General features: G+C 44.1%; 1 protein-coding gene and 1 non-coding gene across 3 annotated transcripts; one reads left to right on the top strand and one right to left on the bottom strand.

Moving 5' to 3' along the window:
* Positions 1–83,315: 83,315 nt before the first annotated feature.
* Positions 83,316–239,069, bottom strand: CLIC5 (chloride intracellular channel 5). 2 transcript variants are annotated; one of them, XM_004739775.3, is made up of 6 exons: positions 238,453–239,069; positions 129,215–129,324; positions 125,749–125,874; positions 117,548–117,654; positions 93,460–93,644; positions 83,316–86,397 (listed from the first exon to the last, which is right to left on the bottom strand). In XM_004739775.3, the coding sequence occupies exons 1-6, from the start codon at positions 238,963–238,965 to the stop codon at positions 86,230–86,232; spliced, it is 1,209 nt and encodes a 402-aa protein (XP_004739832.1). In that variant the 5' UTR covers positions 238,966–239,069; the 3' UTR covers positions 83,316–86,229. The 2 variants fall into 2 exon arrangements, with proteins under 2 accessions (XP_004739832.1, XP_004739833.1); XM_004739776.3 differs by lacking the exon at positions 238,453–239,069 and adding an exon at positions 181,333–181,749.
* On the top strand, positions 184,714–184,820 carry LOC123389546. The gene has a single exon (XR_006604160.1). It is a non-coding gene; the product is annotated as a U6 spliceosomal RNA (small nuclear RNA).
* Positions 239,070–282,916: the final 43,847 nt, after the last annotated feature.

Below are 282,916 nucleotides of genomic sequence, written 5' to 3' on the forward strand. Positions count from 1 at the left end.
GACTCTCTTTTCTTGGCCTTTTCCTAGATGTCTGCATTCCCTATTCTCTCTGGCCATTCCTACTCACTGTCTCTTAGATCTTTTATACTATCTCCAAATGCTGGAGTACCTCAGTCTTCTTCCTATCCTGTATATTCTTTCCTTAGAAAATTTGCTCCATTTTCATTATTTTAAATACCATTTATGTTGACAACCCCTAGTCTCAAGGCATCTACTGCAAACCTAGAATACCTCAACTCTGTACTCCAACCACACATCTAAGGGCATACAGGACTCTTTGCTTGGGCATCTCTCAGGCATCTCAAACTTATCACTGATCAGGAGATCAGAAGAAAGAGCATCCTAGGCAACAAAAAGAGCAAGTGCAAAGGCTGTGGGGGTGGGAATGAACATGGTGTATTTGAGGAACAGAAAGCAGGCCAGGAAGGTTGGAGTAATTGGAGAGAGAGAGGGTGAGCCTGCCTTGAGGTCAACAGCTATTGTGTGACAAGTGGTTGGAAAGGGAGCTCCTATGGAAGTCTCAACAAATGTTGGGAGCCTCTGTGCTAAGTTGGTGCTTGAGCTAAATTATGCTAACAGAGGGGAAGAGAAGTGGATTTATTTGAGATGTGCCATGGAAGTAGAACCAACAAGACTAGCCAGTAGGTTGAAAGCAAGAGAAAGGCGGGACTCCTTTTCTGAGATGGTGAATACCCAAGGATTTGTACTGGAGCCAGGGAAGCTATGAATATGCTAGTCTGAAGTTCAGAAAAGAAGTCAGAAGTGCACTTTAGAGTCATTGGTGTACAGACGGCATGTAAGGCCATGGGGATAACATGAGAATTTCTAGAGAAGATAGACCAAAAGAAATGAGAAGAGGGCTCATTACTGATAAGTATATAGAGAAGAGGAACCAGCAAAAGGGGGTGAGAAGGAGAGGCCATGGGGGTGGGAGGAACACGAGGGGAGTGTGGTCTTCCCAGAATCTAGGAGGAAACTGTCTTAGGAAGGTGGGAGCAATCCCCAGCATCAGATGCTGCTACAAAGGCGATGAGAATGAAGCCACAAAATTGTCTGTTAAATCTGGCTCGATTGAGAAGGTTGATGGTAACTGATAAGAAAAGTTTGAGTAGAGGAGCGGAACTTTTTAAATGCTTTTAAGAAATTTGTTTTTGGGGCACCTGGGTGGCTCAGCAGGTTAAGCATCTGCCTTCGGCTCAGGTCATGATCTCAGAGTCCTGGGACCAAGTCCCACATCAGACTCCCTGCTTAGTGCAAAAGCCTGCTTCTCCCTTTCCCTCTGTAGCTCCCCCTGCTTGTGCTCTCTGTCTGTCAAATAAATCAATAAAAGTTTTTAAAAATTTTGTTTTTAAGGAATAGCCAAGATATAGTGGGCCAAGAGAAGCCCTTTTGGCAGACAAGTGATGGTAGAGCTTGTTTACTTGTTCATGGGAATGGTCCAGAGGAGACAGAGAGATAAACAAGGCAGGACAGTAAGACCTAGGTTTGAGCTCCTCTAAAACCAGTGATTTTAACATCTGTTTGCAGAGTGACAGTCCTCATGGTCATTGCTTACTCCTCTTCTTTCTTAAGATCAGCTTGGAGGGTGTGCATTGATTTCTTCGGGTCATGGGAGTCTCTTTGTGTGTCCCCTTGTCTGGACATCCAGGGGCTCTCCTACGACAAGTGTCTACCAGAGTTCCTCAGGTCTTAGCAAGATGCCTCGGTCTGAGAGAGTATATTCCAGGAACAGGGCTCAGAAGCTGCATCTTTCCCTTTGAACACAATATAAATGCTACTGTGGACCTCAGAGGTTAATTCATTACAACCAAGCAATTAAATCTAAGGACGGCTTGGAAGATAAAACGCGGCGAATAATAACCAGTTTGGATCAGCCATGATGGATTTCTATAATTTCCTCTAACTTCACAGAGCCACATCTAGTGACCCGAAGCGGGATGGTGTGACTGCCTGGTGGTGTCAGAAATGCGAGGGGGAGATTATTTTTATTAAACAAGTTACTTCTGAAAGCGTTGGCCTCTTGCTTCCCCTTTCTCTCTCAAGAAGGTCATTTGCCAGCTGGTAATGCATTTAACCCTTCCGCATACAGCCAACCTCATGTTAGCCAGGGGGATCATTTTACAAAGGGAAGTGATCTAAACTGCGCTTTCTCCCAGCTAGTATTCTCAGTTTTGAACTTGGACTGCTTCCCCTCCGTTGTTAACACACCTATGCTGGTCTCATTGCTTCCCTTGCCCGCCCTCCTCGGGCGGATTTTGTATAAATAATTGAGAAATAAGATGCTTGGCTTGTCCTCTTCTTCATTACACAGCTTCACCCATGAGAAAAAAACAGCCGGGCTGGAGCTGGGATCAAAACCTTAGATTTGAATTATTTTTTGGCTCTGTCCTCTGCACTCCTTTCTATCCGACAAAGCGTGTAGCCATCCGGAACTGTCTCTTCCACAGACATTCCTGGGCACCCACTTTGCTCTGATACCACGCTGGGCACCGTGGAGCAGATCAATATTTCATCACGCTGGCCCCCACCCTCTAGGACCTCGTCCCTGCTCTGTTTCAGCAGGGAGCACAAGGAGGTTGCTGACACAGTCATTTTAGGAGACGGTTTTCTCCAAGCCAAATTGCCCTGTCTCATTAATGACAGGCTCAATTTCCATCAGGTTCCTTGCTGGGTCTTGCAAGACGTCCAAGAGGGAGCTTCCTTCCAGTGCAAACTGTAATTCTCTGTAGATAGGTGTTGGCATGCGCCACTCAGGAACATAAGCTAATTTTAAGAAAAAGCAAACACAAATATAACAGTGATCAGGAGAGCAGCCACAACTGTCTGAGCCATTTTTTCCTTCAGTGGAGGCATTAGCTTGTTAAGTAATTTGCACCGCCTCTTTTTCCACAAAGGATTTAAGGAGACGATTTCAGGTTTGCAATCAAGAGCCGAGTTCAAGCCCCAGCTCAGATTATTTGCACCCTGCCCCTTTTTAGCCTGGAGGGCCCAGATGTCATTAAATCATTTGTTCTACCTACTTCTCAAGGGCTGGTGGGAGGATGAGATGAGATAGTAATATACATGAAAGGACTTCGTTAAGGAATAAAGTGCTGTGCACATGTTGGTTATTATTTCGGGAACCAAAGTTAAGAGATAAAAATCTTAATCGGACAGGAATTTTTCTACAGAGCTAGTTGGCAGGTCTTCTCTTTCTCATTTCTTCTCTGTTTGCATCTCAGAGAATTAGCAACAAGATAGGAAGGAAATGCCATTATTAGAATATAGGCTGTCTGGGTGGCAGCGAGGTTTTAACTGAGGCATTTTTTAGTGGTGTGGTTTCCAGGACTCTGATTTGCATACCTGCCGCTGTCTAGCCCACTGATGACAAAAATATACCCAAGTGACATATATCATGCTGCGGTTTGCTGGGACATCTTCAATTTTTACCTTGAAGTTTGTTCTTTTGGGTGGAGGCACTCACTCGAGAGAGGTGATTCAGAAAAGCGCTCAGCCCAAAGGTCTGTAGAGAGTCTGGATGCCAGAGGACCACACGTGGCCCCTGCCACCAACAGCTGCATTGTCCATCTGTGGGGATCTGATAGGACCTAGCAAGCGGGTCATTGGGCTATATTTTGTATGTCATGAAATCCATGTTAGACCATCTTATTTGAAAATTAAAGCATGTCTATGTCTATGATGGAGAGGAGAAGTGAGTTGGGGGAATTGGAGGAGGAGACCAACCATGAGAGACTGTGGACTCTGAGGAACAAACTGAGGGTTTTGGAGGGGTTTGGAGGGGGTGGGGGGATGGATGAGCCTGGTGGTGGGTATTATGGAGGGCACTATTGCAGGGAGCACTGGGTGTGGTGCATAAACAATGAATTCTGGAACACTGAAAAGAAATTTTAAAAAATACATAAAAAATTTTTAAAACCATCTACATGCCTCCATACATATACGCATCCATTTATCTATTGTTCCTTTTCAATCTCTAATCTGTTCTCTTTGTTTGTTTGTTTATTCACCAACTGGTGTTGACTAGTTATTTGCTCACCCATTGGTGGTTCACCAATGCTCTCTTAAAAGGAAAAAAAAAAAATTTTTGCAAAGAGCAGGACCATGGAAGGTTCACCTTTAGGAGAATGACTTGGGGCATTAATAAAAAATGTCAATTGAGACATTTGATACATAACAAATAAGACTACCTAAAGGTGGTGGGGACCCAGGAATCTGCATCTTCAACAGGCTTCCCTGGAAGACATCAAGCACACTCAAGTTTGAGAATTCTTCTCGAAATATTGTCCATATGGATTTGGTAGCTTTTTGCCATTTCCCTTGGGTTGGAAGTTCCTGGACTAGAACTCCTGATTTCATTTAGAGCAGCTGGACCAGCACTTATTAGCTCTACATTTGTCTTCAGCCTTAGTGGACCCTTAACCAATTTTGAGTTTATTCTTCTTGGCCTAAAGATCATTCTTCTTCCCAGACAGAACAAAAGCAGAGCAGGAGTCAGAGAGCTCTGCTTACATTATACCATCCCTCAAATACACAACACTGAAACCAGTCCCTTGGACCTCTCTCTGAGTAGTTAGTCTGTGCCTGCTACAAAAAGATCTCTTCTCACACTGGGGACACGAGTGTTGTCCCTTGTGGCCCTCACCATGGATCAGGGTGACTATTCTGATTTATTCGAAGTCTCCCAGACTTAGCATTCAAAGTTCCATGTCCCTGGAAACCAGAACAGCTAGTCACGCCTTCAGGACCCTGACCTCCCTGGCTCTCTTCTTCCAGTTCAGCCTAACTTGTATATCCAAGCTATATACATACTTGATTTCATGTTCATCTTTGTCCCTTAATACACTTCTGAGAGCTTCCTCTGCAAGAATACTGATTTATTTCAATGCATTGCTTTTTTTTTTTGCCCCGTAGTAATGTCACTTAACTTCTGCCCAATGAAAGGAGGCTTGGCGCTTCCATGTAACACCCCCACTGCCTCCCCGAGCGGGAGCTGCTCCAAGAACTGGCTGCGCTTTGGCCTCCTGCCTTTTTGCATGGAGTGATGCATCGGCGGGTTTGCTTTCCTTATCTATTAAAGTAGGGTCATCCTCTTGGTGTCTTAGGTCTTTTGTGTCATCCTTTTTGTTAAAGGTAAGATCTGTTTGGTTTAGGATTCACCTGAAAATAAGAACCCAAGAGTCAAGCCAAATAGGAATTAAAGAAGACTTTAACAAGCCACCAAGGGTTCCCAAGGATACCCAAATATTTCGAAGGTGATCCCATGCCTTCTGCCACTATCCCCCCTCTCACTTGTACCACTTACCTTCGCACTCTGATATGGATGGTGCTAACGTTCTTTTGGGAAGGGGCTGAAACCACAAGAAGACTGTGTTGTCTGGAGTGGAGAGAGGGGATTTCTTGAGATCTGAATTAGTCATAGTCAGATTGCACACACTTATGACAGCCTTAAGACAGTACTTCTCTGTGATCCCTTGTCTTCTAATGGATAATAAAGTTCTCAAACATAACTTCATGTCGATGTCAAACCAACTGTTAGTTTTCTTTAGTTACTCTAGGCCCCCACTATTAAAAAGGGGTACAGGAATCAGTACCCTCTATGGGTATATTCATTTTATTTTATATTTAAAAACAAATAAATTCCCCGAATAAACTGTTTGGCAGAATTGAAACATGGCCCTCTTTTCCCTCACTTGAGAGCAATAGAGAATTTTCCATCACAACAATCACTGCTTCTCCAGTCCTTTTTGATATCTTCCCACCTCCATGAGATAGGTTTCCTGCCCAACCCCCAAGACCATGAAATAATACCTTCAAATTCTAGCATTGGCCAGATGCTCTGCTCCTGGCATGTCCCATCACTAACATCTGGGTGGCACCCTCCACATGTTCAGCTGACCACAGCCTCCTCACCCTTCCTCCTGGCCTGATGCCATTGCACACATTTTCGCCAGCAATCTGTCAGCAGCAGGCTTCCGAATTTTAATAGAGCTATCTCCTGACTTGCGTCACTCAGCCTCTCTTTCCACATTCCAGTTTGAAGACTCACTCCACTGAGACTTGGGGATACCTGGGACAGCATAGTCTGTATCACCTTAACTTCTGTTCATTCATGCAGCAAACAAAAGACCATCTTAGTTTGCAAGTATGGTCTGCCCTTTCTCTTTCAGCCAGGGACACCTTTAAATTCCACCTGGAAATGTTTAAGAAAACTAAAAACACTAAAAACCTTCCAGAGTGATTGGAATAAATCCTCGGATTAACCTATCAGGGTGGAACCAAAGAAAGAAAGGTGCGGCTTTTCAAAGTTATAGTCATGCCACTTCCTAGAAGGTAGATAGAACTGCTATTAAGAATAGAGTTGATCTTTAAAAAAAAAAAAAAGAAAAGAAAAAGAAAACAATGAAGGTTTTGATTGAATAATCAATCATTCATTGAATGAAGAAAACAATGAAGGTTAATGAAGGTTTGAGTATGTATCATGATTTATTTACATAGATGCATTTGAATTAAAAGGAGGCATAAATAGCTTTGCGTATTTTTAATAAAAATTTTAATGTCCTTTGGGCCAGCCCAAAGGCTCGCCACTGGGGAAAGGGAAGTGGTGGCAGGCAGAAGTTTGGTGGAAAAAAGTGGTAAGAGAGGAACTCTGATTTGTGAAAGACTTGAGGCCATGTGGTGGCCATTCAAGCCCTCATGAAGGCTTAGAAAATCAACTTCATTAACATCAGTATCTAATATCCAATTATATTCAACAATATCCAGTTTTTGCTGTATTCTGCCCTCTGTTGTAATCCCCCTACATTAACTCCAAATGGTCAAAGTGTCTTCCACACAAGGCAATATTGGGTTTGCTTTGGGGAATAAAAGGAGGCTGCTCTACACTTGGGAACAGTGGTGTAAATAAGAACACAGACTGAAATCAGAGATGATTGGGGAGAAACCAGAAACAACAGGTTAGGGCTCTTGGGTTTAAGCAAACCCCAGAAAATTGTAAATACCTTATAGAAATCCTGAGAAATAATTGAGAGTCACTGAATTCCCCATAGTTACAGAGGATAGAGGCCTGAGCTATTTTACTTGAATATTAGACAAGTTTGTAGAAGGTTGTAGACCTTGGGTCACTTGGGCTGTATTATTTATGAGAATAGTTCTTTCCCAAAAGCAGACAATCTAAAATCTTTAGGGAGGACAGCAAATCTCTCAACAGACTTTAATAAGCGCTATTGCCTGAATTCCAATCCACTGAAAATTTAATTTGTATAATAACTTTCTCATGTTTTGCTACTTTCCCCTGACATAATCACAGATATACAGTCCTGTTCACGATTCGTGGACAACAATCCCACTTGTGAACATACATCAATCACGTCTACTGTCACGGCTGTGAGGCAATCTCAGCCTTCTAAGATAGGGCAGCGGGAGAGGGGAGCGTGTCGGGAGGTGTAAAGCCAGTTCTAGTACTGGCCCCCAAGGAGAACGGCTGAGTGTCTTACAGTGTCCATGCCTAAGCTTGAGTTGAATGCCTGTTGATGAAAACATCCGAGGGTGGGAGGGGCTCAGTAGCGAGGGTACTTGGACGAGGTAAGGTTCTGTCTGGAGGGCAGGTGCCTCGTGCATCCAAGAACTTCTGTCCCTTAGAAGCAGGGAAGAAGATGGTGAATACTCCCCCCGAATCTAGAGAAAGAGGCCTGGCTAGAGCTATGTGTCTGGAAATGAATTTGTCCAAGATCATGAAATCCTTGTACCTGACCTGCTGCTTACTATTGCCAGAAGTTCCTGAGGTACAGGTGCCAAGGGAACATGCTTTAGTTCTAATTCGAATTTCTATGGGGCTTTGGTATCATCCCCAAGGATGTAAAGAGTAATGACCCCATTTTTCTCCTCCAATCCAAGACCTAAAGTCAGATCTCTTGGGCCTCTTACCCATAGACCTGTATACGGTTTTACTTTCACTAATCTGGTAGTGAGGATGCATACTGAAAAAGAACCCAGGAGAAAGAAAACCTTGGCCACATTCACAGCCTTGGAATCTCCTCCCAGCCATAACTCCATTGCCTGGGACTGAGATATAACATTGTCCTGACCCCATGATTTGAGAACTGTTTCTGTTGGAAATGGGGGAGACATGAGGAGATTGGAGAAGTCACCTGGAGAAGTGGGGAAACTTTGAGCTACTTCTAGGGGTCACAAGGTGTCACTAATGTTATGTGAGGTTAGAGACTCGTGTGAGAGTGCTGTGGTTCAGAGTTGGGCATTCGTGACCATGGAATTAATGGGATATGGAGGATTAATGACTGAGAGAATGTGGCTAATGCCAAAGGCTTAGAGTGGGGGGGAGGCACGGAATTCTCACCTCATTCCTACAAACCATCAGTTTACATGACTAATTCCAAACAAATTCTAAACATGCCCATTAATTGGCACAGGATTTCTAATTTACCTCCTGGCTTGATTAGGGCTGAGATGGGGCCAGAATGGGTTCCGGGTGGTAATGGAAAATGTTCAGGTCTTACAGAACGTGAGGCTAGGGCAGGAAGGAGAGATAAAGTTTTCACCTGTAAGATGCTGTGGACCCCATCTTTCCCCACCAGGGAGACTGATGTTAGCCCTCTTTAGCTTTCCTGCTCAGGCAGAATTGGGAAAATAAACCTTGAGCTATTTTGCGATGACCTCTCTGACACACCTGGGAGAGGGTCCTAGACAACAGCAGGAAATTTTCAGATGAATTGCTCATGGCAGACCCAGCCACGCCTTTGGCTAGCTGACATCCAGTTATTCTGATATATTATCTGAACATGTTAGTTACTTGTCTCCATGTATTGCATCTAACACGTTTACAATATGTAAATCAGCTTGAGGCTGACTCTAACAATCAGGAGGAACATCAAGGTCAGTTGAATGGATTCCACACCCAATCAGGATGGACACCACGGCCAATCAAAACGGAAGCTGACCATAGCAACTGAGACCTGCGAGGGTGCCCACCGGCTGAGGGGCAGCTCTGCTCTGACGAGTGCTTGCAGTAATTAACTCCAAGAGGAGCCTTCTACTAGTGAGAATTTCAGAAAGTATGATGGGCTTGTTGAGTTTGTGGTTCTTTAAATCCTTGCAAGAGCTGCCTCAAGGCAAAGCGGGTCTCCTTAGCACAGGGCATAGGCAGGGAAACGTCTTCATGAGGGTAAGGCGGCAGCCAGAGCTTGGCCCCAGGCCACCCCTCTTCTGCTGAGAACTTGAAAGCAAACGTGTGTGGGGGGTGGAAGCAAAAAGATGCATGCCAAGATTTAGCCTGAATTCCCTCGAGAGGGTTCGGAGGCCAGTACGCACACTCATGCACACGTGCCGACGCTCGCATGTGTGAGCTCACATGGCGTTCCGTGCCTGCTCGTGCTGGAGAGGTCCGAGGGAGCTGGGCCCAGGCAGAGCCCGCGGCTGGCAAAGGCATTGTTCATTGTATCCTGAGTGACATGAAATCCACCGTTTGACAGCCAGCCCACATAGCTGTGGTGATGGGAAAGGCTCCCTTTAGATCACGCATTCCACGGCTGTGCATGGATTAATATGGCTTTGAAAGGGCTTTTCTTTCTTTCTTTCAAATTTAATATGAGAGTATATGAGGAAGAACATGGTAGCAATTAGCTGCTGCCATGAATTTTATGAGCAGTTTGCTAGAAACCACATTAATGACTCCATGGGTAGTGCTGAGATCAGTTTTGCTGTGTTATTTTTTTTCTCTCCATTCCCCCCACCTTTCCAACCTCTTTTCATGTTAAAAAGGCCAATTCGAAGCTCCAGGATGGTATCAGGTGGGTGGGTCTGATGGCCAAGCTTCCCTTTTCCAAGACAGGTAGCCCACCTCTGTCTTGGATCCTATACAGAGCCTGCTGGCTGGTTCCAGCCTTGTTTTGGAGCCTGGAACCAGCTGTACAGAGAGGAAATAGTCTGGCCTTGGTTCTGACAGGTGGAGAGAAATCCCCGTAAGAAGTGTCCACAGTGAAGTCATTACCAAAGAGAAACATAAAGATCCTGCATGTTTCTCAGTTTTAACAAGGGGAGCTAGAATAAAATGTGGGCATTAGCTAGGGGAAAAAATGCAAGGGAACAGTCTTTATAAATTCTCAGGAGGTATGGGTGGAGAGAGTTTAAAAATATTGTACCCAAAGCCAAGGGAAAGAGTTGGTATTGAATACAGAGGCCAGATGCAGGAATCCAGCCTCTCCACACACCTTCTTGGGCTCGTGTGATGAAGCCAACTGAGGTCTGTGTTCAAAATCAACTTCAATTTCGGTTAAGTGTCTGCTTTCAACTCAGGTCATGGTCCCAGGGTTCTGGGATCAAGCCCCTCATCCAGGCTCTCTGCTCTGTGGGAAAACTGCTTTTCCCTCTTCCTCTGCCCCTCCCCCTGCTTCTGGTCTTTCTCCCTCCCTGTCAAAGAAATAAAATCTTTAAAAAAAAAAAAAAAGCAACTTCAAGTTTTGAGTCTTAAAAGAAAAAAAATAAGTTTGTTACCAAGTCATAAACCTTGATCAAGTCCTGAGAAAAGGACCTGGAAACAGAAAACAAGTTAGATGCATTCTCAGCCACACAAGGCAACCTGCTGGCAGGAGCGGTAAACAAAACAGAACAACAAGCCAAAAATCCCTCAGTCTGCTTGAAAGAAAAAGATACTAGGGTGGTGAGAACACAGCTTTTACTTCGGATTCTTTCCTAGGACGTGAAAAGTTGGCAACGGAGAGCTCTGGAAGAAGTAGAAGTGAGCTGATAAACTGAGGCTCCTTCTGTGTCAAGGAGACAGGCCACCTGTGCAGGGGAGAGTCGAAGACGGCTGCCTCCTGAGAACAAGCAGCTGTGCCTCCCTCCCTGCAGGCGCAACTGAAAGTTGTGGCTTCGTGTCCAGGAAAACGCCAGGCCTTTGACTCAAGCAGAGATTCAGGTTGAGCATGAACGAGGGGCATAATAAAATGGTACCTCATTAGCACATTTTTTTCACCTATAATATTCAAGCTGACAGTGGTCTATTGACGTGGCTTCATCTCAAGCGCTTTCACAGAGTGCCATCTTTTTGACTGACAGGAAGTAGAAAATTCACAAAAATAAATCTATAGTAGCTTGAATCTTTCATGCGAGGCACATCTGACTCTTGGCAGTTTGTTTGGAAGATGGAAACAATACCATCAAATATCGTTTGATAGAAACATGATTAAATAGTCTGTTTCCTGACATCTCCTGATGAAAACATTGTATTTTCAGTTCAGACATGAATATTTCAACAATCGAGAACTCGACTGTTAGTAAACTTGGCTCATTGAAAACTGTTCCCCATTTGAAGACTTTTTTGATCGCGGTTCAGTTTTTCAGAGTGGGCCATCTTATAAAGCTTTTGATGCCTCAGCTAAATATTGTCAGGCTTAAAAGAGGCTCCATAACAAGCATGTGTGTGAGAGTGTGAAAAGCATCATTGGTTTAAAACATAGTCTGTGCGACGTAAATGTAAATGAAATTTAAAATATGGGACATCTGGGTGGCTCAGTCAGTTAAGCCTCTGCCTTTAGCTCAGGTCATGATCTCAGGGTCCTGGGATCCAGCCCCGCATCAGGCTCTCTGCTTAGCAGGCACCCTGCTTCTCCCCACCATCTGCCTCTCCCCCAGCTCATGCTCTCTCACACTCTTTCTCAAATAAATAAAATCTTTAAAAATAAATAAATAAAATAGAATGCGATCAGTGCCGAAATGACCCTCTGCCTCCTCTCAAATAAAGTGAAATCAAACACAACGTCAGTGTTAACAGAAAAAAATAAGTGGCACGGGGTGCTTGAGTTCTCATTTCGTTTTGTTTTTTAAACTATGCACATATGTTATACAAACTGTTTTTGATGTCTTTCACAACAACAAAAAGTAAAAACTTAAGTTGGAAGCCAAACTTCCCTCCTCCACACACACAGACACACACAGACAGACACAGTATTAGTCAAATCCTCATACAATGTCTAGGAGGGAAGGCTGAGGGCATGGGCATCACTTAACCTGGAAAAGACAAGGACCCGGTTGATTTAATCATGGTATCCCAGTTTCTGGATGGTTAGTATTAAGAAGGTGTCCAGCCGTTTTTTATTTCTAGTGAAGACAGAAAAAACCCCAGGGGTTGGGATTGCATCAGGGAGAGCGATCAAAGTTAGAGCTGAAGAGGCAGGGCCTGGTGGAGGGTTAGAAAACGTTGAGTGAACAACCCAAGGAAGATTATGAAACCCCCATCTTGGGAAGTCTGCAAAGAAGGTGATTTGCGCGGACCCGCGCGGTGGAATGGGTTGGTTATCTGCCTGCTAGCGAGACAGCGAGGCCAGGCTGAGCTGAGGGGGTCTGCAGGCCAAGTCCCCCACCCCCCCCCCCCCCCCAACCCCCCCCCCCAGTCGCCATGATTCTGAGTGGCGTGAATAGCCTGCGGCCGGGAGCCCAGTACAGGAGCCAGGAGCCTGGGGCCTTGTGGCAAAGCTTCTTGTCTGTGTGCTTGGGGTAAGCTGACACTTCACTTTCCTTTCTACTCCAGTGGCTCCAGAGTCATTTATGATCCTTCTGACTGCCAACTGCCACCTTGAAATAGGGCAAGTATTTGAAACAAATCCCCCAGGACCTACAGGCCAGGGGGGCACGTGTAGCGCTGGGGAGATGCCGTCACTGGGCACCTCACAGAGGCCGCTGAGAACTGTTCGCCCAGTGGGAAGCCCCGCAGACCATAGAGGTGGGAAAGGGGACGGACGATCCGGATATTAAATGTATCTCCTCTCTTTCTCTTTTTAAAATGTTTTTTGATGCAAAGCTCAATTTTCTTGACGACCAGATTTCTCTCTCTCCCTCCTCTCTTTCGCTCCCATTTTTCTTCCTCTCTTGAGAGCTTTCAAACTTTCTTTACTTAAAAACAAAATATTTAAAGTATGACAATTAGGTCTCATGGATGCTGAGAGGCAAACCCAGAGAATGTGAAGAAGGCAATTTAATTTTTTTTGTTGTTTTTTAAAAAATAAAAGCCTAGAGCTTTGCTTCACTTCGAAAGGATACTCTTAACTTGTATCTGTTTTAAATATGTTTTTTGAGGTGATGAAACATCCCCGGGAACAGAGCTGTATGTGAAGAGATTTGTGTGGAAAGCGGGATTTTAAAAAGGTTTTTTTTTTTTTCTTCTTCCCAGAGCAGCCCAACCTCATACTTCAAAGGAGCTGAGCAGAACGTCTACCTAAGGGAGGCCTTGCCTCCCCCAGCGGGCTTGGTTTCCATACCATGGTTTTTCTGGAAATGTCCTCTTTCCATACGCTACCTCTGAGTCACGCCTCATTGAGAGTGATGATTATGATCTCCTCTGGACGGTCAGATGCTGCTGAGAATCGGGAGGATATTTTGAGCCCTGGAATTTGGGCTCCGCCACATGTTTGGATTAACAACCAGTTAAACCTTGCAAAGGCAATATTTTTCTATGCAGTTAGTTTTTATACCAAACAAGGTTTGTAGTAATTGGATGCCCTACTTGAGCAAAACTGTTTACCAGAAAATAAATCACTCCTGGCATTAAGAAAACACCAGGCCGGGGATTCGCCAGCCCAGCATCATCTCGTTCATTTCTCATAAACCTAGCCCCAAACATGTGCATTCTCATCTATGATGACTTATGCTTTGAATTGTGGTCTCTTTATTTCCATGCCCATTATAATGCTTACCTAAACATTTCCCTCTGTTTAGCTACAGTGCTTCTGGTAATGACTTCTATTTGGCTGCTGGGAAGCATTTGCCAGCTTTTAGTGAGCCCTATGGAAGAAAGAGAGAGAAAGCGGGCGATTAGGAGAAGGAAGGCGGGGAAGTAGAGAGAGCAGAAGAAAAGAGGCTTTTTTTTTTTTTTTTTTTTTCATCACTGGCCACAGAATTGTGGAGAACTAAAACTTGAAGCAACTTCAGGGTCATCTAAGTGAGCTCTGTGATTTGTGGATGGGCTGTGGGAGCGGGCTGGCTCTAGGTAGCATAGGAGGTAGAAAAGTGGGATGTGGCCCAGGTCCTCTGACTCCTGTTGACCCTTGCCTTTTACTGGAGTTCCTTCTGTCCTCCAGGGGTCTTCTCTTTCTCCAGACATCTCGGATGCCTAAAGATGAGCTTGCAAAAGCAAGATGAGGTTCTCTTGGGCGGAGAGTGGAACAAGGCTAAAGTTTCCATCATGGTAGCCAAGAGAGTCAGCGAGTTCCGGGGAGCAGGGCCACGTGCTGCTGATAGGTAGCTGGGCCTCCTAGGAATGGTCTTGCCAAATTGCTGCCAGTCATTTAACACCGGTCAAAAGCCAGTTAGAAGCTATTAAGAATGCAAATATCAGGAAAATGATCAAAATATGAGGTTTTCAGACTTGAAGAAATTTGTTGAATTTCTGTAGAAAATGGAAGAACAGCCTCCTCTTGTGTAGCTATTTATTTATTCTACTGACCTTAATCAGAGCCAGTAGCTTTAATCATTTAGAATGAATCTAATTGGCTTCCCACCCGTGGAGGGATCTGATCCAAGTCAATTCTGCTTGTAAACCATAAGTGCAGTAAAAGGGGAAGGACCCCCAAAGTAATCCAAAAGATTTAGAATTAGTTCCCCTCATTGTTTTAGTCTGACTTTGGTATGTTGAAATATTTTGAGAGCATTTGCCGGCTAGTGTGTATTTTTGACAATAAGAGCAAACTCGTGGTTTTTGGGAATCCAAAAATGAGTTGTTAACCATGAGAAGATTTAGTCATTAATGAAGTAAACATATTTTTTCTTCCAAGTAGGCTTTTCCCTTCACTTTAACTGGGTGCTGTCATTTGCAGAGAGACTGGGGTCATGAACGTAGCTTCAAGGGAATTCCCCCAGTTCACTTATTTCAATGATAAAGTCATTCACATGGAACCACATTGCACTTGGATTTTAGTGTTGAAACCACTTCTTTAGGCCCAATTTGCATAGGCTCGAAATATCTTGAGAGCTGGGACAGAAGTATTGAATAAGCCACATTAGCTAACATTTTTCTCTGCAAATACTAGGTGATAAAGACACCTTGGCAGAAGGAATCCATGAATGAATGAAGGTCAGAGTGAATCATTTGACCGTAGGATACACAGATAGTCCCACTCACCTAGCCATTCAGCAGTGACTGTTGGGTCCCTCCTGTATGCAGTTCAGTGTGTAGGACACAGAGTGGGGCATACAGACATGGCGTCACAGCAGGTGGTTCTTACCCTCCAGTATCTTACACACGGCACAGGGCAGAGCCACAATTTGCAGGCTTTTGCTCTCAGTGACATCATGGATCGGGTTAGCAGTAGGGTCACCATCATCCCCAGTGGTCTCCCACCACCACAGAGACCAGAGCTCCTACCTTTTCTCCCTGTAAGCCTTCCACCCACATCCCATATCAAGGAAGTGCCCATGGTGCGATCCTTCACCTACTTGACAGTTTCTGAATATAATTAGGGGAAAACCATAGGAAATTGTAGGTTTTGTAGATCAGAAAGGCCAACTATCAACAATGCCATATGGTGTAATCAAATTTTGACATGTTTATATAAAGTGGATAATCCATAAGCTTTTGGAAGTGTTTTAGATTTTTCTAAGAAGTCCTTCCTCTAGGACTCCCTCTCAGCCAGACGGGCCCTGTGTCAGAGGATCATGGTTTTTGGTTGACTGTGCTTCTGGGAATTGATGAGGTTTTGTTAGTTCAAGCTGAGGTACCCTGAACTAGGGGGATGTGCTCAGTGTGAAAAGTATTTTGAAGACACCCTGTGCTTGTCAGACAATCTGACTGGGATAAATACAGCATAAAAATGTCAAAGTAAATACAACTACATGAAAAGATCTAATAGCAAGCAGAACACGATGTGAGTAGGTGAGGCCCTGTTTCTACTATAATCACTCCTGTCTAAATCCAGGCTCCCTCCTTCTGGATTGGAAACCTACTGACCAATTTCATTTGGACTGAAAAATATCCAGTTTAAGAAAAAATAACTCAGATAGTAGATGACCATGATATTAACCCCCCAAAACGAAGAGGAAGAATAAGAATAAGAGCAGGAGAGAGTGGGAAAGAAAGGCGGGGGAGGGGGAGGAGGAAATAAATCTCTACAACCACAAGATAGAGATGCTTTGATTATTTCAGTGAAGATGCTTCTGGGCTTTTTTTCCAAATGGGTAATACTTTGAAAATGCAAATATTCTTAGGAAGGCGAGGGGGAAACTATGAACCCATCATAATTTACTGGGACTAATTTATATCAAATGTTTTTGGAATCAGAAGTAACGTTAGAAGTATTTTAGACTTCTTCTCAACCAGGGATGATTTTACCCCCAGGAGATGTTTGTTATGTCTGGAGAAATGTTTGGTGGTCACAGCTTAGGGGTGCTCCTGGAATCCGGTAAGTAGAGCCCAGGGACGCCATTAAACATCCTACCGTGCATAGGACCAACCCCATGACAAAGAATAATTGGCCCCAAATATCAGTAGTTAAGATCTGATGAGAAAGTTTACTTTACACCAATTCCCTTCCTTTTGGAATAAGATGCCTAGGGCTTGGAGATGATTCGCAAAGTTACTCAGCCAACTGGTGGCAGGAGAGGGGTATGAATCTTGCCTCCTGCTCCTTGTCCAAGAGCACTGGACAGGAGTCTTTTCACTGCACTGGAATGAAAGATTTTTCTCCCAATATCTTGTCGAGACCAGCAGTGTGACTTGAGAAAATGTGAATTTTGATAGCTAATGGGGAATTCAGGAAAACATAAGGGGATAACTCTCAAACAGAGCTCTGGGAGGAAAGACAAATGCGAGTAGCAGGAGGTGAGAGTCTTTAAGCAGGAGAAATGAAATAACCAGAGAGTGTAGTGGGGGTGAGGGAAACCAATTCTAGAGGAGTCACAAAAGGGGCAGGGGGGATCTACCCCTCCAAATAGTGCTTAGCAGTTCAATATGAATATTTTTCAGGTGACTAACTGGTCCCAATTTGCCTGGGACTTTTTTTAAGTTTGAAAGTCCCATGTTCTGGGAACCCCCTCAGTTCCGGGCAAACCAAGTATGTTGGTCACTCTAGATCCCATTCCTTCACATGAACAGATTGATGAAAGTTTTTCTGCCAGATTGCATAGTAGTTTGGTGAATTGGATGAATATGATGCAGAGTACATGGGATCTCTTCTGTACATTTTTGCAATTTCTTGTGAACATATAATTATTTCAAAAAAAATTTTTAAATACTTTATGAGACTGATGCGCTACCTACTGCGCTAACGAGGCACCTAATTTTTTAAATACTTTAAAAAAATATTTTTTAAATCCTTTACTGAAAGGATAACTGACCTTCTCTCAACTGAGAGGGCCAGATGGAACACCCAGAGTAGAGAGTCATAAGATATCATACCCACTGTGGACAACAACTTCATAGGTCATGAGGGAGTCATCTGGTCACAGTACAAATGGCATGGTTGCATTTAGGCACAGTGAGAGGGTTACTTAATCCTGAAATAGTCCAGATCTTCTTGTGGTGGTGAATAGTGCAGTTTGGGCTATAAGCAAGGCAGGATGTTTTATATAAGAAAAAAAAAAAAACTGGAGGAGAAACTTCCACTGAGACAGTGGTTCCTTCAACCATACATTAATTCCAGTGCTAAATACTCTGCCAAGTGATGAAGAATTCTTTTCCCTTGAAGGTTTTTTTGTTTTTTTTGTTTTTGATTTTGGTTTTGGTTTTGGTTTTTTTCTTTCCTTAAAGGGTTTTTAAGTTCAGAGAAAGAACTAAAGAAGTGTGTGGAACAAAAATGCTTCATGTTAACTTGAACAATGTAAAATAGACTTCTTTCATAAAAGGGAGAAGGGGATATTTATTGAATACCTTCCATGTTCACATTATTGTGTTCAAGTTAGATAGCTCGGTATCTTCAGGCAGATAAGTCTTCTGCTTTGCAGAAGAACCTGGGATTTACAGTGTTGGGAAATCTTTAAAAGACTATTTTAAAAAGTGGAATTTCCATTTTTTAAGGGGTACATGCATAAGTAAAGAAGTGACCTGATGAGCCCAGGATCCTGAATATTGGATGGACCTCTTTGACCAGAAGGCATCTCAATCCATTCTAAATTTCTTATCTTTTTAGGTCAAATCCTGGAGAAATTTTTTAAATTCTCTACTGGGGGTCAAGGGTATAGAACTCTTCCACATGGCCAGGGAAGGGAATAATCTATAGGGTTTGATATAGCCATGTTCCTGACTCTTAAAAGTATCCTAATTTCTTTGCCTGAGGCCTACGATTATTTTCTCTCAGGGTTAGAGGGCCTTTCATTTTACTGTTAGAGGTCATCCTTCCTGAGACCAGAAACTCTCGAGATGAATTCTCTTTTAGCTGCATTAATGCTACCGTATGTTTTACCAAAAGCAGAAGAAAAGTAGAGTGGGTACTAGGCCATAGCAAGTGGGTCAAGAGAGAAAGGAAACAGATGGGAATGGGAAAAGGAGGAAGGAAAGCATAAATAGCTAAAACAGAAACTAGAAGTCATGGAGGCAAACCGTGGCCTTTTCTTTTCATTGAGAATTGCTCATGGTAAGGAAATCAGAGCTGCCATCTTGTTTTGAGATGAGTCCCTCTCTAGGGTTTTGTCTTTAGCACAGACAGAGCTGGACGAATCAGTAGGGGAAGCTTTAAAAAAATATATACCTACCCCCCAAGCTCCACCTCCAGAGATTCTGATACAATTGATGTTGGACAGAACTCAAGCACCCATATATCCTTGAAGCCCCCAGGGGAGAGCCATAATTGAGAACCACTATTCAGCATCGACCTCTAAGTTTTACAAGTGGAGAAATTAAGTCCCAGAGACACTAGATAACTGACAGAGGTTCACCCAACTAGACGCAGAGGTGGTTCCAGCACTCAGGTCTCCTTCCTGCTCCCCGTTAAATAATTTTCCAACACTGCATTTCAAATGCCTCACATATGAATTATAAGACCAGGCACCTATAGATGTCAGAGAAGTGTCACCACTTTCCCTGATGGACTTCTTAGGAAAAAAAAAAACCAAAAAACCAACAACAACAAAAAAACTTAACATGGTACCTGGCACAAAGCAGCACTTAATATATATTTGCTGAAAGAAAGAACATGGATGCCACCTGTTTAATTTTCTCCCCCACGCCCACCAGAAACATTACAATAACGCATTCTTAGACTCTAACTTGAAATAGAATGCCTTTCACATTTAGTCCCTTTCTTAGGGTTCATACCTTTTTGTGACTCAATCTATGAGCCTGTGATTGAGTGGATCATAGAATTCAAGGGGATTTCCATTAAAGTAATGAAGTAGCAGTTGGCTTTTCAGCTTCAAATTCTTTCCCTTGTTAAAGAAAGTGAAACATTATCTTGAGTAGGGGCGGCTATTTAAATCCCGCTGAATGGATTTTCAATAGAAGTGATTGAAAAAAAACATTTTTAATTTTTCAGAGGAATTTGTTCCATTCTGTCTTGTGTTTCATTATAAACAGTTTTTTTTAAGCAGAAATTATTCTTTGTGCCATAAATGTGTGGTGAATGCCTCCCAACCATATTTCCACACAGACCGCACGTCTTTGCCAATTTTTTTGTATGTAGAGCCCCCACTGATGATGGCTCAGAACTGAAACCTGATCTAATGCTACTAAACTTCTGGATTGAGAAGGGTCTTAAAATCAACTTTGGCAGTTTAGACAGAAATTAACCCAGGGCCTCTGATTTCTCTCTTTCACTAGGATTGTTGATGATGCAAGACACAGGCCACTTCATGTTGGACAGTAAACCTTTGAGGGCAGGGATCAGTTATGTTTTCCTCACTCTGCTGTCCTGCTCACACAGTCATATCTCTACACCATGCAGTCTCAATGGAGGTGACCGTGCCCCCCTCACCACCCCCCGGGGGGGAAATGACTCTTGGGGGAGGGACATAAGAAAAACCTGAGAAATGGCTAATTGCCCTTCAAAGGGCCAGTCCATAAGCAGATATACAGTATACCTGTGGCATTAAATATCTAAAAAGGCTCCTTAAGCAAGTCATAATTTAAAAAAAAATTGAGGAACACTGCTCTAAACATATTTATTGACTGAATGAATGAATGTAGTATATGGCTAGAGAAGGTGTTTCAGGGTTCCATTTTCTAGAGCTGGACAGGGAACCTGCACAAACACTCCTGTACCTGGAGACATAGCCAACTGCAATAACATTTTGACTTGGGTTTGAACTGTTCTCTACATGTCCTACTGTGATTGCGACCTGAGATTCAAAGTGAAGCTACAGGCACCAGGGAGGACACTCTGGTCCTTCACCTAGGTGAGTGTGAAAATGGAAAATTCCATCAGGGAATAACCTGAAGGTAATGAAACTGGTTCGAGAGTAGTAGTGGCAAGGAGCAAGGCAAAGTATTTCATAGGGAAGGACCCACAAACTCTCTCTTACAGAACATCTGATCAGCCACGGCTCTGCCACTTAACCAGTTTTTTAAAGTCATGAATTCCAGTGTCCTCATTTCTGAAATGGCGACAATAGTAGGTGTCATCACCACATCCTAGTGTTCTGGTCGGTATCAGATGGGATCACATATGTGGCCACACAGACTATAAGTTGTTAATTCCAGTGTATTACTGAACATTATTTCCTAATGGACTTTCTATGAAGAGCCAAGCAGGGATTTGAAGAAATAAGATGCAAGTCCTGGAAGATTTCACATGACATCTCCTACACCCCAACTTGGATGCAAAGGGAGCTCAAAAGTGAGGCCTCAGATGGAGCCACTACTTTCTAGAAAAAAAATTGTACAATTGAATCAGTGGGGCACAAGAGAGACAGTTAACAGATTCTGCTATGAAAGAAAACTATTGAAAACTATAACTAAATATTAATTGTCCTTAGTAAAAGTGTATAAGAAGTTGAACCACCTTAGAGTGGTTCCCTTGAAAGTATTCCCTGTTCCAGACATTTTCCCCCATCTCTGTCCTTGGGTCTCTGTCGTTTTACAAGAGCTCCTTCTTCTTTCTACTTCCATTGTGTAAATTTTACTGTTTTGGGAAGTGCCTTTCTATCCACAGGAGTCTCGCTAACCACAGGATCCATCCCTTACCTAGACAGGAGCTTTCCCCTAAACTGGAGTCATTTGACTGGAATAATCTCCCATCTTGGGAGGTTACTGGAGAGAATGTAGGATGATAGGTCATTCCATGGAAGCCCTTGACATTCTAAGACCTTCAGACCAATCCACTGGGAACGTGGACTCAATAATTCTGGTCCCTGTAGAGCTCTCCACACCAAAGTAAGGGGCAGTTACACTTTCTTATTTTTCCAGTTTTCTGGAGTATAGTGGAAACAAATACATACCTTTCCATGAGCACACCCACATGCACGCATGCACACACACACATGAAGCAGACTCCTGAAGACAAATTACTTTTCAAAAAATTCCAGTTTCAACCCACAAAAAAAGATAGAAACACTTTTTTTTAACCACACCATCATCTGGTAGGTTGCTTCTTTCATAGCAGAGTTCATGATTCAAGTATTAAAACAGAGTAGTTTGTTTTTTCATTCATCTTTGACTTTTAAAAGTAGTCCCAAACTTTTTGAGAAGAAGGAATTTGAAGCATCAGAATTATCATTTGCAATAGTTAAATTAAGTTCCTGGACAGATGCCATCCTTTTGCCTGATTCCTGTAGAGAGTGGGACTAGTTTATTTCTTCTACTTGAGACTTATTTTTCCTTCCTTCCAACATGTTTCCTCCTGCTCCCTTATGTTTCAGTGCCTTTGCCTATGCTGTTCCCCTGATTAGGAATGCCCTTGGAATGATTGATTCATTCAATCATTGATTGAATCAATGATTGATTCATTCAATCATTTGGATTCATCAATCCAAATGATTGATTCATTTCACAGAGTGAGTGAAGACTCACTCTCTCTGTGAAATGTTCCCTGTCTTCTCTGGCCCACGCTGTCCCCTTTCTCTGAACTTCCACTATGTTCCACAAAATGGATTAAAGAATTGTTCTACATAATTTTCGTCTGTTACCAGTATTATATTTGTGGGTACATATAGTAAGTGCTTTATACATATTTATTGACTGAATGAATCACACCAGATGGCTAGAAGTGAGAGACTGTTCTTAGGTAATTGATGAAAGCTAGTGTTTCCTCTGGCTCTCTGGGAGAAAGAAAATTATCATGATTCTTTTCAACTTAACTAGCTTCTATAAATCTCAGCCTTGGTATAAAATGGAGGTAATGGAACAACCATTTTGTCCATTTTTGGGGAGAATCAGGAAGGAGATAGGAAAAGTGGCGAGCTTGGTGCCTGGCACATGGCAGATGTAATCAATAGTAACTGTCATTACTATTATGGTTGTTTATTGTTATTCTCTGCAGTATCTGTCTGGGCATGTTGATTGACTATTTCATCCTGAACAATAAGGCTGTTCAATGTCCGGTAACATCCTTCATTGGTCTGACTGTTTCTGTATGATATGTTCAGGGTGCAAGAAATCTGTTGAGAGAAAGAAGTTAGAGGGGAAACAGGAAGGTCCAGAAAGAGTGTCATATCCAAGCTTCGTAGCCTGAGCGAGATAGAAATGAAAACTTTCCCACTAAATTTCCTGGGCTGGCTTGAGGTGTTGCACTTATACCTTAGCTCAGACTATGTGAGGAGTGTGATAAACCAGGCCTCTGAATCGTGGCTTTCATGAATAGCTAAGATAAAAATCTTACCATTCAATTTTTTATTTACAACTTAGAAATTCTAGATTGGTTGACATTGGCTCCATACTCTAAACCAACTGATGGGAAGAAAAAATCTGTTATTGATTTACTGGCTTTCTTTTTTCTTTTTTTTTTTCCCCCTCTTTCCTCTGAGCATTGACTAAAATTCTTTCCAAAACAAGTATTAGGGACCCAACAGTCTTCAGGGAACTGAAGGGGGAGGTGTGGGGTAGGAGGCATTTGGATCTCCTTGTTGGCTTCTAGGGTTCTGTCCCTTCTTCAAAGTTTCACTCTGACAGACCACTCTTCTTCTCCATCCCCAGGAAAGCCCTTGCCCAGCAGAGGGTTCCAGAAGCAGGACTCAGCAAACTTGGATTCTCTTTCAACTGGGCTCCCTCCACAGCCCCTCCCATGAGCTATACACATCTTCATCAACTCCTTTCCTGGAAGGTCTCCTACATTTGCCATCCTATCCCCAGAGGGAAGGGTCTAGAGCTGGAACATTCCCATCAAGTAGGTAAAGTTACAGGGAAAAAGAAAGACTTTGATTCAGCCACAGAGAGAGCCTCATACTCTGTGTGAGGGCTAAGCCTGAAACAGGGCACCCCAAAACGAGTGCCAGACACTGTGTTAGGTAATCAGCATATGTCATCTTATCTATGTTTCATAACAAACCTGGATGATGGAATTTACAATCTTGAATAAATTAGGCTCAGAGAGCCCAAGAAGCTTGAGCAGTATCATAGGGCTAGTAAGTGGTGGAGTTGAACAAAGCATTTCCCCTGTGCTTTGATATGTCATGGGAGTGGGTTGTTTGGGCTTCCTGGCCTCAGTAGGTATGTATGGGTCACTACAGAGAATTATACTCATATAAGCTGGCAAAGGAGCAGGCCCTGGGAGGTAGAGGCCTGTTCCTTGTCTTCCACTACCAGTCCCTCAAAAACCTGGCCTGGGTCCAGGCCCAGTTCACTCCCACTGTTGATAAAGAGTTGCAGAACCAACAAGATGCAAGGGGAGAGACATGAACTTTGCCTCTCCATTGGGGAATATGGCAATAAATGTGTGGTCATAATTAATCCACACCAGGTTTCCAGAACAACTGGTTCCCAAGAGGGTCTGGGGAGCTGAGTTCTTTTTTCGTTTTTTTTAAGACTTTATTTATGTATTTACTTATTTGAGAAAGAGATAGCAAGTGAGAGAGAGCACAAGCAAGGAGAAGGGCAGAGGGAGAGGCAGACTCCCCACTGAGCTGGGAACCAGATGCAGGACTCAATCCCAGGACCCTGGGATCATGACCTGAGCTGAAGGCATAAGCTTAACAGGCTGAGCCACCCAGGTGCCCCAGGAACTGAGTTTCTTACTCTACTCCATTTTCATGTTGTACTTAGTGCTCTGCAAAACATCTCAGGAAGTACTATTTCATTTAGCTCTCTTTTCTAAACACAGCAGCAGAAGAGATTCTTTTTAAGACTCAAGTCAGATCATATCATACTTCTGCTAAAAACTCTCCAGTGGTATCCATCCTACTCACAATCTAAGTCAAAAGCCTTGCAAGGTCCTAGCCCAGCTGGTCCCACTTCCTAGGTCCTCAGAATTACTACGCTCCTACCCTTATTCCCTCCATTGCTCTGGCCTTGTTATTTTTTAATGTGCAGGCTCACATTTGCCCCAGGACCTTTGCACTTGCCATTCCCAGCACCTGGAATGTTCCTCCCCCAAATATGCTCTGGATTTGCTTCTTTACATCCTTTGGGTGTAAGTCTCAGTAGCAGCTTCTTATAGATGCCCTCCCTGATCTCTCTCCAACACTCCACATTCTCCTTCATGCTTTACTTTTTGCCAAGAAACTTATCACCATTAGGAATTCTGTATGTTTAGTTTAGTCACTTATTTATCTGTTTCCCGCAGTGAAGCTTTAGGGAGAAGGAGACTGTTACCTGTTTTGCTTATGACCGTACCACTCCTTCTTCCCCTGGGGCCACAATAATACCTGACCCTGACTGTCGATCCATACATATTTAAATTCAGTAGGAAATACTGAATGAAAGCATGAATTCTTATACCAATATTTTTAAGTCAAGGTAAGTGTTGCATTGTCAGTTTTACAGATGAAGAAACAGAAGCCCAGGAGTTTCCGTGACTGAGGCATGGTCCTGTCTGAGGTCACACAGATGGTGGTAGAGCCATCTAGAACCCAGGACCATGATCTTAGTCCGAGCTCTTTGGGATAGTCAATTGCTGAGTTCCCATGGGGCTATTTCCTTACAGGGACATGAACGACTCTGATATGGATTTAGGACAGGCCCGATCGACAAACACACAGGCTTTCACTGCAGTGAGAAGAGGGTACGATACTGTTGTCATTTCCTGGACAGTGAAATATGTATCTCTGCCTGCTGGGTTCAGAGCAGTAGTAATTACGAGAGTCTGGAAGGAAGTGAGAAAAGCATCAGGGACATTTAACAACCTTCACTGACCTGCAAATTATTATTTACTGTAACACAGAGCATTTCCTCTGTGAAGGCAAAGACACAGAACATATTATACATACATATATATAAGTATATATGCTTGGATCCCCATAGCACTCTCCGGAAGCAGACAGAGAACAGAAAGAGTGAATGGGCAAGTCAGAATGGACTTAGCCTTAGGAGATGAAAGGAATGAACTCTCACTATATCTTATTAAACTCCTCCCAGAAACTCTCCAAAGATGATAATAGAAAATCCGAGAATCACACTGTGAACCCTTCAGAGGCTGGGTCGGGTCTTATGGTTCATGCATCTCCTGTTGGCTCAGTGCACTGTTTTGCGATGGGAGTTCTGGAGAAGTGGGTCTAAACTGACTGCCATGACTGAAAGAGGCTTTGATTCTCAGCTCTGCCAAATTTGTTCCCAGGGCACGGAGCATTCCTGGCCTGGGGCTGACGGAGCTCTCCACCTCCACTGACAGGGAGCTCATTACCAGGTATAGCAGTCTTTTTGTCTTATTATACTTCCTCAGTTGAACTACAGTCTGCCTCCTGTGAGGCCCACACCCTTCACTTGCAGTTCTGGGCTCTGGCATGAAAGAGAGTACGTCTACTAAGTTAGCATCAGCTAAGTGCTCATACATACAACAAACGTGTTCTTAGTGTCTCACAGGCTCTAAAAGGCAGAACTTGGCAACCATTAGTTCTTCAAAGCAGGAGTTTCCTGGAAGTCCTCCCAGGGTGTGTGTGTGAGAGAGAGAGAGAGACAGAGAGAGAGAGACAAGTTGGGACTGGGTTTCTAGTGCGATGGTGCATAGCATGGCAATCAAGCATGGCTGCCTGGGCTCTGTTCCAGGCTCTGTTACACAGCTGTGTAGCTCAGGTGTAACACTCAGCCTCTGTGTGCCTAGTTTCTCCATCTGTAGAATGGAAATAATAATAGTGACACCTTCATAGGGTTGTTGTGAAGATTGAATGAGCTAATAATGTCTGTGAAGTTTTAGCACAGTATCTACCCAGCCCATTGGTAGGGCTTGATACCTGTGAGCTCTTATATGCTGTTCCATCCTTTCCTAGGACTCCCCTGACCAGGCTGATCCCAAGAGACTTTACTTCAGCTGGACAACCCCCCTTCTTGGGGGTTGTGGCCTGGGACACTTTCACAGGGGACTAGGGAAATCTGAAACTCTTCAAGGTCCAAAAGAGTGATTCAGAGTGTGAGTCTGAATGTGGACCAACTCAACACCTGAGCGTGGTCAGTGAGACAGGGATATATGTGGGGGAAAAGCCTGCCCTGTATCCTCTCATACCACTTGCCCCTTAACTCACCCACGTGGAACATTGGTTGGAGGTGTCAGCACATCACATCTTTCTCAAATGCTTTAAACGTGACATTCTCAGGGTGGCTCAGAACGTTAAGCATCTGCCTCTGGCTCAGGTCATGATCTCTGGGTCCTGAGATCGAGCCCTGAGTAGGGCTCCTTGCTCAGCGGGGAGTCATCTTCTCCCTCTGTCTCTCTCCCTGTTCATGTTCTCTCTTTCTGTATCTCTCTGTCTCAAATGAATCAATAAAATATTATTAAAAAATAAACGTGACATTCTCTACCCCTCAACTCATGACAAACCCTCTGAGCTGGCCGAGTGTGTAACATTTACTTACATGCACATGAACAGCTCCCCATCCGCCCCGAGCTACCAAAGGCTATGGAGTGTAGATCTGTTTCTCTGGCCGTGCCCCGGATGTAACTCCCTGGCTCTGTCAGTATCTGGTTTCGGTGATTCCTACCAGACGCTTGGATAATTCCCCTGTACAGCTGGGCCTTGAGCTTATTTAAACCTCATCCATTCCCTCCCTATTAGGACAGGGATTTTAGCACATTTACACTATCTGTCCTTTTCTCTGCATTTGTGTACATGATACGTTATCTTCATAATCTCATGGTTATTTTCATAGTTTCAGTAACATACTTAAATCTTCATTTTGTGATTTGTCAACTTTTAGGCAGTACCTACTGTCCTGCTACTAGAATAGAAGTGCCCCAGGGGTGAGACTGTCTGTCCCTTTGCCTCCTCGCTGCCTGCCCGGGGCCAGGGACCATCCTGGCAGGTAAGCACTTGCTTGTTATTTGTTGCATGGAAGACAGTAACATGAGCCAAGAACACACCTGTTCTTCCTTCCACTCCCAGCCTTCCCCACGTCCTTCTCTGAACGGTAGTATTCATTTTACCTTTTCAAGATTTTTAAGATTTCTATTCTAAGTCTTCCAGGTTGTGTCTGTATGTTGGTTTGAAAATCTTTGAAAAGCAATACACAACATATAAAATTCAGTGATTATGAAAATATTAGATTCAGCAGAACCAAAGGATATGACTGAATCTCCACCATTTATCAAGGGGAACTTGGGTAGAGAACGTTCCAGAAGCTAAAGCCAAATGGATTTTTTTTTTTTAACACCAGCAAATGCCATCGCAACCAGTTGTTGTCTATAGAGGAGGGTTAGGGACCCCAAAACTCAGAAAGGTCTTTAAATAGTGACTCTATGGGCACCTGGGTGGCTCAGTTGGTTAAACATCTGACTCTTGATGTTGGCTGAGGTCATGATCTCAGAGTCAGGAGATGGAGCCCTACATCGGGCTGCATGCTGGGCATGGAGTCTATTTAAGATTCTCTCTCTCCCTCTCCCTCTGTCCCTCCCTTCCCCTATCCAAAATAATAGTAGTAGTAATAATAATAATAATAATACCTGGGTGGCTCAGTGGGTTGAAGCCTCTGCCTTCAGCTCAAGTCATGATCTCAGGGTCCTGGGATTGAGCCCCGCATCAGGCTCTCTGCTCAGCGGCGAGCCTGCTTCCTCCTCTCTCCCTCTCTGCCTCTCTGCCTACTTGTGATCTCTGTCTGTCAAATAAATAAAATCTTTTAAAAAATTAAATTAAATAAAATAATAATAAAACAAATTAATAATGACTCTGTAGCCCACCCCTATTATTTATAACTGTGGCTCTGATTTGGGAGGCTCCAGGGTAGGGCGCCTCCTTCCCCTGCCTCCTTCTCTTCTGTATGTGTTTTGGGGTGTAGATCATGCTGCTCTGCTTTATCTGTCAATATGATCTCATCTTCCTCATGTTCTAGGCATTTGTGAAATCTTCTAGATTGCTGCTGGGATCCTTTCCTCTTTGTTACATACTTATTCTTTTGCATTCAGTTACTGTTATTTCAATGAAATGTGGGAGGGAGTAGAGGTAAAGTAGACCCACGCTACCATTTTGAACTTCAGTATTTATTTTACTTTTGAGATTCATAAATATTTCTTCAGTGAAGATGCACAAGGCCTTCTGGTGTTCAGGTAAGGTAGGTTGTTATGAGTGGATGTTTGATGGGATGAGAGAACCAACCCCTGCCTCCTAACAGAGCCATTCCGTGTCCTTAGAGATAAATGAATATTCCCATCGGGACTACTTTGACCAGTTCACATGAGCATGAGATGAGAATAGAGAAAAAAGTACAGGGCTGAGAGGAAAAATGACAGAAGCATTTAATAATTTATTGTAAAGTGCCAATCATTTGTATACCTGGAGAATCATTTTGCAGGCAAAACAATCAAGACTCATTGAGCTCACATTATGAAGCACAGAAGTGTTGGGTTGGTGATAAGCTGAAGGAAGCCTTAAACCTAATTCTGTCTTTTACAGCTTCTGCAAAGTGGGTACAATAAAATGGGCTCGGTGGGTGTGGTGAACATTGAGCCAAGTGCCACATGGAGAGCACCCAGCCGAGTATGGGTTCTTTGGGCCTGTGGATCCCCATTCCTCAGAGGCCATGAGATGGCCCAGCGCAGAAGAAAGAGGAAAGATCTTTCCACCAGCTCTGTGTGGTTTATTGCATCAGTTTTGTATCATTATTCTGTCTTTCTGTCTGTTTTCATCTGTTCCTCTCCCTGTCTCTTCTCCTCTCCCACCCCAACCCTCAGAGCTAGTAAAATCTTTAAGCATGCTTTGAAAGAAAATTGCATGGTATCTGCCACAGGAATGTGCTACCATTTCATGGTGGCCGTCCGCAGCTCTCTCCCCAGACCCCAGATGGAGAATCCCAGCTGGGCAGAAGAGCCTTTAGCAGGTCGGCAGGGGAGGTTGGGTGTTTCCCGGATGCTCTTTTGCCCTCTCAGTCATTTCCCTGAAGATAAAGTCATCCCCCAGTTATGGGACAAACGAGACCTCCGGTCCAAGGTGGTCGCCATCCTTCCATGGCCGGACGCTGTGGCCATGTCCTTCTGAGCTCCTCCTCCTCACTGGACTTCTGGAAGTGTCAGCTGGAAAATCCTTGTCAGGCCCTGAGGGAAACACACTATGGAATCACCAAGACCCAGCAGAGGATGGTTTTAAAAGTGCTTTGTTTTTTTTCTACATCAGTACCTTCAGAAAGTCTCACTCCTATTGTTCTTTGCTGTCAGGGGGTCCAGCAAGATTTCCCAGGTCCATGTGACCTCCAGGAAAACAGGCATGTCTCTTTCCTACCAAAGTCTGACGAGCTCTGCCTTGTGCCCACCAGCCTCTTGTCAACAGACATTTTTCCTAGTTGTAAGGCAGATGCAACATGAGTTCCCCAGACTCCCTGAGGTCAAGCCTGTCCGCCAGGGAGGGATTGAAAGCACCAACCTCATTAGCTATGTGACTCTGAGTAGGTTACCTAACCTCTGTGTACCTCCATTCCCCCAACCTCAAAGTGGAGTTAACAGTAGAACTTTTCTCAGAGGGCTGGAAGGGGAATTCAGTGAGTTGGTTTATACATGAACAGCCCTAGGACAGTGGTTTTCAACTTTATGTGCTCGCAACTCCTGGAGGGCTTGTTGGTCCCACTCCAGTCTGTCCCTTTAGTTTGCATTTCTAACAGGTTCTCAGGGATACATATGCAGCTTAACTGAGAAGCCCCATTTTAGAACAATGCCTGACACGGGATTAGTGCTGTATGATTTATTTGTTTCTTATTATTTACGTGGAAGATTAAAAAAAAGAATGCCACAGTATCTTTGGAATATATGGCCTGATTAAATAGTACTTTTAGAAGATTCTGGATATCGAGGGGATTAGTGAGCCCTCCTACAGAGCTGGCAGGCCTGTAGAGGAATTAGGAGGTGGTGGGGACCAGAGACAAGGAAGGCAGCCTGGAGGCATCTCAGGAGCCAGGAGCCCTGCTGGCCTCCCTCTGCTGCGGGATTTATGGGTAAAAAATGAGACAGGAGCTGGGGAGCCAGATAAGGCCTGCTTTGCCTCACTCCCCAAGTATTTGGAGCTCAGCGTGGTACCAGGTGCTGTTGGAAGTCATGACGCTAAAGGCTGGGCTCCTGGCTTCAATGATCTCAGTTACAGAGCCAAGTCCTACACACACCAAACGATCATAGGTGCTTAAGGTTGGACGCAGTGCCACTGGACATGCTGTAGGAGGTGACCCTGGGTCGCAGTGCTAGAGAGGGTGTGCCATACTGACCCATGTCGAAAGCTCACTCCTCAGGATTCCAGTTGTAAGGCCTTGGAGAAGATGCTCTTCCCAACTAAGGCTGGTTGAACCTTGGGGATCTCCTCTGTGATGGACAGGACTGCCTCCTCCCAGGGTCCCAGTGACAACATGACGCACTGTGAAGACCTGTGTGGTCCCCACACGGTGGCCTCGCTGCTCCCGGCTGGTCCTTGGGCATGTGGCAGGTGTGCCCTTCTTCTGGAGGAATGCACGCACTCCTGAGCACAGCTCATGGTGTCCGGCTGGTGCAGGCTCAGCATGGGGGACTGCCCTTCTCCTTTGGGATGAGGACTGGCCTGATAAGAGAGGACCAGCAGAAGGGACGGCAAATGCTCTGGATCTCAAGGGCCGGCAGGAAGAGGAGGAGAGGTGAAGGAGGGTATTTCTGATGTGGCCGAGGGCATAAGACAAGGTGGGGAAGCAAGGAACACCATGAAGTCTAGGGAAGCAAGGAGGTGAGAGGGCTGAGGAGAAAGCCTGCTGGGCTCATGAGTGCAGTGGGGGAGGGGGGACCCCTTGGTCTATGCTTTCAACACATTCATTTCCCCACCACAGCCTTCTCATTAAAACAAAACAAAACAAACAAACAAACAAACAAAAAAACACCAAGAGGCAAAGAGCACAGATCACAGTTTCTTCTTGTTTCCCTTTCAACTAAGAATGCATTTTGAAGAAGTCGATTAACCTGGGCATAAAGGAACATTTCTTCATGTTCACCGATCATGTCTTGGTGTAGGGGGCTTTCCACAATTTGGCTTTCATTTAACATTCCAACTTCATTTCCATTTCTTCCCCTATAAGACGTTGGTGGCTCCCTAAACCAGGGTCTTCCCTGGAAAACTCCTATTCATCCTTCAGGACCCAGTGAGTGCCTGCTTCCCCACCCAGACCAAAGAAGAGGAGGTCACTCCTGTTGCAGCCCACATTTCCTCGGCCGCCAGGCTGGGAGAAGAAACACAATTCAGCCAAGCTCACTTCTCTAGCCCTGGCCCCACCTATGACTATGGGAGCCTCAGCCACTGTTCACACGCTTCCGTCTCTAGTTTTCCTTCGGGTCTCTAGAAGGGGTCATCTGTGTGCTGTTGTGTGCAGCTGTCGGTCTCTTCCTGGTATTTGTCGGCTCCCTTCTCTGCTGACATGGAGCAGGCTGCCAGGTCCCCCAGCTGCTGTCAGCATGCTTGGGGTCACGAAGGCCGCAGCTCAACGCTGCCTCCTGCTGCTGCCCGTGGAAGGCTGTGCTCTCGTTCCTGCCACCCCACGCCCCTGGGTCTGGCTCCCAGAGCTGTCCTTGCAGTAGGACTCCCGAAAGGGGACCATGTGGGGTCAGAACTCCAGTAGGCTCTAAAGAGCTCACACTCCCCGCGCTTTTCCTGCGTGTCAGGAGCCGTGCTAAACACTTCCACTGAATTTGCATTTTAGTCTTCCTACGTGCCCAAGATGTGAGCACGGATATCGTCCCCATTCTACAGATGGGGACTGCAACAGCAGAGGCTCGGGGAGACCAAGTAGCTTGCTGAAGTCTTCATAGCTGGGAAAGGGTGGTCACGAGTTTAAACCCAGGTCAGTCTGGCTTCATGTACCCCACCGCTTCAGCGTGCACACCAGCACCCATGGGATGGAGCAGTTCCAGACTCGGATCTTGCAAGTTCCCTTGGCAGTCTATCAGCTGGATCTCCCCTTGTACCCCACCACAGCGCCTGGCTCGTAGAAGCTCAGAAATTCTTCGATGAGTGAAGGGATAAATAACTAGACTCCTATTCTAATCGGACCCTCTCTCCCTCAACTGATGGGTCTGGGAAGGGTCTCCATATCCTTGTTCAACCTTCAGAATCAGTCACTGATACCGCTTTCATGGGGTTTTCATAAAGCAAGCTGAGAGGTCAATGTTTAGGAAATGGAACTCCAGTCCCATAGGGTTGAGTGACAACAGCGCCCTCCTCGCTGGGTTTGGCCCCCAACCTGCTCACGCAAACCATAGCCCTCTGCAGAGCCCTGCCCAATCCGATGGCCAATCTGATGGGGGAGGGGGAGTCCTGGGAGTATATGCCGCGTGTGCCGGCAGCGGTCACCACACAGCCTCCTCTCTTACCCTCCTGTAGCCCTCGAGGCCCTCACGACGATGTCCTCTCTGTGCATAGCCCTCTGAGCTGCCTCAGCCTGCCGCCCGCACCTCCCACAAGAACACTGTCCCTCATGTTGAGGGCCATCTCCTCCGAAGGCAGCCAGCGCTCACAGGGCCAGGGCCATGCTGTGTTCTGCTTAGATGCAAGAGGACCCTACTCTGGGGCTAGATCAGGTGATGTTAGGCGTGCCCGTGACCTCCCAGGTCCTTTAAAAATCCTCTCCTGCAGCTTCACATGGCAACCTCTGTGTCCACAGCGCCCAGCCGCATAACTGGGACTGGTGGTTGTGTGTGTGTGTGTGTGTGTGTGTGTGTACACATGTGCGCACTCACGTGACTCCATGCTGTCCTCTGTCCCCCTCCTTGCTCCCCACACTACACGGCACACTGCTCTTTACTCTTCTCGCACGATGCTAACCAAGCCCTGAATATAGACATTTCCTGGTCTTGGCTCCTCACCCTCCTCCCCACTCATCAGGCAAATCCAGCCACATATGGATTCACTTTAAGGATTATCTGGGACCCCCTCCCCTGGCCATCCCCTAGCTACAGACCTAAGAGGACCAGCTCCTCAGTCCAGACATCAGGTGAGCCAGCCTCTTGGGGGCGGGGGGGGTGGTGGTGGTTGAGTTTTATCAACAGCTCTGGCATTTCCAGATTTAAAGCCTGGATTTACTATGAAGCTGATGAGGGCTTAGGTTTCAGGACCTCCCTCCCTGATTTGCATGGAAGAGGCCCCAGTGCTCATATGTCTTTCTAAAATTGGTAAAAGTAAGCTATTTTAAGGCAGTCAGTTAACTGCTAGTTTTTCTTACCTCCAGCACCTCCTCCCTTCCTGTTAGGTGACATTGGAGGGGCCATGGGCATCTTGGGAGGATCTGGATAAAGGGCAATTAGGCTGGAGTTCTACAAGTACAGTTTCCTTGGGGTACATCAATGTGGTTTGTCACCATTTCCGTGCATGGTTAAGTTACTGCAAACCCTCCTAATGTGGGAATGATAGGGATACCCCTCCCACCCAAGGGATAGACTTGCCCCACGTCATGGCACAAAGATGCAGGCTCAGTGTCATCTTTCATCATGATGGTGTCCTAAGTCACAGGCACGGGTTGTATGAGGCAACAGAGGAGAAGAAAAATATTCATGTGCAGAACCAGAAACCATGCTGTGGAAAGTTCTTCTCCACGTCATTTGTCCAAAACTTTTGAGTGGAGGATTTAGGCATCTCACCAAGGCCTAATAAAAACCACCATCCAAAACACTGAAAATCAAAAAGCAAATTTTTATCAATTTCATGCTGGAAGGAAGACTGAATTGCCTTTCCTCCCCATGTATAGAAAAAATACTTCATCATGATCATCTCTAGAAGCGATGCAGCAAAAAGAAATACAAACAAAAACATAGGGGAGGGGCGCCTGGGTGGCTCAGTGGGTTAAGCCGCTGCCTTCGGCTCAGGTCATGATCTCAGGGTACTGGGATCGAGTCCCGCAGGGAGCCTGCTTCCTCCTCTCTCTCTCTGCCTGCCTCTCTGCCTACTTGTGATCTCTCTGTGTCAAATAAATAAATAAAATCTTTAAAAAAAAAAAAAAACATAGGGGAATAAAACCAAGTAGTATGGGGGCATGTCTGAAACTTAATTGATAAAAATGCCTTGGGCATCTTTTTGAATTTTGTAATATTTTGGTATTTGATGGCTTTTTAAAACTTTTGTAGTATCTTGTGATGTCTCTTCTCATTTTAAATAAAAAATCACATCTTTAACACATAATTACAACAGAACTCACTATTTGTAACATACTCTTTTTTTCTTAAATAAGTTATAATTAGCTTCAGGCTAGTTCTAATTGTATTAGCCTGAATGGAGCGGGATTGGCTTCAGGTCCCGTATAATCTGCATCTGCCCTGGACATGGAGTTAGTGTTTGGACCTCCACCCCCTTCTTGTCTGAATGTCTGCAGTGCTGAGGTGAGGTGGGAAGAGAAACCTGTGCCCCTGTCAGATTCAGCCACGGCAGCCATTTGACAGTGTCTTTCGAGGTGACTGGGTGTCTTTCTAGGCTTTTTCTCCTTGGGTCCTCTTACTCTTCACCTGTTTTCTTAGCTGTGGTGACTCAGGACTTGCTGCCCAGCCCAGCCTCCATCAAGACTCCAAAACCAGTTTCCACTTGCCTTCTGCTCTGCCAGTCTCCCCTCCTGTCCCTGGCCAGGTGCCTACAGGCCCCATTCACAGGGTGATGGGGGAATCTTTCCTTCCTTTGCAGTGCATTCCTCTCCAGGGAGTCTCAAGATGTGCTCAGGGTCAACAAGGCCCTATTACTCAACCAAAATCCCATTTGGCATCCTCATTGCCCTCGGTTCTGGAAAGAGAGACCCAGAAACATCACACATTATCTGAGTCTACAAGACCAGGGTTTGTGAGGGGTGAGGGAGAGGTGTCTCCACTACTTTTCGAGTCGGTGATACTTGTTTTTGAGGTCTCAACACAGACATAGAAAGGCATGAGGGCATCCCCGTGTCCTTCTTCCCCATCAATGTACAGCTTTTCCGGCTATTTGTCTACGTCACTCCCACTAGGGGTAAGGAGCACCTTATTTGTAGGTAGAAGTTATGATAATGTCTCTACTACTAATTCTTCAAGTGTCCCAAAGCAGCTCACTTCTCTCTTGGCTTTCATCTCCTCATTTGTAGAATGAGGTGACTCGGTTACATGATTACCACAGTCCCCCAAGCTATAAATCATCACGTGCTATTAATCATCATGCTCACAAATTTCTAATTATACAGAGCTTAACTACTCATCTTTGCAGAACTAGAACTTATGCTCCCTCAGCTCAATGTTGAGAAGAAATCATAAGAAAACTGGTTAGGAGTTAAGGAAAGGGGTTGGGGGAAAAAACAGCAATAACATCCAAGTTTCAGTACAATCTTTTATACCAACTATAGCTCTAATGTTCTAGGGTCATCATAGTTAATCATCTAAAGCTCTATTATGTTTATTAGATTTTAGTAATGAAGGTAGGCAATCGGTGGACACATTTTAGAAAGATTAACACCTTTAAGGTAGAATTGTGCTGTTGTTATTTTTGTTCTTGTTTTAACTGGGAAAAAAAAAAAGCGGTTCTCAGGGTTCTCTGTCCTCTCAAAGGCTGTGGTTAGGCAGTATCTTGTCATCTCTGAGTGTGTATGGACTCTCTATCCTCTGCCATGGTTAGCAAAAGCCCTACCCTTCACTTTCTCAGTTAAAAAAAAAAATGTCTGAAAAAAGGGAGGAAATCCCAGGATATTGGAAGCTACCAAGGACTCCTTCGATGTGACTGAGGACACAGGCTGGGGAGAGAGACCAACATGGCTTCCAACACTGGCTTTACCACTTAGAGGCTCTAGGAACTTCCAGAAAGAATGAGAACACTGGGGACAGTTTGGAATGGTAAAGACAGAAATGCCCAGGGGTCCTCCAGGTCCATTCAGGGAAGAGGGACATTTTGGCAGGGGTGACAATTTCTTCAAGGCCATGTTCCTGTATTTGTTGAGTCAGTACTCTGTGACTAGCCTCCTTCATATTCTTTGGATGGTTTCCCAGGTGTCTGGAGAAGAGCATTCCAGACAGGGATGGGAGGCACAAGAGCATACCAATCCCAGGAGAGGGTCAACTTCATTGTTACTTTATAGGTTAGCCTTTGGTTTATACATCAGCCCCCTATGAGTTGGGTTATCAAACACCTGCCTAAAAGAAATTGATCTTTCATTTCTGGGTATGTACAAGCCAAATCTAAATGCTGGATCCACCAGGCTGAGGACCAGTGTGTGGACTGCAGAAACTTCATCAAGCTACTGCTTCCCTGGTTGCTGACCAGCCTGCCCTGATGACACACCCTCCCTCTTCCCAAGCTTCTTCATAACTGTAACAGATCTCAGGAAATTTTGTAGATAGATGAGAGTCATTACTGTGCTTTGGAATATTCAACTTAAACAATACAAAGAGTTTCCCTTTTTTCTTTTTGTTTCTTTTCTTTTCTTTTCTTTTCTTTTCTTCCTTCCTTCCTTCCTTCCTTCCTTCCTTCCTTCCTACCTTCCTTCCTTCCTTCCTTCCTTTCTTTCTTTCTTTACCATATTTGGTAGCCTGGTTAATCACTCCCTCCTGTTCCCTGGCAGCTGCCATGTAAGCTAGTGGTTTGTTGTAGAGCACTGGATCTCTGGGGTTGATGATTTGTCACTTGGGTCTATGTGGCAAAAGAGGTGGATTCCAAGAAACACATGTTTTAAGAAATTCAGGAAGGAGCAAGGAAGTGGATATGATCATTGGCTAATTGGTTTGTTAGGCCAAATATGCCTTTTGGTGCTCACCACAGCCCTAAAGCCAACTCTTAAGCAGCGGTGACCTCCCTTGAGGTCGCTGTGTGAATGGCTACGATAAATGGCTGGTTTTGGAAGGTTAGGGATTTTTCTCTCTTTGCTTGTTCTTTTTTCTTTTCTTTTCTTTTCTTTTTTATTTTTTCACCCCTTTGGTTGTTTGGGATCTTATTGAAAAATCACAAACCAGAAAGAAAACAGCTGCCAAGATCAGTGGTGAACATTTCAAGAGTCAGGTTACTGTGGCCTGTGGTTCTCAGCTCCGCTGAAGAAAATTCAGGTTGCTCTAGTGATCTCCCAGTACATTTCCCCTAAAATACCCACTGACCCTTGGTTTACCGAGAAGCAGGAGGTGGAAATGGGCAGAAGGTTCAGTCTAAATAATGTGGCAACATAAACACATATCATTTCTCCACACCCCGCCCCCAACTGACAGTTGTATCTATACAGGACTAACACTGAGTCAGATGCCTTGGAACAGAAGCAAATCCTAGAGGCTAAGGACATGGTTTGGGGGGAAATTGAACAATTTTGTAGGCTGGCTCCCAATGTACCTTAAACAAGTGATTCTGCGGCTGCTTGAGGTTAAGGCACTGGGTCAGCCTAGGATCGTTTGTGGACGATCAGGAGGACCTTGCAGGGAGGGGAGCTGCTTTCAGAGAGTAAAGACCAGGGTAGTAAAAAAGCCTGAACTGAGAGCAAAAAGCCATGCTTTCTAAGTCTCGCTTTCCTTCTTGCTAAGCTGAGGGACCTCAGCAAACCAGCTTGCCTGCCTAGGTCCTCCTTTCCCCATGATCAGCTGATTGTCTCCATTTTTTTTTTTTAAGATTTAATTTATTTATTTGACAGACAGAGATCACAAGTAGACCAAAAGGCAGGCAGAGTGAGGGAGAGGGAAGCAAGCTCCCTGCTGAGCAGAGAGCCCCATGCGGGGCTCGATCCCACGACCCTGAGATCATGACCTGAGCCGAAGGCAGAGGCTTTAACCCACTGAGCCACCCAGGCATCCTTGCCTCCATTTTTTTTTTTTTTTTTTTTTATGACAAGCTTTTCTTCTACATTTCCCCAGACTCACCTCAAATATTCTTGCCGCCATGGATGCTTTCATTGTTACCCCAGGGTGAATCACAGGAAACCAATTTCACACTGTGATCAGACATGCTGCATTTTCCAATGGCGGTAGATTCTACAGTGGTAATATGATGAATTTCTATGAAATGGTGGCAAAAGAGCACCCAAAAGGGGAAAAGCTGGAATTGTGGAATGTTTAAAAAATAATTTCTTTTATAACCAGTGCCACAAACCATGGCTAAACATACAGTGTGCAGAGCAGGGCCATTGGGACAGCTTTGGAGATTAATTTAGAATCATTTGTATTTAACATCTTTTTTTCAATTCAGAAGATTTTTTTAATGCACTGAAAACGACGTCTTCTTAAGAACACTGAAATTCCTTAATTATCATTTACACTACTAAATTGCCTAGATTTGCCTGTGTTCCCTAGGAGTGCATAAATTCTAAATTAGCGAGGTCTCAATTAATGAGACGTTATTATGTTTACTTTTGGAATGTGTTGAACTGTTTGATAATTCTGAATCACCCTAAGCTAGAGAAATAAATCTGATATGACCCAGGAGACTGCATCTGAAGCAGATATTCCTTTATCTAAAAACTCTAGGATACAGAGAGTTAAATTTAAACCAAAATGAGATTTCCTGAGGTCTTGAATGCTAATATGTACCGCATTAGCCTTGAGTTGGGTCGGGTCCTTCATAACAAAAGAGAACACTTGCCAAATCTAGTATCTTAAAACAGTAACGTAGACTCCAGCTTTCTGATTACATTCTTGGGATATTAAAATTCGGTTTGACCTAGATTCAAAGTGACTAGACACTTTTTTTTCCCCCTGTAAATTTCAGGGAACTTCCATACAAAGGGAGAGGAACTGTATCTAAATCTCTCTTTTAAAGACACTCATAAAAATGCACTCAGCGCTAAAAGTTTCCACCCAAGGAAATGAACAAAACAAGTTGGATTCAAAGGCAACAACAGCCTTTGAACAGAAAAAAAAAAAAAAGAAAAAAGAAAATTCCACAATTAGGCTTCAACATGGAAATATGTTCTAAATAATTTAAGTAACTGTGGTCAAATGAAGAACAGAAAGGGCAAAGCGGCTCTGTGTTTGCAGGGCAAGTTTTCGGTTCCTTTCCCTGTGCTCATCAGTATCATAAACTGTTAGTGCTGGGAGAGCCATGAGCGATCTTCTATTCCAGGCCCCGTTAACAGAAGAGGAGGCCCATCGAGGCAATGGAGTTGGCCAGCGACAGGCAGCCAAGTAATGGCAGACAGGGGACTCGAACTCAGCTCCCAGCTCCCACATTGTACAGCAATGCATGACGAATAGGCACTTACCAGGTCTTTGTGGGATTGAATGAATTTTACCCTTTGAATTCTTACTGGCCACCAAACCAATCAGAAGTCGTCCATTGCTTCTCAAGGCTGTCTTTTCTCCAGAACTTCTTCCCAATCTGATTTCCTGGATTCCAGAAAAGATTAGGGAGAAGGAAGTTGAGCTGGGAAGAGGCTTTTCTCCACACTCAAGTTTGGGCTAAGGAAGAAAGGGCAAAATAAAAAGAAAAGGGTCACTCAAAGTTATTATTAAACTCTGAGTTTCTGAACAAATTCTTCTGTGTTTTAATAGGATTGGTAACTCGGTCCGTGTTCTCTGTTTTTGACGGTGTTAAGAGTCGTCCTCTGTGGAACAGAGTGGGCGCTTGATAAACATCGAATGAATAAGTAAACATGTGAGGGAAAGAGTGCTATGCGTTCTCTGTACAGCATCTTGCTGAAGTCACTCTAGCTCTCTGGAAGCAGACATCTTCCCCATTTCCTGAGGTTCAGAGGATGTAATGGCCGGACCATGGTGTTAAACAACTTCTTTATATACTTCATGCTTTCCCCGCCTGCTTCCTTGTGGAAGAATCCCAGTCTTCCCATCAACTTCTTGGTTCCCTTTATGAATTTTTTTATTTGGGGGGAAAAAGGAAAAAGATAAACCTCTAATACATGGCTGAAACCACAGATGAATTGGAAAAATCAAAATGGCTTTGGGTTGGCAGCTACCAAACGTCATTGAACAAAAGAAGTGGCATGCCCATTTGGAAGGAGAGGAGGGTGAAAATGGGGGACAGCCCTAATGCTTTGTGATTTGTAACTGCTCTGCTTAATCCTGTTTCCAATTTAACAGTACACTCTAGGTCAATAAAGTCCTACATTCAAAGAGACTTTGCGGTGTCTACATAATGATACTCGTATTGAGTTCCTGAGTTTCCCTTTCTGAAGAACCCAGCATAACTCCATTTGCATGGTCTTCCAATGAGAGGAGAACAGCAACTCTATTCATCCCCATATATCTTGTGTCTGCCTCAGGGAATGACATCACCCACCTCTCCTTGAGTCTACTTCAACTAATGGAGAAGGTCAGAAACAGTGACTGGCATTACCTTTCCTGGATCTCACTCCATCTCTGAAATGAGCTTTTTATAAGGTAAATGATTCACTTACCAGGTAACATAAACAGAACAACATTGCCAAGTTAAAATGGAGTAAGTTTAGATTCAGAGTGATGCTGAGCAAAGAGCCGGGCTGCACCTAGAAGGCCTGTGTGGGACACGCGTGTGCCTAGATAAGCATGGTTTCTGTTAGCTTCAAAGAGGGAGGGTTTGCCGTGTGGCAAGTTTGTTCCACTGAAGCCCGAACTGTCCATCTCTGGAGAGCAGAAAGGCTGAGATGGGGAGATGGGAAGCTATCTGACGGTGGCTCACCTTCATTTTTTGAAATTCTGGAAATCACAGACTGAGAAAGAGCTGAGCCCCTCCAGGTGAATCCAGTCTTTCTAAACACAAGGAAACAGAGGCTCAGGAAAGCTTCAGGCCTTGGCGACAGTCCCAGAACAATTAACATCTGAGCCAAGTCTTAGACCCAAGTTTCCTTGATATCATGAGTCGGGGGTAAAGGTTTCTACCTTCTGGCATTCCAGGCAAAAATCATCCAGGAGAGTAGGAAACATGTCTGTCCTGTTCACTGGGCACATAGAAGATGCGCAAGAAATATTCGAAGAATAAAAAGAAAGATATCCAGATCTGAATACTGAGCAGACTCCAGATTATATCCCAAACCAGAACTCCAGAAAATACCCAGCTTGAGCCCTGAGCTGGTTCCCTGGAGGTAGGCTGGAAATTCTATCCTAGGCCTGGACTATGCATACACCCAAGAGAATCTAGAATCAAAATTATTGTGTTGATCACGTATAAAGGTCATCAACTTTTCTCTAACTCATGGTATTACAAAGATATTGAGTCCATAATGAGAACCTAGTGGAGAATTTGTGCTCAGTAGTTCTTAATGGTGGTGAAGATAATCATAGTGATGATGACAATGAACTTCGTGCCATATCAGATACAGGTCCTCAGCTTGAAGTTTGTTCTATGCTTTCGGAGCCTGTCTGACTCAACCATAGCCATTTTTTTTTCATAAGTAGAAATAGCACAGATATATTCTTGTAAAAAAAAAATAAAGCAAGGAAGAAAAAAAAAAAGGTTGGGTCTCCACTCCAGGCCTCCTTATAATGTGTGGTGAGTGTAGGTGCACAAGAAGTGAGAAGGCAGAGAATATTCCGAAGGATTTCCAAATGTGATGAAGTTGGAGCAGGAGGCATGTGTGGTTCTCCACAGCAGGACACACAGCAGGACAGAGTGACCTTCTTAAAATTGTGCAAACCTTTCATGGCTCCCCACCCTCTGTCCAGAAGGACACAAAACATGCAAACTCATTAGCTGGGTGTTCACAGGCGTCTTTGGTCTTCCTGTGACCGGTTCCCACGATCCGCACGGAAGGGGAGCTCTAGCCGGGACCTCCTCACCATTGCCTCCCCTCATCTGGCAACTCCCACCTTCACACTGACCTTTCCTCCCCAAATCCTTCCAATTGTTCCATTTCCAGTTTGTCTCTAAAACCAGTGGGAAGGTCTCTCCTTCTTTTGAACTCTGAGTGGTGTTTTGTTTTGTTTTGTTTTGTTTTGTTTTTTTGTAAACTTGATAAGACCCTTAGGTGCTGCTGCCTCGCTTTGTGATCTCTGAGGTTACGGTTCGCACCAAAGGATAAACTCTGAGGTTAGGGAACGTTTCTTATGCATTTTCATTCTCTTTAGTGTTTTCCAGGGGGTAGGGTTCATATTTTCCTATGGCAGAAATGATGGAATGAATGGTGGACGGGACAAGAAGCCCCAGCTCCTCGGACTGAGGAGCTTCCCGGCATAGGGTCTTAACAGCAAGGGATCCAGCAGTAGTCCCCCTGCTCCCCCACATGAGATTTTGGTGGGAAACGATGGTCATATTGCCAGGGGAGCACACAATGTGCAGAAAGGTTTGCATCCCCGGGGAGAGCCCCAATGAGAGAAGAAAGTGAGGTGCAGTATTTGGCGCCATGCGTCTGCTCAGCCCAGTGTTCTGAGATGGTCTGCATCAGCCCCTGGAGGCTCTTGAAGTACTTTCCTGGGCTGGAGCCTTGAGCTCACTGACTTTAAAGATTGCAAAGCCCAGGGCTCTCCCAGAAAGGTGCTCTTCCTACTCACAGCCAAATGACTGACCAGCCATTGTACCAGCTTTGGGTGTGCATCTCTATGTGTGTGTGAGAAGAGATCACCTTGTGGAAGAAGGATTTGCAAAAGCTGGGTTATTTGAACCACAGCTTGGCTACGTGATGAAGACTGGGGAATGGCATGTATGGGGGCAGGGTTGTACAGACATGTTTAGGCTCAGGGAGTAGCCTAGTTTGGCTACAGCTTCACACTGGAGAAGAGTGAAATGCAAGAGTGAGGTCGCATTGGAGATAACCTAGAAACCAGATCAGAGGCCTTGAATCCCAAGGAAGGGAAGACGGAGCATGATGGCTGGAGGGCCTGGACTAGGGAAGGCAAAGAGGTTTCAACTCCTGTCCCAGCACTATCAGCTCCCTATGTGATGGTTTATTTACAAAGTGGGGTGTGGTACTTTCCTTATAAAATCATCATGAAGGTTAAATTATACTGTGTATGTAAAATTACCTTTTGTGAAATGAATGGTAAACAAATTTGGCCAATGATTGGTCCTATTTTCCAAATGGATAGGAAGATGGGTTTTAATCACGATGGGGTTCTTGGGTGATATTCTAGATCAAGCCATTGAGAACTTGGTTTGTGAGCATGAGATAAAAAATCTCCAGGAGCCAGCAGTGGTTCTCTGAGAACTCTTCTTGAGAGCACAACATCATTCCTTTTGTTGTGACGGTTGCCTGACTTACCCAGAAAATGCAACAGAAGAAGCATGTCTGGATTTCAGGGAGGCAAGTTGCAAGATTCTCCCTCATAACAGGCTGATGAATAAGACAAAAGAGTGTAAGCAGAACAATGCATTTGGCTGGTTTTAGAACACGGTGGACTCAAAGTGATGTCAATCTTCAGATGGTTTCTAAGTGGCACGATCTCGTTCAACATAAGAAAAGAACTTAGAAGGTTTGCTTATTGAACATCCAATGGTGAAGGGCCTGGAAGCAAAATAAATGTTAAATAATAAGACCAAGGTTTTAAAAACTCTATTATTTAGAGATTGCTACAGCATTTAGATTTTGACAGTAAACACCGTTTATTTCATGATGAGTTTTCAGAACAGTCTTATCCATGCATCCAAATCACTAACACACTCCCTTCTCTCTCTCTCTCTGTCTCGGCTTCCTAAATTTCTATGAATATTCTGTTCCCTTGGCACTGAACCAGCACCATAGGAATGGAACAAAGATGGAGCCCTCCTTCTCAAAGACCGAGCTGTAAAATTAGCAAAGGAATAAAAAACAGCTGGCGAAACATGATAGCTGTTATTCCGAGCCCATGAACCTGAAAAGATAGTTTATTTTAGAAGACAAACAAAATCTGCCTTCTGTTTGATCTGGGGCAGCATCCGCCGTCAGAAGCAGTCCGTTCGCATTTAGTGACTCGGGAGGTTTGGGACAAGCAGTACAGGCGCTGTAAACAAAGCACAGAAAGGATCGGTTTCCATCTTAATTTGACAGTAAACAGTACTAATTTGACTGTGCAGCTGTTTATCGATACCCAGGGGAAAAAAAAGTTGCAATTCAATAGAGAGAACAGTAGCCAGTGTGTTGAGGCAGAATTGTTCATAAGATGGCAGGAGCCGGGCTGTCTTGAATCTCTTGATGTTAGAAGAACACAATGTAAATTGCCACACGATGTGGTTTTCATCTGGCAGCGTGGCCGGCCATGGGAGCCTATAGTTTTCAGCCTTCATAGAGGGCTCTCTGTAGTGGCTTCATCCTGACTTTCCAATGGATTCTCTGTCAATCATGTAATATTTTACAGGAAACGGGTCCAGCCCAAGGCAAAATTCTTTATTGGCTCACTCTCTCATTTTATAGATGTTTATTAAGGGCTTGCTATGTGCCAATGCTGAGCTGAATACTGGAGATAAAAAGATGAATATCCTTCATGCCTGCTTGACCTTTACTTTCTAGCTATGGAGAAATTTGCAAACAAGTAATTATGAAACGATAAGGTAAACCCAATATAGAAGCGTACCTTGGCTAATCAAAGAATCTGGTTAGGTGAGTTCCCATGCGTATCATCTGTAAATTGGTCACACAGAATTTAACTTTAGTATTATCGATTGGACTTGAAAGCTATCACCTACATAGCTCATTCATTCATTCATTAATTCTCATTCATTATATTTTGGGTGAGTCTGACAAGAATTAATACACCAGACACCTTAGTGAGTGCTTCTCATTCATTATCTTAGTCAGCCTCCCAACCACATTCTGAGATAGGTGTGATTGTCTCCATCCCTCAGCTCAAGAAAGAAGCTTCAGTATAGGGGTTGAATCTCTTGCCTGTGGCTATGCAACTACTCCAGGAAAAGGATCCTAGTTTGGTGGACTCCAAATTTCATGCTGTCTGTAATAATGCTTCCTTTTAAGGTACTTCAAGGTTGTGAAGTACCAGTGGCTCTTCGTGGACATCAATGATCATTGCCAGATATTTTCGAAAAAGCATAGGTGTTCCAATGAATATAACATTTGCTCTAATATTTTTTTAAATTGTTTTTTTTAGATTTTATTTATTTATTTGACACAGAGAGAGAGATCACAAGTAGACAGAGAGGTAGACAGAGACAGAGAGGGAAGCAGGCTCCCTGCTGAGCAGAGAGACCGATGTGGAGCTCTATCCCAGGACCCTGAGATTATGACCTGAGCCGAAGGCAGAGGCTTAACCCACTGAGCCACCCAGGCACCCCTCTAATAATTTATTACAATTTAAATCTCAAACCTGTTCCTATAATCTTAAATGTCACCTTAAGATGATGCTCAGAGCCTTCAGCTTAGAATAAACAGGATATTATGCTTCGGTTCTTTAAACCATATTTGCTGAGCCTACTATGTGCCAGGACTGAATTTGAGCTTTGTCATTACTGCTCTAAGTCCCATTAAGACATTGTCTCTGACATTATCCTGATTCTTTACCAGGAACTATTGTCTGCCTCCCCCATACAAAATTTAAAACAAATACAATCCCACAGCATTTTAAACAATTTTGAAGACATTTGCCCTTTGTCATCAAATGAGAGAGAATAGTTAGAATGAACAGCTATTAGAAGGAAAAAAATCCGGTTGCATGTTCAGTTTGGTAAGAATATGCAATTTTACTACTTATATTTTAATTTATCTTCCTTTCAGATGCAATTAAACCTCTGTCATTAGGTCATATGTGGCCTGGCCAAAGAAAGCATTCTATTTAGAAAGTGGACCATGGGTGCTGCCAGCGTCTCTCCATTTCACTTAAAATAAAATAGAAGCGTGGACTTGTGACTTGCAGACTATTTCGCCCAGTTGGTTTGCCTGTGTTCCGACGTGCAGTGGATTTTAAGCTTGGGAAATCTGAATGGCAAAGGAAAGTCCACAAGGACTTTATTATATGTTATTTCTTTAGGACACTTATCATTTGTTGAACAGGAGAAACACAGGAGAAACTTGAGCATTGTTCAAGGGAGAAGTGTGTGAAGCTCAGTTAAACTCAGTTTTACACCAAGATTCTATTCCTTGTCACCAACCCAGGACTTGTCATCTGAGGACACCCATCCACTTGGGGCTTTTCTGGAAACTTTGCTATTATTCTCCCACTTGTGCCAAGAATCTGGAACTTTCAGTATAGAGAATGGCTCCGCAGAGGCCTAAAACTGGACTTTACGGTGCTCCATCACCTGGGGAATGTTAGGTGTCCTTAGGGGCAAGCAGTGCCATACCCTGAGCCTATGGCCAGAAACAAATAATAGGTGTGCTATTTCACAAGCAATTTCAGCAGCGGCACATCTTAGGATTAGTTCATTAAGAAGCTCAGTGACATCATCCAAAGATCCAGATGCTTCTATCCCACTCCTCTGCCATCCTCAGAGAGCCAGCCTTACGCTCAGTCATGTCCCCTTATGGTAGCAAGACATCTGCAGCTGCAGGACCATCCTATCCAGATGTGGCCACATCTAGGGGGAGGAGATACCATTTCTTCCTTTTGCCTCTTTTTTTTTAATTTATTTTTGATTTTCAGCATAACAGTATTCATTATTTTTGCACCACACCCAGTGGTCTATGCAATCCGTGCCCTCTCTAATACCCACCACCTGGTACCCTGACCTCCCACACCCCCCCACCCCGCCCCTTAAAAACCCTCAGATTGTTTTTCAGAGTCCATAGTCTCTCATGGTTCACCTCCCCCTTCCGATATTTAAAATCAAGGAATCCTTTCCCCTCTAAGCCCTCAGAGGATCTTGCCTCACTTCTCTTTGGTCAGAATTGTGTTACATGACCTGACTTCCACCAGTCACCACAGGGAATGGAGCCACCTTACAAGTGGCTCCTGCCCTCAGGTGCGCTGCGGGGAGGGAGAGGTGGATCCCGGAACGAAGCTGAGGCAGTGTTATCCAGAAGTTGGGCGAGCTTTTGTTTCAGTGCGCGGCCCACAGCATTTGCTACAAGTGGTCAGGCCTGGCCTGTCTAACCTTCAGACAACCTTGTGTGGAAGGCAAGTCCAGCCTTACAACGTCCCACAGACAGAAGAGAAACCCAAGCATTTTTGTGTTTGTGCAAGGTCACCTGGAATTAAATGGCAGAGTGAAGAGACCAACCGCAGCCTTCAGTCCTTCCAAGCCCGTTGTATTTGGCAATACTTCTGTCCTTGGTTTCAACATAATCGGTGACTCTCCACCCCGCTGGTGCCTCCTCTGTCGGACTTCAACTGGGATCTGTCTTCTCCCCATGATGGATGTGAGGTCAATCCTCACAAAATGCTTTACTATGCCAGGCACGGGGCTCCGCCATTCATCCCACAAAATCCCTAATCACACATAGAGTCTGAGAAGATAGGGTTCAATTCCAAGCTATTGATTCTAAGATCATGTTCTTAACCATTACACTCCTCCTGTCTGTTGTCAGGGCTACGTGGACTGGCCTGAGGTTAATTCAACAGATCACAAACCAGTGAGGGCTTTGGGATGGAAACTGATTTAGAAGAACAGACCACGGACCCTTGGTCCATGTGGGACCACTCTCATGTGGAATGGTAGAAGAGCCCTAGTATTCAATTCAGTTATTCATAGTTACTAGCTTTTAGATCATGGTAATAAATAAATAAATAAATAAATTCCAACTAAGCCTCAGTTTTCTGATCTGTACAATGGCGATTAAAGTAATTCCTACCTCACAGCTTTGTTCTTGCCAAGATTAAGGAAGATTCTATACGGAAATGCTCTGTAAGTTGTCAAACATTCTAATGATTATTAGTTAATAATTATTACGGGCATCACCTGCTTTCAAAGATGAGGGTGTTCCATGCACGTAACTCGATTTCTCTGCCCTCTGAGATAGTTAGGGAGTCAAGAAATGAGAAGCTACGAAGTGATACTGACAGTCTAGTAGATGGCTGGGGACCATCAGCAGCTTCCTCCTGTCTCGGGCTCCTCGTCTCTGCAGGAACTTTACTCTGCCCCGCCCCGTCCCTTCTCCCAGGCTATTTTCCTCACCTCTCCTGCTGGTCTCCACATGCCTCTGCTCTTGCCCTCAAAGCTGTTCAATGCTCTCCTTGTCTTGTGATTTTTTTTTTTCTCTTGGTGGCAGAGAAGGGTAAGGTTGTACATCACGCTAACACAAGCCATGGATGGACATCAATCCTAATACAGACACACTTTGGTACAGGGCACTGTCCTGTGTTGGCTGAGCATTTGCTCCTTGGAACTGACTTCATGTGGGCTGCAGGAGACATGGGCCAGAGAGGACAGAGCCCCAAGATGGGCCCGAAGGATCTTACAGGTTAGAAGAATCTCAGTGACCACCTAAACCCTCCTGTTTCAGGTGTTAGTGGATGTGATCCAGAAAGAGAATCAATATTCAAACATGTTTCCCAAGAGTTAAACCCAGTTGAATAGGCTTCTTGATCCGTGGTTGAATTTTGGTCTTTGTTGGGCTAATATACATCATAGTTATCTAAGAAGGGATTTCGGCAGAATGATCCAGCTCTAAGATAGCTTTTCACAGAGCATTGGGTTAAACCAGTTTTCCAGAGGACACTGATTACTCCCATATTGTTTTATATTTGGGGAAACTGTGGTTCACAGAAGTTCAATGACTTACTCCAGGGTTCAAGCTGGCCAGAAGAAAGGGCAGGCTCCTAGCACACCATGCTCTCTATAAAGTAGTTCTCAATCTTGAAGTATATCAGCATTACTTGCAAGGCTCGTTGGGTCCCACTCCTTGAGTTTCTCATCAGTGGGGTCTAGAGAGGGGCCCAAGAATTTGCATTTCTCATGCACTCCCAGGTGAGGTTCATGCTGCTTCCCTGGGGCTCAACTTTGAGAACCCCTTTGTTACATCCCTTGACTCTCTTGTTAGGTGCTCTGGCAGAAAGCAGATGTGTCAGGTTTCTAATCTAAGGAGAGGGGTGAATTCCTAGACATGGAAGCTGCTTTAGCCCTAAAGAAAGTAAGCATTTGGCCCCAAGATGTGATTCATGGGGCACTGGGAAACCAGCTCACCCTTCCCTGAAGTGCCCCACCCTTGATGAAATTCTTCCCCTCCCCTTTGCCCTCCTACCTGGAACCTTACCAATCAGAGATTCATCACCATTTGTTGTTTGTTTGTCTTTGTCTTAGGTTGATCTTTTACAATATAAATGCTCTTAGAAGGGTTGAGAAAGATTGTCAGTCATTTACACATGAGTAAGAGTTAGTTAAGTCAGATTCCCCCTTTGTACTCAGCTGACAATACTCTCATGGGAGAACAGGAATTTTGACGGGGTTGGAGAAACTGCAGGGAGAGCCCCTATTTTTGGAGTTTGGAGGGGAAATTTAATATGGGTTGGGGGATGCCCAGTGAGTGAGTGTGCCCAGGAGCTGACATGCCACTTTGGGTTACTGCTCCTTCTTGTCTTGTTGCATTATCCTAAGTCTCACTAGCTACTGAACCAAGCTGGGGTAAAGGAGAGGAAAGGGAATGCAGATTTTCCTTTTGGGTCACAAAGGCTTGCCCTCACTCAAATGTGGGAATCTAAGGTGGTGGCATAGACCCGAATGACTCCCAGGGACCCTGTTGACTGAGAAGACTCCCTCTGGTGACAGAACGGCAGATCTGGTGAAGGAGTCTGACTGCTGGGTGGTCTGTGCCCTGCTGTGCCCTGTGTGCGTGGGAACATGTGCATGCTTCTTTGCTGAATTTGATTTCCCAAAGACTGTTGGTGTATTCTCTTGCACTGTAACAAAGACCATGCAGCCTCTGTCTCCAGCTTCCTCATTGTGTTACCCTCTGGATTTTTTTCTCTTCTTCCTTTTGCCAGCCTCTTCATCTCTCTCTGTTTCTAGTCTCCATCTTTCTTTCCGCAGATGGAGATATGAAGAAACTTTTCTGGAAAGATTTAAATGGTCAGCTCCTGGACTACAGCTTTGCCCATTTTCAGGGAACACCATTTGCAGAGAATTCCATCAAAACGTCACCTCTCAAAGTCATGACTCTTGGGTGGCAGTGGCTGGTGCCTTTCAGAGTTCCTGCTCCTGAGTAGTAAGGAAGAATCAGGTTGAGGAAGAGTAGAGCCCCCTTCAGCAGGCCAATCCCAGGGAAAATTATAATTCCCTTTCAGCTTATCTTCTGCCAGTTCAGGACATGGGCAGCTCCTCGTAGGGTCAACCCTAGGTTGTAGATGATGGGAATTTCAGACCCCAGAACGCTGGTTAGGGAGATTTATAGTTGCCTGTAGTTCTCAGAATACCTCTCTCACACTGTGTCTTAGAGAGAGATCTCGGGATTGGTTAGGGACCTTCAAACCTAGTCACTGAGCCTTCTAGATCCCCCCAAGGACCGTCTCAAAGCCATCTTCTCTCCCAGTTCCTGTCTTTTGTTCCCCAGTCTCGGACTGTGCACAGCAAGGACCAACAGCCGTGGAGAAGTGTGGAAATCATTTACTACAAGCCCCCAAGAGGAATGTTGAATTTCGGATCAAAGTTAGAATGGACCCGTCAGGCAGTATTTATCCGCCCCTTTCTGAGTTCTGATGACTGACATTGTTCTGTTTTTATTACTGGCCCTTGGAAGCAATTGTTTTAGAAAAATATTGTCTAGACCTGAAATTGAGTGAATATGACATTAATTACAGAGGCTTTCCCCTGAGTGTCTCTTTGCCAGCTGTGTTCTCTGCGCGGGAGCTGCTGGCGGTTCGCAGGGGATGAGATGGTGAAGGGCAGGAACCGCCAGCATAGAAAGGCTACAGGAGGCCAGGTTCTGGGCTCTGCCTTTATGTAACCCAGAGTCCTTCAGTTCGCCCTCTCAACAACCCAGGGAAGGTGGTGCCATTTAACCTGTTTGACAGATATGGAAACTGAAGCATGAGAAAGTCAGATATTATGTTCAGGGATGCACCAGGCAAAAAAAAAAAAAAAAAAAAAAAAGGTGCTATAAGGAATCATACAGGTCAACTGAGGTCTGAAATGTATGCTCTTTCCATCTCTGGCCCATTGTCACTAGGTAGCTTGGAAGGTGAAATGCTCCCTGCAGTAATAAAGTCACTTAAAATGATATGTCCTTTTTATGGAACTGAAATGGGGCTCAAACTCAGGGTGGCTATGCCTGACCTTTGTGTCATGGCACCACTGGGTCAGGGCAGGATGTGGAAGTACTATCCCTGCACACTACTCTCATCTTGGGAGGACTGGCAATCATGTAACCATGAAGAGGAATGGTTATGGTAGCTTCTGTCTTTTTATCTCTACCTATGTCCCACTAAACTCAAACTAGATTAATCCCCAACTCCGCAACTCAACTCATGTTCAATTGGATTCACAAAATTCCCACATTCCTTCTAGTACCATCCAACACATGCAGAACAGTGGTGGAGGGAAAGCAGGAATAGAAAGAGACAATGGTCTCTACATCTTTGTGCAAACATTGCAAAATCGTACAACCATGTGACCACATGACTGGGGCTCCTTCCAAGGACTTGTGCAAATGAGAGAGCCTGAAGTTTAAATTTCACTAACATCACAGGAAATCTTTTTCTCGTGTGTGTGTGTGGGTACTGGAAGCATCTCCACTACAGGCGTTAAGATGGGATTACTAATGAGAATACGTCTTTCCCCACTCTGCACTGGGGTTACAGGAGGGTTGAGAACCAGAACTTTGGAGTTTATGAAACGCCAATCTTGGTGCTCTGTGGCTGGTGTTCTTTCTAGCACAAGTGTTGGCAAACTTTTTCTATGAAGGATGAAAAAGTAAATATTTTACCCTTTGTGGGCCCTGTGGTCTCAATTTTAGCTACTCAACTCTGCCTTGTAGGGCTACAGCAGGCCTAGACGTTGCGTAAATGAAGAGCATGGCCAAGTTCCCATGTAATTGTATTTAGAAAACTGGGGTGGTTTGCTGACCTCTGTTCTAGTCCATCTCCCTTAAGCTGATCATTTGCTGTATTGAAGAGGGGGGTGCCTTCAAGGAGGGGGTGTAGTTTGAAAGTCTGCTCTGTTGGTTAAAGTCATTTCCAGTTGCCACCATCTTTTGGTGCCTTTGGGGCAAGAGGGATTTGAAGGAAGAAAGAGAGATGGCTTGTGAGAGGGACAAGATCGAGGATTATTTAGGTACGCAGATTTTTTTAAATTAACATATAATGTATTATTTGCCCCAGGGGTACAGGTTTGTGAATTGTCAGGCTTACACAATTCACAGCACTCACCATAGCAATACCCTCTCCAATGTCCATAACCCAGGCTCCCTCTCTCTAACCCCCACCCCCTAGCAACTCTTAGTTTGTTTTATGAGATTAAGAGTCTCTTATGGTTTGTCTCCCTCCTGATCCCATCTTGTTTCATTTTCTCCTCCCTACCCCCCCAAGACCCCCTGCCTTGCCTCTCAAACTCCTCGTATCAGAGAGATCATATGATAATTGTCTTTCTTTGACTTATTTCGCTCAGCATAATACCCTCTAGTTCCATCCACGTCATTGCAAATGTAAGATTTTCTTTCTTTTGATGGCTTCATAGTATTCCATTGTATATATATACATCTTCTTTATCCATTCATCTGTTGATGGACATCTAGGTTCTTTCCACAATTTGGCTATTGTAGACATTGCTGCTATAAACATTTGGGTGCACGTGCCCCTTCAGATCACTACATTTGTATGTTTAGGGTAAATACCCAGTAATGCAATTGCTGGGTCATAGGGTAGCTCCATTTTCAACTTTTTGAGGAAACTCCATACTGTTCTCCAGAGTGGTTGCACCAGCTTGCTTCCCACCAACAATGTAGGAGGGTTCCCCCAGGTATGCAGATTTTATTTGCTGCTTTCTCCACCCATTTTTAAGTCAAACATATTCTAACATATAGAAGTAGACACTTGGCTCTTTTAATCTAACTTGGGTCACCTGACTGGATGTAATTGAAACACTGGGTCCAATGTTTTGTCTATAAGTTTTGGGGTGTTTCCATAATCCTTCCGGCGCCAACCCTTGTCATTCAGATCCACCAGTGTCTATTTCGACAGCCTACGTGCTGGCATTACCAACATCTTACTTTTCCTGGGCTGGAATATTAGGATGATTAAGGTAAGGTTTCTGTATTTATCTTTTTGAAGAGAGGCTTTACAGGAAAACTATTTTTTTTTTTTTTTTTTTTTTTTTTTTTGCTTTGGAAACTTCAAACTATTTCACCAAATCACTATGATTATTGTATACTTCAGAGTTAAAATTAGGAATAAATTTTAGTATTACTTTCCCTCTCTTTTCTTCTCTTCCCTCTCATTTTAACTGAGTTATAAGAAAGGACTTGATTAAATAAAGTGGAAGGCATCATGTTGTAATTTAAAGCATTTTGGATTTCAGTTTTCCTCATATATACATGTCTTTATTATATTATATTTCCACTCCCCCAATTAGATGTTTAACATCAGTAACAGATGCATATATTGCGTCTAATGCATACTGAAGGGATAATGTCCAATATCAGTCCAGGGACCTAGCTAATGTTTGACATAAATAGTATAAAATATTATATTTAACCCTTCATGTATGAAAAGTTCCATTTATCAACGCTACCAAGAGAAATAAATGACGCTGCATTTTATTTCAGTCTTGGCTCAAAGAGCAAGTTTTGGCCAATGGTGAGTTAATTCATTAGAGAAAGCTAGTGATTATAATTTTTACAAATGTGAAGTATTTTGGTTCTTGTTTTGATTACAATTGATTCCCTGGAAATTATTTTAGAAGATGTTATATTTCTCCTAGGACCTGTGTAGGACCTATGAGAAAGGATGGGTCCAGAGTTGCACTTTTGCTAAGTGGTAAAGTTGGGACAGTCTGATCCTTGGTCCTTTATCCCAAGAATTTTCCTCATGGAAAGCAGGTTGGGATTCAGTGCTGGTTCTCTGGTAGCATGGGGGAGTGAAGGGTAAAGAGCAGAGCTTCTGAGTTCAGCCTGAATGAAGTTAGCATCCTATCCTTGGCACTCTGGTGGTGTGAATTTGGGCAGTAATTAATCTCTAGAATCTCTGTTGTTTTTTTCATGTGTGATTGGCAGTGGTAATACTCAATTCTTTTTGAGTTAAATGAGATTATTTTGTCAGAGCATTTGATAAGCTGTAACTTAACTAGTTAGGTTAGATATCTCATCTGCACCTCACCTTCTGTAACAGTGCTTACTGACTTTGGATACACCTGGATTACCTGGCTTCCACTTATACTCTGACAGAACCCAAATCAATAAAATCTAATAAATAATTGAAAAAAATCAGAGTGCTTGTGTCTGAAATCATTTCACTGCTCCCACACCAAAAGTGGGCACGCGTGAGCCACAGGTCTTAGCCCACCCAACAGTGTTTCATTTGTGTGTGGAAATTTGGTAAGAAGGCGGGGGGGGGCTTGTATAATGATAGATTATATTTTCACAGCTCTTTCGTATTACTTTTTATAGAGCTCTTCATAGATGTTACTGATTTTATTCTCTTGGCAATTCTGGAATATTTTTCAGTTTCAAAAAGATTCTCCCATTTACAAAAGTTCACACAGTTTTGAAGTGGCAGAACTGAGACTTGCTCCCAGATCTTCAGACTCCAACTCATTCCCAGTCTCTAAACTTGGTGTTAATCCACCGCCAGAAGATGCTCTATTACCTGTCTGGTGTTGCTTTCCTCCCAGCAGACTGGTGAAGGCACAAGGAGAGGGACGCCCCCTAGATCCAGGAGGAAGTTACCTGTGCCCACACTGCCAGTCCTGGGCAGCCTGGTGCTGTGACAGCTGGGGGAGGGGACTCAGGCACTCCACTGCCCCCCGTCTTCCTCCTGAGAACCCAGGAGAAGTGGTTCGTGGGGTGTGGCTTTCCAGAGGAGGACAATTTCCCCCCAAACTGGAGGACTAACTAACATGGGATTGCCAACTTTTTATTTTACTGAATGAGGTCATAAGAAAAACAAAAACAAGAACAAAACATCAGTCATCAACAACCAATATCCTCTCAATGAAAACATTCAACACCACCTCCAAAAAGGCAGAACATAGGCTCAGAAAAAAGGATAGCTTTTCCATGGACAATCCCCTCTCTCCCTGTCTGCCTTCCTTTCTTCCTTCCACTCTCCTCCCTCTTTCCTTCTCTCTTTCACTTGTCCTCTTTTTCCTTCCCATCTCAGAGCTTTCCAGTCCACAAGCAGACCCAAGCTCTCTGTCATCCCTGGAAAGACAAGCTTCTACATTTTGGTAGAGACCCCTGGATAGGAGTGAACGAAACCAACTGTGTGATTCTTGGAGTCTCTGAGGTCTGCACATTTCCAAGGAATGTGAAGGATTAAAAATACTAGTGCACCATGATATAAGAAAGCATGCAGCAGAGCAGAGTCAGGCCACCAAAGTATTGAAATGGGCCCACAGAAAACAAAGGGGACCCACCTCTCCTTTTCCCAAAGGAGGTGCCAACAGCCCAACTGCCATAGAAAACATGAAGTCTGAGACCTGCCCATGTGTTTGACAGCCCTGGAGGGTTCCCTGAGGAACAGTCTGGGTGGGTCCTGTCAGGAGAGGGTGGAGGCTGTGTTGCTTGGAGAGGCTGCTCTGAGCTGGACATTCCACTTTGCAGTGGGGGATTGGGTTTCTCTCATGCAATCACCGTTGAGCATGAATCACTTCATTTCCTTTATGTTGTCCCACCCTACTTACCCACACCCCTTCACACACACTTCAGCCTCCCCCAGAGGTCCCAGAAAATCCCCATCAAGCCCAGCTCTTTGATAATCTGAACTAACTCTTGGAGTGGTTCCTCTACCCATATGGAGAGCAGTGGACACAAGATCACAGATTCATTCAGTCTTCTGTGAATACCGTTAACATGCTGTCCAGGGACCAGCATAGTCAGCGTTATCTGAGGGCTCATGAGAAGTGCCCTACCCCAGAACTGTGGAATCAGGATCAGCACTTTAACAAGATCCCCAGATGATTCACTTGTACACTAGGGTCTGAGAAGTGCCACTCTAGGACTCTAGGGTTGACATGCCTCTGCCCATAGCTGAGATGTAGCTGATAGCTTTCAAAAAACAAGTCATAATTCCCATACTACTGTGGAGTGAGCACGAGTCAGAGAACCATTGAATTCAATCAGGAAACCTGCGAGATCCTAAAATTAGTTTCAAATAGAATAAAAGAGACTGCAGTATAGTCAGTGCAAGAAAGATCACTAAAAACAGAAACTTTAAATAAAACAGGAGTTAATATTCTATAGGACAATAAAAACTTTGATGTTATGTCTTCTATTAGGCAGACAGTGTTTGCATTTCTATCAGATAAAAATTATATATAATACATCAATCTTCTATAAATGAACATCTAACTTTACAAAATCTGGACTCTTAATATTAAGTAAGTCAGAAAAATCTATGTCCTCAAGGACAAAGCCAAATGGTTCTTATGAAGGCTTGTGAGACATGCTTTAGTATAACTCTGAACAGGAACTGGCTAATCCTTTGTGTCATTTCCAAATTTTGGATATTCTTTTTTTTTTATACTCCTTCTTCTTTTTTTTTAATTTTTAATTTTTTATAAACATATAATATATTTTTATCCCCAGGGGTACAAGTCTGTGAATCACCAGGTTTACACACTTCACAGCACTCACCATAGCACATACCCTCCTCAATGTCCATAACCCCACCCCCCTTCGCTCAACCCCCCTCCTCTCAGCAACCTTCAGTTTGTTTTGTAAGATTAAGAGTCACTTATGGTTTGTCTCCCTTCCAATCCCATATTGTTTCATTTATTCTTCTCCTATCTCCTTAACCCCCCATGTTGCATCTCTACTTCCTCATATCAGGGAGATCCTATGATAGTTGTCTTTCTCCACTTGACTTATTTCACTAAGCATGATACCCTCTAGTTCCATCCACGTAGTTGCAAATGGCAAGATTTCATTTCTTTTGATGGCTGCATAGTATTCCATTGTGTATATATACCAATGAATTTAACATGAAGTTTGACCAGAAGGATGTTGCCCACTTCCTTCTGCCACAAGAACACCTCTAATTTCCCAGCACACACATTCCATTCTACTAGGCTTCAACTCCCCTCACTGGAGATACTTTGGGATCAGAAAATAAGATTGAGGTGCTGCCTCCAGAAACAAGCATGAAGAACATGGGGTCTACCTGGGACAGAAATGGGAGAAATGAGAGACTTCTGTATTGTTCTTCCTTTAGCATCCTGGCATGGAATTCTTTAACTGATTGACCACTGATATTCCAGACAGAGTCCAACCCTAGAAGATGAGATGCAAAATGGGCAAGTATAGAAGATGGATTCAAGGAAAGAACAAGTTATTGGATACCAGGATAGAGTAGAAGTGACAGTAAGCAGTTCCTCACAAACAACAGGGTCAGCCGGTCACTTAAGTCTGTCGCCTAAGGAGGGGAGACTGATGGAAGTCTCTAGGGGCCAAAAAGCAAGGGAGATACGGAATTCATCTTTAGACAGTTCATTCAGCCTTTATTGACCAACTGTTGTGTACTTGGCATTGGGCTACTGGGATGAATAAAAATCAATCTACATTTCAGGTATGGTTCAGTCAAGGTGTTTTAATTTGAGTTTCATGAAGAGGCTTCGGGGGTCCCCTAAAGTTACAGGCATAACTTCATATTTGTGTCAGTTTTTCTGGGGAGAGAGTCCCCAACTTCTGTCAGATTCCCAAAGTATCTGTGTCTCCACACAGTTAGAATCCAATTATCAAGTAGAAACAAAATTTTAAGAAGAGGGCACAGACTCACAAAATCTGCCTTATTAGCCCCAGAGGCTAACAAAATGGGAAAAATAGTCAACATTGAATAAAAGTAATGCCTATTTAGAAAGCTTCCTTAGGCAGAGTCCCACAGGCCTCCCAGTGTGAAATGGACCCACAGAACAATGGCAGCTTTCACAATGGCGGCTGTCCTGACCTGCCTTTCCAGTTTACTGTTTCTTCTCCCTGCAAGGTTTCCTCACTTCTTTCTGCTTCTCTGGAGACCTAGCCATACTCCAGGGCCCAGGTCCTCCAGAGAAACTTCTAGAATTCTCTAACTTGCAAAGGGCCCTTTCTCTTCTAAACTCCATGGCCTTTGCTCTGTCTTGCTTTATTAATGGTTCATGCCTTATTTTCTGTGCGTCAAAAGCATTTTTAAAAAATATTTTATTTATTTATTTGTCAGAGAGAGAGAGCACAGGCGGACAGAATGGCAGACAAAGGCAGAGGGAGAAGCAGGCTCCCTGCCAAGCAAGGAGCCTGATGTGGGACTCGATCCCAGGACGCTGGGATCATGACCTGAGCCGAAGGCAGCAGCTTAACCCACTGAGCCACCCAGGCATCCTTGTCATAAGCATTTTTAGAGCAGGGAAGGGAATGGAGAGGGTGCTACTCCTTTGTGTCCCAGCAACATTTGGGTCAGTGACAAGCTGCACTGTCCTTAAATGGTGTTGTGCTTTTGTTTTTTGGGGGGGTTTCGTTTTTGTTTTGTTAATTTTGGGGGGCTTGGGCCTTCTGCATTGGAAAGGGGACACTCTTCGTGGGCGTCTCCTGACAGGCATGGAAAATAGAGAAGGACATATATACAAAGCATGAGGCGGTAACAACTAGAAATCAATCCCGCCTTGTGCGTACAGCCCCCGTTTTACTCCATTTCTAACTTGAACCATTTCCTTCGCAAATTGTTTGGCGCAGAAACATTTCAGTACCGCTTGAGGGAGTGGAAAAGAAGATAAGTTCAAGGAAAAAAATGGAGTTTGGTAGGGCCAAAACTGTAAAAAGAAATACAAACTATGGATTCCGGAGAAATAAACAAAGACAAGGAGCGACTTCTCCAGACAACACGGGCTCATCACGGTGCATGCATTGCCCACAACTATGTTTGCACAAATATATCAGGGGTATCAAGAATGCTATAATGATACTCCATCACCCATGGTTCTCGTTTTAACCACTGTAATAAGCAAAACATACAGAGCACATTGCTGGCTTTAAAGACTATAATTTTCTCTGAGGAGAAATATTGCAAAAAGGGAAAAAGGAGAGAGAGAGAGAAGAAAACATGATACTTTGTTCTGTTCCTAAAAAAAGCATTTTTCCCTTTCTTTGCTGCTCTTTCCTTTCATTAAACTGTCCTTAAGTGCTTTTAGAGAAAACTAAGTAGGCCACAATTCTGGGCTGCTGACTACATAATTATAAGTCTGGGAGGCTGTAGGGATGGCCAGAGAGAGGCCCAGTCCCCTTCCTGAAATCCAGAGACCCATGGGGATTGTGCCAGTTGTGGCTGGACTCCTCACGTTGAAATGATTTCTCATTTTGAAGGAAAATCAGGGACATTCTTATCCTTATTAGTCCTCTGAGAACTTGGGCCACTGCCAGATTTTATTGGAAAATTGCAACAAAAGAAATTAGAGATAGTGAGTTCTGCAGGGGTCTTATATTCGAAGGGTTACACTAGAGGCATATCGAAACCAGATTATTTCCAGATCAGTTCTGTTCCATGAACTAAAATATATTTTTTGCCCTTTAAATATTCACATTTCCTTCCATTGAGATTCATATTGTTCATGTCTGCGTGTGTGTACAATGTGTGTGTGTGTGCGCGTGTATGTGTGTGTGTTTGTGTGTGTGTGTGTGTGTAAGAACAAGTTATAAGATTACCACGGAGAAAGTTAGGATAGAGAGATGGGTGCGTATTCTGCCACCAAGGGATTCACTTCAACTGGGCAGGCATCATCTCATCTGCTGGGACCCAGAAGATGGCTGGAAGGACCCCCTAAAAGAGACACAACGGGAGTCAGGACACACTACCCTCTGGAAGAAAGCACCGAGATTTAGTAGAAAGTAGTCATTGCAAAGGCCTTAGAACAAATGTGTCTGATGCTTGGATCTCTCCCTGGGGTCAATGTCGGAGCTTCCCTGGGGAGGCAAAGCATGGGGAAGGAGTCTAGGCTTGGAGGTGCACGCACCTGGCATTGTGTTTTAGTTGGGTGGTTTGTGTTGTTGTGACCTGGGCAAACTGTCTATCTGGTTTCCAAGATGAAAGAATTATAGCAGAAAATCTCCTAGCCACTTCTCATTGTGAAATCCAGAGAGTGCTCATCTCCTAGGCACATCCAGATAGCAAGGGGGGACTCAAAGTAGACATGTGTCCTCTCTCCATCTTAGCCCTCCCCCCACCCATTACTCCTGTACCACAGCATAAACCCTGACAGTTCTTAAGGGGATGCCCTCACGTTCCAGAACAAAAACCGTTGTGGGGAGGAAAGTGTCAGAAATGTGAACTAAGACAAATCATAACCTCATAAACTCAACAAAGTGAAGTCACGTGCTACGTATGTCTTTATCCCCTGATAGTGTAAAGATCACAAGGATTAAAATCAGAGAGAGGAACTAAAAAGAAAGGAAAACCCTGTGCACAATCTCAGGAAAAGACTATCTCCCAGCCCCCACCTTCCCCAATTTTGTCACTCAGCATCTCTGTAAGATAGGAACATTCACCCCAAGGGAGATCTTCTCGTCATCAAGAAATACCTTCTCACCTCATTTGATCCTGAGTTTTGCGTTGTGATTAGCATCTCGAGGTTTCTGAACTCTGTCGAAGTTTCAAATTCTTCCCTCCAGAGCCCTTGGGGTTGGATGCACATTCTATGCAATTCTCATGAGACTCTAAATATCAGAGACATGGCCTCCATCATGAAGCATTTCGGCCATGTTGGCTCCACAGCATGGGCTGAATTTCAAGAGCCTTTGCGCCCAAGGACCTCAGCCCAGGCCTTGGGAGGCTGATTTGGTCAAAGACACTGGTTTGGGCACTCTTCCTATGCATGTGGTGTTTCCATGGGCTATCAAGAGTTTGAGGGACCAGCCTTAGCAAAGTTAAAAAATGTTCAGATGTGGGCTTGATAAGTCATAGTGTTAATAGAGAAACGTAGGTGCTTAAAACAGAACAAGAATTAGGGAGCTCAGGGCAAACCTTCTCTCCTCTTCTCCTCCAACTGTGATTTTTGGAGATCATAAAGTAGTTGATTCCATCCAGGAGCCTCAGCTAGAGACCTTGGCCTTTGATCTCCCTGGCCCAGAGTGAGCCTGGCATCCTGCTGAAGGCCTGGCACTGGGAAGCAAGCATCAGGCTTTCTTTCAAATAGATGGTTTGTTCATCTCTATGTCCCGGTTTCTCCCACACCAATTAGAGTTCGGGCAACACATTAAAATCCTTCAGAAAAGCAGTCCCTTTAGCATTGTTATCAAATGCTTTTTCCAAACCTCAGAAACTTCTTCTTGCTTTCTTTCTTGCTCTCTTTCCAAGAAGTGCTTTGCACCTGAGGCGCCCACTTTATAAATGTCAGGCTGGCTTCCCTGATCTCTCGCAGAATGCTCCATGCAAGGAGGATTGGGGCCATATTTTTTCCTGCTTGGCAGTGTTCCCTTGAGAGCTGTGGAATGATTCTCCCCATGGATTACAAGGGGCGCATGGAGTTAGTTATCTTGTTTGTGGTCATAAGCTGCACAGGGGCAGACAGAGCCTGCAGGCTGTGCACAGAGAAAGCAATCAGTAAATACCTATTGGATGCATAAAAATCAATTAATAACCCCCTTTTATACTTCCTTTTGCATTAGCAACATTGAGGTGTGGGAGATGTAGCTAAAGGGCACCATATTTTATCACACACTTCTCTTTGCAAACTTTCTGTTGGCTGGAACTGGAGTCCACCCCTAACAGAATTATTGGTGAGTGTTGTCTCTTTCATAGAGACATCTACCCACCTATGCCTTTCTGGCACTTTCTGCCACAGCCTTCCCCCCAGTCATGGAGGGGCTCCTCTAGAGCCTTCCAAGGCAGAGCATGGTCACCACCACAAGTCTGCCACCATGTCTGACTTTGTGTTTCTACTTAAAACTGTTCTGTGACCATCAGCCAAATCTTGATAAAGTATATCACTTGGGTCCTCCCTCCTGGGATAATATATTTGCATTTAATAGGAGCTCTTAGGAGATCCTGTGCTCTCACGTCTAGAGGTGTTTTCAGAGTGACGATTTAGGCAATGGGAATTTAACCACAGGTATTATAATAATTTATCTCTCCTTTTTTGGACTAAAATCCACTTGAGGGCAGTCTCCTATTTTATTCATTTAGGATGCCTGGAAACACCTATATCTAGCCAGTCATCAGTAATATTTCATAAATAAATATTTCAAGAATAAATAACATTTCACACCTACCTAATATAATAACTTAAGAGATGATATATATGAATTAATATATATGTATTGATATATCCTGTCCCTATGACATATTTGAATCTTCTACAGTTCTGTTCAATGGTTTTAATCACTTTTGTTGACAGATAAAATGTTTAATATAGAAGTTTCCAGTGATCCCCATCTCTTAATATTCATAGCCTTGTATAATCCCCTTCTCTTGAGTAACTTGCTTCTGGCCAACAGAATATGGCAACATTGATTATGTTATGTGACCAGACTCTACTTCCATGACTAGGTTACAAAAGACTGTCACTTCCCTTAAGGTAGCAGACACCTCTGTTGGCTTTGATGATGAAGGAAGTCGCCATGTTGGAGAGGTCCAAATGTCCAGGAAGTGAGAGCAGCCTTTGGCCCTTTGGCTAGTAGCCAATAAGGAACCAAGACCCTCAGTCCAACAACTTGGAAGGAACTGAATTCTGCCAACAACCACAGAGGCTCAGAGGCAAATTCTTCCCTGGTGGAACTTTTAGATTAGAGCTTAATTCCAGCAGCCATCTTGATTGTAATCTTGGGAGAGATTTTGAAGCAGAAGATCCTGCTGAGCTCGGCTCCCACTCCTGACCCACAGGAGCTATGAGATAATAAATGTGTGCTGTTTTTTAGCTGCTAAGTTTGTGGTAATTTGCTATGCAGCAACAGAAAACTCATTTAGAGGTCTTTTATCCCGGTTGTCCTCCAACTTGTCACACATCCCCAGTGACATTTTAAATGAAATCAGCCCTGGGAAAAATGCCCAAGATTAGGAGTGATGGTCGGATCTTGGAGAGTTGCCCTTCCCATTTTGTCTCCTCCTTCAGCAGGAACACTTCAAGAAAATTTAGAGCGTTGACCAAACTTCTCAGTCTCTAAAATCCTCTATGGTTCTGATGGACAGAGGCTGAGCCACAGCCAAGAGAGCCTTCCCTTGTGCCTCCCTGTCTAAATTGAACTTCACGCCCCCCTCTGTGGGCTGCTTTGGTCCTTAAAGCAGTGCTTCTCCCTGTCCTAGGCCTTGTGCCTTATGCCTGAAGGAAATGCCAACCCCTCCAGCAGTGGATACCAATCCATTTTCTTTCATAAATCACCTGGGAAGTGGGTGGAAGTGGGAAGCAGATTTGAGGCTTACAGATAGAGAACCTGATTCAGGGAGTCTGAAGTGAGGTCTAAGATTCCTAATTTTTAATATGCTCCCATGGGATTCTGATGGTTTGTAGTGAAGCCCCTTGAGAAATTCTGATCCAGAGTCTCTGACACATTTCTCAGTTTCCTAAAAGCACACCCTTGACATCAAGATGTCCATGTTTTAATGACTAACCAACAGTATTAGATCATCCTTGTGACCTTGAAAGTTTTAACCTCTCTAAACTTCAGTGACCATAATTGTCATCTGATTGACTGATCTAGATAAATCTCTATTAGTCTTATAATCTAGGCCCTAAGTAGTGAAAGGGATAGCTGAATTTAAATAAAGTAAGAGCACACAAATGGCATTTACTGTGCATCAGGCACAAAGTCATTCTACATGAACACTCTTAGCTCCTAAAATAATCTCATGAGGTATGTACCACTATTATCTCATTTTACAGATGAGGAGACTGAGGCCCAGGAAGACCGAGTGATGTGCCCAAGGTCATAAACTTAGTGGATATTGTAGGCAGCAATCAAATATTGTCAGCGTGGCTCCAGAGTCCATGCTTTCAGGGGCCACACTAGCCCACCTCTTTCGCAGGTTAAGTGTTCACGAGTTTACAAAATGGCAATATTAGGGTGGACTACACTTATTGGAGATGAATATGAGTTACAATTATCCTTTATTGTGGAATAGGATCACTGTTGGCAGGAGGTATGGGAGGAAGCAATTATAAACACAGGGAACACCCAGAGAAGAATTGTGGAAGTAGGCCTGAGCGTGGCGGGTTTTCTCATCTGGGCCACTGACAGCTAAAGGCTGAGGATCCCGTTGCGTGGGGCTAAATGTATCCTAACCGATCAAGGTTCTACCAGGAAGCCAGGGTCTTTAGTGAAATAACACCAATAAGAGTTAACAACAGTATGTGCTTCCACACAAGTTATTTCATTGCATCAGAAATGAAATAAAAAAAACAGGGCGCCTGGGTGGCTCAGTCAGTTAAGCATCTGCCTTCGGCTCAGGTCATGATCCCAGGGTCCTGGAATTGAGCCTCTCATCAAGCTCCCAGCTCAGCAGGAAGCCTGCTTCTCCCTCTCCCACTCCTCCTGCTTCTCTTCCTCTCTCGCTGTGTGTCTCTCTCTGTCAAATAAATAAATAAAATATTTAAAAAAAAAAAAAAGAAAATGAAATGAAAAGTCACCAGCTTGGGAGTTGGAGAAACTATCCTCTCCAGCCTCTGTTTCCCCATCTGTAAACTTTGCAAAATACCATCACCTCCCTCAAGTCATGAGGATTAAAATGAAATCATATTTGCATTCCATTCAGCTCAGCATCCAGCACTGACCACCTCTAGAAAGCAGAGAGGAAGGCAGTGATCACGACAGCAAATAATTATTGAGCTCCTACTGCATGCCTGCCTCCTTTCAGTGTATTCTTTCATTTCACCCTCTTGGAGAGAGGTATGGTTAAAAGCACCGCTTAGGATTCTAGTCAGCAGAGCTCCTGGGGAGCAGACATGGGGAGGGCAGGTGGAATTATCTTTCTTTCCAGTCGATAATTCAGGAAGCAGTACAGGAAACGGAAGTGGCTTGCTGAGGATTACATGATGTCAGAACTGGGAACTTCAGGCTTTCTCCATTTAAAATCCCGAGTCTGGGCCATGGCATGTCAGTGGCCTGTCTCAGTGTCTTGGTGTCTCATGCCCAGGGGTGAGCATTTGCCTTCTGCTGGCCTTTCTTGTTAACAAACGCAATAGCCTCTGGTTGTTATTAACAATATTCACGGCCACAGACTCTGAAAGAGGAGAAGCTGTCATGCCTTGCATGGCTCGGGAGAGGGCTGTGGCTCCCACCGGATGTATCCAGAACACCCATCCAAAGGCCTGGATGGACCTGATTTAATGAGGTCGCTAGCTAGCTCTCCATGGTAGTGAGAAGGAGCCTTTTTGGGAGAAGATTTGCATCCTCCGGGAGCTCTTTGCAGGGTGATGGACCAAACTGTCAGCAGTGGGAGGTCTTGGGGAAAGATCTGGGACTCTTCTTATGTGGAAAAATCCTCTAAGCAGGTACACGATCTTTTCCACTTCCCTGCGGGGACCACCCACGTGCTGTGTACACTGGAATGGGGAGGGGAAGTGACCATGTGTTTTTACTTAGGTGTGGGTCGCTCAATTGTGTAAGTGTCACTGCCTACATTGTTTTAGCCCCTCACAGCCCCCGGATCCGAACAGTGGCTCTGACTCCTTCATTCTGGTTTTGATCATGCAAGTTGAAAATGAATCTACAGAGGTTAGAGGAGGACCGAGTCATCGGCGCACATTCCTTATCTCCAGAGAGCCCAGTGTGTTTCTCGAGCTCACACAGCCCGTTGGGGCTAGAACCCTGGGTGGCCCTAGAACCTGGAGCAGCTGCAGGCCAGGGTGGAAACAGCCATCCGGGCCAAAGAGCACCCAGTCCTGATTCTGTTTTCTCCAGAAAACAGAGTGGCAGGGTAACCTCCTGCATTCAGGAATATACTTCACATCATTCTTTCTGTCCTCCCGCTGGGTCCCCACATCAGCCTACAGCGTTCATGCTACTTTTCTATCCACTGTACAGATGTCTGTGGCCCAAGGTCACAGAGCACATGGGGGTAGATTTGTGGGTGTTTTTTTCTTCTCACACTGCTCAAGGCTAGCCTGGATCTGTTTGAAGAGATCCAACGCGTCCAGGACTGTCCTCTATGGTGGGCCTTACTGCGGCGGGAACCCTCCCTTCTTAGCTTTATTTTCAAAGACTTGAGGGATTCTGTAACTACATTGCAGGTGTCTCATTTTCACTCATGTTTTGTCCATGCCCCTTCCCTGACACCCTCTGTCCCTTATTTGGAGACAGCTGAGTTTGGCGGTACGATGTGAGGGCTGCTGGAAACCCCTAGCCCCGAACCCCTTCCTCGGCTGGAGTCTGTTGTTACTAGCTAAAACCCAAAGCCCAGCTCTTGACTCCAGGCCCCTCTAAATGCAGACCTTCTTTGTGGAGACAGTGCACCCCATAATTCTTGATAGTTCAGCTTCTGTAATTTGTATCTGGAGGTTTCCCAGCTCCTTGCCTGGAAAACTAACACTAGGAGAACATTTGGGTCCCAGGCAGTGAGAGAGGAACTGGATCTTGGGGAGAATGAGGGATCACTGGGAAAGTCAGAGAGCTGAACTTGGACTTCAACCACAGCCCCACTGGGGGGTCACTTCAGCTGAGCATGAGTCTGCACTCAGAGCTCCTTGGCACAGAGTGTGGGCGAGGCCAAGGCAGGACTCACCCAGCTACACAGAGAGGAGCGACACAGCAGAGCAGGGGGACCTGCTGTGCAGCGGGTGTTGGCAGAGGCAACCAGGGAGGGTGTCTGTGGGTGGCACGAGCACCCGACTCTGGTATTTCCATTTCTGCCTGATGAGGCCAAGTGAGCCCAGTCTTCCCAGGGCAATTCCAGCACAGCTCATTTGTGCCTGTTTTACAATGGTGTTGATAAAATCCCCACGGAGCCCCGGAGCATGTGTGAGGAGTTCCCACCAGAAATCTAAACAACGCCCTGGCGTTGCTGACAGCTTAATAATGTGACAAAGTTCAACTCGTTCAATGACAGGGACAAGAATGCAGCTGGGCTGGTCTGACCTAGAGCTTTACACATAACCCCCCTCCCAACGCTGACCTAGCATTTGACAAATAACCTTTTCTTAGCCTCCTCGAAGGCACCAGACAGAACCAAGTGCCATGAAGGGGCCACATGCCACCGTTAAAATGTTAAATGGAGTGGCAAGGGCCACCAGAGTCCCTGGGGGCTGACATTTATCTTTATTATTATTATTAATAATAATGCATGTATTGCTTTTTGGTGCATTCCAGGGTTTTTTGCACTCCTAAATCACGCGGCTATACATCAGCAGGCCCGATAAATCACCCAATGAACCCAAATTCAATGCAGCTGTCAGGCCAGATCCGAGGGAAGCGGAGTTAGCTTAATTGAGCTACAGCAGGGAACCAACGGGCGTTGCCCAGAAAAATCAGAATAATAGCAGTGTTGCTGGTGACATTTCAAGAACTAGACGTGAACTGCTAGCTTCAGCTTTAATTTTATAAGAGGGAATGGGGGAGAACGGGTGCAGGGAGAAATCCAGACTTCAACGAATATTTAAGCTTTTTTTTTTTTTTTTTTTTTTTCCCTCAAAGCCAGTACAGACAATGAGTTCCACATTTAGAAATCTCGGTAGAAGGAATTCCACTTTTTCTCATTTCTCTAGCTTCTTCTCATTTCTTCTGCCTGCTCACCTCCTCCACTCCATGCCCCTTCCCTGTAAAAAGAAAGCTGAAAGCAAAGGAACAACGGGATTTGAGTTGGAGCCAACTGAATGGGCCAAGAGGTTACATATGGAGCTAACAAATCATGGAACCGTGAAGGATATTACTGATTTAAAGTTATGTATGTTAAAGCCCAAATCTTAACAGCATTCATAAAGGTAAAGGTAAGTAATGGAGAGGCTTAACCGGCAGAAAATAAGCTTTTTCCCGGCTGCCCTGCCTCCCCCATCAGACTTGCAGTGTGTCTCAGCCAGAGAAGGATACCCAGCCACAGAGTCTCCCTGTCAGCTGACAAAAGGAAAGGCCTTACCCTTACCAACCTAGGAAGGACAAGTTCAGCTGGATCCTGCATTTATATACGAGGCCTCAGCTACCATGATTTGGTTTATTTTTGTGTGCACAAGTGTGTGTATTTCTTCTTCAGATGTTTTGGGGTTACCAGAAAAACCATTCCCTTTTCCCTCTTAATTTTTAAAACTGTGTGTAATTTCAGGGAAATTTGATCCATGTGTTTCAGATTCATTTGCACATAATCATGAAAAACCTTTCTGGAAAGAGCGATTTTCCTTCCCTAGGAGACTTTGGTGCCCTTTTTAACCCACTGAGCCACCCAGGCGCCCTGGTGCCCTTTTTAAATAAGCCCCAGGAGTGCCCTTCTACCCCAGGTCACCCTCTCCCAATGCAGAGGGCTGTGTTTGGCCAAAGGAAAGCCAGCCTGACCACTGAGGGCATGGGGTCTGGTGTGAAATGTTGAACACGTGAATTTGGACTGGGTTTTGGCAGAGGGAAAATGATTTCCCCTGGCCCCAGTGTTTACACAGAGAAAGAAGTCTTTCTTACACACACAGACACACACACACACACACACACAAAGATGTGAAGATGCACAGATCTGCTGGGGAACATGTCCTGTGGGAGCTCGGCCTATGAGGGTTAGCCTCCGGTTCACAGGTTCCGAAAAGGCAATTGTTGCTTTACTTTGAGGTTCTTTGGGAAAATGCTGTCGCCCAGAGACTCCCAACTACCAAAAACACCCCGGAACCCTCTTGGATGGGTTTCAAAGGCCGTAGCCTGTCTGCGTCCAGGACACGCATTTCCCCACCCTCCATCCACAACAACCCAGCCACTGCACTGAAGCCACAATGGCATTCCTTCAATCCAAAACAAACATGTCATTACCAATCTCAGATTAATTGATGCCATTTGTGTGTCCTGCCTGTTGGGTTTCAGCTGGAGCCAGCCCAACAGCAATGACCACCGCCCTTGCAAACCTCAAGGCGCTCGCAGCTTTGGCCCTTGGCAGAATTCCCTTAGCTGTTCTTTGTCACCCCTGTGACTCCCAAGCCTTTTCTTCTTCCCATTCCCTTCCCACTCTGAGGCTTTGGGTAATTTTGAGTTTCTAGTGGAATGAGGTTATCTGTAGAGTGGAGTTTTGCTTTGAGTTAATGTCTCTTCTGTATTTCATGAATTTTAAGAAACACATTTGTTTTAACACCCCTGAAATCAGGATATTCCTTACAACTGATAATGAGAAAACATGATGATGAAGTAATGGGAAGCATTTCCCTTTTTAGGGGTACATGTGATAATGGTGGGTCTAGTCTGGGTCCCAAAGAGATATATGATCACTTCTCAAAACACAGATAAACTTTTACCTCTCTCGCTCATTCTCTCTCCATTCATTCTGCCATAAGCATATACTGACCACACGCCTGATTGCACAGCGAGGGGATCGGAACCGTGTTGGAATGGCCTCTCCCTTTCAGAAAGTTATAATTTAGTTCTAGACATAAGTGAATACATGACCAACCTCTGCAAAGTGCTAAATTAGTGGTGTGGCCAGAAAGTGGCCAAGAAGAGCAAGCTGGAGCCACAGAGCTGGATGGAGAGACTGAGCCAGGAACAGGCAGCCTCTTTGCTGGCTTGGCTCTGCACTCCCACCTGTAGAATGAGGGACTTGTAGCATATCAGAGCATCCCAGCATGTGTCCCCTAGAACAGAGTCAATGGGAATGCTGTGGGAGAAGAGGGTTCCACTGTCAGGGGTTGGGCCATTGAGAGATGTCGCCATATTCTTTTCTCAGAGACTCCCAATACATATTAGCTTATTATGAGCTCTGAGAAGTTGTACCATGAAAGACGTGTTTAAATTTTGTTTAACTCAGTGTTTCCCAAATATATTTGTTCCTGGAATCCTTTTTTTTTTTTTTTTCCCAGTCAATGTAGCTAGCACTGTAATAAACCTTAGGAAAGCTGCAAGTCTCTTCCAACTCCAACATTCCAGGAATTCATGAGACAATGTGTAGCTGTGGTACATGGGGAGAAGGCGTTGAGCTGTGCTCGTAGTGTGATGGGCTCCTGGAACAGGGGCAGAATGTACTTAATAAATAGGGTTTAATAAATATAGTATAACTTAACCATAACAGTATATGGTATAATAAATAGAGGATATGGGGTGCTGGGTGCCAGGAACTCAGAGAGAAGTGAAACACTGCCCCGACCTTAAGTGGCTCTTACCAATGGAGAAGCCTGGATTTTTCCAAATGTTTAGAAGAAAATGTATATCTGGCTTGTCAGTTGTCATTGAAGGTAGAAAGAAAGGGCCTTAAGGAGGCAAAGCATGCCTGGAGGAAAGCAGTGACGGCTCCCTGCAGGGAGAACCATCAGAACCGGGTCTCAAAAAGGAGGGGTGACGATCTGGGTTCCTGAAACAGGAGCAGGAGAAGAGCATTCAAGGCGGGGGTGAGGGGGGGACATAAATACAAAAAAAAAAAGGCAGGAGGATGTTTTCGTAGCTTGTAGTAGCTTGAGGGCAAGATACATGGTGATGAGGGCTGACTAGTTGGTTTGGGAACAGACCATGAAGGGTCCAACTCAGCAAGTAGCAACAACAAAAGAGGAGACGTAATTATCTCCCATAATAAGGAGTCTGGAGGTCCATAATGAGAGGGTCTAGGACTGGCTCAGAAGCACAGGGATGCCTCCAGGGGCCTGTGCTCCTTCCATCCTTCTCCTTGGCCATTCCTCACCATGTTGGCTTTTCATCCACATGCTGTTGTCTCATGTCAACAGACGCTGCCACGGAATCAGGCATACTCCTGGTGGATCATACACCTTATCCTTAAACATAGGCATTTGGAGGTGTCTTTTAGGCAAGGGAATCGGGCTTTTTTGCAAAGAGAAGTGATATGATCAGACAGGTGTTTTTGTAAGACGATTTGGTTGCCAAGTAAAGGCAAGAGGGGAAGAAGAGGAACTGGAGGCAGGAGACAATACAGAATTGAAATTATCCAGGTAAAAAAGTCTTGCATGCTAACACCAAATCCCTAGCAGGACTCCAAAGAAGGAGGCAATAGGGGGAAAAAATGCTTTTCTTTTGATATGTAAGGCAACTCTAGGCAGCCCCAAAGACTCACCTTTTCTCGCATTGGCTAGAACTTGGTCACATGACTACCAGCAGCACAACGGAGGCTGAGAAGTCCAGTTCCTGGCAAAGGCAAATGCAGTAGGCATGAGACCATTCAGGATTCAGTCACTGCCGCTGGGCTGTGGCCCAGATGAGAAATGAGCCTTTTAATTCATGAAGCACTAAGATTTGGCAGTTACTGGTTACAGCCATTAGACTAACTTTTGTAATACATGGGAATCCCAATGCTTAATAGTTATGTCTTGATGAATGAGGAATGGAATCGAAAACTGAGCTATGGCAACTGCAATTTTGGGGAGAGGGTGTATGTTGGGGACCAGGTACCCTTCACCGTTTCATCTTTTCAGAGGTTGATGATTTGTAACTACCCAATATGTGACGAGCTGTCAAAAGTACATGTAAAGTGCTGTGTATCTCATGGAATAAGTTTTCAATAATTTCAACTTTCTCATTAAAGGTTAAAAATAAAAAGACAATTCAGTTGAGAATTCTAATTAAAACACTTACTGTCCCACCCTTGCCCCACTATCTATTTCAAGTGCTAGCCTTCCCTAATTATGTTAGTAATGTTGCACCCATGATGTCAACAGAAAATCACTTTTTTCTCCAAAGAAGCAGGTCTGATGGAGAGGGTGGGGTCTGGTCAGTCCCTCAAAGTGGAAGCGTATGGAAAATGCTTCCCTGTTGTGGATACAGATCTGACAGAGGGAAGATGAAAAGATGGGAGGGAACTGCAACTCTCCAGTTGCTGCCTCTCAATTTAATTAAAAAAAAAAAAAAAAAAACCTGAGGCTGATGAAATGAGGTCGTAAAAATCCAGGGAGGAAGGGGTCCTCTCATTCTAGAGGTCTTAAAAGCTAAGGGAACACCACATTTATAGGATATCTACAGTAGACTTTGGGGAATATATATTCAATAGGGTTCAAGAAAAATAAATATGATGCCATGTCAAGAAGTTCCAAATGTAGAGATAGCCCAAGCAGAATGGGAGGCCCTCAAAATTCTGAAAACATGAGCTTTGTGAAGAAGCAGAACTCCCCATCCGAAGTAACCAATATGGCACAGGAACTTTTTCACAGATTTCCGTGGGATGAAAACAGGGGGACATAACTGAAGATGAATGTTGAAGATGGGATCAGTTGGCCAGAATAGAATCTGGAAGATTAGCTCCCAATGAATTCAGCCTTTTTTTTTTTTTAAGATTTTATTTATTTGGCAGACAGAGATCACAAGTAGGCAGAGAGGCAGGCAGAGAGAGAGGAGGAAGCAGGCTCCCCTCAGAGCAGAGAGCCCGATGCGGGGCTCGATCCCAGGACACTGGGATCATGACCTGAGCCGAAGGCAGAGGCTTTAACCCACTGAGCCACCCAGGCGCCCCTTGAATTCAGCCTTTTAAGCTAAGTACCATAAGAGCTTTCCTGGGTCTCTTCAGAGTAGGCCCTGAAATGGGCTGATCTTCCACAAAGCATGGAGAAACCAAGTCCTCAATATTTCTCTCAGGGCCAGCCCACAGTCCTGATGCTGCCCAGGCTTCTATCTCTGCATCTGGGTCAGTAACGGAAGATGAACCCCAGGGAAGACACTTGCCTAACCCTCTATCCTTGGGTGTGCTCTGAGCCGACCCCCTCCCCATCCTTGTCCATGTAAGTCACACCTGCACAGACCCCTTTCATCAGCCCAACTTCAAGTGGCAATTTAAACCTTTTAAGGCCACCTGTCGAGCACCCACTCACTAGATTTCCTTTTATCACCGGCTTGAGGGGAGTAACTGGATAACATAATTATGAGGCAGGAGAATGGGGTGTTTTGATTTGTGTTCTTTGAGGATTAGCCAAGTGCCCCACTGCCAAATCCATGATCACCTGAGAGGAAATCTGAAGGGAGAACCTGCCAAATCAGTCTTCCAGGTGCTCTTTAGGCAAAGGGCTTTGAAAATGGCCTTTTCTGCCTTCTTCTCATCACTGCAGAGCTCCAAGGCATTTGGGGTGGACAAAGCTGGTGGGTGCCTTCTTCCACAATGAGGTAGAAATAAGCAAAGGAAGACATTTTCCAAATATCTGGACCCGGGACAAGACAAGAAGCCCACTGGATGTGGGAATATGTGCAAAGTAATGATATGGAGCCAGACCTCTGATCTCCTGAGCATTCTCGGGTGCTGTGCCCCCTTTGGTGTGAAGACTCTTGAGTGCTTACTGGCAATGCCAGGGAGGTGGCAGGAAAAGGCAACTTGGTCTCAGACTTCAGGGTGTGTGATGCGGAAATCCCATCTTTGCTGCCGCAGACAGCCTCTCTGAAGATGCTTGAGTGACATTCCAGTTTGGGGTGAGAATATGTGGAAACATCAAGAAGGGACATAGGCGGGACATTTTCAGAAGTGAACAAATACACAGTATACTAGTTTCCAGGGCTTCCATAATAAAGTAACCATAACCTGGGTGGCTTAAAACAACAGAAATCTATCTCTCCTGGTTCTGGAAACCAGAAGTCCACAAAGTGTTGGCATGGCCATGTTTTTCTAACGCCTCTGGAGGAGAATCCTTCCTTGTCTTTTTCAGCTTCGAGTGGCTCCAGCTATGACAACATAATATCAACTCTCTGCTTCTGTCTTCACATGGTCCTTTTCCTTTGGTGTCTATCTGCATTCAAATTTTCATCTTCTTATAAGGGTGCCCCTCATTTGGATTAGGGCCCACCCTGATCCTGTAGGACCTCATCTTAACCTGAATCCCTCTGCAAAGACCCTATTTCCAGATAAGGTTACATTAAGAGGTACTATGGGTCAGGACTCCAACATTTCTTCTTGGGGGGACATAATTCAACCCCTCACACATGGGTAGATGAAAAACCAAAGTTACCATTGGTATAACTTATCCCATGAGTAGCTGGAATGCTGTAGAGTCTTGGACCTCTGTTACTTCAACTTCGGGTTCACCATCTAAGAAGCAATGGCTTTTTAATATTTGCTCTAATTCTAAAGAGAGATGATCTGTGATATGTAATATATATAATAAACTTAAAGGTAATAAAATTATAATACAAATTTAGAAGGTGGTTCTAAGCCTGAGGGGAAGGGAAGCCTTTGGGGACCTACTTGTTACAGGAAGGCTTTAGGAGAGAGGGGTAAAAAATATTGGGAGGAGGGAGGAAAATGATCCACTGACTAATAGAATCCCCCCAGTACCTCCTGCTTATTATAGTATGACTTGTTGAAGGTTGCAGTCAAAGACGAACTGAAAGGCAGGGCCAGAATATAGTAGGTAGTCCTAAAATTCCCAGAAGGTCCAAGTGGTGTGTGGTGGGAGGGGACATTGCTGGATATTCCCAGAAATTGCAGTTCAAAGAAGCCAACTGAAGTGAGAGTAGTTCCAGAGGGTTCAGCTGGGGGTGGGGGAACCCACGAGGCTTGAAGCTCAAGGCAGTATGTGCTCCATCTCCCCTGTGGGCTCTCACCTGAGCTTGGCAAACCCGGGCTGCTGGGGAGTCTCCACAGCCATGTGTTGTCTCTTCCCCAATGTGGGATCTGTGTGTCATATGGGCATTTTCTATCAATTACACTTCTTAATTCAATTCTGTAGGAAGGATCTGTTAACTGGCACATCTAATATTTCTAGGGTTTCAGGAAAGTGCTGATGGGAGAAATATTAAATTAACCAACTGGGTTGAAAACTCATGAAAAATCACACTGAGGTTGTGCCACAAGCTGGGTGGGACACGGAAGGGATGAGTTCAGACGAGAAGCATCATGGACACTTAGAACTTTGTCTCAAGAGCCTATGGAAGTCCTAAATGGCCTATTTTTTTTAATTACCCCAAAAGTTCACAGGAACCTGTCATAAACAGATTTTGATACATATTACATACTTTCCAAAATAGGGACAGAATACAACACCACAGCATCTCGTCACATGACTTAAGTAATAAAATATATAAAAACATGTACAGAGAAAAATCTCTTTCCTACCTTGTTCCCTTACATTCAGTTCCCATCCTACCCAGTAAGGAATATTATTATTATTTTTTTTGTTTATCCTTTCAAGGAATTTGTCAAAAATTTGCCAGCCAGGGACACCTGGGTGGCTCAGTGGGTTAAGCCTCTGTCTTCTGCTCAAGTCATGAAATCAGGGTCCTGTGATCCAGCCCCACAATGGGCTTTCTGTTTGGCAAGGAGTCTGCTTCTCCCTTTCCCTCTTCCTCTGTGTTCACTCCTTCTCAAATAAATAAATAAATAAATAATCTTATTTTTTAAAAAATGGTCAGTCAACAGAGATTTGTATTCTGTTTTCCTTTATTTATGGATTATTTATGTATGTATTTATTTACGTATCTAGCTATCTATTCATAGAGAGAGCATAAGCAGGGGGAGGGGTAGCAGGAGAGGGAGAGATATAGTCTTAAGCAGCCTCCATACTCAGAGCAGAGCCTGATTCAGGACTCTGAATCTCCCAAACGCTGAAGGTCATAATCTGTGCTGAAATCAAGAGTCCATCACTTAACCAACTGAGCCACCCAGGCACCCCTCACTTGTTTTCTTTACCCAACTGGTGACACACTTTATGCATGTTTCTATATTTATTTATATGAATGTAAAATTAAGTATGTGCATACTTATTAATCACTGCATTGTTTGCAGTAGCAAAAATTTAGAACTAAGTTTGGTGTCCAGCAGAAGGGGATTGGTTAAGTTATGGAATAGCTACACTACAGAATAGTATGCAGCTGTAAAAACTGTGGATAAACATTTTGTGCTTATATGGAAAGATCTGGAGGGTATATTAAGTAAAAAATGTAAGATACAGGACAATGTATGCAGTATGTGCTATTGGGGTAAGAATGGAGGCTATAAGAATATATATTTTCATTTTCTTGCAACTGAATAAAGAACAATCCAGAAGGATGCACAAGAAGCTAATAAAATCTTTACATATAGATGATGAAGGAAGTATAATTATGAGGGATGGGGTGGTAAGATTTTTCAGTATTTAATTTGTTATACTACTTCAAGTGCTGAACCACACAAATGCATTAAATGAAAATAATAATTAATTAATTAAATGCATATACCTGGAATCTGCTAATCATACCATCAGGAACTTATTTTACAAATGTTTTCTCATATATGTTCAAAAATACCACCAAGAATGTTCACGGCAGCCTTATTTCAATGGCAGAAGACTTGAAATGACCTTATTGTCTATTAAATGTAGACTGGTCAAGTGAATTAAGTTATACAGTGAAACACTGTGCAGATGTTATAGAAAATGTGAAATATATTGATATAGGAAGCTCCTTAAGATAGATTTAGTAAGAAATGCAGAATTAAAAGTCAAGCTCCCATTTTTAATAAAATAAATCTGAAGCAATATATGCACGCACATGTCCTATAGTCTTACAAAAAACATGATGTGCAATATAACGTGTGTGTGTGTGTGTGTGCATCAAAAATTTCTGGAAGTTAATATAAGGAATTGTTAACACTGGTGTCCTCTCAGATGTGGGTGAGAGTATTTGCCATAGGAAGGTCATCTTCTTCTCATTGTAATGCCTCTTGAAATGCATGACTTTTCTTTGACTGTGCATGTTTTTTTTTCCAATTCAAAAATATTTACAAATTCATCAGTAAATAAACGTACAGAGGTGTCTGGGTGGCTCAGTGGGTTAAGCCTCTGCCTTCGGTTCAGGTCATGATCTCAGGGTCCTAGAATCAAGACCCGCATCGGGCTCTCTGCTTTCAGCAGGGAGCCTGCTTCCCCGCCCCCCGCCTGCCACTCTGTCTACTTGTGATCTCTCTGTCTGTCAAATAAATAAATAAAATCTTTAAATAAATAAATAAATAAAAGGTAAACACATATCCATACAATGAAAATTGTACACCTATCAAACAAACAACTGAGGAAGCCCTTTATGTACTTAAATACAACAGTCTCTGAGAGACATTGTTAAAGAGTTTGTATTTTTAATTTTAGATGTCCTAAGGAGTCGCATACTATGTGTACCTGGTTCATAATTTTACCCGGTCACAGAACTTTGTGTTACTTTGGGTTTGATCGTATTACAGCTCCGCCTTTCAGACTGAGGAACGTTATTTTTTGTTTCAGTTCTTCTTCCTCTTCCTTCCTTCTTCCTAAGACCTTCTGTTGGTCTTTTGGATTGAAATCCCAACCCCTAATGGCTAGTGAACATGAGCAACTTGCTTAATGGCTACAGGCCTCTGATTCCCTTTCTGTAATTTTTTTTTCAAAAAAGGAGTACATTATGGGAATATTGCAAGAATTTGAGATAATTCCAATACATACTATTTAGCACATGAGGTCCCAAGGATATGCATTTAACATAGAGACTATTGTGACCATTAATATTCCTTGGGATATGTCCATCCAAACTGCAGACAGGAGTGATCATACCCTGGTTTTGCACTAGGAAGTACAAAGCTTTGTGTGTCTTGGCCAATGCTGTTCTAGGAGATCCCAGTATTTGGCTGGCCTTTTTGCCCACAGTATGTACTTAGGCTAGTATATCAGAGAATCAATATTCTTTGGATGCAGTTGGGGCTGTATTCTTACCTATATGGTGCATTTTACAACCCCTGGTAGGGAAGCTTATTGTCATCTGTTAGACATAAATTTTACCCAGTGGCTTCCCCCTCAGGATGTCTCTTGCTGCCATTGGTTGCTCCCGGTCCTATTTGCGTTCAAGTCCATATTTATGAGAATATCTTTTAAAAGAGGAAGTGAAGATGTCCTTGTCATCTCTTTTTATTTTTAGAGAGTTAAAAAGAAAACAACTGCCTCTCCATTTTCTCTCTCAGGGTAGCTCTGGGTCAAGTGGTCTCACTGATTATCTAGTTGGCTTTCTGCCTTGATGCATTTATAGACCCTTTTATTATTGACTTTGGAGCTCCTCGCAAGGTACTCCAAAAAAGCATTTTAAAATAGTCTCCAGTGGGCAATTTACATTTTAACTGCTCCTTTCATTACTCCCCTCAACACCCTCATATAGTTCCCCTTTCTAGAATTAAATAACCACATGATAGCTTTTGGGCTCCATGTCTCTCTTGGTTGTTGAACTTGGCCCTGTTGTGGTCTTAATTGTGCAATGGTTCAGTTAGAGTCTCATGATCTTTTACATTCATCACCTTTCTTCAACATTTGTTTTCAGATTATATCGCATCTTGATAAATCAAGAGCTGGATAATTAACGCCATCTTGGTTTGCTTTTTTTGAGAATCTCTCTGAGAATCGCTGGCACTATGAGAAGAGATGGTGTTCCAGGAGTTGTGTGAGGCATGAGAATGGGCTGGGGGCAACAGGAAAGAATGAAGATGATCATTTTCTGCAAGTCCTTTGGTTCCAGGTGAATGTAAAGTCTCTTTTCCCCCTTAATTAATCTAAAATTTAAGGGTGAAGATCTACCTGTCTCTTGGGTGTTACTTTAGAGGCCATAGTACTCTAAATATCATCACCCTTGAAATACAGACTTGGGATTTCAGGTTTTCTGGCTTCACTTTTCTATCACACTTTCATAAATCCCATGGCAGGCCCTGCCAACTCACAATTTTTCTTTCTCTTCACTTTATCCACATTCATCTTCCTGAAGGACAGGCCTGACCTTACTCTGAAGGCCAAAAGTTCAATGAATTTGTGGGAAAAAATTCTGGTAGAAAATAGCTCTTCACAAGTCCAGTGCTAATGTTTCCAAAGCTGGCCCTCTTATGCACATACATACGCAGCTTCCCATAATGTTCCTGACACCTCTGAGGCTATACTGGCCGGGTATCAACTGGGGTTGGTCTAGGGTGGCAATCCTTATGTTGCCAAAAGTAAGGAATTTTTTTTATTTTTAAATTTTCTCATGTTTTATTCAAAGAAGGAATTCTACACGTGCCAAGGAGTCCTTCGGATGCCTGGGTTTTGCACTCATTTAAGTGACGACTCTTGGTTTCGGCTCAGGTCATAGTTTCACAATCATGGGATCAAGCCCTGCATAAGGCTCTGTGCTCAGCAGGGAAGTCTGCTTGAGTTTCTCCCTCTCTCCCTCTCCCTCTGCCCCTCCACCTGCATTCTCTCTCTCTCTCTTTCTCAAATAAATAAATCAATCTTAAAATATACATATATATAGGAATGATGTAGCAGATGAAAAGAGACATGGAAAGATGTTCATAATGTATGAGTAAGGAAAAAAATTGAAAAATAGTATACAGAGTGTTAGTTGACAATGACCAAAACAAATAAATGAGAAAAAAATCACCAGAAAAACATGATTGGAAAAAGCTACAATTATTAGATTGATTTCAATCAAAAAGAACACCTCTTCAATAGAGTCTTAGTATATTTCAGAAGAAGGGAGTTGGGGAGGATATCTACAAAGATTTGGGGCCAGAGCCCAGTGATTATAAGGTGGATCTCACCAGGCAGGGAGGATTGGGCACTTTTGAACATAAAACTTTGGATTGGTGGGCACACCCTAACCCACCAGTTCCTAATACCTATGTATTTTCTGGTGATCAGTTTCTTTCCATTTAGGAGGGCTACCGTGAGACCTTCCAATGGACTGATGGTTCCAATTGGATGAAATGTCATTTCCATTTATAAAATTATTTATTACCTCTAGGTAATTTTCATCAGGAAACTCATCATCCCAAAAAAGAGGCCTTAGTAATCCTGTTGGGGAACAGTCCCAGAAAGTGGCTTTACTCAAGATCATATAGCAATGTAGTGATACATTTAGGATCAGAAGTCTGATCTCCAGTTTTCAACTCTGAGCTTCCCTGAGTCTGACACCCCAGGCACTTTCCCATAAGGTAAAATTTACTGGGAATTCTGGGGATCTTAGCTACTGGACATAAAAATGAAAGAGACACAGTTCACAACCTTTGCAAGTATAATGAGACGCTCTTGTTTCCAAGTTTAGTTTTGGCAGGTTTTCTGGAACAGGGCTCCGTTCTCAAGACCAAATACAGGCATGGCCACTTACGCACCCCTTGGTCTCATCACAACACAATTAAGGAAACCAAGATGCAGAGAGATGAAGTCTCCTGTGCCCACAGCCCGTGGTCAACCTGCAGAGCAAACAATGGAAACATGGAACACGTCTTGCTTGAGCAATCTGATGACGGAACTGGCTATTAAAAACAACAACAGCAATAATGACAACAAATTTGGCTCATCCACCACTTGGATACCTTCAGCCACTCATAACAACAAACAAACAAATCCCCTCAAATAATCCAGGATGTATAACAGAACAGGAAAAGCAAACTTAAAGCCAAGATCACAGTGGGCTGATTCAGAAGCTCAGTGGTCTTATTAGGAGATGGACCCTCTCCACTCTTGGTGCCTTTTGCAGTACTTTGCCTGATGCTTGTCCTTCATGGTCTCTGGGGTGGGTGGGAGTGGGGCGAGGGCAGCATTTCCAGGCCTCAAACCCTCATCCAGAGGCAGTGACTTAAGGAGACACTTGTTCAGAAGATCTTTCTCAGAAGTTCCTAAACAAATCTCTTCTCACAATACTGGGTGAAAGTTGGTCAAGAACCCACTCCCAAACCAACCACAGCCAGGAGGACAGGGTCAGACCATGCTTCGCCCCTTGGAACTGGGGTGGTAACCACTTTTACCTGAATCCTGTGAGGGTGGGGACTAGGGAGGAGTGGGGAGGAGAACCCCTCGCCCAATCAGAGCTCTGCCAGAGGAACACAGGGGTGGTCGGGATGGAGGGAGACCATGGACAGCATCTGCTACAACCTGCTGTGAACTATAGGCCACCTCTCCTGTCAGGACCTCATCTGATATCAATGTTGGCTTCAGGTAAAACTTACTGAAGACTCTGGAGACCTTAATCTAGAGTCAGTGATGTTCTAGGGGTGGGAATTTCGGCCAGTAACACTGATAGGGTCAGGCCACTGTCAGCAAAGAGGGAGTTTTGGGTGCAGGTAGACTAGTATTTTAAAGTACACCTTAAATCATACCTGGACTGTCACTTTTGGCTTACCCTGGGTATAATGATACAGTTAGGAAATTGAAGTGAGAACCTTGAATGAACATCAGTCCTTTTTTTTTTTTTTTTTTTTTTTTTTTTTAAACGCAGCTCATGTTCTATAATAGAATTTAGCCCTGCTAAAATAAAAATGGATTTTTGGATGACTGGGTCACAAGCTTCTTGTTTTTCCTTTTCTTCTTCCTCTTTTTCTTTTTCTTTGCTTCTGATTTTTAAGAATAATGAACATATTTTCTTTTATAATGGGAAAACAGAATAACTTTTATAGGGGGGCGTAGTTCATACTTGTCATTTAAATAGCATAGGAAATCCGCACCTCAAATAAGCAGTCTGATGATTGCCTTTGTAATACTCGAAAATAAACCAACTTTATTTGAATCAGTTAATACCAATACCAGTCAAGACTAGAAAACAAATTTATAACTCGTTCAGATTCATGAAGAGAACATTCAGCAGTATCTTCATCGAAAGGCAACTTAAATTTATTAAGGCTTGAAAGCAAGTCCTGCTATCTTGTCACCACAGTTAAAGGTCTTGAGAACATCAAGTAACCATCATTTGGAGTGTCTTTATAAAATGTAATGTTTGTTCTTTTATAAAAAGGTAGGCATCTTTTGCTAAATCAGTTAACCCCCAGCTTTTAGAATGGGACAAACACGAGGTCTTGAAAGTAAGACAAATTTCCAAACATCAGCTGGATATTGTATATTTTAAGTGTATGCACAGTCATTATTGTGAAATCTCTAACTATACATAAAATATTGGATATATATTAGATAACTGGATTCTTTAAACTATGTTTTAAAAGAAAAACAGATTGCTTTTATAGAAACACATATTAGCCCAAACCTTATAATGAGGCAGTGTTTCATTTTATTTTTGGTTGGTGAGGGGAGCATTGGACCTAATGCTGCAAGTAACATTAAATAAAATGAGGCACACTTTTCATCATACCTCCTGATGAAAGGAAAGTATCCTGAAACTAAGCCGGGAGAAGAATATTGGCAAAGGTAAAGGAAATTGCATTCATGAAGGGGACACACGTTACTTGGTTTGAATGCTAAAAAGCACTGGATAGAAGACAATGGGTCTCTTTGCAGAAAGGGCTCCAAGGCCAAAGACATGACAATGTCTGTCCTCCTAACTTTAGAACCAGGATGCTTCTTCACACGCAGTGCTCACGATTCTTTTTAATGGCATGTGAAAAAATAAGGAAGGGGTCCCTTAGGAATCCTTGAGCTTCAGTTTAATAATGAGGTGATACTTCATCTTTCCGAGGAGAGAGAGACAACGGCATCTTGACTCACTCTGCTACTTAAATGGCTTCTGGCCACAAGGAATAGCAGATGATCACAGAAGTAACTACTGGATTCCTGCTGCCTCTAGACCGATTTAATTTTAGACACAGACCCTTCACTGGTTTCTCACAATGGAAAACTCTTAAGAGATGGACCTGTACCTTCCTGACTCTCCGCCCCGCCCCCAACTTTAATTCTATTTGTCTAAGCCTTACTGATTCCTGGGATTCTGAGATCTTCAGGGTCAATTCCAGGCTCGATCCATCCTGCAACAATGTGAAGATGCTTGGTGTTGTCTTTGTGCAGAATGACTAGTAGTCACGGGTGCTGTGAAGAGCTTCTGCCATCTCATTGACACGGGCTGGAAAATGCAGCTGAGGAAACGTCACTCTTGGAGAAGGCTTTTTCTAATGAAAAGACCAAGATCCTTGCTGGTGCCCCCGGCAGGAGATGTGAACACCAGAGACTGGCATTTTCTGAGAAGCTGAAACCAGTCTGAGATTGTGCGGCTAAATAAAAGTGGGTTTTTAGGGGTTCGTCACCTGTGATTCTGAGCTGTCAGGCATTTCACTTCTGTCATTGGGAGATAAAGACACACAATACAAGGACCATGCTCTAGAACACTCAAGCTTTTATTATCCAGCTCATCATATAAGGTTATTTAAATCTTACCCAATACCTTCTCTCAGCGCCAACCTGAGAGGTAGCCCAATCTGATAGATGGGTAAATTCAACACAGTCATTCTGAGTTTGATTCTTCTTTCTGCCTCTGCCTCCTGCTATGCTATTCCACAAAAATAAAATAAAATAGTGACATGAAAGTCAAAGGAGAAAAATAAATCCGAAATAAAATAAGATCTCAACCCAAATCCTTTCTAATGCCACTGAAATGGTTTCTAAGGGATCAACACTCATTCAAGACCAAAGATGGGGTTACTTTGGATGAAGACCAAACCTTCAGGACTCCCTGAGCAGGTTCTGGAGACACCTAAGGACCTCATCAGACTGAGGCCTGAAGATGCTGTATATGTGACAGGTTTGTGGCCAAAGCCCAGGGAGGCTGAAGGATCTCGAGAAAAAAATCTCTTTTGGAAAAAATAATTGGAAGGTTATATGATTGTTATTTTAGAATATTCTGCTAAATCTGGTAATAAGACATTAAAGCTTTCAGTCAAGAGTCGGTTGTATTGTCATAATCTTATATTAAAATCAAAAGATATTCTTGAATTAAGTACTCAGAAGTGCTTTCCATCTCTAACTCCATCCCCTGTTTTCCGTGGTTATAACTGATCATTTAACTGCCTCCCCCCACTGGTGCCTTAATATCGTTATTTATGCAAAACTAAGTAAACCACAGAAGGAACATCTAGAAACAACAATATTGATTCAGTTTGGCTTCTTTGTTTTTAAAGACTGTGTTTTAAGACCAGCCAATGGCTGAATTCTGACTCTCAAATCAGTCATTAGTATGAGACAACCCCTAGCCGGGAGCTGTGCCACCTGGGAGCCTGTTTTCTGTCCCGCTGCCTTTGCTCCACCGCCATGCTTCTAGAACAGCACCACTGCGGGTCTCTGGAAAGTAAATTGCCTCTTCGGTCATTGTGACTGTGTTGCTAAAGTCAGGTCAGGGTTTCTGAGGACAACAGGATTTACACTAATTAAAAATCCTCTGAGATCATTCCAGACTTCATCTCCCAAGAGGCCAGTTTGGGGCTTTTCCCTACAGTAAAAAGAACTGTTTCCTCACCATGTTCCTTTTTAAACATGTCTAGGGACTCCGTTCCCAGGGAATCCCTGGGAAGGTTTCTTTAAGGGAAGGAATGAATCAATGCCTCTTGCCCTTGCAAAGCTCTCAGGCTAATAAAACATCCTACTGAGAAATTTCCTCTTCCTCACTGGGCTCAAGGGGCTCCTGCTTCCTCCCCTCTGCTAAGATCACTTCAGAGATCCCTGGAGACAAAGTTCTGTCTGGGGGTGGCTGGGCCAACGATGTACCAATGTTTCTATGGAAAGGACCATTGTTGCCTGACCTTCCTGAGCAACAAGTCATGTCCTGGGGCTTTTTGGCACTCGGGAACCTCACTCTACCCGCGGGCAGCCCGGATGGGAGAGCTGCTGAAGGGGACGGTCTATGATGCCTGGTTGTTCTCACAGGCCACCACTAGGACAGAGGGCTGATGATTAACTCGTTTTTCTTAGTTCCCTCTGCACAGGTTCCCCGGGCTCAAGCCAGATGAGCTTTGAAGAAGGTAAAACTGAAGGAGAGCAACTGAGGAGAGAAATATTAGCTAAAAAACTTTTCTTTTTCATCTCGCAGGTGAGTCAAATGGCAGGGGCATCTACTTTTCCTCAAGTTCAAGCCACATGGTTTCCCAGTCAGAAAGGCCCATGGACTTTCTTCCTAAGGTGTTCCATGATCATGCCATCTCTTACCCATCAGGGGCTGTAGCCAGCTCAGCCAGGAGCCCCACCCGGCTGGCAGACCCACATTCGGGAACCACTTGAAGAGACTGGAAAGTCAGTTTTGGCCAATTCTTGGTTGGTAGTGACATGACATCAGCAGTTCAAGACTTTGTGAGATCATGAGAAAGAAGACCTGCACAAAGATTCCCAGGGAACCTTGAGCCTCATAAAGAACTTCCCTATCTTCACCCCCTACCCCCTGCTCCCCCCTCCCAACTGCTTTCTCACAGAACGAAATTCACTCATGGATCTGTCAATCCTGGGCATGTCACCTCCAACAAAACTACCACTAAGCAAGCAAACCCATGGCTGGTAGACGCCGTGGGCCTTTTGGCATTGATACTGTTCCCCCTCTCCTTCCCAGACACCCTGTTTTGTGACTGCATGCCAACTTCGCTTTCTCAAAAGGCCTGGACAGCACAGAGCAGAGGTGGGTGTCCCCCCGATACATGAGAGCAGCACGACCTTCTCACCCTGCAGACCAGAGATGGTCTGAAATGGTCCTCAGTGCCCTGTGTGACCGGAGCGTCAGAAAGCAGAGAGGGACTGAAGGTGTGTGTGCCAGCCGCCCAATCCACAGCCTGCCTGTCCTCCATTCACTCTCTGTCTCCCCCAAACGGGGTGGCTCTCTTTCTAGTAAGATCTCTGATGGCATCTGTCCTTGGCCAAGGAGTTACCAATGAGGAGGGGGAAGGGGACACGGGGTTGCATGTTGCTACCGCAGCCGAGCAGCGAATCTGGTATTGGCAGAGGGACCGGGGACAGTCCCCTAGGCAGGTTCTCCAGGGCTGACCCCAAACACACTGAAAGCCGGACCAGGCCCAAAGGCTGAGAGCTTGAGGGTGTCTATCACTGCCGCCTGCAGATGCCGGCAGGGATCAAATGGGGTTGGCTGGGACCTTCCTAAGAGACAGCAGGCTAGAGTCCACGGGCCCAGCAAGAGGTGGCAGGCGACCAAACAATGTTTCCCAAGGCGATGTGGAAGGGGAGTCAGTGAGGCTGGAGTTGGTTTCGGAGAAGCAGAGTCCTTGTGCTGCCAGTGGCAGGGCGAGGTGGCCGAGCTCAGGACCGGCTGAGGCGCTTGGCGACATCGGCATAGGCGGACTCGATCTCCTGGTCGGCGGCGCAGGTGTTGGTGAACTCATCCCGCGCGTAGGCGTTCTTCAGGTATCGCCACAGGCCCGTCATCTCGGCCGGGAAGTCATAGTTCCGGTACTTCTTGGCCACGATCTACAACACAGACAGCAGAGATGGCGGGAAGGCACAAGACAAACCCGGGAGAAGGAGTTAGTGGTGGGACCGGGTATGCAAGCAGGGGGGGCGGAGGGGGGTGGAACCCCGCATGCATCACACCCTGCCACCCCGCAGCAAAATGTGTATTGTGCAAGATGGCAGGCAGAACTGCCTTCTTTCTATCTTCTCTAATCTTATTTATTTCACAAGTAAATATAATTTTCCCTTTGACCTACTCCTTGAGGGACTTTCCTTGGGAAATCATCAGAAAGATTAGCTACCTATCTGTGATCATGGGATCAAGAGTAAAAAATGCAAGAGTGAAAAAAATGACAGAGAAAAGATATGTCCAGCAATAGGTACATGAATTAATGCATTATCATAGGTAAATACAATGCCGTGCTGGAGAGCCTTTAGAAATGATGCAGCAGAGGAAGTTTCAGCCATCTGGAAGACTCTCTTAGATCATTAAGTGGATGCCTGAGTGGCTCAGTGGGTTAAGCATCTGCCTTCGGCTCAGGTCATGGTCCCATGGTCCTGGGATCCAGCGGCGCATTGGGGTCCCTGCTCAGTCGGGACTCATCCTCCGCCCTCTGCTCAAATAAATCTATCAAATTCTATCTCGAATAAATAAGTAAAATCATTTAAAAAAAAAGATTGCTAAGTTTCAAGTGCAGTGCAATAAAGTAATAAATTTTTTTAAAGTGTAGTATAATGCATTTGGAGAAATACGCGCAGAGACTAGAAGTATCTATATCAATATGTTACCAGTGATTATGGCTAACTGACAGAATTATAAATTTTATCTCCTCATCCACTTTTTTTACCTAAGCACCCTTATTCATGGGGGAGAACAAAAAACATAAAAAGGAAGTTAGATGTTGGAATGTACATGCAGGTTCCATGTACGCTGTGGGAGTGAACAAATCGTGACTTCTCTTCGTAGTTTGCACACGTGGGGGCTGTGGCTGGGCATTCTGGGGAGGTGCTATTTGTGCTGAAATAGTAGCATTGCAGTTAAGAACATGGGCTCTGGATCCCCACGGACTGAATCTGCCATTTTACTCCACCACTTAACAGCTGTGTGACATTGGACTAGTTACTTAGCCTCCTTGAGCCCCCATTTCTTTTTTTTTTTTTTAAAGATTTTATTTATTTATCAGAGAGAGGTGGGGGAGAGAGCGAGCACAGGCAGACATAGTGGCAGGCAGAGCAGAAGGAGAAGCAGGCTCCCGGCAGAGCAAGGAGCCCGATGTGGGACTCGATCCCAGGACGCGGGATCATGACCTGAGCCAAAGGCAGCTGCCCAACCAGCTGAGCCACCCAGGCGTCCCGTGCCCCCATTTCTTTATCTCTAAAATGAAGGTCATAATAAGACCTACATTGGAGGAACAGATTAATACACATAAAATTAATACACACAAAATGCTTAGAGGGATGGCTGGCTCATCCTGAGTGCTCAAGAAACATTATCTCCTATTATAATTCCCTGAGACCCATCTTTTGCCCATTTGCATGCAGAGAGGGTGACCTTTGTCTTTACATGGGGCCTCAAACTCAGAAGGGCTTGTGTTTGGTTCCAGGCTCTGCTGTCACTGGCTGGAAATTCTGAGTACTTTTTAATGGGGCTCCTTTATTGTAACTATACATTGGGGTCTGCACATCAGCTCCTCTTGCTTCTAGGCCTCTAGGGGCAGGGGTGGGAATAGCAAAGAGTAATCTCTCCCCTAAGGTCCTGACTTCTGAATCTTTTTTTTTTTTTTAAGATTTTATTTATTTATCAGAAAGAGAAAGGGAGCACAAGAAGGAAGAGTGTCAGGCAGAGGCAGAGAGAGAAGCAGGCTCCCCGCTGAGCAAGGAGCCGGATGTGGGGCTCGATCCCAGGACCCTGGGATCATGCCCTGAACCAAAGGCTGTGGTTTAACCAACTGAGCCACACAGGTGTCCCTGACTTCTGCCTCCTTTTCTTGTTTTTTTTTTTTTTTTTTTTTAGAGAGGTCTTCAGACTGCTGGCCCTGGGATCCTCCCACTCAGAGAACCCCAAAGTTCAGCTATGCTGGGCTTTTATCTTCATTTTGGTGCCAGTGATGGTCAGGGCTCCCTGGAAAGCTGTGCTGAGTGAACGCAATGATGACCCTATTGTGTGAAAAGCTCAGCCTCATCGGTTTGACCACATTCCCAAGGAGCATGCATCTTCTCCCTCCCTTCTCCTGCATCAGTTTGGAAATTCTGTCTCAATAGTAAGCTCTATTCTATGCTGAATTGCAATTACCGTTTTAGTATCCTCTCTCTCTCTTCCCTAGGTTGTGAGCAGTATAAGGGCAGAAACTCAGCTTCTTCATTTCTATACTGCCTGCTCAACACTAAGGTTTTTGTAAATTTTTTTTTTTACGATTTTATTTATTTGAGTGAGAGAGAAAGAGAGTGAGCAAGAGAGAGAGAACAGCCAGGGGAGGAGGATGGGTGGAGAGAGCAGGCTCCCCGCTGAGTAGGGAACCTCAATGACAATGCAGGGCTCCATCCCAGGACCCTGGGATCATGACATGAGCTGAAGGCAGATGCTTAAGTGATTGAGCCACCCAGGTGCCCCTCAGTAGCACTGTTTATAAGAGTAGTGACACTAACAAGCATTGATTTACTATGTGCTCTGCTCCAGGCTTTTCTGAGCACTGTGCAATCCTCTACAACTTCTAAATAACTCCATAAAGAAGAGTGTATTATATTTCCATTATAGAGATGAAGAAAGTAAGGCAAAGATAAGTTAGATAAGTAAGGATTCAATAAACGGTTGTATTGCACCTTTACCATCTTCAGGTGTCCTAAATCAAAGTGCATCTAGAGTCAAATGTAAGAAACTCACCTAATTTTAGAGCCTGAAGATCCTTAACAACGAGTAGACTGAAACTGCCAAGTGCCTAAGTGGGTTCCACAAGATGACACGGGAAATTAATTAATTCAACCGGTATCTTTTGAGTAATCACTAATGTTTGTTACAGTCCTTGCTTTCCTCTTTTTATTTGGGGATAGTTGACACCTAATGTCACATTAGCTTCCGGTGCACACATAGTGATTGGACAGGTCTATATGCTCTCCTGTGCTCATCAGCCGTGTTGCTCCCATCTGTCACCAAAGGACGCTATTACAATATCATTGCCTCTACACCTTCTGCTGGGCCTGATGTTCCCATGACCATCCTTCCTCTCTTTCTCTACATGGCCACCCAGCCCTGCACCAATGAGAAAGGTAGGGCTGTACTTGGAATCCCTTGTATGTGCCCCTTATCCAGCTATTGTTGCTTATCTCCAAACCACCCTCATGTCTGTTTCTTTGGGACACTGGGACGCGTGGGCGGGGAATCTGCCAATCACAGCTGTTCTGCCAGGGACTTCCCATTAGGCACTGCCAAGATGGGGCGCTAGAGAGAGGGGGGGCGGGGAGAGACTGCAAAGCTGGAGGAGGGAGAAGGGCTGCCGCTTTCTGTCCTGGCCATCCTGTCCAGACTCTCCTTTGCCCCAGTAGCAGCAGCTGAGTCCAGTTTTCTCATTCTGCCACCACTCGTGGAACCAGTGTCCTCACCCTGGCTGAGAGAGGCCAGCACACAACAGTGACCCCACAGCAGGGGATGGGGATCATCCCCTCAAATTAGCCCCCAGCAGCAGCTGAGTATGCCCCACCTCAGAGGTCCAAGGTTGACTTGGCAAGGGCCCCTCATCGAAGTTTCCACATTTAGATCATTCCGGCCTCTTCCGTTTGCCCCCCCTGCCCTTCAGTCGCAGCTGCCTCACTCAAGTAGAACCTTGTGGTATATTTTGCCTTCCTAGTTCTTCAGTACTTACTACTTCTTTCTATTAAATTCTCTCTGTTAAGAGAACTGGTTTGGGCTGGTCACCAAAAAGCCATCCTCACAACGTTGTCCAGCTTAGGTGTGACTAAGAGGCCAAGGCGGATGGCATCTGAGTCTCTGGCAGAGCACCGGCCATGAGCAAATGCTGGGGACAACACCCACTGCCAGTCTTCCTTGACCCCTCCCACTGTTCACTACAGGGTGAGGGTCCCTTGGGTTTGCCCATGAGCCTTTAAGAAGCAGCTGTCGTGGCTAAGAAGCAAGACCATGCAGGAGGGGCAGGTCACAAATGGACAGATGGAGAGGCCTCAAGTCTCTCCATGCTGGGATTTGTTTTCCTTTTTAAAGGATGCACTATGTAGATTTAAAACAGCAGAAGGGCGATGTATGGGTATATACTTGTGCTTATGTCTCCTTTGCTGTTTGCTTCAGGGGCTGAAGTGGGTCCCTGTGCTAGGCACAGGTCCCAGGGGCCACTCCAGAAGGCCTGCCATTCCCCTCCCTGCCCGGATCTGCACTCCCCAAGCCTTGGCCACGTCTCTGGTTCTTTCCTCACATGTTGGCTTGCCTTCAGGGGATGAGGACTAGAAGGGAGCCAGACAGTCAGAGTTCAAACCAGGCTCTCAGGGAGAATGAAGATGAATCTGAATGAGAGCCAGGCAAGAGAGGCAGAGAGCGCGAGAGCGCGCGAGAGAGTGCGGGCAAGAATGAGCACAGGAGCTCTGACGATCACAGGAACGTCCATGTTCATGGTCTGAATTTGCTCTTTCATATGAAAACAGTTAGCTCCCACAGCCCAGATTAGGTTTTGGCCTCAGGAGCCAAACTGGAGGCCTGACTTGGCTCCCCTTTCATTCTTTCTGCAGGACGGGGTTTTGCCAGGTCTCTGGGATCTGATAAGTTGGATCAGCAGAAATCCAAGGAGACAGAAGGCGAGGCCCGGTCTTTGTCCCCTCACAGGCCATCCTCCCTCTGATCCCAGCTCCTCCAAGTGAGGAACTCACTGAACTCCATCCAAGGACATGGGCGGAGCGTTTTTGTTTAGGGCTGGCGAGGGGGACTGGAGGAGCCAGGGGATGAAGCACAGGACCTTGGGGGGGTCTGTTTGATTACCTTATTCGACAGGAAATTCTTGAGTGGGTAGTCAGTATAAGTTTAAGTAAGACAGAAGAAAGAAGGAGGAAAGGAAGAGAGAAGAAAGAAGCTAGAAGGACTATACTTCATGTCTCTTCATTTAGGTATGAGAAAAATTGAATTCCAGAAAGAGTCAGTGGCTTGCCCCAGCTCATGCTGTCGGTGGGTGGCAGATACCCAGCCAGGATGTGGGTCTCGTGACTTTCTGAATGGGGATCTTTCAATACATCACACTGACACACTGTGACTGAACTTGAATTATACCATCTCTGATGTGCCACTCGTTCCTCAGGAAAGGAGAATAAAAAATGTTTCCAGGGGTGTGGTGGGGCATGCAGTCATTAAGAACTTCAGAAACATGGAGTTTGGCTGGACTTGCAAGTAAGCATTGACTTGGCGCCGGACCCAAAGTGTCTTCATATTAACAGACTGCATTTTCCCAGCCTATCAGTAATGGCCCACGTGATTCCCACCCAAGTCTCAAGACGCCCAAGTCCAGCTCCAACCAAGTCCTGCGGGAACACTGGGGCTTGCACAGCTCAGATTTCAATTCAAGCTGGTTGTGCTCTGATTAGAGGGAAGCCCACATTTCTAGCTCAGGACTTCAGCGGGAAAACGAAAGGCAGATATCCAGCTGATGAATGATTGAATCTGATTCTTCTTAGGGAAGGGCAGAAGGAAAATGGTATATTAAAGACTCAAGCGAGGTGATTGAATGGTCAATCAATGAATATTTATGAAAGGGCTACCTTGTGTCCACCATCGTGCTTGGAGAAGCCACTGTCTCCACAGAGCTTGCTGTCTGACTGAGACATATGATATAATCAGTCATATGTCTGCCTGAAACATAGAAGTGTGTATAAAAGTATACACTAGAACAGTCTAGTGATATGGTCCTACTGTATGTTTCTCTAGGCTGGTAAGGGCCAGGAAAGGATGTAAGAAGAAGCAATAGTCTAAAGAATGAACATCAAGGCACGACTGTTGTCTTTGAATGGGATGAAACAGAGCAGCCCTGTTCTCTGCTGCTCCAGAGAACAAAGGGAAGAAGGGAAGCTGTTTGGCTCAGCATAAGAAAGGATGTTTTTAGAGGTGTCTGGGTGGCTCAGTCGGTTAAGCATCTGACTCTTGATTTAGGCTCATGTCATGACCTCTAGTTTGTAAGACGGAGCCCTACATAAGGCTGCGCACTGGGCATGGAGCCTGCTTGAGATTCTCTATCTCCCTTCCCCTCTCCCTTACCACCCCCTTTAAAAAAAAAAAAAAAAAAAAAAAAAAAAAGGAAGGATGTTTTAACGATCAGAGTCATCCAAAATGATAGGGCTGACTCGTTCGGCAGGGAGGTCTTCATCACCAGAAGCGTGCAGCGACAGCTACATGGAAATCTGTCACAGACGTGCAGAAAGTGGTCCAGTGGGGGTGGTAGACAGTTTAGGTAGACCTTGGAATTCCCTTCTTTCCAACTCTCATATCCTAGAATTCTTGTAGGACAGGATTACATTGCATGTCAACGTTGATCAGGGAGGACAACCATGGCAGGAAAATGACATCACTTTCTTGCAGCCTCCACCCCTTCAACTGATAGATGAGGAAGAGGATACATGCCTGCCCTAGGGAGTTACTAGAGGGAATGAGAAGGCTTGCATATGAAGCAACTTGGCAGAGAAGTGAGGGTATGGCCAGTGGAAAGCTTTGAGGCAGAGGCAAGGAAGAGGCGCTCTATATATCTATCTATAAACATACGCATACACATATAAATGTATGTGTAACCACACAGGCTACAACAATAGCAACTACTATGTATTGAGCCTTTATAATATGCCAGGCACCGTCATGCTGTATTTCTTCTCCCAGCCAAGAAGTAAAACTAAGACTAAGTAATACATGCCTATTTTATGGAAGCCGGGAGAGTCTATACAGCCAGCAAGCAGTGGAGGCTGACTTTGGATTCCTATTCCTGTGACTTCAGAGCCCAGGCTCTGGACCAGCAGGTGGCACTGTCCTTGACTCATCTATGCAGGTGATGTAGACCTATGATGGAGTTGGATATGGCAAGCAACCTGCAGGTAGAGCCGTCTTACCTTGACCACATGGAGTTTGGGCAACAGATTGCAGTCGGCCAGGGTCAGCTCATCTCCATCTAGGAATTTGCGTCGGGACCTCTTGTCTTCGTCTCCACAAGTGTTGGCGTCGATCTCCTCTGGGAGAGGGTTGTTCAGGTAATCGTCCAGTTTCTTCAGTGCCTTGGTCAGGCCTCTCTCAAGGGCTGGCATGAAACAGCAGAAGAAGAATCCTCAGTCAACCTTTCTGCCGCTGGAAACAACTAGTGGTCTTCAGAGTGAAGGAGCCTATCCTGAATTCTGTGCCCCCCATCACACAGCCAACTCCCACACACTGCAGAACACCTGCAAGTCACTAATACAATGCAGCAGAAGAGTGTCAAGTGGTCTGAAGAAGTAAACCTTAACCAAACAGTAAAGACTAACTAATCCTTTCAAAAAAAACCCATAAATATAAAAATGCAACCATTAGAATATATAGCAAAGATTTTAAATGCTTATCTCCAATAGATACGATAAGAGTCAATTTTCGTTTTCTATTTTGCTTCTCGATATTTTGCCAATATTCCACAATTAACCCCCATAATAATGCAGAAAGAAAGGGCTATTCATTTAGTAAATAATTGCTTAGAAATCCTAGGACAGAGAGATACGTGCCAGACTTGGTGGGAGCATTAACTATGGAAGCACCAACCGACCAGCATAAAAAGGGGAGGAGACAAGGCTTCCAGGAAGACACAACATAGTAAAGTAAACCTCCCTGCTTTGTGTTGCCCTTACAGGGCCAATGGATACCAGAAGGGTAATACTTCGTGTAATCTGGAGAAGGTTGTTCAAAACATTGGAGATGTCCAAAATGGAAGGGCTGGTCCACCAGGCAGAGAGCTCCACCATAAATGTACCGACACAGATGCGTGGAAACCAGTCATGGACACGGTTCAGAGAATGCACATCCAAAGGATGACAATGTGGCAAAGACTTCTACAGTCTTGCCCCAATAATTTCCTATCCAGTAATTCATTTCGATGCAAGAGTAGAACCAATCTATCACTTGGAACCAATCCGTCGAAAATCCCACAGTCAATTCCAGACACAGAACCCTGACCACCCGAGCTCCAAGGACACCGATGGAGGAGATGGCAGGTCGGGTCCCCGGCCACGGCACTTGTATCATCACACTGTCCCCAAGGCTGGGGTTTGTTTTGTTTTGTTTTGTTTTTTTCTTTTCCCCAGATTCTGGTGTAGAGTATGATGTGGAGGTAATAGGAATCAGTCCTGATGTTAACTCTGGAAGATGAAAGAGGGATGCTGCCCCTGCGGGAAAAGCCCAGAGGATGGGACTCTTATTTACTTTTTCCCAAATGTGCCTTCCGTTAGCCTCCTCCCATAACCCAAGTTTGTCTTTTCATAGAAGGCCTTTGTTTGAGACAATGAAACAACACCAGCCCAAGATAAATCAATTGAACACTTACTGGAATGTTTGAAACAGGCTGGAGGTTGGATGTAGTTTCTCAATACTTCCTTCTCCCTGGTGTGGCATTTGAACTTGTACTTCATCATCTGCTTTGAGTTTCCCGTTTGGGAGAATAGAGGGAACAGGGCTGGGAAAAATGCTTGTATTCTCCTTAGTAATTGTCTAGACTAGGACAGGATTGCAAGCCTCAAGGACAATAGTAGAGGGCGGGTGCAGGACAATGGTTATTATGCTCCCCACTCCCACCCCCACCGAAGCGCTTGTGATCTATATTGGGCTTCTTTGCTTCCTTCAATCCCTCCACCCCTTCCAGTTATGGCGCTTATGACAAAATCTTGATTATAATGGAGAAAGGAAAAATCAGAGTGCCTGTTGAAATCAGACCAATGGATATCAATCCAAGGGACAGAGACGGATAATGAAGGGAAATGAAACACTGCTGCTTGTAATTACAAAATGCCCGCTGGAGACCCGAGCAGGCCATTGTGTGAGTCTGTGCCCAAGTCCCCCAGTGCGGGAACGATTGTGACATTTGGTAAGAGGCCTAGAAGAGCAACCGGAGTTCCTTGGGAGGACAGTTCTGAATACATCTCAACTATGTCTCCTTGAGCTCTTGAGGTGCGAGGATAAAGTGTGGCAGCAGGCATGGCTGTCACCATACACCGTAGCTATGACATCCATGTGACATACCAAGAGGTTGTGTGCTGAGGATGTCCTCTGTGTGTCACGGTCATTGCTGGAGTCTGTGCAATTTTGATCAGGAATGTGTAGCAAGTAGTTGGTAGAGAGAAGAGGAGGAGAGGCAGCAGGGGAGGGGCTGCACGGCCTGGAACAAAGTGTGTGCTTAAATTTCAACCCTGCCCCAGATAGATTTGTTGTGATGCTGCTCAAGTTTGAGCTTTGTTTCGCTTCATCCCATGGGCCCCTTCCAAAGCCTTGAATTAGATTTTTTTTAATTCCCTATTTATATTTATTCTATTGTCTTCAGACCCCACAAATCTTGGGAACATCCCTGATCCTGGAACTTACAACGAAGTGTAACCTTGGGCAAGCTCCTCACTGTCACTGGGTTTCAGTTTTCTCATCTCAACTGTGAGATGAAGATCCTCATCTTCCTGGGGCCATGGTGAGGACTGATTCAGATTATGCAGAGTAAAGTACCTCCTACCACGCCCGCCCCATATTAAGATGTCTTTATGATTGCTTTTGCTACTGCAGGACCAAATGTGACAGCTGTCTGCTCTCTGTCCCTGACCCCATATTCTCCATCAGTTATATTCCTCAAAAACCCAAGGGGCAGCATTGAATGGTTCTCAGATGCTCCAGTTCTGAGGCCCAGTCTTCAGAGAGGATAATCAACAGCCCAGAGCCTTGCCTCCCATCCTGATGTAACATCCAGCCACACCCCTGTCCCTTATGCTCTGTCTGGATCATTCTTGGTGACGCTCTGTGTGAGACATGGCCGTGGGGGGGGGTGGGACAGATACAACACATCTGTGCTAACACACGGCCATTCTTCTCGACTAACAGATGCCAGCACCAACACGTCTTCTGCCAGTTCTTTTCCTTCCTAGCTGCCAACTTCTTCCTCTGACCCTGGCTCGATCTGGCATGCATAGAATTTAATTATCTCTTTTGGCCGACAGCACCCAGGTCACGAAATCACTAGTGTTGAACTTTCTGCTCTGGTAAGAGTGAGGAGGCTGCGAAAGAAACCAGAGGGACAAGGAGATGTTAATCCCCTCACTTTCCACGTTTGAAACCTTCCCTCCCAAAGATTTCCTCTTAGCAGCAGGATGGGGTGACCCTCAGACCCCAGCAAGCCTGAGGCCAGGGGACCCTAAGAGCCGGGAGCAGCAATGCTCCAGGCTCTTGACGGCTCCCTCTGTCCCTCACTGCTGCCTGCCCCTCTCTCCACCCGCCCTTCCCGTGAAGATTTATTCTGTACCACACGCAAATGCGCCGGGTAAAATATGTGACGAGGAAACAAGGGGAATAGTTCATAAATATTCTCAGGCATATGCAAACAATCTCAAATTTATTTTTCTCCTTTTTAAGGAGGAAAAAAAATCCACCCATTCCGTGATCACTTCCAGATTCATTGAGGCTGATATTACATAAGAACCAATATTGTTTTCTCGTCGTAGAGAAATAATGACTTGGAAACGGCAATTTGAGCTAAGAAAATAATATACTCTTACCAGGGCATGGAGGCTGAATGAGGACCAGAGAGCCGAGACTCTGGCTCAGCCTCCAACAAGCTCTTGCAAGCATGGCTCAGCCCTGCTTTGCTGACATTCTTTGTGCAGCAGGGGTCTCAGCAAGCAGCCCCACACACACACTCTCTGGGGCTCAGAATTCACACAGAGCAGAACAGATGTCAAAGGCGCTCTTTGGAAGGACAGGAGCAGCTCTGTGCGCCCAGGGTCCCGTACCTCAGCTCCTCACGTGTGTTTTCTCTCTGGCACGTGAACTTGCAGAGAGAGAGAGGTAAGAACCAAGGGGCCGCTTCTGACCACCAGCTGCAGCCTGGATGGGCATCTCTTCAACTCTCCCATGGAGAAGACAATCGTGGCTATGGGGAGCTGGCCCCAGGCCAAGGACCTTCCGTCCCACTGTGTCTCTCACATGCTCAGATCCAGCACCAGCAAGAAATATACTAACTGAATTTCTCAAGTAGACTGGGGATGTTTACACAACCTATCATTTAAGTACACAGTGATGTTATTGAGACCGAATTATTATTTATACCCATTTAACAGATAAAGACATTGAGTCTTGGACTTTTTCAGGGCACAGATGCATGAGCAAGCCAACAGTTCCCCAGATATACACTGGTTCTGTTTTTAACTGCTGTTGTCTTCCTTATGAGCCCCAACCCCTGGTGATGGGAGAAAGACAACTTGATTTTAGTCAGTTCTGGATTACAACTTAGTCTGATGTCATAAATAGTCCTCTAGAGAATTCTTGGTTTCTTTTGCATAAAAACCCTCAGTTTCTCATAAAGTCTCCATTTCCTCTGCTCTTCTCACTGAGTAAATGGGAAGGGGGAATTGCTGTGACCTCATGGCCTTGGGGAGATAAGCGTACTGAGATCTAGTGGGTGGAAGGCTTTGGGAAGCTTCCACAGGTCCTATGTCTCTTCTCAGTTACCTCTTCTCCAGAAAACTTCCACTTCCTTCTAGAGTAAGCATAGGTGTGTTGACCCTAGGGTAGTGGTCAGAGGTAGGCTGTTTGGCTCCCTCCAAAGCCCTGGAAAGATACCCAAGCAAAGGGCCAAAGGGGGGTTTCCCAGATGCATCTCTCTTTCCCTGATCCTTCTACCTGTCTCTTCTCCTTCATCCCCAAGTCCCCTGGGCCAGGAGGGGTACACTTTCCTTTTTATTTCCTAGGTCAAATAGTCCATCAACCACAGACCAGCAAGCCTCCTGGCCCACAGCACAGACCTAAGGGCTATTTCTTCTCTATGAGCTGAGTCCTCTAGGCTTGGTTCTTAATGTGCTAAAACTGAGAGATAAAGGGATTTAGAGCATTTTAAGACAATAGCTTGGCCCGTAAGGCTACTATCTTGTTGAAAATGCTACTTTGAATCAGCAACTAAATAGTGAATGCTCTTTTTCCTTTGTTAGAATTCCTTCTACAGAATTCTTACCTGTCATGGGGCTGATAGATGCTTAGGACAGATCAGAATCAAGAAAGACAAAGAGAAAGTATTTTCAAAATATTAGCCGTATTATCCAAATAAGGAAGAAAACCAGGACTGTTTTCCCACTCCCCCTGCTTATATTCCCTCTCTCGCTGTCACTCTCTGTCAAATAAATAAATAAAATCTTTAAAAAATAAATAAATAAAAATAAAAACAGGACTGTTGGATTCCAAAACTTAAATTTCTTTTACTCTGCAAAGCCATCTCTCGGTGCTAAGAACTGACCCATGGCTCTTGGGGAGTCCGCTCAGCCTTCCGCCTTCCTTCCGTGCTATAGACCTTTAGGTCTATAAATAGGCTCTTATTTACCTAACAAGAGTGTGGCTATTAGGACACACGTTTCATCCCTTACCTTCCAGCTAATTCGATAAAATATTTGTGTTCTTCTCCTAGTGGTTTGATTTTAGCTGGAATTCTTGGCACTCTCAGTGACTGTCATTGGGTCTGGAAGGCGTTAGCTCTGAATAGACAGCCTACCAGGACCCTTCACATTATTTCTCAGCAACAAATAACTTTGCCTCTACTCAAGGCCAATGCTGTCACATTGTCTGTGTCACAGTAGAATGTCTCATGAAAAGAGAGAAATTCACATGAGTGTTTTCTATGAAGAAAGATATATCTAAATATTGACAAATACGTGGAGGACTGGAGGAAGATTTTCCTTTTCATCTCCTTCAAGATCATGTCAATATAAGAAAAAAAAATGCATAACTGTGGTTTGAGGGAGGCCACAATGGAGATTTCTCTGGTCATCACATATTCTTGGAGAGAAAATACAAAGATGGCCACACCTGGTTGACATCTGATAGTTTTAAACACGAATGATAATGTGACGGGAACAAAAAAAAAAAAAAAATCAAATAAGAAGAATGTAATATCATCTCTCTCTCACCTTTCTGGAGGAAGAAGAGTTTCTTCAGAAACAGAGAGGACATATTGCTTTACACAGATGCCCGAGGGCCAAAGATCCAAGAAAGAGGAAGAGGCTGGAGCAGCCGTAAGGCTCAGGAGAATTATAGGGGTAGGAGAAGAGGAGATATAGGTCAGGTGGACAGAAACATAAATGCTCTCATAACGAGGACCATTTTAAGGAGAGACAAAGATGTTCTAAGGTGGGATAGGGGAGGGGACATTTGGCTTTGTGCTGGGCAATGTAAATCCCTCCCCCATAAGAAACCTTCCATAAAGCTCTACATTCATCTCTCAAGCCTTAGGAGTTGGAGTCATGTGGCTTTTCTCTGTTGCAAAAGTCCTTAAAGACAGAAAATATAGCCCAACTATGGTTGAGTTACATAAAGACAAATGGTTGACCACGTAAAGGCAAAATTATTAGCAGATGGGGAACTGGGCTTCATACCCTCAGACCCACATGACTCTTCTGGAACACACAGTAGGTAAGTGGCAGCTGATCTGCATGGTCCTTTTGTGACTCGAAGCATATGCCCAGTCCTTCAACCACAGAGGCAGAAATGGCGGCAGGTTTATAGAAGATGGGAACGAAGCTTTGTTTCAGGTGTGGTGCACCCTATCTTCCTGTGCCTTGGCCCTCTGATTATGTTAACCCCTCACAGATATCAACTGGGAAGGGGACAGAGATCCTGGGTTGGGGTGTCACATAGCCCTGCACTAGGCTTCCCTGACAGGTCTTGTGATCAGAGACACAGTCACAGAGTGGCACATCCACTCTGCTTTTCAAGAGATCTGAGGCCGAATCCTGCACCTGTTACGGTGGTTCACAAGTTGCTGTCAAACATCTTCTGCGGACTCTGGTACATAGAGGGACTAAACAGAAAATTAGCTCTGACGATTACAGCTGTCCAACTTCAGTTTACAAGAGGACGTATGGGAAGGAAAGAATGAAGCCAGGTGTCTGAGGTGAAGCTTCTCCAAGCATCCAGGAGCTTCCCAGGTGCAAGGAGAATCCTAGGCAGCTCGGAACAGAGAGTGCACTCGCATTTCCAACGTGCTGCGATCCCAAGTTGCCTAGAATCGTCTCTTTCAGATTTGGCATTGCTCTCTCCAAGCTATGGGAGTGTGTCAAACTTTCTTGGTCAGAGAGTTTGGAGAATTCATGACCACCTTTGACATGAGACCAAGAACACTAGTCTTGGCCTCACAGCCAGAGACGAGGATGTTGTCAGAGGGTCTCTAGCTGTGAAAGACCCAGGGGCTTCCGTGTGGGGAGCCATTCCCAGGCCTCCGTTTCTAGGCACTGGTGAAAACAGGAAAGGTGGGAAGATAAACAGTGATTTAGGAGAAGGCAAAATGCAACAGCAACTTCCACAGGTTCCCTACTGTTCCCTCTTGTGGCGTCAGCTGAGCTTGGCAGGATGGTGTAGCTCTTGCTGCCATGGGTATTATTTGTTTGTTCTAGAAAAGATCTCAGCCTTGACTGGGGAGTGAATTCAATGACAAAAGCCCATGGTTCTTTGCAGTAAGAAGGTACTGATCTTAAAACTATGGTGGACTGGAATATAGGACACTGTGGGAAGCTGCTTATCCCCCCTTTGGTGGAGAAATTCACCAAGCGAATGGGTCTATACTTCACTGAGATATTTCTAAGGTAGTCAGGGATTTTTCCTTGAAGAAGAAACAGATCCTCTGTAGAGCTTCTTCCCCAAGCCCAACAGGGGATCATCGTGCAGAATCAACACAGATCAACCTGCTCTTTCCTCATGTTGGAAAGTATGACTCCCCAAAACAAAGAAACTCTGTGTGTGTGTGTGTGTACATATACATATATGTTATATATAGGCAGATGTTATATATACATATATGTGTATATATTTGTACATATATGTATGTGTATGTAAAAGCACATGCATTGAAAAATATATATGTATGTGTGTATATATATGTACATACACACACATATCATATATATATATATATATATATCTTTTTTTTTTAAGACACATCTTTGGCAATCATTTGGCTATGTTTAACATACCAGCATGGTAAAGAATTTAGGACAACCTTGGCCTGCCTTTCCTAAGATGTTTTTTCTTAAAGTATGAAGGGAGGTATGCATAATATAGACACTTCCAGATTCCAATAATTTTCTAATCTGAAAGCCACAGTGAATTCAAGAAGATGATCACGTATGTCTTCAAATTTAGACTTCCTCTTATACACACACCTTGTACCCTGTGAGCTCCCCCAGTGATAACTTATCCGACAGGAAGGGAGAGAGACGGAGAAAGACGGACTCTGACTGGAGCTAGGCAGTGGAAAGAGCAAGCAGCAGAAAGGGGCCAGGGAGGGCGTGGCTAGCCAGGGGAACCCGCAGACACTGTGTTCCCAGTTAGGGAGGCCTGCCCAGACCTCAGCCGCGGGGCGGCGGCGACCCCTCCTGGCCTGGCCTGTCTTCGTCCGACGCAAACGGCATCTTCCACGGCCAACGTGTAAAACATGTATGTGTGTTTTCTATTAGGCTTTCCAGAAACTCATAAATGGTTGTAAAAACCATTGTGCTAATAGAAAGAACGACATAAATGCTGACTGGAGCTATTAATGCTGGTTGTAGTTTATGTAGCAGACTGAATCAGGCTGAGAACTGTGAGATTTTTATGGTTACTTTGTAACAGGTTATTTTTAAGCCATAGACTAGGCTCCGTCTTCATGAACAAACACCCGGGTATGAACATAGTCAAGGGAGAGATTTTCTGCGCCCTCAGTGCAGCGTTTGGACCTTTCTCAGGGCTCACTCCCTCTAAACACTCAGGCTGAAGTGATTTAACCACATTTTGTCCTGTTCATCCTCAAATGCCTACGTCTTTTCTATAATAGCCATTGACAAATTTAGAACCCGGCCACCACAGCTCTAAATCTAAATGATTACTGGTGTCCATTGTTCTGTGCCTGTCCTGTGAACTCTCACCTGGCTGCCCAAGCTTTCCTTTGTTAACGCGTCTCTGTCCAGCACCCACGGTGGGTGGGCCGGCTTCCGTGTTCCTGGCCTCCTGTGGCTGCTGAATGAGGACTCCCCAAACGAAGCTGGGATTGTGCTGAGTGAGGACTCTCCAAACGAAGCTGGGATTATTTGAGAAACACACATGGTAGTTTTTCCATGGTTTATGGACTGACTGGATCACAGTTTCCTAAATGAACCGCCTACTCTTGTTTAAAAACTCAGCACCCCATGCCTTTTAAATAATGGATTATTTCTTTGTATCCCGTATAGAGGTCAGGCGCACGGACGATGGGACTAGCTGCCTGTGTGGGGATCCTGGCTCGGCCACCTACGAGCTTGGGCAGGCTGCTTAACCTCTTGAGCCTCAGTTTCCTCCTTCTGCGAAACAGAGATCCTAACAAAGCACACCTCGTAGGGTAGCCATGAGCGATGCCTGTTGGAGGTTTAGAACTATGTCTGCCACGCAGTGAGCCGTTCTTTTGTGCAAGGCAGGACGCTGCGTGATGTAGAAAATACATCAACAGCATGCAAAAGAGCTAGTAAGTTCCTAGAGTTGCAAGAAAAAAGTCTGCTGGATAAATATTGTGCTTGACTTGTCCTCTACCCTGAGGAAGTCACCCCAGATGAGTTAGGCAGTGTTTTCTTGAATATTCAGCTGGTCCTTTCACTCTGACTCTGCTGTCGTAACCACAGCCCCACCCGAGAGAGAGCCTTGCTCCTCCTAGTCATGCAACGCAGCGACCTTAAGGGGTAAGTTCCACAGGGGTGGGGGTCGAGGGATACTTTTGCAGAAGTCCCCCAACACACCACAATTAGACCCTCCAACCCCCTTGCTCAGAGCAGCCCTCTGGGTGCCCGAACTTGCCTCCACATGGATTATGGTCTCGGAGGAGAAGCTCTCAGCTGGGTGCCTTAATCGCATGGCTTGCGTCTTCTAAAGTTTGAAGTGTTGCAGATTAAGGGTACAATTTTTTAAAGATTTTATTTATGTATTTGACACAGAGAGAGATCACAACTAGCCAGAGAGGCAGGCAGAGAGAGAGGGGGAAGCAAGCTCCCTGCTGATGAGAGAGCCCCGATGCGAGGCTCCATCCCAGGACCCTGAGATCATGACTTGAGCTGAAGGCAGAGGTTTAACCCACTGAGCCACCCAGGCACCCCTAAGGGTACAATTTTATACATCTATTTCTTTATTTTCTTTTTTTTAAAGATTTATTATTTGAGAAAGACAAAAAGAGAGCCGGGCAGCGGGAGGGGCAGAGAGAGAGAATCTCAAGCAGACTCTCACTGAGCACAGAGCCGTTCATGGGGCTCCATCCCAGGGCCCTGAGATCATGACCTCAGCCAAAACCAAGAATCAGATGCTCAACCAACCGAGTCACCCAGGCACCCCTATTCTTCTATTTTTTAAAATCAACGTGGGGAAATGATTCAGAGTTGGTCAACCTCAAAGGAGAATTTGAAATACTATGGCTTTTTTTGGCATGGCTAGATCAGCTATTTTCACTGTAGTCTCTCTCTTTTTTTTTTTTTTTAAATCACCTTTAGCTGAAAGTCAGTTATATGCAAATATTCATGCTTGCCTTCTTTGTTACTGAAAGAACCCAGATTTCCTCAGAGTGGTAATATCCCAGTTAAAAACGCTTCTCTTCCCAGACTTTTACTAGAGAAGACCAAATGCCTGGTATGACCAATAAGATAGAAGTGAAAATTCATGGAAATTCATGGCTTTTGGGAGAGAAAAGACAGACACAATTGCCCTTGCCTAAAACTCAGACTTAACGTCTGGAAGCAGAGTATCTATCTTGTGACATGAGGATGAAAGTCACACATTAAAGACAGAGGGTTCGTGCTCTAAGGATCTAGACCCATGACTCTGAGCAACTACAACCACCCAGACCTCTCTACTCTCTGGACTTGTTATGTGAGAAAAGCAAACTCCTATTAAGAAGTGAACATTTACAAAGAGTACTTAGGACAGGGCATGGCACATAGTAAAATGCTGCCTAGGTTTTTGCTAAGGAAAACATAATCAATATTTGCTTTAGCATCTGTAATCAGGTTTCTATGACATGCGGCCAAACACAACCTTTGCCAATTCACATAGATATTGTCAATATTTCTTTATTCCATTACTATTCTAGCACCTTGCACAGTGCTTGGTACTGAATAAGTGTTTGTTGAAAGAATGAGCTCTTCAGTGGGGTTTGAGGAAAAGTGAGGGCCCCTAAAATGTAATTCTATATGTCTCTATATGCTTATGCAACTGGCTTTATTTCATTAAAGGGCCTATAATGGTTCCCTTTCTTCATGTAATGATAACATTTGGTCTCTCAGGGATGGATGAAGGGAAATCATTTGTTTGGCCTGGTATGCCCTCCTGGTGGTTCATCAGAGTCAAACGAGTATAGGTCATCAGCAACCCGGCATCTGTAAGCCAGGTGACACAGGTAAGACCAAGACCAGGGTCAGACGTGGGCCAAGTGTTGAATAAAACCTGCCTTTGAGGTCCCCCAAACAGAAGCCAAACATGGGTAATTGTCATTGCAAACACCAATGGGCACGTGATCATCAGAGTCAGAGCTCAACACAAAGGAATCATGTGGTTCAACCCCCTTCTCTAGAATATTCAGGAATGGGAGGGGTTCTGGGCGCAGAGAAATATATTTCTTACTATGACACGGATCATTAAATGCTTCTTTGACCAGGGCTTTCTAGAAGAATAGTCTGACCTCTGACTTGTGGCTGGAAGAACACAAGTATTTGGTTTTCTGTGTCTTCACTTCTGATTCTTGGTGAAATTCCACCTCTAACACTACGTTCAATGTTCCTTGAATGCATTTTATAAAAATGAGGATGATAAGAAAAATACCACTTAAGCAAACACTGCTACCACCACCACACTGACAGTCTTCATGAGAGAACTGTTCTAATTGTTCTTATTGATTGGTTTTATATGTGGTACAGAAAAAAATTCTTTTTTTTTTTTTTCCCACCATGAGGCTCCATTTACTACAACAGAGGCTATGAAAGCATTATAGGTTCTCAACTGAGAGACAGTTCCAGTCGTAGAACATAATTCCAAATACCAGACTGGATTTAGTCTCGGTTTCAATTCCCATTACTTAGTTTGTAGCAAAAGAGTTTGAAAGCTGAGAAATGCCTGGTTTTTCCTGTGACCATCATGGCTCCCTCACGCCTTCTGAACAATCGCTCCATGCGCCAACCTCTCCTGTGAGACAAGGAGAAACCATGGTCCATCCTGCTTGGATGGGACAGTATTGAACTTGACAAGGAGCATTTATCATTGAGGTGTCTCAATGTTTTCGATAGAAGGTTCAGGACACCACCTGGATTTCCTATCCTGTCATCCCCCAAAAACGGCAAAACCCATTCTACATGCTACTTTGCCCAGACCCACTCTCCACCAAGAGTCAAAACAAGAGAGAATTTTCCCTCAGAGCTATGTGCTAATCATAGATGAGGAGTTCTAAGCACAGACCCCGTGTCACCAACTACAGTTCTCCTGACCCACATGCACATGATGGGAGTATAAACAGACTCACGCACACACGACTGCCCTTCTGTGGTCTAACTACCATCATGCTGAATACTGAAGATGTGAGGCCCATGTCGTGTCTCATCACTAATAAAACTCCACATGTAAGCACATGTTTTCAGATGAATGGGTACATGCCATTTATTTCAGGAGCTGTTGAATGGCCTTGGCTAGTGCCTAGAAATATCAGAACACACACGTGTGTGTGTGTGCATGTGCGTGTGTGGAGACAGAGAAACATATTTAGCTCCCATGTGAAGACCGCACAAAGACAAGAGGTGTCGAGTACACAGAATGAGGTAACGGTAGCCGAGGGTGAAAAAGCATTTAACTAGGGTTCAAATGAGTCATTTTATGTTCCTTTATTCCCCAGGCCTTGACGTGAGGCCAGGCCAGGCCAGGCGAACTCGTTCTGGTCAGACAGCGGGAAATTCCACCACATGGAATGGTGTTGGTGGTCTCTGCTCTACTCCAGCCGGGGAGCCCACCCAGCTAACACCGGCTCCTTCCACTAATGAATGCGCCCACCCACGCAGGACCGTCCCCCCATGCCCTCCCCCCCCCCCACAGTCAGTGTGCCATGCCACCACCAACCGCCCTCCAAAGATTCGGTTCAGAAGCGAAATTTGTTAAATTAGAAATTGCCGGCATCCGCCTCGATAATGAACCAAATCAAAGGCCCTCTAGAGGAATCCCCTGGGCAACTCCTGGGAGGTGCCAGAAGGAAATACTCAGTCCTTCCCCTCCCTCTTGCTCCCAGTCTCAAGGACCCGACGCCTGGGAGGGGGTGCATGGGTACAGGACGCGCCAAGCCTCGGAGGTGGGTCCCACTGAACCTAGGTTATTTGTTTTTCCTTGTAAGAATGCTAATCAAAGCAAAACTTTAACCCAACAAACAAACAAACAAAATATCCTGAGTTGGCTCTTTGCGCACAGGGGTGGCCAAGGAAGGCAGCCTGAAGGGTTCCTTTATGACCAGAGGCGTTTTTGAAACGAGACAGCAATGGCTGCTTTATGAGGAAGTGGCAAGACAGTCACCTCGTTATCCTCACCACTGCGGTGGTCCGGGGACCACCCAGGAGCCTCCACCATGATAACCGCTTGGGCTGGGGACTTTGTCCGGGGAACCAGTTGTCCTGAGTTGGGACACAGCTGTCTTTCTCCAAAAGAACAGGTCAGTGTTTCTGACAGGGTAGACCTGGAATCCCACAGCCACCTCGCTGGGTTCTGCGCCTCACCGGAGTCATTAGAGTTCACATTCCTGCCTTTTTCATAGGGCCTGAGCTCTCCCCCCAGAACCGGGGGGGGGGGGGGGGGGCTGAATGAGAGGCGGGGCCGTGCCCCTCCCCCTGGAGAGGCCGCGGCCTTCAGACTGGGCCCACCACCAGAACATGGGGCCGAGGGCTGGGAGGGAGGAAGAGGAGGAGGAAAGAATCCCCTCGTGATTGAAGTGGCTTGGGATAATAAATATCCACTCTCTTTTAAACACGGCACGCCACATCCTGGGGGATCCGGAAAAACTTGCCGCCTCGCGCCTCCCGGCTCTCACCCCCCCCCCCCGCCCCCACAGCGGTCCGCATTCAGGACGCGTTGGGAGAAGGCCTTTGATTGTAGGGGGCTTGGTGGTTCTGGGCTCACGGCCCTCCCCGGCCGCTTTGAAGCCTGTCAAACACCTTCCTATTTTAGGTCCAGGAGGTTCATAACAGTCAAGACTGGAGGTGGTGGAAGGGGAAGAGGGAAGGGAGAGAGAAGCAATGAGGGCATCTGGTTAGCAGGTAGCCGGCGGCCTCTCCGGAGATCCGTCGGGCCTGCTGGACGTGCGCCACCCTGGGGTGTGGGGGACAGAGAATGGAAGATGGCTTTGAGTCCCCAAAGAAGATGTGGCCTCTTCTTGAAGCCCCAGCCAAAACTTGGGGTATAACTGGTTCTCCTATGAAGAGGATGCTTGAAAATCCACAGGCCTCTCCAAGCTGAACCGATCAGCCCCCTCTAGCGCAGATCCCTCCCGCTGCCAGAAGAGGGCAGCACATGCTGCTACATTCAATGAGAGCCGGGCCACCCAGAGCGGAGGGCCGACACCAGGGAATTTGGGGGAGGATTTATGAAATTAGCAGCAGCAAAGTAGCAATAGCTAACCCATATTGGTGCCTATGGTGTGCCAGGAACTGTCTTCGGGGCTTTACTGCATTCATTCATGTTATTAACATGACAAGGCTACAAGAAAGAACACTGTTAGACTCTCCCTATTACAGAGGAGGAGGCTGAGAGGTCTAGAAATTAAGAAATTTGCTCTTAGAGTCTGAGATGTCCTGAGGAAAAGGTCAGCAAATTATTGTCCAAGGGCCAAATCAGCCCACTGGTCGTTTCACACTGCCCTCAAGCTAAGAATGGTTTTTACATTTGGGGATGGGTGAAAAATTTCAGAAGACTATTTTATGACCCCTGGAAAGAATGTGAAATTCAAATGGTGGGTGTCCGTAAGTGAAGCCACACTCCCTTGCTTGTGTGTTGTCTGTGGTTCCCTTATATTTCCAACAGTGCGCTGAGCAGGTGGGACAGCCTCTGTGGTTTGAAAAGTCTGAAATATTTATCTGACCCTTCATAGAAAATGTTTGGGGAGGGGGGAGACTGGATGGCTCAATCAATTAAGTGTCTGTCTTTGGCTCAGGTGATGATCTCAGGGTCCTAGGATCGAGGAGTCCCACATCGAGTCCTTCATCAAGCCCTCATTGGGCTCTTACACTGCTCAGCGGGGAATCTTCTTGTCCTTCTCCCTCTGCCCCTCCCCCTTCTCCTGCTCTCACTTTCTCAAATAAATAAATAAAACCTGAAAGGAAAGAAGGAAATGCTTGTCAATCCCTAACCTATGAGACAGGTGCTATGTGTTTCCAGGCACGAGAGACAGGGACACAGCTGACCCCTCAGCCAATATGGAGTTAGGACGGACAGCCTAGAGAGATCTGAAAGTAATGCTGACCTCAATTCACTTTCTTTCCAAAGGCATCACTGAAGGCCAAGCGTAAGGAGGATCTGATGCTCCATGGCAGAGCTTCTAGCAAATTATAGAATGCTCCATTTGGGAAAGTTTATGGGAATCATCTACCTCTCATGTTTCATGTTTTCATACTTGACATCTCTGAAATCGGGCTGTTTCTCACAATCAATATGTTATAGTTGAAATGAAAGGATTTTTGTTTATCTGAAAGCATCTTTTGTTTTTAACTGGTAATTAAATAATGAGATGACACTTTAGATCAGGCAGTTCCTACCTCCATAGGTCCAGCCTCTTTCTGTTCCCCTTCAGTGACGGAACACTCACTTCTTTTGTTGGCAGCCCATTGTACAGATTTAACTAAACTTCTTCGTATTGGGATAAAGCCCATGAGCCTCAAATTCCATACATCAAGTGGGGTTGGCCTTGTTTAATGACAGATTTTACTAGAAGGGAGTGAGGGGTATAGCTAGGAAGTAGGTACTTGACCACTGGGACAGGGAGGTGCACACAGATCAGGGGGCGGGAGGAGCCCATCTGCTGGAATGGTCAGCCAGACAGGCGGGCTGCGAGGTGGAAGGGCAGGAGTGAGCTCGTGTGGACACAAACCACTGGGCATGCGGCAGGGAAAGAAAGATGGCCAGGGCTATAGACAGATTTTTTTCCATCAGCGTCAGCCAGTGAGTATGGCTCACTGCAAGGGACACCTTTTAGATAAAGAGAGAAGTCGGGACAGTTTGAAGATTCAGGCCTGAGTGCAGAAAGGAGCAAGGAAAGCAGGTGCATATGGCTTGGTCATGCTACCACGGATGAGGGCTCTGGGGGAAGATGAGGGGAAGAGAGAGGGACAGGATGGGAGTAACTGATATTGTGTTAATATGTGCCATGTCATCCTTTAATGACACGTCCATCAAGTGAGAATGATCATTGCAATGATGAGATGAGCTCACCGAGGTTTCTAGAACATTCCAAGAGTCCTCTTCCTGATATGTGGCTATGATCGCCAATTTTCTCAGAAGAAGCCAACAGAGCCCACTTCATGTTTCCAGGTCTCAGGATGTGAAGCTGCTGATGTGAGTCTCAGAAAGGAGGAAACCCTGGCCTTTGTTTGCAAACAGAATCAGGACTACTCAGCAAGCTTCGTGTCTAAGGATCACGTGTTTCAGCAAAGGATCTGGGGTCAGGAGGTGGTAGGAACCATGATAGACTCTCCTTCCCCCTGTGGTGGCTGCTGGGTTTGGATTTGGGTTGGTGAGAAGGGGGAGCAGAGGGCTAAGCGCCAACCAGCTGCTTTTCAATTTGGGACATGTGTCCTGGATTTTCTGGGACAGTACCAATTTCTTATAATTGGATTATTTTCAATGAAAGCAATTTGTTAGACAGCTGATCTTCAGTTTGGAAAATATGGCCACAGCACTTCTAACTAAGGAAGGGCAAAAGCTAGAGAGACAGCTCAGTCTGTGGTGTGGGACTTTACACTAAACACACAGCACTGTGTCCCAGCACACCTTCGGTACCCAAGGAAGGCTTTTAGGGCTTTATTTAGGAAGGTAGAAGTATTTTATTAGGACAAATACTTTAGGATGGGTATGGTAGGATAGCACAAGTCATCCTTAAGTGGAGAGGGACACATCTTTGCAAAGGCAGCCCGCTCAGGTGCCTGAGCCTCATGATGAAAACAGACATGGGTAGGTGGGTTGATCTGAGTCTTGGAAATGACAAAAAGCAGGAGGAGAGCTGGTGGAATAGGCCTGAAGCTGCAGGGGGCTCTAAGGGCCCTTGGGATACATAGAGAGGAAAAAGGAAAAAATGCATTTTGGGGGGAAAAGGGGTACAAGTCAAGAAAAGTCTGAAATATTTATCTGACTTGGGTGGGGGAGGGGCAAGGTGAAGTAGGCACCTGCAGGGAAAGAGGAGAGAAGTCACAGGAGCGTGAAGTCGGCAGCCTGGAGTCTACAGACAGGAGAAGGGAAATCACACAAGGCAAAGGCCAAAGCCAATGAAAATAGCAGCTCCTCCATACCAGGACTCAGCCCCCAGATCGGTAATACTAGTTCCTCTTCTGGGAGGTCTGTATGTTTTTGTCCAGGGGGAGAACCAAACTGTAGCTGACCAGAGGGTCCCTTTGGGCTTCCCGTGCTAGAAGGTTTAGTGCCAAATCTGTGGTCTGCGTCTGTGTGCAGCCCTGGCTTTCCATTCGCACCCCGTCCTCGTGTGTGTTGCGTGGTTGTGCATCACGTCCCCCTCCGAGCAGTTATCAAGCCTTTCTGGAGCGAGCGGAGTGAGGATACATTTGAAACTAAAAATGCCCATTAGACAGACGAACACAAAGGCAAAAATATAAGGGAATGCTGCACTTGAAGAAAGAAGAGACGAGGGGATTCCAAGGAAGCCTCGCAACACCAAAACCATCCAAACCGGGGGGGAAAAATAAATCATTCGGCTCAGAAACACGGGGTACCAGCAGCCTGACGTGTATGTGTGTTTTGTAGCTAGGGAAAGCCATAAGGCTTCACATGATGTATGCGTGAGATAAAAGCCACTGAGGGGGGCTTTTTGCACACCGTGGGAGGTAAGGAAAGAGAGTCCCTCGGAAGCCAGCATGTGCGCAAGGATGACGATGGCAGCAGGTGCAGGTGTGAAGGGAGCAGGAGAAACACAGGGCTGTTGCCCTAGTCTACGTGCATATGTATGTCCACTCCCTGTCCAGGTAAAAAGAAAATGGGAAAAGAATACGGACAACCACACCGTCATGATCCTGGGCAGGAACGTTAAGTGTATCTGGGGAAACGGAATGGGGCGGGAAGAAAGGTAAAAGGGACTTGAAACATAGTAACAGAGAACTGAAGATGCGGGTTAGACCCTTTTGTGAATCACCCACGCATGCCCTATGTTCAAGACCTGAAAGAAACTTGTAGGCTGAATAGGATTGAGGCATACGAAAAAAACAGAGATTGTGAAAAATCAAGTAAAATAGAGTATCTCACAGCCGGACTAGTGTCAGCAGTTAAAATGAATTTCTTGAAAGCCAAAGGGTTTGGCAGAGATTTTTAGTCTGTTCAAACAGCATTTTGAGGGTTACACATGCACAGTGTAAGGTGGGTATGCAGACAGAAAGGCCCAGATCACCATAGAGAAGACAGAGTAGGGAAGACCAGTATAAGAAGGGGGTGGGCGGAAACCCACAAGCAATGGACTGGAGCAGCCCGGAGCGGGAGCTAGAGTAGGGCACGGGAGCCAGGAGAGACAGAGCTGTAGAGTCTCTGGCCAGGGGAGGTCCATGTGCCACAATGGCATCTCAGAGGAGGGTGAAAACCGCAGGGCCAGAGGGCAACAATTTTGGAAAGAGATAGAGGATGTGATGTGAGAGCTGGAGGCCCACGCGCTGCTGAAGGTAGAGGCCATGCCACCGCCGGATTCCGAGTCTGAGCCACGCAGCAGGGCAGACAGCGGACTGGGGTGGCGACAGAGCTGACTGTTGCTGACTGCCCCTGTGTTACCAGATGTGCCAAAGGCAGGATGGACAAAGCTGACACCGTCCCATGATCCTTCAGCTGCAAACCTTCACTACTGCACCCAGGAGGCTAGGTAGCCATCCTACTGGATGGAAAAAGTACCTTGCAGGGGCTCACAGCAGGGAGCCAAACCCACAGCCAAACCCACGCCCAGTGCTGCTCTCTGCATGCTCAGGGATGTCCCTTCTCAGGGCCACAAGCACTGCCTCCCAGTGGGCTCTTGATCCCACTCAGAGCGGTCTCCTCTTGTGCCTACACCCCCTCGCCTCCCCAAGGGAGAAGGGCCCTGCTTCTCCAGCCAGCCTGGACCCCCACTTGCTGTGTAGGATCTGAGGAACGGGCTACTGTAGGCGAGGGGCTGCCATCAAAGAAGGATGCCCAAGGACCCTTCCAGGGAGCTGTGCACAGCACAAAGCCTCCCATGATCCTTTGCATAGCATTTTGTACCACAGATCACTCTTAAAAACAAAACAAAATAAAACAAACGTTCCTTCCTCAGCTTCAGGATCTTCCCTGTCTTCTGCCTTTCTCAGATTTCTTCTTCACTCCTTGGCCAATCCTTCTTAACCTTCCTCCCTAACTTCTCTCTCGCTGCTCTCCCATAAGTGTGGGTGAACCTTCATGCTGTCCCTAGTGCTCCCTTCCTCTCACTCATGGACTGTACTATATATACCCCCAGACCTTTTACCCAGACCTCGCTGCTGAGGTGTACCTGTTTGCCTCTGGATAACAGCACAGAACAAGAGCTGACATTTGTCTTAAAAAAAAAATTACGAAGAAGATGATGATAATGTTCAGTATATTATGTTACAAGCAACTCATGAATCACTGAACACTGCATCAAAAGCTAATGTTGAACTGTATGCTGACTGACTGAACAGAATGAAAATAGAGCTGATATCTGAACCCAGTGCCAGCACTGTTGCTGGCACACCTACAAGGTACGGACATTTAGTGCCCCCACTTTACAGATGAAGAAACTTGAACCCCACTGAGAATTGCAGTAACTTGCCTGGTGTCCCCAGGCCAGCAAGAAGAGAGGGACGCTGGGTTCTGAACCCAGGCAGTGGATTTCAGTATTTAAGGTGAACCGCCACACAGCTGCCGGTCTCTGAGATAAGGGGAAACAAAGTCCCTGCATCGCCTGCAAACCAGGTTGGTGGTGGGAGAAAACCCAAGTGGCCAGAAAGTAAGGCCATATAGCGTCTTATTAAGTATGGCGTCTTGAGACTTTTATTTATTTGTTTAGAGAGTGTGTGCAAAGGGAGGGACAGCGAGAATCTCATGAGAAAGTCCAGGCTGTCTTTAAGCCAACTGAAGAGCACGTCTGAGAAGGGGACGTGGTAGGGCGTGGAGGGGGATCTGCTCTCAACAGACCAACGGGACCCGGCTGGGGCGGCTATCGAGGGAGGAGGCCGTACAGTGACAGACACCAGACCAGAGCACAAAACCCTAACTTGGGGTCAAAAGCAACAATCCCGAAGGTGTGACAGGCGGGCCCAGGTCACGGACCTTCCTCCCTATAGCCTTTGGAGAGGAGGAGAAGACACCAAAACATGGAGACAAAATGAAACACACAGAAATGAGAGGATGTGAGTGCGAGATTTGGAAGTGCTGGCTGGGGGTGGTGGAAATAAGAGCTGAAGTGGGATTTTCTGATTCCAGTACTCATGTTTTTTTCAGTAGCAGCTATAATCAAAGTTAAAAGTAAATGAGCATTCCCCACGTGTCAGAATTCGTCGGCCCTGACTTAACGAATCTGCATTATAGAACTGGCCGTGCTATTAATTGCCTTATTTGGCAGATGCAGAAACTGAAAGCCTTCCTAAGTGTATTTTATAGGTGCAGAAACAGAGGCTTAGAGAGAAGTCTCTCTAGTAAAATTGTACAGCTAGAAATGGCAGATGTGGAGTCTCAGTAATCACCTGTTCATATGTTTTCCACCCTCCACCCCTCCCCGAGTTAGCTCTTTGAGGACAACGACTTGGTCTCATTTGTCTTGACCCCTCTAGGACCTAGCATAGTACCTGGTACACAAGAAATGCCCTTGAAACATTAGCTTGGGCTTGTAGCCGTTCGAGGCAACCCATGTTTTTGAATGAATAAGTGAACGACCGAATGTACAAACTAACAAATAGTTCTCTTGTGTGCTTGCTATGAATGGCTCCCCTGGATGGGGGCTGGGTCTCAGTAGCAGGGAACTTTTGAGGTTTTGTGAAACAGGGACATTTTGAATGGCAGTCGCAGTATCCACCACAAGAGTGGAGAGATGACCCACAGGGCAGGACCCCATCACCGTGCTGTTTTTTTTCATACTTTGATGTCAAGAGGGCAGGAAAGGCACACTGCCATGGCCAGTGCACCTATGGGGACTGGGAGGCTTTAGGTGATAAGGTGAGAGAGAGGGCTCTTTTCAAGAGATAATGAAGTTGAAAACACAAAAGGGAGAATCTGAAGAGGGGATATTGAAGAAATAGATGCAGAGTTGAAGATCCAGAGAGAGAAATGGGAAAGAAGCATATGGAGGGGTATCAACAGAAGCATGGGGTGTCTTGCTGCAGCCTCCAGGGGGGCCACCGGTGACACCGACGACAAAGCTGGCAGGAAGCAGAGCTGGGTATGACCTGTCTCTGGGGCAAGTGGCTGAGTGCAGTGAGCCAGCGAGCTACTCTCTGTCTTGGCTTCTGGCTTGCTGAGCTAAGAACTTCTGGACCCAGCAGACCAGAACTGGAGGGTAAGGGTGAAGGGAAGGGAAACTGAAGGAGGAGGGTAGTGGCCATAGTTACAGGGAAGGAACAATTGCTCGGAGTCCAGTTCAAGGCAGGACAGAAGAACTCCCACGTCAAGGGCTGTTATGGGGACAGGCTCTCTGGGACAGCAGAAAGGCTGGGGCTCTGAAATGCACAGATGAGTCTGGGCATAAAGATTCACAGGGACAGAACTCAACCCAGAGAAAAACAGGGGGAAAGAGAAGACGTGGAAACAATGGAAATTGGAGAGCCTTGAGTTTATAAGAAACCGATACGGGATGTTCAGTGGAAACGGCTGCTTTGGGGTTGGGATCAGAGAACTGTAAATATGGATACGATGTCAATGCCATTTGTAACTTGAAAACTCTGGAAGGTTCCAAATAATCCTGAGGGTGCTTTGACAAGTCTCAAGGAAGGTCTTTGTGGCTGAGAGGACAGGGCCTTGGATGGGGGATGTGCAAACCAGAGCTGAATTCCCTGACACACGCGGCCCTGAAGGGCTACCTGTGCCTCCCAGCCCCACCACAACGGTGGGTGACCCAACACCCCAGAAATCTGTTCTCCCAGTGTTACAGGCCAGAAGTCCAAAATCAAGGTGTCGGCAGGGCCGTGCTCCCTCCTGAGGCTCTCTAGAGGGTCCTTCCTCATCTCTTTCAGCTTTGGTGACCCCCCAGTCTGGTTGTCACAACCTCCCTGTTCCACCCTCACACGGACCTCTCCCCGGGTCTCTGTGTTCCCTTCCTACTTGGGCCCCATTTGCAGTTAAGACCTCATTCTCAAGTCCCCGGTGGACATGGCTTTGTTGGGGACACTCCTCTACCCACCCAGGTCCAAACAGCAGGCAAGCAGGAGCGCTGAACTTGTTTAAAATCTCTCCATATCCCTTCTTCTTCTTCTTCCTGTCCCTGAAGGCTGGTTTCCTTCTCATGCCTCCTCACACCCCTCGAATGGCCGCTGTGACCCACAGGATAAAACCCGACCCTCAGGCTGGAGCTGCAGGCGCTGGTCATTTTCTTCAGTCTCTGCCGCTGGCAGTTTCCCACCCCCACCCCCACGACCTCCTCCCTTTACTCAGAGCCCACTGATCTCCCTTCACCTCCTGAAACCCAGTCGAAACCCTCTCAGAGCAGCTTTCTCAAAGGCCCTGTGGTAAATCCTTCCTGCTCTGAACACCCCTGGCAGACACAGCTTTCCCACTGCACTAACTCTGTTCCTGCCAAAATGTCTTCCCTTTCGCTTCAGCATAGCTGCCCGTCCTGGTCATCGCGTCCAAAAAGATGCTTTTCTCCTCTGAGCTCCTGAAATGTCTAGCATATCCCACTACGTGTGGGTCCATCATGTGTTCATTTGATGGTCATTCATTCACTCCTTTATTCACAAGATTCGTGCAGGCCTTGCTCTGTTAGGCCCTGTGCTGGGCTCCAGGCTTCTGCCCCTAAGCCTGTCTCATTCTCCCACTGGGAGACAAGAAAACTTCTTTATCCTCCTAGGTCTTAAACACAGTTTTTCAAGTGTGACACGTACTCAATTTGATGGTTCTATTCGAACTGCTTTGTCTAGTTCTTAAAGGAAAGGCCAAATGAGGTACTTAAAGTGCTAGGAGCTTAAATGAGGCACTGAGACAGACCTCTCCGAGAAGCCCTCACAGGAGAACTAGTCTTGGGCTCTGTAGCCAAGGCTGGATGGGGGATGGGTCAGGTTTTGAGCTGCGGCACCCCCAGTATCCTCTGCGCTTGCAGCAGTGGGAGGAAGCAGAGGGCCGGGCTCCCTCTGCAGTGTTCACCCACGTGGTGACCGTGCTGTCCCATCATGACCTCTGCACAGCCCCTTCAGAAGGCCTGCAGGGACCAGAAGGAAGCTGGAATATGTGGTCCCAGGTAGGGCCTCCTAAGAACCCAGGCATGGTCGTGAATCTGGGACAAATGGCCAGCAGTATGGCCGAGGCAGGAAACCTCTGCACAGACCATTACGGGCTCAGAACACAAATTGCCTTCCTGCCTCCAAATTCAGTACAAAGGCCCACTGGCCTTTTCTCCTGCACTAGACAAAAAGACGGATCTACACCCCACTCCCTGTGTCACAGGGGACATGGACGTGGGCAAACAGTGAACAGCACTGGTGCCATGCTTCTTGGACCCGGGTGTCTGAGATGTCAGTGGGATGGGCTGTCAGGAGTTCTGAGTGGAAGGGGGAAACTCACCGGCATTGTTCTGCTGCTTCGTGTTTTTGATGTAGGCGGAGAACTTAGAGAAGATGTCGATGCCGGCCGTGTTGGACTCCCGGTGTTTCGCAGCCAGTTTAGGGTACCTAGAATGGAGGGAGTGGTGTTCTAGAATCAGTGAGAACTTGGAGCTCCTTTCCCCCTTTCTAGTTTGATCTACAGATCTTTTGGGGATCTTATGCTGAACCTATAGGAAGGGTGGATACTCTCTAGGGCTGCCAGTGGGAGACACAATCTGTGGACAGGGAACCAGAAGACCCCTCAGAGGACCGGAGTCTCATCCAAGACCACCATACAAAATTCTGGAGGTGCCCCTGACATTTCCCCAACCCGTACTAAATGAACTCTGTACCGCCAGCAGTTAGGATCATCCTAACTGGACCCCTAATTCTGGGAGCCAGGAGATACAAGGTACCTCGCCACTGGGGCTTTGAAGCTATTTCTCAAAAGAAAGGGTACCCCTGGTGCTCTTCTGAAGTAGCCTTCACCCACTTCTTATTTGTATGCAGTAAGAGTAAAATTTACCAGGCTCTGACAGCAGGACGAGTGTTTCTGATTACTTTATTTCCAGGCGTGCAGCTAGATTTGCAACGACCCAGCCTCTCACCTTGGCACAGGCTTTCATGTGAAGCCAGAAGAAGGTAAGAGGCAGACCCGAGTTAAGACAAGTTTCTATTGTCTCTAAAACTGAATGAGATACACTTGGCCTGTGTGGGCATCCCTGCCTTCAACCCCTTAGCACCCTCCAATTTTCTAGGAATGTCATTTCACAAAAATTGTATGGGTAGGGCCAGGTAGGGATGGAATGAGATGAGGGACGGTGGCTTACTTATCATCATTATCAGTTGTGTGGATCTTTGTGATCTCTGGGTGAATAATTGTCTACTGCCTACTGTTGGATTGCTTTGGGTTAAAATGAAAATACCTTTAAAAAAAAAATGAAAATACCTTTTAAATTTCTTTTAATCTTGTAAATCATGTGAATGAAAGTCTTTAAAAATTACTTGTTTTGGGGACACCTGGGTGGCTCAGTTGGTTAAGCAGCTGCCTTCAGCTCAGGTCATGATCCCAGCGTCCTGGGATCGAGTCCCACATCAGGCTCCTTGCTTGGCGGGGAGTCTGCTTCTGCCTCTGCCTCTGCCTGTGTTCGCTCTCTCTCCCTCTCTCTCTGACAAATAAATAAAAAATCTTTAAAACTTTAAAAAAAAAAATTACTTGTTTTCTTTCCTTTCCTCCCCTAACCTTCATTTTCCTTTCTTTCTTTCCTTCCTTCCTTCCTTCTTTCTTCCATTTCTCCTTCTCTCTCTCTTAGTCTCTCTCTTTTTTTGCTGCTGCTTTTCGATTGGCCCAATAGCTAGCCAGGACTGACTACCCAGTCTTGTGCCTTGCTAAGTGACTGTTTAATTTCAGATACTGCCATCGGAGGACTCTTCAAAAAGTCACGGGGTCCAGCCCTCTGCCATCAGGCAGATACAGAAGGCATTCTGGTCCTCACTCTACAGGGAGGACAACTAGAGACCAGAGAGGGAAAATGTATCTTGAAGGACCCACGGATCATAAATCAACGGGGGACTGTGAGAACCCGGCCTGCCCCCGGGGCAGCGTTATTCCATTCCATCACACCACTGCTCTGACACCTGCGAAAGCTAACTTGTACTGAGTGCCTGCCATGTGCTGGGCACGGTTTTAGCCCCTTTATGAGTATGCATCACTTAGTCTTCACAATCCTGTTGGTACTCTGATCGGGCTCATTTCCCACGTGAGAAAAAGGAGGCCCAGAAAATTTAAGCCATTTGCCTAAGGTCACGTGGCTAGGTGGCAAAGCTAGGACCAAGCCAGGCAGCTTCACTCTGGAAGCCCAGCTCTCCCGTTCGTGTTCTGTGGCCCTCTTGGACTCAGCTCTTCACCCTTAAAGCCCCACAGCCCTCCCTCCAGCTCAGCGGAGCACCATGCGTGCACTCTCCATCCGCCTGCAGAGGGTGCTCTGCACAGGTCCAGCAAGCATGTCTTCCTGAACATACTGGAAATAAGCAGATTCATCTGCTGTCCCTGGGATACCAGGCAAGTTTCCTGCAAGATACTAGGTAAGCCAAGACCATAGCAATTTAAGGTCATCCTTCCCCATTTTGGCCTTTGCACACAGAATCTGGCAGGCTCTCAGAACTGATTACTTTAAATTATTATTAATAAATACCAAGTGCTCTGTGCTCTTGCTTAGTAAGGTAAAAAGAGAAGGGTCTAGAAAACACATTTTCAGTAGACTGTTTGTTTGGGTTAGTTGTTTTGTTTTGCTTTGCCATCATTTGACCAGACTGGCAATAATCTGACCATTTCTTCACTCTCAGTGTGGGCCCAACATGAGTAGATAGAACCAAATCTGAGATGCACGACAAAGGGCCATGTGCTCAGGGAAAGCAGGCGAGAGCTGGCCTGTCTTCTACGCGCTATGATTTCCTGAGACTTTACTGTACAGCTTAATGTCCCACCTGAAGTTTGTCTTTGTGGGAAATGTGTATCCAAATATTAATCTCACAGATTTCAGTAACTAGACTTGAGGAGGCTGCGCTACTGGGATGTTAAAGGCGTTCATGTTCGCTCCGTATTTCATACCATATTTTGTATATGCAGATAGGTGGGCTACAAAGTACATTCTGTTTCTCTAGAACTCTGAGAAATACGTTTCATTCATAGGAACATCTTTGAAATAAGACTGTGATGTGGTCTGATGACAAAGACGTGGTGACTTTTTCTTAACTCGGGAATTAGTGAACTGCAGCCCACGGTGCAGGTGCAGCCCAGTATCTGTTTATATTCCCTCTCATGAGCTAAGAATAGTTTTTTAACATTTTTATTTTATTTTTTATTTTTTTAAAGCTTTTATTTATTTAGTTGACAGAGAGAGACACGGGGAGCCCAATGCACACGGGGAGACCCTGGGATCATGACCTGAGCCAAAGGCAGATGCTTAACAACTAAGCCACCCAGACACCCACTTTTTTTGTTTTTAACATTTTTAAATCACTGAAAAAAATCAAAAGGAGGATGGTATTTTGTGGCCTGTGAAAATAATATGAAATTCCTACTTCAGTAATCAGACATTTTATTAGAACACAGCCACTTACATCATTAACATGTCATATATGATGGCTGTTTTCACTCTACAGCAGCATAGCTGTGACATAGACTCTACAGCCCCCGGAGCCAAAAAGACTTACTATCTAGTCCCTTACAGAGAAGTTTGTTGACCTCTGCTCTAACTGATGACAATTTCTCTCCATTCTATTTTTAAGATCTCTTATTTCGAATGCATTCATCTTAGACTTACACTTAAGTTTCATTCTGGAATACAAAATAGTTGGCCTCTCTCACAAAAAAGATTTTTTGTAAATAGTACTGAAATATATATATTATACAGATATATATGTATTATCATATGATTATAGTATATATAAATATTATAATATATGTGTATTACTATTTATAATATATGTAACATATGTGTGTGTGTGTGTGTGTGTGTGTGTGTGTGTGTGTATGCAGATGGAAGTGCTCTAACTGCCTTAGGGCCCCTACCGACTTCTCACTGACTAGCCCCAGGCCACCATGCCACAGAACACAAGGGACCCACGCAATAAACTCAGCGTGCATTAAGCACCCCCCATGGCCAGGTCCTGTCCCTGGTGTTGGGGATACACTGCAGAAAGAGAGATAATTCTGCCCTGATGGAGGGGCCTCTGCCGATCCTAGGGGCTCCCCTGGCATCTTGAACGTTGACCCTCCTTTTTCTAATGAGCTGAAAAGTTCTCTCCCTTTCCTTTATTCCTGCTTCTTCATCTCACCAAGCCCTCACTTGAAAAGCAGGTTAATGCTTCTGACTCTTCTGATCCTTGGCCGTGTGCCTGTTTGTCTTGTCTCTGCTAATTAAGCAAATGATCCTCAGAGGTAGACATGGTCTGGCTTAATCATTAAGAGACATCCCTTGGGATCTGCGGTTTTAAGACAAAGGTCCTTAAGATTGCATCTGGAAGATCATCACAAACAAGGTAGTGACTTAGCTTTCTAATACCTCAAGATGTCGCTTCATGAGTTTTTTTCTCGATGTCCAGCACTAGGCTCAGTAGTATCATTTTTTTTTTAAGGATTTTATTTATTTATTTGACAGACAGAGATCACAAGTAGGCAGAGCAGCAGGCAGAGAGAGAGGGGGAAGCAGGATCCCTGCTGAGCAGAGAGCCCGATGTGGGGCTCAATCCCAGGACTCTGGGATCATGACCTGAGCCAAAGGCAGAGGCTTAACCCACTGAGCCACCCAGGCACCCAGTAGTATCATCTTTTATGACAATCCCATGAGATCAACTTTACAATCATTATCTTAGAGATATGAGAATTAAAGATGTGCTTCTCTGCATTTCCCAGCTTTTGCCTCTCAATTAGGTTGGGGTCATGAGACTGGATTCTGGCCAATAGGTTGAGAGGGGACGTGCTATGACCACTCACAGCCCTGGCCCTTAAAAACCTTTGGCACAAACCTTCTTACTTTTTCTCTGCTAAAGGAGTCTTGGGGGTCACATATTCCAAAGGCTACAATACAGAAGAGGGCCATTCTGCCCACTTAGACTTGGCCAGAGTGAGGAATAAACTGTATTCTGCTACACTACGGAAATCTTATGGCTGATTTGTATGGCACAACCTCATGGTATGGATTGGAACGCAAGTCATTCTGACCCCAAAGTCCATCTTCTCAGTCACCACGTGATCCTGTCCTTGGTACTAACGTTGCTTCTCTACTTCCCGGAGGGTGAGAAGAAGCATTCCTATTTTTGTCAATTGTGAGATATCTACGAACACTTCTCAAAATAATAAATTCAAAGCGTCTTCTACCTCTGGCAATGTTCTGGACCCCATCTGTCCTCAGTACATACTTGCTAGTTGACTGACTACTTGCCATACCATGATATATTATCAATTTGCCCTCCTGACTTCTTCTCACAGCATCTATGCATGAGGGGTATTTTAAATAACAGCCAGCTCTGGAAAAGCACTTTGAGATCCTCACAGGATCATAGAGCTTCTGCTGAAAGGCATCTTAGGGACTACACAGTTCCATCCCCTCATGAGGAAATGGGAGAGAGGCTGACCCAAGGCAATCCACACCACGGAAAGGTGGCCAGAGTCTGCTCTCCTGCCTCTCAGTTCTGGATCCTCTGAGCTCTGGCCACTCTATGGAGGTGAAAGGTGATGCCCAGCCCCCTTCCGTCATAATCACAACGCTGATCCCAGTGCTTCCCTGTTGAATGGTAACCGGGCCAGTCTTAGGAAAGGAAGGGAAGTTAGTCTCATTTAGAAACTACTTGAGACTTCTTGAATTTCTTTTGACACCAAATGCTTTGTGGGACCAAATGTGATTTTACCAAAAAAATGGTTGGAGTATTTGCATGTGGTTTTTTCCTTTAAAAAATAAAGCTAAGGGGAAAAAGGCTACCACAATTTCTTGGCTTTCTGGCAGCTTCTACAAACAGTGGTGTGATGAAAAACACATGGCAGAACAGCCTTCAGTGAAGAGTTCTGGGGGCTTTGCTGCCCCCTAGAGAGCCAGAAGGTCAAGCTTCGCTCCTCTGGGGGCCTCCACTATGGGCCACAGGGGCCTCTCTGCTCAAATCAGTGGGCAGCCAGCTGGGGCTAGGGGCTTGTTGTGGGCAGCACAGCAGGTCTTCTTTTGTGAGTCCGAGGCTCTAGCTTGGGGGCATTTAATGGAAGGTAATTATGACCTCTGGCCCAGTATGACCCATACAAAGTCATCTCAAGGGCATTCCTGTGGACTCCAGGATGTTGCCAGTCTCATCACTAGGCCCACCATCTTGGTGGCATTCTCGAGACATGCATTTGAGCAGTTCTGAAGTCCTGCTACTTGGGTGTGGTGGACTGTTGCGTCACTGACACGTTAGAAATGTATGAAGGAAAACCTCCCACACACCACTGCAGTCCAGAAAAGGACGTAGACCAGAGGAAGCAGAACTTAGGATAGGTAATATGTGTGGAGGGGGAAGAGAAGAGGGAGTGTCTGTGTCAGACACCGGGTAGCTCTATTTGGATCATGGCAACTTTTTGTAATCTGATAAAATGACGGTGGATCTGATGATGGTTGTCCTCTGGAAGAACGCACATGTGCACTGGGGGCATGTACCCTCTGGGGGTCTCCCAGGCCCTCTTGATCCCACTGTGGATGTGGGGCTGGACAGCCCTGAGGAAGAAAAAGAGCCTGGGAAAGGCGCAGCCGGTCAGGGTGGAGGGAGCCAGGCTAACGTGGGCGTGAAGAACAGGAGAGTCTCTCCGGTCATCCTTTTCCACAGGATGGGACAGAGGCTGCGAGCAGAGAAGGAATATTCAAGGGGGCACAGCACACGGCTGGTGGAACTTGGACAGCAGGCCTCAGGCCCAGGGGCTCAGCCCAGTCCTTCGTACCTCCATCAACTGGCCTGGCAAAGGACCTGTGGGACATCCTGCTCCCCACCGCTCCCGGTTCCCATTCCCCACTGGCCTAGAGAGTAGTGGTCACTCCTGAGCATGAGTATTACTCCTCAGAGAAAAGTAGCTTCCCCGTGGACAGTCCTTTCTCAGTCCCCCATGCATGGTCTAAACTCTATTCAGTTACTGCAAACAGCAATGATTTTCCCTTATGGGCTTTCAAACCAGCACCAGCAACGAGGCTGAGTTGCAGAATTGGGGGATGGCACCAGAGCCTTCCTAGGATACTTTCAGCACAGTGACTGGCTGGCGTCCTGTTTGGGGATGCTGTGGCTTCTGGTGGTGGCTGAGATAGTGGTTATAGCCGGTTTAATCAATACCCTCATTTAAAGTCTACATTCAGCTGCTTCCAATGGGCGGGAGACAACTAAGTGTAAAATTAAACCATCTTAAGGTGGATGGCAAAGAATACTTTTTAGGAAGAATATAGAAACGTTAATAGCCTTAATGTTTATATATTCCAGAGCATGAACTGGGAATTTTAATTTAAACAGTCACTTGTTAGAGATGTGACCTTGGGCAAGGGACTCAACCTTTCAATGCCTCAGTTTCCCCAGCTGTCAAACAAGACTAGGTAAAATCTATCTCCCAGGGCACTTGAGGACTATAAAAGTATTGATAAATAAATATAATTTCAAAATAAATACAAGATCCATTTAGTTTGGTTTCCAGTGGCCCAATCCCTCTTATTTTAGGTGCTGAGTAGATACTGAGTCTTTCTTCCCCTCTCTGGCCCCAGTTCACGGTTACTGCCTTAGTTCAGCCACATGGCCTGTCTTTTGTGACCATCCCCAGGTAGCTTCTGCTAATTGATTTCTTCACCTCCAACTTTTCCCTCCTCTGCCCTGCTCATCTTCCTGCTCCCCCAAAGTAAGCCTGAAACCTGACTCTGAACACTTTTCCTTCAAACTTTTCAGTGGCTCTCCTCCAGGGTGGAGTATGTGTGAGACTTACCTGTATGGAATCTTCCTCTAGTTAAAACAAAACAGTGTGTTTGTTCTAATCCCTAATTATACTAGAGTATAAGGAATGAGTCTAGTTTCCTGTAACTTTCAGAATTCATTTTCCTTCCCTCTGCACCCATTTTTCCATCAGGAGCAGCTAGCCCTCTCTCTACCAGAGAGCCTCTAGCCCTCTGGTTTCTTCCCCCACCCTCAAACCCTCAGGGCTGACTTTAGAAGAGGAGTCAGTTTTTTCCTCTTTGATTATGGGCTTCAACCAGACCTGATCAGATTTGTGACTTTATACTTGGGTATGGTTTTGTAAGTCATAGAGTTACTTCTCTCCTGGCTTACTCTAATTTCGTCAGCCTTCCAGCTCTCGTTCTTAAAACAGGGGAGACTTTGCCCTTGTTTAGGGGTCTTTTAGGCATAATGAATGGGGGAGGACTCATGTAGGGAGACGGAAAGGCGGCCCACCCTTCCTAGACTTCTGTTGAGGAGGTATATCCTCTTCATAGGGTTGTCCACTCTTGGAGTTGGACTTGGAGGAACAGTTTTAAGACTGGCAGCTCTCTGGGTTTGAGAAGAGGGTCCTACGCTCTGGACTGATGAGGCTCCTTTGGAAATCTGCCTCCTCGAAGCTAACACTATGCTTCTGTAATGCCAACATGGACCCACCCCTGCCATTAGCTTCAGAAATAAGCAGCTCATTACTTTTCAGGAGCCAAAGTCTCCTCCAGGAATTCCTCGATCTTATTGACGTCCGTCTTCACATCCCCGTTGAAGGTCAGGAAGGGCGGATGGGTGCCAGGGGCAAGGTTGTGCAGGTCGGCCGGCTTTCTGTAGAGAGATCGAGATTCAGGAGGTGTCTTACACTAGGGCACCTCAACTTTGGAGGGACCTACAACTTATAAATTAGACTCCCCGGTTTGTCCAGCATGCCTCTCGGCAAAACAGCTTAGGTTGGGGGCGGGTAGAGCAGGGAGGTTCGAGAAAGTTCTGAAGGGATGTGGTGTGACACAGGAGGCCTGTCCTGCAGAAGTCATGAGACTAAGTCACAATGAAGGAGTTGCGTTCTACTAAAAAGCAGAGTGATGGCAGATGGCCGTCTAAATGAGTGCCAAGATTTTAATACCCAGGGCAAAGGCTTGGCTCTGCTTTGAAAAGGTCCTTCGCCACTTAGCTTAACAAAAATGAACTCTGCAGGATGTCAAACTTTAAAAATCAACGAACTACATCTTATGTGTATACTAAGAGCTATCTTCTGTGCTGTTAAGAGTATATGCAACAGGAGAGAAGGTGGCCTTGGCATCACCATGGCCCCGATCATGCCCAAGGGCGTGCTTCCACACTTCCACCAGCTGGTGGAAATGAAAGAGCACGGTTGGAGCACAGTGAGAGAAGGAGGGTTGGCGGATGGGGGGGTGGGCAGGGCCGGGGGCATGGGACGGGGGCAGTGCCAAAGGAAACAGTAAGGAAGAGGAGGAACTACAAAGCACGCATCCCTGCGCCCGGCTGGAATATCAGATTCACCACAAACGCTCTTGCCGAGAACGCTACCCTTGCGGGAGTCAGGAGTCGAAAACATTGGATGGAGCAACCGAAGAAAAGTAAACAAGGGGAAGAGAAGTCTGTAATGAAACAAATTCCTGGCGTAATCAGTATGGGAGGGGAAGGGAAGAATTTCAATTACGGTGCTACTGCCCTATCGCTCCCTCAGCACACATCCTCTCCAGCTACATTGTGTGGCACTTGGAACTCCTGAGACAGCTGGGACTAAGAGTGGTTTTAAGATCTCATCTACTCCGTCCCTTTGTTTACTTGGTGGGCGTCCCTCCTGTGGACAATGAGAGGACATTCTTTCCCTCCTCCTCGTGTTTTTCAGAGCTGACACAAGGCAGAAGTGCCTGCGTTCTCAGCGGAGCGGCGAAATCTATACTCATTTTATTTTTCAGCCATTACCTCTCTGTGGCTTAAAGAAACAGAGTTCTCTTTTTCCCTCCACCGTGACTCAAGAGAACAGGGGCCCCTGGAGTCTGGCATCGCTGGAGGGTGCTGCCTACGGCGGATGCTGCTCTTCCAGCCAAAGAGAGGCTGGTCAGCTGCGGACCTCTCTCTTCATGGACCCTCTTCAGCATTTTTGGCTCAAATTATGCAATTTGTGTTTAGGTAGATAGGCCAGGTCTAACTGATGGACTGTTTCATCTGTGTCGGTCCTCTGTCCTGACTGCCTTGCCAGCTCCGGAGGGAAGGGGCGATGCTAAGAAAAGTCCGTGTGTCCTGCCTGCTCTGAGCCAGGCACAGTCCCACACAGTCCCTGCTCCCGGAGGCCTGCCTCACGACATCCCCACAGGTCCTCTGCCGACGAGGCCGTGCTTTCTGTTCCCATTGTATAGCCGAGCAAACAGAGGCTCAGACCAACAGAAGGACCTCATTCTGGGTCACTCGCCCAACAGATGGTGGTGCCAGGATAAGAAACGGATATTCTCCAAAATTGCTAAACTTTGTTGTTTCGCGTATTTTTTTTTTAAAGCCCTTAACTCTGTCTCATAGAGATGTTTTCTTTCTTCACTTTTGTTTCTTTCCTTTTCTATCCTTTTTTAAAAATTAGTAAATTAATTTGTTTATTAATTTATTTATTTATTGCAGTAAGAAAGTTTCCTTATCTATTGACCTGGAGTTAGGCTATTGCGCAGCCCACCTCAACGGGCATTGGTGGGTCAGATAACAGATATGAAAGAGCAACATAAGCATCTGAGGAACGCTGAGGTGGCTTCCTTCCCCATTCCGATCCCCAGCCAAGCATACAAGCACACTCCTGCCGATGATAATCCAGGGGAGGGAGGATGAAATCTGGGGCTTGGGCATGGTTTGTCCATTCAGGAAGGCAGGAAAGCATCTGTGAAGCCGAGGGAGCCTCCTAGCCAGGAGCTGGCCTCTACAGGAGACAGGGCAAGCGGGAGTGCAGCCTGACAGAGGGGGCTAGGTCACGGTGAGAAGCGTTGGGAGACAATGTTGGGAACACTGAAGATCGGACAAAGAGCTACAGGCGGGTTTGTTCTACGGGCAACGGGAAGGATCAGAACCATATGACTAAAGGACTATTTTAGGAAGAATGACTTAAGGATAACATAAAGGATGGATCCAGGTTCCAGAGAACCTGGAAGGATGATGTCCAGTTGGAAGAACAAAGAGGCAGTCGGCTGGCAGTGGTGGGACCCAACCCCAGTGTGAGCTTAGGGAACGGATGAGAGGCCTCAGAGGTGAGCCGCAGCACACTGGGACAATGCCCTGCCTTTGGTGACTGGTTGACAAGGGACGTGCAAGAAAAGGGAGCCGGAAATTCTCCAGAGCTTAGAAAATGGAAGAACCCAGGTATTCAAGAGGGGAGCTCAGTTCTAAGGGGAAACGACAGATAAAAGTTTTGACGTCTAGATTTTAAAGTGATCATAGAAAATGCAAGTGGAAATTGCTCTAGAGATTTCTAGATGGTAGGGACCTGGGTATAATAGCATAATCTACATAAAGGTGACATGTAGAATATGTTAAGCTCACCAGGGAAGAAGCTATACAGGCAGATGCTAGAGGCTCAGGGAGGGAGCCTTGAGCTCCTCTGCAGTGAAAGGACAGGTGGAAGACAGGAAGTAGGATATGGGCCTGAAATGAGTGGCTATTGATAGTGAATGATCCCTGGTATTTTTAATAACCATTAAAAGTGCATGAGCAACTCTTCATCCCAGCCTATAATTCAGAATGCTCACACTAAGGAATTCCAAAAATGAGAGCAATGCAGGGGAGATGGTCAGATGTCAACAGCCTGGAATCCCAGGAGTCTTACATCTGAAGTCCTACTAGGGTCCCCCAGCTTGGGATGCTAGTACTGCTGGAATGGCTGACTCCTGGATTTTAAGATATGCATGTCTACCTCTGGGCCACTCTCTGTTGCATATCCAATATCTACTCCTTCCCACTTTCTTGCTACTAACACCTCATTAGTTTGGGCAGAGAAATGCTCAGTCCCAGGTCCCTCTCTAATATGTGGGGATGGCCCTGAGACACATGGTCCATGTGATGAGAGCAGGAGGCTGCTGGAAGCCATGGGCAGGCTTTCGCCCTCCCTCATAGAAAGTTCTCCGTTCGTGTGGCCAAACACATCCCTTCTTAACATGGCATTGTTTACCTTTTCAGATCCACAGTGGTGACATTGAACACAACACCTTTCAGCCAGAGGATCATAAAGAGACGCTGAGAGAAGGGACAGTTGCCAATGCTTTCCCCATCGATTCCAGCCTAGAAAGAAGAGAAAGAACCAGAGTCCTAAATCAGCACGTGCATATTGGGAAGAAGGAATATACGCCCAAGGGAGAACTGACTAAAACCATGACACAACCTAACTTCAAAGGCAGTTGCCCTAGGTTATTGTCCTTTTCCTCAAGTCTATGCCAGGCAATGCCTGGCACAAGGCAAGGACTCAATAAATAGGTGCTGAATTTGAGGAATAAATAGGAACTGAATTTGAGTTCCCAGCATGGCGACTATGTAGTCATAACTTTCTGAAACCGTAGGACCCTACATCTCAGGATAAAGGGAGACCATCCACATCTCACAGTATAACATAAATGATGTTGGACCACCAACTTCTATACCCCCAGGTAATCATCTAGTTTATGCCTAAATGTCTTCACACACCAGTAATTTGTATCTCTCAAAGCACTCCATTCTGAGGGTAGTTCTAACCATTAGAAATGCTTTTCTTTGGCTATACCTAGCCAAACTACGTTCCTCTCTAGTTTACTCTGTTGTACCCTTTGGTCCTTGCTCCATGATATATCGTGAGTAAAAAAAGTTCAGACTTTGACCCCATCTCTCTATATCTAGAAGGCAGACTCAAGATTTTAATCAATAGCCCCCTTAGTTCTGACTAGTACTTGACCTTCAGCATCAATAAGCCATCATTTCTTAAACTATCCCTTTTACTTGATCAATGCAAATTCACTCTCAATATGTACAAGGCCCTGGAGAAAATTACACAGAGGATTCAAAAAAATGCATTTAGCCAAGGAGCTTGTGGCCTCCTGTGGGGTTGGCTGGCAGATAGGACTGGAACAATATCAGATAACTCTCCTGAGTGCTTGCATACTTCTGCTCACTAGATTTCCCTTTCTTAGGACCGTTCTCAAAATAGCGTGGTTTTTTTTTCATTTTTGATTTTGTTTCTGTTTTATCATCTGAAAGGCAAGCCTAGTTTTATTTCTGAGTGGGCTGCAGAGACATGAATTTTATAACGACCTCATTTTCAGCAAATGCATGAATAACAACAACAAAAAAAGTTGGGTAACTGATCTCTGTATAATTCACTTCCACAGAGTGGTTTATGGGTCCCTGACATGGTACTTAGGGGGAGAAATCACCCATTCACTCAAGTTCACTGGTGGCTCCCCTGGAAACCGTGGTCCCATCAGGTGGCTGGGAGGTCCCCGGGCTTCCTAGCAAAGCTGGGAACAACTCAAACAAAATACTGGAATGAGGGTTTATTAAGATTTTTTTTTTAAAGAATAAGAAAAAAATAATGCACTCCCAAAATGCAACCCAGTATTTTCCCCTCTGAGGTTTGTTTTGCTGTGGCATTTGGACGGGGAGGGGTTGATGCCTTCTTTCATACATAAGAGTCTAATTGTATGCTTATTTCTACCTTGCAAATTGCTCCCACCAGAGGCTCAGGTTTATCACGGAAAACTGGCGCCTTTGACGGTGTTGGTTGTAGGTAATTGCTATGAAATTACAGTTATTCTACCTCTCTCTTAACGATCCCAAAAGCCCCATCCTTATTCAGGTCTCGCTTTTCCTCTGTGCTGCAAACAGACCCACTCCTGAGCAGCTGAGACACCACAGGCTCCGTTATACAAAATCGGGAAGGTGGGAGGCCACATTGTGGGCAACACACCTACCCGCAGAGCTAGAGTTACGGATAAAGCCTCACTCAGACAGGCGACTATTAATTTAATAATAGCCTGGTGCTCACTGGAGTTTATAATGTCGGCTCCCCAAGGCCTTCCCAAGAAGCACTCCTCAGGCACCTGGCTCCTAGTCGTTTAAGACATCCTGACAAAGGAAATCTTCCCCAGGGCTCATCAGAAGTGACAAGGAAAGAATTAAAAAACAAAACCAAAAGCCATATCCACGTACTGCCACCTACTTTGCCTCTGGTGGGGGTAGCTGGGGGGGGGGGTAGGTAATGATAAGGGAACTGAAGGAGGCACTAGTAAAATACTGGAATTCTAATAAGCTGGACAGAAAATTCATAGAACAACAACTCATGTCTACATTGTCAGGCACTGTTCAAAACGCTTCACATATAATATTAACTCATTTATTCCTCACGAGAAGCCCATGTAGTGGGGTATTAGCACCCTTTTGCAAGATGTGGAAACTGAGGCACAGAGAGAGGAGAGAACTGGCCTAAGGGTCCCTGGTTTGAACACAGGCGATCTGGCTCCAGATCATGCAGCCATGCCCGGAGCCCAACCTGAGGCCCCAAAGAGATAACCTGGGGCCCCAGGTCATAGAGCTGAAGGTGACCGTGATGGGACTGTGTGCACACGTCCCACCCTTCCACCCCTGTGCCCGCAGCTGTGCCCGAGGTGCGGAGGATGCTGGCTTTCACAGCTTCCCACCTTTTCCCTATTGCCATAAATCACGTTAGGCCCAGACAACTATGCTCTGTCGTAAATCATGATGCTACCCAGGAAACCAAAATTGCCAAAGAGCCATAGAAATAACATTTGAGGATGCTCAGCTTCCTTTTCCTTTTCCTTCTTTTCTTTTTCTTTTTTTTTCTCTTTTCTTCTCCGTTCTTGGGGTAAGAGCATTTACCATGAGACCTCCCCGCAAGACATCGTGAGCGGACCATACATTACTATGACCACAGGCACAGCGTGGGACCACAGAGCTCTAGAGCTGGTTCACCGGGCTCACCTGGAACTTTATTCCCGCTGAATAGCAGCTCCTCGTTTCCCCTCCCCCCAGCCCGGGTGACAACCATTCCACTCTTTGATCCTATGACAGGGACTGTTCTAGTGACCTCCTACAAACGAAATCGGGCAATATCTGTCTCTCAATGATTGACTGAACTCATCTAGCATCGTGTGCTAGATGGGCTGCAGAGACATGAATTTTATCCATGGCGTGACATTCTCGGATCTTCCTTCCGTGCTAAGACTGAAGACTATTCCACAGTGTGTATATAGCACAGTCGGTTTCTTTATCCATTCACCGGTCCACAGACACGTAGGCTCCTCCCACGTCTTGGCCGTTGTGAACCCTGCTGCACTGAAGGGGATCGTGCCAATATCCCTTCAAGATCCTGATTTCAGTTATTTTTGGTAAATACCCAGAAGCGAGATTGCTGGATCATAGGGAAGTCCTGTTTTCAGGTTTGTGAGGAACCTCCGTACTGTTCTCCAGAGTGGCTACTCCCAATTGCGTTCCCAGCAACAGTGCCCCCGAGTCCCGATTTCTTTGCATCCCCAGCAGTGCTTGTGGACATGGGGGTTTTGACGACAGCCACCCTGACAGGTGTAAGGTGGTATCTCATTGTGGTTTTGATCTGCATTTCCCTGATGGTGAGTGACATTGAGATTGTTTTTCGTATACCTGTTGGTTCTTAACATCTCCTTTGGAGAAATGTCTATTTAGGTCCCTAGCCCATTTCTTAAATCAGGGTATTCCACTGGGGTTTTTTGTTTTTGTTGTTTTACTGTGGAGTTGTTCAGCTTCTTTCTTTTCCCCTTCACAACTCACCACTTATGTGGCCCAGAGAAGCCCTTTATTAAAGTCATGGGTTAAAGGAAGGGAGCTTGTGGCAACCACTCAAAACATCAACAGAGAACGGCCAGGTGAGGTTCCACAGGACCCCAGGCCCTGAAAAGTGTGAGGGAAAACGTGTGGGCTGGGGAAGAGGCTGTGAACAGTAAATGCTGAAGGCAGGCACACAAGCAGTGTACTAGGTTAAATAATGCCTCCCCCACACACCAAATTCACGTCTTTCCAGAATGTTAAGTGCACCCTTATTTGGGTCTCTGCAGACGTAATCAAAGTAAGATGAGCTCATATACCGGATTAGGGCAGGCCCTAAATATGTGGATGTGCTCATAAGAAGAGAGCAATATGGACACAGACCTGCAGGAGAGAGGGTCATGTGAAGACAGAGGTAGAAATTGGAGTCCTGCCTCCACAAGGCAAAGAACACCAAGGATCACCAGAAACACCAGACGCTAGAAGAGATGAGGCAGGGGAGCCTTCTCTGAGCCTCTGGAGAGAGCATGACCTTGCTGATACCTTGATGTTCAACTTCTAGCCTCCAGAATAAATCTCTGTGTATAAGAAAAACCATCCAGTTTATGGTGATTTGTTATGACAGCCCTTAGAAACAAATGCAAGCCAGAAGTGTCAGAAAGAGCATGGTATACAGCTGGTGGCAAATTTTCCAAGTTCACAGTTCTGCTTTGCCATGCTGTGCCCATGTGCAGAATTACCAGCCAACTGTGACCCCAAAGTCCTTCCCCTTTCCTAGATATAGTAAATGTATTTACTGTAAGTTATACTCTACTATATATATGCTATAGATACAATAAAACTTCTGTAATATATAATATTGCCTATGATAATAATAGAATTGTATAGGTTGTATGAATATACATTACATTACTTGCCAGGTAAGTCATATTGTATGCTATGAGATATTGCCTTTCATGTAGTCTCTCCCTCTAAAAGGTGAGCTTGGTTACCCCCCACACAAGGGCCAGGTTTTACTTACTGTGCCCTCAGTAGCAATAAGCACAAACTTAGTCGGTCCTGTTCCTGTTTGAGCCGATGTATTTTGAGGGGAGGAAGGTATCGCACCCTATCTATCTCTTGAGTATCTCAAAATTGCAGTGTTGGTGCTCTGAAGAGCGTCCCAGAGAAGTCTGGGTTGTATGACACAACATAGCAGCAGATCACAGATATCGAGCCATCTCTGTCGCTGATTCACTGTGCGACCTTGAGTAATGAAATCACGTTCCTCTATTGGTCTCTACTACCACACTTAAAAATTCCTACAGTTTTGTGAATTCTAGTGACTAATGGAGATTTAAGACAGCATGTCCTCAAACATGTTTGAGCAGTCCTCAAACATTCAAACATTCAAATGTTTGAATGTCATTCAAACATTCAAACATTGAGATGGTCTCATCTCAAACATGAGACCAAACATTTTGGTTTCAGAACTCTTATGTACTTTTTAAAGATCGCTGAGAATCCCAAACAGCTTTTTGTAATTGGGAAATTACAAATATTGTTATAAAACAATAATTGTTTTATAAATGAAAGCTAAAAAATATTTTTAATCTTTGTTTACTTATTTATGTAAATATAATATGGCAATGATAATAAATATATTGTATATTAACATAAATAATACTCTAAAATAAAAGAAGTATATTTTGGGGGCACCTGGGTGGCTCAGTGGGTTAAAGCCTCTGCTTTCGGCTCAGGTCATAATCCCAGGGTCCTGGGATCAAGCCCCGCATGGGGCTCTGTGCTCTGCAGGGAGCCTGCTTCCTCCTCTCTCTCTCTCTCTCTGCCTACTTGTGATCTCTGTCTGTCAAATAAATAAATAAAATATTTTTTTAAAAAGGTGTATTTGTAAAAAAAAAAAAAAGAAGAAGAAGAAGAAGTATATTTTTTAAGGAAAGAACTTGAGTGAGAAGAGTGGCATTGTTTTATGTTTTTGCAAAATCCTTAATGTCTAACTTAATAAAAGTTGGCTTCTGCCTTCAATCTTTTGCTTTTTGGTTGAAGTATAAAAAGAAAATCTGGCCTCACTCAGATATGTACTTGGAAAAGGGAGGAGTAATTTAATAGCTTTTTCAGATAATCGCGGGCATTTTTCTTTAATACCATACCGAAACTCAAAGGGTAGTTTCTTAAAACCTAGTTGGTGGATGGAATTTGAAACCCTATCAGCCAAGTTCTTCTGTTCCACTAAAACCCATTCATCTATCTCGTACTATGAATGGGCCATTCACCCATGAATGATTTTTTAACATCACAAATTCGTCATTTGGTAAACAGCATTTCACTGAATGATACAGATCTCCCAAAGGCTGATACGTGTCATGGTACAATGTCAAAATATTTCATTCAGTAATAGCACCACTTGAGCTCATCCAAGAAGTATAAGAGACACGGTCAAGTGTATGGGGGCTGGTATCTCTTTCCCAATATCCTCATTTTCTCTTGAAAGCTTGTATTGGACCATAGGCAATCAATACTGTCCATGGTTAGCCTTGAGACGCCAAGTTCGTCTCCTGGATTTTCCAGAAAGAGTCTGGCAGACACCAAGCCTGAGGAGCCATAGTTTGTCTGCCACCTGCTCTTTCAGGTAAAAACCCTGCTCTGTGAGAGACCAGCTGGTTCGGCTTTCCACTCAAACAAGCCAGAGCTGTTCCTCCGACAACCGTTGACTTCGGAATGCAGCCCAGCAGCTTTACGTGCATTTCCCATTTCTTCAGCCAGAATGTTTAAAAGACATGCACCAAGGGTTGAGGTTTTATTCCATTATATACTTTTTTTTTTTTTTTACCACTTCATCCAGGACATTCATAAGCGAGACTGGCTTCTTTTTTTTTCTGCACACACGTGACTCCTAGTCCTAGTTCAGACCACTGCCTTGATTTGTGCTAAAACACCAGCAAACTTACTCGTGAAATTTCGACCCCAAGGGGACATTATATTCCTTTGAAAAAGCTGAGACCTCCCAGAATTCCTGAAAGGGTCTCAGGGACCCCAAGAGGTCATGAACAACATTTGAGAAGTGTTGGTTTAAGACACCCCATGAAAGGACCAGGTACATGGAGCTTTGTCTGCGGACAAGAAGAAGCTGATTAATTGTCCCAAAGTCATTTGTAAGCACCAACGTCTGGAAGAGGGAAGAATTTTTCAGAGAGGAACAAAGAAAGAATAGCAGGGAATGGACAGACAACATTTAAGCTTGACAGATTTGTGTCGTTTATCAATTTATTGTCTCTCAGCTCTGAATGCCCTCTGTAGGAAATGTTCTGTGAGAATAGGGGGAAGTTCCTTTCAGCATTTCTAAAGCAAGCATGAAGGTATCTTTCTCAGGAGATAGCACCACAGGGACCTTGCAGGAGGAAGAGTTTCTTCTGCTGTCTGTGGTGTGGGCTGGGGGTCAGCTGTGTGGGTAGGAAGACATCCAGCAGAGTCTGCCCCAGCCACAGCCCAGAATGTGATCCCTATGGCACCTTGCAGCCACAGCCTGGTGATAACCACTCTGTAGCCCTATTGACACAGAAACCAAAGCCCCCACGTAGCCTGCCTCTGGTCGGGGTGTCCACGCAGATGTGATGCTTCCTTTGCAAGCCTCATGTGGCCTGAAGGCCTCCTGCTCCTGCTATACCTGGTTCCCGCTTATGCCTCTGACACCACTGCTGACCACCTGCTCCCCTCTGAGCTCTGGATGGTAGCCTATTGCTTGTTCAAACAACTACAGACCAGCTCTGGCCTCGCCAAACCAGTGAGCTTCTGTGCTTTTTGTGGGGCTGACTTTAACCTCTCCAGTGAGATCTGAACCCCTTCATTAGCCATTCTTCTACAGCTCCAGAATTCTCATATATGTTAGGGTCAATCTTCTATCATGGTTAATACTTTATGTTAAACTTCTCCTGTTTAAACTACTGCGTGGTTTCTCTCTCTTGATTGGGACCAATGTGCTACAGATATTTAAATGTCTGATATTTCAAAATGCAAGCTTTTTAGGTTCCTTGGTTCATTTATTTTTTTAGAAGATTTTATTCATTTGACACAGAGAGAGAGAGAGAAAGAGAGACCACAGCAGGGAGAGTAACAGGCAAAGGGAGAAGCAGGCTCCCTGTTGAGCAGGGAGCCTGGTGGTGGACTTGATCCCAAGATCCTGGGATCATGACCTGAGCCAAAGGCAGATGCTTAACTGGCTAAGCCATCCAGACATCCCTGTTTGATTCATTTAACAGCCTAGCAAGGATAAGCTCTAAATGAAGCACTAGAAGACAGAAACTCCAGTTCTCTCCAGAAAGTTAATTTACAGCACATTTCAAATTTTTGTTGCTTTGGTCCATGAAAACTATCCCCTAATACTCAAGTGATTAGGTGATTTTTTTTCAAGTTTAGAAATAAAAATTCTGCAGTAATGGAGCTAGGACTGAACTCAGGGATAATAATGGTCTAACTCTTTCATTTTACTGGTCAAAAAACAAGCCCAGAGAGGTTAAACAACTTGCCTATGGTTGCACTGCCTGGTCCCATGACAGAATGTGGGATATAATCCCTGATTTCTGATTTGTAGCTTTTTGCCATGCTAGGTTGGTTATTATCTTAGGGAAAGAGTGTCAAGGTGACAAAGGCCACAGGAAGAGAACTTTCTTTGAATATAAAATGACTCACCTGTAGAGCATGAAACTGATTCTCATTATATGAAAAAGAAAGAATTTTTCTTTATAATGACAATATTTGGCTGGACCTACCCATTTTTTCCTTATTAGCGAGTATCCCTTATTATGATTATTTTTTCAGTACAGAATAGACTCTAATTATTTGGTCGGTAAGCCTTCTGCTAGCAGAGATAGGACTTGTGGTTTGTGGTCTACTCGAGGACAGGGAGCTCTCCTCTTGAATAAAAAACAGCCCTTTTCTTAGCAGCCACATAAGGCTTTACTCACTGGGGTCATTCGGGCATTTTTCTTTCAGTGAACAGGTAATGAGTATATATTTGAGGCTTCAGACACTGTCAGCGTTTCCATAAAGTGGATTATAAAGGCTGAATCAGCACTCTGTGGCTTGCTGCTTGTTCAATGGAATGTCAAGAATTCCAAGGCAGGGTTCTCTAGAAATAGGACCAACAGGATGTGAGGGTGCCTGGATGGCTCAGTCAGTTAAGTGTCTGCCTTTGGCTCAGGTCATGATCCTGGAGTCCTGGGATCAAGTCCCACCTCAGACTCAAAGGGAAGTCGGCTTCCTCCTCTCCTCGACCTCCCCACCTACTCATGCTCTCTCACTTACTCATTCTCTCTGTTAAAAAAAAAAAAAAATGAACCAACACGATGTGTACAAATGGAAGGGATGATGGGTATGTGGATGGATAGATAGACAAATAGATAGATAGATACAATTATTTTAAGGGGTTGGCTCACATGACTGTAGAGGTCTGGTAAGTCCATTGCCTGATGGAGTAGGTCATTAGGTTGGAGACTCAGGGAAGAGCAACAGATTAAGTCCTGCTGATAGAATTCCCTCTTCCTCACAGGGGACCAGTCTTTCTATTATGGCATTCAACTAACCGAATGAGGCCCACACACATTAGAGAAGATAGCCTGTTTTACTCAAAGTCTATTAATTTAAAGGTTAGGCTCATCCAAAAAATACCTCGAACACAGAACTATCCAGAACAATGTCTGACTAAATATCTGAACACCGCAGCCCAGCTAACTTGACACAAAAAATTAAACATCACGCTAGGCAAATTCAAAAGCATTCGCTAAGACAGGTAACCCAGAAGTGCACTGTCTGTCATCAACACCTTAAGTCACCAGATGGTTTTATAAACACCTCGATATGGTTGCGTAACTATCCCCACCCAAGGGCCCCTGTGGGTGCCATACCCGGAAGCCTACTGCGTTCAGGGTCTGACTAAGAGAGCAGGGTCCAGTGGTGCCTTTGACCCTGAGTAGTTACCGCTCTGGTCTGATGGTGGCTTTGGGCCCAAGGACAACTACGACTTGCTGAGTTGCGTAACGTGGCTGTGCTTGAGGCCTCTTGGGAGTGTCCTTCAGCCTCCCCCGAGCTTCGTGTCATTCCTCGCTGAGTCTGTATTCACCTCCTGTTCCTCCACACACTCTCGGGGAAAGAGCTGCCCCTTCCCACCCAACACCAACACCCCCACTCCCAGCCCTTCTTTCCACTCCTACGGGGATTTTTATGTCTACGCTTTCATGTCCACACTGTTTGAATAAATGAATGGGTCTCTTTTAAACCTCTTACTCGTCCTGCTTCTACTTCACATCCTCCTTTGAAATGATTCTCTTTCAATCACTTTCTGGGCCTAAGCAATTCTCTTTTTTTCCCCTTTCTTTGTAACTTATTCCTACTTGAATTTTCTCTTGTAGTTAGAACTTCCGATTACCCTCACTTCTTAAACTCAGGTTTCTGCAGCCTCCCTGTCAGCAGGTGCCTCCTTTCTGCTGGGCTGGCTTTATGGGCCCACCATCTGTGAAGATGCATGAGGCCCGGGGCTCAGAAGGGCCCACGCTTGGCTTAATGCTCGGCTGTTGCTGCTGGCCCTGCCTCTGAACCTCATGTTCTTTTGCTGACAGCGTCCTCCTCCTGACCTTTGCCCCCTCAGCTAGTCGCTCTCCCCCTCCACGCTTGATGCCCTCTGGAGCGCCCAAACATGATTATCCTCCCTAAGTCAGCAGTAACACTTGCTCTTAGACCTAGAACATTCTACTCAACCCCTGAGCTTACAAAAACAGAAAAGAAGGAAAAGGAAAGAGAAAGAAAGAAGAAAAGAGAAAATGTGGAAATGCTACAGGGCTTGCTTATCTCCATTCTTCCTGGTGAATTCTGCCTCTCAGCTTCTCTCACTCCCTTCTACATTATTCTAGATTTTGCCTCATTTCAATCGGAAGTTTGCCAGTTATTAGACACCAGTATTCTTATTAATAATATAATAATAGTATTCTTATTAATAATATTTTCAATACCAAACAATCTCCCTTTCTAATAAGACACTTGAGAAATCTTCCATTAGCATGAGTGTGACTTGGTGATTCGTTTAATTTACTTATCCATTTTATTTTATGAGACCCTGAGAACCCAAGAGGTATTCAAGAAATACAGAGTTCATGGTCCTGGTATGTCTTACGTGTTACTCCACAGTGCTCCGGGAGGCACAACAACTCCACTATCACACACCTGCACCAGCCCCAGGAACCCCCAGCAGCCAAACCTCTGCCTCTAAGTCAGGCTTTTCATGATCCACTAGCCCCAGACATGATACTTAACAGCTAAGTTCCATTGCGCTAGGAGCAGGCTTTTGTCCTTGACCTCACAGCGTTCAGTAGTACAGTATAAAGGGCAGTGGGTAGAGTCAGGCAGACCTGGGTTCAAATTCCAGCCCTGATATCAAGCAGCTGAACGGGTCAGGTTTTATTTCCAAAGTGGCGACAGCCCTATTTCCAGTTCCGTATATCTCCAAAGGTGGAGTCTATATTTGCCTTCTTCTTGAAATGGGGTGGGTCTTTATGGCTGCCTCCACGAGTTGCAGAATGTCAAGTGTATGACTTCTGAGGTCAGGTCATAAAAAGTAATACAGATCGGGCCCGGCATGCTCTCTCTCCTTTGGTATGCCTGCCCTTAGAACCTAGGTCATGAGGAATCCACAGCACAACAATCAACTTCCAGCCGAGCACTCAGCCAACAGGTGGCATCCCCCACCAGACAGGTGAATGAGTACAACTTCAGATGATGCCAGCCCCCGGCCTTCGAGCTGTACCAAATGACACCTAGTGAAGTAAAGTGAGTTATCTCCATCAAGCTCAAGCCAAACTTTGGGTTCCTGAGCGAAATCAATGTCTTCATCGTTTGAAGTCACTAAGTTTTGGGGTTGTATGTTACCCAGCAGGTAACACACACACACACATACACACAATGTCACGTTCTTTATCTGCAAATTGGGGACAAACCCTCACCTAAGAAGGTTGTTACCAAACTGAATAGTAGGAGGTATAAAACACATGATGTTCACTTTAGAAACATTCATCTCTATTCATTGTGACCACAGAAGAAAAACATTTAGCAAGAGCTGATTAAATATCCCTGTTTGTGAAATGCTATGGCTTGGTAAAGAGTCAGTAGACCTCTCTTTGATGGCACAAAAATTCAACAATACCTTGGTGCTCAGGGTTTTGTGTGCAAAACAATCCATTCAGTAGAGAAAACAAACACAGGGGCAACCATGGTCCCTGCCCACTGGCTGCAAAAGTGTCCCTTAATAAGGGCAGTGTCACACTGACCATGAGGAAGACAGGGAAGAGGATGTACGTTGAGGGAACTGTTGGTACAATCCCAGGCACATGCATGCCTGCTCTCTATAAGATCGTTGAGTTTCTATGCTGGGCTACATTCCTCAAGCACTGCTTACAGGTGGCTCAGGTGCCAAAGATGAGAACCCAAGGAAGATGGATGGATGAAGGTCACGGTCAGATTGTGGCAGATTCCGGGTGATTTTCTGCTGAAGTCCAGTGGAAGCCTGTATGTCCCCTCATTATCCAAGAATCTTTGCTACATATATTTATGGGATCATCATGCTATTCTTTGAGGCTTGACTGTGGGTCTCAGTGTTTGCATCAGGAAAGTGAAAAGCCGGAATTCTCCCACATCAGAAATGGACGAAACCAAAGGAAACCAAAGAGCGATACAAATCTCCAGCCTCAAATAAACAGAACTCCTTCCCACATGGGTTTCATTTGAAGATGTCTTCTGACTTAAGCCTGCCCCAGAGAACACCAGTCCTAGTGGAGAAAACACACTTTCCACTTAATTAGGGCACTGTCAAGAGTGTGGTTTTCCTCCCTTGACCTATTTTTTTTTTATTATTCGAGATGCTAGAGAAACTAGTTCCAGCTTTTGATCGTGAATCCATTTCCCCTACATTCCCAGAATGAACCTGCAACTCCTATCATCTTCATAGTAGACAAGGGTATCTTGACATTAAACTCCACTTCTCCCACAAACTCTGGTGTTTGGGATCCTGTGATAGTGAAGATCTCTCAATTATTACTCACCCTGCCCTCTGCTCTCATTGTCTGAATGTGGAGTTTAGGATACAGCATCTTGACACCACAAGCTGGTCTGGAAAGATGTTAAGAGTGTTCACCAAGTCAGCCATCTGGCCTCTCACTTGGGCTCAGTCACTCTCATCGACCCCAAACTCCCCAATATGATGGAAGAAAAGCCTATGGCACTAACATCAAATCTGAGTGATAAGATTTATTAAATAGGTTCACTGAAACCTGGGACCCTCTGGAAAGATTTTATTGCAAAATTAGTATTTTATAAAATGTCAGTGAAGTATGTTTATAGAAATTAAGAAGTCTAATACTCATTTAAAGATGCCATGTCAGGGCCCGTTAGATATTCTGACTTAATCAATCTGGAGTAGGGCTCAGATCTTTTTTTTTTTTTTCCTCAAAACTTTCAAAAGGATTCCAATGCTTGATTGGGCCTGGCCACCTCTGACCTAGTTGGGCTCATGGTTAGGGATACAATAGAATCACCTAAGGGATGTGTTAAACAAGAAAAATGGACAAAAATGGCCCCCAGGCCCACTCCAAACACAGAGTCAGAGTCTCAGGGAGATTTCAGGTGCTCCCCCTTACTTGTTTGGTTTCCTATTTCCTGGTACTCCTGTCCTGGAGACACCTTCAGATCACAGCCCGCCTTCTCCCAACCCACTTCTACCATCGCTGCCCGCCACCCTCACCATCAGTCCTTGCATACGCCCTGAAAGAAGGACACCATTTGGAGCTGTTCTGGGAATGGAGAGCATATTTTGGGTGGAAGATGTCTGGAGAACCTCAAGTCAGTGCAGCAGCAATGCCAAGAGCCTCACTCACCAGCTTCAAGGTTACATCTCCACACGCGTTTATTCTTGATCTCTGCAGTGGGGTCCACCCTGAGGGTGACAGACAGCACTGGGATCAGGCCCAAGCTCTCACATGGTCATATGGGTTCACTCGTAGTTCCTCTTCCCCGGCAATGTCCTCTAGCCAGCAGTGGCTATACGTACCACTTCTTCTACAGGTGGGTCTCCTTCAAGTCCTAGTTTAGCTTCCCTGGCTGTGTGGAACACTAAGAGGTTTCACCCCACGCTGAACCATGTGCAATCACCTGATCTCTTGGGCAGGGCAGCATCTTCACTGAGGGCCTGCTCGGTGCAGGGCTTAGGGTTTCGATGATGAATGAGAACCAGTCCCTCTCCTTGAAAAACTGGACCACATGGAGGCAGCGAAAGGCAAGGAGATGATGTCTGGGTCATAAATGAAGTGCGATCATGACAGAGCATGGGTAGAGCAGGGACACGAAGAGTTCAGGGAAGGTCTTGGGGTAGACGAGGATTTATTCAAGCATAACAGTGGGTGAGGACCACGGAGCAGAAACTACTACATAGATGCAGGTCTGGCAGCTTGATTACACGGTGTGAGATGTTTAGGGAACCATAAGCAGGCAGTCTTATCCTTTGCTTTGTATCAGGGAAATCCACCCAGAAATTCTCCGGTTTAAGGATATCAGCTCAATCACAGGCAAGGCCACAAAGCAGTCAAACCCTATCTTCTGGAAGTCTCTCTGTATCCTAGCAAGCCACCACTTGTCCCTGACCCATTTGCATCCCCCAACCCCGGCCAACATGGCATCATCCCCACTTCGATTTCTCAAAGCCAACTCTGAATGCATTTGAATTTACGGATGAATTCTACATGATTGTTTGCCATTGATCGTGGACCAGATAGAAGCAGAAGGAATAGAGCTTTGGTGGAGGGGGTTACAGGCATCTGCCAGGTAAGTGAGGAACTGGGAGAGAAGAAAGAATGTTAACAGCAGCCCCCCAGAGTCTGGAAACCAGACACACGGACTTTTGCCTATTAAATCCCATGTGAGATCCAATCAGTCCTTACCTCCACAACTTAACAAGGACAGAGCTTCTATAATGGGTGCCCAGGCCAAAGGGAAGAAATTCTTATCACAGAGCTGCTCCAATTTCCATTTTAAAAACTCTACTTATGGGGTGCCTGGGTGGCTCAGTGGGTTAAAGCCTCTGCCTTCGGCTCGGGTCATGATCCCAGGGTGCTGGATCAAGCCCCACATCGGGCTCTCTGCTCAGCGGGGAGCCTGCTTCTCCATCTCTCTCTGCCTGCCTCTGCCTACTTGTGATCTCTGTCAAATAAATAAATAAAATCTTTTAAAAATAAAATAAAATACTCTTACTTAAAATTACTCCAGTGCTGGTTGGAAAGGCAAGACTTAAAAACAAAACACATTCTTTTTTAATTACTCCGGAGGTGGGAGACTACAGCAATGTTTAACTTTGCCTTAGATGCGAGTGCTATGCAATTGGGACAGTTGCTTGTGGTAAGACCCTAGCCAGAATGTTTGGAGGATGTTTGAGTGAACTGAGTTCCCTGTGCAGCCCTTTAATCAAAAGCGGGGAGTGAATTAAAAGCAGAGGATTAGAAGTCTTGTGTTCCAGATCTAGTTTGGGCCCAAATAACTGTGTGATCCTGGGTAAGTAATTGCTACCCTCCCCTGCCCCTGAGCCTTAGTTTTGTTATTTATAAAGTGGATAAAAAAGTAAAAAAGATCATCTTGAAAGACACTTTAAAATAGGGTCAAATGTGGCTCAGAAAAGGTAAATATCACTGAATCTTCTATCTGCAGCTCAGAATTCTACTGGCTGGCTGAATAGAAATCCTGTGAGCCCAAGCGACACCCAGATCCCAGCACAACACTGGCTCCTAGCACAGGCTGCGTGAATGTTCGCTTAGAGGACAGAGCTTGTGGGCTGACCCTCCACACTGAAAGGCTCCTCCAAGGCATCGTCTTCTTATCATTTTCCTCAAACACCTTTCCATAGTATTCTGAGCACGTTACCTCAGAAAGCCATTGAAGAAGCTTTCCTGTTGGGAGGTTCCCCACCCTCAACCCAACCCAGATCCCTCCAGCCTCATCCAACTCCTTCGTTTCTCAGAGGAGGCCAACCGAGAGCCGAGGTCCAGGTAGTGCAGGTGACCTGTCACCTGTGGAGTTAGCAGGAGTGCGGAGACAGTTGAAAGCTCAGTCAAAATTATCAATGTAAGTAATTCAGACGTAATCACCGGAGCTGTGAGCACTGAATCCTGTCAAAATTCCGCTCTGGAGGGGTTCCTGCTAGTTCTGGCTTACCTGTCATTTGACTCTTAAAAGAGGAAAATACTGAAGTCCAATTTCCCATCAAAGTGAAGGATTCACTCAAGGTAAAGACAAGAAGCCAGACTCATACTGAAGGTCCTGAGACCACAGGGGGAGGGTAGGGGAGAAGCTGTGTGCCTAAATCCCCAGCTTCACATGCCCCTTTCTCCCCCAGGGGATGACTGGGAGGATCCAGGGAGATCACACAGGAGACAGGGGAGCACGGAACCCAGTAGAGAGCAAGCCTTCAGCTGTGCCTTCACTGTGGCTCTGCCCTCGGGCCCTTCCCTCCTTCCTCCAGCTCACCACCCCCCACCACCACAGTAAGACACAATCTGGGGAAAGTCTTCTGTGCTACCGTGCAATATGGAAAGTTTCCCACCAACCGGTCCCACCTATCCCACAAGCCCACCCAACTAATTCCTTTCAGGGTCCTACAGAAGGTCCCATGAAGACTAGAGTCCTGGATCATTATATCTTCTGCTTTTTAAAAAACAACCTCACGACTGCAGACATAAAAGATGAGCCAGGTTTTGGTGTCAAGGAGACCCCATTTCGCTTTCTCTGCCTTGAGAAAAACACACTCTGAGCTCACCCCTGGTGGAGTTGTATGCTCAAGCTTAGCCTGAGCTATAATTGAAAAGAAGTCTGTCTTTTGTAATCCCCGAGACCCAGAGGGGAAGTGAAAAGCTTTTCCAAATGGCAGACTAAGGCAGGAAATGTTCTATTTATTGTACTCCCATAAAGAAAATAAATTCACCCCAGTAATCATACCACACACACAACAGTCAAGGCCATCACCCAGGAAGCCATAACCTGAGATGAAGTCTGTGTTCTATTCAGAAAGGGAATTTTTCCAAGACCTACAATATTTTCTTTCACAAGTTCTACCCGATACAAAAGACAGACTGCCCGCCCTGCTTTCTGTCTGGTCAGTGGCTGTCAGGAGACGTGTGTGCTGGTCCCAGATGTCTTGCAAGATGAACGTGCCATTGAGGTAGTGACTGCCTCAGTGTGTCTTTCTGCATCCCTGCCTGGGAAGTGAAGGGATGACTGCATAATGTCCAGTCCTGCTCCTGATTACTCACTTAGCAATATTATCTGGGCTCAAAATAAGTTGGAAATAGGAGTCCCTGGGTGGCTCAGTCAGTTAAGCGTCTGCCTTGAGCTCAGGTCATGATCCCAGGGCTCTGGGATCGAGTCCCACATCAGGCTTCCTGCTCAGGGGAGAGCTTGATCTCCCTCTCCCTTGGCCTACCTATTTGTGCTCTCTCGCTCTCTATCTCTCTGTCAAATAAATAAATAAAATCTTTTTTAAAAATGCTGGAAATTGCCCTTGCTGGTGAGGAACAGTCTATAAATTCTCCACTTTGTGCCTCAGAGGAAAACCTAAAAGTGGCCTTTATAAAGATACAAATTTACCCGCCAAGCGACTCCAAAATAAGTGAGGTACAAGAATTTTTCTCCTCCATGGGATCCTCTCTGTAAGTCTCAGAGTTTAGCATGATGCTCTTGGGCTACTCGAATTCACAAGCACCAAAACCCCTATTTTTGCCCCTGCATTCTGATACTGGGATCCACAGGAAGGACCCCTCAGATTAACCACTAGGTAGATCATAGGATGTGAAAGTGTGTTTCCAACTCTAACAGAATCGCCCCATCCATAAGTTTGGAGTATAAGTGTATGTAATGTCAGTTTATGTCAATAGTCACCAAGCATATGATTTGTATCTCCATTTAGTTTGAGGACACCAAATAAACTAGCTGCACATGGTTGTTAAAAAATCCTGCTATGGTCTTGCCCTCTAAGCCAACCCTCAACATGTCTACTGTTTTAAGCTCCCTTAAACACTCACAATAGCTTCACTTGCAAGCTCTTCCTAAGGAAGGAAGCTCACTATTATTGGGCTATGTTTAGAATGGGTGATGCCAAGCATTGGCCTTCAAGAGTAGCAGATAGATTTCTGAACTCTATCAAATGTTTAGGGGATCAGCCCCCTCCAAATTATCTTTTGATGGAGGCTCGAATGGCAAAGACGTCTCAACTTGTGCTTCATCTCTCAAGTCTTGGAAGAGAATGCCGGAAGCATGATGTAGAAAATTCTGAGACCTTGATTAGGAACAGTGGGATAGAAGATCAACGTCATTTGGTGATTACATGTCTTATCTATAATGTCGACCTTAGATGGGACTCTGCAGACACTTCTCCACAGAGAGAGAGGACTTCTGAAGACGCAGAAGAGATAGGACACAGCTAAAGTGAGAAGCTTAATTTTCCCCCATGTCCTCCCAATTAGCTCTTAGGAGATCTTTTTTTAATGGGGTTCTTTCTACTAAGTCATAAAACAGACGCTGTTCTATTGTTCTCTTCTCAGTCTTGTGGTAAGTTCAGGGCCAGACATATTCATTCTAAGTGTTCAAAATGTAGCTTGCATGCAAATACCACAGCCTCAGGGAATGACCTTGGGGTTGAAGAGAAACGAGGCCTTCAAAACAAATTTACTAGAAGTGGAGTGTTGGGCATCCGGGACTTCAGAGTGTCTGCAGTTCTGTAACTAGCTGGGAGCAAGGTGTTTCTTCTCTCAATCCCATCTCAATCCAGGGATGGGGGTACAGTGGAGGACAGAGAGGTGCTTGCAATGGCCTCCAAGCTCTGTCCCTCTTCTGTAATGGCAATAACAACAGCTGCCAGGTGCTTCCCAAATTCTCTGTGAGGCTCAAATGTACACACCAGTGCTCTGGAAGCCTGTGGCCCGATAATACCACTGCCAGCCCAGATCCTTTCTTTCTCACCAGTAGATTGACATTATAGCTAGACTACTATCTCCTAGGAAAATGAACAGAAGCCCATTCTTCAATCAAGTCCCATCAAGGGTGCCTGCATAGCTTGGCTGACTCCTGCATGATCTCAGGGTCATGAGATCGAGCCCCGCGTGGGGCTCCATGATTGGCACGGAGTCTGCCCAAGATTCTCTCTCTTCTTCTGCCCCTCCCCCACTAATAAATAAATGTTTTAAAAAAGAAAAAAGTGTTTTAGCTCTCCCTGAGAATTCCCAGCAATGGCCCTAAGAGAAACAATTTTCTTGATAGGAGCAAATTCTAATTGTTTATCGCCTTGCTACTCAAAGAAGGTCCGCAGCCCAACCACATCAGTATTCCTCAGGAATGTAGATTCTTGGTGGAAATGGAGATCCTCAGGCCCTAGCCCAGACCTACTGAATCACAGTCTGCATTTTTAACAAGCTCTCTAGGTGATTTATCCCTGTTGGTATTTGAGAAGGCAGGTATTCAGCACCTTTTGAAGACAAAGCCTTCATAAGGTAACAAGGCAAACACACTAGGTCACTGATAACCAGCTTTTCTTTTCTATCGAAAAAAGTACATCCTTGAACATCTGGATTTTACATTGCTCCTATTTAGAAAAAAAAAAAAAAATCTCCACGTGGGCACACAGTAATCCAGCCCTCCCATGTTCTCAAAATGTCAGTGAATCTCAGCCAATTTCCATACCTCGTGCAGAGGAGGGGAGTGCTTGCAAATAACAATGGCAGCCGGGTGCTGAAAGTGAACACCGAGGCTGAAACAGGAGCCAGGGTTACATTATTTATTGAAATTCCATGATGTGGCTTGTCCACGGGAAGCCGGGAGAGCTTAGAATCACCGAACAGAGTCATCCTGTGCAGGTCCCATCCTCAGCCCCTTGAAGGCACCTGCCACTCTGCCAGTGGAACTAGTAGGGTGTTGGACCCTTGCTTGAGAGGTAAAGTTGTGGGAATCTGACATGTTGTGATCAATGAATGGGGCTTCTGGAAGGCTCCATGCTGCACACTCATGGCACCCATCATGGTGCAATGCACTGGCTTGGCAGGCTGCCTTCCTGCAATCCAAAGTGCATAGAAAACTTGCATAGGAAGTTGCAAAAATACGGAGGCCTGGGTGGTGCCATTGGTTAATGCTTCCAACTCTTGGTTTTGGCTCAGGTCTGATCTATAGGTCATGAGATCGAGCCATGCATTTGGCTCTGCGCTCAGTGCAGAGTCTGCTTGATTTTCTCTCTCTCCCTCTGCCCCTTCTTATCCCTTGCTCTCTTTCTTTCTCTCAAATAAATTAATTAATCTTTAAAAGAAAAAGTTGTAAGAATATAAGAAAGTCAGTATGTTGCAGCTAACTCTTAAAAACAACAACAACAACAAACAGAAATATTATCTGGCTCAAGGTTTCAGCCCATATAATGCAGAGAAAAGGTTTCTTTGCCAACCAACATGCCAATATATATAAAGTGAACTAAACTTTATAGCTAAGTTGTTCTTTCATAATCACTAATATTTGATACTCAAAAGCAAAATACTGCAAACATGTGTCCACCAATAGCGGACTAGTTGTTTTTAGAATAATGTGGCCAGGTTATGGAATAGTATACAGCTATTTTAAAAGAGTGAGTTGCTGGATTCTTATGGATTATTCTGGAAGCTGTGTGTGATTCCTTTTTTATTTAAAAACACTACAACTGCCGGGCAACTAGGTGGCTCAGTGGGTTAAAGCCTCTGCCTTTGGCTCAGGTCACGATCCCAGGGTCCTGGGATCGAGCCCCACATTGGGCTCTCTGCTCAGTGGGGAGCCTGCTTCCTCCTCTCTCTCTGCCTGCTTCTCTGCCTACTTGTGATCTCCGTCTGTCAAATAAATAAATAAAATCTTTAAGAAAAAATAAAAACACTACAACTGTATCCTTCATGGGATTGAATCCAGTGGTTCTCAGTATTAACAATCACTCCTGACTCTTTTTGGCCCCATGGTCTTTTGGATTTTGCCTCCCTCTTTGTTATGACAGTACCCCCAGGCTTCTTACAGTAAACTATATAACCTCATTTTTATCAAAACCACTGCAAGCTTTAGTGACAGGTATACTGTAGTTACTATGACTGTATGTAAATGATAATGAATCAAAACGGGGAAACTTGATTTTCTTGTTGTCATTCCAGTAAACTCCCTCAGATCTACAGTCCAGACAACTTTTCTCTGTCATATGTAAAATTAAAAACAATAAACAGATATTCTAGAACATTCTTAAACTATTTCTTTAGTCCTTTGAGCCCATCCTGAGAACCCTCCAATGACCTATCACGGATAACAGAATAAACTCCAACCTCCTTGGGCTGCCCTCAAGTCTCCCACCCTCTCTTTCCTGCTTTACCAGTAGTTCCCTGTCAGGATCCCCTCCTATCCCTCCCCACGCCTCCAAGGCAACATCTTGCCCACTACCTCTGCTGGAGCTCCATTTGCTGCATTTATACATTGTACCCTTCCTTTCTTCTGGATCGCCTTTTCCCTATATCTCTGTTTTCCAATGCCAACTCAGATCCCACCCTCTCTGGCAAGACTTTTCCACACTCCTATTAGAATTACTTTGTTGATGGTTCATGTCATCATTCACTTCACCAGTATTAGGCATCAGCAAGGTACTAAGTGCTGTTCTAGGGACAGGGGGCATCCACTACGTCTCCACTCAACACTTTCTCTGTGGCTTGCTCAACGTTCACGCTCCTCTCTGGAAGATGCAGAAAGTAAGAAGCAAAATACAAGAGCAGGTAAGCCCCTGGGCTTTGGAGTCTTACCAGGCTGCCACACCTACGAACTTTGTGATCCTTGGTAAGCTTCCTGGCCTTGGTTTTGCTCATCTGTAAAGTGGGGATGCAATGTGGTCCTCTAGCTGTGGTGAGGATTAAATCAGTTTGTGTAAAGTACTTAAGGGTTGCCTGTGGTGCGAAATGAGAGCTCAATTAACATTCCTTACATTACGATCTTATTTCTGGACTACTGTTTCCATCTCTGGTGACTTCTTTTCTGTTTTCCATGTATAGAATACCATATTGGGCTTCCTCATCATGGTGGGATAAATTACTCCTTTCTGACTGGGGACTGGATAATAAGGAGTAGTCCTGAGAAGTCACTGGAATGTTTCAAATAAAAATATAAATGGGAGTTCTTGAATGTTTCAAATATGTTAATGAAAGTCTGTAAGATTTCTAGGAAATATTCATTCGACAGTATTTATTGCAAACTTCTAGAACAGTGGTTCTGAAACTTTAGCATGCCTCAGAGCCATCTGGAAGACTTGTTCAAATATGACAGGTCTACAAAGCGCCCAAGAACTTGTATTTCTAACAAGTTTGCAGGTGGTGATTCTGGTCTAGCAACCACACTTCAGGAAACTCTGTACCAGATGCCTGGGATAGAGAATAATTTTGACAGCAATGTGGGTCAGCCTTCCAGTATAGCCAAGCACCAGGGTCTGCAGAAAACACACAGCAGAATGGGATAAACCCTGGGTCTGGTTAGACTGCTCATAATCTAGCCCTGATTCCATTCTTCAGTGGAAAATGACCTTGGATGAGTCATTCACTTCCTCTGAGCCTTGGTTTCATTATTCATAAAATTAGGATAGAACATTCCCTTCATGCCTCACAGTGCTGTGTGGACCAGGGACAAAGGTAAAGTATTATGTGTACTGACTGGAAACCAAACTTGAGAGTCAGGGGAAGGGACATACCCTCCCTTTCTCCAGTGCAAAGTGACCCTTTGAATGGAGGAGAGACCTTCTAAACAAGTTGCATTCTTTCCCAGATCACTTAAGTATTACTTATTGTCCTAAAGACCCAAGTACCTAAATAGATTTTCCTCAAGACCTTGAAGTAGCTTTGAATCCAGAGCCCATCTCTGGAAATTGACATGAAGGAGGCTCCACTAAGGGCCACAGGGACTCTCTACCCTTTGGCTTTTCGCTTTGTCTTCCATCATTCTGGTCTGTCAGGAGTGAAATACTCCCACTGATTAGGATTAGTATCTGTGAAAATCACCTCACTAAATTACTTGTTAGTGTCCTGGCCTCAGGATTCACTGATGGTCACTAGAATAAATTATCATACAAAGTTTTCTACTGCATTTGCTATAAAAACAATTTTTATTTTGTAGACGTTGATCCTTCTATTTCTCAGTGTTCCCTATACACTCCCCACAAAGCACCTGGTGAGAAATTATCTTAGAACCCAGGGACACATGTAAAAGTATTACTTAATCTTAAGAGTAAATGGGGACCTGGGTGGTTCAGTCGGTTAGGCAGCCGACTTCCGCTCAACGGGGAGTCTGTTTCTCCCTCTTCCTCTCTCTCCCTCGTGCTCTCTCTCTCTCTCTCAAGTAAATGAAAAAACAAAAGAAGTAAATGCTAGTGGTAACATGTTGGGAATAGAGCACACTGCAAAATGCACAGGTGATATAATCCCAACGTTTAAAAAAAAAAAAAACTGGAAAGAAAGATACCAAAATGCCACCAGAAGCTATATTTGGGAAATGGGTATGCATGATAGTCTTCATATGTATCCGTTCCAAACTTCCGACAAAGAGCATGAATTACTTTTATAAATAAAAAACAAATAGCATTATTTTTCAAAGTAATTCAGTGGCAGGGAATTTTATTTCCTTCCACTTCCACTCTTAAAAAGAGGATTCTAGAACTAACTGTGTTTTCTCTCTCTCCCCTGGCCTTCCGTGAAGCTCAAAATCATATATCTGAGGCACACGTGCAATGGCTTATGTTGACTCTTATCCCAGGTCCAGAGTCCTCACTTTCACGCTGTATTTTATTGCAATTCCTATTAAATGCTTTTACTTATTAGACAAGTATGAACTCCCGGGGCTATGTAATTTCTGAAATTTCTAAACACTCTGAACTTTTTAGAAACTTGTTAGGGGCCCACATATAAGTTCAATATTTAATCGAACAATGAAATAATGCAGCTTCTAAAACCTAAAAATTGGACATTGCTTCTCAAAGGCTCACGATTTATGACCAGAGAGAAACTGAAGCAGTGGGCAGACCTGATTCACCATTTGCCAAAGACCCCAACGTACACCACATCCCTTTGGTTTGAGCAGCCAAGACTCTGCCTAGATCTGTGAGGGCTTCCCCTGACTGCAGCCTCTGTGGCCATTGGGCCAGCATGGGGAGCACCACCCCTTCCCCATCACCATCCAGCTTTGGTGAGGGTCTGCCAGGGTCTGACCATTCTGCAGAAAGATGCAGAACCTGATGGAAGATGGGGAGCAGTCCAGGGCGCCTCCGAGGCTACGATCTCAGGACACTCGGAAGGGCCAAGTAGACGTGAGAGAGGAGAAATGTGAGGGCAACTGACTTTGAGGAGAAAGTTTGGATGTCAAGAGAGATGGCTGTGGAACCAGCAGAGAAACGGTGAAGGAACCACTGGACCACAGACCACGTAGGGGCTTTTGTTCTGGTCCCGGCCACTCCCTGTCTGTTGGGGCAACTTGGGTTAAGCCCCTCCTGCCTCTCCCTGAGGCTCAGCTTCCTTATGAGTTGAGCCAGTTCATCTGTAAGGCTCTTCCAGTTCTTTTGGTGGATGAGTCTATAAACCTATTTATAGATTCATACACTATATATAGATAGATAGATTATATATACATATTCTGCGGCTCACAAGAGATTTTGCACACAGAGATAAAGGTGACAGCTCTGTTTGTCTCCGATTGCATGATTGCCTAGGTGAGTGGTTTTAATAAGAGACATTTAAGACGTCAATGATTAGCTTTTAGTACTGACTGACCTTTCCCTCTGGAGCGGGGAGTCCCTCTAAATGACATGCAGCTGGGAGTGTGTGAGAACCAAAAAGGACAACCATGAATCTAGAAATGGACTAACCCTTGGTAAAAGGTGCACAATGATTCAAGGGCAAGGTGAAGGCAAGGTTACTGAGGCTGGTTGCCTGATTTTATGGGCTGCTCAAGGAAAAGAATGCAGGTCAGGGAAATGGACTATGAAGCAGTCATAAAACGGGAGCTGAGCACCCCTGTGGCATATACCCAGAGCTGGTATTTCCCCCCAAATCTGTTAGATTCCCAGACCTCCATCCAGGGGCTGCTTCTTCACAGGCTGAGCCCACCAGATCGGAAGTCGATGTGGCAGTGCAGGAAGAGAAGAGTGGGGGTGGACGGCTCCGTAAGGCTTTGCTAGTCTCCTTTCTGGGAAGGGATGTGTTCAGTCATGCACAGAGCCAGGGAAGTGCCATGGAAAGGAACATCCCTGCACTCCTCAGTGTGGCTGGGCGAGTGAAATCAACACAGGAAGCAGAGTGTTTGACACCATATGCTGTCGTGGGCCGGTGTCCTCACCACCTGCCGGAACAGTGAGGGGGGCATTCTGCTGAGCCAGCTCCAGCCTACAGTGCTCCCCTATGTCAGGCTGACCTGGGGGAGTAGCAGGTATATGGGAGGAGGGAGGATGAAGAGTCACATGGAGTTAGGTATGGACCAGCTGGTACAAAGGAGCAGCAGGTAGGTCAGGGTAGATTGGGACAGGGGGAGGAGGAGTGTCTGGCTAAAAAAAAAAAAAAAGAGGAAAAATCACCATCCGTTCATTCATTCACTCATTCATTTTAACTTATGCACACCTACATTCACTCATCAAATATTTCCTCAGTACCTACTTACCGGCTAAAATACAGAGCCTTTCTAAGACAGAAAGGTCTTTTATTCCCCTCTTCCATCTAAATTAGCACCTTATTTATTTCTTTAATACCAATATGTATAGTCAGAAATTACATTACTTCTTGATGTCCTTATTTCTTTATTTGTACCTCACGCATTGGAATATAAACCTTGTGAAGGCAGGGATCATGTCTACTTTTCTCAGTGCTATACTCCAGCACCTAGAATAATGCCTAGCACAAAATAGACCCTCAAAAAATTGTGTTTTTTTGAATGAATAACTCACAGAGATTAACTGAACCTGGGTCCTTGGAGAATATATTCTAAGAGAGTATGGAAAAGAACCTATTGGAACAGGAAAGGAAAGGAGAAATCAGTACAAAGATTGAATTTCCCACCCCCTAACATTTAACAAGATACTTGACATTAAAAAAAAAAAAAAAATCTGAGGAACCGTCAGTATACTGGCTCCCTGTGTTCGAGATGAGAGGGTTGAACAGTATTAACCCTTAAGTACTTTCCAGGGTCACCTGGCCTGTGATCTACTGTCTTCAGCTAGAAGATGCCAGTGCTTTTTCATGTTGCCCTTGCTGTCCTGAGACACCTGTGCTAGAGTGGGAAGGTCACCTGGCAGAAGGTCGGAAGGCACAGCCCCACACTGATGTTTAAGTGGCTGTGTGGCTTTGAGATAAGTCACATGACTTTGGGACAAGACATGTGACTTTGGGAGTCACAAATTTCTTCTGTGGTAAAATGGGGATAATGACATTCATTTGAGCTAATAGTGCCCATTTCCACAGCATTGTTTTGAGGTCCAAGCTGAAAATGTAGTGCATGGACTCTGTAAACCATGAAACCACAGGCAGACATTTGCTATCTGGCTGTCACCAGGAGGCCTCTTCCTGTGACTCACCCCGGAGGAGGCCTTCATGGGCTTGTTGCCTTCACCAGAAGTGGTTACACACAAAATGGAATTCGAGAATGGACTTTAAAGAAAAAATCGAAATCATTTGCTTTTGTTTATAGCTATTAATTAAAATCACTCATGAAGAATTCACTGAGTTTTCCATGATACAGTTTTCAAAGGCAAGCAGACTGGTGGGCAAGCAATCCTTCCTTCCCTCCACAAGCATCCATTGAGCAGTTCCATACCAGAGAGGTAAAGTCAACAACTGCCATCTTTGACCTTGTGACTACCTCCAAGGCAGGCACAGAACATTCAACATGCTCTTAGAAGGCAATGGGATGGGAGCAGTGACAAAGCCATGCACACTGTGTTGGAGGGACACCCAAGAGACTTAAATCAGGATGGGTGGGAGGAAGAGACCAAAGAGTCTTCCAAGGGCTCAGTCTAGGCAGAAAGGATGAAGAAGAACTTCCAAAACAGAGAAAGCAGCATGTTCAGGGACTAGGAGCCCAGAGAATCTGGCCCCTCTGGGAGCCTTGAGCTGTTTGTTCAGTATGCCCTTTTGCTTGGACAGGGCATGGTGAGAGACGGATCCAGAGAGACACACAGGAAGCAGATCCTAAAGCAGTCCACTCTACCTAGAGCAGAAACATGAGAACCTAGTCTCACATATTAATGTGAAGCAAAGAATATAAAAGCCACTGCACCATTTTCGTACAGAAGAACAGGAAATATCTATATTTACTCTCCTCATAAACTTCTTCCCATAGTTACCTTTCTGTAAAAAGCAAGCTCATCTCACAGCAATATTTGACCAGGAACCGCAACAGTGAAGTGACAACTTCCTAACCAGCTGTGTTGGAAATCCTGTATGTCCCTTCCAACCCCCTCTCCTGTTGTTCTACCAGGCCTGCACCCATGGGAGGCTGGCATGGGAGAAACCTTCAAGGGCTTCCCTGAGGATGCCGTTGACCAGTGAGGCACCAGCAGAAGACAGGACATCTGAAGGAATGTAAAGTCAGGGCACTTACTGCCCTGGTTCCACACTTGTTGGGCTGCTTCAAGTAGGCCTCATCCCTTTACTGAAGGGCACACACCTTCCGCTGACTCTTTCTATCTTTAGGTAAAGGTTTGAGCCTAAGGGTGATAAAGGGCCTTCGTTGTTGCTTTCTCGGATATATTTCTCCACTCTCTCCCGATGGTGCCCCTAAACCCTGGTCATACCTTTGGAAATAGCCTCTTTCCCAAACTCTCTTCCAAGTACAAATTCTGAGGATTGCCAGTAGTTTCCAACGAGTTCCTGACTGACACACCAGTGTTGTCTTCCGGTATCACTGGGTTCTTTGGTGTATCAGGAATGGAGGGTTGTCAGAATCCTTAGTGTAATTGGTCGAGGCCACCCGGTTCCAGTCCCACCGTGGTCCATGAGAAACTATGTGACCTCCGGCAAGAAAAATCCTTCTGGGTATTAATTTGGATGAGAGGACCGTGTTGCTTAAGAAAGAAGTCAGTGGAAAGCATGATCTGAGGTTTGGGGACCATCGTCCCTGGAGCTTGAGAGATGCCCAGGCCCACCTTGGGGTAAGGGAAGTGGACCAGCTCCCCTTCTTTCTTTCTTCATATAGCAAGGTTCTATATATGATTTAGCTTAACAAAAATGGCAAGGATTCCTTGAAAATTATTAAGCTTGATGAAGCGTGAGGACTTTACTGATATTTAGAGCTAAGATTTCCCGTCTGCCCATTCATGGGGCAGAGAACCTGGGAAGGGTGTATTCTCCACTACTTTTCACAAGTATGCAGCCAAGAGACTAAGCACACATGGCATCATAAATGCTTAGATTACAAAGAGCCTGTGATTGCGACTTTGCCCACCATAAAAGGGCTTGTTCGGGGACAGACAACCTGGAGCCGTATTTCTTATGCACATTTCCAGAACACCATTTACCTGAGTCATCTTCCTTGAACTACTCCTATGTATCAGTGGCAGTGTGTCTCACTTGAAATTCAGTGTGGCTCCTGTGCTACTCATGGAATGGAGACCTGATACTGTTCCATTGGCAGCAGTGGAAGATGCTGAGAATAGCAACATGAGTGGTACTGTGGACTGAACCCAAGCATCTGACCCTGTTAACTGAGCTGGTACGTGGGAATTTCTGCAAGTGTTTGCTTCCTACAGACATGTATTAACATCACGTCTCATGCTACTAAGCCTTTCTTGATAACTCCCTGTCCAGAAGTCATGGCTCTTTCTCCAAACTCAACACTCAGCACTATCTTCTGCTGACCTTTGAAGTTATATACTTGTTGGTGTAGACGTCCAAGCTTTCTCTCTTTTACTCAGCTTTGGTTTCCTCTGGAGAAAGGAACATATGATGCATACCTGAAGTCACTGGCAGGGGGACAATGTCCTGGGAAGAAAACTGAAGGCCAGTCTCAGTCTAAGGGATCCTGGTTATGAGTACAGTGGGTCAGTACCAAGGATCGAGGCTCTCCCCGTCCCAGGGAGCAGCATGAATCTCCTGCCCACATGGATAGACTAATCTGAAGCCTAGAGGTCCTGACGTGTGGGACTTGGTCTACCCTTCCAGGCTGCACTTGCATTTGAATCCTGTTTCACTCTCATCAAAATGTTGAGGGGAGGAGGGAGCACACAGCATGATCTGCTCTAATGGAAAACTCTCACAGTCCCCAGGGATATTTACGAGGTGTCATTCCTTATGAACAATGTCCTCTTTCCTGATTCTCATCACTGGGACCTCAGAGAACCCTGTCCAAATTCTCCTACAAGTAGCCCCAACATCCCATTGAGGTAGTATTATTCTGTAAATACCCTAAGTGCTGAAAGTACCTCTGTAAATAAGAAATCATTTTGGTTGTCAAGAGTCCAGGGCTGCTCTGAAATTTTGGAAAAAGCATTGAGGAAAATCCTCAGGCTAAAATTATAATCGATGGAAGTGGTTTTCTAGATTCATCACCTTTCTGTGTTGAATATCACTGTGTGACCATGACCTTGGGTGCTGCTTTCACGGCCTCAGGTAACATGGAAACACATAAACCAGGCAGTCCAGTGTAATCTAAATGGGATAATAGAAAAGGCTCATTTTGGTCTTTAAAAGCATTCTCTGCCTGGCTCTGTTTCATAAATATTTAGGTACACCAAAAATGAACTTGAAAAAGTAAGGCATCCCATTAAAGGTACCAAAATCCCCCAAGGGGCAGACTGCAGAGCAAGTCACATTGCCCTCCAGGATGGGGGACAACAGTGAAGTACCAGCCCTGGGCTAGTGGTTTGAGTTTTACCGACAAGCTGTGGATGGCTAAATTCGGGGGGTCAACTCTGCGGTCCCATGATCAAATTGATCTCTCCTCCATAAGCTTGCCTTATGGCAAGTGACATCCCCACACATCTGCCATTGCTCGGGAGAGAAGAGGACAGGTGGAGAGACTTCTAGTAAAGTCTGTGCAGTAGCTTCAGCTCTTCCTTGTGTGCACTGTGTGACCTTGGGCAAGACACCAAGTCTACCCTTGTCTGTAAGTAGAGACACGCAGACGGAGTTGTCCAGACTATTTGAGTATATAATTATACATATATGCTTTACCCTGCAGTCTGTTTTTACAAAGGAAAGAGGTTATGAAGATCGAGCAAAACAAGGCAGGTTCCCTGCACTCCTTGGAAAGCCTCGCTTTCTGTCTCCTTGTAGACGGCACCAGCCTCGTGCTATTATTTTTTAAAGTGGTTTCCATTCATGTTTAAGTCACTAGTTTCCATTCCAGCAACAGGTCAGCAAGTTAAAGAGGCAGTGAAACAAGTACCTGCCTAAAGCAAACAAATGAACAAAAAAACCCCTCCATTCTGACTTTTATTTGTGTTTCCTTTAAGTTTTAGAAAATGATTGGGGTTGGCCCATGGGTGCCAGATGAAATAAAGTGTGACAGAAAGATGGCAGATTTAACATCTGACTCCTGACAAGTATAACAAGTTCAATGTCACGTACAACCTCCCTGAGCCTGCACCTGAGTTTCCTCATAGCAAAAATTTGGATAATGACAATCACAGTGCAGAATGGTTATAAAGGAATATATGCAAAAAACCCTGTTACATAGTAGTAGTGTCCCTTGTCCCTCAGAAAACCCAATGATGCCAAGTTCAAGATCATAGGTTTACTCTTGATCTAAGCTTGGGAAGAAAAATAAAGTAGGTAAGCATTAAGCATCCAAGAAAGTCAGAGTAAAACTTTAGTTCCCAGGGACGCCTGGGTGGCTCAGTTGGTTAAGCAGCTGCCTTCGGTTCAGGTCATAATCCCAGGGTCCCGGGATCGAGTCCCACATTGGGCTCCTTGCTCGACAGGGAGCCTGCTTCTCCCTCTGTCTCTGCCTGCCTCTTTGTCTGCCTGTGCTTGCTCACTCTCTCTCCCTCGGTCTCTGACAAATAAATAAATAAATAAATAAATAAATAAATAATTTTAAATTAAAAAAACAAAAAACAAAAAACTTTAGTTCCCAATATGGTGGGGTCCTAGGGGAACTTCAGACTGTCAACTCACTTAAGTGGTACACAGATTTTTGGTTGATATCCGACACACCTGAATTCAAGAGCATATTGTGCTACTACAAACTGTGGGAACCTGAGGAAGGGACTGGTTCTCAAACCTCAGCTTCCTTTACTGTGAAATGGGCCCAGAACAATTCCTTCCCCAAGCAGTCATGAGGATATGAGAAGACGGTGTATATGAAGGGTTTGGCTAATGTTATTATATGTAGAGGAAAGTTAGCTCCATCTACCTATGACAGATAGACTCTAAGGCGAACCCCTCCCACTAACTATGGCTCCTGTCTGCTAGCATTTATGCTCTTGCAAGATCCCCTCCCTTGAGCGTGGATGGGCACTATGACTTGTTTCTAGCCAACAGAATATCGTGAAGGTGCGGGAATTTTGCACATAATCACAGCCCCAAATCAGTTGATTTTAATTTAATCAAAAGGAGACTGTCCTGAGTGGGCCTTACTTAATCAGGAGAACGCAGGGGAAAGACTTCCTGCCGGCCTGAAAGAATCAAGTTGCTATGGGGCACTTGGGTGGGTCAGTCAGTGAAGCCTCTGCCTTCGGCTCAAGTCATGATCCCAGGGTCCAGGAATGGAACTCTGCATCGGGCTCCCTGCTCAGTGGGAAGCCTGCTTCTCCCTCTGCCCCACTGCTCCCCCTGCTTGTGCTCACTGTCTCTCTGACAAATAGAGAAATAAAATCTTAAAAAGAAGAAGAAGAAAGAGGAGGAGGAAGAGGAGGAGAAGAAGAAGATGATGGATGAAGAAGAAGAAAAACAGCAGAAGCAGCAGCAGCAGCAGCAAGCAGTGATTATGATAAGTGCCCATGTCGAGGGCCCTGTGGCAGGCAACTGTGAGGGTCCTCAGCTCCTCAGTCCCACTTCTGCCAACAACCACGAGGGCTCAGCTCCAGAGGAGGTCTTGAGCAGAGAACCCATCTAATCTAATGTCAGACTCCCGACCCACAAAGCTCTGCGATGATAAATGCACTGGTTTTAAACCATTACATGTGTAGCAAGTGTTACACAGCAAAGGGAAGCAAATACACGGCTGCTTCTAGAAGTCATTTCCTAGAGACAGGGTCAGATGGAGGGAAGTCAGTGTCTGCCTCTACCCCATCTGTTGAACTCTTGGACGAAGCAATGAGGGAAAGAAAAAAAAGCTTCCCTACACACAGTGGGTCCTCGTTCTGATGCAACACCTGGGAAGACCTCTCACGGAACGCTCTGGACACTGCCCTGAGCCTCACCACGCCGGCCACAACCAGGTCTCTGTGAGGCTGTGCCCAGGCCCACTGGCTCTGTGGCTCTAGTTGGCTGACCCACTCTTGTAAAGTTGGGCTAATCTCTTATTCTCATCTTGGCGGGGGGGGTGGTGGTGTCTCCAGACCTTGCTCCAGTACCACGACGGCTGCCAAACATCAGATCTTGTGATTATCATCTGGACAACCAACCACTCCAGTGTAATTCTTAGTCCTCCTCTGCACGTGGCCAAAATGGGTTTGTCATTGGACCTCCCCACCCCCACTCTACTAACTAAACTCTCGTGCACGGTCTTAACTTTCTATTACTCCCTCCACCTGGAATGTTTTCTCCACTCCCCGTTGCTCTCTGCCTGACCACACTCCCCCTGAGATACTGAGAGGTGGTGACCACCTCTGTAAGCCTCAGTTTCCCCATCCTTAAAGTTTGGATTCTAAGAGGACCTACTTCATGAGGTAAGGACACAATGGCAGCCTGGGTGATGCCCAAGTAGAGGGCTAGGTAACAAGCGATAAGGTGTGGCCCATTAGCATTAGGGTCCTGTTCTTTTCCAGGCTTCTCTTCTAATGCCAGGCATCTAGAAGCCGTCCTCCACCCCTAGGCGTGAAATGGCAGCTCCATGCCTGAATGCCTGCCATGGCCCCAGCTCCTGGCTGCTCTCTCTCGGGAGTGGGCATGTGCGGACGTGGTATCTCCCCCTCCATTCTGATCAGAGGTAGACACGCTGACTTACTCTTGTCATTTCTGAGCCCACCACATGGAATACTAACAGCCTTCCATGAACCTCTGTTGATATAAAATGAAACGACGTCAAGGTAAGTGTTTGTGGAAGAAATGAAGGTCAGAAGGTTTAAATAAGAAATGGCAAGAGAGTAAGTTGTAAATTTCTCATCAAAAGAAATATATATATATGTATATATATACTTATATATATAAAACGATGTATGCTGATGGGTGTTAACTAGACTTATTGTGGTGATCATTTCATTAATATAGGCAAATATCAAATCATTATTCTTACCCTTGAAAATAATATAATGGGGGTGCCTGGGTGGCTCTGTGGGTTAAGCCTCTGCCTTTGGCTCAGGTCATGATCTCAGGGTCCTGGGATCGAGCCCCTCATTGGGCTTTCTGTTCAGTGGGAAGCCTGCTTCTCCCTCTCCCTCTGTGCTTTCTCTTTCTCAAATAAATAAATAAAATCTTAAAAGTAAGAAAATATAATGATGTACATCAATTATACCTTAATAAGAAAAAAAATTAATGTTATAGAGCATGAGGAGAGCCGTTTAGCTATGTGCAAAGCCAAATAATAACGGTTAACATCTGGGACACCTGAGTGGCTCAGTCAGTTAGGCGTCTGCCTTCGGCTTGGGTCATGATCCCAGGGTCCTAGGGTCAAGTCCACATCAGGCTCTCTGCTCAGTTGGGAGCCTGCTTCTCCCTCTCCCCCTGCTGCTCCTTCTGCTTTTGTTCTCTCTCTCTCTCTCTGTGTCAAATAAATAAGTAAAATCTTTTTTAAAAAAGAACAGGCAACATCTACAGAGCACTTACTACACACCAGGCACTACTGTAAGCACTTTGCAGACATTAAGTCATTCAGTCCTCCCAACAGCTCTGCAAGAGAGGTGTGGAAATCGCTGAGTGACTGTCTATCTCACAGGGAGCGAGCTCACTGGGAACGTGTCCTTCATCTTCTATCCTGAGCCTGACGCATCGTAGCTGCTCAACGGTCAGGAAGGGCTCACAGATGTTCAGATCTACCATCCTGTGTGTGTTCCTCACCTCACCTTCACCAGGCCTGTCCCCCTTACCATCCCACCCCATATCTGACCTCAGATGCTTCACTCACACAGAAGTGGAATAAGCATTTCAGTCTCCAAGGGGTAGTTACGCTACTTAGAAAAACTTGGGAGTTTTTCTTGGTGTGCCTGAAATCACACCTATTTCTATCATACACAAAGCTGGTATTGCAAATCCATATCATATCCTATGAACTGAGACAGAGGGCACAAGACCCCAGGGGAGGGAGGCAAGCGTTCATGCCAATCAGAAAAGGGTTTCTTTAAAAAGGTAAAAATCCTGAGCTAGTTTCTAAGAAGAGAACAGGAAAAGGAACGAGAGAACTCTTCAAGGAAAGAAAATGGTGTGTCCAGAAGCCAGAGGCTGCAAAGGAAAAGTCTGGCATGAATGCCAGTAAATACAGATTTCTCTGCACACTTGGGTTGCCTGGTGGAGTCTAGGGGCTTGTCTTCTTCAGGAGCTCCCTGGAATGTTCTAAAGTGCAGTCCTTTGAGGGACCTGATGGGTTAAACAAGTGATGCCTGGTTTGGCTGCAGTTAGGATGACCAAGGGTGTTTTAAAACATGTGGGTATTTGGGTCACTTGCAGGGACTCTGAATTGGTCCAGAGTAGGGCCAAGAGTTAGCATTTCTTGAAACTCCCTGGGTGCCTTCTAAGGAGGGTCGGGAATATATCACAGAAGTAAGCAGAGGAGTAAGTGTGAGCAGAGGGTCAGTACAGATGACAAAGGAGGTCACCGAGATGGGGTGCAAGAACTCAACAACAGTTCCTGACAGCCTGGTCGGATACAGCTGTACAAATGTGTAACAAGACTTTTTCTAAAAATTAGACTTTAACTTTATGTTATGGATTTTATATATCCTACCTACTCCCAAAAAGGTTTTCTATCCCTCTAAACTAAAACATGGTCTTATCACAGCAAAAATAATTAACAAGAGCAAAGACGAAGATCAGGATAAGGTTGATAAAGGGTAGTGAGAGAAGAGAAAATTGGATCAGGAGTCCCAAAGAATGTAAGGCAACCCTCCGCCCCTGTCTTGGACTATTCTGATCACCTTTGTCCTTCAGTGACATCAGCGGCGCTCATGCCTGTACGTCTCATCCCTAACCCTGACTCTGCCTTGGCAGCCCCAACCCAGTGGCCCAGCACTCCACCTCTGCACTCCCGTGGGATACCCTGCAACAGCGGGGAGGGACTCCTGGAAAAAAGACCTACACGGCATCTTGAGCTCCCACAGGAAAGGATCCCATCTGTCACAGCCAACCAGGAGAGCAGCTCTGGTCCAGAGATCCTTACAGAAAAGAGATGCCTGCAGTCAGAAAGCTAGGGAACACTACAGTTTAAGCTCATGGGGCGGGACTTCGTTTCCCAATTTTCAGAGTTGGGAGAGATTTCAAAAATCCACAGGAGCAGAAAATGTCTAATTGTATATAAAAGGAAATTTCCTGAAATTCTAATTTTTCCATTGCCATTGTCAACTAATAAGTTCACATATCTATTTTAAAGTAAGTGAGCAAAACACGTTTTGGACAAAAGAACACCATCAGCATATTTAACACTTTCTGGATCTGGTCACCAGGATTGGCAAGATTTTATTAAACAAACAATCAATCTCTGAGAAACTCCTTGAGGATTTGACAAATGTTTAGGTCTCACAACAACTCATGGGGGATGTGGAAGTAAAGGTTAGTGCAACTGCCTTCAAATGCCTTATGGCCCAGTTTTGTTGTAACTTAAACCAAATATGATGCCTGAGCACATAAACTCCTGTGTGAGCCATAGCAACCCCAGGACACAGGAGAGCCCTTCCCTTGCTCCTCTGAGTATCTCCAGCATGGCAAAAGCACAGCCTCATTTTAACACATTTCTAACTTTAACAAACCCTTCATGTAATAGGTACTGACCAATTTAATGTCTTCCATGAAATAATCTTTCCACAAGAAGATTAAAATAACAGTCCGCGAGAGTGGGAACAGCTTTGCTGTTAGCAATCGTTAGCTTTGCTAACCATTGCTACTGTGTAATAAACACCTACTGTGTGCCCAAGATTACATGCTAGGTCCAAATACATGGATTCTTTCCACATCAAACCCTATGGAAGTCCTCCGACCTCCCATCATCAAGGGCACCTGGATGGCTCAGTCCATTACGTGTCTGACTCTTGGTTTCAGCTCAGGTCACGATCTCACATGTCTTGGGATCCATCCTTGCATCAGGCTCCACGCTCAGCAGAGAGTCTGCTTGAATATTCTCTCCCTCTGCCCCTCCCCTTACTCATGCACGTGTTCCCTCCCCAAATAAATAAATAAATCCTTAAGTAAATAAATACATCCTTCATGGGTAGTTCACCACTACTCTCAAGGTATCTGTTGTTCTGTTTGACAACTCTGAATGCAACGAAGTTCTTTCATAGGTTAAATTAAAATCAGTCCCCTTCCTACTTAAAACTTAAAATCAGCCCTCAGCACTCACCCTTGGGATTGACCCTTAAGTTTACTTTCTTCTCCATGCAGTTGATGGAAAGCAGGGTGCATGCTCAGTAGATGTCCTCACTAGGGTTCCATCTTCAGGACAGGTTGAGAGGGGAATCAGAAGGCTGGGGATAAGGCTTTGGGGTAACCATCTGAAATGCTGTTCCTCAGTCACTCGTATTTCACTGGGACTGTATTACCCAACCCCACGTCTAGTGAGAGGGGAAAGAAGCAGATGAATTTGGGCAAGCGAGAGAAGGCAACCATGTTGGGTGCCACAGGAAGCACCACACAGCTCGCTGAGGGCGCGGCTGGTTCTCCTGGACCCTCAGCCACGACCATGTCAGCTCTTGGCATGCGTCCATCTGCTCACCCGCTCAGAAGACAATGACAGCACACTGCCATGTGTATCAAGTGCCTTTTTAATTTGTTTGTATGAGCTTGGGATATGGATGGTGAACAACATCCAAGTCTGCTACAGTATTCAGAAGGGGAAGAAGAGGAAGTCATAGAGAGGCCCTGAGGTAGTCAGGGAACACTATCCCTTTCCCCCCATACACCACGCAGCCTGCCCTGGCCTCTGGGCACTGCTTCAGGGAGGTGGTAGGCTAAGAACACTTAGGAGCTATGGGACTTCAGTTAAGCCACTTAACCCCTGGTGCCTCAGTTTCCTCATCTACACCACAGGGCTATAAGTAGTAGTATTATTATGCAATGTAAAGCAGTTAGGAAGCATGTAGTAAGCACTTAATAAATGTTAGTTAATGTTACTATTCTTCACTCTTGTGGAGGCTCTGGGATTATGGTAACTTGTTTTCACTCAGTGAAAAGGCTACCCTTTGGCAACACTAAAGGGCATGGGGAGGGTGGAAAACGACTTCCTCCATGTGATTGGCTTTACCCCAGCCTACCCCAGGCTGGCCCGGTGAGTCAGATAATTCCACATCCCTGGATCTACATTTGGAACAGACTTTATTAAAATCACCCCCAAAGAATTTACTGAAGTTATAAAATAAATATTCTGTGTTAAATATCCTAATAGGACATTCTAAGGTTTTATCACTGATGTCCTAGGATCTGTAAGACTTCAGAGAAGATTCTGTTGTGCAATTTTTTTTTTTTTCCCTAAAGAAATACTGATAGGGATTCCTTGTTGCAAACCACAGAAAGCAGAACAGGAATTGGTCCAGAAAGTCAGTTCCTGGCTTCTGCTGTGAAGAAGCATGTCCTGCGCGGTGCAGGGACACAGGGGAGAATAAATGTGGGCTCTGCATGTCAGTATTGAAATCGGCTGAAAGTATTCTCCAGTACATAAGCATATGAATAATGAGTCCAAGTGCCCTTTATCAAGACTTGTTGGCATTGGAAAGAACCAATTTTCTGCCAGATCCCAGTATCTGAGACTGCTGAGAGAAACGTCCTGAGTATGAGGAAATGAGGCATGCACACACATTTACACTCATGCACACACGCACACGCACACACAAACATGCACACGCACAATACAATTGGCTAATGGGAAAGTTAATCAAAATAAGTAAACAACAGCCAGAGACCATAAGTGGATTCCATGAATGTACACAGTTGGGAGTTGAGGCCAGGATCCAGCAGGCCTAGGAATGCAGTCCCACCTTTGTCATAGCTGAAAAATTCCCCAGAGAGGCCAAGTGTCTCCGTCAAGAGCACAGGGGAGTCAAAGGCATAAAGTGCCTGAAGTAGTTTGCTGTTACGAACATTTGCCTCAGAAGACAACATTCTCCTTCCTCGGGAAATCAGCCTCCTGGAGCAGCTGAGGCCTCACAGACCCACCCGAACCGCTTACCTATCTCCCTCAGTGTGCAAAACTAGTTTGGCGATGTCATTGTTGTATTTTCACACAGTGACATCCCAAGGTCCCTGTCCCAGTGCACAGATGCCCGAGCCCCGCCCAGAGACGCAGCACGTGGCAGTGAGTGGCATGTGGCTCAGTACACAGTAAAATCCAAGGACCCATTTTCAAGTTGACAGGGACCTCAGCTCCCCTTTCATCCAACCCCCATGTTTTAGAATTGAAGAAACCCAAACAACCAGTCCAAAGTAAGAGGCTGCCAGAAAGCAGAAGCAAAAACCAAGTTCCCTGAGCTCCACTGTATTGCTCTGTTACTCAACGAGTATTGAGTGAATGTGGGATAAATGCAGATATACATGTATTATTTAGCAATAGCATGACTGGAGCATACAGTGTATACCCAACACCACATGCTCAACATGTGGTTATAACATAGAGTATGTATGATACATGCGACCTCTAGACGTAAACATATCAAGATGGTGGCGCACAGACTCCCTTATAGGAAACAGCCAGCCCTGAGGAGAGGATCCACTTCATCTCTGACTTCAAGGTAACCACTGTCAGCTGGTTACTGCTCCTATTTGCTTGGACCCAACTAAAGTAAATTAGCACCAAGCCCAGAGAGCAGAGCCATGACAAGAGTGACATTCATCTTCCATCCCTGGCTCCTCACAAACTCTCCTTTCCCTATGTCACACACCCTTCATCAACTCAGTGCGCTGAAAACCTCTCCTTTTCTCTCCTTGACTGATGTCTGGTTACACATTGGGAGGTCCTCCTTCCCTCCAAAGTGTTAGCCAGCCACGCATTCCCACCAAGGGCCATTTATCTCGCACTCTGGAATGAAAGGTACCTCGCCCTTGATCATGTAATTCTTGGCACCCAGGTAGAAAAATGCTTTCAGAAGAGCATCAGGCTGAGATAAGGTGCAAATAGCCCTTTGAGGGGACCTAAAGTAGGAGACGGGGCAGCAGGGCGTCCTCCACAGCTGTTCTCAGTGGTGTCAAGAGAAATTCCTACAGTTTTGATAGGGGTGGAGAACCTGGGTTCCCTTCATCATCTGCCCCTTCCAGAATCTTCCCTGGCAGCAGGGGAAGAGGTAGATGGCCTCCTCCTCCTTCTCTGTCTCAGCCTGGCTGGAACTCTTGTTTCATGTCTCACCTCTGAACCGAGTCCCAAGTCCTTCCCTGATGTGTTGTAAAACAAGGCTTAATGCCTTCTGGATACCTGGTCCCCTTGCTTGGAGCTGCCATGGCCTTGCAATTTGCCCTTGGGTCACAGTCCTCCTGCCTGCCCAGCGTGCCCTGCACTCTCCATTCCCAGGCTGCAATTTCCACAAGGGTCCAACTGTGCCTGGCTTCTGCAGCTTATTCCCTAACGGAGCCATGCCTGGCATCTGATCAACCTCGAAAAAGAGCTGCCACATGGGAAAGAGTATTTCAAGAACTTTGACTTTGATTTTGTTATTTTTATTCATTAATGTACACTGAAAATTGTGGTTGGTATCCCAGCTCTACCACATTCCGTGACCCCATGGTAAGAAGTAAACCTTTCAAGCCCCGGATTTCCCAATACACCTACCCCATGGCACCGTGGCCACAGGGATGCTGAATTAAACAGAGCAGTTAGCACCATGTGTGGAGCAGAGCACATGCTCAAAAAATTGTATTTTGCATAGTGCCTATTATATTTTGCTCTTTGCTACCTTCAACCATATAGTGTGTCTCAGAATGATTCAGAAAGGCCCTAGCATCAGTGGGGCTGGGCTGTCACATGGTGAACCTCAGCCAGTAGTTCTATTCTCCATGCTGCTTGCTGTGTGGCATTATAAAATCCTAACCTCTCTGGACCTCAATGTCCCATACCATGCTCCTTGAAAGCTCCTGGAATCCCATTAAGACTCATGGAATTCACTGAATTCCACAAATAACATGGCTTATTTTCTTTCAAATAATTATTTTATCTTTATAATGCCATGGAACATTGTAATTTTTTTATTTTTTTTTTAATTTTATTTATTTTTTAATTTCTTTTCAGTGTACATTGTAATTTTTTTTTTATTGTGGGACTCTACCATCAATCTGTGATTGAGTCTGGTTCTCAGTAGTGGAGTAAGGGCTGACTGGAACACACTCCAGGTTTCTTTCAAGCCAAGGGCTTTAGCCTTGCAAAGATGAGTTTCAAAGCTTACCCTAGAACCCTAAGACACTTTGGTCAGTACCCTGCTCTTGGATAAACTGGCAAGGGGACAAAGTCTGCCCCTCGTAGTCACCCCCACATCACACAGCAGGCACCATTCACTCCTTGCCCTGACAAACACCTAGCACTCAGTGCCCAGGGCACACGGAGAGACCCCTGGTCTCTCTCCACACTGGCTTCTGATCCTCCTCCTCTTGCTGCCTGACCTGATAAGTAATCCTAGCTAATGTAGCATCTGGCAACCCAGCGTCCATGTGTCGCCCGTTCCGGGTTACAACTATATATATAAAGGGCCTTTGGGGGCCATGCCTTAAACCAAGGGGTTGATGCTCCTGTGGCAGAGAAGTAGAGAGGAGAGTTGAGAACAGGTGGGTCTTTAGGTGGCTCTAAAGCCTTTACCTGGTATTTACCTAACCACAGAGCTCTGACTTGACCTTGGATTGTTCATGTGACTCACAGAGAATTTAGGAAAAACAAAGCCTTACATATCCTACTCTAGGTTTAGTACACTTTGTCTTCGCCAGCTGGGAGGTGGTGAGGGAAATGAGGTAACATAGAGAACATGACGCTCAGGGGTGGGGTCTGCAGCCCGTCCCATCGTGTCCTAGCACTGTGGCCTCCGTCAGAGGACACACCTTCTCTGAGTGGCAGGTTTCTTATCCGCAAACTGGGAGTAAGAACAGGACGTAGTCGAGGTAAGCAAGGGATTCAGACTAGGACACAGTCACGGCTATTATTACTCACCTTCCAAACTGACTGTCTGATTTGCAGAAACGCAGAGACAGCCAGTGCACCCAAGAGGACTGGAGAGTGAGGGCGGGGTTCTCTACCTCAAAGTTAAGTCTGTTTCCCTCCATTGCCCACACCCATTGGCCCCCTGCCATCTTCTCAATCTCTTCCCCAACATCTTCTATTTCAAGCACCTTCTGATCTGGGGGTGAGGATAAGCAGTTGGGGAAAACAAAACAAAACAAAAGCCAGAAACATGCCTGTTTTTACAATTGCATGAGGCACAGAGCAGATTCTAAAGGCATGGGCCAATATGTAAGGTGACCAAGATACTATGTTCATTGGGGTGCCCTGAGAACAGCTGGAAGACCCACTGCCCCCCTCAAATTTCTCTTCCACATTTGTGCATCACAGGGCCTTAAATTCCCACCTTAGATTCACTTCTCTGGGTTCTGGATATTCACATGGACCCTCGTGAATTTACAGGCCATGTTCCCATAATGGACTGTGCATCAGAATCACGGGGCACTAGTGAATTACAGACGTCTGGGACTCCATCCCCTGAACACTCTGACTCATGAGTTAGTGCTGGAGTTTGGAAAGTGTCCCCATGGTTCCTAGGATCATGCAGGGCCGAGCAGCCCTGTTCTGGGGGGGACTGTCCAGCTCTGGAGTCAGGATCTCCGGGTTTCTCCCTCTCTTGTGATGAACAACACGGTATGCAGTGCCCAGTAAGCACCTTGTCTGTGATGAAGATGAAGTCTCTTTCTTCCTCCAAGGGGCAGGGTGTGAGGATGAAATCAGGGAAGAGGCTTGCCAATGCATCAGCAAGTGTCGGACACCTAAGGAACCATTTTCAGGGAGCGGGGAAAAGAAGGTCGGGAGAGAGTGCTGGCCTGGCTGGAGTGTCTTCAATACCAGGCTGAAGCGATGAACTTGATCTAGCCCGTAGAGGAATGGGTGTGATAAAGTATTCAAGGAATATTAAGCTAATGACATCAAGCCTGGCAGACAGGAGGGGAGACAGGCTGCAGGCAGGTGTGATGAGGTAACGTGGTGGTAAGAAACAAGGAAATAAATCATTTTTATGGTGGAGAATGATATGTTGTTCACCAACCTTCTCTCCTTTTTCCTAGGAGCACAGCTAGATGATACTTGAGTTCTGGACTATGGAAAACAGGGGACAATGATTTGGCCACTTTCTGTCACAGACCTTGCAAACCTTCCAGATGATCCCCCACCTTCCATCTCCCCCGTGTGCTGGCAAACATAGAGTCCCACAGAGGAGCTGGCAGCCCTAGGGGGCAGCAAGCCTAGCGGGGAAGGAGGCTAAGCAGGGAAAACCATTCACTTAACAGACTCTGAGCTATTAGGTGAACAAGTTCATGGGCTGGGGTTTCAGTGGGGGCACACACTGACCAATGAAACGCCTCCGTGGAAACTCCAGCTTAAAAAGGAGATTCCTGTTTCTTTGGTCCCTGATAATATCCTGCCACACAGAGCAGATCTCTGCGATGCCCCTTAAGTACCCACCTGAGGGGAAGTCACATAACTTTGCCTGCCGCACCCCCCTCTCCCAGAGTCGTATGGTCAAGCCCTGCCCAGAACTCTATCCCCACAGGAAAAACATAAGGCAAAAAACCACAGATAAGTGGGTCCTTTAGTCTCTAAGACCAATTACACCATGGATCCTGGATTTTATGATGTGACTAACAAAATGCTTACAGCACCCAAATGTGAAAATGAATAAAAAGCCAGTGAGATTGACCCCCACCCACATGCTATATGCACTCTCTGGACCTCTCTGCTCCTTGTCTGCACTGGGTAGCAGAGGCGTGTGTTTAGGAGAGAGGAACCTTGAGCTGAATCAAGAAAAGTATATCTGTTGCCATGACAACCTCCCCAACTGAATTTTTAAGCAATAGTAACTGGGACATGGTTTTCACTTCCTCTGCCTTCTAGGTAATGGGTTCCCAGTTGGACTTCATTCACGATACATCCTTCCTCCACCTTTTGTGTCATTTCTCCAGCCTGATACTCGTTGCTTTCCTCCTCACCATAGAATAACGATGATCAGAAGAGGAAAACACCAACTTAAGGTCCGTAGGGGTTGATACAGCGGGTAGGGTAACCAGCACCAAATTTCTACACACACAGCCCATGGGGGGCCCAAGACACACCGCGAAGACCTCCTGTTTCGATCTCCTCAGACGCAACATGGGCAGGCACACCAGCTGCAGACAACAAAGTACTTTCTTCTCCCTTAAAATATAATTGCCCCACAAGCCAGTGGTATGCATGCAACCGTCGACATTGTAAATAAGTGTCCAAATCTCTTGACCTGCCCTCAGAAGGGCCTCATGATCGGACCCCAACTTATATTTGTCACCTTCCCGCTTCTCTTCACACTCTGTCACAGCCACACTGATCTCAGTCCTTCCGGGACACCTGGTATCTCCTGCCTCTGAGCAAATGTTCCCATAGTTCCCTTCGTTCAAGACATTACATATATTTCACTCACTCTCTGCGTCTTCATTAGCTTTGCCAGATTCTCTTGTGCCTCATTCCTCCCCCACAAATGGGCATTTCCTGAGCACAGGCCTTATCTCCTCATTTCTTCGTGCTCCCTCCTCCTCTTCCAGGAACGTATTCCTTCAACTGCAGCTCTGAGCAGAACTTCAAACCCACACCCCTCGCCCTGGCCTTCCCATCATTCTGAGTGTGGCTTTTCCAGCATTCTGGTGGACATCTGCCCTTGACTGACCTGCCATCATCTCAAACAAAACACTTGTAACACCGGAAGATTATTCGCATTAACAACTACTCTTTTTTTAAATATATTTTATTTATTTATTTATTTGGCAGAGATCACAAGTAGGCAGAGAGGCAGGCAGAGAGAGGGAGAAGCAGGCTCCCTGTTGAGCAGAGAGCCCAATGAGGGGCTCAATCCCAGGACCCTGAGATCATGACCTGAGCCGAAGGCAGAGGCTTAACCCACTGAGCCACCCAGGTGCCCATCAACTGCTCTTGTCCTCTTTGTCCTATCATAGATTCATAGGGTTTCAGGTTAAAATGAACCTGAAAAAGGTTAAGCTCAAGCCCACTTAGTTTATCTGCACTCAGTTCAATCACAACACCTTAGATAATCATGGTCAAGCCCATCCATGGTGTTGATAAAATCAGGGAAGAGACTCACCAAATATGGAAACCAGTCTCTTGGGAGGTGAATTTACCATGATATCACTGAATCCTAAGTGTCAACATCCCTCACATATCCACACCTTCTTCTTTCAAAGCCTGCGCCCTATTTTGTACTCACATCACTGTCCCACAGCATATCCCTCCTTTTAGCCCTACTTCGAGCTCATGAGGACCACCTCACAAGGAACACTCGAGAATCCTCTTCATGACCTCTTCCTCAAGGCTTTCCTTCTGACATGGTCACGGCGAGAGCAACAGCAAACACAGAGCAGCTCACATTTTACTCACTTCTCTTCCTGAAAGCCATACAGCCATGAATCCTAAAAGGTTAGACTGTGAATTTTATCTGCTAAGAGGAGTTCAGACTAAATGACTTCTAAGAGGGTTCTCCAAGGAAAAAAACTCTATTATTTCTTTTAACCCCATTTTACAAAAAGGAAATTTGCTTTCAAAGACAGTCACACACCCAAAACTGTGGCCGTGCCAGAATTGGGAGTTTGGGGCTTCTTGCTTCAAGTTCATGAGTCTGTGCACCCCATCAGGCAATGCCGCATATGAACCTTTCCAAAGAGGAACTAAATCTAGGTCCCACCTGTGTAGAAGCTTTTGTTTTTTTCCTATTTACCTATGATGGACCCAAAACCATTTACTTGCCATTCACAACCCTTCCCATTATTGGGTTGTTTTTTGTTTTTGTTTTTGTTTTCCTATCTTCTTTCCAGCTGCATCTCTCCATAGGCTGTTCTCTCCGGCCAACCTTAGCTACCCCCTGGGTCCTGAACAGCCTTACCTCATACTGTTGCTGAATCTGAATCTGATATGGTTGCCACTCTCTGAATCCTAATCATTTTTCCAAGCACAACTCAGGTCCCACCTCCCCTCAAAGTACACTTGGAAACGTCCTTCAGGCCATATGGGTCCCTGTACCTACACCCCTCACTTCATCTCCTGTCACTCATGAGGCACTGATGATTGCTTGAAGCTCTATCCTTAGCTGCAAGCTCATGGACTGTGGGCAACCTCCCCTCCTTGCTCTCCAGGCCCCCTCATCACTTTCCACAGATGATGGCTTCACAAACGTGGTTGGTAATTGGTTGATTGGTCGATTGACTAACTGTTTTCAATCCCTTAACACTCAAAGTTCTTTATCTTACTAATACCTCCTTCTTGCCTAACTTCTAAAAGTACTCGTCTCTCCAATGCCCTCACACAATATTACAAAGGAATAAAAGCAAGTTATGAAAGAAAGGTGCAATGCATTCCTTTCCTCCCCTTTTTCGGTTTACTTGTGGTCAATTCGGATGATTCATGCTAAGAAGTTTCTTGCCTCAGCCTTGCCCACCCAAAGAAATGCATGTTCCAAGGAAGGGCTGGATTTCATGCTGCCCTTTGGATGTCCCACTGTTTGTTTAGCTCTATTTACCCACGCTCGAGGCTAGTGGTTCTCAGTCTTTGATGAATCCCAGAACCACTCAGGGGTGGCTTCATGAGGAAACAGGCACCCAGGCCTTACCCAAATCCTCCTAAGTATGAAAATCTGGAGAAAGAGCATGAACAAGCCCATTTTAAGAAGTTATGCAGTGACTTTTTCACACCCCAGAGCTGAGCACCATTGGCCTAGCCACTGTTCCCCATGAGTGCTACACCAAATGTAATTAAAAGAACCTTCTCACGTTAGAAGAGAGTGCTTCTAGAAGCTAGAAGGATTTCTTTTTCCTAGGAAGGATTCATGTAACACTTGACAACAGGCTATCTATAGTCTTTATCCTTCAAGAACTTCACATCTCGGGACTAAGATACCCCTTGACCACATATATGTGTTTCCAACATAGATTACACTCAGGGAGCTGGCAGACAAATTGCCCAGTACTTGGAGTGCTCCCTCAGAATGCAAGCAGAGTCAGATCTAGGATGCCCTGGGTAGAGAGAACCTTCTTATCACTGACCCACATCTTCTGGAAAGCCATGCTTACCCACTTTGCTCCTTCGCTATTTCTAGTCCTCCAGCCCTGATGACAAAGACCAATGAGGATGTCTCCCATACGACAGTTTTTGAAAATACCAGCTATTGAGAGTCTGTTATGCTCTCAGCAAGACAATACCGTAGCTATGCAGAGCTAGAAGTTTGCAGGGAGGAATGGGTCCTCCTGAAACCAAAGGATGTGGACTCTAGAGCCGTCTTTCTCATCTACGGGCTGGAGTTATAGACATCTTCCAGTGAAGCCCGGCCCAGAGCCCAGTGACAGGAAAAGGAAGGAAGCCACCGAAATAACAAGGTCCGGGCGAATGTAGCCCCCCAGCGGTTTGAGGCCTCCTGGCCCTGCCCCCAAAGCTATGTGAGGGCTCCCTGGGATGAGAGAGGAGAGAGGAAAAAAACCGACAGGAGAAATTAACGTCCCTGGAGCTTGCAGAGCCCAACCACTGGCCAGGGATCTGCACCTCGCCTGCAGCCAGGCCAACCACATCATTCAGTCAGTGACCTCTGTGGGCCTCCAGCTCCCAGAGAAGCAGCTCCGCACACACAGTCAGAGCCAGTGATGGTCACACGGGGCTCCTGCTCGGAGACGAGTCTGAGTCCTGTCCCAGTGACAAGGCAGGCACAGACAGGTTTGAGCCTGTGACTTCTCAGACACGCCAAGGAAGTGCAGTTCATGGTCTTGGCATCTCCCTAAGGAGGCTATACTGGGCCTGCAGAAGAAGTTACATTTTTGCCGCAGATTCATACTTAACTTATTCTAGTGCTCACACCAACACCTCAAAACGTGTCCCACCATCATCAGCACAGCACTGGTAAGAAAATTGGCAGAGAGCCACGGCAGCCTGTTCCAGCCCGCCCAGCTGGAAACCCACAGCCTGCTCCCTAAAGTGGGCCCTCTCCCACCATGCCTCCTGCTGTCACTAAAAGGGGCCCAGCACGTGGCAACAGAAAAGGAATCCAGATGAGAAGGTGTTTGCCAGATGGTCTAAATGGATGGAGTCTTTGCCCTGGCTGGAGAAAGGCAAGCTGGGGAAGCAAGAACTGTGGGCAGGGAGGCAGGAGCTGAGCGCGCTAACAGTAGGCTTCAACATCTGTAAACCCACTGCCCCTGCCACCAAACCTGAGGCATGCAGGAAAAGTCACACTCACAGACATGGCACGACGGGTGAACTTGTGTATTGGTTCCTGACCCCAACCCAAACCCGGACTCGTGAAAAAGAAAAACAGTTGCTTAATGTACTGAAGGGAACAGCAAAACCTAATGCTCCCACATTTAGGTGAGATGTCCAAGGGAACCAGGCAGCCAGCAGGCAGTGGGGATCTGAGAGGGAATGCCACAAGATTTGATCTTGTCTGTTCTGGAAGTCAAATGACTATACAATGGGTCACCACGACTTGACATGTGCTCTGCACCACTGTCAGAGCCTTCCAGATCACTCAATAAATAAAACAGCTAGTCATTTCCACCCAACAATCAGCAGGACTCCGTTTTATTTTCCCCAAGCTGAATTGATGGTTATTTAACTAGACCGACCCCATGCACGGATGGTTCTGGAGTCCTGTGGATAGGGCTTCATAGTCCGTCAGCATCTGTTAACTGAGCACAGATAGGGTACAAGCTCTGTATCAACAACACTCCTGATCATGACGCCCTGAAGCTGTTAGAAATTCTGGGCACTAATTCCCTCTAGGACGGCTACCTATTTTAGCCATGGCAGACACTGCCTGCAGTCAGACTTGCCTCTGATCATGACTCAGTGGCTCTCTACCCGAACTGCACCCTGGAGTCACCTGGGTGGGGGTAAGAAATCTGGTTCTGGGTCTCCTTCCACCACCCCAAGGGATTTTCCTGTAATTGATCAAGAAGTAGCAGTCATCAGGAGTTCTTAAACCTTAAACCTCCCCCAAACAATCTAAATATGTAGCCAAAGTTGAGAACCACTGGTTTCTCTTGAAATTCACACCCCTGGCAGCAAGAGGTATTTGCAACAACTTTGGTGGTGTTCTACTTCTTGGGTCCGAGGATGGGACTGGCTGTCCAGGAGTCAACACAGATGAAAGGTTGATCTAACCTACTCAGCACATCCTGTATTTGTTTTTCCAAATCACTTTCTGTTTTGCTTTTACTTCCTTGCTCTTTCTTCTTTCTATAAACTACATTGGCTGCCACTGTCAACTGTCGAACCTGTTGTCTTCCCCTTACAATCAAAGTCCAAGCTGTACATGATCCCATTTATTTATTCTTGAAATAGCCTTGCAAGTGAGGAAGGAGGCAGGCTTTTGTTCCCTAGGGCAAATCGGGGGCCTGCAGATCAGGAAAGGTTTTATCTGCCATGGAATTCACATTGTTATTTTACTCATATGTGTTTATACCAATTTTCATTTACAAAGTACTTTCACCTACTTGCTCCTCTGGAATCCTCACAGCATGTCCGTGGAGACAGTATTCCCATAATCAGGGTGGCCACACATCCTGATTTGCCTGGGAACAATTCTTGGTGACACCTGCTGTCCCAGCCTAATTATTCATAGCACCCCTTTTCACTCTCAAACTGAATGTCGTCGTCTGAGCCATAAAATATATGATCGCCATCATATAATTGTGGTTATTTATAACCATATAACCATCCTCTTGTTTTCAAGAGGAGGGTACTGAGGCTCATAGAACTTAAGTAATGTGTTCAGTCATGAGTTAATTAGAAGCAGGGACAAGACCCAAACTCATGTCCTGTGTCTCCAAGCCTCTGTCCCATCCATGGAGCCTCTTTGAAATATTATATCAGAGCTGAGTTACTCAAGACTTTCTCATTGGTGATGAAGAAACTAAAAATGTCACTACTAGCATTCCCTGGAAGGAGGGCAGAGCACAGCGGGCAGCGTTCTACGACAGTAGAATGGTTTAGTGAGGTATCAATGAACTTCCCAATTCAGCCAAAGAAGGTATAAGGCCTGACATACGGGTCTTTGGAAAAGAAAGAGGAAGAAATTCGGAGTCCAAACAGGAACATTTGAGGAATGGATCTGAACATTATTTACAGCGTACTTCTGAGCACAGGTGTTGTTCAACCGTCGAACGGGCAGAATCATCCTTCTTACTTCCCCAGGTTGTGACATGGGGCAGACTGTGGCTCACTGAACATCAGACAGCAGGAGCTCTCACGAACTCCCTGTGACTTGCATTTATATGTTTCCTTCATTTTTCGCAGAAGTGAACCAAGGCTAATACACAGGGAACGAGGTAAGGTATTTGAATGTGTTTCAGAAATTCTAAAATGCTGCCATTTATTATTATTATTGTTGTTATTATTATTATTATTATTATCAAGAGCACCAGCAGTAGTAGTCATAGTAGTTAACAGACGCTGATAAGCAGGTGATGTGGGATAGAATTGTGTATCCCTGAAACTCCCTGAGTGACCCAGGTTTTGAACGACATGCCCAGCATACCAGCTGGGCAGAGAGGAGGTCCCCTGAAGGAGGTGTTGAAAATGACACATCCCACTCTGGGTAGGGTCCCACCCGGCCAAGAGGCTTCCTAGAAACCAACCCACCCTGCTCAGCAGAAGATGCCTCAGGCCCCAGATGCCTTCAACAGGAAGGCCTTTCTCATGGGAATCACACAGCTAAGAGAAATGTCCAACTTTGGGAGGACCTGATTCTGTAGATCAGGCCCTTGTTTCCCTAAAATAAAACCATTCATAACCTGGGTGGGATCTTTACTTCACAACATTTTCGGCCTATGTGAGTCCCTGGAAACAGTAACTGCAACCCAGAACGTCAAACAAGAGGGGGGGGAAAATCAAGAGCTTTCCTATCAGCTTTTTGTCCCACAGTCAATCCAGTTTTTGAGTTAATCATGAAGGCCTGCCTGGCCATGGATCTCTTTCCTTTAAGACAAAACAACAACATGGGCATTTTAGGATTCTTTTAGGGGCCCTGGGGGCTATGCAGTGAGCTTTTTATATAAATGGAGAAAACCTTCAAAGCTGCCAACGAGGTTCCAAAGGTACAGGCAGAATCGGTCTCAGTGCCTAGTAGTGGGGCAAAGGGCTCCTTTGGCTCTAAAGAGTCAATTTGTGTTTCAAATAGCTTTCAGGAACTTGACACTATGAAACTACCTGCTCCCAGGAAATCTGAGAAAGTCCTAGAATAGCTTTCTTCAAGGAGAGCAGGGAAACTCATCGCTTTGTTAAAGCTCTCCCTGCTGGTTCCCTAGACCACAGACCTGGACACCACCGTCCAGAGCCCCCATTTCTGGCCCTCGGTCCAATGCTGCCAAACTTGCAAGAGGACATGACCTCTTTCATCACCCAGGTCTGCCAAAGGACCTGGTAATCCTGCCTAGAAGGGTCGCAAAAACCAAACGAGACAAAGGCCACCTTTGAGGGGAGAGAAATAGCCTTCGCAAAGCAAATGTCACTAAATGACAGGTGTGATTTCTATGGATAATTTTGAAAAATAAACCAAAGGACGTAACACCTGGCTGAAGAAAATGTAACAGACCTTTGTGGTAGGCTGGGCCAAGTGGGACAGACCACTTACAAGTGTAACATAAGTCACAACCTGAGGGGTTTATTTTTTTAGGCACCGAAAGATACCAAAACCAGAAGGTGGTTATCAAGGTTTCTGTAGGTCTTACACTTTTTTGTGACAATTTCTCTGTTTAATCAGCTTGGAATTCAGGGTAATTTACCCCCAAATAACATCTTTCCCACTCCAGGGAATACATATGCCTTTTAAGTGCACCCCAGGAGACCTCTAAAAGGTATCAAGGACTCCCCCCTTCTCAGTTACCTGGGCATTTCAGGAAAACTACAGTGAAAGGGTATTTTCCCCATTTGAGAAAAGTCCTGGAGCTCAGGCAGCCAGCGGACTCCCCTCCCCCAAGTCCTGGCGAGGCTTTCTGCACCGCCCAGGAGGCAACTCTCCTGCCGCCTCAGGTTTCCCAGCTTCTGCAGTGTGTCGGCCACAGCGAGGACTGATCAAATGTTTCTTTCTTACAATACACCACCGGGCGGACCCGGGAAACGCTGCCTCGCCGGCATCCATCCCTTTCCCTCCTAGGGGTTGCAAACGAAGTGCAGCAGTGTTGAGGGAAGATTGTTTCACCCAGGGAGCAAGGCGACTTAACTTGGTTTGTTCGCTGTGCTCCTCCATCCCCTTCCGCCCCAAGTCCACCTGGGTTTCCCCCACTGCCCAACCCTTAGCATTTCCTGATACTACCCCGCGGAATCATGATTATGACAATAGTAATAATGTGGGCGAAAGGAGTGTTTGTTTTCTGCTTTGCAGGTCACAAAGCAAGAAACACCTTAGTTTCCTTCTGCTTTTCTTTGAAGTAGCTCTGAGCCGAAGAGAGAAAAGACCTTTGAAGAGATGTTATTTTTATTTTGTCAGAGAGAATTATATCCGTAAGGTTTGCTTTTCTTCCCGTCCCTCTCTTACCTCCCTGTGCCCTGCAATTTTAGAAGAAAGGTTCAGTGGTCCAGCCATGCGTCTGCCACCCCCTTATACCTCAAGATACCCTTCAAGACTCCCCAAAATCGCACCGGGCAGGGATCAGGACTGATCCACTGGCCCTGCAGCTGGTTTGACAAACTGCGGGCCAACAAGAAGACTGGCGGCCACCTGCCGGATTGCGCCTGACTCCCCGACATCCCGGAGCCCCGAAGCGAGGCTGTCCCGCTTGCAGGAAGGACACCCAAGGGAGCCCTAGGGCCGAGATGTCCTCCCTGGGGAGAGTCCAGTGTCCCAGCTCTGTCTGCGCTGGCACGTGAGCCCGCGCCGCAAGGAGCCCGACTGCTGGAGCGACAGGTGCAGCGAGCGCCTGGATGCCAACCTACCTTCACGAAGAGTTCGATCTCGGGGTCCCTGTCGTCCCCGTTAGCTGTCGCCGAGTCCGTCATGCCTTCGGCGCCCGGGGCCAGCGTCCCGGGCCGAGGAGGCGCCACCTCTGCGGCGCCTGGGCCAGCCCTCTGCGCTCCTGCTCTGCGGGGCCCTTCTTGAGAGCGGCGCTTATTATTATTATTATTGTTTTCAAATCTATTTCCCAAGCCGGGAGCAGCAGTGTCTGAGAGATCAGTGTTCGGAGAGATCACATGCAAAGGAGGGAAGCCAGAGGGGACAGGGGGCAAGGGGGAAAGGTGGATTCAGGGATGGCAGCAGGTCCCCCGAGCAACAAGTGCCGGGCTGCAGGGAGGTGTCACAGGATCCGCGCTTGTCAGCGATCCCCGCGTCGCCGCCAACGCGCCCAAAATAGCCGGAGGCCGCGGGGCGGGGTCAGCCCGGGCGGGGCGGGGGGGGGGAGGGGCACCCCGCCAGCGCGGCCCCTGTCCTGGCCCTGGCTCTGGCCCCCGCTCCGCCCCACCACCCCAGCCCAGCAGCGCCCCAGGCGCGGCCCAGTCGGACTGCCCCTGCCACCGATTCAGGGGGACCTTCTGGGAAAGGTACGGGGAGGGAGAAGGAGTCCAGGCGAAGAGGAAAAGAGGAGAGAAAAGATGGCTTTAAGTCTTAGGTTTCATTAATGATGCTTTAGCACCCTTCACTCCCCAGTTACTCCAAAACCAGCGTCCCCCCCCCCCCAGGAAAGCCCCTTCCTGACTTAGGGATGCTCAGAGTTGGGAGGAGCTTGGGGAGAGGACAGAGAAGGAGAGGATTCCCCCCACCCACCCCAAACAAGCCATCCACGTGCTGGGCAAATGGAGTAGGGCACCGGGGTGGGGATGGGCAGGGCTGGTGTGTGAGGTAGAGGGCTGAGCCCAACTGGCCAGATGCGTCCAAAGCCCAGGACCTGTGTCTTTCTTGTCTTCTGGGCTTGTTTTTCCCTCCCTTTCTTTCTCTGTTCTTTTCTTTCCTTCCCTTGCTTTCCTATTCTTACTTCTGTTCCCTGTTTTGCAGTGAAGTATGATACACATGTAGGAAAACGCAGGTAAATGCTCAGTTCAATGAACTGAAGCCACGCATGGAGCCCCAGACAAAGAAATAAAATGTTAGCTAGGAAGCTTTTCCTGTCTCTTCTCTTCCTTTCCTGCCCTTCCACACCACCCCCTCCATCCCTGTAACCATTATCCTGACCTGTAACAACGCAGGTTAGTTTTGCCTGGAATCTTACAGTAAAGGCTGTAAATACTCCTTGATGTCTGGCTTCCTTTGCTCACCATGACATTTGTGAGATTCATTGATTCTGTTGTGTGTAGTTGTAAATCATCCCTTTTCATGGCCACATTTATGTATCCATTTTTCAGGTGATGGACATATGCATAGCTTCCAGTTCACCACTACTGTAGATACTGCTGTTAAGAGCATTCTATCAAGCATCCTTGGGTAATACAAGGACACTTCTCTGTTGGGCATATACTTATAAGTGGAATTTTTAAGTCATAGAGTGTGAGAATATTCTTCTTGAATCAACAATGCTAGACGGTTTTCCAGAGCAGTTGTACCAATTTGCATTTCTACCTTTCACTTCATTTAAAAATAGGTACTAAATCTTTGGCATCTGAAATCTGGTCAGTTTTGGTTTGTTTTCTCTGCCTTCTCTTTGCTTGTCCTGTTTGTGTTCTGGCTTGCCTTGCTCACAGATATGTATGTATTTCACAGCTTTGTAAGAAAAAATTTAATCACTTAATAATAAAAACAGGTAATAGTTCTTAGTATGTACCAGACAAAAATGCTCAGCACTGTACACCTTTACTTGTTGAGTCTTTACAAATAAGGCTATTATCCCAGTGTTCAAGGTGGGGAAACAGAGGCTTAAAATATTTCAATAACTTGTCCCTGGACATCCAGCTAGAAAATGGTGGATTTGAACACAGAAAGAGTGAGCCTGTTCTTTCAACTACTCTACTAACTGCCTCTTTCCAACTTAGCACACACTGGGTAAGTCACTTTGAAGAAACAAAGACACTGTCCTGGTCTGAATGGAGATTAAGATCCATTTCCGGGTAACTGTCACACGGAAGGAAGACGAAGCTTATCACATGAGTTGGGCAGATGGAGGAGCTCTATCAGTCAGCATGGAGGCAGACCATTCAACACAGCTGGAGTGGGTAGAGGGCAAGCAGAAAGCACTTTGACTGAACCTTCCTGACTGGTCGGACATCTGACAGATGGAGAAGATGGCGCGGTATCCCGACCACCCTTTATGGCAGGCTGTTTCCCCATAAAGTCCTTCCTTCTCACTGAACACTCAACAAGTCCAAGTTTGCAACCCTCACAGTACACTACGGCTCAGTCTAGAGGAGGTTTCATTGCCCTCTCCTCCTCCTTGGTTTTCGGCTTACATCACCAAAGCCTTTAGAGAAACAGTCACCTTCCCAGCTGTACCTTCTGAGCCAATGACTGCATACTCTGGGAAGGCAAGGGCACAGAGGGAGACTGATACCTTCACTGCGTGCCCCATAGACTCATCACTTCCCTGCTCTGGACTCTGGACACTATTTGCAATAGCAACTCTGGCAGAGGTAAATAAAATTATATGCATAAAATGCCTTTGAGGGTTATTTATTTTTAGATGAAAGATGCTTTACATGTGTGATCATTTTCTTGGCTATGATCTAAACAGTGTCTGTTATGACCTCCACTCTCCTTAATTCCACATCTAGCAGAGCCAGCCTCTCTTTCATCTTCTCCAGATATCTACTGCTTATTGGAAAATGGACCAGTTCTCTTTTAATTTCTAGATAATACCTTCCATTTAGACATCCCTCCAGATAACTGGTAGTTTTGCTATTATAAACATTCATATTGCAAAACAACAAAACAAAAAGTCAGCTTTGGTGATAAAACATTTTTGGGGCGCCTGGGTGGCTCAGTGGGTTAAGCTGCTGCCTTCGGCTCAGGTCATGATCTCAGGGTCCTGGGATCGAGTCCCACATCGGGCTCTCTGCTCAGCAGGGAGCCTGCTTCCCTCTCTCTCTCTCTCTGCCTGCCTCTCCATCTACTTGTGATTTCTGTCAAATAAATAAATAAAATCTTTAAAAAAAAAAAACATTTTTGTGCATGTTTCTAGTTTTTGAATTTGCATTCTGCTTTAGTTCAGGATAACATGTCTTTATTTTATACCCTTTAATGTCAAATTATTATTGGTTAGAGTCAATTATGGCTCTGTCCCGAGAAAAACACATCCTTGGTCATAGACTGTACTTCTAATAATCATAGTTTCACGAAGTTGGTGCAAGTGTTGGGTAAATATTTACCTTCAAAGGACTTCAAAAACACCTTCAGTGCTCACTGGGGCTGCACATAGACTAAAGTCGGAAAAATACAGAGAAGATCGGCATGGCTCCAGTGAAAGGATGATGTGCGAGTCTGTGTACCACCCATACTTTTGTATGATTGTTGAAAGCAAAAAATTATAACGTGTCTTGTGGGCTTTTCAATATATTTGGTTTCAATGAGATGTAGACTGATTTATATAATGGTAAGGTTTCTATACTTCACTGGAAGTGGCCAACTATGAACTCTAAGAAGATTGATAAAATTTAGATATGTGTGTTGTAACCACCCTGAAAGCAACAACTAGAAAAGTTAAACAGAGAGATATAGTGAAAAGCCAATAGATATATTAAAATGTAATGGGAAGAAATCTTCAAATAATATAATAAGTTTGATGGGAAAAAAAAAGAGCAAACACAAAATGTATTGTAAAATGGCACATTTTCCTCCTCTAGCCTTCTCCCTACTCATTCATTCATTCTCTCTCTCTCTCTTTCTCTTTCTCAAATAAATAAATTAACAAAAAATCTAAAAAAAAAAAAAAAAGATATGACAACTCTAAATACGTACCTAATACCAGAGCTAAATATGTACCAAATACATCTAAATACATACCAAATATATGAAGCAAAGCTGACAGAACGCAGAGTAGGAAGAGTCAAATCACAATTGTAGTTCGAGGCTACAAAATTTTCTCTTAGTAATTGATAGCACAAATAGACGACAACAACAACAACAAATCAGCACGAATATAGAAGATCTAAACCATACTATCAGCAGTTTGGCCTAATGAACTTTTATGGAGTATCCCATCTAAATAACAACAGAAAACACACTATTTTTACCCACATATGGAATATGCACCAAAGTGAACCATATTCTGGGTCACAAAGTAAACATGTTTCAAATGTTTATAATAGAATCAATTACATTAATCTGCTCATAATAGAATCAATTACATTAATAAAAAATGTTTCTGGAAAACCTCTAGGTATTTGGAAATTAAGCAATTCACTTTCAGAAATTCATTGGTCAATAAAGAAGTCTCAAGGATAATTAGAAAACATTTTGACCTGAATGTAAATGAGCATACAATGTATCAAAATTTGTGGGATGAAACTAAAGTAGCCCTTGAAAGAAATTTATGTTTGAAATAATTCAGTTTAGAAGGAAATTCAGGTCTCAAATCTAAGTTTGTACCTTAAGAAACCAGCAAAACCTAAAGCAAGGAGGAAAAAAATAAATATAGCGAGGGGGGGAAATGAAACTGAAACAAGACAAACCAACAGAAAAAATCAATGAAACCAAAAGCTAATTCTTGTAAAGGATTGATAAAGCTAATAAATGTCTAGCTAGATTTGCAAAAAGAGAAAGAGAGAAGCTATATATTATCAGTATGGGTATGAAAGATGGGACACCACTACCAGAGTCATAAAAGGATAATAAAGGAAAGATATAGACAACTCTCTGCACATAAATTGGAGACTTCTATAGAACCAAATCTTCAGAGAAACAAACTAACAAAACTCATTCAAGAAGGAGGAGAAAAGTCCCATATACACTAAAGAAATTAAATTCATAGTTGAAAATCTTCTCCCTGCCAAAAAAACCTCCAAGCCCAGATGTCTTCATTAATGAATTCAACCAAACCTTTAAGAAAGAAATAATACCAATTTTATAAATCTCTTCCAGAAATAAGAGGAGGAGGAAACAAAGAATGTGTATCCAGAGTTTGTAAACAATTTTTACATGTCAAAAATAAGAAAACAAACAACCCAATTAAAAATTAGCCAAAAGAATCTGAACGTTTTACCATAGATGACATACCAATGATAAATCAGCACATGAAAAGATGATCGACATCATTATTGAGTAGAGAAATACAAATAAAATGATACAATATACCCATTAGAATGGTGAAAATAATACACACACGATAATCCCATGGGGTAGCAAGAAGGCAGAGCAGCGGGAACTACCTCCCATACATTATCAGTGAGAATGCGGAACTATCCGGCACTCTGACGAAACAATTTGGTAATTCCATGTAGAGTCAAATACAAGCTACCCATAAGACACACTTGTCACCTCCCGGGTGGTATCCTAGAGCAATGAAAACTTAGGTCCTCCCAAAAACCTGTCCATGAATGTTCATAGCAGCATAATTCAAAACTGACGCAAACAAGAAACCACCGAAATGTCCCTCAGTAGCTAAAGGAAGAAAAGAATTGTGGTACATCCGTACAACGATAGAGCACTTAGCAATAAATAAGAATGAACACATACAAAATGGACCAATCTCAGCTGCACTATACTAAGTGACTGGAGGAGATTATGCTGAGTGAAAGAAGTCAAGCAGAGACAGTCAATCATAATATGGTTTTTGGGTGAAGCATGGTGAATGCTTTACCAAACCCCAGTGTTCATTCAATGCTTCACTGGTGAAGCATGAGGAATAGCATGGAGGACATTAGGAGAAGGAAGGGAAAAATGAAGCAGGGGGCAGGGAGGAATCTGAGGGGGAGACGAACCATGAGAGACTGTGGACTCTGAGAAACAAACTGAGGGTTTTGGAGGGCAGGGGGTGGGGGATGGGTGAGCCCAGTGATGGGTATTAAGGAGGGCACATATTGCATGGAGCACTGGGTGTTATGCCCAAATAATAAATCTTGGGACACTACATCAAAAACTAATGAGGTACTGTATGGGGACTAACATAACATAATAAAAATTAATAAAAAATTAAAAATAAAATAAAATAAAATTTGAGTCACATAAAAATAAAAGATTGCATACCGAATGGTTCCAGTTATATGACATTCTAGAAAGGCAAAATTATAGCAACAGAGAGCACATCAGTGGCTGCCAGCTGTTGGGACCGCGGGGAGAGGGGGACCTACAAAGGGGTAACATGAGGGAATTTTTCAGGTGATCAAACTATTCTGTATCCTGTTTTTGGTGATGGTTATAGAGGTTTCTGCATGATTAAAACATACAGAACGCTATACCAAAATGAGAATTTTCTGTAAATAAGTTTTTCAAATGATCAAGATTCTTAAACACTTCAAAAAAAAATGAAAAGCTGCTAGATTATTATTATTTTTTTTTTTTTGTATATCCCCTTTCCACACCTTCTTTGTTTCAGATCCTTAGTATCAGATCTTATCTTACCCTGGACTTCAGATACATAAAACAAGTCTCTGTTCCATGAGACCTAGTGTTCCCAATTATAGTCAATAAAGTAAAACAAGCCTTCACTGAAATAAAAAAATAAAACAACAAAATAAGCACATTTAGACCAAGAGAGAGAGTGTGTGTATGATAAATGGACATTTATTATGAAATAATGATGATCCTTGTAGGGAGTTGTTGTTTCGTTTTTCTTTTTTTTTAGAAATATCTCACCCAGTACCAGAATATAAGCCCATCATCAGCTACAAGCTCCAATTTTTATATGCCTAGTGATATTTAGTTGAACCCACTCACTTTGTCCAGGGTGGTGGCTTTTTATGAGAATCAGATTGTGCCTTTCTGACATTCTTTACAAAGGATCTCCTGGAACATCTCAAGGGTTTAAGGTTCAAGCTGAAGGGACCATCTGGGTTTGATGACAGCTGCAGAAACCCCAGTTACACGGTATCTCTGGGGGAGGACCAGGTGGGTATAGACAAGGGGGCGAGTCGTGGAGCAATTACACCCACATGAAGTCTCAGGTGGGCCTGTGAGGAGAGTTAGGGTGGGTTGCTAGTTCCATCTATTCCTTTATAAATGAATGTGCCCTTACCCATGCCGAACTTGACCAGTAACCTTGGTCCCTACAGCAGTCTGCCTACAGTCTCCCAGGGAGGGGACTGGGAACACACTGGACTGAAGCCAAGTGTCCTTGTCAACAACCGGCGCTCACCCACTGATTCACTCATTACTCATTCTCTCCACCAGTGTTTTGGGGGCAGACTGCTCATGCTCATTCTAGAACCCTCCGAGAACAGGCTGTGCCTATTGCCTCCTGCTGACGAGCAATCTTTGCTCCTGTGTTATGCCTTCATGGATTGCCTTCTGTCTTTTCCACAAGATCAAGAACTCCTTGGGGGCAGGAATCCAGTGTCATGGGTCTTCCATATGACCTTCAGAGCATAATGGTTCCCTGCTATAGACTTGTGAACAACCACTACCAAAAAACAAAAACAAACCAACAAACAAAAAAACCACTTGTCAACAAACTGTTAATAATCCAAGTACAGCTGGAAAAATAATTGTTGTTGGAATGAATTAACAAGTATCAGGCAGCTCTTTTATTCCCAGGGTCCTCCACGACTAAGGATTCAGCCCTTATTTTACTCAAAGGCTGACATCAGTGAAATGGATATTAGAGTGTGGGGTTTGTATAAAGATTCTAATTTTGAAGTAAAATAATATAAAAGTTAACATTACTAGGGGTCCGCCATGTGCCAGGGACTCTAAATCATTCTTAAGCTTGCTTCATCTCTATTATAACCCCCACGACAGGTGCTATCAGTCCCATTTCACAAATGAGGAAGCAAAGACTTAAGAAGGTTTAGGAACTTGCCCAAGATCACACGCATCATTATAAACAACACAACCGGTATTCTAACCCAAGGTCTCTCCACCGCAGAAGCCTGTCTTATTAACCCCCATGCTTTCCAGTGTGTGAGAAGGACAATGCAGTTGGAGAAGGCTGGGATGATGAAAGAGACTTAGAAATTGCTTCTTGAGTTGGAATCAGTGAATGACTTGGATAAGGAACAGGTGGAACTGGGGATTCTGGAACCCTCCTTCACTCTGCTTAACCTCAGAGACACCAGAGACAGAGCTGAAAAAAGAAGCAGGCACAAAAATGTGGCACATGAAAAAGAAACAAATACCTAGCCCCTAGAGAAAGGAAAGCCACGGGAGACAAGAGGCCAGAGCAAAGTGATCTGAGGTCATGTTCTATTGCAGCACCATGAATTTTTGGCAGGATTTACTGCTCTGGTAATTGGCTCACTTAATGGCAAAGTTCATACTTTAGTCACAGCAAGATCACATTAAAATACAACTATTACACAAATATATTTTTTAAAGCCTTGGACAGGATCCAAGATAAACACATGTGTAACAAAATTCAAAAAAACTTTTTGACCCACATAACTTTTATGCACACATCTAATTTTCTTTTGGACAACAGGCCCATCTTGCCAACTGACCAGAGATAGCCCTTAGTAACTCAAAAAAAGGCATGGTATTCCAGAGGCCCCCAGTCCGGGGGGTGAGGGGGGGAGAAAGATAAGGAATGTTGAGGAGGGGGAGTCAGCTTGTCCATGGGTGGGAGCAGAATACAAAATGAGTTGAAGGAAGTGGGCAAACATCAGTGACCAAGCAAATTAGAATTCTGAAAGCAAAAGCGAATAGCTGTTACGATTGACAACCAAAATCCATTTGCTTTTTGTTAAAGGACCGCATATTACCCTGGGAATCTACCCCTGCTCCATTCACAGCCCATTGGGTTCCAGCGGACTTTCAGGGGTGGGCAGGTGACTGGCATGGGCCAATGGGAACACAGAATCCCTGGGAGCACAGTGATTGGTTCAAAATGGACACATGATCAACTGGGACCCTATGTTCCATTTTTAAAATGAAAAACAAGGCACGTCGTCCAGTAGACTGGTGAAGCAAGCTGCTTAGTGCAAGTTCGTGACATTCTCATTTAAAATCTAGTTGGCAAAGAATCAGTTTTTAAAACTGGATTTATGGGCTCCAGGTGGCAAAGTTAGTTAAGGCTGTCCCTTGTAACTCTTAGAAGATAGACTGTGAATCCTCACTATGATGTGATAAAAAAAAAAAGATCAGCCTTTGCTCAGATTTGGGCCTTTTGTCAGAAATGTGCTTAAGGGACAATTTTCCTTCTGCTGGGCTTGCAGAGAAACTGCAGGATGGTCCCAGGGCTGCCTGCTCTGTCTTGTCCCCTCTAAGACAGAACATAATCAGAAAGTAAAGCCAGTAGAGAGAAAACAAGGGCTAAGAGATGGAGAAAGGAAGCCCAAGTTCTGATTATTGTTTGAGTGACTAGATCGCTTGGTACCTAAAAATTGATATCCCTAGGTCAGTTTCCTATCCTGATGGTCAGTAAAATCCCTTTTTGGCTCAAACCGTCTTGAGGTGGGTTTTTTGGTTTTTTGGTTTTTGGGTTTTTATTTTAAAGATTTTATTTATTTATCTGACAGATACAGTGAGAAAGGGGACATAAGCAGGGGGAGTGGGAGAGGGAGAAGCAGGCTTTCCATGGAGCAGGGGTCAGGATGTGGGATTTGATCCCAGGACCCTGGGATCATGACTGGAGCAGAAGGCAGAGGTTTAACTGACTGAGCCACTCAGGTGCCCCTTGAGGTGGGTTTTTTAATGTTTGCAACTGGAGATTTATATCCACAACAGTTAGAACCTGCAGAGACTAAAGAGGGTTATGGGTGAGAGATGCTCCACATAACCAAATAAGATCTCAGGGTTATCATAAGGTAGACATGAGTCAACAGCATAGTTAAGCACTTTAAAAAGGAGGCCCCATTGTTGTGAGATTGAGCCATCAGGCTCCGTGCGGGGTGTGGAGCCAGCTTAAGATTCTCTCTCTATCCCTCTTCCCCTTACCCCCCAAAAAACAACAAAAACTCCTCACACTTCTATAACATCCTATGTAAAACTCTACCATTGTGCTATTACATTGAAATTATTTGTTTATGAATCTGTTGTCTTCTAGAACTAAGACCTTCAAGGACAGAAGACATCTCAGCCCTCCATTAATCACTTCTTGGACTGTAATCATCACTTCACATACCTACAACTCCAACCAATCTAGCTTTTTGAAAGCAGGGCTGGTATTTCTTTTCTTTTTTTTTAATTTTTAATTTTTAATTTTTTTATAAACATATAATATATTTTTATCCCCAGGGGTACAGGTCTGTGAATCGCCAGGTTTACACACTTCACAGCACTCACCAAAGCACATACCCTCCCCAATGTCCATAACCCCAGCCCCCTTCTCCCAACCCCCCTCCCCCCAGCAACCCTCAATTTGTTTTGTGAGATTAAGAGTCACTTATGGTTTGTCTAGGGCTGGTGTTTCTTATGTATGTTTCCTTGTGCCCAGTACACAGTCAGGCCTGTGGTCTATGTGTAGATCTATCTGTCCATATTCACATTTGCTTGGTAAATAACTTATTAGGATTTTGTTTTAGTTCCATCACTGTGCTTTGCTAAATATAACCCGTTGCTCCAGTTCTTAAGGTTTACATACTAAATAATATAAGCAGTGCTTTTTAATAATTGCTTGCTCTAATCTCTTGATTGTGGAAAATGACTCCCTTGCTCCTCCCCCTTTCTGCGGCCCATGACTCTTAGCTGTTTATCAATAGATGCCATAATGAAAGTAGGAAAACACAGTGTGTGAGAACACAAAAGTGAGCCTTGACTCCTAGGTATAAGGTATGAACAGTTAGTTTGCAGGATCACAGGGACTAATAAATATATGAAAAAGCATACCACTTAGCTACAAAACAAATTGCACCAATGGAAGATTTCTCACTTATTTAATTGGTAAAAATGTGTAAAGATTCATGAAAAAATTGTGAGTAAATATGCAATATGATTAGGGACTGTACATTGGTATGACCTTTCAGAGGTCAATTATTTATCAAATTTGAACACATATTTGGGTCATATGAAGACCCAACAGGCCCACTGATAAGAAATTCTTAAGGAAACAACGGGTATATGTTCAATGGTGTTTATTGCATCATTGTTTGAAATAAGAAAAAACTAGAAGCATATTAAATGTCCACGCAAAGATTGGGTAGGTTTGGTGAATCCATATAATGAAGGATATAACAAAAAGAACATATGTCAGGATACATTGTTAAGTGAAAGAGAAAACAAATTATAGCAAAGTGCATGAACTTATTTCATTTTTTGTAAAAAATATATAATTTTGTATTATATATTGTCTGGAAGACTACACACAAAATGTAGAGAATGGTTATTTCAGAATAGTGGGATTAGGAGAAGAACATTTCAGTTTTTATTTTTTACAACTTTTACACATCATCTGATTTTTTTTCCCCCCAACATAAAGTGTCTTTTCCAGTTAAGTTGTAAGGAAAGGCTCAGACGAGTCAGCTAGAACGTGTGCAGCCCTCTTAGAGTTCCCTGGGGCTCTGTGAAGTCAACCACGTTTGTCTTCATGAAGCCAATTCCCTCCTCTTCAGACCTGTCCTTGGATTCAGAACCTTCATCCTTTTCCAAATTCTCACACTAATAGATCTTACTTTCCCCTTGTCCCTTCAATAAACACGTACTGAGACCCTCCTGCTGCTGTTGTCCTCACATCTGTCCACAGAGAGGACCTTAGTGACTCAGGCTGTAGTCATATCTGCATTTTAAAAGGGCATCAAGGGAGAAAGCAGTTGATAACACAAAGGCCAGCATTCCATAATGGGCTGGGGCCAAAGGAGTTTCCTAGAACGGTCTGAACCAGATTCACTGAGGAAGCTTCTAAAAATGCATCTCTCTGGGCCCTTCCCACAAACTGAATCTGAGGGTGGGGCTACACGAAAGCTCCAGTTTTGATAAGCTCCTTTGTGATCCTCGTGCCCTTTGCGCTCCATCACCATGGACACAGAGGGAAAGAAGAGGGGAGAATCTGAGGGCCAGACACTTTCTGGCAGCTCTCCACAGCTTTTGTACCTTTATTCTACACACACACAGGAAGACCCACCTTGTTGTTCTTGACAATAGCAGCTGAGGAAATGCTTAAGTTTGGGTTCTGAAAGCTCCCAAGGACCCCAAATAGAGAAGGAAGATGAGATACCAAAAGGCGGGAGACTAGCATCGCTTTGTAAAATGAAATTTCTACCCATAGATGGATTTCTCTGTAGATTTCTCTCCATCTGGGAAGAGTCTTTCCTACTTTGCCCTTCCTGTACTAACTGACACTGCAACCAGTAGACTGAACCCCACCAATGTAACTATTTATAAGAATGAAGTTAAAAAACAAAAACAAATAAACAAACAAACAAAAACCATCGTCCAGTCCTTAAATGACATCTGAAGAGCCAGTTTGAAGAGTAAGCAGAACACATGGCCATAAAATGCTATAGTAATACAAGGGGTTATGAATTTTTAAGGTTGACATTGGCATGTTTGAGGAAGACTTAGGGTAGGATCTTAGAACTCTTACTCACCACTTGTTAAGAGGAAAGAAACCAATCAGCAAAGATACCATTTGAGATAATGCCTGAGTAGCTTCTCCCTGTTACTGGAAAAGTCTGGATCTTAATTTACCGGAAGCTCAAATTTGCCCTTGGGGGACCCTTCCTGTGTTCTATGGAATCAATGATTCCCGAACTTGGCTGCATGTGGGGGCCATCGAAATGTCACTCCTATCTGCCGTCACCATAGATCTTGGTGGCGCTGGTCTGGGCTGCATCCTGGGCACTGGGATTGTTTGTAAACTGCTCAGCCAGCTCTTTTTTTTTTTTTTTTTTTAAAGATTTTATTTATTTATTTGTCAGAGAGAGAGAGCGAGAGTGAGCACAGATAGACAGAGTGGCAGGCAGAGACAGAGAGAGAAGCAGGCTCCCTGCCGAGCAAGGAGCAGGATGTGGGACTTGATCCCAGGAAGCTGGGATCATGACTTGAGCCGAAGGCAGCTGCTTAACCAACTGAGCCACCCAGGTGTCCCTGCTCAGCCAGTTCTAACGTGCAGCCAAAATTGAGAGTGTTGCTTGTTTGAGAACCTTCTTAATCCCATGCACGGAAGGCAAGACTTACCCTCCAGAAAGACCAGAGCTGGGAAATAATCCTGACTCTGGTGCTTCTGGCTGAGACATATAACACATTGTCTAAGTATATAAGGGTGGTGGCAGCCCATGCTTTGGACATTCTGCATCACATCTTCAAAACCCACCCCTGTTTCCTGCTTTCACTAGACAGCACCCCGCGAGCTTGACACAAGCTAATATCCCACGCCAAGGAATGCACTCTCAAGTTTCTGTCTCAGTCCTTCTCAAAGCAAAAGCAGCCCCAAGATGATGGAGGACAGAACAGGCATTCAGGGCTCAACCTGACTTGTGGGCATTAAAGGAGAGAGTGGCTACTAAATTTGGGGGACCTGGATCACAACCTCTGTGTGGTATTGAGCAAACTACTAACTTCTTAATGTGAACTATTGTCTTCAACATCCAATGATATAATGGGAAATTACTTGATTCAAAATAGGTGCTCAACACATTGAACGTTTTTCCCCATGTCATCTTATTCCATCCCAAATAACCCTGTAAAGTAATTAAGGTAGATGATATGACCATCATCTCGTGGGGGGGGGAAAGTGCAGATCTAGAAAGTTTAAGTGACAAATCTTGAGTTTCTAACAGTATCAATGGCAAAAGCAGGCCCGGAACTCAGGTGTCTTGGCTCCAAATAGCCACTTCCTTTTCCCTATTTTATATTGTGCCGTGACCTTTGCCTCAAAAGACAGCAGGAATTTTCAAGTCTTTGACTAATATTAGAAGAAGAAGAAAGAGCTAATGAAGCAGAAAATGTTTCCCTTCACGCAAAAGGCACTCGGACTAAGGACAAGTATAGCTGTGTTTTTCAGAATGTATTGTTTACATAAATGTGTTATTTAATGGCTGCCCAACAATCGTCCCATGCTTCAGTTTGTTTTCAGTGACCTTACTGCCTCAGTTCCCCTGTCAATGCCTCCAAGTCCTTTGGATTTGTTTGCCTCTGGATATTGAGTCTCTTCAAATTGTGTTTGAAAGCTCTCGTACAGACTTGTACATGACACACCCACCCTACCCTCTCGCTTTGGCCTTCTGGACAGAAGTCACTGGTCATTCTGCATATGCAGTCAAGTTACTCTGAGAGTGGTTTGTTTGACTGGGGCACCAGCAGACCCGGTGGCCATGTCAGAGCCAGAGTCCGTGTGCAATAAAGCTTCCCCACTCATAGCCTCGCCCTTGTCCTCCTTGTGTGTTCCAATGCTCAAGTCCTTCCTACCTTGCCAGGGAGTCTCTTCTGACGCTTTTGGCCACCAGTGATGTATTCCTTCTGAAACTCCAGGTCACTTTTATTGTTTCATTTGGCACTTATCTATCTTTTGGCAATTTATTTATTTTTATCTTTGTTGTTTCATCTTAAGCTGTGTTCTATTATTAGCTTTCCTTTCCGTTTGTAAATCTTGTCTCCCCAACCGCACTGCCATGTCTTTGAGGTTAGGGACAATGTCTTATACTTTTTTTCATTTGTTTTCAGAGCACACGCAGTGCTAGAATCACGCTCAGGAAGTATTTGTTGGATAAATAAATGGGTGCTGAACAAATTCAGTGGCTTTGCAGAATATCAAGTATTTTATTAGTGGATTCCCAAGAGTCCAGGGTTTATAAAACTTATGTGTTTGGAGGTATAACAGTTGTGATAGCTTGTTTTGGAAATAACATGGAAAGTCTTAGTCTTGGGAATGCTTGTCTTCCAAATTCTCTGCCATCTCCTTACTCCAAAATTACACATAAGACAATAATTGAGGTCTCCATAGTATATTCTGTAAAAGCTGAAAAAAAAAAACTGATTTTAAGATTCATCCAGAACAAGCAGGGGAAAAAAATGTCAAAAAAATAAAAAAGAATTATTTTCCATCCTTAGTTTAATGACTCTTATTTAACCTCAGCTCTTAACATGCATAAAATTTTTTTATTGAAATATAATTGACATATAATATTATGTAGCTTTCAGGTATATTGTATAATGATGCTATATTGGTATATCTTGCAAAGTTCTTAATATTTTTTTCAGGTGCTACCTTTTATCTCTTTTGCTTCCTTCATGAATAGTCAAGGAATTTCCTCCATATAAGAAGGTCATGACCACCGTTCTGGTTGGCAACTATTAATTACTTCCTCCTCTACTCACAACAGTGTTAAGGAGTTCTTTTGCAAATGGATATCAAAAACTTGATTTGGTTCAAAGATCAAAAACACAATCTTTTGGTCACAGTTTATCCACTGAATGACATAGTCGGCAAGCTTAAAAGAACAAATTACTTCAGTTGAGTTATTGGGCAAAAAGCTGTGAGTGTGGACATGCAGACTGTATTCAGTAAGAAATAGACCAAAGCACGAATCAGCGAATGGATCATCTCTGGACATCAGAGGAAGTCCTTGCTTTGCTGAGCAATGTTGCCCATCCTGGGTGTGTACTAGGAACATGGTTATAGCAGCGTCACTGAAAGCACAGGGAACCTAAAACTGGAGAGTCACGGAAAGGACTGGTATTTGATTGCAAATTCACCAAAACACAGATCGTGAGTGGGTAGAAGACAAATTGTACTGAGAAGATTATGCCAGTGATCGTGAGCCCCAGAGTTAGAGGCTGAGACCTGAGCCTTCAGACCAAGCCCAGGACATATTATACTGATAGGGTTCACTCATTAATATTAATTTTTTGTTTTGTTTTGTTTTGTTTTCAAATTTGACAAAGCTCATTGACCCAGCCTCACAAGTACCTGTTCTATGATAGCAAACATGCTAATTCTGGAGCTAAGGGGACCTAGGAACAAACCTGACCAAATCTTTTCTTTCCCCCCTTTTACATTCATAGACTAAAGAAAAACTGGAGAAATGACATTTTATCTACAGTTAGTGGATTGCATGGCTCGATAATATTTGTTGAATAAATGAATGAATTTTGGACTCAACTGCTTCTGCTGTGTCTGCAAAATCTAATCTCCAGACTTAAGGACCCTACCTTTCAGAGAGATGCTGTAGATCCAGGGAGGTCTTCAAACCCCAGGTTCCCATTAGTACCTGGGGGCAGTGCTCTATCTCTGGGAGAAAGGAGGCAAACAAAGCCAGCATTGGGATGACTTCTCAGAGGACATTCTCTGGGATAATTTTTCCAGTTTACACCCCAGTCTTGACTTACTCTTTGCCAAAGTCAGCCCCTAGGAACCCCAGACAATAAGAAAGGAGAGAAAAAGGAGAAAAGGAAGTTTAGTGGCATAAAAAATCACACTTCGTGTGATAGTTTTTTAGAAACGTAGCCATAGTAGACTAATCCAAATTTAGTTTACATTCATGGTATCCATGTGCGAAGGGACTCTCTCCTTCCAGATAGGCTCATCTGGGAGCCCTGCCTTTCTGAAACATTTTGACTCTGAAGAAACTGTCATTGATTTTACTAATTTGGATGTTGTTTTTCAAGTGACAGAGAAAATTATCATAATACTTGAACTATTTATCTTAAATTTTGCACTTAGAGCAAAAGCTGATGTGTTGGAAATGATAAATTCAATAAAATTATTTGTATCCTGATTCTTAGGTGATGAATTACTTCATAATGCAGTAAAATCTATGTATTCTTGTGATAAAAATACCATTAAGTGCTTAGATAATAATTTAGCTCTAAATAAGAAATAATTTTGAGAGGAAAAAAATAATACTGTGAATAATGGGAAATTAAATCTTATGGATGGAAAGCCAAATAATCTTAAAGTAACAAAATTCTTTGCTCATATGATAACAATTAAAGTCTCCACAGTTTATTTTATAAAATCTGAAACACTGATTTGAACATTTCTCCAGAAGAACAAGCAGGAAAATATACCAAAATAATTTTTTGAGCTTATCTTTGTGTTGGTGTAAGAGAATGGTCGAGTTTCATTCTTCTACATATAGTTTTCCCAGCACCATTTATTGAAGAGACTGTCTTTTTTCCACTGTATATTTTTTCCTGTTTTGTCAAAGATTATTTGACCATAGAATTGAGGGTCCATATCTGAGCTCTCTACTCTGTTCCACTGGTCTATGTGTTTTTATGTCAGTACCATGCTGTCTTGGTGATCACAGCTTTGTAGTAAAGCTTGAAATCAGGTAACGTGATGCCCCTGTTTTATTTTTGTTTTTCAACATTTCCTTAGCGATTTGGGGTCTCTTCTGATTTCATACAAATTTTAGGATTATTTGCTCCAGCTCTTTGAAGTATACCGGTGGAATTTTGATTGGAATAGCATTAAAAGTAGGTAGTATAGACATTTTAACAATGTTTATTCTTCAGATCCAAGAGCATGGAATGGTCTTCCATCTTTTTGTGTCTTCTTCAATTTCTTTCATGAGTGTTCTGTAGTTCCTCGAGTACAGATCCTTTACCTCTTTGGTTAGGTTTATTCCCAGGTATCTTATGGTTCTTGGTGCTATAGTAAAAGGAATCAATTCTCAAATTTCCCTTTCTGTATTTTCATTATTAGTGTATAAGAAAGCCACTGATTTCTGTACATTGACTTTGTATGCTGCCACATTGCTGAATTGTATGAGTTCTAGTAGTTTGGGGGTGGAGTCTTTTGGGTTTTACATATAAAGAATCATGTCATCTGCAAAGAGAGAGAGTTTGACTTCTTCATTACCAATTTGGATACCTTTTATTTCTCTTTGTTGTCTGATTGCTGTTGCTAGGACTTCTAATACTATGTTGAACAAGAGTGGTGAGAGTGGGCATCCTTGTCATGTTCCTGATCTCAACAGGAAGGCTGAAAGCTTTTTCCCATTGAGGATGATATTTGCTGTGGGTCTTTCATAGATAGATTTGATAAACTCAAAATGGATAAAACTCAATGTGAGACAGGAATCCATCAGAATCCTAGAGGAGAACATAGGCAGTAATCTCTTCGATATCAGCCACAGCAACTTCTTTCAAGATATGTCTCCAAAGGCAAAGGAAACAAAAGTGAAGATGAACTTTTGGGACTTCATCAAAATCAAAAGCTTCTGCACAGCAAAGGAAACAGTCAAGAAAACAAAGAGGCAACCCACGGAATGGGAGAAGATATTTGCAAATGACAGTACTACAGACAAAAGGTTGATATCCAGGATCTATAATGAACTCCTCAAACTCAACACACACAAAACAGACAATCATATCAAAAAATGGGCAGAAAATATGGACAGACACTTCTCCAATGAAGACATACAAATGGCTATCAGACACATGAAAAAATGTTCATCATCACTAGCCATCAGGGAGATTCAAATTAAAACCACATTGAGATATGACCTTACACCAGTTAGAATGGCCAAAATTAGCAAGACAGGAAACAACATGTGTTGGAGGGGATGTGGAGAAAGGGGAACCCTCTTACACTGTTGGTGGGAATGCAAGTTGGTGCAGCCTCTTTGGAGAACAGTGTGGAGATTCCTCAAGAAATTAAAAATAGAACTTCCCTATGACCCTGCCATTGCACTACTGGGTATTTACCCCAAAGATACAGATGTAGTGAAAAGAAGGGCCATCTGTACCCCAATTTTTATAGCAGCAATGGCCATGGTCGCCAAACTGTGGAAAGAACCAAGATGCCCTTCAACAGATGAATGGATAAGGAAGATGTGGTCCATATACACTATGGAGTATTATGCCTACATCAGAAAGGACAAATACCCAACTTTTGTAGCAACATGGACGGGACTGGAAGAGATTATGCTGAATGAAATAAGTCAAGCAGAGAGAGTCAATTATCATATGGTTTCACTTGTCTGTGGAGCATAACAAATAGCATGAAGAACATGGGGAGATAGAGAGGAGAAGGGAGTTGGGGAAAATTGGAAGGGGAGGTGAATCATGAGAGACTATGGACTCTGAAAAACAATCTGAGGGTTTTGAAGGGGCAGGGGGTTGGAGGTCGGGGTACCAGGTGGTGGATATTATAGAGGACACGGATTACATGGAGCACTGGGTGTGGTGCAAAAATAATGAATACTGTTATGCTGAAAATAAAAAATAAATTAAATTTTTTTAATTTAATTAAAAAAAGTTTTTTTCAAAGGATTAATGAGGATTTACTTTCTAAATTTTAGAACAAGTCACAATTACCAAAACTATATAATATTAAGTTAAAAGCAAGGAAGAAATGATGAGATAGAATATATATTTCAGAAGTAGATTGAAACTCTTTTAAGAACTTAGTACATGAAAAAAATAGAATATACAGGGGCACCTGGGTAACTCAGTTGGTTAAGTGTCCTAATCCCAATTTTGGCTCAGATTGTGATCAGGGTCCTAGGATTGAGCCCTGCGTCAACCTACACATTCAGCAGTCTGCTTGAACTTCTCTCTCTTCCTCTCCCTCTGCCCCTCCCCCTCTGCTTGTGCATGCTCTGTCTCTCTCTAAAATAAATCAATAAAATCTTTAAAAAATAGAATATATAAGAAATAATCATAATTGAATACATGAGCACAAAAAAATCACAGTACAGAGAATATAGTGGAGTATACACCGCATATCATATACTACAATAACTTTTGGTCAAAGCAAAATGATGAATGTGAAAAGGAAACTAGAAGAAAATTAGCATCTTCTTTCCAAGTAAAAAAGGAAGAAATACTTCTAATTTTCTCACATAAAATTAGACATAAAATAGATGTTAGAACATAAAAAAAAAAAAAAAACCAAAGGGCTTAAAAGACAAAATGTAAGTAAGAAAAGTATATGTTATAAATATTAAAGGAAAAGTTTTACCGCGGGAAATACAGAATTGATCTAATTATTGAAGGTCTGTGTTCAGCTATCATTCAAATGAGGTCATAGGAAATAAATGGAGGATTCACACACAAGGAAATGTTGACAATGAATCGCCACAAAGAAAGATGTTCAGTCTTAGTAGCAACTGAAGAGATGTAGACAACAAAACTCTGAAAGGCCACAGTATATCCATTAACATAAGTGCAGGCATTAATGGTAAAGAGAATGGGCTTTGGAGTCAGATGTGGAGGTTGGCTTTGCCACATTTTAGCAGTGTCTTTGACCAAAGTTCCTAATTTCTCAACATCAGTTTCCTAGTCAGTAACAGGAGGCTATTACATATTGTAATATTGTGAAAACAAAACGATTCATGTAAGTAAATAGTACAGTATTTGGCACATACTGAATGTCTCCAATAGTGGTATGTGGCAGTAGTGACGGTGGAATATAGTGATGATGGGGCTGGTGGTGGTGATGGTGGTGAAGGTGATGATGGTAATGGTGGTGATCAAGATGGCAGTGACAATAGCTGATCGTGGTGAGAGTAGTGGTTATAAAAGTAGAAGTGGTGGTAGTGCTGGTGGTGTTGGTGGATTTGATGATGGTGATGGTAATGAATGAAAGAGATGGGGTAGTGGTTTGGTTGAAGAAGGTGACTGTGATGTTGGTGATCATGTTGGTGGTGGCATTTGGAAGGTGATAGTGACAGTGGGGGGAGATGATGATGGTGGTGGTCATATTGATGGTCAAGGTAGTCGATGATAGTAACGGTGTTGCTTTTGGTTGTCTTGGCAAAGGTGATGGTGCTGGGAGTGGTCATGATGTCAAGATAGGGGTGATGGTGTGATCAAAACATCTTAAAATGATAAATCACAACTTAAAATGGATAAATCAGAAAAACCAAATGCTAAAAATTCAATGCTATTGGACTTGTAATGTATTTTTTAGATGTCCTGGAAAGAAATCTAGCAATATATTGCAAGACTTAATATATTATACACTTTGACACAGAAATTTAACCCATGGGGATATATATCAGGAAAAAAAAATCCCCCAAATTAAAAGCAGTCTGGAAATGGTATAGCAATGCTATTTATAACTGGGAACAATCCAAAGCTTCAACAATAGGGAAATGACTAAGCAAATCATGGTACATAAAGGTAATGGAATAATATCATGTAGCTATTTAAAGTGAAACACGAGGGTAAATGCATACAAAAAACTTGTGTTAGAACAACACAAAACTATGGGTTTCGGTAGTCAATGTGCATTTGTGTGATTTTAGAAGAAAGAAATATAAGAAAATATAGACACATGTGCATAGAGTTCTGTAAAGGTTCAATATGAATTCAGCTTTTTTCCCTTATATGTATACTTGCTCAATGGAACCTTAGTTTGGGACAGTTTATGCTGGAACCTCAAGCTATACTTCACTCCAAAGAGCTGGCACCAAACTGACCAATTCCCAGGCAAGATGCCTCCCATCCCTTCCTTGGGACCCATTTACCACCCATCCTTGAGTGCTCTTCCCAGCTCTCTGTGACTCATTTTGTTCCCACTATGCTCAAGGAAGAGCTTTCAAAACCAGAATAATTTTTGTTCCAAAACTAAATGCAGAAGTCACAAAAAGCCTAGTGGCATCTATCTGAGTATGTATCTATGAATCTGAATGTGGGATAGATGTGAAAAGCCCACAAGTACTGATAAGATGTAAATTTTAGGGTAACCATCTGACTCATCCATGCCTCCAATTCTCAGTCTGTAAAATGGAAAAACAATGGTAATGAACTCCTTGAGCTATTCCAAGGGTTAAATGAGATTCTCCGTGTAAAACATGGCACAATGCTTGGTACATAGTGAGTTCATGTTTATTGTTATTTGAATATTAGCATTGCTCTTACTAGTCTATGTACTCTTTCAGAAAGTATCAAGAGCTCTGGATTAAACATAAAAGCATTGGCTTACTAGCTTCTTCATCTATATAATGGAGCACTAGATCAGGTGATTTGTGACATTCTGTGACTATTGTCTAGGAGACAAAAATGTTCCTTTTTATGGATTTGTGTCTCATTTTAGGAGAGATAATAATAAACTCAAAAAATATAAACTTAAATGGCCTTCCCCCTCAAAACTTCATTTTAACAAATTTTATATATTACGTTAATATAATACTAATGTTTTCCTTGCTGAAATATTCTGAACACTCTTAACTCCTTCAATGGAAACATCAAAAGGTTATATTTCTTCACTAAGTAATGTTTAACTTACATTTGAAATAAATAATGGCTGACCTCTCTGAGTTGGTCTTCTTTTTCCAATATTTCTTACTTAACTTGGGTTTCTGTACCTCCAAGTTTTCTCACGGGTTTTGTTTTTGTTTTTATTTTTGCCGGTTTTCTTCCCTTGGAGTTTTGTAATCTTTCAAAACAAATGTATTTCAACCCATCAAGATAGAAGCAACATTGTGAGGTTGGTTGGCTTAAGGGATGAGGCGGATAACTGTAGGCCTTAGGAAATTCAGAGCCCCCAGATCCTCATTTCCTGAGGCACGTCATCAAACCCAAGCTCGCCCCTGGAAAACCCTAGAGGGCGCTGTTTTCTTGCTTGTTATCACTTTTGCCTTGGCCTCTCAATGGGAAGATGGAAAGGAAAAAAAAAAAGGAGAATGGAAGTAAATAAATAATAAATGAAACACAAACTGTCCAAGCCTGAGGGGAATGAGGCCATCAAGTCTAAACTCCTCATACCGGTGGGGTGAGGAGCTTATCCAAGGTCACTCCATCACCCCACCGGTATGAGGAATTTAGACTTGAGTAGAGACCTCAGACCCAGACCTTCTCTGCTCTACCACCTGCTCTTTCATCAGGGAGAACCTAGAGAAAGATATATTGAGAAGTGTATAATTCACAGGGATTTTCTAGCCTGTAACTCTCTCTACTAGCCCACCCAGAAACCACACCAGATTACTGCCTTCTTGGCACCAACAGAGTTGGCTGGACCTGATGGTGATAGCATTATTGATCATGATGACGATGGCTCACATTTCTTAAGTACTTTCTCTACGCCAGGTACTGTGCAAGGCGCTTTATACACATTGGCTCCCTTACCCCCTACCATAGCCTTATAAGGCATGGACCATGAGAAAAGTGAGAATTAGGAGTGTGCAGTAGATAGCCCAGAATCACATGGAGGGCAGGCAGGGAATTGGGCCATAAAAATAGACCAGGGACTTCATTTGCTTATCTGCCATGTTCTCAAATATTTTTGACTATAGAAAATGAGATCAAGATGAATTAAAAGAGAGAGGGGTGCCTGGGTGGCTCAGTGGGTTAAGCCTCTGCCTTCGGCTCAGGTCATGATCTCAGGGTCCTGGGATCGAGCCCCACACAGGGCTCTCTGCTCTGCAGGGAGCCTGCATCCCCCCCCCCCCCGCCTGCCTCTCTGCCTATTTGTGATCTCTCTCTCTGTGTCAAATAAATAAAATCTTAAAAAAAAAAAAAGGATGAATTAAAAGAAGAAAGACTTGAGGTAATGGCGGAACAGCAGCTAGACTAGTTTTCTATCTTCTGTGCAGCCAAATCAAATAAGGCAGACTCCTGATGTCTTCGGGTCATGTTCCAGTTAGGAAGAAAAGACTGGAGAGCTGCTTTAAAGTTGGAGGTAGCCCTTGGAAGAGGTTGAGGTTAGGATCCATAACAAGGAAAGGTCAGCAGAAAAAGGCCTGAGTCATGGAGGGAAGGGAGAGAGAAGTGCCCTTTATCTGTGTTTCATTTGCCTCCTGAGGACACTTCCCTCTCCTGTGGGCACATGGCTGTCTGTACATAACTTGCATAGGGCATCATAATTGTCATTGCATGCTGGGAGTGAGTGGCTCACTCACGGGGGATGGCTCAGTTCCTATGTGTCATGTCCTCTGCTGGGTCCAATGGGGGTAGGCAATGCTAAAGAAGACACATTGCCAGGGTGCCTGGGTGGCTCAGTTGTTAACTGCCTGCCTTTGGCTCAGGTCATGATCCTGGGGTCCTGGGATCGAGCCCTTCATCAGGCTCCCTGGTCACGTGGAAGCCTGCGTCTCCCTCTCCCACTCCCTCTGCTTGTGTTCCCTCTCTTGCTGTCTCTCTCTCTCTGTCAAATAAATTAAAAAGTCTCCAAAAAATTAAAAACAAAAAGACAAAAAAGACGACGACTCACTGCCTGTTTTGGTCTAGCAGACCAAACATGCATTAGAGCTGAGAGAAATGGCAAGCCCGTCTAAAATGCTGGGAGCAAAATAATGCTTGATGCCTTTATTAGTTGATGTCCAAATCCCAAAGCAGGCATAAGGACAGTAAATTGTCATCCCTGGAATGCCCCTTAGGGCTTCTTTCTTTGCAAAATGCCAAAGGAATTCCTTGCTATGGCTTAAGTTTTTTGACCAATTAAAAAAAAAAAAAAAAGCAAATATCCTGATAAAAATAACCACAAGGAGCCATATTTATGCCTTGGCATAACTGTACTTGCCAGACCCTTTTTTTCTTTTGAAGATTTTATTTATTTATTTGACAGAGAGAGGAGAGAGCACACAAGCAGGGAGAGTGGCAGACAGAGGAGGAGAGAGAAGCAGACTCGCCAAGGAGCAGGGAGTCCCATGTAGGGCTCCATCCCAGGACCCTGGGATCATGACCAAGTCAAAGGCAGTCGCTTAACCAACTGAGCCACCCAGGCGCCCTCCGGATCCTTTTGCAAGAGGATCCAAGAATAGCACAAAGAGAAGGCAAGAGAGGAGAGATGAGAAGGTACAGGAGACTGTGGCTTCTAGAAGACAGTTTTTCCCTGCATTATCACTGTGTTCAAGAGGAAGCTTCCCCAGAAATTTACATAAATTTGGAAATTTTATGTTGTGGTTCTGAATTCTTTTGCTTTCGTTATCGTGATGAACTTTCATGGCACAGGTAGAACGTAAAGGGACCCTTCGTGATCCTGGGCATCACGCTCAGAGAACAGATCTATTCGTCAGTGTCCAGGGTCTAGATTTCTTTAGGTGAGCCTGGATGAGAACGTTTTGGGGAACCTGATTCTTTCATTAAACAGTTAACAATTTCTCTCACACAGTTTGTCTTTGGGGGGCCATGAAGTTATTAAAGGTATAAAAACACATATCCGGTGATTCCTAGGATTATGGCGTAATTAATAAAAGCTACCACCTGAATTTTATCCTCTTGAAGACAAAGAAGTGGGAGATCAGCAACTTGAAATCAAAACATAACTTGAAGGGTGCATGGGTGGCTCAGTCAGTTGAGCGTCTGCCTTCAGCTCCAGTCATGATCTCAGGGTCCTGGGATCAAGTCCCAAATTGGGCTCCCTGCTCAGGGGGAGCCTGCTCCTCCTTCTCCCTCATGCTCTCTGCTTCTCCTCTTGCTTGTGTGCTCTCTCTCTCACTCTACCTCAAATAAACAAATAATAACTTGAAAAATCACTGACAATGAAAACCAAATTCAAAAACTCTCTCATAAATTATCAGGGTTGGGCAGATTCATTTGCTGGGTTTCCGCACTTCATTCTTGGACACGCTGCTTCCCCGGAAACCTGCTGACACCTAGTCCACTTTCCATAAATAAATAATTCTTCATTTGCTGACCTGGAGCAGTGAGGACGCAGCCCCCTCCACCCCCGCTCTATGCTGAGAGTAAAATGCCCTCTTGCATTTTTAATGCAACTCCCAAGACTCTGTGTCAAGTTTCCACAAAGTTTGCCAGAGGAATTAGCTGCCCCTTTTTAATAGGCACTTTCAAGAGGTCAGAGAATAAACTTTTTTTTTTTTCAAAAATGACAGTTTTTTAAAAATTAAGTAAACAAAATACTTGATCCAACATACTGCATTTTACATTTTCACAAAGATTAGTTTCTATAATTTTGCATCTGGCCCAACACACTGAAATTTACTTTATTTAATACAATAACAACCAAGTTATTATTATTTTTCTTGCTTCCTTTCCTTCCTTCCGCTGCAGATGCAGGAAGCATGACTCACCATGGACTGACTCACAGCAAGTATGACTTAATGAAACACTCACAGAGTCAGGGACTCAGGGGGCTCAGCCGCCATGACACTGGACATCAAGAAAACACTGGCCTTCTGGGCAGCAAGATGGTCCACTTCTCAATTTTGCAATCTCTTGTGGGAATTTACTTTCTACCCTTGAGTCTCTGGTTCCCTGTTTCTAAAACCAAATACATGAATCAAAGCCCTAAGCTAGATAAACATGTATTTAATTTTTATTCAAAGTCAAGGTAATTTTATTTTATTCAAAAAATACTAGATCTATTTTTTAATTTAATAAGTATCTATGAATTGAAATTAGTATAAAAATGGATTTACAGAAGAAAAAAATGAAACACACTGGTTAGATGACTACACAGATGTGACCCCTGTTAACAATTTGGTATATTTCCTTACTATCTGTGTTCTAAAACAGGTTATTTTATTTTTCATGTATTCCAAAATTAAAATTATAGTCTGTTACTGATTGGTATTTATCAAGGTACTATTATCTTCCACATCTTATTCTCTTCTAAAAAACAGTATCCACAAAATTTCCAATATACCCTAGTCCTTAGAAGCCCTGCATAAGGATTCCCTAGTGAATATAAACATTTGGTATTATTAACTTACAAATACAAATTTCAACAATCACTTGAACTATGTTGAGGCAGGTATAGACATTTCGGGATAGGTGGGCAGGCGGGGCAGGAGGAAAAGTTGCCAGAATGATTCCTTGGTTTCTTGAATTATCTTCTCCACTAGGATTTCAAGAAAACCACCGTTTGCTTTGAAGGTAAACAAAGTAGACTTGACTTCCATAAATGAATCTTGGCTCCCTTGCCAGAGTATACCAATTTCCTTAACTCTGATATGTCGGTTTGACTGAGGGACTTTAGTTCCCTCCCCTGTGCAGTGATGTCTGAGGCACCTTTCTCCTCTAATACCCTCCAATGTTCTCTTGTCTAGCTCACCTGAAGATCTTCCTAGTCAAGGTAAAATTATTGGCAAGACAAGCTCATAAAGTCTATCTCAACAGAAACAAAAGAAACACGGTGAAGGATTAGCAGTTTCCCGCAAACAACCTGACTGCTGACTAAGAGCATGAAGAACACAGAGAAGGTCAAAAGCCTCTCTAACATCGGATCACCTGGTATTCCTGTTCTGGAAGCAGGTACTTTACGTATGGACCCCAGTGTGATCCCCAGAGACCTCACCTCTCACCTGAAAACTGATTTTTCACTTCCAGTTGGGTGTATCCCCCGTGATGACAAGGGCCATTTGAAACCGAGTCTATGTAAGTTGTTACAGTGACTGTCTGTTAACAGTGGTTTCCTTAAATGGAAGCATGTGGCAGTGAAGTCTGACACACAGGAGGGGTTTGTTCCTGAGAGATAACTCAGAGCCTGGCGCTATTCCTTACCACCTGCCCGGAGGAAGTGTGGAGCCCGGGATGCCTCAGCCTTCATGTGTAAGATTGTTGAAAGATCCATACCCATCTGTGTCTAAATACCCAGTTGGATAAGGAAGATGCTTTGAATCCTCTGACCGAACCCAAGCAGGATGGTTTCTGATATTAATAAAACTCAAAATCCTTGATCTCTTCCCTTGCACTGGTTCCTTCCAAGGCTCAGAAACGAACCTATGATAGCGTTCACATAATCATCTGTTTTGGTAAAATTTGCAAGTGCAAGATACTCAAAGGGCAGTTGGTTGAGACCAGTGTGTCTTTCCACTGCAACTTGGCCTCTGTTACATTTTCTTTAGCATTATATTGGAGTGGCCATGAGCATTTTGGGGATGTCACAAAGTGGGAAGTTAAATGGAAGCATCTGTTTAGTTTGAGTTTAATGGAATATATTTGTGTAGTTCTGGTAATAGTTATGGTGATGGTTATGTTACTTTAGAAGTCCTCCTGAAGGACTGGCTTCTGGTAATACTCTTGCCATCCATGGTGCTGACTCACTCAGGTCGTGACCTAAAGGTACAAGGTCAGAGGTCATAGTGCAATATAAATACAGGCACCAGATGTACACACATAAGGACAGAAGGTCAAGGTTTGAAATATACAGAGCCAGGAGCTAGTCCGCAGAGAGTTCTCCCAGTTATCAGATATGGAAAATTGCAAGTGGTAGGTTTAGTTCTTACAAAGCTTAGTCAAAGCAGAAGTTCTCCACCGGCAGGAATATACTCAGTAACACAGCGTATATAATAATGAACACACCGTACATTTTGAAGGGCAAGTATCCCAAATCGACCTCGTGTATTCATGGTATTTCAATCCATAGTAGTTCTAGAAATAATTGCATTTTTGTACCCTAACTATCAACTCTAAAAATCAAATGTGGATCAGCTGTCTTAGTGGGAGAATTACCTTTCTCCTCACCTATAAAAAGGGACATTACAAAATTGTTATAAAATGGAGACGCAATCAAAGTGTACAGAGTAAAAAAAAAAAAATGCAGGGGAAAAACTATTGGATATGTGTGGTAGGTACTTAGTATATAAAACAGTAAGTTACTCTCCTGAATTTTTGATGTTTGTGGTATTTGACAGCTTTTTTTTAAGTTGGTGATTTAATTCATTTTCTCATTGCAAATGAATATTCACTTTCATATGAATTTATATTCATAATTTGATAACCGATTGTTGAGGAGGGCTCCTTGATTGCACAGGCTGCCGGACCCCAGAAACCTAGAGCTCCTTTGCTCCTGCCTAACCCTTGCAATGAGAATACTTTCATACTCTGCCTATTGTCCATCCTCCCAAGTTCAAATGGCCCCTCTGCAGGCTCTTTGCCCCGCTACCTAGCTTGCATCTCCTTCCCAGACTCTCTGCCTCATTATTCCAAATCCCACCTTCTCTGCCGCCTGCTGTGTTGCACCCAATATCACCTCAACCCTGTTCTCATCCCCCGCTGTTTTTCCCCACCCACCTCCCAGAACTCAAGCGCAGGTCAAGGGCCCTGGCCTTCCTCCTTTGCTTGGGAGAGAGTTCAGGCTGGCAGTAGGGACAGCTCGGGAGAGTTTAGCCACTTCCTTCATCAGGTGTTCTTTGCCGCGTGGGCGAAGAGTGGGCAGAGAGCCTGAAATGCTCAGTCAGTCCCACTACGGCGGCCTAGCCATCGGAATCCGTGCCAGAATGTGGCAACAGCAGGGAAAAGGAGCTCTTCTCAATTGGCAAAGGGCATATATAATCTGAGAATTCAAATTTGAGAATTTAAAAACCCAAGTGGTCAGAGGCAAGGGAGGAGAACAAAGGAGCTTGCTGTTCAAAATCACCTTCCCTAAGGCCTCCTGTATTAATAAGCCTGCAACCCCTAGGGTAAGGTAGATTCGGGAAAGATAAGCCCGTACTCATGCTAGTTTGATTTGCAAATGCGGATGGCGAAGAGCAGCTTAGAGGCTGCTCCACAGGAGATCTTTGGAGGCGAACCCTGGACCACCTTGTTCACGGTCCTCTTGTTCTCCTCTCCCCAGCCCAAGAAGATACATTTTTCTCATCTTTGAATTAATGATGTCCCAAACCTCTGTTCAAGCATAACATCTCCTGGGGAGTTGTGACAGTGATAAGGAAACAAATATTACAGATGCTCAAAACTATTCCTGTGGCTACATCTCGCTTACGCTTCTATAAGAACTAACTCCTCGCTCCTTCTCTTCCTTCCTCCTCTGGGGTAAGGTAGGAGACAGTGAGAGCCCCCAACTATTGAATTATCTTCAGAGAGGAGTGTTGTTAATTAATTTATTTTTTAATATTTTATTTTATTTATTAGAGAGAGAGCAGAAGTATGAGCACAGGAGGTGCAGTGGGGGCAGCAGAGGGAGAGGGAGAAGCAGGCACCCCACTGTGCAGGGAACCCCCCTCCCCCAATGCGGCGCTGGATGCTGGGATCATGACCTGAGCCAAAGGCAGGTGCTTAATCTACTAAGCCACCCAGGTGCCCCCAAAGAGGAGTTTAAAAGCACTTACATGTCAGGCAGAATAACACACAGTTAATGATCTGGGCTTTGGAGGCCAACAGGCATGGGTATGAGCCCCTCAGTTCCAGGCAAGAGCCATCAAATCGGTTATAGAAATAGGCAGACCTAACTTCAACAAGTAGCCAACATGGGGTTGGCTAAGTCATCTCAGGGCCCAAAACTGTAGATTTCACATAGACTAAAACTCTCTCTTCTTTGTCATCAAATTACTTTTTAATGTGTTGTGTTAATAGCCTCAGTCAGGAAGCTTAGGATCCATCCGTTCCACTGAATGGGAGGTTATTGTTACTATTTCCAAAACGTTGGGAAATGCTAGTTTGAACAAGTTTAAGTGTTTTTTTGTTTTTTGTTTTTTTTTTAAGATTTTATTATTTATTTGACACAGAGAGAGGTAACAAGCAGGCAGAGAGGCAGGCAGAGAGAAAGGGGAAGCAGGCTCCCTGCTGAGCAGAGAGCCCAATGCAGGGCTCGATCCCAGGACCCTGAGATCATGACCTGAGCTGAAGGCAGAGGCTTTAATCCACTGAGCCACCCAGGTGCCCCAAGTTCAAGTTTTCTTGACTGATTTTTCTGCTCCTTTCAGACGCCAATGTCCACTGCAATTTTGTAAGAGGAGGAAGCAGTAGGTAACGTTTCTCAAATTTCCTTAGCCGTACGATCCAGTTTTTGTGGAGTGTGTCAAGGGACCGGTATTCTGTGGGGTATAGCTTTGCAAATAATCACCAGTCATAGGAGATCACACCATGGCTAGTGCCTCTGCATATCCTCAACAGCAAACTATCTTTGAGCCACATGATGTCAGCAGGCTAGTCACTTTTTGCCTTTCGATCCCTCTCTGTGTTCCTCCAGATCCCCTCTGAGTCCCTGGGCTCACAGCCCTATGCAGAGCCACCAAAGTTAATCTGCTCAACTGAAAATAACTGTCCTCACTGCGGACAGAGTCCTACAGTGAGGTCCACCCAATCTTCACACCATCAAATGTCCCATTGTCTGGTTCTGGTTAAATTGACTTTTCCAACAGAAGTTTTAAAAAGGGGAGACTTTTTAAAGTTTGAAGGCAGAGGCTTTGGGTGGGCGTCTGGGTGGCTCTGTTGGTTGAGCGTCTGACTCTTGATTCCTGTTCAGATCATGATCTCAGGGTCCTGGGATGCAGCTCAACACTGGGCTCTGCACTGGACATGGAACCTGCTTAAGATTCTCTCTATTCCTCTGCCCCTCCAATACCCCGTCCTTCTCTAAAAAAACAAACAACAAAACAAAACAAAACAAAACCAAAAACAAAAAACAAAACCGACCTTCTAAGAAATAGAAACCAAGACAAAATGCCATTTGCCCAAACACAAAATAAACTTGGCATCCTGAGCTATTCAACCACATTATTTTGCTACTCCTGCTAATGGGAGACCGTGCCCACTAATTGCCAAGATTGAATCATTCCATCTGAGGGCAGAATTACTAATAGTCACCAAACAAACTTCCTGCTCTATAAACTTTAGAAATTAAAATACTAATAATGCACCAACATTTCAAACACAGGGATAATATTTCAATAGTAAATAAACATTGTTGCCAGGAAAATGGGTGTTTTTTACTCCCTTGCCTTGAAAGGAACATGGGCTCTGAGACACTCTGGCTTTGGTGGCAGCAAATATATATATATTTCAGACAGAAAGCACTCCTTTAGTAGGTTTCCTTTGTTCTTGTAGTTTTTAAGGTCAAGAAACTGCCCTTGACATGGACAACAGATTCTCCCACCTGCATCTTACATAGGTTTAAGTATTCCAAAGATACCCAAAGAGAAGAAATAAGAAAAAAGTAACAACCTCCCCAAATCATACATATTCTATATGTATACAGAAATAAAAAGTATATATGTTTATATATGTATATAAAATAAAAGTATGTGTATTATATATATAGTAAGAGTATATTATATATATATATGTGTGTGTGTGTATTATATCTATAATCTCACTAAGGAATCTTTGAAGTAAAGGGGTAGAATTTCTGACAATACCAACTACCAAAAACGTTTCTATCTCAGCATCAACAATGGCTCTTCTCTGAACTCCTAGAACACTTACCTGAACACCATTATTCTGTAATTATCAACTCTCCACTCATTAGTGTTTGCTGTTACTCTCCCCTCGGAGTACTTGTGACCTTCTTCAGGGACAGTGGTAAACCCGAGCTAGAGGCTCAGTAATGTTCGTTGGGTTGAGTTGGGTTGACCTCGGATACCTGCTTGCTAGCTCAGTGTCTATCATTATATCAATATGATTGGGGGCGAATTATTTAACGTCTCTGGGTCATAGTTTCTATGTATCTAAAACAAGCAAGTTAGATCAAGTTATGTCCATGATCCTCTGCAGACCTGAAACCCCTGAGTCTCTGTTTCTCTACCTCAGAGCCTTTGCTCACAAAGTAAAGATAAAGCCTTGATTTAGTTCTAGGTACAAGCCATTTAAGGGGTTAGGGTGTCTCTCCTTTTTTTCCAAGTGCCGCCCCTGTGACCTGTGGCTGGGGCCATCTGTAAATGTAGGATGATGAGGATGACAGCCATACAATATGTTTAGAGAATGTTCAGTCATCTTTCCCTTTAAAACTCTAACTCCTGTGACATGGTAACTGAATTTCGCTGCAGTAATTCCTTGTATTTGCTTAGTGTATTACATTTTATATGATATTGTCTCATAGATTTTCTTTGGATGCTCACAACTGCCTAACCAAGTAGGAAGAGCAGATATTATTACTTCGTCATCAATCCAGATACTGGGACTCGGATACGTGAATTTGCCTACCAGCACCCAGAGGCTATGAATTCAGCCAGTGTGCTCCCTCCACTGTACTCACTGTCTGAACCGAGGCATCAGGACTACAAAGTAAGCCTGCTCCTTGAGTGGGTCGGGGTAGAACTGAGGACTCACACACTCAGCAATTGTTGCTAATGTCTCACACATTTAGGTCCCAGGACTAGCATGATATCCATAAATTAGTCCAATATTTTCCACAATATATTTCATGAAACACTAGCATAATGAAATTTCCCTGAGAAAAAGAAAATCTTGCAGTCAAATCCATTATATTGCATTTCTATTTAGAACCCTTTGTGCAATGAAGTATTATTGATAGTTTTCTGCCCACAGATCCTTGCGAGATCCTGCTGAAAAGCAATATAGGAGTATGAAAAAGACTAATCTCCCAAGAGTAAGAAAATGAGACAGGGTCACCAACAGAGAAGGGATTTAGACAAACTTCTGGAGGAGAAAAGGCAGCTAGGAGCGTACCCACGGATTAGAGAGGATGGAGAAAGCTACAGCCCAGAATAAATCCAAGGCGGCTGCAGAGGAGGTGGGGGCCATGTTCCCTTCCAGGACCCTGGAGAAGCTGAGGGTTTGGTCTTGGCTAGTGGGTGGGAGGCACAATGTGGGGTTCAAATGGAGTGACTCACTTGGAACAGCTGCACTAGACGACAGCCAGCTGCCTCCCCCAGGTGGAGGTGGCATTTACCTCCAGACTCTCGATGGAAGGTTCTTCTCCTCAGGAAGCCATCTGAGGAGCTGGGGGAGAGCTCATGCTTCCAGCGGGGGTGTGACAGCATCAGGGTAAAGCCCAGCTCACCCTGGCTTTTGGAGATCAACTCCGTTCTGGCTTACCTGGAGGGGAGGATGGTTGATTTGACCTCCTCTGTCTCTGCCTCCATCTGGTAGTGTGGGAAGCTTTGGAAAAGGATCAGTTAGAAAATAAGACCAGAGTTAACAGGGATTAAAGAGTGTATATGCCCAGGGGCGCCTGGGCGGCTCAGTGGGTTAAAGCCTCTGCCTTCAGCTCAGGTCATGATCTCAGGGTCCTGGGATCGAGCCCCACATCAGGCTCTCTGCTCAGTGGGGAGCTTGCTTCCTCCTCTCTCTGTGCCTGCCTCTCTGCCTGCTTGTGATCTCTGTCTGTCGAATAAATAAATAATTTTTTTTTTTAAATGTATATGCCCCAAGATGAAAAACCTAATTGAAGAGCTGGAAAATAAAGAGTGTTATTTCCGAACACAGAGAAAAACAAAGGGAGATGAGTAACAGAAGAGAAATAACAAGAGGAAGAGGCCAAACCCAGAAGGGACACTATCCAGCGAATCAAGGTTCCAGAAAGAAAGGTCAGAGGATTCAGAGAGCGGGGCCACCCCTGACACACGGGTCACTCAGGATCACACTCGGTGGGCCAGTCCCCAGGCAGGCAGGGCCCCCCACCTGGGAGCTGGCCTCCATGCTAATGACAGAGCGATGAACAGTCAAGTGCAAGGCAGGGAGTCCAGAGAAAACAGGAGAATGAGGGAATGGAGCAACAGGAGGCACCACTGTCTTGGATGGGGAGGAGGGGACAGCTGGCACGGAATCAAGTGAGGAACTGAGCCGTGATCCTTCCGTGCGTGTGAACAAATCAAAGGAGGAGAGCGTGCAGATGGAAGCGTGACGGGCTGCTGCGGGAGGGACGACCTCACTGCTCTCGCTCATCCCCTGAGGAGTTCCTCTAGGTCAGCTCCACGCCTGGCATCATTAGAAAAGGGCCTTGGATCGAACCCAGCCAGTCCACTTTAATTGCCGAGGTGGGCATTGGTGGTTTCCGAGCACACCTCCCGTCTGACGCTGGGCTGGCAAACACCGGCTTCACTTGCGCGCCCTCTCTGCCTCTCTTCTCCGAGAACCGCTTCCTCCCGGCTCCCGGGACTGGCGCTTTATACTGGGGCTATTTTTAGCAGCTGGTGCGCGGTGGCTGCTGGGACCTATTGCCTCAAGAGGCTGACGAGAACTTCCCCCCGGGGGAGAGAGGCATTCCATTCTGTAATCTTGCCCCAAGAGCTGTCTAATTGAGATTTGCCCATGGGCAACTCCCAGAACCAGTTACCTCCTTCGTGAAAGGCGAGATCAGGTAGCCGTGCTGTGTACTTAGCAGTCAGCAAGAACCGGGCCAAGTTATTTCGGTCAGGAGAACCAGAGCGGCCATTCAAAACCTGTCGTTGAGATAAAGGGGACTGTTTGGCTTTGGGGCGGAGGGATGCTGGGAAAGTCTTGGGTGGGGGAGGTCTGGGGAGGATCACCCTCATGCTGATTTTTCCCTAGGGTCACGCAGGGTCTGTGCCCCAAACCACATACTCCCTCCTTTCCAGTCAAACAGGACACGGACTGGCCTTCAGGAAAGCCGCTTGAAAGGCCTGCCTGGGAGTCTCTGAGCTAGGTATTTAATCTGCCAGGGCTGACACTTCCTTCCCTGCTCCCAGATAATAGGGGCAGGAGTGGCCCTAAAAGGCCCCACTGCCAAAATCATCTTCCTGAAGCACAGTTCTGACCTTGCCACTTCCTAGTTCAAAACCCTCGGAAACTCCCTGCTGCAAACAAAATACACCTCACAAACCCTAGCTGCTGTTGCAGGCCTTCTGCATTCCAACACAATCCCCAGGTGTCATTTTTTTCTCCACGCTTCTACCCCCAGCTCCCTGACACTCCATCCAAACTATGTCACTGACTGTTCCTATAAAGCTAGTTTTCCACCTCCATGCCTGTTAGGGACTGAATGTTTGTGTTCTCTCAAAATTCCTATATTGAAGCCCCGAGTCCCGGTGTGCTGCTATTAAGAGATGGGGTCTAGGGGCGCCTGAGTGGCTCAGTGGGTTAAGCCTCTGCCTTCGGCTGGGGTCATGATCTCAGGGTCCTGGGATCGAGCCCCAGATTGGGATCTCTGCTCAGCAGGGAGCCTGCTTCCCTTTCTCTCTGCCTGCCTCTCTGCCTACTTGTGATCTCTGTCTGCCAAATATATAAATAAAATTAAAAAAAAAAAAAAAGAGAGATGGGGTCTATAAGGGAATAATGAAGGTTAAAGGACGTCATAAAGGTGGGCGCTGAGCCAATAAGACTAGTGTGCCTTATAAGAAAAGACACCAGAGAGCTCACTCCCCTGCCTGTGAGGACCCAGAGAAAAGGCCATCCACACAAAGAAAGCTGTCACCAGACCTTCCGTGCCGGCACCCAGACCTTAGATTTCTAGGCTCCAAAACTGTGAGAACATAAATGCTGTTGTAAAATCTCCCAGTCTGTGGTATTTTTGTTACACAGTCTGGGCTGACTGATACAATACCCTTGCACATGCAGTCCCTCTTCACAGAGTGTCCCTTTCACTATTTCCACTGGACCAAATCCTTCAAAGAAAGTCTTCTTTTTCTGTAGAAGGACCTTTTTTTCACTTTCTGACTGAGTAATAGTTACTTACAAATATGAAACCTTTCCTACGGAGCTGAAAGTCCTTGAAGTTACTCATCCGTGTGTCACCCATAACTCTCCAACCAGCGTCTTTAACATGTGAAAATGATAGCCGTCCTCTATGGAGTGCCTTCTCTGGGCATATGTGAAACGATTTCTGTGTTTAGTTGGAATCTTCACAATCACCTCACAAGGAAGATATTATTATTCTCGTTTTAAAAATGGTGAAACTTACTGTATAATTCTACCTACCCGAGGTCTCTGGGATAGACAAGAGACAGAATTGGGGGGGAAGGGGAATGGAGGGTTAGTATTGAATAGATACAGAGTTTCTGTTTTGCAAGATGATAAGAATTCTGTGGGCGTACAGTGGGGCTACAGCATGACAGTGTGAATGTATTTAATGAACAATATACTTAAAAGATGGTTAAGGTGTTACTTTCTTTTTAAAAGATTTTATTTATTTGGCAGAGAGATAGAGAGCACAAGTAGACAGAGAGGCAGGCAGAGGGAGAGAGAGAAGGAGGCTTCCGTTGAGCAGAGAGCCCAATGCAGGACTTGATCCCAGGACCCTGGGATCATCTCCTGAGCCAAAGGCAGCTGTTTAACTGACTGAGCCACCTAGGCATCCCTGTTAGGATGTTAAATTTTATGTTAGGTGTATATTCCCACAATTTTTTAAAAACTGGTGAAACTGAGGCTAAAGTAATTTGCCCAAGGCCATCCAGCTAGAAAATGGAAAAGCTTGGATTTAAGCCTTCTCTGCCCAGTGTTCTTGTTTTGTTTCATTTGGGTGCATCTTCTCTCCCCTTTGCATAAGTGCTAATGTTCCTCAATGCTCTGTCCTTCACTTTCTTGGATTCTGAGTTCAGGGTTAGAAAAAGATGGTCTCTCTAGGCAAACAAAGTAGAGTGATGTGCCCTCTTCCTGCAGAAGCAGCCCTACAGACACCTGGTTTCCTGGGTAGACTTGGTTGGATGCCAGCCCCACTTGCCTTTGCCAACCACCCTTGTGTGAGGTACAACCTCACAGTCAGTGGTGTGTGGAATGGGTTGTCCCAACTTATGAGAGCCAACCATAAATCTCCTCCCAACTTGCTGTTCCGTGATGTCACACTGGCAGCTTGAAATTGGCTTTGGTGGGAATATGTGTGCTATGGAAACCAGCAAATACTAAAAATTAAGACTTTTCTCCCCAGAGAAACTGTCGCTAATCGTTTACTGTGCACAATGTGCATACTGACTTTATTGGGGTCTTTGCGCTCTTGGTATGAACTTCTTTACACCAATTACTACTGCTGTAATTGAGATCTCTACAGCTAATTTTGTCCCTCTTTCTACATTTACACCTATATGTCTGCCTGTCTATTGGGCACATAAACTTGTATAGGCCAGGGCACATAAAAATGCTGAAAACACTCTATCCTCCTTAATCTATAATGTCACTTTCCATATGGTCTTCCACATCCAAGGAGGCACTCAGTCGCAGACGTTCCATCCTCGAAATAATTTTCACTGACTGCATGCTTTCCATTGTTCTTTGTAGTAGTGCAGACTCTCATCACCTCTCACCTGTGATATAATGTTCACCGCTCATCTCTGCCAGCTAACTGGTCTACCAGCTTCCACCCTTTTTATCAGATCAGAATTTCATAGTTGTTCAGATCTAATTAATCATTATTCTGCTTCATTTTTCATGTCTCCCCCATTAACCACGAAGTAAAATCCAGCTTCCTTAGTTCAGCACACAAAACCTCCCACAGTAAGGTCCTAAACTTCATTTTCAGCATCATTTACTCACTGCATCCCATAACACAGTCTGTGAACCACTAGTTGATTCCAAATAACCTCAGCCTATTACCGCTGCTACCAGCTGGTCTTCCTTTCCCCTGCTCAACCTGGGCTCCTGCAGGACCTTTAGATTCCAGTTCATGTGTTGAATTGTGAAATTTTCCTGGGCCTCTTCCCTCCTCCTGAAAGAGCAACCACTCCTTTGCCACACATTATCACCTTGCATGGGTCAAGGACTCTGTGTGTGTGTGTGTGTGTGTGTGTGTGTGTGTGTGTTCCTTTTCCCACCTATGTTGAGTATTTGTGAGATTCTTGTTCATTTTTATCATTTTAGTACCGAGTAGAATTCCTGGCCTATAGCAGATGCTAAATATAAATGACCTGGAGAAAATTAAAGTAAATTTAAATTAAAGTAAAATGATTGAGCTCATGTCACATATCCATGATTCAGTTAAGCACTTCATTCTCCATAACAAGCCTCTGTGGTGCATATCATACCACTCTCCAAATAGAGACATTGGCCATCAGGGATGTCAATCATTCCTTCAAGGTTAAAGAGTTAGTAAATAAAACAGCTGATATTTTAACTCCATTCTGACTTCAAATTCCATGCTTTTCCCACTACTCCGGGATTTGTTTTAACAAGGAAAACCTTGGTGGGAGCAAGCAGTGATGACCGAATGTCATAAGGGCCATATCTGGTGTATGTGCAAAAGGTCACAGCACGGTCTGGAGAGAGGTCACAGGTGAGAAGGTCTGAGATGGAGGGGACCAGGGAAGTCTTTTTACTGTGGAGATGAACTTGGGCCCTGTGATAGATATTACAAAGGGGCTCAACTCAACCTTTCTAAACCCTCCTGGCATGGCTTCCTGTACTATAGAGACCCACCCCCTGGAAATTACATTTCTTAGACCCCCTTGCAGCTAGAGTATAGACATGTTCATTTCCACTAAACAGATGCATTATGTGTGAGGACAGATCAGCAAAAGAGAGCACCGTATAGCCATAGTATGCATGGAATGTGAGATCTTAGAGCAAGCACAGTGGCAGAGGCACTGAGTTCTCTGGCCTGCAGGCCTGGTAGAAGGTTTAGTGCCTCGCCCTAGTGTCCTAGATGCCAGCAACAGAAAATAGCAGTGGTGGGGTTGCCTCTAGAACAATCCCAACATCTGGTTTAGGATTTCTCCAGGTTGCTTTGTCCCTAGAGGTATAGCACTTAAGCCTGGCCCTGGCCCGCCCAGAAAAAATCTGTGAATTTCCTAACACTCTGTAATGAATCCCTCTCTGCTTAAACTACTAGAGTGGATTCTTTTGTCTGCAACTAAGACCACTTACCAATAGAAGCACGGTCGGGGACAATAATAGGCTTGTTACCCCATTTTCCTGGAGAGGTTATGACAGAAGTGTGTAGCCTGTCTCAGCTATTTCAAGAACAAGGCCACACTGTACATCACTTAGCAATTTGAGCTCGGTGGGTGTTAGGGTTTAAAACAGAGACACATTTGTGTTGTCTGTATCATTTTGGCTTTGTTTCGTGCTTAAATTAATTCAGAAGGTATGATATCGTCCCTATAGACAGAGCCAGTTCAGGCAGGAGGATATCTTGCCTCCTTCTTAATGTGAAATTAGCCTGAGGACCTGAGAGCAGCAATGTTGCTCCTTCTCAGAGAAGCGGATAGTAAGCCCAACTTGCCCAGATACTTGAGTGAGTTCCTGCCGCATGGTAGGAATTGAGTCGGATAACCACAGTTTAATCTTCCAAGCAAGTCTGTGACATGGGCAGGAATGGAAAACAAGGCTCCAAGAGGTGAAGAGATTTGCCCTAGTTCAACAGGTTTATAAATGGCCTCACTGGGATGAGAACCGGGGTTGACTCAGAAGTTCACGGACCTCCCATGCTGCCAGTCTGCCCACAGTGGGAGCGAGGAAGAGAAGCAAGATCATCATCCCTCTTGCCCTAAGACAAGACGCTCATTGGAAAGAAAAGTCCCAGCAACACGAGGGAGAAGGTAATTGAAGGGATGTGGCAGGCACGGTTTACTGCCTATGCAAGAACATTACCCTTCAACCTTCCTTAATATCCCTGCTTATTCCAGGTGCTGAGGGAACTGCTTTACTCTGTGGAGGGTGGACCCAACCCCTGTTCTACGATGTGCCCCCCACTCCCCCACACCTTGTGACTAAGAGGAGAGGGTTGTTATAGACCTCACCATGGACTTGGCTGACCTCACCCCAACAGTCAACCTCCTGGGCTCTCACCACACATGAAAAATAAACCCTACCCTTAAAGCCATGGTCATGGTTCCTGTAACAAGCAGACAGATGCTCTTCTATCTCATATGGGGGTTTGCAATTCATAAGAAATCTTACAAGTGTTATGATGGGGTCACAGTAAGACATGAACAGGAGCTCTCCCAGAAGGCGAGGTTTGGGTGTTCTATTCCTTCCTCACCTCAAGTCATGAAACCACTGAGGGCCTGGGGAAACCAGAATCAACCCCATCAGCACATCCTAGTCAGCACGCTTTCAAAAATCATTACAAGGCACAGCCCCTTTACATCTGGAAGTGGGGACTCTTCCTGCCAATCATAATTCAGATGGAGTTCAAGGTTGTTTTTGCCAGAGGAGTTGTGTCCTAAGATTGTAAAGGCAGGGCAAGTCTCCACAAGGTTCCTCTGCATTTCCTAAGGTCTTGGTCTCTTAGGAGAACCAAAGAAATGATAGACTGCTCTTTCTAAATCTACAGCAGCAGGGACTATGCCCCTGGTGTTCACCGCTGGATCCCCAACATCTGGCACTCAGCCAGGCACAGAGGAGACACTGATTCCTACCTTTTACCCCAGTGCCCACATTTCCTTCAAAGTTTAAGACCTGCCTCCTCCATGTAGCCTTCCCAGGTAAATCCGATCCATGTTAATCTCTGAATGCCCTCTGTGCTTATCTGGAATGGTGCATCGCATATTCTAGAAACTGTTTCTCTTGTATTAATTTCTAAATGCTTCACAGTGTTCATCCTTCTCCCTGAGCCAGCTTGTCACAGTCTCACAGAAAGAAACACACTTTAAATTGCTTTTCTATCTCTCCAGTATCAGCATGAGGTCCAGAGTACAGGCTCTATAAAGATTAATTGACCTTTGATTTGAAAGGGATGAAAGGGATGCCTAAAAAAGTGTAGACAATTGACTTGAGCCCATGCACACAGCTATTAAATGTTTTATTGTAGAATAAGAACTTACCACACTCACAAGAGAATTGTTCAACCTTCACCCTCACATTTGCTCAGTAAATAATGCCTTCCTTCACCCCAGGTAACCTTCCCTGCTTTCCTTTGAGGAAGAAGGACCCTTATCTGTGTGTCTGGGTTTCAGGATTAATGCTCCATTGGCCCTAGTGACTGAAGTGGCAGCTTCTTTGATCCTCAAAGTTACTGTAGCTTTGATGGTTAGCAACTTGCCCCAGAGAGACTCTCAGTGAGCCTGGGTTTGGCCCATGGATATGGACAGCTTTACTGAGATTCACAAGAGCTGATTATTCGTTCAAGAGCTTTGCCTGAAGAGTTGCCAGTTTAAACCAACTGATTCCTACAAACTTGTAGCACAGGTACTATTTATTAATAGGAATAATTTTCATGGGTGATTTCTTTATTTTGTAGGCATGAACACTCTTCTGTCTCACTAAAGCCAGTCACCCACCTTCTTATTTCCAGACAAAGGAATAAAGAGGAGGGGTCTGTGACCACACAGCGGGTTGATATTCTGCTAGATCTGAACCCAGCTCACCCTGGGATAGCATCATAGCATCGTCCTACAGAATTTTGTGCAACAGTAGCAATATTCTACATCTGCTCTTTCCAATACAGTAGGTAGTTTCAAATAGCATTGTTCTAGGATAACCACGCCAGTTTATAGAGGGTTGCTACTGCCAAAGAAGAAGATGATCTAGGCAGTGTCCTCCATTCCCACCACCACAGTAGCACAGGACTAAGGTATTTCTGGAGAAGGAAAACACACCCAGCTTTGACGCAGTCAACACGAGGCCCTTATGTCAGTTATTCAACACCATCCCATATATTTGTTTTGCAATTGTTATCATCGAAACCTCAGGACATTAGTGGTTTCCTAAACAATGCATTCTCTTATATTTTGGCTGTTGCCATGTTACTGCTGTGCACCAAGCCTTGGCAGTAATGGGAGGCTGATGGCTTGTGACAGGCCTGGCACTGCTGTTGACCCACAGACTCATGAAGGAATGTGGAAGGCTCTGCTCCAGAGCATAAAGATGAGGCATGGCTTAAAGCCCAGATTTCTAATCTTTGTCTTCACAAAATGTTTGTCATGCACAAAACACTTGGTCTCAGGCCTCATTCACGTGGGAGGTCATCTCATATTTTTGAGGGACTGTTGTCTGAAGGCAGAGCTGCCAGTTAGCCCATTTTCCCATGGACACAATACGGTTCACACACAAATTCATTCTGGATGCTTAGGGCCTGGGTACTGGAAGGTAGCTTGAAAATAGGATTCCCTCTTGGTAGTACTAAAGCCCATTCCGAGGATATTCCTGAAGATCTCATGGAATCATTAGAGTTTGAATGGGAAGAGGCTAAAAGATGGCATTTCCTTCCAGCTTGAGCTGATGAAGGATTAGCTGGGACATTTGTTTTCTGTCTCTTCAAAGGTACAAAATAAAGACTTTGCAAGTGACAACATACTCTCTTAGAAGAGAATGGAAAGAAGGGAGGTCAGCAAACAACCTTTGTCTGAAGGCCAAAATATTTGCTGTGTTTGTCTCCCACAAATTCATTTTGGTGTCATTATCATTAGATGTTAGTCCGGTTGGGCTTTATGACTACATTCCAAACTGTGATTCAAACTTGAACTCAAGGGGCCAATGATTGGAAAGAAAGGAGAAGCAATTCAAAAGAAGTGGGAATCTTAAAGTCGATTAGGACAACCTCCACTTCCGGCCAGAAGGGAACCCAGATTTACACTTAACAATTAGAACATTACTTTAAATAACTGGTAAAGCATACCAACTCCACAAAGTGATTGTTTTTGGACATTGCGAATAGGCAACACAGAATCCAAATATAGCAGGACGGTCTGTCAGTTGAGAAGACAACACAGTCTGGGGCATGGAAACATCAGGGCAGCTAGAGTTCACAGATCTAAATACTGGAGGGGATGGAGATGTAGAGAGAAAGAGAGAGAGGCGGAGGGAGAAACTACCAAGTGTGGGGAAAGAACTGGAAATGAGTAGGAGAAACAGTACCAGCATCTCACATAGGACTGGTTGTAGTTTGTTTTCCAGCAGTCAGAGTGGAAGGACACTGTACGCATTAGATGGAGTCCTTAGAAGCATATTGCTTTAGTAGTGGAGCTAAACCATTTTTTAGGAAGGGATTTTCTAGACTCACCCTTAGAAAGATTACGAGTAAGCATCAAAAGGATCAAATTCATTCCAAGCCACTTAACTGCCCAACACTTTAAAGAAACATAACATAATCCAGTATCAAACAACATAAACTTCACTATGTCTGGCAATCAAAATCTATTACTAGACATGCAAATAACTAGAAAAATAAAACTCATAATTAAAGAAAAGACCAATCAATAAAAATAAACTTCATGCCAATATATATGGATATATTGATATATATGGATAAGGTGATAAAATTAGTGTACAAGGACATTAAAATTGTCATTAAGAATAGACTCCATATGTTTAAGAAGGTAGGGGAAAGCATGAATATGATAAGAAGAGAATTGGCAATAAATGCAACACTGAGATTAAATCAACAAATAACTTGAGGGGTGAAAATTACCAAATTCACCCACAAAGAAAGATATCCCTGGATATCCCTATATCTATTAAACACACTGAATTTTAAGGGAGGGAGGAACCTTCCCACCAGGAAATCTCTAGTGAAAATGCCTCCCCTGGCAAACTCTATGAAACTATTAAAGAAAAAAATTCCACAAAAGCTCTTCCAGTAAACAGAAGAGGAGGAAACACATTCTCAACTCACGCTGTAAGGCCTGCATTAACTTCATAATAAAACCAGACAAAGAAATGAAAAGAAAACTACAGACTAATATTCCTCATGAATACCAAGGCAAGGACTTTAACAAAATTGTAGTAAATCAAACCTGGCAATCTATGACAATAATGATAAATCATGACTAAGTCAGACTGATCCCCAAAATCTAAGGTTGGTTTAACACAGGAAAATAAATGAATTTATTTCACATTAACAGAAAAATTAGATGAGGGGTGCCTGAGTGGCTTAGTAGGTTAGGTGACCCACTCTTGATTTTGGCTTGGGTCTTGAGATCTAACCCTGCCACAGGAAGGCTCTGGGCTCAGCAGGGAGTCTGCTTGTGTTTTTCCTTTTCCCTCTGCCCCTCCTCCTACTCACATGTTCTCACTGGCATGTGCCCACTCACACTCTTTCTCTAAATAAATAAAATCTTTTAAAAAAGAAAAATCACATGATAAAACACATTTGGCAAAATTCAATACACATTCACGCTTTAAAAAACTCTCAAAAAAAAAAAAAAACTAGAAATAGAAAAGAACTTATGACATCTGTGAGGGGTGCCTGGGTGGCTCGGTTGGTTAAGAGTCTGCCTTTGGCTCAGGTCATGATTTCAGGGTCCTGGGATTGAACCCCATGTCCGGGTTCTTGCTCAGCAGGGGCGTCTGCTTTTCCCTCTGCCTCGGCCCCTCTCCCCTCCCGTTCTCTCTTTAAAATAAATAAATAAAATCTTCAAAATAAATTAAAAAGATCTTAAAAATAAAGACATCTGTGAAAGACATACAGTTAATGTCATCTTTAATGATGAAAGATTGAATATTTTCCTTGTAAAAATGAGAACAAAGCAAGAAAGGAAGGAGTAAAGGAAAGAATACAGATTGGGAAGGAAGAAGTAAAGATGTCCTTTTTAAAAGATGATGTGAGAATATAGAAGAAAACCTTTGTGACCTTGGGTTAGACAACCATATCTTAGGACTACAAAAGCACAAATCATAGAAGAAAAAAATTGAAGGTGGTGATGGAAATGTTTTACATCATGATCGTGGTACTTGTTACTAATTGTATACATTTGCCAAAACTTTATTGAAGTATACAGTCAAAACTGCTAGATGTATGCAAATTATATCCCCGTAAAATTGCCCCGAAGAAGCAAAGAATATAATAGGATATATGGTAATGTCATAAGTATTAAATAAAAGGGGAAAAAAGGAGAGAATTTCAAATATTGAACACACATATCTATTCTAGAATGTGCACCAAATATCTCTGGAAACACATATGTGAAATTTTTAGAATGAATTGCTTCAGAAATGCAAATGGGGTATCTGAGGGGATCCAATGGAGGAGAGACTCTATCTTTTGTACCTTTGAAATTTTGAGCCATGCAAATAATAAACCTACTTAAAGGAGCAAAAAAGTCGGCGAAGTTCCAAAACCTGCTGTTATTCAGTATGATTTGAGTCAAAATCCTGTTACTCTCTGTGAACATCTCTTCTTTACTCATCGTTTCCTCCTTGCTCCATTTTAGAAATCACAGGACTCCCTAAGAGTATGTTCAATACATACTTCAGAGCATGGCAATAGTATAAACTTATGTGAAAGAGAGAAGGTCCCTGTGGGATGGAGACAATTTTACTGCAGGGTAGAATGAAGTTCCATGCCCTGCAGGTTAGAATCTGTGGAGGTTCTCGGGTTCGTCTCCTACAACTGTCTTTTTTACAAGTGAGAAGTCTAAGGCCCAGAGAGTGCCTGTGACTTCCCCAGAGTTGCACAGCTAGTCGGTGTCAGAATCCAGATGGGGACCTAGCTCCTAAGTCTTACTGCAGAAATAATACCAGGAGAGCAGGTGGCCCAGCACAGAGCGTGGTTCAAAGTAAACATTCAGTAAGTATGAATTTCCTCTTTGTTTTTCCCCCCTCTAGCAGCTGGCTTCTTATCAGGACTCACCACCCACCCACCCACCCCCCTCCAAGTCAAATATCAATGGATGCAGGGACGTAAGGGCATTTGCTTAAAGCTGACCACATTTCCCAAAATACACGAGTAAGTTTACTCTTAAAAAAAAAAATGGAAGGGGGGTGGCGCCTGCGTGGCTCAGCGGGTTAAAGCCTCTACCTTTGGAAATGCTATAGAAAGAGGAGTCAGCCTGGGCAAAGCCAGTCTGGTGGGAGCTCAGCGTTCCGGGGGCATAACAAGTGAGACACGATGTGGAAGGAGATGGGGCCAGAGAGGCCGTTAGCTTGTTGGGGGCAGGGCTGGGATCTTGGTTATGCTCAGGGGTGGACTTGATCACATTGGCAAGGGACAGGGCTTAAAGCAGAGAATTTAAGTGTTCAAATATGCACATTTGCTCCAAGGGATGGTCTTTACTCCATTAGGTGGGTGAAGAATACCTGGGAGTTCATTTTACTCTGAGCAACATCTACAGAGCCCCTATGACAAGTCCAGCAGCCCACGAGACACTGTGCTGCAGAGATAAGTAAAATAGGGTCCCTTCCTCAAGGATCTAACAGTCTGGTGAACTGCTCTTTAGAAAATGGGAGCTCAGGAGTAGCTGGGAGGCTCAGTCAGCTACGTGTCTGTCTTAGGCTCAGGGTCCTGGGATGGAGCCTCAAGTCAGACTCTGCCCAGTGTGGGGTCTGCTTCTCCCTCTCCTTCTCCCTCTCCCTCTGCTTCCTCCCCACTACTCATGCTCTGTCTCTCTCAAAGAAATAAATAAAACCTTAAAAAGAGAGAGAGAGGCACCTGGTTGGCTCAATGGGTTAAAGCCTCTGCCTTCATTCAGATCATGATCTCAGGGTCCTGGGACGCAGCCCTGCATCAGGCTCTCTGCTTGAGGGGAGCCTGCCCCCCCCCCGCCTGCCTCTCTGCTTATTTGTGATCTCTCTATCTGTCAAATAAATAAATAAAATCTTCTAAAAATTAAAAAAAAAGGGGGGGGGGAGGAGAGGGAGAAAGAAAATGGGAACCCAGGAAGGAATCTATCATCCACTAGTCCAACACCAAGCCTCTCCCCCAATCTTGTGATTGGCAGCCCCCTCCTGGTCAGTTGGTGTTCTCGCCCGCCCCCGGTGTTGACACTACTCACCTTCTCCTGGTTAATGTGTTTGGTTTGGCTTCTGTGTCTATTGACAGACAGTGTTAGGTCAATTATAGGGATGCAGAAACACAAAGGCAGGCGCAGGAGGAAGGACACATTGCATTAGCTATGGTGACACTGTTAACACAGGCTGTCCCTTGTACTGTTGAACACTGACAGCTGTGAGAATCCTCAAGTCCTCTGATTGTAATGTTCCTTCAGAGCTCAACAAATCAAATTAAGCACTCAGAATACTGGCTTTCTGCCCAGCGTCAGAATGATGTGAAGAACGTGCCAGGCATTCTCATCAATGTCTGGGATCTAAGGAGATGAAGGTGCAAACAGTCCACTGGCCTCTCACAAAACCCCTTGCATTTGGTGGAAATATGGACCCCAGGACTGGCTGTCGCAAGTCCATGCTTCATCTCGACTAATTCCTACCTGCAGAGGCTGCAGTGAGTCCAAGAGTGCCTCCCTCCCCAAAGCTGGGCCCGGCCAGAACCTTGTGGCTTTAATTAAATTAAAGATCCTGAGATGAGATCGCCTTGGATTAGGAAGGGTCTTAAATCCACTGACAAGTGTTTATAGGAGAAGAGAGGAAAGGGGCGCCTGAGTGGCTCAGTTAGTTAAGCCTCTGCTTTTGACTCAGGTTGTGGTCTCGGGGTCCTGCGATCTAGCACCCCCTACACACACACACATATTCTTCCCTCTGCCCCTCCCCACGCTCAGACTTTCTCTCTTACGCTCTCTCTCTCTCATGTGCTCTCTCTCTCTCTCAAATAAATAGAATCTTCAGAGGAGAAAACAGAGACAGACACAGGAGAGAAGGCCATGTGATACGGAGCAGAGGCTGGGGTGATGCAGGTGCAAGTTAGCGGATGCCAGGAGCCACCAGAGGCTGGGACAAGCAAGAAAGGACTTTCCCCTAGAGCTGGCAGAAGGAGTGTGGCTCTGCCAACACCTGGACTGAAGACTTCTGGCCTCTATGTTGTGAGAAAATAAATTCCTATTGTTTGAAGCCTCCAGTTTATGGTCATTTGTCACAGTGACTCTAAGAAACTAGTATGGGGACTTGGAGCACCACTGTTGCAGTCTCCCCGGGGCCAGCCTTCCTCCTGCTGCATTGTCCTGAGCATCCTTGGGGGTAGCTCATTGCCCCCTCGGTCCCTCTCTTCCTTCATTCAGTCATCATTTAAATAGCCATGGATTGAGTATATGAGAATGGAAAAAAGGCAAGAGTTCACAGCTAGAGAGTGAGATAGAGATATAAAGAGGTAATTGTAGCATTCAGTGTTATGGGCTGAATCGTGTTCTCCCAAAATGTGTATGCTTAATCCTAATCCCTAGTAGCTAAGAATGTGACTGTATTTGGAGATAGGGTCTCTAATGATTTAATGAAGTTAAAATGAGATCATTAGGTGGGCCCTGGTCCCATGGGACTGGTTGTCCTTATAAGAAGAGGAAATTAGGACATGGACACACACAGAGAAAAGACCATGTGAAGACACTGGAGGAAAATGACCATCTGTAAGACAGGGAGAGAGGCCTTGGAAAAAACCAACTCTGCTGACACCTTGGTGGAGAAAATAAATTTTTGTTGTTTAGGCCATGCAGTCTGAAGCACTTTGCTATGGGAATCCTAGAAAACAGATACATTGGAGTAATGGAGGAGATTCCAACCAGCCCTGATTGATGCATCCACAAGAGATGACTTCTAGGACAGTGGGTTGTCTCCAGAAGGGATAGCATTGAAAAGGACAATGTGAGCAAAAGCCCACTCTTTAAAAGGCATGAAGGATGCAGTAAAATAAAGTCAACACTTTTTGAGGCAAAGAGTGAGTGGGGAGTATCAGCTAATGCTGTAGGTCTTGTCTGAAAGGCTGATGGAGCATGTAGACCTTCATATGTATTCCCTTCTTTCTGGCCTTTTCCCTGGGAACTGTGGGGAGTGCTGCATGGCTGGAAACAGCATGGTCAGATGTGCTCTTTATCTGGATCATTCTGGTGACTAGGTGGGGGCTTCTTGGCGAGGAGCTGAGCCCAGAGGCCGAGAAACCAGTTGAGTCACTGGGGCCAAGATGACAGTGGCCAGTGGTGGTCAAGACGGAGAGAAGAGAACATTCAGGGAATGAAATTGACTAGACTATGGGGAAGTGAAAAGGTAGAAATCTATGTTACTCAAAAGTTTAGTTTGTATAAGTGACAATATTGCCCACCAAGGTAGTTGTGCGTACATGGACATAGAGCTTGCAGTCCTTGCAGGAGAATGTCCAAAATTTCCCCTAGAAAACAGGTGGATCCTAGTATGGGTATTTATGTCAGAATATCACCTTGCCTTCATTTTCAGAGCTGACATAATCCCCATGACGATTCAGGCCGTGCTCCTTCATTACCCTTTTGGGAGGATTTCTCCGCAAGCTTTCGTCAGATACTAAAAGGCTTAGAGCAAGCAGCTGGCCCCAAAGGAAAGAAAAGGAATGACTTGGGCCATTCATCACACATTCTACTCCCTCCCACATGGACATACAAGGCATGTATACCTAGGTAGGGGAAATGGAAAGCATCATAATGATAAATAACCTTGAGGCGTCATGAGATTATCCTCCACTAAATAAATAAATAAATAAATAGACTTTTAGAATGTTCCAAAACCTCCCAATGCATATCCATGAACATCTGCATCCCAGGTTAGGAATGCCAATATAAATGAAAGTGCCCTGGATTTAGAAGCCCAAGTCCCAGACTGCTACTAATTTGCAGACAGCCCTGGGCAAGTTTATGGACTTTTCTGGTTTTTAATTTTCTTATCATAGCACTAGAATTCTGTGACCTCTTTGATCAATGGCATTGGTTCACAAAGATATGGGGACCCAGGAAATGATTTTGAATAAATTGGGGTTTGACTGTGTTCCCAGCACCCTAATGAAGAAGAAATTATGAGAAGAATAGAAATCTTTGTTCAAACCTGCTCATTGCTCTATTTAATATAAGCTTCATTTGTTCCATGACAGCATGATTAGGCTCATGCAACAGGGTCAGACTTGTCTCTTCTCACAATGCTTCCAAGGACACATTTGGCATGCCTTTTTAGTGACACCAGGGATCATGGAATAGGAAGACCCTTGCAGGGCTCCAGACATTTCTAGACATCTACGTGATAGCTACAACTTCTAACTAGCCCAGCAAAGCTAAGACAGACCATAGAAACACATTTTTTTTTTAACTAGAAACTATCCTAAAATGATATCAATAAAAACTTGGTGCCAAATCTGTACATTCTCCAACCCAAATATAACAAAACTAGATATACATATAGCTAAAATATAAATCAGCATCACACTGGCTAGTGTTTTCCAGAAATTTGCCTGTATGTAGCCAAGTATCTAAATAGTTGGACATATCCAGATAGTTGAATGAATAAATTACCAAAAAAAATTATAGGTGGTCATTTCACACAATGGATTTATATCTAAGTGTTTGAACTAATTTTAGAAATGAAGCTTACAAAAACAAACAAACAAACAAAAAAATAAACAAAAAGAAATGAAGCTTGCTACATGTCTATTGGGTCCTGATCCACGCAGTATGCGGAAATGCTATCTAATTTGCTTCTCCATCATCCTAAACATGGCTTTGCTCCCGATACCACTCTTGGTTGCCTTTAGGATAATATCCAAGCCCTCCAGTTTGCCATGCAAACTGCATTGCTAGGTCATCAACCTCGTCATCTGCTCTGAAACTGTGCATGCCTTCTCTCCACTCCAGCCAATCAGGTGGAGTCATACACACATTCATATCTGCTGTGCCTTTGCTTATGCGGAACCCAGTGCCTGCAATGTCCTCCTTGACTCCTCAACTGAGCCGCATATGAACATCCCAATCCAGCTGCATTTCCCTCTTTTCTCAGTGGGATTTTATAGTTTCTCACCTGCAATGATGAATTTTTATTTCCCTCCAAACAAACCTCTGCTTTAGAAAACTTCCAGGAAGGATATGGAAGGTGAGGGGACTTGTTCGCACCAGAGCTTGGCCAAGTAAAGATTCCCAGGCCCTCAGATGCTGGCAGAAGAGAAAGGGATGCTTTATATGCCCCTAAGATTTTTAAAACTGAACATCGCTATTAATGCAAAATTTCAACATTCATCCACAACTTTGGTTTATTCATTCACTTACAAATTATACTGATGTACAACTGGAAGAACTCACTGTGCACATTATTAAATAGCTAAAAATTAACATGTAAAAGGACTAGGCAAAATTAAATAGAAATATTGCTTACTATTCTATATATGAATTCTAATATTCTAATATCTTATGAATTATGTTGAATCCCCTACTTTGGATACCACGACACCTGAGACAGCACCAGCTTCCTGTGCTATAACAATAACAATAACAACAATTACTAATAATTCTGTGACACTTTCTGCTATGCTGAACCAAATTGTAGGGAGTCGCTCCTTTAGAACCAAGTTTCCAGGCTACAAGTCTAAGAAACATTAACAAGGGCTATTGTGTTGCCTGACTTCAGAGGGTACCATTTACATAGCTAACAGTGCCTCCTAAATGTGTTCAGTACACAACGTGTGCAACCCTGGATGGGGATCCTATGAGTTCCTCATTAGAGACAGACTCTGCAGGTGCTTTCCAAGGAACGTGCTGCACATGAACTGAAGGGCAAAGCATGCTGGTCTCATGTTGGTCCTTCCAACCATACCCAAACCTGGAGATAATAATCATTGTCACGTGGTATCCCAGAGTGGGTAATATGTGGTAGCATATGTGTGCACCCTTGTGAAGAGCTGGGGCCATATACCCTGAAATCAATGAGGGAATGTGGATCCAGGAATGTTTGATAGCAAATTATTGACAAAGTTGTATTTGAATATCCTGACCAGTGCTTTTTCCACAATATTTCACTGTCTGTGTTAGGATCAGCTAATGGTACATTCATGAAATGTCTACTAACTCTAAGGCACAGTGCTTAAAATAAATATTATTATTTTGTGTATGGTTCCGGTTCATCACAATAAATAATAGCTTAAGCTCACAAATATTGAGCACTTACTGTATGTCAGATATTATACCAAGCAATTATATGGACTATCTTATTTAATCCACATAGCAATCCTATGAAGAGCTTACTATTATAAAACCCATATTACCAAAGAGAAAACTGAGGCTCAGAGAAGCTTAACAATTTAACAGAAATTAATTGGGTCAACCACATTTCAAACCATGCAGATTTCCAAAACCTGCTCTATGACATATACCTCCTGCTATAATCAGTGGCATCAATTACATGCAGGATGGTGGTGTTCATTTGTACCATTTTTCTTTATAATAACCATCATCAGAATACTTTTTCTTTGCATTAAACAAAATGCCAGGAATCTCTCTCTCTTTTCCTCCCTTTCTCTTTCTCCTACTTTGTCTCTGTCTCTTTCCGCTTTCTCCCTCTCTCTCTCTCACACACACATACAAACACAGTTATGTCTGCAGGTCCCTCCGTTTTAGCAGAACGCATAAAGACAATTTGCACACTCCTGTGTGGCAAATTCTGAACCAACCACCCCTCTTGGCTGTCTATAATATGGACTACAACTCTCCCTAGGTACCTTTTTTACACTGGATCTCTGAAATGACCAAGAAGCAGTTATTTCTTCCCTTTTACTATCTTCAAGAATTGTGTTTCTCTGTCTTCCCCTACAGGACAGTTGGCATTAAGGTATGGCGTGTTCGTCTCTTATCCAGTACCTGGCATGTAGTTAGTATGTTGTAAATGACGGACGGACGGATGGACGGATGGATGGACGGATGGATGGATGGGCAGATGGCAAGAAGGACGGAGGAAAGGTGAGAGGGAGGGAGGGGGGAGGGAGGCGAGGCCGCGTATGAGTGACTGTATGAGCACATTTTCTTGCGCATACATTCCTGGAGAAGACGTCGTCGTAGGTGAAATGGGAATGACATCTCCGTTGGCTCAGTAGCTCTGGTCAAAACCCCTAGAGACAGCCCTGGCTCTTCTCTTTCTTTATACATCACACCAGCAGAAGCTTTGGGCTCACTCTTCAAAGCCCTTGCAGTCCTGCTCCGCTCTACTTCCACTGTGGTCACCATTGGCCAATCTACCATCGTCTCTGGCCTAGTTTTTCAACTGCCTCCAAACTGTCCTCTCTGCTTCTACTCTTTCTCTCTTGTAGTCTGCCATCATAAAGGCAGCCAGGGGACGCCTGGGTGGCTCAGCCAGCTGAGTGGCTTAGTCTTGATTTCAGCCCTGGTCATGGTCTCAGGGTCGTGGGTTCGAGCCCTGCACTCAATGCAGGGTCTGCTTGAGATCCTCTCTTGCTCTCCCCGCCATGCTCTATCTCTCTCTCCTTCTAAAATAAATAAAGGAATCTTAAAAAGCAAACAAACAAAAAACAAAAAATCTCTGATGTCTCTCATGTCAGTCCAAGTAAAAAGGAAAGGGCTTCCTCCACATGCTCTGTGCCTACCTCCACCCCTCTGGCTTCACCTGCTGCCACCTTACTGCCCTTGCTCCCCCCACTCAAGCCATACACCCCCTCGACCCCCTCCTCACTGTCACTCTGTCCCACTGTGGGAAGCTGAAGAATGGCTCCCAAGCATGTCCATGTCCTAATTGCAAGAACCCATGAGTGTTGCTTTTGGTGGCAATAGGGAAGGATGTGATTGAATTAAGGATATTCAAATGGAGATTATCCTGTATTATCCTGGAGGACCCAAACTAATCACAAATCTTTTTATAAGAGGGACATAAGAGGAGTCAGATCCGAAGAAGGCACGGTGAGGAGAGAAGCAGAGAGTGCCACGGTGATAGGACGTGGGCCAGGAGCCAGGAATGAAGACAGCTTCTAGAAACCAGAAGAGGGAAGGAAACAGATTGCCTCCTGAGCCTCCAGAAAGAACACAGCCCTGCGCATACCTTGATTTTAGCTCCATAAGACTTAGTTCAGATTCTGATGCCCAGCAGTACAAGAGCACAAATTTGTGTTGTTTCAAGCCACTGAGTTTGTGGTCATCTGTTACGGCAGCAGTAAGAAACGTCCACACCTGTTACTCTGCTTCATGTTTCTTTAAAGCTCATCACCACCAGGCATATGTTGTATCTGCCTATTGTCCACCAGTTTTTCCCACTACAGTGCAAAGTGCGGGGAACCCAGGACTTTGTTATAAACCCAGGGCCTGACACAATAACAATACATTGAATGAATAAATAAATGCTATATTTTAATTATGCGATTGCCCAACACCCTGAAATGGCTGAGCCTCAGTAAAATGTCAGTTGAACACACAGCGACAAACCCGCATGACATTTTTCCTGGCTTGTCTAGAACAGCTGAAAATGCATGCAAGTGAGTACGTTCTGACACAGCCCAAGTGGTCCGCACCGCAAGGCTCAGGGGAAGAATGACCCCAGGAGACCTTCCAGCATTCTGCTGTTCCCACACCCTAGAGCTGGGGGGAAGGAGGAGCCTGAGCAGGTGACACTTAGACCCTCCACTCCCAAGTAAAGAGAGAAGCCCCCTGAAGGCTCTGCCTTTGTGTTTATTTTCCATCCAACACTGAATAAAGCACGGTGGTGGGGTTGGTGCTGGATGGGGAAGCAGGGATGGTGAGCATCGCTCTTCTCACTGAGCGCTGCTAAAGATCTTTAAAAAGAGTGCCCACATAGGAGCTGAGGCATCTTACTTAACAATTACATTAAAAAGATTACCCCAAAGATACAGATGTAGTGAAAAAAAGAGCCATCCGTACCCCAATGTTTATAGCAGCAATGGCCATGGTCGCCAAACTGTGGAAAGAACCAAGATGCCCTTCAACGGACGAATGGATAAGGAAGATGTGGTCCATATACACTATGGAGTATTATGCGTCTATCAGAAAGGATGAATACCCAACTTTTGTAGCAACATGGACGGGACTGGAAGAGATTATGCTGAGTGAAATAAGTCAAGCAGAGAGAGTCAATTACCATATGGTTTCACTTATTTGTGGAGCATAACAAATAGCATGGAAGACATGGAGAGATGGAGAGAAGGGAGTTGAGGGAAATTGGAAAGGGGAGGTGAACCATGAGAGATTATGGACTCTGAAAAACAACCTGAGGGTTTTGAAGGGGCGGGGGGTGGGAGATTGGGGGTCAAGGTGGTGGGTATTAGGGAGGGCATGTACTGCATGGAGCACTGGGAGTGGCACAAAAACAATGAATACTGTTACGCTGAAAAGAAATTTTTTTTAGAAAAGGTAAAAAAAAAAAAAGAATGTAAACCTAAAGAGTTCGTTAAAGTCAATATTTGCTTTCGGGAACTACAGATCTTAATTAACGCGGGACCACACATTCCCTTCAAACAGTTTTCCTGTTGCTGATACCAGAGGAAGATGCCAATAGTTCTGTTTTCTCCTACTTCTGTTGCTTCAGCACCGGCGCCAGCCTAACTTCTCGGGAAATCAACACTCGTCAAATTTACAAACGTCTTAATGGGTGTCGCCAATGAACATGACCTACCTTGTTGGCTGCATAAAGCTGCATGGATGATTCTGTCCCGAGAAAAATACACCACTAGTCCTCACTAAGTGCGGGGTTTTGTGGGGGTTTTTTGTTTGTTTGTTTGTTTGTTTAACTAACAGTGATGTGGATTTGGAAGCTGGAAGCCTGCTTTGAACATCAGTCACCTCCTCAGCGGAGCCTCTCCTGATTCCTTCCCACACACTTGATTGGTCCTTCCTGGGAATCCCCGCTGTGCTCAGCCGAGCCTCTCGTTCACCTAAATTAACCACGTGCAAATCTGTCTCCTGCACCACACTGCTGATTTCTTGATAGTAAGTTCCCTCCTCATCTCTCACACCTCTCCCACCCCCCCCAATAACATGATACCAGACAAGTTTTGAGGGGTCCCTAAGTATGAGCCAGACACTCCTGCTACTTGCTCTTTAAAAACCTTGTGTTAAAATAAAGGAGATGCAATTTACACACAAAACAACTAGGGAAAAATACAAAGTCAAAAAATAATAATATCTTCAATGAGCAAATAAAGTCTATTTTACTGGAGTTATTAGAAACCACAAAGGGGACAAATAAGTGTGAACTGAGGGTTTTGTAGGTTGAAACAACAGTATTATTACGTGGTCTTCATACTAAGAAAAGTGTAAATATGAATATTGTTAGGGAGTGCATTTTGGGGAAAAATGTTCTTCCCTCGTGATTCATAAAGATGAATCATCTTTGATTTATAAATCGTGATTTATGGATCATAAAGATGATTCATAAAGATAGCCCTGGAATGCTTTTTTTACATTTTGATAACATTGTAATAAATGGTCTTTACCACAGTATCAGTCTAAAACAAAGATTACCAAGGTTCTGAGTTTCTACATCATAAGCATTAAAGTTCTGAGTATCTAAGTTCTGAGAATCTATCTAAGCATTAAACATTAACACTGGCTATTAGCATCTTAATACTCTTACCACTGAAATCATCTCACGATTCATCAGATATTTTAGTTATATTGATGCCGAAAGGGCAGGCTCAGTGACAGAGGTAACGTTTATTGACCATATATCTGAAGTATCTGTGACCTTAGAAATACTAAGAAGGAAACCATGGTGCCTGGCTGACTGGATTCGATTTCCTCTCGCAAGACTTGGTTTCATTTTTGCAAACTGAGTTGACAAAAGAAATCTAACCAGTCGGGAAAATATACTCAATGTCTGTCACATAGGTAAGGATTTGAGCTCCATTTTCTGCTCACTTGGAAGTGAACTCTAAAAAACATGTTTTGCCTGTGGTCTATAAAGTTAGTGATTGAGACACACAATTTAAATGCACTTTCCAATTCTTATACTTTGGAGCATTCTTGAGGGAATCTGGAATTGACTCAATTAACCAGCCCTACTCTTGAATATGTCTTGAGATCCAAAGACCATGACATCCTGCATCTCTTCCTGGACACTTGGAGCAAAAGAAAACCCCAATTAGTTCATCCACCCATGCAAGGGGACCTATCAGAGACAGCCCTTACCTTCACAAACAGGCTGATCTCAGGGTGTGTGGAAGCTGGGTTGTTTTCTTCCAAGCCATCAGCAGCAGAATTGCTGGTGAAGAAGGCCCTGCTCCGCTGGATGGTGAAGTTTTGGGGGGAAAGCAGGGCTCCCGTCTTCCTGTTTCCATTCTCCTGGGGAGTCTCCGGGCCAGGCTCCTGGTCTTGGGTGGGTGAGTATAACTCTTCCATTGAGATGCCCTGGTCTTCCTGCTGCTCCTTTGGGTGAAGATCCTGGGCAAGATCCTCATCAGGCAGGAGGTATCCTGATGCTTCTGGCTGGGAAGAGTTCAAGCCCTTCTCCTCACCTCCAGCCACATAAACAGAGTCATATTCGTGGGTTTCCAGATCAGTGGCATAGACATTGCTTTCTGGCAGGCCTCCGTGGATGTTATCATAAAGAGGAACTTCATCCTCTTCTGGCTGATCTGGAAGCTCATGCAGCCCTTCCTTTTGGACTGTGTCATAGACGGTGTTATTTTCTTCATCATTCATGTTCGTGGATCTGGTAGATCTTTTGCAGGAGGACCTGAATGAATCAGGAATGAAGAAAGGGATAGAGGGTGCTGTACCACCTTGCACAGGAATCAACAGGCTTTTGAAACACAATGACTAGCAACAGCTACCCATGAGACGTCTCTAACAATCATTTACCAGAGACTTTCACCAGCAAACCACAAGTCCATTGGACGCAAGATAAAGCTGCCACCCTCAGTTAACTCCTTCACTCCTAAGGATACTTTCAAGCAGGCTCTGGAGGTTTCCTCACTGCCAGGTACTCTGAGATTCCTCGGTTTAGCAAGGGGGTTTGAGTTATCTTCCCAGTCCACCTGGAAATTCTGAATATTTAGCCATTTGTCACTCAAGAGGGCTCCCTTTTCCAGTTGCCTCCAAATATTGAAAACATTCAAGAAGTCTCTGCAGCTGAGGGGAGAGCAGTTCTCCACAATGGTAACTCATCCATTAGCAGCTGAATTCATGACATGAAACAATTCTGCAAGCATCGATACCCTAGGATACGTGAGTTATACACGGTCCAGTTAGGTAATAAATTCCATTTGCATTTCTTATCTGGAAACAACACTAGGTGATTAAATGGCAGAAGGAAAAGGAGATAAACGCACTAGTCTATAGTCACATCAATACAGACCACCCAAAATAAAGAACTCAAAGATTTATGGCTTTGAGTTTTATTTTCCTGCTTAAATCCAGGTGATCATTACAGTCAAAAGACCTTTGCCAACATTCTATTAGGGACAGCACATCACTCAGCACTAATCATATGTGATAGAAGATACAGTCTCTGCTGTCAAGAGACTTCTAAACATATTTGGAAGGCTGGGAAGAAAAACTAAACCCTAAAGGGCACAGAATAAACTATTCAAGATTTTCTTAGTACAATTGGCCCACGTCTGGCATAAGCAGGAAGGAGCTACTGCCTATTTGATGTCACCTACAGATGCCACAAATAGACAGACTCTTTGGGATTTGTTTGTTTGGTTTTTTTTAAAGATTTTATTTATTTATTCGACAGCCAGAGATCACAAGTAGACAGAGAGGCAGGGGGAAGCAGGCTCCCTGCTGAGCAGAGAGCCTGATGCGGGGCTCGATCCCAGGACCCTGAGATCATGACCTGAGCTGAAGGCAGAGGCTTAACCCACTGAGCCACCTAGGTGCCCCAGGCTCTTTGTTTTTAATGGGGTACTCTAATCTGCTAGTTCCTGTTTCCCTTCTTCACACCATGCACATGGTTCTTTTAAAGTGACAACCCAGGGCGCCTGGGTGGCTCAGTGGGTTAAGCTGCTGCCTTCGGCTCGGGTCATGATCTCAGGGTCCTGGGATCGAGTCCCGCATCAGGCTCTCTGCTCAGCAGGGAGCCTGCTTCCTCCTCTCTCTCTGCCTTCCTCTCTGCCTACTTGTGATCTCTCTCTGTCGAATAAATAAATAAAATCTAAAAAAAAAAAAAAAAAGTGACAACCCAGATAGATTATGAAGGCACTTTAATGTCTAGCCACCATGTGAAAATCTAAGAAGCAATGCAACTCTGGACAAAACATTAGATGAACATTTTATTAACAACACTCCCTTGTACCCTTAGCTCCAGCATTGTATCCAGGAATCGCCTGGAGCAAACTAGAGCAGAATTTCTAGAATTCTAGCTTTGGGGAGGGTTCAAAGAATAGATAAGGGCAAAGATGCTAGAGACTCGCTTTAAAGGATCTTGATATTAACCCTTTATCTTTTATTGAAAAGTGAGGTCTGACAGGTCCAAATCCCTGGTATAAGACCATAGGCTTATACAATTGAGTGGCGCCCCAGCTCAAAGCCCCTTCATAATTTTAGTGCCAGAGAAAACCTAGAACACCATTTAGTCTAACGTTCATCTTACATTGGGGAAAAAGCTTGAGACCTAGAACAGGGAAATGAAGGTGCAAGTTCACACAGAGAGTTAGTCATAGAGCTGATTTCAGAGATGGTTTCCTAACCTCCGGCTCTGTGATCTCGCTCCCTCCTGAAGTCAGTGTTTTCCAACCTATATTCTTGATCACGCAAGCCTCCTCTCTCACCCCATCCCCAAAGAATCCTTTCTAGATATTTTCTCCCAAAAATGAAAATATTGCTGATATACTACATATCTGTTTGTGTACTGTATGTAGATCCGTGCTTTATATACAGGAAAAGAATAAGCTGTTGGCTCCCTAAGGACCAATGTCTACACCTTTGGGGGGTGGTCTTGTTCCTTTTGAGAATGCATGCTTTTGCTGCTGAAGTATTTCTGGAGTGTAACTCATAATCTGGGACTGGATTCCACACCATTCTGCATTATTACCAAGGAATAATATTCTATAATGTGGGTGTATGTACGCAGCATGCTACTGGGCCCTCAACACGATGACCCAGCTAGCCATGGAAGCTGGTTAAGCTTAGGTTAATATCACACAGATATTTTATAAATCTGATCCTCCTATTTCCCACCTCCGGGCACACCTGTCACGTTTTTGCCCACATCCTGTTAAAATGTCATCCTGTTAAAATGTCAGTCAGCTCTGCTCAAACTCCTATAATGGGTCTCCATTTCTCTCCATTAAGTCAAAAATCCTTGCAATGACCCACAAGATCCTGCAAAATTGGCACCACCTTTCTGATACTTGCTTTCCACCCTACCCCACTCCACCCCCAACCCCCGCCTTGGCTTACTGTGTTTCAGATGATCTGGCTTCATTGCTATGCCAGGAACATTCCAGAATGCTCTCTGTGTTAGGATCTTTACATTGGCTGTTTTCTTCGCCAGAAATACATTTCCCCTGGTTGTCTACACTGTCAATTTCCCAAACTCTTCTAAGTCCTTGCTTATACATTCTCTTGCCAACGAGGCCACTCTGTCCTGTTTCAAATGTCAACCTCTTCCAAACTCTTACCTGCAACCCCCCTCCATTACTAAAAATCTTTACCTGACTTTTAATTTTTTTTTCCATAACACCTGTCATCTAATAGGATGTGATACCTTACCTATTTTTGTTTAGAGCTTGTTTTCTGTCTTCTCCCACTAGAATGTAAACCCTCTGTGGTCACAGATCTCTGTCTGCTTCTTCATCATTACCTCAAGCACCTAGAACAGCATCTGGTATATATTAGATACTCAATATATATTTGTTGAATAAACTTTGGTGATTGTTTGATATCTTTATCTTCCACTGAACACAGAAGTTCCATGAGAACAAAGCCCATGACTATTTAGCTGATCAGCATATATCTAAAATTCAGCAGATATCTGACACATCATTGATGCTTACTGAATATTTGGGTTTTTAAAAGATTTTATTTATTTATTTGACAGAGAGAGAGCATAAGCAGGGGGAGCAGGAGAGGGAGAGAGAGAAGCAGGCTCCCCACTGAGCAGTGCACCCAATGTGGGGCTTGATCCCAGGACCCCGGGATTAGGACCTGAGCGGAAGGCAGACGCTTAACCAACAGAGCCACCCAAGCATCCCTACTATGTGTTTTATAAACAACTAAAATGGAGGAGATGGATCTAGAATTCACGTTCTTTTATTCCTGGTCCATTTTTCTTTCTGTTTTATGTGTATAAATATTATCTCCTCACTGTATTTAAACTCTTACAGGAAGAGAACTAACACCTTGGTCTTCCACAGCACTTTGTATAAGCAAGTTGGTGAGTTAACTCATAAAAGAGAGTCTATTGATCAATTAATCAGTCAAAAATATTTCAAGGACTTCATATATATGTTACTTACAACCTAGGAAAGAGAATATAACACATAACATTCATTTGTTTGAGAAACTCTAAGAATGAGCTTGCATGCTTTCTGAAATACAAGTTTGCTTCTGTCACTCCCATGTTTGGAAATCTTTGGTGAGTCCCAAACATTTACAGGAAGATATCTCTTTCAAGATCTTTCACAACCAGAACCAAGTCCATCTATCCTGCCAGCTTTTCCCCTCAGAATTCCCCCAAATGTTTTTTCTTTTTTTAAGATTTTTATATATTTACTTGAGAGAGAGCATGAGCACAAGCAGCAAGCAGAGGGCAGAGGGAGAGGGAGAACCAGACTTCCGGTGTTCCTCCTCCAAATCTTTTATTTTGAAGCCAGATAAGCAGCTCTTTACTGAACACACCATACTATTTCCTGCTCCCATACTCGTCCTCCTATGTTGCCTCTACTGGGCACAATTCTACTCAGTCTGCTACGTGCTAGATATAAATATACATAAGACATGATCTTATGTGCACATACAACTGAGAAAATTTACACATTAAAATTCAAGAGAAAGGATCCAACTGGGCCAATGATAAGCCTGCCCATCGTCTGGAACAATTTGGGGCCAATGTCTGGTCCTCTGCTTTACTTATCCAAAGACCCAACTGGATTGGTTTGCAAAGGGTTTTTCAAGCATTGTAGAATTGGGTCACTCTAAACTGAAAAAACATTAGATCAGCAAGTAAAATACCAATGTATTATTTTACTACAAAAAAACTGCCAAATTGACTTGAATACCTCTTTAAGCAGATAAGCATAATCAGGCGCCTGGGTGGCTCAGTCAGTTAAGCATCTACATTCGGCTCAGGTCATGATCCCAGAATCCTGGGATCCAGCCACATGTTGGGCTCCCTGCTCCTCAAGAAGCTTCCTTCTCCCTTTCTCACTCCCCTCTGCTTGTGTCCCTCTTCCGCTGTCTCTCCCTCTGTCAAATAAATAAATGAAATCTTTAAAAAAAAAAAAAGAAAGAAAGAAAAGAAGCGTAATCTCTTCAACTAGCAAAGTCTACGCAAGGAATCAGTTGAGATAAGGTCCTCATATTATGTTCATGTGATATTTACATGATGTAAGACAATACCTGTCCTGCTAAGCGCAATATCAGTGAATTGTGCCTTTTCTTGTTATATTGATCAGTCTCATTAAGAACTTACTGACATTATTTTTTAAGAAAACATTTGATTCTATTAATAGTCTCTATTGTGCATTTCTTTGCACTTTCATTAATTTCTGCTCTTGTCTTATTATTTTCTTTCTTTTCCTCTCTTTGGTTTTACTTAGCTGTTTCTACCCTAAGATAATTGTGATGGATAAATTGGTATTCAGCTTTTCTTCTTTCCTAGGACACACATTTAAGCCCATTAATTTTCCTGTAAATACAGCTTTTTCTGCATCCCACAAAATTTTACATGTTTTATTTTTATGATCATCAAAGTCAAAAGGATTTAACTCGTATTTTATTGTATTGTATCATATTTATTTGTATTGTTGTATCATCTTGGTCATGGACTGTTTCTTCAATAATAAAAAATGCCACTCTTTATTTCTAGTAATATTTTTTGCCTTTTATTGATATCAGTTTTCTTTTGGTTAGTGTTTATAGATTTATTTTCTCAGGTTTTTACTTTCAATGTTTGTGTGTCCTTATATATAAGTATGAGATAGTAACATTTTTATTCAGTCTGACAATCTTTGTCTTTAGTTTGAGTAGTTGTTCTAGAAATATTTAATGCTATTGCTGTGCATTTAGACTAAATAGATTATATTATGATTTCTATCTTTAAAAATGATCAAAAACTTGAATAGAAATTTCACAAGAAAATAACATATGAATGTCACATAAAGTCATTAGAGATCAACTTTATTAGCTCTGAAAGAAATGCACTTCAGTGAGATCATTTCATACTACTAGAACTGTTAAAATTAAAAAGACCAACAATACCAAGTGTCAGTGAGGATATGGAACAACCAGAATTCCCATACACTGATGGTGAGAGTATAAAATAGTACAACCACTTTGTGAAATTGTTTGGGAGTTTATTATAAAAATTAAATATACATGTACACACATACTCTATGGCTCAGAAATTTTAGCAAATCTTAGAAATGTATCCAAGAAAAAAATTAATGTGGTACTTATCATAACAGGCTTGTATGAGAATGCTTAGAGAAAATGGATTCTTAAGCCAAAACACTGGAAACTTCTAGAAAGAGAAGAATGGATAAACTGTGGTGTATTTATATAATGAATATTACTCAGCAATACCAAAAGCATGAATCACTGATACAGACAACAAAATGGATGAATCTCAAAGACCCTATGTTCAGAGAAAAGGGCCAGACATCAGAGTATACTAAATATTTCCATATAATTATGTTAACTTAAAAAAATATCAAGGGTTACAGGATTTCTAATCATTTTTTAATGGGGCACTTGAGCAAAAGATTGTAAGGCTCACTTCCATAGTTGATGGATAAGAAATACCCCATGCTAACAACTGTCTTAGATTTCCTCCTCTGGGAGTGGAATTTCTCGGGTTACTGTTATTAAATAATGGGACTTAAAACCACTCCCCTCCCTGGAATACAACCGTCAGACTGAACGAGCCAAGCAAAGGAATTTGCGTGAAGCTCAGGGTGCCAACAACATCCTGACCGCCAGTGTTGCTAGAAAACCAAGAGCAGTGTCATTACAAAACTTTCAGGGTATGTTAAACCCGCTTATACAACCCAGACATCAGCAAAGAATGCCCCAATCCTAACACACTTGAGGAAATGGGTCTTACAATTCCCAGTTTCATAGTTTTCTTCCTCACCCTTTTCTCTGAATCTAGGTCCATCTATGTATTGCTCAGATGCAAAATGCCACCTTTTTTATCAGTTCCTATTAAAAAAAAAAAATCTACTCACGCCCAAAACTTCCCTGGAGATTCTGGGGTCACAGGAAGTAGGCACGTCAGGTGGCTCTATTTCACTGGCCTCCTCATCCCCTCTTCTGTCCCTTCCTTTCTCCCTTCTTCTACTCTCAGAGGAATCTTCAGTTCTTCCAGTTTCACCCACAGATTATTTTTCAGACTAACTCCACTCACATTAGGTTCAGGGATGGGTCTCTTCTTCAGCTTCCTTCTCAAACAGGCTTTTAAAGAATCTCTTCAGACCCTCATGTCTTCAGTACCCTCTCTGAAGAGAATCCTCATGGATATGATACTCTCCTTATTCCATTTACATTCATACGTGACAATTTCCTGATGAGGTATTTGGGGACACTGGAGATCCAATAGCCATGCTTTTCCAAACAGAAGCAGTATCTCTGAATTGTTTGATCTTTAAAGCATGGAAATGGATCAGCTCCCAGAGAAAGTGGGCATGGCCAGGGCATGTCAGGCGAAGGGAGCGAACCTTAAGTGCTGTCCTGCCTTGATCTCCCTGTTCACGGTTGTTCTTATCAGTGGTTTGCAGATGATGGGGAAGGGGAAATGAGGCTATGTCAGAAATGGCTGTTTGAAAAGGGCTTGGAGTCTGTTCAGCGTTTCTAGGTGAAGGGGGTGAGGACAGTTTATAGGCTTAAATTTCCTGCAGAGCTCAAATATTTGACTTTCACTAGTGGCACTCATTTGAGTTTAGTATCACTTTGTTCTAGCCAATTATGAAAACTCTCAAACCATAGACTTCCTAAAATAGGAAGAGATACTGAGGTCAGATCCTACAGCAGGTCCTGGAATGATTGATTGGGCCCCATTACGCGTGGTAAACCTATAACTTAAAACATGATCCCCTAGTCCAAGGTAGCTGAGTGAGCAGGTGGGTTTCAGAAAGGTCAGCACAAATGGTTGGCCTCAGATGAGCAGGGAAAAGAAAGAGAGGGAAAGACAAATGAATTATTTTAGGAAGGGCAAGTTTATCCCCAATGCGAGTACCTCCACTTCCTTTTCTGCCTTCTTGCTTTCACTGTACCCATCCCCTCACCACTGCTTTTGCTCTCCCAGGAGCCCCACACACTCAACAAGCCACTGGTTTACCCTCTCAGTAATTTTTTTCATGTCAAAAAAAAAAAAAAGAAGAAGAAGAAAAAAAGAAAGAAAGCCCAGTCCAAGCCAAAGGAATGAATGGCTAATGGTAAATATTCAACTCTCTCTCTTTAGGGAAAAATCTATTTCTCATTTCTTGTCTTCTCTACTAATTCTCAGTAGTCTCATATATAAAATGAGAGGAAAAGTATGTGTTACTGAAGGATTAACTTAAATAATGTCAGTAAGAAGCTTATTGCAGTGCCTGAGTGGCTCTTAATTAGGCCCTCTTACTACTGTTACTGTTACTGCTGCTAAGCTTTATTCCTGAGATAACAATATGGATTCTGTTGTCTTTATTAGAGGAATAAGCAAACACTGGGGCTCCATCTAAAGATAGGAAATCTGAGACTAAAAAGGGCTGCAAAATACAGTCTATGACTTTAAGAGTTTAAAATCTAATTGAGTGTAGGATATAATGCACCAGCGAAAGAGTTAACTGGCAACAGGAGGTATTTTGTGCAGTGACAAGTAAGTGAGACTGATCTTTGGGACTGTAGGATTTCAGAAGTGGGTGAGGTCACCCTAGGCTGGGAGGGTTCCAGGAAAGTGAGTATCTTGGGTGGTAGTTGAGACTTGGATAAGTGGAGTAGAGAAGGGAGGGAAAGGTACGAGGCATTGCTGCAGTGTGTAGAATTCACAATGATAAAGAGTAAATCAGACTGGATGGAGCATGCAGACTATCAAAAAACTAGAGCTGATGGGCAGCACTGGATTAGACTGTGGGCACCCTGGAGTGACAGGCTCAGAAATCTGAATTTTACGCCATAGGGTAATATTGAGGATGAGCAGACACCTAACACAGAAAGAAGCTCAATTTCAGAATCATTTAAACTCCAGCTAGGTTCAAGATGCACACAGGTACTCGGTGAAAACTATTTTCAGTAGCTGGCGTAGTTTATTGGAGCAACTCAGTCTACTGGCACATCACAGCATGGCATCCACATTGCAATATGGGCACAGGGAGGAAATCGTGGGTAAGCCACCTGGGAACTTCCAGTGGTTCTGCTGAATCATTCCCATCACCGTAATATGCCTCTCTCCTGCCACCCTCTCTTCCCTGGTGTTCCATCAAACACTGTTCCCAGCCAGTCAATGCATGGCCTTCATCTAGTGGTTGCAACCTGCTGAATTCCATGCCTCACGGTTCTGACTCTGGCATAGACTGCACCCGAGATTCCTCTTCACAAATGCCTTCTTGCCTATGAACCCCCAACTTTCTTACTTTCCAACTGTAAACAGTCATCCAGACCTTGACTCATCACTACATTTTGGTCCACCTCAGTGCTGTCTATCGTAGAGCATACAATCTGCAAGAGCTCAGTAGAATCATTTATGATGTTTCATTACTTAAAGGATTTGAGTAAAGAAAATGGGAAAATGAGGACTATTAAATACTGGGGGAATGAGACAGATGGGATCCTCTTCGCTCAAATAACATAGCATGAATGGGAAGGGACAGGAAGTGATTTAAATAATTTAATAAAGAAATTGAGTACCAAAAATATCATTTTTTAAAACTGGATGACCTATATGCCCTCAAACTATATGCCTCAGTCAGGGCAATCCTTGCTTCATGCTCTCCCTACTCCTGGCACTGCCATCTTACCCAAGCTGGGACTGACACCAAGCCCAGAACCCCACTCTCAGGGTCCTCCAGCCATTCCTTAGTCCTTCTTCCTTATTCAGAGTATGTCTAGTTTCCTCCCTCTGCTATTTCCAACATGACCAAAGCCTCCTTGCCTGACCCTTTAGTAGCTCCCTGTCATTTCTCCAACACCACCAATATAGGGGAAATGCAACTCATCGCAGGTAAACTCATTGATGCCCAAAGACAGAGATGCCTAGTTAGCTGACTTCAAAGAGGGGAAAGAGGTGGGCATCCTCTTAGCCAGGCTTCTGCAGACAAGGATAAAATCATACTGCATGAGTGTTCAAGCAGCTTGCAGAAATACTAAGTTTACTTAGTAGCTTAATGGAGTGTTCCTGGACTGACTATTTTTCATCTTCACCATCCTGCCCAAAGGGAATGTGCTTTCCTTCTGTAACGGACAACGTGACCCCATTGAACACTCTCACCACATTCCTTATTCCAATATGTATTTCCATCTCCAAGGATTTTATTTTGTGATCTGAAACTTTTCAGGGTATTAGTGTTTAGTTTTTTGTCTTTTTTTTCTCCAAAGATATCTGGGAAGTTTGGTTCTGTATTATAAAACCAAAAGCAATCTATCTCAGGAATCTTCCGAGCAAGAACTCTGCATATTACTACATACTTCCCTGTATAACAAACATAAAGTAAATTGTTACCTGAACCATCCAGGAAAGATGGAGAAAAGGCTGTGGGTTTTGAAAATGCAACTTGACTCCTGTAATTCCACTGGGTGGGGGACACACCCCCCAAGTAAACTGTCCATTCATATTTGAGTTTTACATTTTCTAAATAGTATTGCCCAAGGTCATTGCCCTCAAGTTATTCCACAAGCAACACACTAACCTTGAAATATGTACACAGCTGTGATTTTGAGCTCCTTGAGACTCTGCTATGACATCAAATATATATGTATTTTCATATTAAGAAGATTTCTTTTGGAGGGGAGAGGCACCTGGGTGGCCGAGTCAGTTAAGCGTCTGCCTTGAGCTCAGGTCATGATCTCAGGGTCCTGGGATCAGGCCCCACATTGGGCTCGCTTCTTAGTGGGGAGTCTGCGTCTCCTTCTCCTTCTCTCCCTCCCCCCAGTCATGCCTCTCTCTTTGTCAAATAACTAAGTAAAATCTTTATTTAAAAAAAAAAGATTTCTTTCAGATTATAAATGTAGTTCATGTTCATTATCAAAAAACGTTATAAAAATCATCTGTAATTGCACTACCCAAAGATAATCACATTAACATTCCCTCACTCCTTTTCTATCCATATGTACATAGTTTTGATTGGAATCATGTCTATCTTTGTATTCTGTTTTTTTAAAATTTGACATTGTATAGTGTATATACACAAAGTGTAGGCATATTTATATATGACCAGCAAAGTATTTTTCAAATAGTAAACTCAGATATTAGCTGATAAAGTTTGTGAATTCAGAAGATTCAAAGATATCATTGAGCCAAATGACTTTTTAAAAGGCAAAGGGAAGGGTTTTGTTTAAATAAGTGATTGGCCCAACCAACCAAACAATAAAATGGAAAATTCCCCTGTTATCTGTGTACTTCTCAGGCTGTGACTCTATGTCCCTATAGCCAATAGTAGGTAATGCCCACAGCAGGCCAGGTCTCCCTGAATGTTCTACAAGGGTTTTTTGCTTTTTTTTTTTTTTATTGACATATAATATATTATTTGTTTCAGGGGTACAGGTCTGTGAATCATTAGTCTTACACAATTCACAGCACTCACCATAGCACATAGCTCCCCAACATCCATCACACAGCCGCCCCATCCCTTCCCTTACTGACCCCCCAGCAACCCTCAGTTTGTTTCCTAAGATTAAGAGTCTCTTATGATTTGTCTTCCTCCCCAGTCCCATCTTGTTTCATTTCCCCCTCCCTTCTACCCACGAACCCCCACCCTGCCTCTCACATTCCTCATATCAGAGAGATCATATGATAATTGTCTTTCTCTGATTGACTTATTTCGCTTAGCATAACACCCTCTAGTTACATCCACATAGTTGCAAATGGCAAGATTTCTGGGTTTTTTTATGGCTGCATAGTATTCCATTATATGTATGCATACATACATATAATGTATGTATGTATACATTATATGTATGTATGCATACATACATATAATGGGATTCTGTGTGTGTGTGTGTGTGTGTGTGTGTATCACATCTTCTTTGTGTGTATCACATCTTCTTTATCCAGTCTTCTGTTGATAGGCATTAGGGCTCTTTCCATAGTTTGGCTATTGTGGACATTGCTGCTATAAACATTCAGGTGCCCATGCCCCTTTGGATCACTACCTTTGTATCTTCAGGGTAAATACCCAGTAGTGTGATTGCAGGGTCATAGGGTAGCCCTATTTTCAACTTTTCGAGGATCTTCCAAACTGTTTTCCAGAGTGGCTGCACCAGCTTGCATTCCCACCAACAGTATAGGAGGGTTCCCCCTTCTCTGCATCCTTGCTAACATCTGTTATTTCCTGACTGTTGATTTTAGCCATTCTGACTGGTGTGAGGTGGTATCTCACTGTGATTTTGATTTGTATTTCCCTGACGCCAAGTGATGTTGAACACTTTTTCATGTGTCTGTTGGCCACTTGGATGTCTTCTTTGCAGAAATGTCTATTCATGTCTTCTGTCCATTTCTTGATTGGATTATTTGTTCTTTGGGTGTTGAGTTAGAGAAGTTCTTTATAGACTTTGGATACTAGTTCTTTATCTGATATGTCATTTGCAAATATCTTTTCCCATTCTGTCAGTTGTCTTTTGGTTTTGTTGACTGTTTCCTTTGCTGCGCAAAAGGTTTTTATCTTGATGAAGTCCCAATAGTTCATTTTTGCCCTTGCTTTCCTTGCTTTTGGTGATGTTTCTAGGAAGAAGTTGCTGCACCTGATGTCAAGGAGGTTTCTGCCTGTGTTCTCCTCAAGGATTTTGCTGGATTCCTTTCTCACAATGGCCTTTCATCCATTTTGAGTCTGTTTTTGTGTGTGGTATAAGGAAATGGTCCAGTTTCATTCTTCTGCACATGGCTGTCCAATTTTCCCAACACCATTTGTTGAAGATACTGTCTTTTTACCATGGGACATTCTTTCCTGCTTTGTTGAAGATTAGTTGGCCATAGAGTTGAGGATCCATTTCTGGGCTCTCTATTCTGTTCCATTGATCCATGTGTCTGTTTTTGTGCCAGTACCATACTGTCTTGATGATGACAGCTTTGTAATAGAGCTTGAAGTCTGGAATTGTGATACCGCCAACCTTGGTTTTCTTTTTCAACATGCCTCTGGCTATTTGGGGTCTCTCCTGGTTCAATATAAATTTTAGGATTGTTTATTCCATTTCTTTGAAAAAACTTGATGGTATTTTGATAGGGATTGCATTAAACATGTAGATTGCATTAAAAATGTCTATGTAACATAGACATTTTCACAATACTTGTTCTTCCAATCCATAAGCATGGAAGATTTTTCCATTTCTTTGTGTCTTCTTCAATGTCTTTCATGAGTACTTTATAGTTTTCTTTCTTTTATTTATTTTTTTAAAGATTTCATTTATTTATTTGACAGACAGATCACAAGGAGGCAGAGAGGCAGGCAGAGAGAGAGAGGGGGAAGCAGGCTCCCTGCTGAGTAGAGAGCCCAATGTGGGGCTTGATCCCAGGACCATGGGATCATGACCTGAGCCAAAGGCAAAGGCTTTAACCCATTGAGCCACCCAGGCACCCCACTTTAGAGTTTTCTGAGTACAGATTCTTTGCCTCTTTGGTTAGGCTTATTCCTAAGTATCTTATGGTTTGGGGTACAACTGTAAATGGGTTCGACTCCTTAATTTCTTTCCTCTGTCTTCTTGTTGATATATAGAAATGCAACTGATTTCTGTGCGTTTATTTTATATCCTAACACTTCACTGAATTCCTGTATGAGTTCTAACGGTATAGGAGTGGAGTCTTTTGGGTTTTCCACACAAAGTATCATATCATCTGCAAAGAGTGAGTGTTTGAGTTGTTCTTTGCCAGCTCGGATGCCTTTTCTTTCTTTTTGTTGTCTGATTGCTGAGACTAGGACCTCTAGTACTATGTGGAATAGCAGTGGTGATAGGGGACAACCCTGCCATGTCCCTGGCCTTAGGGGAAAGCTCTCACATTTTCCCCATTCAGAATGACATTCACTGTGGGTTTTCATACATGGCTTTTACGGTATTGAGGTATGTGCCCTCTATCCCTGCACTGTGAAGAGTTTTGATCAAGAAAGGATGCTGTACTTTGTCAAATGCTTTTTCAGCATCTATTGAGAGTACCATATGGTTCTTGTTCTTTCTTTTATTAATGTATTGTTTCACATTGATTGATTTGCAGATGTTGAACCAACCTTGAAGCCCAAGAATAAATCCCACTTAGTCCTGGTGGTTAATCCGTTCTATGTACTGTGGGATCCTATTGGCTAGTATTTTGGTGAAAAATTTTCCATCCATGTTTATCAAGGATCTTGGTCTATAATTCTCCTTTTTGATGGGGTCTTTGTCTAGTTTTGGGATCAAGTCAATGCTGACCTCATAACATGAGTTTGGAAATTTTCTTTCCATTTCTATTTTTTGAAACAGTTTCAAGAGAATAGGTATTAATTCTTCTTTAAACGTTTGGTAGAATTCCCCCCTGGAAAGCTGTCTGGCCCTGGGCTCTTGTTTTGGGGAGATTTTTGATGACTGCTTCAACCCCCTTACTGGTTATGGTCCTGCTAAGGTTTTCTGTTTCTTCCTGGTTCAGTTTTGGTAGTTTACACGTCTCGGAGGAGTCAAGATGGCGGAGAAGTAGCAAGCTGAGACTGCTTCAGCTAGCCGGAGATCAGCTAGATAGCTTATCTAAAGATTGCAAACACCTGAAAATCCATCGGCAGATCGAAGAGAAGAAGAACAGCAATTCTGGAAACAGAAAAACAACCACTTTCTGAAAGGTAGGACCGGCGGAGAAGTGAATCCAAAGCGACGGGAAGATAGACCCCGGGGGGAGGGGCCGGCTCCCGGCAAGCGGCGGAGCAACCGCGCACAAAATCAGGACTTTTAAAAGTCTGTTCCGCTGAGGGACATCGCTCCAGAGGCTAAACCGGGGCGAAGCCCACGCGGGGTCAGCGTGGCCTCAGGTCCCGCAGGGTCACAGAAGGATCGGGGGTGTCTGAGTGACGCAGAGCTTGCGGGTATTGGAACGGGAAAGCCGGCTACAGAGGCAGAGCCGACAGTAAGCTCGCAGCTCCGTGTTACCTTGAACCGGTCGCAGGCTCGGTGAGCTCGGAGCGCGGCCGGAGGTCAGGCAGACGGGAGTAACTGGGCGCTGTTCTCTGAGGGCGCACTGAGGAGTGGGGCCCTGGGCTCTCGGCTCCTCCGGGCCGGAGACCAGGAGGCCGCCATTTGTATTCCCGTCCTCTGGAACTCTACGGAAAGCGCTCAGGGAACAAAAGCTCCTGAAAGCAAACCCAAGCGGATTACTCACCCCGGCCCCGGGTAAGGGCGGTGTAATTCCGCCTGGGGCAAAGACACTTGAGAATCACAACAGGCCCCTCCCCCAGAAGATCAACAAGAAATCCAGCCGAGACCAAGTTCACCTACCAAGGAGTGCGGTTTCAATACCAAGGAGAGCAGCAGAATCCCAGAGGAGGAGAAAGCCAAGCACGGAACTCATGGCTTTTTTCCTGTGATTTTTTTTTAGTCTTGCAGTTAATTTAATTTTTTCTTTTTCATTTTTTTTTTTTCTCTCGCCTTCGGGTAAAATTTTTTTTTTTAACTGTTACCTTTTTCTTTTTTAACGATTTTTTACTAGTTTATCTAATATATATATATATATTTTTTTACATTTTTCTTAGGTGTTTTCTTTTTTTAAAAATTCTTTTCTTTTCTTTTTATTTTTTTTTCTTTTCTTTTTTTTTTTTTTTTTCTTTCTTTCTTCTTTCTTCCTTTTTGAACCTCTTTTTATCCCCTTTCTCCCCACTCACGATTTTGGATCTCTTCTAATTTGGTTAAAGCATATTTTCCTGGGGTTGTTGCCACCCTTTAGTATTTTACTTGCCCCTTCATTTACTCTTATCTGGACAAAATGACAAGACGTAAAAATTCAACACAAAAAAAAGAACAAGAGGCAGTACCGAAGGCTAGGGACCTAATCAATACAGACATCGGTAATATGTCAGATCTAGAGTTCAGAATGACAATTCTCAAGGTTCTAGCCGGGCTCGAAAAAGGCATGGAAGATATTAGAGAAACCCTCTTGAGAGATATAAAAGCCCTTTCTGGAGAAATAAAAGAACTAAAATCTAACCAAGTTGAAATCAAAAAAGCTATTAATGAGGTGCAATCAAAAATGGAGGCTCTAACTGCTAGGATAAATGAGGCAGAAGAAAGAATTAGTGATATAGAAGACCAAATGACAGAGAATAAAGAAGCTGAGCAAAAGAGGGACAAACAGCTACTGGACCACGAGGGGAGAATTCGAGAGATAAGTGACACCATAAGACGAAACAACATTAGAATAATTGGGATTCCAGAAGAAGAAGAAAGTGAGAGGGGAGCAGAAGGTATACTGGAGAGAATTATTGGGGAGAAGAATTTCCCCAATATGGCAAAGGGAACGAGCATCAAAATTCAGGAGGTTCAGAGAATGCCCCTCAAAATCAATAAGAATAGGCCCACACCCCGTCACCTAATAGTAAAATTTACAAGTCTCAATGACAAAGAGAAAATCCTGAAAGCAGCCCGGGAAAAGAAGTCTGTAACATACAATGGTAAAAATATTAGATTGGCAGCTGACTTATCCACAGAGACCTGGCAGGCCAGAAAGAGCTGGCATGATATTTTCAGAGCACTAAACGAGAAAAACATGCAGCCAAGAATACTATATCCAGCTAGGCTATCATTGAAAATAGAAGGAGAGATTAAAAGCTTCCAGGACAAACAACAACTGAAAGAATTTGCAAATACCAAACCAGCTCTACAGGAAATATTGAAAGGGGTCCTCTAAGCAAAGAGAGAGCCTACAAGTGGTAGATCAGAAAGGAACAGAGACCATATACAGTAACAGTCACCTTACAGGCAATACAATGGCACTAAATTCATATCTCTCAATAGTTACCCTGAATGTGAATGGGCTAAATGTCCCTGTCAAAAGACGCAGGGTATCAGAATGGATAAAAAAAACAAAACCCATCTATATGTTGCCTCCAAGAAACACATTTTAAGCCCGAAGACACCTCCAGATTTAAAGTGAGGGGGTGGAAAAGAATTTACCATGCTAATGGACATCAGAAGAAAGCAGGAGTGGCAATCCTTATATCAGATCAATTAGATTTTAAGCCTAAGACTATAATAAGAGATGAGGAAGGACACTATATCATACTCAAAGGGTCTGTCCAACAAGAAGATTTAACAATTTTAAATATCTATGCCCCCAATGTGGGAGCAGCCAACTATATAAACCAATTAATAATAAAATCAAAGAAACACATCAACCATAATACAATAATAGTAGGGGACTTTAACACTCCCCTCACTGAAATGGACAGGTCATCCAAGCAAAAGATCAGCAAGGAAATAAAGACCTTAAACGACACAATGGACCAGATGGACATCACAGATATATTCAGAATATTTCATCCCAAAGCAACAGAATACACATTCTTCTCTAGTGCACATGGAACATTCTCCAGAATAGATCACATCCTCGGTCCTAAATCAGGACTCAACCGGTATCAAAAGATTGGGATCATTCCCTGCATATTTTCAGACTACACGTCTCTAAGAATGCATCCATTTCTTCCAGATTGTCAAATTCCCTGGTATATAGCTGCTCGTAATATGTTTTTGTAATTATTTGTATTTCTTTGGTGTTAGTTGTGATCCCCCCTCTTCCATTCATGATTTTATTAATTTGGGTCCTTTCTCTTTTCTTTTTGATAAATCTGGCCACGGTTTTATCAATCTTATTAATTCTTTCAAAGAAACAGGTCTTAGTTTTGTTGACTTGTTCTACTATTCTTTGGTTTCTATTTCATTGATTTCTGCTCTGATCTTTATTATTTCTTTTCCCTTGCTGGGTTTAGGCTTTATTTACTGTTCTTTATCCAGTTCCTTTAGGTATAGGTTAGGTTTTGTACTTGAGATCTTTCTTGTTTCTTGAGAAATGCTTATATTGCTATATATTTCATCTCAGGACTGCCTTTGCTGTATCCCAAAGATTTTGAACAGTTTTGTTTTCATTTTCATTTGTTTCCATGATTTTTTTTCAATTCTTCTTTAATTTCCTGGTTGACTCATTTATTCTTTAGTAGGATGTTCTTTAGCCCCCATGTATTTGAGTTCTTTCCAACTTTCCTCTTGTTGATGAATTCTAGTTTCAAAACACTGTGGTCTGAAAATATGCAGGGAATGATCCCAATTTTTTGATACTGGTTGAGACGTGATTTGCGACCCCAGGATGTGATCTATTCTGGAGAATGTTCCATGCGCTAGAGAAGAATGACTATTCTGTTGCTTTGGGATGGAATGTCCTGAATATATCTATGATGTCCATTTGGTACAGTGTGTCTTTAAAGCCTTTATCTCCTTGTTGATCTTTTGTTTAGATGATCTGTCCATTTCAGTGAGGGGAGTGTTAAAGTACCCTGCTATTATTGTATTATTGTCTATATGTTTCTTTGATTTTGTTATTAATTGGTTTATATAATTGGCTACTCCCATATTAGGGGCTTAGATATTTTAAATTGTTAGATCTTCTTATTGGACAGACCCTTTAAGTATGAGATAGTGTCCTTCCTCATCTCTTATTATAGTCTTTGGCTTAAAATCTAATTTATCTGATCTAAGGATTGCCACCCCAGCTTCCTTTGATGTCCATTAGCATGGTAAATGGTTTTCCACCCCTTCACTTTAAATCTGGAGGTGTCTTTGGGTCTAAAATGAGTCTTTTGTAGACAGCAAAACAAGATGGGCCTTGTTTTTTTATCCATTCTGATATCCTGTGTCTTTTGATTGGGGCATTTAGCCCATTTATATTCAGGGTAACTATTGAAAGATATTAATTTAGTGCTATTTTATTGCCTGTAAGGTGACTGTTACTGTATATTTTCTCTGTTCCTTTCTGGTATGTTACTTTTAGGCTGTCTTTTTGCTTAGAGGACACCTTTCAATATTTCCTGTAGGGCTGGTTTGGTGTTAGCAAATTCTTTTCGTTTTTGTTTGTCCTGGAATCTTTTTATCTCTCCATCTATTTTCAGTGATCATCTGAGCTGAATATAGTATTCTTGGCTACATATTTTTCTCATTTAGTGCTCTGAATGTATCATGCTAGTCCTTTGTAGCCTGCCAGGTCTCTGTGGATAGGTCTGCTGCCAGTCTAATATTTCTATCATTGTACATTACAGACCTCTTGCCCACAATCACTTTCAGGATTTTCTCTTTGTGACTGAGCCTTGTAAGTTTTACTCTTAGATGACAGGGTGTGGACCTTTTTTTACTAATTTTGAGTTGGGTTCTCTGTGCCTCCTGGATTTTGAGGCTTGTTTCCTTTGCCAAATTAGGAAAATTCTCTGCTATAAATTGTTCAATATACCTTCTGCCCCTCTCTCTCTTGCTTCTTTTTCTGGGATCCCAATAATTCTAATATTGTTTTGTCTTATGGTATCACTTATCTCTTAAAATTTCCCCCATGGTCCAATAGTTGTTTATCTCTCTTTTTCTCAGCTTCATTCTCCATCCTTTGGTCTTTTATATCACTAATTTCTCTTCTGCCTTATTTATCCTAGCAGTAAGATCCTCCATTTTTTTTTTATTGCACCTCATTAATTCTTTTTTTATTTCAACGTGGTTAGATTTTAATTCTTTTATTTCTCCAGAAAGGGTTTCCTTAATATCTTCCATGCGATTTTTGAGCCCAGCTAGCACCTTGATAATTGTCATTCTGAATTCTAGTTCTCATATCTTACTTATCCATATTGATTAGGTCCCTAGCCCCATCAGTACTGCCTCTTGCACTTTTTTTTTTTTTGAGGTGAGTTTTTCCACCTTGTCATTTTATCCAGATAAGAATAGAAGAATGAGAGAACAAAATACTAAAAGGGTAACTATGACCCCAGAAAAATATACACTAATCAAATCAGAAGAGACCCAAAACCAGGGGGAGAAGAAAGAAGAGGGGAAAAAACCATATATATATATATATATATATATATTTATACACACACACACACACACTCACACATACATATAGGATGGGTGAATAGAACAGAGCCACACTTGATTTTGGGTGTAAATTGATCTGTTAGAAGAAACTGCCTCCCAAAATTTTAAAAAAAGAAAAACTTATACATATACAAAAAATAAGCTTAAATACAATGAACAAATAGAATATGACTATAACAATGAAATTTTAAAAGATTTTTTTAAAAGGTATTGATAAGATAAAATAGTTTAAAATAGGAGGGGAGCCTGGGTAGCTCAGTCATTGACCGTCTGCCTTCGGCTTGGGTCATGATCCCAGGGTTCTGGGGTCGAGCCCCACACCAGGCTCTCTGCTCAGCGGGGAGCCTGCTTCTCCCTCTCCACTTCCCCTGCTTGTGTTCCCTCTCTGGCTGTCTGTCTCTGTCAAATAAATTTTAAAAAAAGTTTTTTAAAGGTTAAAATAAGAAAGAGGAAACATTTTAAAAAATAGATCATGAAAAAAATCAAATTAAAAAAATTTAACTTTGAAAGTCTAAAGAATCATGGGCAGAAAAGTCATGAATTCTATGTGTTGCTTTCCCATAGCTCTGTAGTTCTGTCATCTCATTGATCAGTGAACTTGGTCTTGGTTGGATGTTCTTGCTCATCTTCTGGGGGAGGGATCTCTTGCAGTGATTCTCAAGTGTCTTTGCCCGAGGCAGAATTGCACCACCTTTGCCAGGGGCTGGGCTAAATAATTTGCTCGGGTTTGCTTTCGGGGGGGGGGGGGGTTGTTCCCTGAATGCTTTCCATACAGCTTTGGAGGACAGGAATGAAAATGGTGGCCTCCCAATCTGTGGTCCCAGAGTAGAAAAGCAGTCAATCCCTCCCGTCTCACTGCTCTCCAGCCATGCTCCATGCTCACCTGGCCTGTGGTTAAGCATTTCTATCTCTGGTGTTTGGAGTCTCCAAACCCAGCCGATTTCTGCAGCATGCTTCCATGCTGCTCCTCCCAGAGGAGGAAGGTGAGTCTCCCCATATCTGCCACTTGTGAGGTCCCTCCTCGAAGAGCAGTGGCTGGGCTGACACCTCTCTCATCTTTCTGTGACCCCGTGGTCCTGAGACCACACTGCACCCCCAATGGCTCCAGTCCCCACTTAGCCTCTAGAGAGACATCCCTTAGTGTAACAGACTCCTGAAGCTTCTAATTTTGTGCTCCACTGCTCTACTGCTGGCCAGGCCCTCCCCCTGCAGTCTCCCTTCCTATATATCGCCTCAGATTCACTTCTCTGCATGTCCTACCTTCCAGAAAGTGGTCACTTTTCTGTGTCTAGAATTGCTGCTCTTCTCTTCCATCTCCTGTTGAGTGTGTAGGTGTTAAGAATGTTTTTATAACTGTCTAGCTGAACTCCTGGGACCCCATGAAATTTAGGTCTCCTACTCCTCTGCCATCTTCCTCCTACTAGTAGATCACTGGCTTATTAGGAAAGGATATAACTCAAGAAGAGTCAGCTGGAGAAGATGTGTAGGACCAGGTGTGTAGGAAAGGGCATGGAGCTTTCCTGGTCTCTCCAGGTGCTCCTGTCTCCCCAGATCTCAATGTCTCTGCAAGGTTTAGAGACTGCCTATGATTCCCTCCAAGGTTCCCAGTGCGCAGGTAGTATACTCAATTTGTCTACACATATGGAGATTCTGTTTTGGTTTTGGTTTACATTTGGATGCAGCGTGGGCAGACCTGGAGAGCAGAGAAGGGAAATTATGGAATTGTGGGAGGAAGACAACCACATTAACACCTTGAGGTTTATTGAGGTATTTCTTGTGTAATAAAAATCATGAAGATGAAGGGAGAACAAACTTCATGTTGTTTTAATGACATGCAGCATTGGGGAACAGGAAACGTCTGTGCCAAACAGACTCAAGTGCAATTGTTGACTCTGCCACTTACTTTTTCTAAACCCTGGTTTCCTTACTTGCAAAAATGGAAACAACACCTTCCTCCATGCGTTGGTGGAAAGTTTAAATGAAAAAGTATGTGTGAAACCTCAGAGCATGGCAGATAATATAGGTGTGTTCAGTTTTAGTTTTTGATCCTTCTCCCACGACTTAGCAGCACTGGTTTGAGAGCTCAGAATTAAGACATTCTGGAGGGAAAAAACATATGTACAAGTCACATTCGTAATCAAGACAGGCTAGTATCTTCATGCAACTTAGTTCTACTCCATGTTGCATTTATTACTATGAATTTTTGGAGTTAATTTCTTTCAGTAATCCTGATTTAAATTGTGATAATTACAATTTGCATTTTGCAGTAATTGCAACCTACAAAAGACAGATACTATTTTGCATGATTTGCCCAAGGACACCGTCCAACAGGTGATTATCAAATTCATTTTACAGATATGAAAGCTGTGGCTCAGGGTGTTTTCCTGGTGAGTCTTTATACCCCTAAGATTATGGCTCAGAAACTTGGGGTCCCCTAAGAAGTGACACTGAGCTTCCAGAGCCAAAAATTGCTGTGATCATTAAACATTTAAAATTTATGCTCTGGGGGCGCCTGGGTGGCTCGGTGAGTTAAAGCCTCTGCCTTCGGCTCAGGTCATGATCCCAGAGTCCTGGGATCGAGCCCCGCATCCGGCTTTCTGCTCAGCAGGGAGCCTACTTCCCCGCTCTCTCTGCCTGCCTCTCTGCCTACTTGTCATCTCTATCTGGCAAATAAATAAATCTTTTTAAAAAAATGTGTGCTCTATAAAAGTAGGACTATAAAATCAAGGAAAATATGAGGTGCCTATAATTGAACCAGAATGATAGATAATGCAATTAAAACGGACATATTTTTACCAAGGGGGACAAAAAATATGCAAAAAATGATTAAGTTCAGAAGTCACCTGCAGGATTTGAATGTCGAAGCGTTTTCTTCACTCGTAGTCCACCAGGGGGCACTGTTCCCCGCCTTCAACTCTGATTCCGTGGGCATCTGAGTGGTTTCCTTCCAGGCTGCAAAGCTAGGTGCCAGTTGCAGTTCACAGATTCCCTAGTCTGATGGCTTTCCCCGTTTCCCATTGATTTTGCTTTGAGAATAAGGTGCCTCCTAGTCAACACATCTTTAATATATTGTATCTATTTGTGTCAGGTTAGAGTGCAATATTCCCTCTCCCTTTAAAAAAATCCCCTAGCAGTTCATTTAATGGGTCTTACATTTTTAAATAAAAGTGGGGGAAGGGGTTTGTGAGGAATATTTGATCTTCAGAACAATCCTATAGCACAATTTTCTTTTTTAATTTTACACCCGAGGGAACTGAATTTCAGAGAAAGTAATTTGCCCAAGGTCAAGCAGACAGTAAGCAGAGAAGCCAGACCTCAATGTTAGTCTGCTGGAATCCCAGCCCAAATTCTTTTCACCACACTCTACTTTGTAATAATTCCATTTCCCAGGAGAAACTGTTCCAATGATGCCTTCTTAGACTTGTTAGATTGTAACAAAGGAGACAGCCTGTTTTAAGAATGTCAATCACAAAAATCCTTCTCAGTCTTTCACAAGTTTTTCTCTCTTCAATTATTTTTTTCCTGGAGTTAATCTACAAACTAGCTTTGAATGTGTTTTATTCCTGCCCTGGTTTATCTTATGATCTAAGTAATTAAGTACTTAATGAAACTTCACTCCAAGTCTTAGCTCCTAGCAATCACAATGTTCAAACCAAGCTAAAAATATGGAATGGTACCTATCTAAATACTAAAATCAGAATTATTCTGCTTGGGTATGTGTATATACATTTGTATGCAAACACATAAAATTATACTTATGGTTTTTAAAAATTATTTATTTATTGAAGTAATCTCTACACCTAATGTGGGGCTCGAACTCGCAATCCAAGATCAAGAGTCTCATGCTCTTCTGACTGAGGCTGCCAGGGCCCCATGAAATTGTATTTGTACTCAATTTCCACACCAATATTTTGTGGTGCTGTTGGTGTCCTGTGTCGTGATCTTTGCAGGTTCTTTACTGTCACTAAAGGAAATCTGCTGTCACTGCTAACGATAGCACAACACATAGTATCTGTCCTATTTGTTTTATGTCTTGAGGTCTCAAACTAAAATGAGACCTCTCTGAATGAATAAACATATCCATTTATGTCCATATATGTACATAATGTAAATACATAAATACATATATGTACATATATACATATATACAAAAACATATATATAAATATATACATACAATCTTATACATGCACAGTTACAAGATAGGGGATCATGAGGTCCCTGTGGTTTCCATCTTTCTTTCTTATTTGAACTGTCACTCTAGTTCAAAATCTGATCTCTCTCCCACTGCTCCTCTCAATCTAACTCCTAGTTTTTGATAGATTAAGCATCCCACAATGCAGTTCAGAATACATAAATTGTTCTCCTCCCTTCCTAGTACTCCTGACCCAGGTAAGGGATGACTTCCCCATGAGACTCGCTTCGATCTCTCCAGACTTTATTTCCACGTCTCTTGGTGCAAACATCATATTCTATCCATTGTAATAGCCTTGCTTCCTCAGGGTCTCTCTCTGCCACCTTTCGGCTCCTACCCCATTTCCGGAGGACAATAACCTTATCTTATGGATCTTTATATCCCCTAAAACAATGCTTCTTGAACTTGAATGTGCTTAAGAACCATTTGGGATCTTGTTGAAATGCAGATTATGGGGTAGGCCTGAGACTCTACATTTATAATGAGTTCCCAGAGAATATGAATAGTACTTGTTGAGGGACCAGTACTGTTTGAGTAGCAAGGCATTAGTACCCCTTGAGTAATATTTTGCACACAGCAGGCACTAACTCACACCTCGTAGAAAATTAAAAGTCAACAAGCGAGAGCAAAATGCAAATACAATGAAATAACACTGTACCAATATGACAACACCAAATGTTGGCGAGGACATCTGAGTACCTGGATTCTCATCAGATATGGGGATGTGAAATAGTACAGTTACTTTGGGAAAAGATCTGGCTGCCTTTTCTTTTTTTAACAAAATTAACATAAGCTTACCCCATGATGAGCAGCTCCTCTTCTAAATATTTACATGTCCACAAAAAGATCTGCATGAGAGAGTCAATTATCACATGGTTTCACTTATTTGTGGAGCATAACAAATAGCATGGGGTGTTAGAGAGGAGAAGGGAGTTGGGGTAAATTGGAAGGGCAGGTGAATCATGAGAGACTATGGACTCTGAAAAACAATCTGAGGGGTTTGAAGTGGTGGGGGAGGGGGTGGGAGGTTGGGGTACCAGGTGGTGAGTATTATAGAGGGCACGGATTGCATGGAGCACTGGGTGTGGTGCAAAAATAATGAATACTGTTATGATGAAAATAAATTTTTAAAAAATCAAAAAAAAAAAAAAAAAGATCTGCATGAGAATGTTTGAAAGAGCTTTACTCATAATAGCCAAACCCAAAAATACCTCAAGTGTCCATTCACTGGTAACTGGGTAAGTAAACTGTGGTATGTCTGTCCCGTGCAATGCTGCTGTAGATTTCCATGCCACGGATACTGGCTCAGGTTCTGTCGTAAGGTTGCAATCATCTGAAGACTTGTCTGGGGCTGGGGAACCTGCTTTCAAGATGGCGCACTCATCTGGCTGTTGGCACAAAGCCTCCATTCCTTGTCACATGATCTTTTTTTCTTTTTTTAAAGATTTTATTTATTTATTTATTTGAGAGAAGACAGTGAGAGAGAACATGAGAGGCGAGAAGGTCAGAGGGAGAAGCAGACTCCCCATGGAGCTGGGAGCCTGACGCGGGACTCGATTCCCGGACTCCAGGACTGTGAACTGAGCCGAAGACAGTTGCTCAACCAACTGAGCCACCCAGGCGCCCCTCACGTGATCTTCTTATCGAGCTGCAGGAGTGGCCTCATAACATGGCCACTGACTTCAAACATGTACATGATCCAAGAGAGAGACCTGCTGTGCCCTTGCCTGGCTCCAGTCTGCTGCTAGAACTGCCATGAGGCTTTCTCCATCAGTGTTGGGCCAAAGCCTCCTAATGAAAAAATATGAATGACTGATATACAAAAATATGGGTGAATGTCAAATGCATTATACTGGGTGAAATAACCAGACTCCTAAGACTACTTACCTGTGATTTTATTCATTTTATAGGAAGTTGTAGAAGACAAAATGGATCTATTAAAAATATATATATTAAAAAAAATGAAAAGTCAGAACTGTGGTTGCCTGGGAACAGGGGTAAGGCAGGAAGGGTTATTAGGGAGCTTTCTGGGGGGGGGGGGGTGGCTAGAATATTGTATACTCTGTAGGATTTTGAGTTACACAGGTGTATGCATTTGTCAGAACTCAGAATGCTTAAGATTTGTCCGTTTCAGTCTTTGTAAATGGTTTTAAAAAAGGAAAAGAAACCTAGAAACCTAAACAAATTCTGAGTTGTAATGATACACTGAAATGTTTCGAGATGAGGTGTGCTGATGCGGCGATTATGGCAGCTGGAACAGGAGAGCTCGTTGGAGGGATGAGCTTCATCCCTCCGGGCTTTATGTGATTCACGAGAACCCGAATGAAGTCTCTCAATGCTTGAAATCCGACAGATGTTGACATAGTTTACTTGGAAATACCTTCCATTTGCACAAATTCCATATGCATAATCTTCCATTTGCATAAATCTAATATTTCAGCCTGTTTCGTTATATTTAGCCCATGGTTTTTCTGCGGAATGAGCACAAAACGGTGTATTTGTTCATCGGTTTCAGGTGGAACCAAGGATGAGTCAGTCATTGTATTAAATAGTGCTGAACCATCTCACGGGGCGGAGGCACGTCTGCTTCTGGGTGGAACACTCTTCCCCGAACTGGCTTCCCATTACAGTCCTTGAGGTGCTTTTAAAGCTTTTAAAGCCCAAATCTGGGCCAAACTGAGACATTAGCTGTCTCAGCGTAGGAGGATGGGGAGGAGGGAGGCCTGGGCAGCTATACTTTTTAAATGCCCTTCTGGTTATTTTAATATTTTATCCCATACCTAGACCTTACTTTTTTTTTTTTTTTGGCACATGTAATGTTTATTTTCTTGCATATCCAGGGTAAATCTTTGGTGGACATTTAACAGGAGAACATCAGAAATAGAAGGGCTCTAAGAGAATGTATAGTATAAATTTTCTCATTTCCTAGATTAGGAGATGAAAGCCCAGAGAAGTGACTGAACTGCCTTGGGTTGCATATTAGAGCTTACATTTTTTTAAGTTAAAAAAAAACCTTAAAAGGGACTACAAAGAAAATATAATTCTTTTTTTTTTTTTTTTCCTGCTTAAAACCAGCACTGTTTACGATAAACGTTCTTAAGGGTTATGGGCAACCTTTTCTTCCAGCTACATAGAAATATGTATCAAAGTGTGATAAATTGGTGAGTTCACATTAAAATAGAATAAAATTTAGTTTTAGATTCCCACCAATATCTCATTGGTGGAAATTATCTTAATATTATTGAAACTGATATCTACGAAAATGGTACGAGTTTCCCAAATTCATACATGTGTTGGTCCTGTCGGCGTTAACTGAATTACCTTATAGGAGAGCTGAGCATGTGTTTAGAGCAGGCAACAAAGTATTTGTTTGGGAAAAAATTAGATGTCTGATATTTACTTATTTATTTTTATTTGACAGAGAGAGAGACAGGGAGAGAGGGAACATAAGCAGGGGGAACAGGAGAGGGAGAAGCAGGCTTCCCGCCGAGCAGGGAGCCCAATGTGGGGCTTGATCCCAGGACCTCCGGATCATGACCTGAGGTGAAGGCAGATGTTTAATGACTGAGCCACATAGGCACCCCAGATGTCTGATATTTTAAAAGTACTGTTGAAGGAGCCATCTATAGTTTTTAAGACGAAATGAGAATGTTATCGGCATTTCTCCCACTTAACCTATATATGGAGAGCGGGGAGGGACAGTGACCTTTGAAGGGATGACCAACACGAAAGGTACTCCCAGCCTGGTTGGAAGTGGAAGGTACTTCTGACCTGAAGGCACAACCAAGCTTCCTGCCCCACCTTCTCCCCTAGTGCCCCTCTGCCCTGCCAGGTGTCAGCACTAGTCAATTAGAGAGTCAAAGTACCCGAGGAGAGTGGAGGGAGCTTGTGCCTGGCCCAGAGGGTTTTACACTGTGAACTAGATTGAGAACAATGTGTTAATTGTTCTTTGTTTGCTGAGGAGGGCCTGGTGCCAGCACAGAGCTGGCCCCGAGAAGCTTCCAGAGCCTGGTAACCAGGTGTGGGGAACCAGCACTGATTGCCTGCCCAGGGGGGTGGTAGCGGCTGTAGTGGGGCACACAGCAGGTGCATAATAGATAGATTAGAAATTTCGCAGAACTTAAAGGTTTCAGAGTTTCTCTTATTCGAGAAAAGGACAGAATATGGGTAAAAAAAAAAAAAAGTCTCAGGCCAGCAACAATCATATCAACACAGCAAGCTCCAGCAAGGTGGGGAGTGTATCCCACTGGACCATAAATGTCCAAAGATGCTCCCAGAGATGAGTCTTGCCCAAATGTTCAGACTTTTCTCAGTCTTCAGGTTGTATGACCTGCAACAAGCAGGAAGGGCAGAGAAATGACCAGACCGAGCTGTCAAGGACGCTGTGCAATAATCCTTCCAGCTGTAGGGCAGTCCCCCGGTTGTGAATAAGAGAAAGGCTTCAGGAAGGCAGCCTCCTTGGGAAGCAGGGCTTTCTGGAAAGGGGAGCATAAGGATTTTGTGACATTATCACTGTCCATTGAGAGGGTAAAAACTTTACAGCTATAGTTTTGCTACAGGTCTTTCTGATGTAGGCATACAGGAAAATGATGTAAATATGTGGAAAAGAAAACCTTTTGAAAAGTACATACACTCAAACCTGTCATAAGCAATTAATTCTGAGCAATAGGCTTGTGGAAGAATATTTCTCTCTTTTTTCCCTACATTTCTAGACCACCTTACTTATTTTATTTTTTTAAGAGTTGATACTTTATTTTTTAAAATTGAAATTCAAGTTAGTTAACATGTAGGGTGTGCATTTGTACGAAGACCGTGCATGTCCAAAACTCGGGAGAAATATGAAGCTAGCTCTACAGGAAAATCAGCGTAAATGACAAATGTATGCTCTTGCCCATGTGTTTAATTTTGGATGGATGTGCAGATACATGAGCCCTTGAGCTGGCGTTCTCCGTGCCCTATCTCTCTGAGGAGAGGATGGGGGAGATTTTTACAATGCACATTTTCTCGTTAACATGGCTAACTAAATAGTGATCATTTGGAGAATATTCTTAATGGAGACCCCTAAAAGGGTAGAGGGAGAGATTGGTATTTCTGGAAAAGTTTCCAGTGCTTTCCTGTGATACTTCAAAATTCATAAGACCACCAAAAACAGGGCAAGACCTCTCTTCTGCCACTCTGACAAATGTCACTAGTGTTCTTCTCTTGCAAATGATGGGATTCAGGTGCCATTGTTGGCTCTCCAGAGATGTGAGCAAAAGGAGGTCATGACGATGTGTATCCCTTTATTAACTCATCCCAATTTGGATCCAGTCACTTTGTCTGCCTCCAACCCTTCGCCGTGTTTCAATTTCAGTCACTAGATCATAGCTACAATATATGGCAATATGAAGTAGCCAGGAAGAAGCAAAATCAAGGAAAAAAACAAAACAAAACAAAACAAAACCCAAATCCTGTGAGTTAGTGGGACTGATATCACTGCCCCTACTCTCATTTTAAAGATGAAGCAACAGACTTGGAAGTGTACTGGGATTGTCTCCCAACTTGGTTCTAACACCACTCGCTGTGTTGGTGACCTTGGCATTGGCTCAGGCTGCAAGACCCACTTTACCAATGCTATCCATTTACACCTGTGCTCTCATCTGACCGGCCCCTCCTCAGTATCCTAGCACACATCGATAAGTGGTATCCATTTATCGGGGCCCGAGTGAACTGGTCCCATTCGTGAACTCCACTTTATTCTGATTTTTAGAAGTCATTTTATAAACTTTCTATTTTAAATTATATAAAAATACACAAATACAGAACTAAGAAATTCAAATTAAAGAATATAAAATAAAAAGTGAAAATTATTTTTTAAGAGTTGATACTTTGTTTTTTTAATTTAAATTCTCGTTAGTTAACATATAGGGTATTATTAGTTTCAGGTTAGAGGTTAGTGATTCATCAGTTGCATACAACACCCAGTGCTCATTCCATCCCGTGCCCTCCTTAGTGCCCATCCCCCAGTCAGCTCATCCCTCTGCCCATCTCCCCTCCAGCAACCCTGTTTGTCCCTAGAGTTAAGAGTCTCTTATGGTTTGCCTCCCTCTCTGTTTTTATCTTTTTGTATTTTTCTTTCTCTTCCCCTATGTTCATCTGTTTTGTTTCTAACCTTCTACATACGAGTGAAATCACATGGTGTCTTTCGATTAGCATACTACCCTCTAGTTCCATCCAGGTCATTGCAAATGGCAAGAGTTCATTCTTTTTGATGGTTGAATAATGTGAAAATTCTTCTTAACCATCTCTCTATGCTCCTCTATCTCCTGCCTCAAGACACGTACTCTCAGTCTCACTCACCTTGCCAGAGGTAACCTCCAAGATCACTGGTACTTATTGTCCAGTAAAACAATTGTCAAGATGGCTGTTATGGACTAGTGATTGCTATATGCCTCATGCTCTCCTAGCTCTTTATAAAAATGAGGGTCTAACCTAAGCCATAAGCATGACAAATTCCATAAAGATGACAATTCCAGGTAGAGGAATAACCATGTGTGTTTGGCCAAGAGTGGTGGCCATGGAAATAGGCCAGAAACACATGTGCAAACAGATTTTATCCAACCCCAGGATATCTACAATCACCTCATGGCCTGCCTAGTCTTCCATCTCTCATCCTGTCCTTTGCCACAGATGGACTTTGAACACCTCCTTTCTCATCTCTAGAACCAAAGCTGGCCTTAAGAAGGAGAATTTTCATAAGCTTGTCCCGGCCCTCTGTCACTCAGTATCAGATCAACTTTGTTTTTCATCTTGGTCAAACATAGTTCCTGGTGTTTACAGTGTGCCTCTAGAGCCCAGTCCTGATTTTATACCCTAGATCTGATCAATGGATCCGTGATATGTCACTTTCTTGAAATCATGTCCAGTCAGATCCTCTTAATCTGGTGACCTGTCCTTGCTCTCACATGTTCCCTGCCCTTGAATCCCAGTCTAAGAGTAGAGCCTGAGAGTCTACCGTAGTCTTCCCGAATACAGGACTCTGTATGCTGGAATGAATTTCCTCCCATATCCACAACTCTACTCATCTCTTTAGCACCTCCCTTCCTACTGTTAGTGGGTTCAGTTAACTAGTTATGGCCAAAGATATGGCAGGTCACAAAAATAGGAGACAAATGGCCAACTGCCTTGGCCACATCAACTGACATCTTAGGCAAGAGTGGAATAGATGCCCCATGCAGGACCCTTGTGTGAGAGCTGGGGAAGGAGTTTCGGTGGCTGAAAACCTCCCAGCTATTTCTGTGCACACACTCTTCAGCCCCTGGGCACCAGCCACATAAGAAGTGCCAGTTGGCCGTATTTTTCTTCTCCATCCATCTGAATCCCGTGGTCCAATGTGAAGCAGGAGAGCAAGACTGAATCTCAAAGACAAAGGAGAGTGAGTAAAGCCATAGAGCTTACTAAGCAAGGATATTTAAAAAAAAAAAAATTTTTTTTAATTCTCAGGAGCTAGAGGGGTCCTGACAGGGTTGCCAACAAAGGCCTCCCCTGACAAGTCTTTTACTGAGAACTGACCAGGAAGATTGTGGCTTTACCATTCTTGTGACATCTTGGTCTGACTAAGGACTGGTGATCACATCTTTAATGGCTTACTTCTTCATTGAGGTCTGGTTTTTCTTTGTTGGTCATAAGAAGATTGCCATAGAAGACCTCCACCTCGGACGCCCAGGGCAGTGTGGACTGGTTTGTTCCCTTATCTCTGGTCTTGCTACACCCAGCTTTTCCAGAGTTTCTGTGAGCCTAATCCTATAGCCCCCCCCTGTCTCTCCCTACCTGGCCCCACTCTCACTCACATGCACAGTGAGTGATGCTCTAGGACCCATGTAAGCTTTCCGCTGTAGGGGGATGTCCTGAGTCTGACAGTAGCCCTCTGTGGTCTTGAATGTGCCGGGCTCTGGCCCTCAGCTTCCCCACCTGACAGTGAGCAGACAGATTTACATACTTTCTAAGGTACTTTCCGGGGTTTCACATTTGATGAGTCTGCGTTTTTCTCCATTACTGAAACACGAGAAACCACTTACTTTCGTTCTTACCCAAGCCACTCCACCAGGTCATTAGGACCAGGAAACAGCCTATTTGAATGCTGAATCAACATGATACATCTGACCACCATTATTCAGGCACTGGCTGGGTGATATTTTCCTAGTTGGGGTGATGGATAGCTGGATTACAAGGTCCTTGCCAAAGCAGACTCTTGACTATTCTTCTTTCCTGGGGTGGCACAGAGTTATGCACACAGCAGACCCTCCATAATGTAGTGGATGGAAAGATTTGCATCGAGACATCCAACCTTTCCTACCTAATCCTCCACGGAACAAAGAATGTCCCAAGGAAACTTTGGGGAGGGGGGTTGGAAACGCATCTTGTAAAGGAAAAAACCTGTGCTTATCTAATCAAACCTGGCTTGACATGCGTCCTGTACCAACCTCCTAAGTGAACAAACCCAGATTCATGATCTGTTCAGATGGAAATACTCAGTTCCCAAGGCAGCTCCATTGCTTGGATAGTTTCTAACATACCCAAGAAGTACGGACAAATGTTCCTCAGAAGACTGTTCAAAGGAGCACATTATAACCTGACAACCTTCTCATGTCCTCAGGGAAGGAATGGGTGTTTCAAATTGGTTATTTAGAACTGAACAGGTAATTAAAGCTTCTTCTTACATGTAAAATGCAGGTTTGAATTCAATAATCTCTGAGTGGTTTTGTTTTGTTTTGTTTTTGGCTTTGATCACTCATAAACTTAGATACTGTAGAAATAATCATTTCATCCATGATATCACATTCTTAGGGATAAAATATTTTTAGGTTCATTGTGGGTGCATTCTGCACATACTGAGAAGTCAAAAAGAAGAAAAAATGTGTGTGCAAGGGGTGAGGTAACAGGAGAAACTCAAATCTGAGGTCATTTGACAACTTTCTGCGTCCTTATTTGCAAAACAACTGCAGTCATTTTCAAATTACAGGTTGGAAAGAGAGGACTAATAAAAGACACATCACAGAGCTCAAAGCATAGTTGAATTTTTAAGTGAAAATTTTAAAGCATGAGTCAAGTATATAAAGGATGCGTGCTTTTTTAAAAAATATATTTATATGGGAGTACCTGGGTCGATCAGTGGGTTAAAGCCTCTGCCTTCAGTTCAAGTCATGATCTCAGGGTCCTGGGATCGAGCTCCGCATGAGGCTCTCTGATCGAAAGGAAGCCTGCTTCCTCCTCTCTCTCCATCTGCTTCTCTGCCTACTTGTGATCTCTGTCTGTCAAATAAATAAATAAAATCTTTTAAAAATATATTTATATGTAAACTTCACCTTGTTCCAGAAAGCCTAATCCTAGAAAGGATTGTTCCAGAAAAGTCTTAAGGTGGCATAATATAAATTACAGGTAAAAGTCAAAGGAGGGAAAGACGAGATTGGGTTGGGACAAATTCCAACAAAGAATCCCGTGTAAAGGATCGGTTCTAATGCTTTACCTCTCCCCTTGTAGAGAGGTAAATATTCATAATGCACAGGAAATATACCAATGAGAGAAAAAAAAATCTCTCTCTTCCTTGACTTACCCAAGAGTTTCTCGAAGTATTCTCTCATTTGAGCATGTCCTGAGTGAATATCACACAACTTTTTGAGGATGGCAAACAGAAAACATTCCTTTCTACAAGGACCTTGAAGAGATTAAGTAATGGGACTATAGCCACGTAACTAGCTTCGACAGAACTCATAATTAAGATCTTTCAACAAAAGCATGGGCTTCTGGAAACTTGTATATAATTCCTTTTCCTGTGGAAATTCCTGAGGAATAAGATTTAAAAAAAAAAGCTGCCAACCTAGGGGATCTTAAATGTAGTTCTTCCTGAAAAGAACATTAATTAGCATACATTTTATCCCTCTAACTTGAAGTTTTTATAAAACTGCAATTTTCAAAACATTTGAAATTACTGACAATTGTAGAGATGATTTTTCTTAAAGATTTTATTTATTATTTATTTGACAGAGAGATTACCAGTAGGCAGAGAGGCAGGCGGGGGTGGGGGGATGAGGGGGATGAAGGCCCCCTGCCAAGCAGAGAGCCCGATGTGGGGCTCGATCCCAAGACCCTGAGATCATGACCTAAGCCGAAGGCAGAGACTTAACCCACTGAGCCACCCAGATGCCCCTAGAAACGATTTTAAGCAAGAGAATTTCAACTTAAGCAGGGATGTAGCAAGTACTGGGGGAGGGGGACGTGGGAAGGTGGAGGGTGATGGGGGCATTGGGAGTGGCGCAGAGGTTCCAAGGCAACCAGGAGCTCCCGGTCTCTGAGAAGTGGAGAGGCCAGTTCATCAAGAATAAGGTGTGTGACGCAGTGAGTTAGAGGGAAGTGAGGTCCAGAAACTACTCAGGGGTCAGGTGACATGGGACCAGACCAGCAAGTGTAGGGAGTCTGGATTTATTCTGAATATAATGAGAGACCATTTGTGCTGTGTGAGCAGAGAAGCCACGGGTGGTGATTTTGTAACTGGAAAAGCTCCATTCGGCTCCGGCGTGACGACTAGAGAGTCAAGGGCAGGAAAAGGAGCTCTGGAGGTGGGTGTAGCAGGATCCTGGGAAGAGGAGGAGGTGAACTGAGGTATTGCTGGAGGGGATAAGAAGCAAGTAGTGGGGCAACTTTGCAGCAGGGGATGTCGAGAGTCCGTTATGGTGTTAGGAGACAGGGGCTTTCTTTAGCGCAAAGGCTAGTCACCTAGACAGGTGGTTGGTTCCGGTCAGCAGGAAGGGGGGTGATGTGAGCAAGCAGTGTAGGACACTGGCCAGCAGGCAGGGCACACTGGCAAGCACTGCGTAAATCATACTGCAAGTGGAGCCGCCATCTTTAAGTAGGTGGTATTATGGGCTGATAATTGTGCTCCTCCCTCCCCAATTCCTGCTAAAGTCCTAACTCCCAGTACCTCAGAATGTAACAGCATTTGGAGATAGGGCCTTCAAAGGGGTTCCTAAGGTGAAAGGAGGTCCTACATTTGGGCCCTAATCCAACTGTGTCCTGATAAAAAGGGATTAGGTTACAGACATGCACCGGGGGAAGATGGCCATCTGCAAACCAAAGACAGAGAGCCTCCGAGAAAACAAAAACAAAACAAAACACACAAACAAAAAACCCAGCCTAGCTGACACCTCAATCTTGGACTGCTAGCCTTCAGAACTGTGAGAATGTGCATTTTGGTTGTTTAAGCCACCCCAGTCGGGAGCACTTCGTTAAGGCGGCCCTAGCAAACCAGTCCAGGTGGACGACGTCCATAAATCTCTGGGAGGTCCTGCACGGTCGGAACGTTACATGTAAGCAGCTGAGGGAGGTTGCTGAGTCCAGGGAAGACATGGGGTTCATGAGTTTCTTGGGCGGTGTTCTGCAAATTACCAGGCAGCCCTGGCCAAAATCTAGATGATGGCTAAACGGTTCCCTGGCACAAGAGTAACAGGGGCTGGAGATGAGTTACGTGGAGGGGAAACGAGCTGACAGGGGACTTTGGTGAGCAGTATGGTGACTCCATTGAATTCCTAGAGGCTGGCCCACAGCAGGTAACCCTGGAGGGCATCTGTGACTGTGGTTGAGAAGCTTGGGAGGGTGTCTGGAAACCACAATGCTGAGTGTCACTTGGGGAGTTGGACTTGGGTGTTGTGGGTGGGGTCAGTAATGATACCACTATCTAAAACAGCAATGAAGAGAAGTCAGGCCTCCACCAGGTCTTGGAAAAGCAGCCAGAAATCCACCTCCTCCTTCACTGAAGCAGTACCTGAGGGCAGAAGCTGACTTTCTCTTCTTACCAAATATTTGGCTTTACTAAATTTTCTGCTACCTAATTTGTTTCTGTGTCTGCAGAATCCGTTAAGACCTGGCCTCAGCTGGGCAAGCAGGCCGCATGAGTCACTCCAAACCTGGGGCTTTCATCTAGGTCTATAATTTTGTAATGAAGTTTTTGTTTTTGTTTTTTTTCTTTTTTAACTTTCAAGTTTTACTATAAAGAGTTAATAGTTATTAATAGTTATTAAATAGTTAATAATATAATAGTTAATATATTATTAAATATTTATTAAATATTTACTATAAAGAGTTAATAGTTAATAGTTATTAACTATTAAAACTTTTAATAGTTATTAAAAGTTTCCATTTTGTTCATATGATTTTACCTTCGTGAAGCACTAACACAGTTAAATTAATGTTAACCAATTTTGCACTCCTTCTGGGAAAGGGACTTTTAGGAGACAGGAGCATTCTGTTTATCTCTGAATAACTTGTCAATGACACAAGTATCTCTTTTATTTTTAATAGATCTCAGAAAGCATCACAGTACCCGGGGCTCCTGTACCCTGAGCAAAGATACTTAGGTATGTCCAACAAAACCAGTTATATAACTGATCCAGAAGCCTCAGGGTAAGTAAGCCCGATTGCATTCATGCCAGGTTCAGAAATGGAAAAAGGCCCCGCCAGTTTTGCTCATGGCAAAGAAGAGGGGAACAGGTATCTTCAGGAATGGGTATTAGCCCAAAACAATTCAACGCAGTTCAAAGTGAATCTAAAATTATCTTGGAAGTCTTGGGTACAATTATAAAAAGTCATGCTATTTTTTTTCATCCTCTTCTATGATATACTTGTATTGGTTTATGAGAGCGTGTGCCTCTGCATTTAAGGGGAACTGGTCCCTGACCCTATTGGTGTGAACTTCAGAGTACAGCCATTACCAAAAACCCCAGAGTCTGCAAGCAGCTGCAGAGACAACTTGCTGATTAGTTTGTGCCCTTAATGATTAGTTCGTACCTTCACGAGTTAATCCCAGTTGCAAACCTTAGGGCTGGCCTGTGCATGGGTAAATTGGGCATTTTAGATCTGTGGGTTGTCAGAGAGAGAGGAGTGGGAGCAAAAGTGATGTAATCCAGTTCCTAGAATCTGCCAGACCCAAGTTGTTTGGGGGGGGGGGTTTCGTTGTTGTTTTTTAAAGATTTTATTTATTTATTTGAGAGAGAAAGCAAGCACACACACACAGGAGTGGGGCAGGGAAAAAGGGAGAGGGAGAAGCAAACCCCACACTGAGCAGAGTCCCCCACCCCAGCACAGGACTATCGCAGAACCCCTGGGATCATGACTTGAGCCCAAGACAGACACACAACTTACTGAGCCACCCAGGTTGCCCCCAGACCTGAGTTTTAATATTCTGCCACTCAGTAAGTAGCTCAGCAATCTGGGGCCAGTGTCTCTTACCTAGTTGAGTCTCCGGTTCCTCATCTGCAAAAACAGCCCTCCTACAGGACCAGCCTCTTTGTCTAATAAATGAGACAAAACAAGTTAAGTACTCAGTGCATTATCTGACACATCGTAGGTGTTAGCGATTATTATCATTATGACCAAAAAAAATTCCCCGATCTGAACAATGGTCAGCAGTAGTTAGAGTTCTGGGGGAATTTATGTAATGTCCAATTTAGAGGAACTTAAATTTTCTGGCTTTGGGGTACATGATTATTCATAGTCTGTTTGTTTATTCATGAGGTGTGTGATTGCTTAGAGTAGACAAAATGGATTTCCACAAAGGTCAGATGTGTCGTAGAGAGAGCAGCTGGATGGGCATAGGGGAGAAGGGCTCCGTTCATCTAGGCCACTGCCCACGTGGCTGGGTCAGATCAGGGATTAGAGTTTAGCTTTGACATTCCCATAGAATGTCAGACAAGCACCTTAACCTCTGTGATTTACAAATAACATGTGTATAAAAGGCATGCTTACTTGCTACCTATATGTGAAAGTCAAATAAGACTCTTCTGTAAAAACACTTGTAAGCTGTAAAGCACCAAACCATGCGAGTTCAATTATTATCCTAGATCTCTGTCCCCACTGTAAGCATTTATTGACCTCAAATTGCTCCTTGCCAAGTTGACGTCATTCTATGGCGTATTCTATATTTAGTGCAGAAAGCCCCCACGTATCACACAGTAACCTCTTCCTAGATCCAAGGGTCCCCTTGGTGTCCTGTTAGTTGTACTCCACTGTGTAACACAGCAGGATACCAAGTTATTAACCAATACCTAACCCAATATTTTCCAAACCTGTCTCATCATGAAACATCCAGTGTTTGTGAAAAATAGAGTTCTCAGATGCCACATAAGATTGACTGGGTCCAGGTCTTCAAGGCAAGGACTTAGGACATTTTTAACAAAAGTCCCAGGTGAATTTATGATTTGACAAGCTCAAACAGTAAACTAACAAGTGCAAATGCATGAGTTAGCTAATATATTACTCCGTCTGGACTTAACACAATTAAAATATTCAGCTTCTTAAAGATCCTAAAGGTGTGATACTAATTCTGGAAATTCCAAGCAGAACCCTAGAGGGGATTTATGAATGAGTAAAGAGAATTCTTCAAATCACACAATGAAGAGAAATGTTTATTAAATTCTACATACATTGTTCTGTAGTTCTATAGTTTGAGATCTGAATATCTTCAGAAGAAAAGCTATAAAGTGGCCAATTAATTAGAAACACCAAACAGTAAAAGGATGTAAAGTAATTAAACTTATGTAAGTCCAGAGATGTACCACTTCCCTACAAATCTTCACATTTGAGAAGAGATACTATCTTAGTGATTTAAATATATACATTTCCCCCTACATTTTTACATCTCTGAAATCAGAATGTATCTTACAGCTGATTGGCTACAATTTTTCTCAGTGATATATCAAATAATAGGGCTTCTTAACACAGCATTTTTGTACTCAATGAAATATGGAAATGAGGCACCAGAAAATGATGCTTTCCTCCATCCCTACTGACACACAAGTGATCTAGGTTCAAGGCACCCTCCTGCCTGTCTACCTCCACAAGCCTGCCACACCTGAAGGTCCAGCAGCCAACCAATCTATCCCATCTGCTTATGCAGACTGCAGGGCTATCTTTGTTCCTATAGCTCTGATCCTCCGAAGGCCCTATTTTCTTCTGTGTCTCGTGCTTAACATTTATGTTGCTGCCTGCTTGACTAATTTTTGGCTACTTTAGCACTTTACAAATATCTTTGGACTCAAAAACTAGGTGGTAAACAACATGAACACAGAATTTGCCTCTATCTCTTATCCCCCCCCCCTCCCCAGGGCCTAACACAGAACTCCTACCTGGCAAAATTCAATAAATATTGAGAATAATAGCACATAAGTAAGATGACCATATACTTCATTATCCAAATCAGGACATTCTGGAAAGTGAAAGCCAGATATTAACACTTTCCCAGAGATGTCAACATTCTAGGCACCAGAATATGTGACTTTGGTACTTGCATGGTAAAAGGAACCTTGCAGGTGTGATTAAGGTAAGAATCTTGAGATGGGGAGATCTTGTCCTGGATTACCTGGGTGAGCCTGACTTCATGGTAATCAGAAGTTTCCTTACTAGGAAAAAAAGAGACAGAAGAGTCAGAGTCAGAGAGAGAGAGATGAGAAGATGTTACACTGCTGGCTGTGAAGAGGTAGAATGGGGCCACAAGTCAAGGAATGTAGTTGGCCTTGAGAAGCTAGAAAAGGCAAGGAAATGGATTCTCCCTAAGGGTTTCCAGAAGGATTAAGCCCTGCCAACTTTTCTAGATTTCTGACTTCCAGAACCATAAAATAAAACATAGTGATTTGTTACAGCAGCCATGGGAAACCACCTCACTGTCTAACCAGGGGTTCTCTCATCCTCCATCCATTTCCAGGTTCCTGCAGCTGAATATAAACTCTGCAGGATTTCACCTCTCCCTCTTTGGGCTTCCCTTATAGCATTTATTTCACTAGGTGGTAATGTAAGCAAATATTTGCTTTTTCTTCTTCCCCCTCCCCTTTAGATGTAAGTGATAAAAACTCAATTAAAACTCACTTAAACAAAGGAAGAATGTATTGAGTCATGTGACTGGAAAAGCCCAGCCCTGGGCTTCAGGGAAACTTGGATCCAAGTGCTCGGTCATCGGGTATCATGCCCCATTTCTTGGCTTTGTGCTTTCTGTGTTGGCTTCATTCCCAGGTAGACAGACTTTCCATTTGCAGTAACCACAATGATCATGGGAAGCTGGGGCAGGTTTATAGTCTACCTATTTAGCAGCTGGGGCTAAAAGACTGACTCTTTCTTAATTGTTTCCAAAAAAGTTTCAGGATTGAGTTTTTTGGGTCTGGTCTGGGGCAGGTCCCTATCACCAAACCAATTCCTTTAGTTGAGGGATTGGAATTGGCTCTCATAGGCCAGGCTTTGGTCAGAGTTACAGTGACCAACTCATCTGAATTTGCCTGGGACTCTTCTGATTTCAGCATCAGAAGTCCCCTGCCCCCCAGGAAACCCCTCAGTGTAGAGCAAACTGGGATAGTTGGGTACCAGGAACTCCATGCTGGAGATGAGGGGAGATGTGGTCAGCCCCAAATGACTCCCATAGATTGAAAAGGAGGTGGTTTCCTGGAGGAACCACCAGAAGAAGAGGAAATGAATGCTGGGTGGGTAAAAGCAACAGAGAGATGTCTTCTCCATTCACATTTCTAGATTAGAGCTACCTTGAAGTCAGAGACTGAATCTTATTCATTTTTGTGTCTTCTAAAAAATCAAGTACGTTGCTTTTACCTAGGAAAACCTCAAAAGAACTTACACTGCTTCTTGTATTACTTTATGAAATTCTTGAAAAAATTCCTTCAGAGTGAGGGAGGAATATTTAACACTAGTTCATGATGGATAATACAGAATCACATTTAACAGGAGCCTTTAAAAATAGTTTACAGTCTTACTTGATTGAGATTATTAAAATGTAATCTTGCAGAAAATGGGGTGGGTGGAGAGGTTTTTTTTTTTTTTTTAAAGATTTTACTTATTTATTTGACAGACAGAGATCACAAGTAGGCAGAGAGGCAGACAGAGAAGAGGAAGTGGGCTCCCTGCTGAGCAGAGAGCCCGATGTGGTGCTCGATTCCAGGACCCTGGGATCATGACCTGAGCTGAAGGCAGAGGCTTTAACCCACTGAGCCACCCAGGCGCCCCGAGAGTTTTAATTAAACTTGCAAAATCACTGAAATACGATGATCCCTCTCTCCCCCACCCCGGCCACTGTCCTTTCTAATCCCCTTATATTAAAGATAAACCTGGTATTGCATTTAATGTTAACATCTAATATATATTAAAAAGTGAAACTTAAAATACTCTTCTAGTGATCTGAAATTCTATTCACTAGTTTCAGTTTTGTTATTTAATCAGACAGAGCAGTGGATAAGAATTGTTTTTCTTTGGGCAGGGTGTGGCTTTTCCTCTGAAACGTTTTTTCTGTAACTTCTAAGTCTGACCCATCCCTTCCAGCAAAGAGTTATGCATCCCCATTAGGAGTTTTAAAAAAGAAAGCTACATAAAGAGCTATGTCTTCCATCTAGAGAACAGGATAAAGATTTTAAAGTATTTTATGCTAATGATGAATCTTGTAGTAAATGGTGGGGGAAAAGAAGAAACTGCCTCTAACATAGTGCTTCCAGACTTGACATTGGCTATGGGGCAAAGACTAACTGAAACTAGTTTTTGTGACTTTAGCCAAATCAATTCTCTCTGAGGCACAACATTCATTTGTAAATGATGAGTTTAAATGATTGCTTCTAGCTCATTTCAGTTTCTAACACAAAATGGGTTTAAACCTTCTCCATATTTCTAAGATTTATATAAAATTTTTTCAAAAGCTGAGCTGAAAGAACATTACAAATGAATGTTATCATTTTGCCAGTAAATGAATAAATGAATAATATATATGTCTAAAAATCACTATGGAAGGGAAGAATTTATGATACTGTTGTGTTTTGTTTTATTATCATTAAGGTCCTCCAATGAATCTATAGCATACTTCCTGGTAGAGTTAACTGTACTGATTCCCCCTCCTTCCTATTGAGAAAAGAAGCACAGTTTAGGAAAGTCCTCAGCTCAAGGTCTGGACCCAATTGATCCCCTGGTAATTCCACATTCTTTTCTGGCTTAGATTTAGGCATATGACCCAATTTTAGTCAAAGTAAGTGAGGGTTGCTAAAGACTTCTGAGACAGAGAAAAGAAACCTAGAAGTCACTTCTGTTGCTCAGTGGAAGTGAAAGATGAATCACATGGTTCCTGTTGTTACTATTATGTTTACCACTAGAGGAACCAGCAGCCAAGTCTGTTAATAGCCCCTTGGAGATTTAGAAAGAACCCCGTACATGGCAACATTGTTGAGCTGCTAATTCAACCAGTCCCGAACCCTATCCTACCTCCAGTCTTCCTATTTCACGGGATTATAAATAACCTTATTATTTATGCTCATCTGAAACAAGTTCTCAGTTGTGGTTGAAATGGTAAATATTTGAAGGATAACAGAAGCTTGATGTCAAAAGAGCCTCGTGAGTCATTTTTTCTCCCTGTTCTCAACCATATTATCTATAAGAAGGAAACGTGACTGCCTAGGACTCCCTGATCTGACCCAGCAACATGGGCAGTGGTCTAGAGGAAGGGAGCCCTTCTCTCCTATGCCCATCCAGCTGCTCTCTCCACGACACATCTGACCTTTGTAGAAGTCTGTTTTGTCTACTCTTTAAGCAATCATGCACCTCATGAATGAACAAACAGGTTATGTATAATCATGTGGCGCCCAAATCCAGAAAATTTAAGTTCCACTAAATTGGACATTATGTAAATTCTCTCTGAATTCTGACTTCTGATGACCATTGTTCAGGTTGGGGAATGTATTCTGGTCATAGTGATAATAATCGCTAACACTTAACCATGTTTCAGACATTGCACTGAGTACTTCACTTGCTTTTTCTCATTTATTTGACAATATAACACCAAGAGGCTGGTACTGAAAGAGGGCTGTTTTTGCATATGAGGAATTGGAGGCTCAACTAGATAAGAGACACTGGTCCCAGATAGCTGAGCTACTGAGTGGTAGAGTGAGTATTAAAACTCAGGTCTGGCAGAGTGTAGGGACGGGAATTACATGGCTTCTCCCACTCCTTCCAGCTCTGACAACCCACAGATCTAGGATGCCCAATTCACCAATGCACAGGCCAGCCTTGAGAGTTGCAAGTGGAATTAACTTGTGAAGGTACAAACTAATAATCAACAGTATATGGTTGGCCCAAATTGTCTCTGCAGCTGCTTGTAGACTCTGGAGTCCTAGCTGATATGAGAAACAAAGGCAAAAGAAAAATTATTAAATTTCCTTACTACATACAGCCCATTGACAAGTCCTTGAAATGGGCAGAGTGAACATTAACTGCTTCAATGTTAATACTTTGAGAAGGGCAAAAGGCAATCCTAGCCCGGAACACCCCCCTTACCCCCACCATCCTGTAAGTCTACTTCAACATATAAATATTTTTTTGGAAACTTCCTTTGTCATCCCCTAAGAATATGGCCCACTGATATACATCTGAAGGGTCTCATGACTAAGGTTTTACTAGACAGTAATAAAAGACCTTTTCCCAACAATAGCTAGCCTCCTCAAGATCCCGGAAACCTAAGCCCCTCCCAACCTGAAAGCATATAATAGGCTCGGGAACACACTGCAGTTCTTTCTGCCCATGGGTCCTGGTCCTTTTTGCACCAAAGACATCTCAAGAATTCTTTCTTGGCTGTTGACTTCTAACCCTAACATCACCATCCATGCCTATACTTTAAAGCTCATACCCAAGGTTCAGACCTTAGACCTTGATTTTTCTTTCTTTTTTTTTTTTTTAAGATTTAATTTTTAAGTAATCTCTATACCCAATGTCGAGCTCAAACTCACAACTGCAAGATCCAGAGTCACACAGTCCACTGACTGAGCCAGCCAGGTGCTCCATAGAAGTTGATTTCTAAGGTCCACTATTGAAGGTTACTAATCCAGGTACTGGGTTTATATCCAGTAAATACTCAACACCTGAAAATATTAACATAGGACTAATATCCTTAATTCATCTAATTGCATTCTTTTAAGCAACTGTTGGAGCTACACTACTGATTATGAAAGAAAATATCCCCTTGGATTTTGCATTTTA

The sequence above is a fragment of the Mustela putorius genome, unplaced genomic scaffold (genome assembly GCF_011764305.1).
Source record: "Mustela putorius furo isolate JIRA1106 unplaced genomic scaffold, ASM1176430v1.1 tig00003983_pilon_pilon_pilon, whole genome shotgun sequence".
NCBI lineage: Eukaryota > Metazoa > Chordata > Mammalia > Carnivora > Mustelidae > Mustela > Mustela putorius.

Bases quoted from the DNA above. Each gene is read 5' to 3' on its own strand.
- CLIC5 (XM_004739775.3), bottom strand. From the start codon at position 238,965: ATGAATGATGAAGAAAATAACACCGTCTATGACACAGTCCAAAAGGAA. The intron at 117,655-125,748 runs GTAATGAGCTGC...CCTCCATTCTAG, and splicing joins GAGACTTTGGCTCCTGAAAA to GTACCCTAAACTGGCTGCGA. The intron at 93,645-117,547 runs GTGAGTTTCCCC...GTTTCATGCCAG, and splicing joins GAAGCAGCAGAACAATGCCG to CCCTTGAGAGAGGCCTGACC.